Genomic DNA, 266,036 nt, shown 5'->3' on the forward strand with positions numbered 1-266,036 from the left:
GAGAAAACCAGACAAACCTGCCTTTTTTGGGAGGTTGGTAGTACTAATCCGATTCTGGCGTACAATGTTAGGTCATCAATTGAATGGCTGGTTTTAATAATAAGGACCTCATTTGCATGCCAGAATTAGAGAATGTACAACCACATAGAAACCACGCGGTGAGCCATTTTGTGCATTGGGTTGGCAAATTCAATCGGTCGCTAAACCAGTCAAACTGGTTTAGTGACGATCGTTAGACAATCGGAGACTTTAGTACATCTAGCCCAGTGGTCTCAAATTCAAACCCTTTGCAGGGCCACATTTTGGATTTGTAGGTACTTGGAGGGCCTCAGAAAAAATAGTTAATGTCTTATTAAAGAAATGACAGTTTTGCATGAGGAAAAACTCTTTATAGTTTATAAATCTTTCCTTTTGGCTAAGTCTTAATAAATAATATTGTCATTTATAGCTAAAGAGACATATGATCAAGAAACTGTTTTATTTTATTTTTGTGGTTATGATAAACATACCGAGGGCCTCAAAATAGTACCTGCTGGGCCGCATGTGGCCCCTGAGCTGTGAGTTTGAGACCACTGATCTAGCCCTTAGTAGCATTTCCATAAATTTACTCATCACAGAGGTTATGAAAAGTGTGAGAAAGGTCACTGTGCGATTAAGCATCTGTGGCAGAATTTTAATGAAAATTATTTAATTAATTTGGTTGGTTCATTAATTATTTGGTTCAAAAATTATTCGAAAGGGAGGGGGGGAGACATAATTATGTTAGCCTCCCCTTTTATGAAGCCGCATTAGGTTTTTTATTAATTGCCGGCCGTGGCGGTATTAGCTCTGACACTCATAGGAATTCTATGAGCGTTGGAGCTTTTACCGCTCTGAATTGACCCTCCCAGTGATTAGTAGCAGTATAGAAGCTTTAAATAAACATAAACATAAATAAAGCTGGTTTGCTAAACCAAAAATGAAGCCGGTTGACATCCTAGCCAGGAATGTTTCTTAAACTGACTTAGGAAGGTTTTATTGGAGTCCCTGCAATGGAACCTAGGGCTTTATCTCTGAGTATGTATTTTGATGAGGTGGAAATAAGGGAGTCCTTTTACAAAGGTGCGGTAGCGGTTTAACGCGTGGAATACCGCGCGTTAAGCCGCCTGCCGTGCTAGTACCTAACACCTCCATTGACGAGGCATTAGGATTTTAGGCTGCCACGGGGGTTAGCATATGATGAAATGTCCGACACGCTAACCCCCGTAGCGCGCCTTGATAAAAGGAGCCCAAGGTTGTTTTAGGTGGGCAAGTGAGTGGTATTTTGTATATGATAGCGTAACTCTGGCACTTCAGCCGCGATTGGGAGAAAAGTTTGATAGAATTTGGAATGTATGTCCAAGTAGAAGCAATGATAATTGAAGTCCCAAATAAAGAAAGCTCATCGCATATAATAACCTTATATCAAAGAAACCTGCAATTGAATATGTGGAGAGCATAAAATAGACGTGAATGGAGATTACCAGCATATTCCATCCGGACCAGTGTGAAAATGTAGGGAAATATTGGTTTTTAGTTCTTTTATCCATCAGATTTTGGAGGAAGGGCAAGAAATCTATGAGGATAGAGCAGGAAAAAAAAATTATTTACAATGTCCAATGTGACACGGACAAGAGGACATGGACTGAAGCTAAGGGGGGACAAGTGCAGGACAAATATCAGGAAGTTCTGCTTCACGCAACGAGTGGTGGACACCTGGAATGCTCTTCCTGGAATGCTCTCCCAGAGGAGGTTATTGCAGAATCCACCGTTCTAGGATTTAAAAGCAAACTAGATGCACATCTCCTTACGAGAGGCATAGAGGGATATGGGTGACTAAAATTACGGACTTGGACTAATGGTCTGATCCGGAGATGGCAGTTCTTATGTTCTCATGAATTCTCTCGTTTCAAATCGCAGTCATCAGCACGTCGCCTCCCACCCATCCTCCTTACCCAATCCTGCAGGGACCAGGGTGTGGTCGCTGAGAAGGCGCTCAGAGATGCGGGAAAACACTAGCCTACGACTCCTCATCACGTCACCGTCCACAACAATTGAATCCTGCCTCTCACCCCCGTCTAGTCTCCTTCACAATCCATCCTGTAAAATTTTAGAGCAAACTATAAAAGAAGGGAGGGGTGGAGGGGACATGCAAACACAATAGATCCCACTTGCTCTGCTATGAAGCTTGCGTTTACCCTGAGCATGGGAGAGGTTAACTCCATAGCTTTAATAAGAGGAAAATAATATTTTGGAAAATGACATCCTCCCCCCTCCATTTTACTTTCACACATTTAATTTTGTTAAGTTTGGGTTTGTTAAACTTTTTAAGATGCTGCTAATAATGCAATTTTAATTATGGAATTCAGACAACCTTATTGCAAACGCTTTAGGATTTCTAGTGGTTGTGCTTTGGATAAATGCACTAAATTCATAAGCCTAAAAAGGGGTAATGTGTATTAGCAGAAGCCCGATATTTGTACATTCTAGTAGCATTTTATACGGAAATGCAGCCTAAAGTCCTTAAGAAACAAAAGAAATTGACCCCAAAATATCCACAAAGAAGAAAATCCAGAGAAAACAAAAAAAAAAAACAACAAAACTCTGGAGTGACGATGTTCCTAAATGGACTTTATTTGAAAGTGTCAAAGTTCCAAAGGTACACTGAAATCATCCACATAAAATAATTCCATCCACATAAAAATAAATCATCCACATAAGAGCCTTAAAGGACCTAGTCCGCTAGGGATACATATATAGTTTTGTAGACAAATTGGAATCTTAAAAGAAAAAAAAAAGTGCATTTGATCACATATTTTTAGTAAAGGAGGCTTCAAAACGTGCATTTTAAATAAATATGCACCTGTACCGAGGCAGGAGAAGACATATTTGTAGACAAAAGAGGCTGAGGTTAAGGGTGCGGCAGGGGGTTCTGAAGGGAGAGATGTCAATGGAAGGGTCAAACGAGATGAATGGCTTTCTATATCAAGGTCTAGAAATAACAGAGGCTCTTAAAGGTGGAAATGGAGTAGGACCTACAGGGGAAAAAAAAATGTTAATGGGTCAAGATATCGTCTGGAATGATAATGTTTAAAATTAAATCACATAAAGATAGAATCGTGGAGAATAGGAGTTGTGCAAATCATGTAGGATTCTTATATATTTTTACACATACTGCATGTAAGTTAACGGTTACACCTATAATAAAGGCTAGATGTACCTTTATTGACATGTCCTAGCTACAGACTTTAATGTAAAGCCTTGACTATACTCACATTTTTCTACGCTGTAGTAAAAAAAAAATATTTGCAAGCAGACCATAACTGTTTCCTACTATCTAGTACTACCATAGACGCCAACATTTCATACTTCTTGGTGGTGCCAAAAACCGGATCTGGGTAAAACCAGGATTTGCAGGATCCTCATAGATTTGTATTGAGATCCTGGTAAAATTGCAGGATTTGCAGGACAGCCTGTTGCTGTCATTAAAAAAATGAGCATTAAATTAAAAATGTCATAAAAAAAGGAGACCCTGAGAATCCTGCAAATCCTGGTTTTACCGTGTTCCCCCAAAAAATAACATAAATGGTCCCTTTCCGGACACCATGAAGGAGCTCGCTCAGTATCGGGGGTACTCACGACTGTTTATCATTTCTATAACGCTACTAGACGCACGCAGGATTGTACCCGCCGTAGTAAGCTCGTCTTTTGTTTCGCTCTCGCGACGCAGACCTGTTTCTGCATTTCCAAAGATATGGTTTGTATTGTTTTTGCTTTATGGTTTGTATTGTTTTTGCTTTATGGTTTGTATTGTTTTTGCTGGGGGTGGGGGGGGGAAGTGTTCTGCATTCACTGATATAAAATCATCTGTCACGTTTATGCCGTTTGGAAATGAGAAAAATATATATATATATTTTTTCAGACCGCATTGATTGATGATTTAACTGCCCGAGTCACTCTTTTGTCTAAAGGATGCCAGCAGGCTGTGGACGATAAGGAAGGGCAGATTACATCATCCCATGCCAGCCTCGCCAATCAGAATTCAGCATCCCGGGCTTCTCCGGGCAGACTGCCGCTCCCCCACCAATGGGAAAAAGGCCTTGCCGGTCGTTATGGTGACGAAATTGTATATAGGGCATCGCGCTGGCCCAGATGTCGTAGGTTCTCTTACATCGACCGCCTAAGAGTCGTGCTGTAAGAAGGCAACCGGCTTCTTCCACCCTTTCCGCAGCCGAAAAGCAACAAACATGGTAAGAAAGCCTCGTTATTTTACTCCCGCAAAGCAATCAGTCTGCGAGCAGAAAGCAAGTGTTGCTTTCAGATTTGGGATAGTATATATGAGCATTTTGCTCAGGCACTGAATAGCTTATCTTGCTCGTACTGAAAAAAAAAATAGTGTTTAGTAAAACTAAAGAGGCATGGATTTTACAATTCTGTTCCAGGCTGGGCGCAGGATGGGGAATGGAGCCCATTTAGAACAAAGGCGCCCTGTGCTTTGCAGCTGCGGTCCGCCCATCTGCAGGCACTGACGCAGCTCGGATGGGCTCTGGCCGCAGGCGTGCTTTGCTGGCTGGCTGGCTTTTGTCTCGGGCGGAGCCACGTCCACAGGCAGACCCCGGTCCAGCGGCTAAGTGCAGAATAGTGAGAGATAAACTTAAGGGGTTGGACTTTTTTTTTTTTTTTTGGGGGGGGGGTCAAGGAGGTGAGACTTGCTCCCAATCTCAAAAGCGCAGAATGTCTTTAAAGCTAGCGTTTAATAGCGCCCCCCCCCCCAAAAAAAAAACCAAAACAAAACCGTATATTTAAATCTGCTTATTCAGATTACGAATGTTTTAAAAAACATATTTTCCGCCTACTACGCTGCACCCCTCTCCCATGTCGAAAGCTGCACCATCCTTAAGATCCTATGCTATTCATGACCTTAAATAGAAGTAGGGGAGACGTTTCATCAAATCAGCCACCAGTTAAGTTCAAGCAGAGGTGAGCTCTTAAAGGACTTATTTGCGGAAAGCTAAGTATTAGTGGGCAGTGGAGATTTTTCTAGGGTTATGTGGATTCTTCACAAATAAGCCATTAGACCTTGCTCTTCTGTGTCTACCTTTTCCTAGTAGAAAGCCTAATAGAGTGGCTGAAATGATTGGGGTGGAATCAAGCAAGAGATCAATGCTGGTTTGATCTCTCTTAATGCTTTGTATGTGTACCACTGTGAAAAAGCTTTATGAAGGAGCATATTTAATAATTCCAAATGCTTGATATTTAAAAGTAATCTCCAAATATTCAAGAGGGTGCCTCCTCTCAGCATTCACACTGGATCTGGCTTTTGGCTGGATGCTTCTTTGTTGGAAGAACCACCCAGGCTCTCGCCCAAGGTCAGGAAAACTTGGCGACGGCAGCAGATGAGATCATCTGGGATATGGTTGAAAAGAGCCTGGAATACAGTTCCGTTTTTAAAGCTGAATTTGCTGTAAAAAAAAACCCAACCCCTCCTGTGATCTAATGGCATAGATTAAATTTGATACTGAGTTATGACAGTACTGTAAACCATATTCTAAAATGTAGAAACTGTGTACCCCGGCAGAAAGGAGGGGGTGTGTGTGAGGACATAAAGATGTAATCTTAAAATGTGGCCACCCTTAGGGGAAACGAAGTGGCTCTCCCTTCACTGCTGGGCTCTGCTGATCTATTGAAAATGCTTTGTTTCTCAGCCTTCAGTCCCTGGGCGTGGCCTCTCTCCAGTCTCATTGGCTGGCTTGTTCTGCTTCTTAACCAGTCCCTGCTAGCATAGCAAATGGTAACAATTATCCAAATGGCTGGCTTTGGATAAATTATAATTTGCTTGGTTTTTCATTGGCAAAAATTTGTCCCTTATTAAAAACAAACACCCCCCCCCAAAAAAAAATATGGTTATGTTGTAATTCTGTTCTAATTGCCTCCCAAACTGAAATATACCATTTTGTCTCTGCATGTGCATGATCGTAAACATTTATAACCTTTGCCCATTTTTTTTCCCCTCCACAGCGTGAATGCATTTCCATCCATGTTGGCCAGGCTGGAGTCCAGATTGGCAATGCTTGTTGGGAGCTGTACTGCTTGGAACATGGGATCCAGCCTGACGGTCAGATGCCAAGTGATAAGACCATTGGAGGGGGAGATGATTCTTTCAACACTTTCTTCAGTGAGACTGGAGCAGGGAAACATGTTCCCCGAGCTGTTTTTGTAGACCTGGAACCAACTGTCATCGGTGAGTGTAACAAGTTGTCTAAATTAAGCATTCATAGTAATACACTTGCAGTGGTGTAGCAGGGTGGGGGGGGCAGACCACCCAGTGTGCCATCCAGGGAGGGGCACCAGCATCCCTTTCCTCCTTTCTGTCCTCCCCCCCCCCCCCCCCTCCGATATGTCTTCAAAATCTTCATGGGACTCAAAAGGAGAGCCAAGGCTGGCATGAGTATCGGCTAGGAAATGCTGCTCACTGCCAGTGAAGATTTTGAAAAGCTTTGGGGGAGGGTCACGTGGCTTGGTGATTCCACTGCCCCAGGTGCCTCCTCCACGAGCTACACTGCTGCATACTTGCCTTGCTTCTCGGTGGCTTGTGAGGCTGCTAGAATGTACGGCAGATCTGTGAAATCCCTATGGCCAGGTTATCAGATAGGCTGCGGTGGTACTGAACGGGAAATGTTCCTGACAGGCAGGCCTTATGTCCTGAAAGAATGCTGGTGAAGCAACAATATTCATGTTGTTGGTGTCTCCTGAATCTGCAGTTTTTGAAAAGAGCCTTCTAAAAGATAGGCTGGAATTTTGTGTACCTTGAGTAATATATAAAATGGGAATTTTTGACCTGATGCCAAATAGCACTGTCAGAACATTTTGCCCCTATAAAATCTCTCCTCCTGAAGATCCACATAAGTAAATGTTTTTACTAGTTTATTTGAAGAGGGAGTTTTTTGCTATGTAAATAGTAGCACAGGTGGTCATATAGCTGCCAACTACACTACTTTACTATTTTAGATCACTTAAAGTTTAGGGTATTTCCCATGGCAAGGGGATTAGCAGATATCTGGTTAAGGTTTGAGGTGTAAAGGAAAATCTTGTTTTAAGGTAGCAGGTCCCAAATTATAAATACTTTATCACCTAATATTCATCATGACTGTTAAAGCTGTGCACAGTCTTGTTTATGCATATGTTTCATGGTGTCGATGACTGATTAATGCATTAGTGCTATAGGGAGATTCTTCAAGTTGAAAACTAGATCTATCTACTGCCGTTATAGGTAGCTCAAATTTGAGAGATTGTTCTAGTGTGCATAAAGGCCCAGAACAGGGGTAGGCAATTCCAGTCCTAGAGAGCAACAGGCAGATTAGATTTTCAGGATATCCACAATAAATATGCATGAAATTTGCATCTCAAGGAGGCAGTGTATGCAAATCCATCTCGTATATAATCATTGTGGATATCCTGAAAACCAAAATTGCCTACCCCTGGCCTAGAACATTGGATTGTGTGGGATATAAATTATATAGATACTGCTTATTCAAGATGGCAGGGCACAAATCGGGAAGCCACTGATCTGAATAAAGAATCTCGCATGTGGTCACTTGATCTCATCTGATATGAGACATCCAACCCATTCCACAGGTTATTTAGAGTTCCAGTTAAACTGGATCCACTAAAATAGGGCTGGCTGGACATAAGTCTTGGTCAAGACCTCTTTGACATTAACTATATATATTTTTTCTTCTTAGATGAGGTACGCACTGGAACCTACCGTCAGTTGTTCCATCCCGAGCAGCTCATCACTGGCAAGGAAGATGCAGCAAATAACTATGCCCGTGGACACTACACGATTGGCAAGGAAATAATTGACCTGGTTCTGGATAGGATTCGCAAGCTGGTAACTTGATTAAGTTGTGGGTTTTTTGGTTTTTTTTTTAAATTTACAGTATTTATTAAAGCACTGAAAATTAGTGGCTGTTATCCAATGGTAGAAGTGAAACTTAACCATGCAGATTGCTACCAGGAACTTATACAAGTGTAGCTATTTGAATTACAATGAGTACTATATCACAAAGTTGGCACTGAGGTTGGATTTAAAAAAAAAATTTTTTTTTTTTTACAGGCTGACCAGTGCACAGGTCTTCAGGGCTTTCTCGTCTTTCATAGCTTTGGTGGTGGCACTGGTTCTGGTTTCACCTCTCTGTTGATGGAGCGCCTATCAGTTGATTATGGCAAGAAGTCCAAGCTGGAGTTCTCCATCTACCCAGCTCCTCAGGTTTCAACAGCTGTTGTTGAGCCCTACAACTCGATCCTGACCACACATACCACTTTGGAGCACTCTGACTGTGCCTTCATGGTAGATAATGAGGCTATTTATGACATTTGCCGCAGGAACCTGGACATTGAGCGCCCTACTTATACTAACCTGAATAGATTGATAGGTCAGATTGTGTCCTCCATCACAGCCTCCCTCAGATTTGATGGTGCCCTGAATGTAGATCTAACAGAGTTCCAAACCAACTTGGTGCCCTATCCCCGTATCCATTTCCCTCTAGCCACTTACGCTCCAGTGATCTCTGCAGAGAAAGCATACCATGAGCAGCTTTCTGTTGCAGAGATCACAAATGCTTGTTTTGAGCCAGCCAACCAGATGGTGAAATGTGATCCGCGCCATGGCAAATACATGGCTTGCTGTCTGCTGTACCGTGGAGATGTGGTGCCCAAAGATGTCAATGCTGCTATTGCTACCATCAAGACAAAGCGTACTATCCAGTTTGTGGACTGGTGCCCAACTGGATTTAAAGTTGGTATCAACTACCAGCCCCCTACTGTGGTGCCTGGAGGTGACTTAGCTAAAGTGCAGCGTGCTGTGTGTATGCTGAGCAATACCACAGCTATTGCTGAAGCCTGGGCTCGTCTGGATCACAAGTTTGATCTGATGTATGCCAAGCGTGCCTTTGTGCACTGGTATGTGGGTGAGGGTATGGAGGAAGGTGAGTTCTCTGAAGCCCGTGAGGACATGGCTGCATTGGAGAAAGATTATGAAGAAGTTGGTGTAGATTCTGTTGAAGGAGAAGGGGAAGAGGAGGGGGAAGAATATTAATATGTATGGTGCTGCTTTTAAAGGGATTGGTAAGCGGTTACAACTCTGGCTTGACCAGTACAGTAGTATATAGCAATGATATGCTCTAGTATATGCTATGTACAAAACTGGTTTTTAAAATGTGTGGACCAAATCTGTTTTCACTGGATCTGAATAAAAGCATTCCCTAACAGTTCAGTATGCTGAATGTCACTTCTTTAAAACTTTAGAAATGCACTATTACAACTGCCTTTGTTTTTAAGTATCTGACATGCTCAAGTCCTATACAGCTCATTATTAGTCTTGTATTCACAAAAGCTACTCTTATGAGTGTTGCAAGGTCAAGCTTATCTCAAACTTAGGATCTGCAAACTACCACATCTACATCATGTGTTGTGGTGGGTGGTATGGGGCACCAAGGTAGTAGGGACCTGGGCTAGGGGGGAAATAAAAATCATTAGCTTTAGGAAATGTAGAAAAGTTCTGAATTTAATGTGCCTTTTTGTCAATATCTGCTGTAGCTCTAGTATCCTCTGCTGCTTTTTTAAACTCTAAGGGTCTCTTGTCCTTTTTGACACTACTTTGTCACTGTGCTTCCGCTTGTCTTTTTGCCTCCAAGGCCAATAGCAGTCTCTTCCCTAGTCTCAGTAAAGCTTCTTCCTCCACTTACCTTTCCCCTTAACTCCAGGGCTCTCTGCTACCCATCCTCAAGTTGCAGCAGGAGAGTACTGAAAGCTGCCTCTGGCTGGCAAGACTTTCCTCTGCCTCTCACCTCTGATGAAATTTGCTGTGGGCAGGTCTAGCAAAGGCAAGGGTTGGCCAACTTAGAGGTATCTTGAAAGGAGGTTGAAGTGATGCCAGAAAACCAAGGACCACAGTGATCCAGATGCTCTGCTATACACCAACTTGTTCATGCTTTATTATGCATGCCAATGTCTGCCTCTACTGCTTAATAAGAATAATTACACAAATCCGTGTACAAAGTCCTCAGGTTAAGAACGGGTTCTCTTTTTTTAAACTGTTAAATTAAATTTGTATGTAACTTGGATCCCAGTATTCTTCCCACCTTTTCCATCTCTACCTTGCTCATCTCCCACCACCATATCCAATAATTCTCCCTTCAACAATTTTCCTCTTTCTTCATTGCCCCATGTGTACCATCTTTCCCTCACACTCAATACACCCAATTACCCCCTTCTATTCCCTCCCCACCTTCTTCCATCCTATGGCTCATACTCCCCTCCCTCCACTCTGTCCACTTCCTTCCATCCTTTGTCCACATTTTGTGCTCTCACTCCTTCTCCTTCAGTCTGTGACCCAAGTACATGCCTCCCTCCTGCTGGTGTTTACCTTCTTTTGACTAGCTCCTTCCAGCCGTAGGCAGTGGCTTCTACGTGCATCCTGTGGCTGAGCCAGAAGCCTTCCCTCTGATGTTAGAGGAACAGCCTGCTGATGTCAGAGGGAAGGCTTCCAAGCTTGGGCACAGGATGGGTGTAGGAGCCACTGGCCAGCAGGAGGGAGATATTTACTGGAGGCGCATTGGACCACCAAAGGTAGAAAGAGGACCTCTGCTCATAAGTATGAGTCTGATGTAAGTTGGATGTTTGTAAAACAGGGACTGCCTGTATTTGTCAAGTTAGAGCCCAAGAATCACTAGCTTATACATCTAGTTTTTAGATCAACATTTTTACCACAATATATTTTTTCCTGAGGGGAAGCTGTGACTTACACATTACACTTAAGGTTTGGGGAGATTATGCATAAGCAACTATTTTCTTTATTTAGAACATAGCCTCCTAGCTGATTTTTAGCTAGAAATTAGCCAAACACTGGAGTTCTTAACACATGCTGGCATCATTTGCTACAGTACTGATAGAATAAAAATATTGCAGATCGACATGCAATAATACAATTAGAGCACTGTAACTTAGTAAATGACCCCTGCATTTGGGCTCTAATAGCCTCTTTCACTTCACCTTTTAGCCATACCGGCTCTTATTTCCTTTTCTGTCCACCTCTGTTAATATGTGGAATACATCTTGTCTGGGCTTCCACAATAGTATTAGGCAGCTTACAATTTAAACATACAAAATCATTGAACAAACATTTACAAAAAAAAAAAAAATCATTTTCATCTTTGAGATCAGCATAATACAGAAATCTTCCTAAATACAGAAAGTATTCATGTCAATGAAATGCCTGGACAAAAAGATAGTTAAAAACTTCCTAAACTTCAGCACATTCTCACATAAATGTAAAATTCCAGGAATACCGTTCCATAGAACCAGACCAGCCACTGAAAAAGAGGATTTTGCTGTATTTACATAATGTCTCTCTTCTTATTCTCACATCCAATACATTATGTTTTTCAAACATCAATATATATCCATGCTGATTTACAGTCCTAACTTATGTTACAGATACTTTTAGTTTCTGTTTAACCATATTCCTAATTTTATTGTAGTTGCCCTTTTGCAAATTAAAAGTGCTACTACAGTAGATTTCTTAATCAGAGAAGTGAATTGATGTGAGGGAAATGAACTTCAAGTTAGGCATACATACATGTCATAAACATACATTGCTGCAGCTATGGAACTGTCGCTTTCAACCTCTTTCTCCATTATGCTCCTTGTTCCATTCCAAGAGCATGTCTTTTGCAACCCAGGAGGGCCAGCCTTGAGGAGGAGGGGCATAGTCATGCTTATTAATAAAAGCAGCAGATGGTCAGATTTAGCACTGGTGATGCTTGGCTTCCCAGGTCTGGATCACTGCAGCAGCAAATGAAAGCTCTGGATACCTGATCTGGAAGATGGAGAAAAGAGAAGCCACTGAACTAAAAGAGACAGTTCCATAGCTGCAGCAATTTGTGTTTATGATATGTATGTATGCCTAACTTGAAGTTCATTTCCCTCACATCAATTCACTTCTCTGATTAAGAAATCTACTGTAGTAGCACTTAATTTGCAAAAGGGCAACTACAATAAAATTAGGAATATAGTTAAACAGAAACTAAAAGGATCAGTAACATAAGTTAGGACTGTAAACCAGCATGGACATACATTGATGAAAGAGGCTATTAGAGCCCAAAAATATATCCTAAAAATGATTCAAATGAAGAAAATAAGAAGAGATGTAAGCACTGGCAAGTTAAATGTAAATCACTGCTAAAGAAAGCTAAAAAAGAATATGAAGAGAAACTTGTTAAAGAGGCAAAAATTCATAGTAACAATTTTTTTAGGTACATCAGAAGCAAAAAAATCTGTGAGGTAATCTGTGAGACCGTTGGATGATTAAGGCGCAAAAGGGGTGCTCAGGGAGGACAAGGTCATAACAGAGAGGATGAATGAATTATTTGCTTTGGTCTTTACATAAGAAGATGTAAGATGTATCTGAACTGGAAATTGTTTTCAATGGTGATGATGCAGAGGAACTGAAAGAAATCTTGGTGAGCCTGGAAGATGTACTAAACCAAATTGACAAGTTAAAAGAGTTATAAATCACTCTATCTTTCATCCCAGAGTACTGAAAGAACTCAAACATGAAATTGCTAATCTGCTGTTCGTAATCTGTAACCTGTCAAAAATCATCTGGAGTACCTGAAGATTGGAGGGTGGTCATTATGCTGCTGATTTTTAAAAAGGGTTCCAGGGGAGAGCCAGGAAATTACAGACTAGTAAGCCTGATTTCAGTGTTGGGCAAAATAGTGGAAACAATTAGAAAAAATAAAATTATGGAACACGTAGACACAACATAATTTAAAGGGAGAGAGTAAGCATGGGTTCAGCCAAGGGAGATCTTACCTCACCAATTTGCTTGACTTCTTTGAAGGTGAGAATAAACATGTAGAGCCGGATGATGTAGTGTATCTAGATTTTCAGAAAGTTTTTGACAAAGTTCCTCATGAGAGGCACCTGAGAAAATTAAAGTCATTGGATAGGAGGCAATGTTCAGTTGTGGATTAGGAACTGGTTATCTGATAGAAAACAGAGGGTAGGGTTAAATGGCCATTTTTCTCAATATGTCTGCATAGTCCTATGTTGCCTTTTTGTACGCCTATAGTATTCACAGTATACCTTTTTCTTACTCTTTATATTACTCTAGCATATATTTAAAGGAGAAATTAGGTTCTTACCTGCTAATTTTCTCTCTTTTAGACTTTCCAGACTGGTACAGCCTCACTGATGGGTAATACCTCATTATGATCAGCAGGTGGAGACTTGAGACAAAAACCTTGGTTGCAATACAAGTAGTTGTGCTTCTTCCTAATCTGCTGAAGAGCCAAACAGAACTAAACAATGCTAATTATAACAACGAACAGGAGTAACAATGAACAGAGCAATACGGTTGGAGGATGCAGAGAGAAGCCCCTTCAGCAAAGGTCCCCACAGCTTGCCAGCTACACCAGCTGAGCCAAAGCCACTGTTCTTGCTATCTCCCCGGCTCTAGAAAAATTCTAGAACCTGCAGAAAAATCGCACTCTTCATGTGAAAACCATAAGAACAACAAACAGACATATAGGGTGGGGTGCTCTACCGGTCTGGAAAGTCTAAAACAGGAGTGCCCACCCTTTTTTGGCTTGTCTTTCTTTCTCTCTCCCTGCTCCCTCCCCTTTCTTTCTTTTTTTAAATTCTTTAACAAGTTTTATTGAATTTTCACAATAGCAAATACAGCACAAAACAATACAACCAATACACCAGATAGCTAATCCCCACCCCAAAACATAAAGTCATACTGGTACTCTCTCCCTGCCCCCCCCCTTTCTTTTTTTCTGTCTTTCTCTCTCCCTGCCCCCTCAAGCCAACACTGCCGATTTCTCCCTGCTTCTCCAATGCCAGGCCAGGCATGTACAAGCAGGCCACAGCCTTCGCCCCCCCCCATGTCAATTCCTACGTCAGAGAGGAAGTTCCAGGTCAGCCAGGAATTTCCTCTCCGATGTCAGATTTGACGTTGGGAAAGCTGTGGGCCCAGCGCTTGTACGCGCCTGGCCTGAGCCCCGGGGAAGCAGGAAGAACAGAATGCAAAGACAACACGAGTCTATCACAGAGCCTGGGATGGGCTCTGCGATCAACTCACGTTGCCTTTGCAAACTACTGGTCGATTGCGATTGACCTTTTGGTCTAAAAGAAAGAAAATTAGCAAGTAAGAACCTAAATTCTCCTTTATCACCTTTCCATACTGGTTCAACCTCACTAATGGGATGTACCAAAGCAGTATTCTTCATGGGTGGGACCCCACAGAAGGTCGCCATCAGAACACGCTCACCCAACACCGCATCCCGACGCACCTGAAAGTTCACACGGTAATAGAAACATAGAAACATAGAAATTGACGGCAGAAAAGGGCCATAGCCCATCGAGTCTGCCCATACCATTCCCTGATTCTTACTCCCCTATAGATCCCACTGAATATCCCATTTTCTCTTAAAATCTGACACGCTGTTGGCCTCAATCACCTGCTGAGGCAGCTCGTTCCAATGATCGACCACCCTTTCGGTGAAGAAGTACTTCCTAGCATCACCTTGAAATTTCCCTCCCCTGATTTTCAGCGAGTGTCCTCTGGTTATCGTGGGCCCTTTAAGATTGAAGATATCATCTTTCACCTCTATACACCCCGTGATATATTTAAAGGTCTCAATCATGTCCCCCCTCTCTCTTCGCTCCTCTAGTGAGTACATCCGCAGTTTTTTTAACCTTTCTTCATACGTGAGATCCCTGAGCCCCAAGACCATCCTGGTAGCCATTCGCTGAACCGACTCATTCTCAACACATCTTTCCGGTAGTGTGGTCTCCAGAATTGAACACAATATTCGAGATGAGGTCTCACCATGGATCTGTACAGCGGCATTATGACTTCAGGTTTTCTGCTGACAAAACCCCTACGGATGCAGCCCATCATTTGTCTTGCCTTGGACGAAGCCTTCTCCACATGATTGGCAGCCTTCATATCATTGCTAATGATCACTCCTAAATCACGTTCCACCGTGGTCCTGGACAAGGTTTCACCATTTAGTGTGTAAGTTCTGTGTGGATTTTTTTTTGCCTAGGTGCATTACTTTACATTTTTTAGCATTGAAGCCTAACTGCCAAGTTGATGACCACTGTTCCAGCTGCCGTAGGTCCTGCGTCATAAAGTCAGGCACACTGCTTTTGTCTACTATGTTGCATAGTTTGGCGTCGTCAGCAAACAGTGATACTTTTCCTCTAAGCCCTTGGGTCAAATCTCCTATGAATAAATTGAATAGAATCGGCCCTAAGAAGGAGCCCTGAGGTACTCCACTCATCACTGCTGACGTTTTGGAGGGGGTACCGTTTACCATCACCCTTTGAAGCCTACCATCTAGCCAATCCCTTAGCCATTTAGTGAATGTATCCCCTAATCCCATCGATTTTAGTTTGTTCAACAGCCTGCGGTGTGGGACGCTATCAAAAGCTTTGCTGAAGTCCAAATATATCACGTCCAGGGACTCCCCGGCATCCAGATGACTGGTCACCCAGTCAAAGAAGTCAATCAGATTAGATTGGCAGGACCTTCCCCTGGTAAATCCGTGTTGGTGTGGATCACGTAAATTTTCTTCGTCTAGAATTTTGTCAAGTTTCTGTTTGATCAGTGTTTCCATGAGTTTGCACACTATGGATGTAAGACTCACCGGTCTGTAATTTTCTGTCTCTGTTCTGCAGCCCTTTTTGTGGAGTGGAATTACGTTAGCTGTTTTCCAGTCTAGGGGTACTTTTCCCGTGCGCATGGAAAGATTGAAAAGCACGGATAGTGGTTCAGCCAGAACTTCACTCAGCTCTCTGAGTACCCTGGGGTGTAGATTGTCTGGTCCCATGGCTTTGTCTACTTTGAGTCTTGAAAGTTCGTGGTAGACGCTACTGGGTGTAAACTCGTAATCATGAAACAGGTCATTTTGGCTGTCTCTTATCTGTAGTTGTGGACCAGCTCCCGGTGCTTCACAGGTGAATACTGAGCAGAAGTATTCGTTTAGCAGTTCTGCCTTGGTAGTATCAGAATCTGCGTAGTTTCCATCTGATTGCCTAAGGCGTTCTATCCCATTTTTGTTTCTCTTCCTGTCGCTAATGTACCTGAAAAAGGATTTGTCCCCTTTTTTAATATTCCGTGCTAGATCTTCCTCTGTTCGAAGTTTGGCTTCCCTGACTGCCTTTTTGACAGCCTTAGATCTGGCCAGATTTTGCCTCCCTTTTCCCAAGATGTTTGTATGTGATAAATGCTTCTTTTTTCTTTTTAATGAGGTCCAAAATTTCCTTGTTGAACCATTGTGGTTTTTTGTTTCTCCGGCGTTTGCTTACCGTAGTTATGTAGCAGCTAGATGCTTCATTCAGGATGGATTTTAGATTTGACCACATAGTTTCCGGATTGTCAGTTTCTGCATGGTTTTGCAGCTCCTGATGGACAAAGTCTCTCATGTTGTCGAAATCTGCGTCCCTAAAGTTGAGGACCCTCGTTGCTGTGTTTGATTTAGAGAAGCCTTTCCTGAGGTTAAGCCATACCATGTTGTGGTCACTGGAGGCCAGTGTGTCTCCCACTGATACTTCCGAGACACTGTCTCCATTTGTGAGTACCAGCTCTAGTATTGCTTTTTCCCTGGTGGGCTCTAATACCATTTGTTTGAGTTGTGCACCCTTAATGGAGGTTAATATTCTTCTGCTACCACTCGTAGTTGCTGAGAAGATATGCGAAAGTGATAGTCTCCTTGATCCAGTGCGCAATGGTAGCTTTGGAAGCGCCATCCCCCTTATGAGGACCCGCTAAGAGGGCAAAAAGATGATCCGACTTCTGGAAGGCCTGGGTCCTCTGACCATAAGAGCGAAGGACTTGACAGACATCCAACTTGCGCAACTGCCTCTGTTCCAAAGAGCCCTCACGACAACCCGAAACCGGGAGGATCATGGACTGATTGACATGAAAAAGCGAAAGCACCTTCGGCAGAAAGGAAGGAACAGGCCATAGCACAACATGCTCCCTCAAAAACTCCAGGAAGGGAGGCCCACAAAAGAAAGCCTGCAGCTCAGAAACACGTCTCACAGAAGAAATAGCCACCAAAAAGACTGCTGTATTAGTAAGGTCCTTCAACGAGCAGGAACCCAGGGGCTCAAAGGGAGGGCACACAAGCACGGACAAGACCAGATTGAGATCCAAAGTCGGAACAGAAGGCTGCACTGGAGGATGAAGCAATTTGGCCACACTCAAAATGCAAGCCATGTCAAGAATAGATATTAAGTGCCTACCCAGCAGCAACCCATGAAAAACAGACAAAGCTGCAAGCTGAACCCAGAGAAAAAAATTATTGTCCCAAGAGACCCTCGGCCGCTTGGACGAGAGGGGGGAGACGGGGACAAAACTGGTGCTGAGGTGGGGGGTTGAACTGGAGAGGATGTAGAGGGAAACCCCCTGCCCCTCCCGTCCGAGACCCCTGGGGCAGAAGCAAAACCCCCGGCTGCTTGAAGATAAGCCTTGCACAAGGCTAAAACAAAATCAGTGGAAAAAGACCCTGGTGCCCAATGGGACTCACTGCCAAAGCAGAGGTCCCAGAAGAAACCTTCCTCTGTTTCTCCATTACAGGGGGGGAGGTCACCTGAGGCTGCAGACAAAATGGAGGTGCTTCCTGCCAAAATCAGAGCAAAGCCCACCAAAACAAAATGCCCCCGAGGCCTGTAGCAGATGATAGGACTGGACTGTCCCAGCCACTAAAACAGGCAAGCCAGCAGCAGCTTCAGCAGCAAGGGAAACTTAATTTCCCTATTGGTGGCTGAGGGAACCCTGTGTGGGTGGTGAGGGAAGCCAGGGTTTCCCCTCCTTCAGATGCTAGTGGGTGAGGCACTCGTAAAGAGGATCCCTGGATGCTGGCACCCGAAGCCAGCAAGGATTCCCCTTCGTGGCAGCCAGCACACCACGAGCACTGGCCGCCGGAATCAACCTCGTGTCTGGAGCACAATAAGCACTTTTTCCCCTTAAAAGTGCTCATTGCGCAATACGCGACCTAGTTAAGGGAAAAAGTGCCAGTTAGCAATAAAACAGCAATACAATACAATACCCTGAAGGCTCCCTTCAGACCAGCACTGCCTTAGGATTTTTTTTTTCTTTCAGAACAGACTCCACTTGCTCTCTATGCCATATGCCTTGCTGGTATCGGTGGCAAGGCTTACAGCTGAGGCACCTCTAGATAAAATATGGGGGAGGTGGAGGAAGGGGGGAGGGACTCAACTCATGCCCCATCGAGTGCGACACCCCTGAGGTCGGCCAGACCCCCAAACAGGGTCCCCCCAAGCTCTGTCCAGCACCAGAAAGGGACAAGAAGGCCACTATGCAAATTCCAACAGGCCTACACTAACTCAGGGAAGCCAGTAATATCTTACCACCTGCTAAGACTGAGAAGACTGGTCAGATTAGGGGGGATGCACAACTACTTGTATTGCAACCAAAGGTTTTTGTCTCAGACTCCACCTGCTGGTCATAATGAGGTCGCATCATCAGTGTCACAGCAGAGGGAAGGCCCTGGCAGGCAGGCCAGGAGTAGCCTGTTCACGGCTGCTGCTGCTGCTTTAGGAGACCCGGAGGAGACTCAGGATTCACTGAATTGGTGAGTCCAATTTTTTAAGGAAATAAATCAATTTGATTCACAGAAGTGAATTGGGCAGCATTACTATCTACCCAGATGTGGCAAGACCCAGACAACTGCAACAACCATGACACCAGCTGCAGAAGCCTAAGCGAACAACATTTTTTTCTATGTGAAGAAGAATAATATACTTATAATTTATTTTGTGAATTATTAAATTAAGTTTATTTGTTTTGATTGAGAGACTTGCTCTCTATTTTTAACGCTTGAGGAATAGAAAATTTTGCATTGTCAGTTTAGCCATCAGATTGGTGCTTTTTTTTTTACCTACTGTTTTCCAGCCAATACTTTGCCTCCAGAAACTGCTCCGGTGTTTTAGCCTTTTTAAACAGATCCCAGGATAGCTATGAAATAAACTGGCGTCAAGGGAAATAGGTTGGCATCTTAGTTTGCAAAGTAATGCAATACAGACACTTCCAGCTTTTGCCAGTGTCCTCAAGATGTCTTTGTGCTATATAGATGTATCCACAGCTGTGAAACTGAATTCCTGTCAAACATAAGTTCCTTAAAAGGCTGCAGAGCCTCCCTCCTTCCACTCACCAGTTGTTTCTATGCATTAATTACATATACACAGTACTCTTGGTTCAGACCATGACTTTGTTTCTTAACCTCTCCTTACCTTAAAATCTCAACACACCCCATAATTCCAAGCAGCCTAAATCCTGCAGACTTAAATGGACTTTGAAATTATTTAGGTCAGGACTGAATCATCCCACACACATAGATATGAATAAGTAAAACCACACATTAAAAAATTTAAATATTTTCCTAAAATTTCTCACAATGACATAGGCCTTTTTACCTCTTTAGGCACCCAGTATAAGAAGCTAAGCCTCTACCAACCCCAAACACAACCTAACCCACTTCCTGTCCACTTATACCTCAGCTGCTGCTTGCCAGGAGGAGCAGCAGCAGTGGCAAAAAAAAAAGCTATAACAGATGCAGATCCTCTTTTATGTGTGTGGCTGCAGGCTCTGGTCCCATCTCCTCAAAAATACATTTCCTAATATGGAGGGGAGGGACTGGCAGAGCCAGCAGCATATATAAGAAGTTGCTCCATATTCTAATTTTGTTTTTAGGGGGAACACAAGTTGCACCCACTGGTCTGAGGAAATCTTCGCCCACTCTCCCAGAATACACACTACCCCTCCCCCCCCAATATACAGGAGTGGAGCTAACAGCCTGGCAGCACTATGTATTTTTGGAAGTTGGATTGAGGCGAGACCCAGCCACCTGCTTCCATCAAATCTAGGATGGACAGAAACTCTCCTAGCTCCATCACTGTGATGATGGACCGGTTTCCATCCAGAACCGAGGAACTCTCAGGGCCACATTGACATGTTTGAGATCCAGGATGGGTCTCCACTCAGCCTTTTTAGGGCATGACAAAGTATGGAGTATCTGTCAGAGCCCAAGTCTTCTGGAGGGATTGATTCTCTGGCTTGAATATCTAATAACCTTTGTAACTTTGACTGGACCCTTTGAGCCTTCTCTGGCCAGCCTGCAGGAAAATCCAAAAACCAATCAGTGAGAGGGTGTGCCAACTCTTATCTTACAAAGCTCTCTGATAATCTACAGGACCCAGCGGTCAAATGTTATCTATTTCCAAGCCTCCAGATAGTCCAAGAACCGACCTCCAATCTTCAGAGGAGCAGCTTGAGGGCTGGGTTTCCAGACATTGTGGAAATTACGCACCATTAAAGCATATTTTGATGTTTCATATTTTAGATTATTGGTTCAGTCATCAGTTCTGAGCCAGTTGGATTACTGTATTATTGTCTACTTTGCTGGTTACCAAAAATCTCTATGTAGATTGAGCATTATTTAGAATGCTGCCATTCAACTGATCTTTAATCAGAAAAAGTTTGATCATGTCACCCTGTTTTTTCATGAATTGCATTGGATGCCAGTTGAGGCTCATGTGAAATTTAAATTTGGTTTTATTTGTTATAAGGTATTGTTCAGTCTTGCACCTAATTCATCTTGTGGATTCATTCACATTTATTAATTCAAAGCACTCTCGGGGGAAGGCTGGTGGGCCCCATGCTTCTGTTGTCCTGTTTACGGCATCGGAAAGCAGGGAGAGCTCAGAACTCATTGGCGGCTTGGGGGCCTGTTCCCCGGCGGCTTGGGGGCCTGTTCCCCAGCGGCAGTGGCGTGGGAGCAGGCAGGGAGACAGAGAGAAAGGGGACAGGCAGGGAGACAGAAAGAAGGGGGGCATAGAGAAAGACAGAGAGAAAGAAGGGGGTAGGAAAAAAGAAAGAAAGGGGAGGGGGCAGGGAGAGAGGAAGAAAAAGTTGGGGGAGGGAATGAGGTCTGGAGGAGAGGAAGCATACAGGAGGCTGTAAGAAGGGAATAAATATTGGATGCACAGTCAGAAGAAGAAACTCATGAAACCAGAGACTCATGAAATCACCAGACAACAAAGGTAGGAAAAATGATTTTATTTTCAATTTAGTGATCAAAATGTGTCCGTTTTGACAATTTATATCTGCTGTCTATATTTTTCACTATGGCCCCCTTTTACTAAACTGCAATAGTGTTTTTTAGCGCAGGGAGCCTATGAGCATTGAGAGCAGTACGGGGCATTCAGCACAGCTCCCTGCGCTAACAAAACACTCGGGACCACGAGAACTCGTGGCAATCAATCAGCTAGCGCCTTGCATGGGCAGGAGTGAAGGAAAGTCGCTCCTACCACAGTTCACCGCCAGACCACCAGGGATTTGAAAGGTATGTGGAAGAGGGGGTAGAAGATAAAACTTCTTAAGAGTCGGCTGGGACAGGAGGGATCCCTCCTGTCCTGACCCACCACTGGACCACCAGGGATTTAAAAGGAAAGGGGGGAGGAAAAGAATAACATAGTAAATGATGGCAGATAAAGACCCGAATGGTCTATCTACTCTGCCCAACCTGATTCAATCTAAAAAATTTTTGGGGTTTTTTTTTCTTCTTATCTATTTCTGGGCAAGAATCCAAAGCTCTGTCCGGTACTGTTCTTAGGTTCCAAATACTGAAGTCTTCGCCAAAGCTCACTCCAGTCCATCTACACCCTCCCAGCCATTGAAGCCCTCCCTAGCCCATCCTCCACCAAACGGCCATATACAGACACAGACTGTGCAAGTCTGCCCAGTACTGGTCTTAGTTCTTCAATATTTACTATTATTTTCTGATTCTAGATACTCTCTGTTCATCCCACACTTTATTGAACTCCGTCACTGTTTTCATCTCCACCACCTCTCTCGGAAACATATTTCAGGCATCCACCCCCTCTCCGTAAAGAAGAATTTCCTTACATTGCTCTTGAGTCTACCACCCCTCAAATTATGTCCTCTAGTTTTACCATATTTCTTTCTCTGAAAAAGATTTTGTTCTACTTTAATACCTTTCAAGTATTTGAACGTCTGAATCATATCTCCCCTGTCCTTCCTTTCCTCTAAGGTATACATATTCAGGGCTTCCAGTCTTTCCTCATACGTCTTTTGGTGCAAACCTCCTATCATTTTCATTGCCCTCCTCCGGACCACTTCAAGCCTTTTTGTGTCCTCCGCCAGATACAGTCTCCAAAACTGAACACAATACTCCAAGTGCGGTCTCACCAACAACCTGTACAGGAGCATCAACACCTTCGTTCTTCTACTGGTTACACCTCTCTTTATACAGCCCAGCATCCTTCTGGCAGCAGCCACCGCTTTGTCACACTTTTTTGCCATCTTGTAACCGGACCAAATAATGTCCAGAACCCAATGGTTGGACAAGATCTGAACCCAAACTTGCATAAGAACATAATTGCTGCTGCTGGGTCAGACCAGTGGTCCATCGTGCCCAGCAGTCCACTCACGCGGTGACCCTTAGGTCAAAGCCAGTGTCCTAACTGAGACTAGCCTTACCTGCGTACATTCTGGTTCAGAAGGAACTTGTCTAACTTTGTCGAATCCCTGGAGGGTGTTTTCCCCTATAACAGCTTCCAGAAGAGTGTTCCAGTTTTCTACCACTCTCTGGGTGAAGAAGAACTTCCTTACATTTGTAAAGAATCTATCTCCTTTTAACTTTAGAGAGTGCCCTCTCGTTCTCTCTACCTTGGAGAGTGTGAACAACCTGTCTTTATCTACTAAGTCTATTCCCTTCATTGTCTTAAATGTTTTGATCAGGTCCCCTCTCAGTTTCCTCTTTTCAAGGGAGAAGAGGCCCAGTTTCTCTAATCTCTCACTGTACAGCAACTCCTCCAGCCCCTTAACCATTTTAATCGCTCTTCTCGGGACCCTTTCGAGTAGTACTATGTCCTTCTTCATGTATGGCGACCAGTGCTGGACGCAGTATTCCAGGTGAGGGCGTACCATGGCCCAGTACAGCACTTAAATATCTTTTCGGTTACTGCACCCTCCCTCTGGAATTCTATACCCAATTACATAAGAGAGGAAACAAATTTAAATCTAAATTAAAAACCTTCTTGTTTAAAGACGCCTTTGAGTAGTAATTATTCTTTTGGTTTTTTTAAAATGCTGTTTAATAGCAACTATCCTTCTAAGGACAATTCAACTTCCCTTCTTTTGGTCTTTCCCCGCCTCAAAAATGCCAAGAGTCTGTCCCTGATATGAAGAGGGACCTCCTTCAGCCTGGTGACATTGCTATTTCTTGGTGGATGGTGCTGCATGGGATGCAGAGAACTGGTGATGCCTGGATCCAAAAAACCTCTACCTGTAGTCCTGGGAGAATGTTTGCGATGTATGGAACTGGAAAATTGGCACGCACCTGAAGCCACAAAAATTAGAGTGCCCTAAGCCTCTAGAGGTCCTGGGTCTACTATCAGGCAAGGTATTGGGGCAATAGTCCATCATGCAGTTCATGAGATCATCTGGACCTTTATCAAATAACAGCTCCTTAAAAGGGAGTCTAGCAAGAGCAGTTTTAGAGGTGGAATCACCAGCCTATTGTCTGATCCAGAGCATTCTACAAGCAGAAATGGAATAAGCTGATGCTTTAACCAGGACATGTATAATATCATATAAACATAGAGCATCAGCTACATAATACACACCAGATATAAAGAGCTGAGGGGGAGGTTCATCTCCCTCACTCTCCAAAGTGAAGTCTGGAAAGACAAGCATGTGTAACAAAGGACATCGCCAAGGCAGCTTTGACTCCCAAAGCCACTGCCTCGTAACAACATCCATTTGGCGGTCCTGCATATCCTTGAGCACCACATTGCCTTCATTCGGAAGGGAGGTGCACTTAGTAACCTGAGCAACCAAGGAAAAAGGTGCCGACACTCCTGTGCCATAAGATACATCCTGGACAGGGCTCTCAATACTTTGAGATACCTTTCAGAAGAATCCCACTGCTCCAAAATCAAGACAGTAATGTCTGGATGCCAGGGAAACGTGGAGGACTGAACTCGCTGAGGGATGAGGAGGTAGAAGGAGCTGGTTGTTTGTCCATAATCAGACTCCAAAATAAGATCCAATAAGGCAGCAACTGAAATAAGCGCAGAGCCATGGGATTGTCCCCAGGTTCTAGAGACAAAATGGAATCCAAAGTACCAGCGTATTGTTCCCTGGTCCCCTGCCAAGGGAGGAACACCATAAACAATAAAGAAACAGTAAAATTATCCTCATCATCAGTATCCCCTGCAAACATGTCTCCAGAGTCCCAAACAGCAGCAAACCGAGATGCATATGTGCCCTGAGAAGCTATGCCTTGATGAGGCAAGTCCGACATGCAGTGGGACTGTGCAAGAGGAGCACAGCTGTTCTAAAAGGCTCTCCACATACAATTCATAAATTCCGAGAAGAAAGCCGTATCAGGGAACGAGGAGTCACCCTGTGATGACACTACCTTGCATTTCTTGGGCTGTGGGGTGTCGGCGTCCTTTCGCATGAAATGGTCACTATTTTTAGACCCTGTAAACTGAAAAGGCCACCCTTTTTGTCAGCTGAGCATGTAGAGGTTAAGCTGGTCATTCCTGTCCTTGTGGCATGGTACATGGCGCAAGGCCACTTCTGAGGCACAGAATTTGTGTAGCCCTGGCATGAATTTGGGGTATAATAGCCCAAGTACTCCATCCCAACTAGTTTTGTGGCAAAAAATTGAGTATTGGAAGTGCAGAGAACTTTTGATAAAAAATAAAGGATCACTACAATTCCAAGATGGCTGCTGTTAAAATTTTTGTGCCTATAAATGCTAAAATAACTGATTTACTAAAAGTCAAAAATCGGCTTGCATGCAGAAGGGAAAATTTACAGGTGGCAGAAGAGCTCTCATTGACGTAGGAGGGTCACAGAAAAAAATTCAGAGAGGATTTCTTCTGCATATGGCTCACAGCTATGGGGAGATAATTTACTTGTCCAGAACGACACACCTTATTGCACTGGAAATTGTGTTCAGTGGCTTACAGGACAGCTAATGGGGCTGAGGAGTGGCGGTGGCCCTGATCCCAAAGTAGATGGGCACTAAACTTTCTTCCCATTGTGCCCCTTGCCTTCTGCCCTAATGAAAAATATAAATACCTAGTTGTTGGGCTTCCTAAAGCCCTGCCAGCTGAAGAATTCTTCCTCCAGTCCAGCATCCAGAAATCTTCAAGCTCTGAAGTTGGTAGCAGCTCAGGGACACTGCCGTTAGCTGCAGAGCTTAGAGATTTCTGGCAGCCAGACTGGAGGAAGTGGTGGTCTTCAACTGGCATGTTTTTGGGATCTCCACCAGCCACAGTTTTGTAAGGAGGTGCTACTTGCAATGGTTAGTGGTAAAAGGAAGCAGGGGATACCAAAGGCCCATTGGTTGGATACCATCAAGAATGACACAGGAATAAACATCAAGCAATTGAAAGAAGCCGTGGAAAACAGGGAAGCATGGCAAGGACTGGCCTAGAGTATCCAAGGGTCAGTCATGACTGAATGAATAGTAGTACAGTAGTAGTGTTATTCTAATACTTGTTGAGTTTAATTTGGGGGGGTTCCCAGTTTAATTTCTATTTGTGATTTCTTGTTTGGTATTTGGTAAATGTCTGTCTGTATTTTGATTTGTAAATAAGTAATTTATGTGTGGTAGTAATGGGAGGTGGAGATTGGGGAGGGGAGTGCAGGGAGAAGAAGGGATCAAGGACCCCCTCCTCAATTTCTGCCCTGGCCCCCAGCATGTCTAAAACTAGCCCTGTTCCTGGGAGAGGACAGAGTATATGAGAGGAAATTGAAATATTTGATAAAAGAGAAAGAATTGATTGTTTAATGGATCTTTTTGAACCTGCTGACTGCCTATACATCTGAAGAAGTGTAAATAGTTCTGTAGTTAACCCGATTTCAAGTTAAATTGTTCCATTTTTTTTTTTGTTTTCAATTGCATCCTACCGTTTCCTTCACCATGAACGCAATAATAAGCCCAAGTGTGGTGACTAATTGTGAATCCTCCGGCCTACAGGATTTACCCAAGCTTAAGCGAGACTGTGTCTGACATCATCTTTTTGTTAGCCTTGGTTGCGGGTCCCGGACCTGATGAGCTGCCAGAGCCATCGGACTGGCTACGAAGTGGCTACACGTGTAGGTGGTTTACGTGTTTTCATGATTTTGTAAAACAAAACAACCATAATCGCTTATTTAGCTCCTATCAACTTGCTGTGATCACTCTAAACGCCCTGATTATATTTCTGAGGAGAGAAATGGGAATGCCACCTCAGCGGGTAGGTTGCCTTGAGCCGCCCCTGGATGACGTATCGCAGCAGCCTGCAGTTGTGAATAATGGTGAAGTAAAGCCGGACAAGGAACCAAATTTAACTCTTCTGGATTCAGGCTACAAAAAAAGAGAAGGGAGTCGCACGTGACAAATGCCCTCAAACAATAAAAGCAAAATTACTGGAACATTTCGTGACGCTGAAGCCCATATTGTCTAGAGAGAGAGAGATTTGAGCGAAATATAGGTATTCAGCAGAACCAGCAATAGGCTGCACTCTATTAAGAAAAAGAGGAAAAGTCATGTTTTCTGCTCGCGCACGTCAATACCGACAACCGACGCGGAGGGAAGCTCACTTCCACGCCTGGTTTTTTTCCTCCAACTCACGAGTCGCGACGCCACGTCCGGTTGCACCTAGCTAACTATCAGTCACTGACATGCACGAGGCGCGCGATCCCCACGAAGGGCGGGAAGGAAGCGGCGTTCACGCGCGCTCTCTCTTGCTGCAGTGCGCAGTCTTCTGAAACGAAGAGACCGTGCTGGTGTAGTTAAAAATTGTGATTTTTTTGTTGTTGTTGTTGTGGAATTTACTTCCACTGGAGGGTTGTTTTTTTTGTTTGTGAAATACATCTTTTTGGCAGGGACATTCCATGGAAAGGGAGAAATGCAAAGTTTAAAATAATGAAGTGCGAAAGGCGAGCCCCACTTTCCACTTCCCGGCGAGAGAGTATATCGCTCGTAGCCTGCTAAACTAGAGAAGTGCGTACACTCGTATTGCTAGAATCTGTGTAGGTTTATCATTATCCAGCATCTATGTTGAAAAGAGAAGCGAAATACATTATGTCCTATTTAAAACTAGAAGCAGTAATTTCTAAGTTATGTGATGACAGCATATTCTAAAAATGTGCAATTACTGTACTAGCAAAGTTATAACGGAACAATCTGTGCTAGACAGCTACGGGCAGCAGAACCAGGCCTGTGATCGGAAATGGCCAGACATCCTGCTCAAAATAGGCGGTCTCCTACAGTCCTGGAGACTGCATATTTTAATAATGTCTAGATACCCGCCCACTTGCGCTAACGAGTCTAGGAATGTACGCTAGTTGCAGTGAGACTGGTCAGCATCCAAAACCACAAATCAGCCATTTCCAAAATCCCGAAAGCACAGAACGTAAAAAGCGCCTCTGCTGCTGTTTCAGCCTTGCAAAGTATGCCGCACAACAGGAACTATTTTACTTCAAGTCTTCTCTGATCTAAAGAGAATTAATAGAAGCAAAATAATAAAAAATGTAGCAACCCTGCAGTTTTGCTTTCATTGCTCACACCCTAACCGCAGTCTTTCAAACGCTGCAGTAAAAAGACAATTTGTAGACAGTCCCCCTCCGCGCCTCCAATCACACGCAGCCCCAGCCTATTAGTATAATTTATTCTTACGAGGCTCCGCCTCCTCCGTTATATAATTGCATTCCCGCGGCGCGGTTCCTTATTCTGTTACTTACATCGACTCTTAGCTGTCTGATAAAGTAACGCATCCATCCCCTTTTTTTAAAAAAAAACAAAACTTTTTCCCTTGATTTTTATTTGTTTATAGAATTCATCATGGTAAGTTGGTTTTATTTGTGTACGGGTCTGTATTAATCTTATAATATACTAAATGCCGGTTTGAGTATTAGGGCTTTTTTTGCGGGATGGATAGGTGGGAAAAGAGCTATTGCGCAGAAGAAATTTTAGTCTGGGTGGGGAGGAAAAAAACGTAAAACAAATCGTGAGGAGAGCAGTTTCATTGGAAAAAAAAATTGTCTCGTAAAAGACTTCCGTGAAAGAAATGATGAGAGAATTGTTTCGAGCGTCCGCCGATTCGTCTAATTTCGCTTCGTTGGGGTGGAGAGAAATCTAGACTGCACAGTCGTGATATGCGCGCCGCTGCGGGGATTTCCGGCTTCACGTGCTGAGTTGGTGCGTGGGCTACCAACGGCTGTTCCCGCGCGCGCGCTACTTCTCTGGTTCCTGCGCCTGCGCAATTGGATGCAGAAGCGCGCGCTTGGCAGACGTGAAACACAGAATATGACCGAAAGCTGTCCGTAAGCTCGTTCTCTGCAACGCCGCTTCCTTTTGTTCTTTTAGGACGTAGGAAGATGAGTCTAGGTGTGGATGACTAATGTTGCATTGTTCTCCTCCCCTCCCCCCACCCCACCAGCACATGCCCCATTTTTAGAGGTCAGGACGCAGGAGCTGTGTTGTCTTACCTTAAGCTTGGCATAAAATTAATAATTTCTTTATTTTAGATGATGATCAAACTATTTTTATCTAATATAACCCCCCTTTCCCTTCAGAGACGCATGTACTCGTGTCCAAAGCAGAAAAATAGTAGCAGCAGTCTTGGTACATGACCTTGTTGTAACTATGTTCTAGACTGTAGTAGCCCATTGGGTTTCTTGTTAGGAAGCCAAATGTGAGGAAAGATCAAGGACTATAAACACTCACTGCTGTGCAAGTAACAAACTGACTACTATGGTATGTCATAGTAGAGGTCAGAGGGAGGGAGGGGCAACCCTGTTTTCTGTAATCTTCATCTACTAATGATGTGACCCCCATTTAGGAAGTAGGTGGTTAGTGTGAAAAACCTTTGTTCTTCCCTAAATGTTTCAGCCAGCAAACTTGTAGTTCGTTCTTTCTTGAGTCCACCATTAGATCATAACATAAATGAGCTAGGGAGTTGCAGTAGGAATTAGTTCTCAATAATAGCTTTTGTGTTTAGCTCATGCTTTTTCAGTTGAAACTCAAGGCAAATTACTATTCAGGTAGTATAATGTTTCACTTCCTTGGATAGATTTACCTATTTGTCAGGGAGATAGTGGAGGGTTAAGTGACTTACCATACCATATCAACTCTCATATCTTGCAAATGTCGGCTAGGGATCATTGCGGCTTACACAGTAATAGAATTGCTAGAGACATAGATATTACAAAGAAATTTCATGGAAGACATCATGCCTAAGGTCACAAAGGGCATCTGTGTGACTTGAGGGAAAGGGATTGGGACTTGTATACTACCTTTTTTGTAGTTATACAATTACACTCAAAGCGGTTTATATACAGCTCCTTCAAGCATTTTCCCTATCTGTCCCGGTGGGCTCACAATCTAGGTAATGTACCTAGGGCAGTGGAGGATTAAGTGATTTGCGGGTCACAGGAAGCAGCGCGGGGTTTGAACCCACAACCTTGGGGTGCTGAGGCTGTAGCTCTAATCCACTAGGCGACTTGGCACATTGCAGACCTATAAATTGTGTTCAGTATTGTTGGGTCATAGATATATCTGTAGAAAAGCATGATAAATACCTCCTGGGCTGAATAGATTCTGGGCATGGGTGTGCATTGCTTGGGAGAGCAGATTAAGGGATGGAAGGGAGGGAGATGTAAGGAAAGACTAGTACAAAGAATTTTCATATTAAAAATACATTAGAAAACAGATCTGTTCTGCTACTGTGATTCCCTGAAAATAAGATACTGTCATTGATTTTGGGCCTAAAAAAGGCACTAGGTCTTATTTTTGGGGATGTCTTATTTTTTATTCATGTAAAATGATCACCTCTCCCTTCCTTTCTGCTCTAATTCTTCCTATTTCCTTTCCCCCACATGTGCAGCATCTTTCTATCTCTCCCTCCCATCCCCTTGTGCAGCAGAACCCTTGCAGCTTCTATCCCTCCCTTCCTCCCATCCCCCCATCCCCCTGTACAGCATCTTTCTATTCCTCCCATCCCACACACCCCCTGCTGATCCTTTCATCTCTCCCTCCCATCCGAACCCCAACCGCGAGCCGAAATACCTGGAAACAAACAGCAGCACAGGCTGAATCGCGGCCTGTTCTTCTCACATCTGGCTATTCCTCTGCAGCAATACTGATGTCATCAGCAATGCGGCACAGAACAGCTGGGAGTGAGAAGGGCAGGCCACGATTCAACCTGTTCTCCCATTTGTTTCCAGGTATTTCGGCTCGCGGTCGGGGTTCAGATAGGAGAGAGAGATAGAAGGGGGGCAGGGGAAGTGCTGCTGCTGCTGGCAACTAGGGCTTATTTTGGGGGAAACACAGTATTTAGATTTTGTATAACTTTCCATCTCTTCAATGCATGGAGATCTCTTTTCAAACTGGAGTTCAAGAATCCTTATGTTTTACAGTAGTTAATGAAGCAGCAATTTGGTGAAATATAATACTGCAATACGGTTCTGTAGAGAATTGACTAGAAATTCTTGCCATTGTCTTTTGAATACTTATATATCCTTCCATTGCCATCTGTTGCTGGGTGGGACTGCCTAGAAAAGTGGGAAAGGAAGCTGTCTAGGATTTCAGTTTAAATAGCTAGTGTGCAGAGAAATCTGATGAGGGTTTTATGTTATATGTAAGTTGATTCCATTCACACTACTAGATATTGCATCAGAAACTAGTAATTGTGTAGGCGTGGGATTAGCTGCTCTAAAGATGTGGGCTGCTTGTAGTCAGCTGACTGCAACAAATGGTATAGTTGGATGTTCCATTTCAGGACTAAGCAACTGCAGTATATATAATTGCTAGTTTCTTATGAAAAGATCTCATTTTTCTAGGCAGACAACAGCACAAAACTCCCTAGTCTTCTTTCACCATGAAGATTTCTGTTAATGTCTAATGTTTTATCAGAGGACCCTTTTCATTGAATATGAAAATGTTTAATCATATTAAAGTTCTCTCAATTTGTGGCATAACGGGCACATTTAAGGACTTCCGTTTTTAAATGGTAAACTGAATTGATAAGGGTGTCTAGCTTTACTTGTAATCTTAATCACTTTTCTTTTCTAGATTGTGCTAGATTAGGTGCATTTATAGTAATGGGTATGAATAATATAGTTAAAGAAAATTTAACTTGTACTTGAGGTAACAGAGGGTGAAATGACACAAAGTTAAGTAAATAGACTGGCTTCACTAGTTATCAATCTGCTTCCTTAAATGCTAGGTAGCTATTCCACTTTTTTTTTTTTTTTGTAGCACAGCTGATTGACAAACTTCACTGATCTTATAGCTTTTAAGAAATTGGTTTCAGTAATACCATTTTGACTGCTAATTTCATCTTTTATCCTGTAGCGTGAATGCATTTCCATCCATGTTGGCCAGGCTGGAGTCCAGATTGGCAATGCTTGTTGGGAGCTGTACTGCTTGGAACATGGGATCCAGCCTGACGGTCAGATGCCAAGTGATAAGACCATTGGAGGGGGAGATGATTCTTTCAACACTTTCTTCAGTGAGACTGGAGCAGGGAAACATGTTCCCCGAGCTGTTTTTGTAGACCTGGAACCAACTGTGATTGGTAAGTGCAAAACCTCAGTTTTTGGGCAAATTCAGCTTTTTAAAAAAAAAAATTTCCCTTTCTTTCTTTTAACTGTAGCTGGAATGAGGGGCTGCTTCCCACCCCACCCCACCCCCCCCAAAAAAAAAAAAGGAAATGGTGTGCTCTCTTCAGTATATTTGTAAAACAAACTTTTTTTTCCTTTCTAGATGAAGTACGCTCTGGAACATACCGTCAACTGTTTCATCCTGAGCAGTTAATCACTGGCAAAGAAGATGCTGCAAATAACTATGCACGTGGACACTACACTATTGGCAAGGAAATCATTGACCTGGTTCTGGATAGGATTCGCAAGCTGGTAAATTGATTACTTTGCAGTATTAAGATACTGGGCTTCTTGCTGTTAAAATTAATACCAAGTAGTGCAAGAAATGACTAGCTATCACTGACTTGTTATCTTTGTGTGCCTTTCATTTTTTTCTTTTAGGCTGACCAATGCACAGGTCTTCAAGGCTTTCTCGTCTTCCATAGCTTTGGTGGTGGCACTGGCTCTGGTTTCACCTCTTTGCTGATGGAGCGCCTATCAGTTGACTATGGCAAGAAGTCCAAGCTGGAGTTCTCCATCTACCCAGCTCCTCAGGTCTCAACAGCCGTTGTTGAGCCCTACAACTCGATCCTGACCACACATACCACTTTGGAGCACTCTGACTGTGCCTTTATGGTAGATAATGAGGCTATTTATGACATTTGCCGCAGGAACCTGGACATTGAGCGCCCTACTTATACTAATCTAAATCGTCTTATCAGTCAGATTGTATCATCTATCACAGCCTCTCTCAGATTTGATGGTGCCCTGAATGTAGATCTAACAGAGTTCCAAACCAACTTGGTGCCCTATCCCCGTATCCATTTCCCTTTAGCCACTTATGCTCCAGTGATCTCTGCAGAGAAAGCATATCATGAACAGCTTTCTGTTGCAGAGATCACAAATGCTTGCTTTGAGCCAGCCAACCAGATGGTGAAATGTGATCCGCGCCATGGCAAATACATGGCTTGCTGTCTGCTGTACCGTGGAGATGTGGTACCCAAAGATGTCAATGCTGCTATTGCTACCATTAAGACAAAGCGTAGCATCCAGTTTGTGGACTGGTGCCCAACTGGATTTAAAGTTGGTATCAACTACCAGCCCCCTACTGTGGTGCCTGGAGGTGACTTAGCTAAAGTGCAGCGTGCTGTGTGTATGCTGAGCAATACAACAGCTATTGCTGAAGCCTGGGCTCGTCTGGATCACAAGTTTGATTTGATGTATGCCAAGCGTGCCTTTGTGCACTGGTATGTGGGTGAGGGTATGGAGGAAGGTGAGTTCTCTGAAGCCCGTGAAGACATGGCTGCATTGGAGAAAGATTATGAAGAAGTTGGTGTAGATTCTGTTGAAGGTGAGGGAGAAGAGGAAGGGGAAGAATATTAAGAACCCTACCCTTATTTGTTACCACTGCATGTCCTTTGTTTTTCTGCTGTACATGTCTTTTCCAACTGGATTTGTCAGCTGCATGAAGGATGTGTAAACTGGCATTTGTTACTTCAGTTGCTTCTGATCATGTTTTTGTCACAATCATGTCTGGAAAATAAACATTTCAAACAAATGACATTCTAAATCACTGTCTTCATGGAATTAATATCATACAGTTTACAAGGGCAAATTAAGGAAATAGGGGGGGGCACTTTTAGTGTTTGTACTGCCTTCAGTTTTCATTCCATGCTTGTCATTTACATTACAATCCTTACTACTTTTACTTTGAAGCCAAGTTTTCTTAAAAAAAAAAAAGCATGGCATCCTGTGTAATAAGTAAATTAAACAGTAGCAATCTTCTTAATGTACTAACCATTGTAGTAGCTGACTAACACATTTACTTTGTATACAGTGTTGACTGGATTATACTTCTCCCTCCGTAATCGCTGTGATAGGGGATTAAAAAAACCGCAAAAACTTTTTCATATGTTCACTGTTTTCTGTTAAAAACCATCGTGAATATGGTGAAACCGCAAATAACAAGGTTGGGAAACCTGGCCTGTTCCTGAAGGAGAGGCGAAACACGGTTAATAAAATGCTAGGAATCGGCAATTTTTTTTTTCTCTCTCTAAACGCTTGGAATCAGCGATTTCTCTATGCAAGCTGATGTAATTTGGGGGAGGAGCCAGCAAGCTAAAAACCGTGAATAATCAAAACCGCGAATGCTGAAACCGCAAATACGGAGGGAGAAGTGTAATGGCTTTTGTAGGGCAGCAGCTTTCATATTGTGTGGCTTTATGTAAAACTGTTTTTACTTTAAAAATGACTAATAGGGAGAAAGGATGGGATTTGATATAGTACCTTCCACTGGTTACAATCAAAATGGCTTATGTATTATACACAGGTACTTTATTTTGGCACGGTTGTAAATCATATCCACTAAGATTTGCATCAGTTAACAGTAAAAAAATTAATTAGTGGAACATCATCCAAGACAATATAACATGCTTGTTACTTGATATATTTAAATGCTAGTGTATACATTGAAAATACATGGTAAAAGAACAAAACAGCCTTCGTTCAATTTCAGGATCATTGCAGCGCAGCTGGTCATCAACATAAGCAACTTGAGATGGACTGGTGCTGTAACTGTATATTAACATGGACCTTATAAACTTGGCTGTAAAGTAACAGGATCTCAAGTCATGGTCAGAAGTAAAATGGTATACTCGCCCCCATTGCTCAAGAATGGGTTTTGATTGCTTTTGTATTAGCAATTAAATTAAAATAAGGCCATAGTCATTCCAGAAAAGCCTTGCATTGGGGTTAATTTTAAAGAGAACAGAAGATTGAATAACTGCTAAACTTCTACTTAGAATATAAACTGCATAAAAAGGGTCGCTCCTTCACAGTAAAGGAGAAGTTTAAGACTTTGTGGTATCAGATGGTGGGTAGGGATAGTAAGTTAGGCTATAGTACTTAATATATGGCTGGGAAGACTTGGATCTCATGGACCTGGTTTGATACAAGCCATTCTAGCTCTACTGTACACAATAAAAGGTAGATCTTAACTAAAAGTTACGTTGCTAACTTAGCACAACTTAGGCTAGATTGCTAAATTAAGTTTCTAGCCCTGTATACATTTTCATTCAACTTGAAAATGAGGTGAGGTGATAAACTTATAACACGTCTGAGGAGAGCCAACCAAGAGTTGTCCAAATTTAAGAACATAAGAAATGCTGCTGCTGGGTCAGGCCAGTGGTCCATCCTGCCAGGCAGTCCGCTCACACGGCGGCCCTCAGGTCAAAGACCAGTGCTCTAAATGAGTCCAGCCTTGCCTGCATATGTTCCAGTTTAGCAGGAACTTGTCCAACTTTTGTCTTGAAACATGACATAATCAATTTATTAGAGATCTTTGGCCTAGAGAATGACACTGAGACAAATTTGTCTGTCCCATTCCTGCAAGCTCCTCAACTGCACAAGCCTCAAACGCTTAGTTTTTAAGTGTTTGAGGCTTGTGCAGATGAGGACAGAGCTCATGGAGAGATCTGCAGGAATGGGGAAAATTTATCCCCATGTCATTGTCTAAGCAAGACGACAGAACAGTGACCTGACACAGGACCATGTTTTTGACAAATAGAGCATGAGTCTGGGGTCATACAGGCTGGAAGTGCTGTTAAAGCCTGATTGTCAAACAGTTATATCCACTGTCTAACTGATGATAGATTTTAAGTTCAAACTTCACAGCGTTTCCACAATTTACTTTACTAATATTGTAATGTTGCTGAGACAAGCAGGGGACATGTAGTCACATTTGTTCAAAGTCCTTAGACTGATCCTGTGTCTGCTCTCCCATTTATCCAGTGATCTCTGCAGTGGCCCTTCCCCTTTACCCACTCCTGCCAGGTTGCAGCTCTCCCTCTCTCTCCCACACAAATTTAAAATAGGTAAGATTCTAGACAGTAGGAAAACACAGTAGGGTTATTTCCCTTTAGTTGCATGGCTACAGAAAGAATCCACTCTGGATTTTTCATTCTCTAGTACTTCATGGTGCAGTTTAGTGCCCTCTACAGTTTTTCCTTCTGAATGCATGGATGCAGTATGTTCTGCTCGCCCTGCTTTGTTTAAATTTGATGTGATTTCTCACCCTTTTGGGGTAATTTAGTGCCTGGAGTGATTTTTAAAGAATTCAGACTTTGGCCTGTAGCCGACAAGCCAATCCCTCTGGGTACGTGTTGGCCAGCCTGCATAGTTTTTAGCTGGAGCTCAGAACCATTCCTGAGGTGATCTTGCCGTTGATCAAGGGTTGAGCACAGGCTGTTAGGCACTCTTAGGAGGCTCAGTAGTATCTCACAGGGTACCAGCTGCATTGTTGCACCTCTAACTGTTTCACTGCACATCTGATGGTGGAGGTATAGTCAGACTAGAGAATGATACTGGGGGAAAAAATTTGTCCCTATTCCTGCAAACTGTCTGATCCTATCTGCACAAGCCTCGAATAGTTATGATTTTTTGAATTTAAAATAAACTATTATCCCAGGACAAGCAGGCAGCATATTCTTGACTGATGGGTGACGGCACCGACGGAGCCCCGGTATGGACAATTTTAGAGTGATTGCACTCTAAGAACTTAGAAAGTTCTAGCTAGGATGCACCGCGAGTGCCTTCCCGCCTGACGAAGTCGCGCGGTCCCCAGTTTCTTAGTTTCCGCGGGGCTAAGAAGACGCGTGTTTCCAACGGCTGTTGGATACTCTTTTTTTCGCCTTCCCGCTCGTGTATTTTTTCTCGTGAAATTCTTCGTTTTCTTTTTCTTTTTTTTAATCTTCTTTCCTTGTCTGACTCTGGTCTTAAATCTACTTCTATCAGAGTTCATCTTAGTGCCATTGCTGCCTTTCATGAGCCAGTTCATGGAAAACCCCTCTCGGCTCATCCTTTGGTTTCTAGGTTCATGAGGGGCCTTTTCAATGTGAAACCACCTCTCAAGCCCCCTCCTGTGGTCTGGGATCTCAATGTGGTTCTTTCTGCTTTAATGAAGCCTCCTTTTGAACCTTTGGCCACAGTATATTTCAAATTTCTTACTTGGAAAGTGGTCTTCCTTATAGCTCTCACTTCTAAGTTTCAAGTTTCCAAGTTTATTAATAAATTTGATAAATCGCTTATTTGAATTACTAAGCTATGTACATAGTCAAAATATAATATAGTAAAAAGAAACAAAGAATTTAACAATACAATTTCATATAAAACAGACATGAATCGGGAGGGAAGGAATAAAAATTACAATTTTCAGTTTATGGTATAAAGTGGAAAAAAACAATAGGGTAGGGGTAATTAAACCACAGCATGATTAAAATCTCACTGAGAATTAAATGTTAAAAGCATCTTTGAATAAATAAGATTTTAAAAGTTTTTTAAAAATTATGATGTCTTTTTCATTTCTAATATATTGCGGTAGGGCATTCCACCATTGTGGTCCCATCACGGAGAATAAGTCAGATCTTCTTGTTCCAATAATTTTTAAAGAGGGGACTGTAAGAAGATTATGGCCGGTTGAGCGGAGTGAGCGTTGAGAATTATAAGGTATTAATAGTTTGGATATAAATTGTGGTTCGTTAAAGGCTAAAGTTTTAAAGATAAGTAGCATTATTTTAAAGGTGATTCTATGACCAATTGGAAGCCAGTGGGCGTCTATTAGTAATGGTGAAACATGGTCGTATTTCCTGGCGTTATATATTAGTTTAATAGCAGTGTTTTGTATCAGCTGAAATCGCCTTTTTTCTTTCTGTGTGATGTTAAGGAAAAGTGCGTTACAATAGTTGAGTCTTGCTATGATTAAAGAGTGAATTAGTATCTTAATAGAGTTTGGAGTCAGAAATTTGGCAATTGACCGGATCAAACGTAGTTTAAAAAAACAATTTTTGACAGTAAGCAAAATATGTTCATGGTAAAGCAGTTTATTGTCGATTATTACGCCAAGAATTTTGATAGAGGGAACTAGATTGAGTGGAATATTGTTGAGAATGAATGAATTCTTCAAAGTTATATCTTTTTTCCAGGTGAATAACATTGATTGAGTTTTGTTTATATTGAGTGCCAATTTGTTTGGGTTAAGCCAGTTTTGTATTATATCCAGTTTGTGATTGATGGATGCGATATCGTTGTTATTTTCTGGGTCCAAGGGGTGAATGAGCTGAATGTCGTCAGCGTAAGAGAAAGGAGTGAAACCTATGGACTGGCAGATGCTTAAAAGTGGAGAGAGAAATATGTTAAACAGTAGAGGGGACAAAATAGATCCTTGAGGGATTCCGAAGGTAGAAGATTGAGTTATGGACATTTCGTTATTAAACTTAACAGAAGAAGTTCGATTAGTGAGATATGAAGTAAACCAAGAAAGAATTTTCTCAGTTATTCCAATTGATTCTAACCTTTGTAGAAGAAGGTCGTGATCTATAGTGTCGAAAGCGGCAGAGATATCTATTGAAAAAAGAATAACAGATTTGTGATGGTCTAAGAAATATTGTATGTTTGATGTTAGTCCGATTAAAGAGTATTCCGTATTGTGAAATTTACGGAATCCTGTTTGGTTTGGGTGTAGTGCGTTGGTATTTTCTACAAAGTCCGAAAGTTGGTTAAATATCAGCTTTTTTGTTAATTTTGATAAAAATGGTAGGTTTGCTATAGGGCGGTAATTTGTGGGTTTGTCTATACTAATTTTGTGGTTTTTAAGGATAGGAGTAACAATTGCAGTCTTCCATAAGGATGGAACGGTGGCTGTAAGTAGACTATTTTGAATAAGTGAAAGAATAAAAGGTCCAAAGTGAGAGAAATGTTTTTTTAAATGAAAAGGTGGAATGATTTCAGAACCGGTACTTTTTAAGTTAACTTGTTGAAAGAGGGATTCTATATCTTTAATTGTTGGTATTTTGAAGTTTGAGCATCTTGCCGTTGGTATGAATTTTGTTTGGCTAGTTTTAACTGAATTGTTTGTTGTGTTTGAGGTAAGAGAATTACGTATATTGTTAATCTTTTGGCTAAAGGCATCGGCTAAGTCTTGTGCTGTTAATGTGGATTTATGAGCAGTGTTATTCATTTTATTGTTTAGATCTATTGTTTTTAATATATTGTATAAAGTAGAAGAATTTTTAGCTTTGTCGATTTTATTGGAGTAATAAGTTTTTTTAGTCTGATTGATTTTTATTTTGTATAAAGTGACATTATCCCTATATATTTGAAGATTGGATTGGGTTTTGTTATGTCTCCATTTGCGTTCTAAAGAGCGTAATTGTTTTTTGAACAGACGAAGTTCTGCCGTAAACCAAGGGTTTGATAATTTACGGGCAGATATAGTTTTAGTTGCTATTGGGGTTTTGTTGTCTAAAAGAGATGTCAGGGATGAGTTCCAAGTGGATAGATGATCTTCAATGAAATTGGAAGAAGGTGTTAGAATTGATGGATCGAGAAAAGAAGTTATATCAATGTTATCTAATTTGGTATAGTCGCGAAAAGAAATAGTTTTAACTTCAGATTCTAATTGCGGTAATCTAAGTTTGGTTAGACCAAGAGAAAATGATATGAAATAATGATCTGACCAGGGAACAGGTTTAGCAGTCAGGTCAGAAAGAGAAAGGTGATGAAATAGTGGAGCAAAAATCATATCTAAAGTGTGATTTGCAATATGAGTTGGTTCGTCTATTTTTGGTTGTAAGTTAAGAGGCTTTAGGGTATTTAGTAAATCTTTGGTATATGAATTGGAGAGATCGTCGAAGTGAATATTGAAATCACCCAAGATCAGGGGAATGGTTGATGAAGAGCAAAAGTCAAATAGGATATCCTGAAGGAGAGAGAATTTATTTTGTCCTTGGGGGGGGGGGGGGGGGGGGGAACGTAGAGTAGTAAAAAATTAAGTTTATTGTTTAAGTTGCATTTAAGGTGAAGGTATTCGATTATAGCATCTTTTGAAGATTGGTCAGAAAGGTTTAAAAGATGACTGCTAAACCTCCGCCTTCTGCCAGGAGGGTCAGTGAGTTGCATGCACTAGTGGCCGATCCACCTTTCACTGTTTTTCACCATGATAAGGTGGTTCTCCGTACACATCCAAAGTTTCTCCCTAAGGTTGTGTCTGACTTTCATCTCAATCAGTCCAATTTTTTCCGAAGCCTCATTCTCATCCAGGTGAACAGGCTTTGCATACCTTGGACTGTAAACATGCTTTGGCTTATTCTCTTGAACGCACTAAACCTCACAGATCATCTCCTCAACTGTTTTTGTCCTTTGATCCTAACAAGTTGGGTCATCCTGTATCTAAACGCACCCTATCCAATTGGCTTGCTGCTTGCGTTTCATTCTGTTATGCTCAGTCGGGCCTGACACTGGAAGGTTCTGTCACGGGCCACAAAGTTAGAGTTATGGCAGCGTCTGTAGCTTTCTTCTGCTCCACTTCCATTGAGGAAATCTGCAAGGCTGCTACTTGGTCCTCAGTTCATACTTTTACATCTCACTATTGTCTGGATGCATTCTCCAGATGGGATGGACACTTCGGCCAATCTGTTTTACAAAATTTATTTTCCTAATGGCCAACCTTCCCTCCATCCCTCTTTTTGTTAGCTTGGAGGTCACCCATCAGACAAGAATATGCTGCCTGCTTGTCCTGGGATAAAGCACATGTTACTTACCGTAACAGGTGTTATCTAGGGACAGCAGGCAGATATTCTTGCGTCCCTCCCACCTCCCCGGGTTGGCTTCTTAGCTGGCTTATACTAACTGGGGACCGCGTGCCTTTGTCGGGTGGGAAGGCACTCGCACATGCGCGGTGCAGCCTAGCTAGAACTGTCTAAGTTCTTAGAGTGCAATCACTCTAAAATTGTCCGTACCGGGGCTCCATCGGTGCCATCACCCATCCATCAAGAATATCTGGCTGCTGTCCCTGGATAACACCTGTTACGGTAAGTAACTGCTTTTTGTACAATTGTAATTTTATAAACACAAAGAGCAAGGATCAACAACACCCCTGTCTTCCCTTCATGAATAATTTCCACTATCCCAAATTCTGTACCCCTACTATGTCCCACATTGATATCCCTTCTCTCCCTTGTTCCCTTCAGGGCTGTCTAGTTGGGCATGCCCCCTTCTGAGCTGACCCAGAAAACTTCTCTCTGATGTCAGTTGACGGTGGGAAACCTTCCAGGTTAGCCAGGGATCGCAGTTACCTCAACAGTCCTCATTCCATCTGGGCTGCTCCTTCCTGTTTTCAGCCGCACTTGTTTGCAGGGATGTGCCATAGGCAGCGGCTCTTGCACATGGCTAACCTGAAAGCCATCGCAGTAAATTTATGTGCAGGTAATAGAACTTTCCCCTAAGTATTTTTGGGGCTACAGAAAGAGGGGGCACTCCCATTTACCTGGGTGACATAGAGAGCAGCTGGCAAGAGGCCTAGTCAAAAATAGAAGGGAATAAAGAATATCGATGGTAAACTTTATTCAGTTGGATGTTAATTGGGGCATACAATTGATTAAGGCCCCCTTTACTAAGGCATGCTAACCGTTTTTGCATGCGCTAACCTCCAACATGTCCATAGACTTATAATGGGTGCATTAATGCACCCAAAGTAAAAGGAGCCCTAAATGCAGTGAGACCCTGGACTCTTCTCAAACAATAATAATTAGACCCAGGAGGGAGTGAATGTTACTGAACCTGGTAACTTATAAATGGAAAAAGTGTCTCTGGTGCTAAGGACTGGTTATTAGAACTTCACTGATCATAAGAATAGTCTTACTGGATCAGACCAATGGTCCATCAAGCCCAATAGCCTGTTCTCATGGTGGCCAATCCAGATAACTAGTACCTGGCCAAAAGCCAAATAATAGCAATATTCCATATTATCGATCCAGGGCAGGCAAGCGCCATGTCTTTCTCAATAACAGACTATGGACTTTTCCACCAGGAAATTGTCCAAACCTTTCTTAAAACCAGCTACACTATCTACTCTTATCACAACCTTTGGCAATGTGTTCCAGAGTAGAGAATGACACGGTGAAAAAATTGGTCCCCGTCACTGCCCCGTCCCCGTCTCACCATCCTCTGCACCGCCCCGTCACCGCCATTCCCTTCACCGCCCCGTCACTGCCACTGCCACCCCATTCACTGCCCCGTCACCGCCACTGCAACCCCATTCACCGCCCCGTCACCGCTGCATACATAAAAGCCTCAAACGGGTACGATTTTATATACTTTTCTAATATCTCCCCTATGTATCTGCCATTGCCCCCCCCTGTGTCCATATTCCATCCCCATGGCATGTCCCCTTTTTGTCTCTGTCCCTATGCCCCATGCACATAATTTCCCCTCTTTCTGTTACCTTCCTGTGTCCAGATTTCCCCTATCTTCCTCTTCCATACCAGTGTGTCTCTTCTTTTCAACCCCATCTAGCTTTTTTCCCTCTTTCTTCCCCCCCCCCCCCTTGCTTCTAGCATCTGGCTCACCTGCCTGTCCTTCCCTTTCTTTCCTGCTGTGGGTTTTTCTTTCCATTTTCATCACCTTGGCCCAGAATCCTTTTCCCTTTCACTCCCTCCTTACAGTCTGAGCCGGGAACACTAGCGATCGCACGGTCCTCGCAGCCCCCACCCGCCTGCCCAATCGATCCTAGTGTTTAGCCAGCTCTCTCCCTTCTCCTCACCTTAATTTGCAGGCTTTCTTTTTCAGCGACCTGCACGCTTTCCCAAAGAGCCGCACACGCGCGGCTGCTCAGTGTTCAATCTTCTGCTCTGCTGCAACTTCCTGTTTCCGGTTGCGTCAGAGCAGAAGATCGAAACTGAGCAGCAGCGGGTGCGCGGCTCTCTGATAGTGTGCGGGTCGCCGAAAAAGAAAATCTACAAACTAAGGTGAGGAGAAGGGAGAGAGCTGGCTAAACACTAGAATCGATTGGGCAGGCGGGTGTGAGCTGCGGGGACCGCGCGATCCTTCATGCCTCACTGCGGGGACAAGACCCATTCACCGCCCCGCGGGCGGTGAATGGCCTTGTCCCCGTCGCCGCAGCGACTGCTAGTTTTCTTCCCCGTTTTCGGCGGTGACCCGCGGCTAAAATGCGGTGGCCGCGGGTAAACCGCCACCGTGTCATTCTCTATTCCAGAGCTTAACTATTCTCTGTGAAAAAATATTTCCTCCTATTGGGGTGTTTGTGTTGTTTTTTTGTCACTACTTGTTTCCTGGATCTAAGGCAAGGCAGAAAGGAAATGTTCTGACAGCAGCCTCAGCTTTCTCAAGGATGGCTGTTTGTCCTCTGCTTAAGTAACCTTGTGTAGAAGCACATGCAGTCACCATATTACACCTTTTAAAAACCACCTGAGTTCTTGTGAGTAAAATGTTCATATGTAAGTGTTAGTTGTGTGTATACATTGGATCATTTATCAAAAGGGACTTAAAGAAGGTAGAGGCATAAGGTAGTGCACACAAAATGTGGAATAGATTTATAAAAGTATGCATGGTAAAAGGAAAACGTACTTTCACATGAGCTGGGTAGTGGTGGATTCAGCATGAGGCAAAACAAAGAAATAGACCAAACAAAATCCAAATGTAAGGTCTTTATTAAAAGTACTCCATCCATCAAGGCCAAACTAAAACCAGAATTAAAAACCACAATTCATAAAATAGGACATTCATAATTTTAAAAAAATCTCACTCCAAAACCTGTGATTATACATTTCAAATAATAAAAGACATTGGATAAATTGCATACTTACTTTCTACCAACTTAAAACTGAACATAATACGGAAATAAAAACTTACGCAGGTGGTGAAAAGCACGCTAAAAACACCAAAGCAGTAAGTACAACTGAATAAAACAAAAAGTCAGAAAGTGTGCATGAACTACATTGGCAACACACCAATAGCATGGTCTAGATCAGTGTCTCAAATTTAGGCCCACTTATATCAAGTTTTTTTATCGCCAACCACTGCGGTATAAGCTCTGATGATCATAGAATTCCTATGAGCATCTGAGCTAGTGATAAAAAAACAAACCCTAATGTGACTTAATAAAAGTGGGCCTTAATATTTTGTTGTTTTTGCAATTTTACAATTTCAATTATGTGCCATGAAAAACATTAGCTCTGTTTAGTGTGCCAGAGCTAAAAAAAAAAAAAAAAGTTTGAGAGACACTGGACTAGATGCTAAAACACTGCATTGAAGCTCCTCAACCTTAATGAACTCAATACACAAGTTAAAATTTAAAAAAAATGTAAAAGAAAAGCTGTGCTGCACAGTTAAGTTAAAAACCAGGCTGAGCCTCGCAGTCCATTACTAAACACTTGATTTTGGTATTGTAACTTGTTTGGACAAAATATTAGCACTCTTGTTTTGGGAGGTGGGGATGGGGACATTTATACATTTGTTATAGTTTTTCCTATTTGATGTGAAAATAAAGACATTTAAATATTTAAAAAAACATAACTATACAAGCTATCTGATATATCCTCCCCCCCTTGCAAAGCAGCAGTAGCAACTGTCGCACAGCAAATGCTCTGAAGCCCATTAAATCCCTGTGGGTGTCATAGCGATTACTGTAGCTTTGTTAAAGGAGCCCATAATTTAAAATGTAGTAAACAAATCTCAAGTTCATAAAACCTCTAAAGATCCAATAAAAAAAGACAACCCTTTTACTAAACTGCGATAGCAGTTATTAGCACAGGGGGCCGTGCTGAATGTTTCGCATGGCTCCCGATGCTCATTGGAACTCTATGAATGTCAGGAGCAGCATGGAGAATTCAGCGTGGCTCCCTGCGCTAATAACCACTATCACGGTTTAGTGTAAAGGGGTAAATTAAATAAAGACTACTCACGTGCCTGGCTCCATGAAGATTAGCAATCAAGCAGTCATGTGGTTACGACCTAGCTTAAATCTCAAAAATCGATTTGATATTTGCATAATTAATCAGTTTAAAATGTTCAAAACACACAAAAACAAAAAATCAGCTAAAACATACAAGAGCCTTCTAAAATATGGGATATGAGGATAAAAAATTTGTATCTTAAGCATTTAAAACCATGAAGGTATGTGTGGAGGCGTGGGATCTATAAAAGCAAAAAACAGGATTAAGATCAAACTTGAAGCAAACATCATAAAAATACTCTTGAGGTGGTGTTCAATCCATTCTACCTCATTGCTATGAAATAAAAATCTCAAAATATCTCCAAACAGCTTTGAAACATTTTTAAGGTGGTGGAAAACAGAGAAATGAGTCTTATGTATTTCAATGATGTTATTGGGGAGTTTGAATTTGGTGGCTGTGAAAGATGCCTTTTTAGACTCCATCCTTCCTCTTATCAACATCTCACTAAAAACAGAAGTAGTGCCCGCATACTGGAAGTCTGAGGTCATCAGACCAATCTAGAAAAATCCCATGCTTGACCTGTCTCCAACCTACCCTTTGTCTCCAAGATCCTGGAAAAAACAGTGTTGAACCAATTATACTCCTTCATCAATGAACAGAGTCCTATCCCCCTTCCAATCGAGATTCAGGAAATTCCACAGTACTAGAAACGCATGGATAAGGGTAACGATGTCCTTCTGGTGCTGCTGCTGGATCTCAGTGCAGCATTTGACACTATTAACCATCCTCTCCTCATTGTGTGGCTCTCTGAAATTGGAATCCGAGACACTGCGTTACGATGGTTCATCTCCTTTTTGAATAATAGATCCCAAAGCATACTGCTCAACAAAGTGCTATCGAAACTGATCAAATATGGTGTTCTGCAGGGGGCTGTGCTATCCCCCCTATTATTCAATCTCTAGGCCAGTCCTAAGCATAGCCTACAAATACCAAATACAGATTCACTCCTTTGTGGATGACATCCAACTATACCTACCTCTAGGAGAAAACCATGACGCCCAGATTGCAAAACTCCTAATCTGCCTCTCGGAAATAAAAAACTGGATGACGGTCAACAAATTGCAGTTTAACACCTCCAAAACAGAATCCTTTTGAATCCTCAAAGAACACTGCAACTGTGCCTGTCCTGGGGCTCAACTATCTTAACTGCGAAGGACCAAGCACGCAGCCTAGAATACTCCTTGACTCCAACCTGTCGCTTTCCAACCATATCTCTCATGTGGTATCTTCCTCATTTTACTACCTACATCAACTGCAAAAAAATATGAAACTGTTTTTCTGAGTCTGATTTCACCCAACCATTCTATGCCTTAGTCTTTTCCCGCATGGACTACTACAACACCCTATTCAATGGTCTCATGCAAACAGCATATGATGTCTCCACCGTGTATAAAATGTGGCAATCAGACTTCTAAAAAACTTCTGTGCCCATGATCCTGTCTCCCAGGCTCTATGGTTGACTTACTGGCTGCCCTTAGCCAAACTTGTCTTCAAATGCTTGATGCTAGCATTCAAATCCTTGCATGACATGGCACCAGGCTATGTGATGGCTAATACAGGTAGATCAATACAGTTATTAATACAGTTATTAATACAGTTAGACCATAGTTAGAAATTCAAGTAGGTCATTGCTGGCTCATCATTATGTCCCAGAAATTACAATAGACAGTTTAGAAATTGACTTTTTCAATTGCTTCCGGGTTGGCTCCGTGTCATGGTACAGAAATTATTTTAAAAGTTTTCTGAACCTGAGATAGTGGTCATTAATGAAAATAATTTTCTAAAGACATTTTTACAGCTGCAGTAAAAATGAGAGCGCATAGGCCCGCATAAGGCCATTTCTTACCACAGCTTAGTAAAAGGACCTCTAAATCTTTTGGCCCTGATTCTATAAAAGATGCCTAAAATTAGGCACCTAGATTGGCACACCTAGCCAATCTAAGCATCTAACATATTTAAAAAGCTTAATCAGTGCCAATAACAATTAGCACCTCATAACTGGCTTAAATTAAAATGAATTAGGTAGTAGATGCCTATCCCTTTCAGGTAGGCAGGCACCTAGTCCAAGGAGCCTACCAGAAAGTAGATGTGGTTAGGTGTGGGTCATGGGCATGCATGTAGATGCCTCAAGTGGACTTAGGCGCCAGTATTTAGCCCAAGAAAACTCTGGCATAAATAGACCACCTAAGGTTGAGGCACCTACTGGCATCTAAGGGCTAGCTAGATGCACTAAAGTCAGCAATAATCGCTAAACCTGTTTTCACAGCTTTAGCATAAGAACATAAGAAATGCCTTCACCAGATCAGACCCTGGGTCCATCTAGTCTGGCAACCCGCGGAGGCCAATCCAGGTGTTCCCTGCTGAAGACCTTGTTTACTCATATCCCTCAATGTGTTTTGCAAGAAGATGTGCATCCAACTTGCTCTTGAATCCCGGAATGATGGTCTCCAATACAACCTTCTCCAGGAGAGCATTCCAAGCGTCCACCACTCGCTGTGTGAAACAGAACTTCCTGATATTTGTCCTGGGACTGTTGCCCCTCAGTTTCAGTCCATGACCCCTTGTCTGAGTCACAATTGACAATGTGAATAACGATGTTTTTTGCTCTATTTTGTCGAATCCTTTTAGTATTTTGAAAGTCTCTATCATACCCCCTCGCAGCCTTCTCTTTTCGAGGGTGAACAATCCCAGTTTTCCGAGGCGTTCTTTGTAGCTCAAATTCTCAATACCTTTTACTAGCTTCGTGGCTCGCCTCTGCACCCTCTCCAGCAGGGTTATATCCTTCTTTAGGTAGGGAGACCAGTGTTGGATACAGTATTCCAAGTGTGGTCTGACCATTGCTCTGTAAAGCGGCATTATGACGTCCGCCGATCTACTCGTGATTCCCTTCTTTATCATGCCCAACATCCTGTTTGCTTTCTTTGCCGCCACTGCGCATTGAGCCAACGGCTTCAGAGTCTTGTCTATCAGTACTCCCAGATCCCTTTCTTGTTCGCTCTTGCCCAATGTTGCACCTAACATTTTGTATTCACGTTCCTTATTTTTCTTACCCAGGTGCATCACTTTGCATTTTTCTATATTAAACTTCATCTGCCACTTTTCCGCCCATTTCTCTAGCTGATTCAAATCTCTCTGGAGTTCTTCTCTGTCCTTTTGTGACCCAACTGCCCTAAATAGTTTTGTGTCGTCTGCAAACTTGATTAAATTACTTGTTGTTTTTTCTTCTAAGTCGTTTATGAAGATATTGAACAAGACTGGCCCAAGAGCCGAACTCTGGGGCACACCGCTTGTCAACTTTTCCCAATCCGAGAACTTCACATTTATGCCCACCCTCTGCAATCTGTTTTCCAGCCATCTTAGTATATCCCCTTACATAAGAACATAAGAACATAAGAACTGCCTTCTCCGGATCAGACCTTCGGTCCATCAAGTCCGGCGATCCGCACACGCGGAGGCCCTGCCAGGTGTACACCTGGCGTAATTTATATTCCACCATATCCTTATATGCCTCTCTTAAGGAGATATGCATCTAGTTTGCTCTTGAAGCCTAGGACGGTAGATTCCGCAATAATCTCCTCTGGGAGAGCATTCCAGGTGTCAACCACTCTCTGAGTGAAGCAGAACTTCCTGACATTAGTCCTGAACCTGTCCCCCCTTAGCTTCATTACATGTCCTCTAGTCCGTGTCAAATTGGACAATGTAAATAATCTTCTCTGCTCTATTTTGTCGATTCCTTTCAGTATTTTGAAGGTCTCGATCATATCCCCACGCAGTCTCCTTTTCTCAAGGGAGAACAATCCTAGTGTTATAAGTCTGTCCTCGTATTCCAGTTTCTCCATACCCTTCACCAGTTTTGTTGCTCGTCTCTGCACCCTCTCCAGCAGTTTTATATCCTTCTTTAGGTAGGGAGACCAATGTTGGACGCAGTATTCCAAGTGTGGTCTGACCATTGCCCTATATAGCGGCATTATAACTTTCTCCGATCTACTCGAGATTCCTTTCTTTATCATGCCCAACATTCTATTTGCCTTCTTTGCCGCTGCCGCGCATTGTGCCGACGGCTTCAGGGTCCTATCTATCAGCACACCCAGGTCCTTTTCTTGTTCACTCTTCCCCAGAGTTGCACCTGACATTGTATACTCGTATTCCTTATTTTTATTGCCTAAATGCATTACCTTGCATTTCTCCACATTGAATTTCATCTGCCATTTCTCCGCCCATGTTTCTAACTGACACAAGTCGCTCTGGAGTTTCTCTCTATCATCCTGCGATCTGATCGCCCGGCATAGTTTTGTATCGTCTGCAAACTTGATGATCTCACTGGATGTTCCTTCCTCTAGGTCATTGATATAAATATTAAAAAGGATCGGCCCAAGTACCGAGCCCTGGGGCACACCACTAGTCACTTTCTCCCAGTCGGAGAACTTCCCATTTATGCCCACTCTCTGCTTTCGGTTTTCCAGCCATTTGCCTATCCATCTTTGTATATCCCCCTCTATGCCATGGCTATGTAGTTTCCTGAGAAGTCTTTCGTGTGGAACTTTGTCAAACGCTTTCTGGAAGTCCAAATATATTATGTCCACCGGCTTCCCACTATCGATTTGCTCGTTCACGGTCTCAAAAAATTGGAGTAAATTAGTCAAACATGATTTCCCTTTCCTGAATCCATGTTGACTGGGTTTCATTAAGTCTATTCCATGGCTTTGTAGTTTCCATGGCTTTGTAGTTTCTTCAGAAGCTTTGCGTGTGGAACCTTGTCGAACGTTTTCTGGAAGTCCAAGTATATTATATCCACCGGTTCACCGTTATCGATTTTTTTTGTTCACCTCCTCAGAAAATTGAAGTAAATTTGTCAAAACATGACTTCCCCTTCCTGAAGCCGTGTTGACTAGCTCTCATCAGGTCGTGATTTTCCAGGTGTTGCACTATGCTATCCTTTATTAGTGCTTCAACCATCTTCCCAGGAACCGACGTAAGACTCACAGGTCTATAGTTGCCCGGTTCTCCTCTCGATCCTTTTTTGAAGATTGGGATGACATTCGCTATCTTCCAGTCGTCTGGTATTCACCCGGTTCTAATTGACAAGTTAGCTAGAGATTGTAATAGTTCTCTGATTTCTACCTTAAGCTCCTTTAGCACTCTCGGATGAATTCCATCTGGTCCAGGGGATTTGTCACTTTTTAGTTTGTCGATCTGATATCATGTCCAAATCCACATTCACAGTGGTGAGGCTTTCCTCAATTTCTCCCTTGAATACTTTCCCTGTTTTGGGCATTGATGCAGTGTCCTCCTTGGTAAAGACAGATGCAAAGAATGAGTTTAGCCTATCTGGAATCTGTTTGTCTTCCTTGATGCACCCTTTTCTTCCTTGGTCCTCGAGAGGGCCCACTGCCTCCTTTGCTGTTTTTTTCCCTTTTATGTATCTAAAAAAGGGCTTGAAGTTTTTGGCTTCTAGCGACAATCACTTTTATTGACTTAATGCACAAAATGGCCCACCACATGTGTTTCCCCTCAATCGTCCATTTTCCGATCCGGCCATGCAAATTAGTTAAAACCCTATGCAAAGTAGCCAAGCGATTGAAGCACTAACATCGCTTGGCTATTACAAAAAAAAAATAAATAGAATGGGGTTTTAGTGATCGGAAAAAACGACTAGTTAGACCTGTGTTACCGACAGGTCTGCCTGTTTTTTTTTCATTTTTTGCTCAGACGTCAGACCTTAGGCCCTGCCCTGTGCATCATATGGGATACAGAGGGAGGAGGAGCCTAAGACCCTGATTGGCCCCTCCACGCAAATCATTTGCATGCAAACTTGGTAGTGCATCACTCGCTCTAACAGTGATCCAATTGGCTAACAGTGATCCAATCAGTACCTATAGTGCATCCAGGCCTAAGTCCTCTTTAGGCACTGCTAGGCGCAATTCTATAAACGGCACCTAACTTGGACCTGTTGTAAGAACGAGCGATATAACAAGTTTTAATAAAACATACAGTATACGCTGTGTTCCTTGTTTTAGGTGCTGTTTTTTTAGCCTATGTTTTAGGTGCTGTTTATAGAATCAGGGCCTTTATGCGTTATTAACAATTTAAAGAAATGTAACAATGAATCAGCTTGAAAGGTATACATACTTTTGCACCTGTCATTCATTTTTTATGATTTTCCATCTGTTAAAATCAGTAAATAAATAGCAATTATGCATGAAAATAAGCAGAAAAATGTGGGTTACAGGGTTAATGCATAAGTGTTTTGTTTAGGGGTTTGTTTGTTTTTTTAAATAAAAATCAGGACAGCTGAAGGTATAATATGGATAAATAAATATAGAATAATATTTCATTTATGTTCTGCCAACTCCTGATAGGGCCCAAAGAAGATCACAAACAAAATCAATTCACAGAATGCTTTTTTTTCTATTTTGTTGCTGAAGCTAACACCCCCCTCCCCCCCCCCCCCACACACACACACACCCACCCACACCCAAATTGGTCGGCTAACCCCTTGTGGATGTCAACTTTTGCAGCTGGGTAGGTGAACTAATCCTTTACAAATGTCAGAAGTAGGGCTGTGGAGTCGGAGTTGAAGAATCGGAGACAATTTTGGATACTGGAGTTGGAGTCATGGGTACCAGAAACTGAGGAGTCAGTTGAAGGATTTATCTATCAACTCCACAGCTCTGCCAGGGCTGTGGAGGGAGTCGAGGAGTCAGAGACAATTTGGGGTAGTCGGAGTCGAGGATACCAGAAACTGAGGCGTTGGAGTCAAAGGATTTATCTACTCCACAGCCCTGGTCAGAAGGCTACTGTAGCTCTATACAGAAACTAATCATAATGTTTTATGTTTATATCTGTTTAATGATCCAACTGATTCTTTACCTTGTTACATTGTGTACAGTGAAGTTACTAAGTACATGCCAGTGAAGTTTGTTGCTGAGTACTGTCTTGTTCTCTGGTAAATTCTGGGTTTAGATACAGATCTCAGGGAGCTACTATCTCTTGTGATACTGGTCATCCATATTTTAGCAGGCTCAAGTCACAGAAATCCTTATTCCAGTCCTTTTGGGTTCAGTCCCACAAAAAACAAACTAGAAGCCTGAAGGTGTGCTGGGGCCCCAGAGGTTACACATGAAGAAGGCTACTGCGCCTTTATGCCTTATTAACAATTTAAAGAAATGTAACAATGGTTCAAAAGGATCCTTGATCAATTGATTCTATGTATGGTGCTCAAAATTGCGCATGCAAATTTGGGCAAATGCCCACTTTCTGCATGCAATTTAATTGAATAGCAAATCAGCACCAATAATTGGGTGCTAATAATTATGAGTGCTAATTGGCAACAATTAGTTATGTGCATAGCTTGCTCGATGTATTCTATAAAGATGTGTGTGGATCTGAAAAGGGGGTGAGGTCATGGGAGGGGCATGGGTGCATCATGGATGTTCCAAAAATGTGCACACATTATTACAGAATAAGCAAAATTGCTTATCTGTAACAGATGTTCTCCATAGACAGCAGGGGAATGCAGCCACACTTGTTGGTGAAGTCCACTGACTGAGCCTGTGTGTCGGTGCTCTCCCCTAGCTATAGTAAGCTTTGAGCTTACTGGGCATATGCAGGATACCCTTCACCTAGAGCCCCTCCCCTCGTCCTGTCAGTTTTGTCTCTAGCAATACAATGAGGTTGAGATGAGGGGACAGTGGGTAGGCAAGTGTGGCTGCATTCCCCTGCTGTCTACAGAGAACACCTGTTACAGGTAAGCAACTTTGCTTTCTCCGGAGACAAGCAGGGGATATGCAGGCACACTTGTTGGTGAGTCCCAAGCTTAAAGAAGCAGAAGGGAGGTGGATATAAATTACAGAGCAAATAAGTTATGCAAGACTGTCCAAAACAAACGTCCTGTGCCAAGCTTTCGTCTAAACAATAGTGCTTTGTAAAAGTATGCACTGAAGACCAGGTTGCTGCTTTGCAGATATCCTGAATAGGGATTGATTTCAAGTTTGCTATTGAAGAAGCTGTAGCTCATAGTTTATGTGCCCTAATTAGACCAGGGGGGTTGTATATGAGCTCTTGTGTAACAAAAGTGAATACAGTGTGTAATCCATGATGATATAGCTCTCTTAGTTGCTGGTTGGCCACGATTGGCTGGATTGTAGTACATGAATAATTGGTTGGATTGATGAAAATGAGATGTTGCCTTGAGGTAAAAAAGAAGCGCTCTTTTGCAGTCAAATGTATGAAAATGCTCTTCTGCTGAAGAAGAATGTGCAGGTGGAAAAAATGAAGGCAGAGTGATAGTTTGATTAAGATGAAACTCTGAGACCACCTTGGGAAGAAACTTTGGATGAGTTTGTAATTGTACTCTTGCTTGGAAAGAACTGTGAATAAGGATAATGCATGACTAAAGCTTGAAACTCACTAACTCTCCTAGCTGATGTGAGTGCTATAAGAAAAGCTGTTTTCCATGAAAGGAATGTGAGAGAGGCAGATCCCAGTGATTCAACAGGGTCCTTCATCAATTGATCCAAGACTATATTGAGGTTCTGTGGGGGACTGTGGGGTTCTCAATTCCTTTTGGAAGGCGGTGATTGGTACTTTATCTGAGTGTTTGGGTGAATGTGTTGTACTTTCCCCTCTTAGTTGCCTTTTAGGATTATATAATTTTAGGGAGCATACCTGGAAAATTAAGTTTCTTCGTTGGGGGTTGGCGGCTGCGAAATGCCTCATTGCCAACCACTGGAAAAATACAGAGGCCCCCTCTTATACTATATGGGTTAACCGATTGTTATCTTTGGGGAGGATGGAGATAGCCGTGGCTAAGAGACGCCACACCTATATCATTTATTTCCACACTTGGAGTAAGTTGGAAGACCTGCTGGATACACTCTAGGGGATCTCCTAGTATTGGATGTTCTGTTGTCTGCTCAGTGAATGGGGAGGGGGGGACTGTGGGGTAATTTGGGATGGGGAACATGGGCTTGAGGTGGGGTGTCTCAGTGGAAGAGTGTCTCAGTGGAAGAGTGTCTCAGTGGAAGCCTAAGATTGGTGAGACCTCTCATAAAGCGAGAAATCAGAGGGTGTTGTGAACTGGTTTACCATGCATCAGGGAATGGTACGCTGAGATTGCTGACAAATGAAATCTTACAGAGTTTGTCTTTAGGCCAGAGTCTGACAAGTGTAGAAGATTTGTGAAGATATAGTCAAGTAGGCAATAAAGAGGATTTTGACTTGGAGCTGTGCCCATATAGAAAAACACTTCCATTTAGCTTGATAAGATTTTCTAGTGGAAGGACGTCTTGCCGCAAGAAGAACTGTCTTCACTGATTGTCAGAGAGGAAGGTTGGTTAGGAGTGAACTCTCAATTTCCAAGCCATGAGACTGAGACTACGGAGATTGGGATGTAGTAATTAGCCGTTCTGCTGGGAGAGAAGAAAAAGATGGTCTCCCAAGGGAATTGGAGGAGTTTCCAGAAGGTCCAGGAGCAGTGGATACCATATCTTTCTGGGTCAATGGGATGCAATGAGTATGAGTTGAGCGTTGTCCCTGGTAACTTTCTGAAGAACCCTGAAAATGGGAGGAAATGGTGGGAAAGCATAGAGAAGATTGTGCCCCCATGGAATGGAGAAAGGAGACAGAAGCTGCTGTAATGCAATGTTTAAACTAACAGAAATGCTGGTCAAAAAGAAGACTTACAATAAGTGAGGAACCTCGACTCTGAGGAAGATATAGTGAAACATGGTCAAGTCAGGAGAGGTGATCCTTACAATAGCTTAATGCATAGATAAGTCACTTTGCATTGCTATATCATGAATATGCAGTAAATATTAAGTAAAAGAGAAAAGAAAAGAAAAAGGGATGGATTGAATGAAAATCTAATTACTAGGTCCTATGAAGATGTTTATATTACTGAGCACATAAAAAACTTACAATAGCCTGCTAAGAATCCATTATATATAAGAATGTGTATGAGAGTTAAATGAGGTAGAGAGTAATGTTGGACTACATCCATCATTGGCATCTTTTTTTTCCATTTTTCTGCTTTCTTCTCAAAATCTAGCTACTTTTCCATGTCTTACCTTCCCATCTCTCCATGTGTACCATCTCCTCCCTCTTTCTTCTCCCCTATTCCCATCTATCCATAAGAAGCATTTCTTCTATCTCTCTTCCCTTCTACACCTATCACTGTGATCCATCTCCTCCCTCTCTCTCCCCTTGCCCTCCGTTCCTGTGCGGATATCAGACAAAAAAACAAAATCCAACAGGTCTTCAGAAAAGGAACAGTGAAACCAAAACAAGAAAACAGAACACAGTACAAGATGCAGGCAATGTTTATTCCAATAAACAATTTGTTGCGCACAAATAAACCACCTTAGAAAGGTAAAAGGACCCAACACGGTCCATGTATCAAACAACACTTCTTCATCAGGGGTCCTCTCCCGTGGTCTGACATCTCTGTCTTCCCCCATCTATGGCCTGGCATCTCTCTTCTCTCCCATGGTCTGGCATCTTTTCTTTTCTTTTCTTCCCTATCCCTTCCCATGGGCCAACATTTTTCTCCTTCCCTTCCCTTCCCTCCTTCCCGCAGACTGGTATCTCTCTCCTCTCCTTCCCACAGTCTGGCATATCTTTTCCCCTCCTTTCCGGCATGACTGGGGGAAGCCACTGCTTGCCCTGTATTGGTCGCATGGAATATTGCTACACCTTGAGTTTTGGCCAGGTACTAGTGACCTGGATTGGCCACCGTGAGAATGGGCTACTGGGCTTGATGGACCATTGGTCTGACCTAGTAAAGCTATTCTTATGTTCTTATGTCTGGCTTCGCTCTCTCCTTCCCCTTCCAGTGGTCTGATATCCCTCTCTCCCTCCTTCCATCACCCTTCTCCTTAATCCAAAATCTCTCCCTTCCTTCTCTCCTCCCTCCCAGTATAACATTTATCACTTCTTTCTGCTTCCTGCATTCCAACATCTTCTCTCCCTTCTTCCTTTCTGGCCCCCCTCCCAACCCAACATTTCTCCCTCCTTTCCCTCCACCAGTCCAACATCTCTCCTTCTCTCTCCATGAGTCCAACACTTCCTGCCTCCTGTTCTCTTTCTCTCCTCACCCATTCCCTCAAGTCTGACATTTCTTCCTCCTTCCTGCCCCCCCCCCCAGTCCATCTCTTCCTCTCTGTCTCCTTGTACACTCTCTCTGCCTTGGCTGTTCTGTACCCTGCCTCACGATCTACTTACATGTGCAGCCTAAAGGACGTCGCTGGTAGCAGCCAATCACATATGCTACCCTGCTGCCAGCACTGGTGTCTCTACTGCGGGCCTGCCTCTGATGAAATGGAAGTTACATCAGGTGCCGGCAGCAGGGCAGTGCATGTGATTGGCTGTCTCCAGCAATGTCCTTTGAGCTGCAAATGAAGGTAGGACCGCCTCTGCTCTGAATGATGATCTAACCATCTATGGGGGGGGGGGGGAGGCATGGACCCCATGCCCCCCCTCCCATTCCGACGCCTGTGCCATGCCAAGATTTTATACTGTATTTGCAAAAAAATGTAGAGCTCCTTTTACAAAGCAATGATAGAGGTTTCTACTGCAGGTCAGTGAGGTAAATGCTCCAGCATTCATAGTCAGACTGCTGGATGGTAAAAACCTCTACCAGCCTATGGTAAAAATCTCTCCCAAGGCTTTATAAGAACCAGCATTAATAAAGAATTTTAAATATTTTGGTAGTCTAAATAAAAGGGATAATCTTATTTTCCAATGTTGTATTTACTTTTATTTATTAACCTTTTATAAAGTTTAGCACAAACTAATGAACATGTTCACATGCTAAATGTTACATATCCTATTTTATACCTTTGGGCCATGTGGCACTTAGGGCATACTAATATCCATTACTGCACACTAAACTTTAATAGAAAGGTCCCTAAAACAGATACCACATTACTATGTCCTTGTAGATAGAAGCGTTATGTATTCCTGGTCAGTTTTACAAATGTCTATTTCCATTTGCCTGCCCAGATAAGATCACAAGACCCACTGATGACTTTCCGGAAAATGCTGAAGACCCTTCTCTTCAACTGAACAGTGCCAACGAATAGCCTCCTCCTTGCTTCCTTTCCTTAACTCCTTGCTCTCCTTCCAATTTCCTTCTTATTCCATGATCCTCTTCCTTGACTCCTTGCTCTTCTCCCACTCCTCCCCCATCTCTGCCCTCCTCCCAGTCTGTTCTCCTTGCTGCCCTCCCCTTCTCTCTCAATGTTTTAACTTCACGTGTCTCTACTATGGATGCCTTTGCCCTGTAATTTATTGTGAATGTCAATTGTAACCCATTCTGAGCACCCAGGAGAATGGGACATAATACTAGACGAGGAGGAACTACGCGATCCCCACCAACATGGATTCATCAAGGGTAGGTCCTGTCAATCCAATCTCATCAGTTTCTTTGACTAGGTAACAAGGAAACTGGATTTGGGAGAGTCCCTAGATGTCGTGTACTTGGACTTCAGCAAAGCTTTTGATAGCGTCCCCCACCGCAGGCTATTGAGCAAAATGAAATTGATGGGATTAGGTGAAACACTTACAGCATGGGTTCACGGTTGGCTGAGTGGTAGACTTCAGAGGGTGGTTGTTAATGGTACCATCTCTAAAACGTCGGAGGTAGCCAGTGGGGTGCCGCAGGGCTCAGTCTTGGGCCTGATCCTGTTCAACATATTTGTAAGAGACATGACTCAAGGACTTCAAGGTAAAATAACATTATTCGCTGATGATGCCAAACTATGTAATATTGTGAGTAACGGCAATCTGTCCGACAGCATGACGCAAGACCTGCTTTTGTTGGAACAGTGGTCCTCGACCTGGCAGCTTAGCTTCAACGCTAACAAATGCAAGGTCATGCACCTTGGCAACAATAATCCGTGCAGAATGTACACATTGAATGGAGAAATCTTAGCAAGGACTGCCGCAGAACGGGATTTGGGGGTGATCATCAGCGATGACATGAAAATGGCCAAACAAGTGGAGAAGGCTTCATCTAAGGCTAGGCAAATGCTGGGTTGTATCCGGAGAAGTTTTGTTAGTCAGAAGCCCGACGTCCTAATGCCTTTGTACAGAACCATGATGAGATCTCATCTGGAGTACTGCGTACAATTCTGGAGGCCACATTACCGCAAAGATGTGCTGAGAATCGAGTCGGTACAGCGAATGGCCACCAAGATGGTCTCGGGGCTCAAAGATCTATCATACGAAGAAAGGCTGAACGAATTGCAGCTATACTCTCTCGAAGAACGTAGGGAGAGAGGGGACATGATTGAGACATTGGTCGCATCAAGGTAGAAGATAATGTTTTCCTTCTTAGGGGACCCTCGACCACAAGAGGACACCTGCTGAAAATAAGGGCGGGAAGTTTCATGGCGACATCAGGAAGTACTTCTTCACTGAAAGAGTGGTGGACAGCTGGAATAGGCTCCCAGTACAGGTGGTTGAGGCCAGAAGCGTGCCAGTTTTTTAAATCAGTTGGGATGCTCATGTCGGATCTCTTCAAGGGAAAAGGTCATCAGAGAGCAATTAACTAGGGGGGTGGGTCAATGGAGTGGGCAGACTCGATGGGCCTTGGTCCTTTTCTGCCGTCACTTTCTATGTTTCTATGTAAATTGAAATAAATAAATACATTTAGAGATATGTAAGCATATTTGTTTTACGAAGCTGTGTTAAGCTTTATTATCACCAGCCGTGGCAGTATGAGCTCTGATTCTCAGAACTAATATCGCTGTGGCCAACGATAAAACCTAATGTGGCTTTGTAAAATGGGGGAGGGGTAATTCTTAATATAATACCTTTCTATGCTATAACAAGGTGGATTATGTGCATGTATATTCCTGGGCAATTTTATAACTGCTTATGTCTGTGCAGTAAGTGAATGAGGTACTAGTAATTACTCAATTGAGTAAATACTGATTTTCATAATCTGCAGACTGAACATTTTCTGTTTCTGAATCTGTTCACTCCTGTCCTGCAGATGGCGCCATTTGCATATTCTTGAGATAAAATTCCTTCATGAGGTCCACGCCATTGCCATCTGTTTCTTCTGTAATCTTGATAGGGCAGTTTGCTAAATAACTGAATACAGTACTTATGTAGGAAGTAATTCAGTAAGGTGAAATGGAATAGACTCAAGAGTAATCTACTATTACCAGTACTACTTATCATGTCTATAGCACTGCTAGACATACGCTGCTCTGTATATTAAACATGTAAGAAACAATCCCTGCTTGATAGAACTTACAATCTAATTAAAACAGACAAACAGTACAAATAGGGGTAAGGGTAATCGAAAGAAGTACTTTACAGAAAGGAAAGCAACTGGAGTGGAGGAAGTGCCTTAGTGGTTAGAGCTGCTGCCTCAGCACCCTGAGGTTGTGAGCTTGATCCCAGCCTGCTCCTTGTAACCCTGGGAAGTCCCCTTACCTTCCAGTAGAGAATGACACGGTGGCTGATACCCGCGGGTTACCCGCCAAAATGGGGAGCGAAAAAATAGTAGTCGCCGCGGGGATGGGGAAAAGGCCATTCACCGCCCCATGGAGCGGTGAATGGTCTTGTCTCCATAGTGAAGGGAACATGTGCGGTCATGGATTGCGCGGCCCAGGAGCCCCCTCCTTCCCAATTGCCGCGTCCTGCTATCTCCCTCACCCTCACCTTATGTGCCGAATTTAATTGTTATTCTCCCAATGACACACTTTCAACAAGTCACGCATGGGCATGGCTGCTTCTGTTGAATCTTCTCTGACGCAACCGGAAACAGGAAGTCACATCAGAGGAGAAGACTGGAAAGCAGGAAAGAGAAAGGGGAGGACAGGCAGGTGAGCCAGATGCTGGAAGCGTAGGGAGAAAGAGGGAAAGACGCTAGATGGGGGTTGGAGAGCAGAGAGACACATTGGTGTGGAAGAGGAAGAGAGAGGAAATCTGGACTTCGGAAGGTAACAGAAACAGATGGGAAATTCTGTGCATGTGGGCATAGGAACAGAAACATAAAGGGGAAATACATGGGGGGGGGGGATTATGTGCATGTGGGCATAGGGACAGAGACATAAAGGGGAGATACATGAGGATAGTACATGGACATGGGGGCAATGCTGGACACAGGAGGGAGTATACAGATACAGAGGGGAAATGGCGAAAATAGGAACACAGAAGGGAGATGGTTTGTGGGGACAGGACTGGGACCGAGCTCACGGGGATGGGACAGGAATGAGCTTAGAGGGACGGGGCAGAGACGGGAACAAATTTTTTACCCGTGTCGTTCTCTACCTTCCAATGCCCCAGGTACCACAGTTAGATTGTGACCCTTCTGGGACAGATAGGGAAAATACTTAAAAGAGTACTGAATTACTATTCAATGAATTGTAAACCTCTTTGGGCAGGGTTACTAGATGTCCAGATCTACCCAGACATGTCCTCATTTTAGAGGACTGTCCAGGCGTCCAGACTGCTTTTCAAAACCCGGCACTTTGTCCTGGTTTTCAAAAACTTCAAGCTCGGGGCCATATCGGGAGGGCATCTGGTCATGCGTGGATGCAACATGGTGATGTCACTTGCCTGCACGCAAGCACGTGACATCGTTGCATCACACCTGCGCATGCTCAGCCTTAAAAACACGGCTCTAAGCTTGAGAAGAGGTTGGGGGGGGGGCAGGGCTGGGGTAGAACAGGGCGGGGCCACATGTCTGGATTTTTAGAGGCCTAAGATCTAGTAACCCTAACTTTGGACAAATCTTTTCATGAAAAGATGGTTAATAAATCTAAAACAATATACTGCCTTTCTGTAGATCAAATCAGTTTGCATATTATATATAACTACTTTTATCCCAGGACAAGCAGGCATGATATTCTCACAATACGGAGCCCCGATGCGGACAGCATTTCAAGCAAACTTGATTGAAGATTCAAGCTTGCTGTGCTGCACCACGCATGTGTGTCTCCTGCTCCACTAGAGGGCGCATCCCCTCCTCGTGGTCTCCAGTTCGTTTTTTTCCGCTGTGCTAAAACACGTTTTTTCTTAGCTCTGCCCCAGTGCCTTCTTTGCACCGCGATTTGTTGTTTTTTCTTCGTTAAAAGTCGCTGTGTATAAAAAATTTTTCTTCTTCCTGCTCATCGTGCTTTTCGCGCTTTTTTCTCGCGATCCGGGGGCTCCCGGGTCGTCACGGCCGCGTGGCCTGATTGGCCGTGGTCGCCTGGACTTCCTATGTCCCGGCCCATTTCGGGTTTTAAAAAGTGCACCGGGTGCAAGCGTCTTCTATCACTCACAGACCCGCATCGCTGGTGCATCCTCTGCCTGGGGGCCGATCATCCAACAGAAACTTGCCCCCGGTGCGCAACCTTCCAACACCGGGCGCTCCGCCGATGACGGGCCCGCATGGCGGACCTATTTGCTGCCGATCAACCCTCGACCTCGGCCTCAAGATTGGCCCCGGCTTCGGCCCCGACCTCGATCTCGGCCTCGGGTATCTCGGCCCCGCCTCGGGACTCAACCTCGAAGACCCCGAGCTCTCAGAAGTCTTCGGCTCCGGGTAAGTCCCCTCTTCCTTCCTCAGGTTCCATACCTCCAAAGAAGCCAACCTCGGGGACAATGGCCGGACAAGGGGGGAGTTCCTTGCCCACGGCCCCGGCGAAACCCCCGAAGACCTCGGGACGTGCCTCCACCAATCGGGAATGCTCTGAATCGAGATCGCCCCCAGTGGAGTGCACCGCGGCCTCGGACATGCCATCGATGCTGTCCGTGCCGGTATTCCAGGAGCTGCCCCGAGCAATGATCACAATGGAGCTCTCCGCTGCCATGGCTCACCTTCAACCGGCCTCGACCTCGCGTGCGCCGGACCAGCCTGAGCAACGCGTCGAGACCCCTCGAGGCAAAGCACGCCGTTTTCGCCACCTCTCTTCTTCCTCGGATTCCTCTCCGAGGCACTCGAGGCGCGCATCCCCGGCGGAGCACCGCGGGGCGAAACGAAAATCGAAGCCCCTCTCTAAAAAGGCCTGGAGTTCGCCTCCGGTTCGAGGCCGCTCCCCCTCGACCCGATCGGGGGGACCGCTACGGGTTACCAAGCTGTCTCTCACTAACCCACAGCTCCTACTGACTCCCAATCGGACCGAGGCTCCAGGCTTTCGCCGAGGGAGTCCGGGGAGGGGTCCCCAACCCGACATCGGTCAGTACCCCGTACCCCGGCGGCGTCCCCGAGGGGCTCCCCGAGGCGACGCAGGTCCTCGACCCGGGAGCGTTTCCATAGCGCGTCCCCGGCGTCGGATCGAGGGTCCGAGCAAGAACCTCACTATTCGAGGGAGGCTTCCCCTTCCTTCTCAGCAAAACGGAGGTCTCGGTCACCGTCCCCGCAAGGGGCCACGGGATCCCACCGACCTTCCTTCACGAGGTTCGTCCAGGACATGGGACGTGCCCTTGGCTTGGACTTACAATCCGACTCGAGGTACTCCAAGGAGTACCTGGCGGAGCTGGATATGCCTTCCCCGCCCCGAGAGTCCCTCCGGCTACCGCTGAACCCGGTACTCCGGCAGACCCTCATAAGGAACCTCGAGACTCCCTACATGGTGACGGCGGTCCCATCTAAAATGGAGTCTAAGTACCGAACGGTGCCTTGCCCGGGGTTTGAGCAACCACAGTTGTCCCACCAATCCTTACTGGTGGAGTCTTCTCTGAAGAAAGCTCACCCCTCTAGAGTGTCCGCGGCGGTTCCTCCTGGACGCGAAGGCCGGACACTAGACAAATTCGGACGCCGTTTGTATCAGAACTCTATGATGGCCTCTATGGTCCTGAACTACACCTCATTGGGCTGCTGGCTTCCTTCTCGGGGGACCTACCTGCCCCTCGTCAGGCAGCGTTCGGCCTCCTCGAGGATTTTTCCAACCTCCGACTGCACTTGTTCCATGCTGCTTACGATGGCTTTGAACTGTCTTCCAGGGTCGCAGCCTTCGCGGTGGCCATGCGCCGACTGGCGTGGCTAGGGCTCGTCGATATGGACCCTAACCTGCAAGATCAGTTAGCTAACCTCCCTTGCGTCGGGAAGGAACTGTTTGACGACACCATCGAGGCAGCTACGAAACGGTTGTCGGAACACGAACGTTCCTTCGCATCCCTTGTCCGGCAAAAACCTAAACCGCAAGCCTCTCACCCCTTCCGGGGATTGCCTCGCCGCTACCCCCAGAAGTCTACTCCGGCCTTTTCCAGACCGCGGCCGCGACGCCCCCAGGCTCACTCTAGGGCTCCACCAAAATCACAGCCCACTGCGCCTGCGAAGCCGTCTCCGTCCTTTTGATGGGATGAGCGGACAGGGGCGGGCCCCCTCCGCACCTCCACCTGGTCTCCTTCCCATCGGGGGCCGCCTACAAGCCTACTACCCTTGCTGGAAAGCCATAATGTCGGACTCATGAGTCCTTGGCATGATCTCATCAGGGTACTCGCTCAACTTTCGGGAGGTTCCTCCCGACAGCCCACCGAGTGCATTTCCTCCCAATCGAGCGCAGCTGTCCCTCCTCCTCTCCGAGGCACAGGACCTCCTTCGCCTGCGGGCGGTGGAACCGGTTCCCCAAAATCAAAGGGACCAAGGGTTTTACTCCCGATACTTCCTGGTACCGAAGAAGACGGGAGACCTGCGCCCGATCTTGGACTTGAGGCACCTGAACAAATTTCTGACGAGGGAAAAGTTTTGGATGCTTTCCCTTCCGATTCTTTACCCCCTGATCGACGAGGGCGATTGGCTCTGCTCCCTCGATCTGAAAGAGGCCTACACCCATGCTTGTCGCAGATTCCTCCGCTTTCAGGTGGGGGACCTCCACCTACAATACCGGGTCCTCCCCTTCGGCCTGTCCTCGTCCCCCCGAGTCTTCACGAAGTGCCTCGTAGTGGTCGCGGCTGCCTTGCGCTCCCAGGGTCTGCAAGTATTCCCATACCTGGACGATTTGCTGATCAAAGCCCCGACCAGGGAGGGGGTTATCTCAGCGACCCGACAGACTATTACTTCGCTTCAGAGTCTGGGGTTCGAGATAAACTTTCCAAAATCCCAGCTGTGCCCCTCTCAGTCCTTACAATTCATCGGGGCCGTGCTGGACACGGTCCGTCTTCGTTCCTTCCTCCCCCCTCAGCGGCGGGAGGCGTTGGTAAATCTGAGCCGACAAGTATTGAGATCGACCTCGGTCTCGGCACGACAGATGATGACGCTCCTCGGCCATATGGCCTCCACAGTCCACGTTACCCCGCTTGCTCGCCTTCACCTGCGGTTACCACAGTGGACTTTGGCATCACAATGGCGTCAGGATGGGACCCGATCAACCGCCATGTGACAGTGACTCCTTCCTTGCAAAGATCGCTCCGTTGGTGGACCGACTCTTCGAATCTTTCCAAGGGTTTGCTCTTTCTCGCCCCTCCACACCACAAGGTCCTAACCACGGACTCGTCGGAGTACGCTTGGGGGGCTCATGTATACACACTCAAGGTCTGTGGACCACAGAGGACCGTCGCTGCCACATCAACATGCTGGAGCTTCGGGCCATTTACCTCGCCGCGGTGGCCTTTCAGCATCTGCTTCATGACCAGGTGGTTCTCGTCCGCACAGACAACCAGGTGGCGATGTACTACGTAAACAAGCAAGGAGGGACGGGGTCTTGGCCCCTCTGCCAGGAGGCCTTACGGCTCTGGGAGTGGGCGGTCTCCCAAAACATCTCCCTTCGAGCGGTTTACATCCAAGGGGAACAAAACTGCCTGGCGGACAGGCTCAGCCACCTCCTCCAGCCACACGAGTGGTCCCTGCATTCTCAGGTGCTGCGATAGGTGTTCGACACGTGGGGGACTCCCCAGATAGATCTGTTCGCCTCCCCCGACAATCAAAAACTGCCTCTCTTCTGTTCAAGGATATACTCCCCGGACCGTCTCGAGGCCGATGCCTTCCTCCTAGATTGGGAGGGAAAGTTCCTCTATGCGTTCCCGCCGTTTCCCCTGATTCTGAGGACGCTGGTCCATCTAAAATCTCTGAGGGCCACTCTGATCTTGATCGCTCCTCGATGGCCCCGCCAGCCTTGGTTTTCCCTACTACTTCAACTCAATGTCAGGGAACCTCTGCTTCTGCCTGTCTTTCCCTCTCTGATATCTCAGAGTCGGGATTCACTGTTACATCCCAATCTTCAGTCTCTTCATCTGACTGCTTGGTTTCTTTCCCCTTGACTTCCTTCCCTGTATCTCAGTCGGTCAGGGAAGTGTTGGAGGCTTCTCGGAAAGTCTCGACTAGACTCTGTTATTCTCAGAAGTGGACTAGATTCTCGTCCTGGTGCTCCTCTCACTGCCAGGACCCGGTGTCGGTCCCTGTGTCTTTTGTTCTGGAGTATTTGCTCCATTTATCTCACTCTGGCCTGAAGACCAATTCCATTCAAATCCATCTCAGCGCCATTGCTGCCTTTCATCAGCCCCTGGAAGGGAAGGCTCTTTCACTCCATCCCTTGGTTTCCCGTTTCATGAAGGGGCTTTTGAATGTTCATCCTCCCCTCAAACTGCCTCCAGTGGTTTGGGATCTTAATGTGGTTCTAGCTCAACTGATGAAACCTCCATTTGAGCCTATGGATAAGTGTCATCTTAAGTTCCTCACTTGGAAAGTGATCTTCCTACTCGCTCTCACTTCTGCTCGGAGGGTTAGCGAGCTGCAGGCCTTGGTGGCGGACCCACCTTTCACGGTATTCCACCATGACAAGGTGGTCCTCCGCACTCACCCTAAGTTTTTGCCTAAGGTGATATCTGATTTTCATCTCAACCAGTCCATTGTTCTGCCTGTGTTCTTTCCCAAGCCCCACTCTCACCCTGGAGAGGTGGCGCTCCACACTCTTGACTGCAAGAGGGCGTTGGCTTTTTACCTTCAACGCACTCAGTCTCATTGGACAGTTCCACAATTGTTTTTGTCCTTTGACCCTAACAGGTTGGGACGCCCAGTTTCCAAGCGCACCTTGTCCAACTGGTTGGCTGCTTGCATTTCTTCCTGCTACACTCAGGCTGGTCTCGCGCTGCATGGTCGAGTTACGGGGCATAAAGTCCGAGCGATGGCAGCTTCGGTAGCTTTCCTCAGGTCCATGCCTATTGAGGATATCTGCAAGGCTGCCACGTGGTCTTCGGTTCATACCTTCACCTCTCACTACTGCCTGGATACACTGTCCAGAAGCGATGGCCGGTTCGGCCAATCGGTATTACGTAATCTGTTTTCTTAAATTGTCAACTTCCCTCCACCCCTTCGTTATTAGCTTGGAGGTCACCCACATGTGAGAATATCATGCCTGCTTGTCCTGGGATAAAGCACAGTTACTTACCGTAACAGGTGTTATCCAGGGACAGCAGGCATATATTCTCACAACCCGCCCACCTCCCCGGGGTTGGCTTCTTTGCTGGATATGTGAACTGGAGACCACGAGGAGGGGATGCGCCCTCTAGTGGAGCAGGAGGCACACATGCGTGGTGCAGCACAGCAAGCTTGAATCTTCAATCAAGTTTGCTTGAAATGCTGTCCGCATCGGGGCTCCGTAGATGAAGTCACCCACATGTGAGAATATATGCCTGCTGTCCCTGGATAACACCTGTTACGGTAAGTAACTGTGCTATTTGTACCTGGGGTAATATAGGGTTAAGTGGCTTGCCCAGAGTCACAAGGAGCTGCAATAAAAAATGAACCCAGTTCCCCTGGTTGTCAGACCACTCCACTAACCATTAGGCTACTTCTCCACTCATCTACCAAAGTGTGGTAGATGTGTGGAAAGGCCTCCTGGTGAGGGTGGCAAATACAGACTGTATCTGGCTTCAAGAAAGCTTGGGACACGCAGCATAGGATCTCTTAGGAAGAGGGAGGAATAGTAATGGTATGGACGGACAGGAAAACATCCTAGAAAATAAGGGCTATCAAGTGAGCCCAAATTAATACATTAGGAATTCAGGCACTTCCAGCAATCTCCCATTGGTCTCTTGACAAAATTGTAAGGGTGTTTTCTAGTCCAGCCAAACTGTCCATCACTTTAAAAAAGGAAACATGGCTATAGTCATTTGGGTCAAATACTATATATAAGATTAAGGGGCCTTTTTAATACAGTGCGATAAATTTTGTATTTACCACTTGTAAAGCAAAAATTACAGTATATGTGGCAAATGCAAGTGTGTGCTCTGCATCTGCCCTACATTTACGAAACAGGGTGCACAGTTAATGCATGACCACCCAGTAGAGGTGGACTGACAGCAATAAGGGTCCTGCCCACCCAAAAAAAATCCCACATCTTTTTTTCTCTCTCCAGGTTCACCCCCTACCACCACCACATTTACCTCAAAAGTTTTCTCTGTATAGAACCTCAGCATATGCTTTCTGCTGCTGACTGGAACCTTCTTTTGCCATGGCCTGCCCTTGCAAACACAGGAAGTTACACCAGAAACGGGTGGGTCATGAGTCATGACAGAGAGTAAGTTCCAATCAATGGCAGACGACCTATGCCAGGCCCTGTATGCAGAAAGGGACTTTTGAGGTAAACATGTGAGAGGGTTAGAGACAGAGGAGGGTAGAAGTGAGAGAGAAAAGGAGTGCCAGAGATGGAGGAACAGAGAGGAGACAGATTTCAGTCATGTGGGGAGGAGATACTAGGCCCCCCCAAATGCTCTGGGTCCTTGAGCACTGTTCAGTTAACTGAATGTTCTGTCCATCCTTGCCACCCTGTTACATGCATGAGCCAATAATGTGGGCCCTTCTCGCTATCAGCCAAGGCATGTAACATGGTAGCCATTCGTTAACAGTATAGCTACTTGTGGTAGTGCCACTAATTCCCGAACACCTCTAATCAGCGCACTCCACCAGTCTACCTACCTGTTCCCCAATGACAGGTTCTGATCTCCTCCTTGGTTTGACCCTTCCCTGAAGGTTGGAACCACCTCCCAATCCCCCTTAAAATCGAAACCACAAACATACATTCCTCCACTCAACACTTTGATCCCCAACACAACCTGATGTCAATACATAAACTCCAACCCCTGTCTCAAAACCCAACCCTGACACAAGATGCTAGCTACTAACACATAAAACCAGCCTCTCAGCCATACCCTACCCCTGACCCTTCTTGCAAGAGTCATGTAATATAAGAAATCTTTTTTAAACATAATAGATATATGGTTAATTATTTCTTATGCTTTATTGTTTAGTGCTGACAAATTATATTGCTCCTGAAGAAGCTCTATCACCTCAAGTGAGAGCAAAACGGAGATCTTTCATCTTTTCCTGCTGGCCGGGTTAAGAATCTACACCCTAGCTAAGTATTATAATGAGAATATAAATATAGCAAATTGCATAAAAAGAATTAAGTATATGATACAATAAGAGTTTAAAGGACCGATTATAGCTTGCAAGATAGTTACATGCCGAGACTTGTTCAACTAGCATGCAACTGCGAGCACTTGAGATCCTAAAAATCTCTTATCTCAATCTTTTGATTGGCATATAGATAACTTTTTGGCTTGAGCATTAGCCTTTTTTTTTTTTTGGAGGATATTAGTGTGTTACACAAGTGTTTGAAGGGACTATTAGATGTAGAATAAACATGGCATGCAACATAAAAATAACCATTACCGACTAAAAACATAAAAAATTAAAAATGGCATGTAGGATAAACATATAGGGGTCCTTTTATCAAGCTGCAGTAGGGGGTTTAACGCGCGTTAAACCGCCTGCTGTGCTAGCCGCTAATGCCTGCTTTGAGCAGGCATTAGTTTTATAGCTGGCCACGGGGATTAGCACGTGATGAAATGTCTGATGCGCTAAACCCGCTAGCACAGCTTGATAAAAAGACCCCATAATTAATAACTTAAAATGAACATTACCATACAAAATTAGTGATGAAGTGTCCCAGTGATGAAATATCCCAGGTGATGAAATGTCCCAGTGATGGAGTGTCCCAGTGATGAAGTGCCCCAGGTGATGAAGAGTCCCAGTGATGAAATGTCCCAAGTGATGGAGTGTTCCAGTGATGAAGTGTCCTAGGTGATGTAGTGTCCAAGTGATGAAGTGCCCCAGTGATGAAGTGTCTAGGTGTTGAAATGTTCTAGTTATGAAATGCCCTGAGTGATGAAGTATCCCGGGTGATGAATTTCCAAGTGATGACAGTCCAAACAAAGCAGAAAACTGTAGGGCTTCAAAAGTTCCAAACTTATTTTTTATGGCATTTTCCTCAGCTTTGACAAGTGAAATGGGGATTTCCGGTTGGGTTCTTTGAAGGGACTGGAGGAAGTTTATAGCATGTTAATTACAGTGCTGGATCCCGGGTGTGAAGCTAAGTACCCTTCCAGTATTTGAAGCAAGCAGTGCTGATGTTAGAACTTTTTTGGCTGACAGCACATGTTTGAATGATTCAGTCTTCTTTGGTTTGAACCTCACCAACACATTGATTATTGGACTGAGAATGATTACAATCAGAATTTGGAGTTGTAGCACCTAATTTGGAGTTTTAAGACCCATGAAACCCTTTAACTAAGGTCTTTTTTCTCCAATAATTAAACTAAACTAAAACTTAGTTTTATATACCGGGTCTTCAACCAGAAAGGAGCTCGACTCGGTTAACAGTAACTAAAGAAATACTTAAAAAAGTAACAATCAGAAAATATTAATATGACTAGTTTCCATTGATTTGGTAACTGTTTCTGATTAGGGTTCTCAGTAACCAGATTGAATGAACGTAGTGTCTAGCATATTCAGTTTTTCTATATGTGATTTATGACATTGCTTCTCACATTTGACATAGTAAATGAAATCACTCATTATTATAATGTTGCCCAATTTGTTCAACTCATCCATCAGTGGCAGAAATGAGTGGCAAATGGTTGTGATTATGTAAAAAAGTGAATGCATGTAATAATAAGGCAACTTTCAAGCATTATTTTAATTTTTTTTATTCATTATAATATCTTCATTTAAATCAAATCAAACAAATAGGAATCAGTAGGTACTCCTATGTTAATTTTTTGCAGGTCTCAAGCACTAATGGAAAACAGCATAGGTCCTGCAAAAAAGAAAAAATCCCTTTTTTATGGCTGTATTAAAATGGGCTTAGCATGCAGCAAAGTCCTGCATTAAAACATGCTAAGCTCATTTTTCTAATGCATTTTGTAAAAAGGCCCATTTACATACTACAGAGGAACATGCTTTCACTTTATCTGTCTCTGGTGTTACACTGTATGCAGAGTTTGGCTTCTTGGGGGTTCAGTTTAATTATAATGTCTATATCTAATATAATAAAAGCCTAAGCGCGCATGCGCACTCTTACCAGCGTGTTCCCGTTTTCCTTGCGCTGTAGGTCCCTACAGGTAGGAGTGCGCTTCCACACATATCTCTCTCTTTCTCTCCCAAGGCGGATGTCGGCTTCAGGTGGCGCGGAGGCTGTCGGCCGCGGTAGCTCTTGGCGGCTGCAGGCTGCGGCGGCTGCATGCTGTGGCAGCATAAGGCGGCTGTCGGCGGAGGGCAGATGCAAGGTAAGGGGTGCTGCTGGACAGGGGAAGAGACGGGGGGGAGAAAAAGGAAGGGAGGCCTACTGCTGGATGGGGGAGCAGGAAAGAGGTGCTAGGGGGGGAGAAAAAGGAAGGGAGGCCTACTGCTGGATGGGGGAGCAGGAAAGAGGTGCTACTGGACAGGGGGAGATAAAAAAAGGGAGAAGGGCTGCTGCTGGATAAGGGGAGCAGTGAAGGGGTGGTGGTGGACACAGGGAAGGTAAAAGGAAGGGAGAATGGGTGGACAGCCGAGGAAAAAGAAAGACAGAGGAAAAAGAAAGACAGAAAGAAATACAGAAAGCGGCTAAGGAGAGAGAGAGAGAGAGAAAGAAAGAAAGAAAGACAGACACATACACATATATTCTAGCACCTGTTAATGTAATGGGCCATAAGGCTAGTATTTCTATATTTAGCTTGTGGTTACTTTTTCTAAACTAGGATCTACCTGTGATCATGTGTGAAAAGAGGCCAGGTCTGTTAGCATCAAATTTATTTGTTCAATGTTCTCTACTGTTCTTCCATGGGAGCTCAGAATGGTTTGCATGAATTTATTCAGGTACTCAAGCATTTTTCCCTGTCTGTCCTGGTGGGCTCAAAGCAAAACAAAAGAACACTATCCAAACAAACTGCAGCTCAACGTCAAAAGACAAATAAACAAAATTAAAAAAGATTTAAAAAAATATATGGTTCTCAGGTGTGAGTCCACAGGGTCCAATGAAAACTGCTGCTGCTGGATAGGAGTTTTCACGTGCCCTACAGGCTTCATTTGTTTCATCAGGTTCTCTGCGTCTTTGCATATGCAAATCATGGACCCCTGAAGAAGGAGTGTTTTCCGAAACACGGACTGTGTTAGGTCTTGTGGATTCACACCTGAGAACCATTTTTTTTAAAAAATTTACTTTTTCTCATTTTTTAATGCTACATTGAATTTTCATTAATAAAGACTAGTTTTTTTTCACCTTGTACACCATAATTGCAGGGTTTTCTTTGTTTATGTCCTTGTGGGCTCACAATCTATCTAATGTACCTAGGGCAATGGGGGTAATGGGTCACAAGGAGCAGTGTGGATTTTAACCCACAACCTCAGAGTGCTGAGACTGTAGCTTTAATCACTGTGCCACACTCTCCTTATGGCTTTAATAATCCAATTTGTAGAGGAGGAGTAGCCTAGTGGTTGGTGCAGTGGCCTGAGAACCTATGGCACTTGGTTCAGTTTCTACTGCAGCTCTTTGTGACTTTGGGTAAGTCACTTAACCCTTCATTGCCACAGATACAAAATAAGTACTTGTATATGTAAACTGCTGTGAGGTGAGGAGTGGCCTAGTGGTAGAGCTGCTGCCTCAGCACCCTGAAGTTGTGGAATCAGTCCCAGTGCTGCTCCTTGTGACCCTGAGTCACTTAATCCTCCATTGCCCCAGGTACAAAATAAAGTGCCTGTATATATGTAAACTGCTTTGAATGTATAACCACAAAAAGGCAATATAGGAGTCCCATCTCTCCCCTTTGTTGTAATCACAACAAAGTCCCTTGCCAATAGGTATATTGTTGTTATACTGATCTCTAAAATGTTTACAATGCTTTGGTGAGAGGGAATAGTGAACATGATGTGTGTGCTGCCTAGATTCTCATGTAATATTGAAAACAGTGTTGTTGCCGCCCCCCACCCCTACCCCCACCCAAAAACAAACAAACAAAAAAACAACTTGTGGCACTGGTACTAAGGCTTTTGGGGGATCCCCAAGCCCTGCCAGCAGAAGTGCTACTTTGGTGCCTTCTCAATGCTTGTGGTTGGTGGTATGTATTTTCCAAGGACCATCGTGCACCACCCCCTAAGAAGCATGCTCAGCTTTTACTCATGCACAAAAACTGACCATATAAGGTGTGTGGTAGGGGGAAAGAGTTATGGCGCCAGCCCACGGAAAGTGATGCCAACTGCTAGCTTTGGGGAGCCTCTGGCTGTTGGCCCCAGGAGGAGAACCTCTTCAGCTGTTGAGGTCATGGGGGGGAGGGGAAATAGAGATCAGGGAAAAAGCCAGAGCACAATTTAGTGTCCATCTACTTTGGGCTCATGGCTCCCCACAAAAATAAAGATCTGGCTTTAAAAAAACCAAAGAATAAAACACAAGTTAGGGAAGACTAACAAATTTCATATTGAAACAGTTAGAAACACAGGGCCAAAACCAATAAATTACTGGGGGACCCCCCCAAAAAAACACCCATAAACATGGTAACACCGCTAGACCAGAAAACCAAAAGGAAACCCAGACCCCCAACAAAGATCATCCGTAATCCCCGCTGCCACTTCTCCGCCTATCCCGAGCCAGTTGAGTCCTTCCTCCACCAATCACTCTCGTCTCAATCGGAAGCAACACGAAGCAACGAGTCACCCTCCGGAGGATTCATCCTGTCGCTTCGCCCCGCCTCCTTCTCCCTTCCCATTGGCCGGCAGCGGAGAAGGGGCGGGGCTGTCGAGTCGCTTTTAATAATAGAATGCTGAGGCTGTTGCGTGAAGCTCGCGAGGGGAGTGCGATGGCGGCGGGGGCGAGGTGAAGAAGCGGCCGAGCGAGTGCGGTAGCGGAGGGACGGGAGCCGGGCTGCGAGATGGCGGGAGCAGCGCTCGAGCGGGGCCACCGTGAGTGAGCGACGGCGCTATGCTGCCGGGGGATGGACGGCAACGGGGACGTGTCAGTGAGAGAGCAGCTGTTCCACGAGCGGGTCCGGGAGTGCATCGTGAGTACCGGGGGATCGGGACTGGGCTCGGGTTGGTGCTGGATGTCCTGTTGCTTCAAACAAAACATCGGGGACTATAGTCTTTATCTTAGCATGCAAAAATAACAATTAATTTAAAAAAAAATGCTATTAGCAATAATATAATCATAAAACAACCCCCCCCCAAAAAAAAAAAAAATATATCCCAACATAACACAGTAAAAACTGTGATATAAATGTTGCTTACCATGAGCTGTTAATGGAAAGGAGTTTTTGTGCTGCCCAGTTCGGGGGGGGGGGGGGATCCATTATTGGTCCCCTGGGGGGGGATCCCGGGTTCAGATTCTCCGGAGCTGGTTCCTGGCTCCCCTCTGTGCTGTTACACTAAGGTGAGTCCGTGCCCGCAATGCGGCGCTCCGCCTGTGTGCGACTTCAACTCGGATCGGAGGCGAGGGTAGAACCGGAGATCCGCTATGGGCTCCAGGCTGGGACCTCAGGGATGTAATTGGGCTGACTGAGTGGCCTTCATGGGCATGACGGTCCCGGTCCAAGGTCTGATCTAGATGTCAAAAGGACCCTCTGGGTCGGTATCCATCTGTAGCGCCTACGCTACGTCCTCGGATCAATCCTGTGAAGCAGTATTTTTCATTATGTTGGCATTATAATGTATGAAATGAAATGTATCTTGGTTCTGGGAGATGTGCTACCTTTTATATAAGAGAGTCGGACCTTGTATAGAATTTGGCAGAACGAGCTGGAAATGGGGCTACCTGGCAGAAAGGGAGAGATTTTATCGAGGTAGGTACCTTTTCTGAAACTTAAAAATTCTGACGGCAACACTTTGACTAGTGCAAATAACTGGTAAATTTGCCTAATAGCAAGGATATGTGGTTATTGTAGAAACTGTCAAGTCTAAAAAGTTCACTAATGAACTTATTAAAAACCTTGTCTCTTTACTTCCTGTACTGACCTCAGGAAGGGAAATATTAACTCCTGATACCTTCTCTCTTTTTTTTTTTTTTTTTTTTTTTTTTCTTTTGTCTGACGGTACTTTTTATATTTTTGCTAACCTTTTATTTCTGGACTGGAACATGTGAAGATCCTTAATCTGTGAGCCAACCTTTCCTCTTTCATCCCTGCTACTTTCAAACATTTTTTTTCTAGGTGATGGTTTTCAGTGTCTATGACTTGGACACTGGTATGTTCAGCCTGGTATAGAGTCCGCCAAGCAAGTTGTGCCACACTCATTCTTTCTGTGCTAAGCAGGCAGACCCAAAACAGACAGAAACTGGTAGTGACAGCACAGATGGCTGGGGCTACAGAGAAGTGATTTGTGCATTACTGAATCCCATAGGTGTCTCATTTATTTTATGTTCTGAGAGCTCAGTTTTTGCAGCATAGTGATTCTTTCATAAAAGTGTCTGAAGGATTTGCCCTCATTGTCCACAGATATCTGACTTGTATATTTTCCTCATTTCATTGGTAAGTAGATGTGTTGCTATTTAGGTTCTGATGCAGTTTTTGTCAGATTAGGTGAGCCAGTCTCTTCTGGCTAGGTGCTCTTTGGGGATCTGCCTATAAGCAGGCTTTCGGTTTTACCACCAATTTTAAAAGTCAGCTGCTTAGGCCATAGGATATGGAGAGGAGCAGTGAACAGGGCAGGATTAATTTGTCGAGGGCCCCTAGGCACACAAATACACTGGGCCCCCTGCCCCGCCCCACCCCAACGTGATCCCAGGCGGAAACAGGAAGCTGCGTCAGAGGGAAGCTTTGGGCAAGCAGCACCGCTTGCACAATTACAGTTCCCGTTGCCGTTCTTACCCGTGTTGCTTGCTTGTCTTTCCATCGATGGTGGGGCTAACATTGCCGATCGATGCTGAAGGGGCCCATCGCCGTTTGGATAAAACAATGTTGATGCCCTCCTTCATCGGGCCCACCTGACCATTTCGGGCCCTAGGCACGTGCCTACTTGGCCTATTGGTTAATCCTGCCCTGGCGGTGAAGGGAGATGTTGTCATGTGTCATTCTATTAAACTCTGAGGTGAGCAATCTGCAACCCACCTTTTTGAATTTTATGCGGTTGCATCATAATGGAATGTAAACAGAGAAAGCTAACTAGAGTTCTGGCCGTTTTTAATGCTGTCTTGCGGATATTTCTAGAACAGCCACTCTAACAACTTGTTTCTATTGTTTTACATTAAAGTACTTATCACAGATGATCCATTGTTCTCTCTGCATTTCTGGTTATGACATTATATAACCTTGTGGCCTTCTAGGGGTAGTCCTGACATTCATGTGGCTCTTTGGGTATACATTTATTTATTAATTGGGAGTTATTTACCATCTTGAAGGAATTCAGTCAAGGCGGTGTACAGCAAGAATAAGTCATACATAGGCAATAGATAATTACCTCAGTAAAAATTATTCAAATTACAATGAAAGTATGGCATAGTATGCTACATTACAATGTCAACACAATACATGGTAAAATATCTTAATAGACAGCATAGGGTGTAAGCAAAGTTGAAGCATATAGATAAGAGTTACAAGAGTAAGGAAATCAGGGAACTAATTTAGGCCCTCTTTTACTAAACCACGATAGATGTTTTTACCATGGCCCAGGGTGCAAAATGCTCTGGGCCACGGTAAAAACCTCTTATCGTGGCTTAGTTAAAAGGAGAGTTAAAGAAGTTTCATATGATGCTTGATAATTCTCAGTGAGGATAGGACTGGATAAACATATCCTGCTATACAGTGGCATAGCAAGGGTAGGAGGTACCTGGGGTGATGGCACCCTCCCTAACTCCCCCTTACCTCTTTAAATCTTCACCTGTACAAGTTTCTCCGGCCTGCTACTTGCACTGGCTTTGGCTTTCCCTCTGATGTCTCTTCCTGATCCATGATCTGGAAGTGATTTCAGAGGGGAGCCAGGCCGGTGCGAGCAGGCCAGAGAAGTTGCTCATGCTGGCAAAGAGTTAAAGGGGGGCAGGGAAGGGAGGATGTGGGGGGCAGAGACGTACCGGCACCCCCACCAAGATAGTGCCCGGGTTGGTTTGCCCTCCTTCCCTACTACGCCACTGCTGCTATAGTATGTGCAATCCATATCACTGGGGTGTGTGTGTGTTAGCAAGGTTTCCCACCCCTATGTTAACTGCAGTAGAACTGGACTGTGACACTTGTCACCTCACCTCATTTCACCTGTTAGGAGAACGCAAAATCATTCTGAAAAATTAATCTAGTTAGCCTAATTTTTAATCTTGCCATTTCTCTGAGACAAAAGTGCTAAGTATACCAGCCTGTAAACTCGACGGGAATATTATTAACATTAAAAGCTACAGAAGCTCATACACCAAGCTTTTTATAAGGGCTGCCCCTTCTCTCCCACCCCCCTTAGATTTTGCTAAAGAACCCCTCTAATGTGTAGAGGAATGGTGGATCAGCAGGGCCTCTGGGAATGTGTCAGCCTGAGGAAGGGACGCACTTGTTTGACGTGATTGAACTACCATCCTGCCTCTTTTAAACACTTGTGCAACGCAGTGATTGATGTACTTGAGTTAAGAGGCAATGCTTTGAAGTTCAGGCAGTGATTGTCAGCCTGGTGTCATGAGTGGAAAGCTTTTATGTGCAAACTTTATGCCTCTGTGAAAGATTCCTTGTAGATTAACAGAAAGAGTCGGCTAAGCCAGAACCAAAGCAGATTGGAGCTGTGTAATTAAAATCTGGAATTTTTTGCCAGAGTGTGGTGAAAACAGTTAGCTTAGCAGGGTTTTAAAAAGGTTTGCATAATTTCTTAAAACAAGTCCATAAACCATCAAGATGGCTTGGGGAAATCCACTTCTTATTCTTAGAATAAGCAAGATAAAATGTTTCAGTCCTTGGGAATCTAGCTAGGTATTTGGGACCTGGGTTGGCCACTGTTGGAAACAGGATACTGGGCTTGATGGATCTTCAGTCTGTCCCAATGCGACAACTTATGTTCTTATGATGCATTAACCTGAAGTGAGCATCGATATGTTACCCATCCTTTTTAGGAGGCTTTACATTATCACTATTATGTTTCATTCATGTTCAATTTGTTGTAGTGTATGTGATTCTGTATGTATGGTACTTTATTGTGACCCGCCTTGGGAAAGGCAGAGTATAAATAAATACAAAGGATCTGTCAGCAATATTAGCAAATCTCTATTTATTATTAAGCCCGGCTTAAGAATAAATTTTAGCGAACACAGAAGTTAATAGTTAACACTATACGCACAAGCACTTTATGATTTAAGCACTTTACCTCGCTGCAGCTGGAAGTTAAAGAGAATAACGCCAAGCCTATTGGAACAGCTATCAAGATAAGTGTGTTTTTAAAAAAAACTATCTATAAACATATATAATGAGTATTAAAGAGTCTTACCAATTATATAGAAGAAGGAGGCTGGCAATGGGACATTAGAAGTGTGATGATGGTCCCAAACGTACCCCAGTTCAGTGAGATCACAGAATACACGGGTATTGGTCTGAACAATTCACAAATTATAATTAAAATTAATTATTATTTATAGAACTGTGATAATAATAAATAGAGATTTAATAATCATCACAGAATAACATTGTTTATCCCAGGACAAGCAGGCAGCATATTCTTGACTGATGGGTGACGGCACCGACGGAGCCCCGGTACGGACAATTTTAGAGTGATTGCACTCTAAGAACTTTAGAAAGTTCTAGCTCGGCCGCACCGCGCACGCGCGAGTGCCTTCCCGCCCGACAGAGGCGCGCGGTCCCTCAGTTTCTTAGTTTCCGCGGAGCTAAGAAGACGCGTTTTTTTCAACGGCTGTTGAAACTTTTTTTCTATTGCCTTCCCGCTCGCGTAAACTTTTTGGCTTTTGGCCTTATTTCGTTTCTTTTTTCTTTTTTGTAAAAAAAAAAAAAATATATTTTTTCTTTTCTTAATTTGATTTTCCCCGGCGGGGCCTTCTGCCACCATCGAAGCCTCGGCCTTCGATTTGGCGGAAGCCGTTTTTCCTTTCATGCCCCCTCAACCGGGTTTTAAAAAGTGCCAGCGGTGTGCTAGGCCTATATCTCTCACGGACCCACACAACTGGTGTTTACAGTGTTTGGGTCCTGAGCATCAGGCCTCTACTTGCACCCGCTGTGCTACTCTAAAAAAACGGACATTAAAAAATCGCCAGATACAGCAGCGATTACTGTTCGATACCGAGATGTCCGACCCCGTTCCTTCGACTCCGGCTTCGGCACCGATTCAGTCGGCACCCTCGTCTTCGACGCCGCGTGATTCCACACCGGCATCTCAACAGTCAGGTAAGCCGGCTAAGAAGCCTTCCCCGCTGGAACGTCTTCCGGCCTCGAGTGCAGTGAGTCCAATCCGGCCGCCTGTAAGACGCCAGCGGAAGCGCTCCGCCCCTATAGAGGTGAGTCCCTCGACATCGGGCTCCTCATCTCCGGGGCGTCGAGCGGCACCGCAGGTACCGCAGAAGAAAAAAGCGGTACCGGTGCCATCCCTCGATGACCGCATTACGGCCATCCTTCAGGTGCAGCTTAAGGAGCAATTAGAAAGGCTCCTTCCTGCTATCATGACACCGAACCTTCCGGTGCCGGCCCGCACCGAGCTATCGGTACCGGTTGTGGAACAACCCGTATCGATACCGATTGTGGAACCCGTGTTACCCGCTTCCACTGTTTCGGTACCGCTTCACCTAACCTCATCGGTATCGATGCCAGTCCTTGCACCGGAACCGAGAGCTCACCATCAATCGGTACAGACTTCGGCACTGGTGCGACCGATAACATCTCCTGACTCGGTATCGATGAGGTCGGGTAAGTCGGTGCGCAAAACCCGACACATACAAACGTCGACACCTGAGTCTCGGGACCATTCTTCCCATGTCAGAGACCCTGATCTGTGGGGAGACTCAGAGGAACCCTTTCTTTCTGAAGGCGCATGTTCCTCAGAGGAGGAGGATTCGGCTGTCCCTGACCCATCCTCCAAACAGGTCACTTCCTCTTTCTCCTGTTTTTTGAAAGAGATGTGTGAATCCTTGTCCATTCCTTTGGAGGCTGAATCCAAAAAGTCTAAAGCTTTTTTGGATGCCCTTGATTTTGATCAGCCTCCAAAGGAATTTTTGAAACTTCCCCTTCATGACATCTTGAGGGAAACTTTCTATAAGAATTTAGAGACTCCTTTAACTGTCCCAGGGGCCCCACGTAAACTGGATTCTCTATATAAAGTAATTCCCATTCCTGGGTTCGACAAACCTCAACTTCCACACGAATCATTATTTGTCGAGTCCACCCTTAAAAAGACTTCAGGAGCCAGTGTATATGCATCTGTCCCTCCTGGCAGAGAAGGAAGGGCCATGGATAAATTTGGTAAGAGGCTCTACCAAAATGCTATGTTAGCAAATAGGGCTAGTAATTATGCTTTTCATTTTTCTTTTTATTTAAAGCATCTCCTTACCACCATGGCTTCTTTCGAAAAATATCTTCCTTCACGAAAGCATCACTCTTTTCACACCTGCTTGTCGTCTCTTTTCCAATTACGTAAGTTTATGGTTAGATCCATATATGACACCTTTGAACTTACATCCAGAGCGACAGCAATGTCGGTGGCTATGCGCCGTTTGGCCTGGCTTCGGGTATCCGAGCTTGATGTTAACCATCAAGATCGGTTAGCCAACGCCCCGTGCCTAGGGGATGAGCTCTTTGGGGATTCCATGGACTCAACCACACAAAAGCTCTCGGCTCATGAGACGCGCTGGGATACCCTGCTTAAAAATAAAAAGAAGCCTCCTCCGCCAAAACCATATAGACAGCAGTCGGCCTATCAACGCCGCTTCACAGCTCGTCCATTAACTACCACTGCTCAGCAACCCAGGCGTCAGAGGCAACAACAACGTCAGCCTACCAGACAGCAGCAGCAGCAACAATCTGTGAAACAACCTCCTCAGCAGAAGTCACAGCCCTTTTGACTTCAGTCTCCACAGTATAGCCAGTATCCCTATTCCTGCTCTCCTGCCTCAGCCTATAGGAGGTCGACTTTCTCTGTTCCTCAGCCGGTGGGAAGTAATCACGTCGGACCAATGGGTCCTCAACATCATCCGCCACGGCTACTCTCTCAACTTTCAGACTCTTCCACCTCAAAGCCTGCCAAAAGAGTCTGCTTTGAACAGTCCTCAATCGGCCCTCCTTATTCAGGAGGTCCAATCCCTCCTCCTTCTGAACGCTATAGAAGAAGTTCCTCTAGATCAAAAGGGGCAGGGATTCTACTCCCGTTATTTTCTAGTCCCCAAAAAAACAGGAGATCTCAGACCCATCCTAGATCTTCGCGATCTCAACAAACATCTGGTAAAAGAAAAATTCAAGATGCTTTCTTTAGCCATCCTTTATCCCCTTCTAAATCAAAACGACTGGCTATGCTCCCTCGATCTCAAAGAGGCTTACACTCACATACCGATCAATGTAACCTCAAGACCATATCTCCGATTCATGATCAATCATTGTCATTACCAATACAAGGTACTGCCCTTCGGTCTAGCCTCATCTCCAAGGGTATTCACCAAATGTCTCATTGTGGTAGCGGCATTTCTACGCTCTCACCACCTTCATGTATTTCCTTACCTGGACGACTGGTTGATCAAAGCCACATCCGCTCAAGCAGTTCTCCTGGCCACCAACCAAACCATCCAGTTTCTACAAATTCTGGGGTTCGAGATCAATCTACCCAAATCTCATATCATCCCCACTCAAAGACTTCAATTCATTGGAGCGATCCTAGATACACTCCAAATGAGAGCTTTCCTACCATCCAATCGTCTTCAGACCCTTCAGTCTCTATGTCAGCAGGTGCTTTCACTACCTTCCATCTCAGCCAGACAGATGATGGTACTCTTGGGGCACATGGCATCCACAGTTCATGTCACACCTCACGCACGTCTTCACCTGCGCACTCCTCAATGGACCCTTGCTACTCAGTGGTCCAAAGCGTCGGATCCTTGCTCACGACACATATCTGTGACATTATCTCTTCGTCAGTCTCTTCAATGGTGGTTGGTATCCTCAAATCTATCCAGAGGTCTTCTGTTCCATCAGCCTCCTCATCAACTAGTCATCACCAACGACGCCTCTCTGTATGCATGGGGAGCTCACTTGAACGAGTTCCAGACTCAAGGTCTTTGGACAGCCCAGGAAAAGAAGCATCAAATCAATTTCCTGGAACTCAGAGCGATGTTTTACGCCCTCAAGGCCTTCCAACATCTTCTCTTTCCTCAGGTCCTTCTGTTGTGCACAGACAATCAGGTTGCGATGTACTACATCAACAAACAGGGTGGGACAGGCTCTCGCCTTTTATGCCAGGAAGCCCAGAAGATCTGGACTTGGGCCATAGATCACCATCTCTTCCTGAAAGCTATATACATTCAGGGGGCACAGAATTCTTTAGCGGACAAACTCAGCAGAATTCTCCAACCTCACGAGTGGACACTCGATCCTGTAACTCTGCAGTCTATCTTCACTCAATGGGGCACTCCTCAGATAGACCTCTTTGCAGCTCCTCACAATCATCAGCTGCCCCTATTCTGCTCCAGACTTTACTCTCCGCACCGTCTAGCAGCAGATGCTTTTCTCCTCGACTGGTCGAATCTGTTCCTGTACGCCTTCCCTCCTCTGCCTCTCATGTTGAGAACCTTATTCAAGCTCAAGAGGGAACGAGCCACCATGATTCTGATTGCTCCGAGGTGGCCCAGGCAACATTGGTTCTCCCTTCTACTTCAACTCAGTTCCAGGGAACCTTTTCTTCTTCCTCTGTTTCCATCTCTGCTTACGCAACAGCAGGGAACCCTTCTACATCCCAACCTCCAGTCTCTACACCTGACAGCTTGGTATCTCTCGGGCTGACTTCGACTGATACTCTTTTGTCGCAGCCCGTTCGTTCCATTCTGGATGCCTCCAGGAAACCAGCCACTCTGCAATGTTACCATCAAAAGTGGACGAGATTTTCTTCCTGGTGTCTTCTTCATCATCTTGATCCCACTTCCCTGGCAGTGGAGACGTTGTTGGATTATTTACTTTCTTTGTCTGACTCTGGCCTTAAGTCCTCTTCCATCAGAGTCCACCTCAGTGCCATTGCAGCTTTTCATGAGCCAGTCCATGGAAAACTTCTTTCAGCTCATCCCCTGGTATCCAGGTTCATGCGTGGGCTTTTCAATGTGAAACCACCTCTTAAAGCCCCTCCTGTTATCTGGGATCTCAATGTGGTTCTTTCCGCCTTGATGAAGCCTCCATTTGAACCATTGGCTACATCTCCTTTCAAGTTTCTCACTTGGAAAGTGCTTTTCCTTATTGCTCTTACCTCTGCCAGGAGGGTCAGTGAGCTTCATGCACTTGTCGCAGATCCACCTTTTACGGTTTTTCACCATGACAAGGTGGTTTTGCGTACACATCCAAAGTTTCTCCCTAAGGTTGTCTCTGAATTCCATCTCAACCAATCCATTGTTCTGCCGGTTTTCTTTCCAAAACCTCATTCTCATTCTGGGGAACAAGCTCTGCATACTTTGGATTGTAAACGGGCTCTAGCTTACTATCTAGAGCGTACGAAACCCCACAGATCAGTTCCTCAACTTTTTCTGTCCTTTCATCCGAATAAATTGGGACGTCCTGTTTCTAAACGTACGTTGTCTAATTGGCTGGCAGCGTGCATTTCATTCTGTTATGCTCAGACCGGACTGACACTGGAAGGTTCTGTCACGGCCCATAGAGTCAGAGCTATGGCAGCATCTGTAGCTTTCCTCCGTTCCACTCCTATTGAGGAAATCTGCAAAGCTGCTACTTGGTCCTCAGTTCACACTTTTACATCTCATTATTGTCTGGATGCATTCTCCAGACGGGATGGACACTTCGGCCAATCTGTTTTGCAAAATTTATTTTCTTAATGGCCAACCTTCCCTCCATCCCTCTTTTTGTTAGCTTGGAGGTCACCCATCAGTCAAGAATATGCTGCCTGCTTGTCCTGGGATAAAGCACAGTTACTTACCGTAACAGGTGTTATCCAGGGACAGCAGGCAGATATTCTTGCGTCCCACCCACCTCCCCGGGTTGGCTTCTTAGCTGGCTTATACTAACTGAGGGACCGCGCGCCTCTGTCGGGCGGGAAGGCACTCGCGCGTGCGCGGTGCGGCCGAGCTAGAACTTTCTAAAGTTCTTAGAGTGCAATCACTCTAAAATTGTCCGTACCGGGGCTCCGTCGGTGCCGTCACCCATCAGTCAAGAATATCTGCCTGCTGTCCCTGGATAACACCTGTTACGGTAAGTAACTGTGCTATATCTCCCTATCAGTTGGCATAGCAATATTAGCAAGCCATTCACCTTGATCACTGCTCAAACAAGCACTGGAATTTCTGTCAAACAGAAACCTGTACAGAAAGTAGATGGGTTCCTTCCAAAGTACATACAGATTAAAAAGCATGTACATATGATTTTTATTAGCTCTCTACCCTGGCTTCAACCTTAGACTGCTGCAAACTAGATTAGACAGTAGCAAGGGAACAGGGCTGACGGGAATCCCATGGAACCCCTAGGGGGTTCCCCTGGGTCTGTGGGAATCCCGCAGGGATGGAGGCACCTTGAGGGGCTCCCAAGAGTATTACCTCACGTATGCCTCCTTTTTCCTGCCCTCCAGCCATTCTCACCCCTCCACAAAGCCACATACAGCGCTCCTTGCACACCGTCTGCAGCTGACCCAGAAGTCTTCCCTCATATCGCAGCGGAAGGCTTCCAGGTCAGCCATGTGCAGGGTTCAGGAACCGCTGCTCGTGGCCCTGCGATGAAGTGAATAAGGAAGGAGGTGGCCCACCTGGAGGCTCTGTCTGATACACACTCATGTTAGGGGGGGTGCAAATACTTGGTCACAGAAGGGTTGGGGAGGAAGCAAGTGCATTGGACAAGGAAGGGAGAGAGAGGGGGCATGAACTTGGAACAAAAGAAGGAGCATGTTGGGATATGGGAAGGGCACAAACAGACAAAGGTTGGAAGGAAGGAGAGAGGGAAGGGGGCACGAACTTGGGACACAAAAGGGAGCGCATTTGGAAAACAGAAGGGAGAGAGGAAGGGATGCAAACTTAGGACATAGTATGGAGGGAGGGAAAGAGATGCTGAGGTGGGGAAGGGAATAGAAACGGGAGAATTGTTGGGAATGGGTGTGTGAATGAGAGGGAAAGAGATGGTGCACATGGGGAAAAGAAATCCCCTCCACTAAGCTTAACAGTTGCTGGCAGCATCCCTGAGCCACTGAGGTGCCAGCATCTATGACTTAGGGACGCTGCTTCTGCCTGCCAAGCTTGGCAAAAGGGACCCTTGCCCCCCCCCCCCCTTCAGAGGAAGTCCTCAGCTGACATAGCTTGAGGATTCTCATCAGCTGGAGTATTTAATTATATTTTATATTTACATTAGGGGCTCTGGTAGAGACCCGTTTACAAAAGTATGTATTCTTCCCAATTAATATTTCCAAATTAATAAAGTGTTTTTGCTTATTTGTAAATGGGTCTCTACCAGAGCTTTTAATTCAGTACCATAATTAAATGAAATAATTACTTTTGAAGTTTGTGGGGACAGATTTGATTTCCAATGGGGACGGGTTTGATTTCTGTCTCCATGCAATTCTCTAAACTGGATTTGGGGGTGGAAGAGAAGGGAAAACGAGATGGACAGTTCTAGATTTAAGTTAAGTATAGATAATCCAGACAGGAATGAGTAGTAACGCAGGGCTGTAACATCAATCCTTTTCTTATTAAGTGGCTTTTCCACCCCACACTGACACTCATGGAGAGACCAGAAATTAGATCATTCCTACATTGAGATCTGGTCAGCTCATCCCCCTACAACCAGTACTACTATTTAACATTTCTATAGCGCTGAAGGGCATAAGCAGCACTGTACATTTTGACATTAGACAGTCCCTGCTCAGAAGAGCTTACAGTCTAATTTGGATGGACAGGCAGCCATAGAGGGTTGGGGATGCAGAACCCAAGGTGAGAAGAGTTAGGAGTTGAAAGCAGTCTCAAAGAGGTGAGCTTTTAACTTGGACTTGAACTCTATCACAGATTGGGCCCACCGTAGGGATTCAGGCAGTTTGTTCCTGGCATACTGCACAGCAAGACAGAAAGGATGGCGTTTGGAGTTGGCAGAGGAAGAAAAGAGCACAGAAAGAAGGGACACCCATTGAGTGGAACTTGCGGGGGGGGGGGGGGTGCATAGTGGGAGAAAAGTGAAGAGAGAGAACGAGGGGCAGCTGAGTGAATGCATTTTTAAGACAGTAAGAGGAGCTTGAATTGTATTCGGAAACGGGTGTGAAGCCAATGAAGTGACTTTAGGAGAGGGGTAATGTGAGTATAGCGGCTCGCATGAAATATAAGTCATGCAGCTGAATTCTGGATGGATTGAAGGGGAAAAATGCAGCAGAGTGGAAGACCTGAGAGTAGCAAGTTGCAGTAATCTTAAGCATGAGGTGATGAGGGCGAGGATAAGGGTTTTGATAGTGTGCTCGGAGAAGAAAGGTTGGATTTTGGTAATATTATAGAGGAAGAAGCATCAAGTTTTAGTAATATGTTGTAAATGGGCAGAGAAGGAGAGAGAGGAACTAAAGATGACCCAGAGATTGCGAGCAGACAAGACGGGAGGATGAGAGTGTTGTCCACAGAGACGGAGAATGGGGGAGGTGGGTTTAGGTGGGAAGATGAGCAGCTCCGTTTTATCCATATCCAATTTTAGATGGTGGTGAGACATCCAGGCAGCAGTGTTGGGACAGACAGACTGGAGTCTGGGTTGCAGTAGAGATGTAGAGAGAGGTAGATCTGGGAGACATCAGCGTTTAGGTGATGCTGGAAACCTTAGGAGGAGATCAGCGCTCCAAGTGAGCAGGTGTAGATTGAAAAAAATGAGTGCTCCCAGGACAGAGCCTTGAGGTACACCAATTGATAGTGGGATGGCTAAGGAGGAAGAACCACTGTCCCATACATGAAGGTGTGATGGGAGAGATGGGGAGAAAACCAAGAGAGAGCAGAACCCTGGAATCCCAGTGAGGACAACATATCAAGGAGCAGGTGGTGATCAACACTATCAAAGGCAGCAGATCGAGAAGGATGAGGATAGAGTAGAGGCCTTTGGATCTGGCCATGAGCAGGTCATTGGAAACTTTAGTAAGTGCAGTTTCCGTGGAATGTAGCAGCCAAAAGCCTAACTGAAGCAGATCAAGAATAGCTTGGGATGAGAAGAAGTCCAGGCAATAGTGGTGAACAACATGTTCACGTAACTTGGATAAGGGGAGAGGAGAGATGGGGCGATAGTTGGAGGGGCCTAGTGAAGGTTTTTTTGAATAGGGGTGGTGACAACAGCATGTTTGAAGACATCAGGGACATCGCAGCACCGTTTCAAGTCTCCACTTGGAGAGCAATAGGTTGAGGATGTGACATATGGAAGGGATGACAGCAGGCGAGAGAGCGCCGAGTAGGTGAGTGGGAATTTGATCAGATAAGCATATAGTAGGGCTTCGAGGATGAGAGAAGATGTGACTTAGAACCTGCCAGAGACCTCCTGTAAAATCATGGACCCTATCGGTAAACCTGGAAAGGAGACACACTGCTTGAACAGGAAAATGTAAATTTGTGCTGAAGAGTACGACATCCTGGACTGCATGCATTTGCCTAATGCTTATCCTCTGTATTAAATATCTTCCCCTCAGTCACAAAATGGAAAGAAACCTTTAAATATCTAGACCCTTAAGTGCATCTGTCTATTCATAATTAATAGCTCCTATGCATATTCCTTATAAGAGACACCTGCGGCCAGTTTTGGCTTCCCGTAAATCTACTAACAAAATTCAGTAATATCAATCTAGAAACCTGAGCTCAAGTGTTGCCAAAGTGAGGCAAGTTTTGTGTATTAGTGTAATCTGGGCGTGTTTGGGTTTTGGTTGGTTGTGGTTGTTTGTTTTTTGTTTTTTTTTTTGCAATGTTGTATTCAATCAAAGTGCCTACCAAAGGAAGACATTTGTGTTGCTGCTGAGATGATATCAAAATGTGAAACATTCTTTTGTATATTGTGTGTTTGCTTAGTTTCAAGTTTATTTAAAAATTTGATTTAATTGCAAAATCCAAATCCAATGCGATTTACACATAGCTATAAAATCAGGGTAAAAGAAAGTCGCATTACTTGAACCAGACAATTGGTACAATTTTAACAAAACAATACATGAGAGAAAGGGGAGGAAAAAAATGAAAGGATTAAATACAATTCATAAACAAATGAAAAAGGGATAGGTAATAAAACAAGAGGTTGGAAAAGGTTACCCGCTTAATTTTCGCTTACCAGCACTATTAGTCTGCTGTGAAGTATCCTAATTTAATAGAATTTAAATGACTCAGTTAAAGGCGTTCTTAAAAAGCCAGCTTTTCAGAATACTTTTAAGACTCCTTTTATTAAGCCGCGCTAGTGGAGTTAATGCGCGCGACTTTTCATCACGCCTAACCCCTGCGCTGGGCTAAAAACTACCACCTGCTCAAGAGGAGGCAGTAGCGGCTGGCGCGGCCGGCGGTTTAGCACGCAGTATTACGTGCGTTAAACCGTTAGCGCACATGGCAGAGGAAGGCCCTGGCAGGGAAAGTCGCAAAGCAGCCTGTTTAGAGTGCTGCCACCGATGTTGAAAGGAGCAGAGGTACGGTATATCGGTCTCACGGTGGGAGGTATGAAAAAATGCTGTGCAAGGGGATGGGTGAGAGGGGAGGAGAGCTGCTGCACGTGGGTGGGGGGAGAAAGTGTTGCTGCTGGCGAATCAGGCAGCACCATTGTCAGGAGGGATTGAGTCAAGGAGTGTCGGGGACATTCGGGAGGGGCTTCGGGGGATCTAACTAGAGCTTATTTTGGGGGTAGGGCTTATATTAGGATCTACCCCAAAAATCATGCTAGGGCTTATTTTTGGGTTAGGTCTTATTTTTGGGGAAACATGAAATTTGTAAATGAAGATTAAAAAATAAACTGGGCTTCTGAAAATCCTTAAGTATTAGTGGGCTCTTGCCTCAGTCACGAACATATACCTTTGTCAAAGATAGAATAAGTGACCACAAACTAAAAGTAGACTTGTGAGGTCCCCCACCTCGCCGGAAGCTTGACTCTGTGCAGTACAACACCAGCAAAACAAGTAGGTGTGGCTATTTCCTCCTGTAGCATGTGACATACATAACTACTGGGGATGCGCATGTCCCACAACTAACAAAAAATCTGACTTCCCACAAAAGAAAGGAGGAAAAACTCTGTATGATTGCTGAGGGAAAATATCCTGCTGCCAGGCCAAAAATCACTTACACTCCACAACAGGGATGCCCAATATATCGATCGCGATCGACCGGTAGATCACAAAGGTAACACGAGTTGATTGCGGAGCCCATCCCGGGCTCCGTGATAGACTTGCGTTGCCTTCGCGATCTACCGGGCCGACCAGCATTCCTCTCCCCGACATCAATTCTGCCGTCGGAGAAGAAGTTCCGTGCCAGCCAATCACTGCCTGGCTGACCTGGAACTTCCTCTCCGATGGCAGATTTGACGTCGGGGAGAGGAATGCTGGTCGGCCTGGCGCTTCTAATCTGCAGGATTGGGGTGGCGGTGACTTGGGGGTCTGTTACCCGAGGGCAGCGGGGGAGGGCAAGGAGAAAGAAAGAAAGAAAGAAGGGGGCAGGGAGAGAGGAAGAAAAAGTTGGGGGAGGGAATGAGGTCTGGATGAGAGGAAGCATACAGGAGGCTAAAAGAAGGGAAGAAATATTGGATACACAGTCAGAAGAAAGTGCAACCAGATACTCATGAAATCACCAGACAAAGATAGGAAAAATGATTTTGTTTTCAATTTAGTGATCAAATTGTGTCCGTTTTGAGAATTTATATCTGCTGTCTATATTTTGCACTGTGGCCCCCTTTTACTAAACCGCAATAGCGGTTTTTAATGCAGGGAGCCTATGAGCGTCGAGAGCAGCGCAGGGCATTCAGCGCAACTCCCTGTGCTAAAAACTGCTATCGCGGTTTAGTAAAAGGGGGCCACAGTGCAAAATATAGACAGCAGATATAAATTCTCAAAACGGACACAATTTGATCACTAAATTGAAAACAAAATCATTTTTCCTACCTTTGTCTGGTGATTTCATGAGTCTCTGGTTGCACTTTCTTCTGACTGTGTATCCAATATTTCTTCCCTTCTTTTAGCCTCCTGTATGCTTCCTCTCATCCAGACCTCATTCCCTCCCCCAACTTTTTCTTCCTCTCTCCCTGCCCCCTTCTTTCTTTCTTTCTCCTTGCCCTCCCCCGCTGCCCTCGGGTAACAGACCCCCAAGTCACCGCAACCCCAAGCTCTATTTGTCTATTTTTGTATGGTTGTTACTGAGGTGACATTGCATAAAATCATCTGACTTGACCTTTTTGAAAACCCCCCAGAATATAAATGATAATTAACTTTTTCTCTGCGTACAGTGTGCTTTTAAAATTTTATTGTTGGTATATCATTTTGACTTGGTCATTTTAAAAGTAGCTTGCAAGCCCAAAAAGTGTGGGCACCCCTGCTCCACAACATGTTTGATAAAAAGGAGGTTTGGAGGGGTGGGGGGGTTAATTTTTAGTTTGTGGTTTGTTGTTGTTTTGTTTGGATTTTTTTGCAAAAGGTCAGATAGTGAGACTCCAGTCTGATGTTACTAGGAAGAATGTACCAGGTTGTTTGGTTTACAGTAATCATTTGAGAGAGATGAGAAAAGCCTTGTGTTATTTTATTTGAATATTGTAAGATCATAGAAACATAGAAAAAAGCAGCAGAAAAGGGCTATAGCCCACCAAGTCTGCCCATTCCAAGTATCCCCTCCCCTGAATTTACTCCCTTAAAGATCCCACGTGAGTATCCCATTTTCTCTTAAAATCCGTCACGCTGCTGGCCTTTATCACCTGGAGTGGGAGTCTGTTCCAATGATCCACTACTCTTTCGGTGAAGAAGTACTTCCTGGAGTCGCCATGAAACTTCCCTCCCCTGATTTTTAGCGGATGCCCTCTGGTGGTCGAGGGTCCCATGAGCCAGAAGATATCATCTTCTGACTCGATGTGTCCCGTGATGTACTTATATGTTTCAATCATATCTCCCCGTTCTCTTCTTTCCTCAAGTGAGTATAGCCGCAATTTTTTTAATCTTTCTTCATACGTGAGATCCTTGAGCCCCAAGACCATCCTGGTGGCCGTTCGCTGAACCGACTCGATCCTCGATCATATTTCCTAATTCTTCATAACTGATTAAGCTTCAGGAATACTTTCCTAGTGAGTAGATATATATGAATGTCAAAAGACTTTAAATCAATATTGATCCTTAAATTGTCATGCCAGTCGCATGAATTACATACAATTTTTCATGTGGAGAGACGTGTTCAAGCAGTTGTTGCACTTGGGGTTTTTTTTTGTTTTTTTTTAAGATCTTACACAGATGCTAATAGGCCTTTCACTCTGTGATACTTCAGGGTCTTAATTAGGTTCTGGTGGTACATTTTGAGACTTTGAAGGGTGGATTTTAGAAGTGGGAGACACCCACAGAGCATCACAGTGAAAATAAGAACACGGGAGTTGCCATACTGGGTCAGAACAAAGGTCCATCAACTGGGTGAAGAGACGAGCTATGCAGTTCTTTAATGAAGGCCAGTGTATTGCAAACTGTGTACCTTGGCACACTAGTGTGCCTCCTGAGATTTCAGGTGTGCTGAGATTTCAGGTGGAGAGGTGCCGGCTGATTGCCTACAGGACATGTTGGTTGACGCCAGAGGGTAGTGATTAATGGAAGTCGCTCGGAGGAAGGAAAGGTGAGTAGTGGAGTCCCTCAGGGTTCGGTGCTTGGGCCGATCCTGTTCAATATGTTTGTGAGTGACATTGCTGAAGGGTTAGAAGGAAAAGTTTGCCTTTTTGCAGATGATACCAAGATTTGTAACAGAGTAGACACCGAAGAGGGAGTGGAAAATATGAAAAAGGATCTGCAAAAGTTAGAGGAATGGTCTAATGCCTGGCAACTAAAATTCAATGCAAAGTAATGCATTTGGGGATTAATAATCAGAAGGAACTGTATATGCTGGGAGGTGAGAGGCTGATATGCATGGTTGGGGAGAGGGACCTTGTGGTGATAGAAACATAGAAAGATGACGACAGATAAGGGCTACAGCCCATCAAGTCTGCCCATACCTTTGACCCCCTTTTAAGTCTACTGGCCCCCTTAACTCTACTGACCTGCTCTATTAAGTCTATATCCTAGCGACCCTATTGATTGGTATGACTCTCGCAGTGATCCCACATAGGTATCCCATTTATTCTTGAAGTCTGGGATACTGCGGGCCTCAATCACCTGTACTGGAAGCTTGTTCCAATGCTCTATCACTCGTTCCGTGAAGAAGTACTTCCTGACGTCTCCACGAAACTTCCCTCCCCTGAGTTTGAGCGGATGTCCTCTTGTGTTCGAGGGTCCTTTGAGAAGAAAGATATCATCTTCCACCTCGACCCGTCCCGTGATGTACTTAAATGTCTCAATCATGTCTCCCCTCTCCCTATGCTCCTCGAGTATAGAGCTGCAATTTGTTCAGTCTCTCTTCGTACGAGAGACCCTTTAGCCCCGAGACCATCCTGGTGGCCATCCGCTGAACCGACTCAATTCTGAGCACATCTTTACGGTAATGTGGCCTCCAAAATTGCACACAGTATTCTAGATGAGGTCTCACCATGGCTCTGTATAATGGCATCATGACCTCAGGCTTCCTGTTGACGAAACTTCTCTTGATAAAACCCATCATCTGCCGTGCCTTAGATGAAGCCTTCTCCTCTTGAGTAGCAGTCATCATGTCTGCACTGATGATCACTCCCAAGTCTCGTTCTGCTGTAGTCTTGGTCAAAGTTTCTCCATTCAAGGTGTAAGTTCTGCATGGATTTCCATTTCCGAGATGCATGACCTTACATTTCTTGGCGTTGAAGCCCAGCTGCCAGACAGAGGACCAACTTTCTAAAGTACGGAGGTCCTGTTCCATAGTATTCTGCAGATTGTAGCCGTTTATGATATTGCATAGTTTGGCATCATCAGCGAATAAGGTTACCTTACCTTGAAGCCCTTGAGTCAGATCCCTAATGAATATGTTGAAGAGGAGTGGACCCAGGACTGAGCCCTGCGGCACTCCGCTTGTCACTTCCGACGTTTTGGAGAGGGTACCGTTAACCATCACCCTCTGAAGTCTGCCACTTAGCCAATCTTTAACCCATGCAGTTAGTGTTACTCCTAACCCCATCGATTCCATCTTGTTCAGCAGTCTGCGGTGTGGGACGCTGTCAAAAGCCTTGCTGAAGTCTAGGTATACGACGTCTAAGGACTCTCCCGAGTCCAGCCTTCTTGTTACCCAGTCAAAGAAGAAGATAAGATTGGACTGGCAGGACCTACCCTTGGTGAATCCATGTTGACTGGGGTCCCGGAGATTCCCCTCATTCAAGACCGTATCTAATTTATGCTTAATTAGTGTTTCCATGAGTTTACACGCTATTGAAGTGAGACTCACCGGTCTATAGTTCGCAGCCTCAGCCTTGCAACCCTTTTTATGCAGAGGAATGGCGTTGGCTGTTTTCCAGTCCAACGGAACTTTCCCCGTGCTTAGTGAGAGATTGAAGAGCACAGCCAACGGTTCCGCCAGAACATCTCTCAATTCTCTAAGCACTCTTGGGTGTAAATTGTCCGGTCCCATGGCCTTGTTCTCCTTGAGCCTTGTCAGCTCGCTGTAGACGTCTTCAGGTGTGAACTCAAAATTCTGAAACGGGTCTTCCGCAATTTGTTTTGCCTTCAACTGTGGTCCGTGTCCCGGTGCCTCACAGGTGAAGACTGAGCAGAAATATTCATTTAGTATTTCGGCTTTTTCAGAATCCGCCACTGCGTAGTTTCCGTCCGGTCTTCTAAGGCATACTATGCCGTCTGTGTTCCTTTTCCTATCACTAATATACCTGAAGAAAGATTTGTCCCCTTTTTTAATGTTTTTTGCCAAAGTTTCTTCCACTCGAAGTTTGGCCTCCCTAACTGCTGTTTTGACCGCTGCGGACCTGGTCTTATATTCTACTTTAGTTTCCCTTCTGTGCGTACGTTTGTAGGAAAGAAATGCTGTTTTCTTCTCCTTAATGAGGTGCGAGATCTCCTCAGTGAACCATTGGGGTTTATTGTTTCTTTGCCGTTTGTCTACCGATTTTATGTAGCGATTAGTAGCTTCGTGTATGGATGATTTTAGGTACGACCACATAGCTTCCACATTACCGGTCTCTGCTTGGTCCTGCAGCGTCTGATGGACAAAATCTCCCATGCGTGTAAAGTCGGTGCCCCGGAAGTTAAGTACCTTTGTTTTTGTGATTGATTTAGGGAATCCTTTCCTAAGGTTGAACCATACCATGTTATGGTCGCTGGAGGCTAGCGTATCTCCTACCAAGACCTCTGAGACGCTTTCCCCGTTAGTGAGTACCAGGTCAAGTATCGCCTGGGCCCTAGTGGGCTCCGTTACCATCTGTTTTAGTTGTGCACCATTTATGGAGGCCAAAAGCCTCTTGCTGCTACTGGTGGTTGCTGTAAATGTGTTCCAGTCTGCATCAGGCATGTTGAAGTTCCCAAGCAGTACAGTGTCGCCCCGTAGAGTGATATTCTCTATGTCCTCAATTAATTCCGTGTCCATGTCTTCCATTTGTCTTGGGGGTCTGTATACCACACCAAGATACAGGCATTTATTGCCACCTCTTGCCAGGTTAACCCAGAGGGACTCCCCGGTGTATTTGACATCTGTGATCCTGGTGGTGTTGATGTCTTCTTTAATGTATAGTGCTACCCCACCACCTAACCTGCCCTCTCTGTCACGACGAAGTAGATTGTACCCCGGTATAGTCATATCCCACCCGTGTGAGTCCGTAAACCATGTTTCGGTTATTGCCACCACGTCTAGGTTGGCATCCCTTATTTCAGTTTCCAGCTCTAGAATTTTATTGCCTAAACTGTGAGCATTAATATACATGGCCCTCCACACATTGTGTTTGCTAGGTCGCTGTAAGGCCACCTGAGTCTGTGTGGCTCCTAGAGAACTGTTTGCTATGTGTGCCCTTACCTTGGAAGTAGAGTGTCGACTCATCCCATCAGGATAGTGCCTTTCCGCACTAGTACATGAGTAGGTACCCTCCCCCAACTTACCTAGTTTAAAGCCCTACGAAGCAGGCGGGCTAGTCGGTGTCCGAAGATTTTCTTACCTCTGCTGGTCAAGTGGAGTCCATCTGGTCCCAGAAGTCCTTGTAACGCCTCTCCATGATTCAGGAATCCAAAGTTCATATCCCGACACCATCCTTGTAGCCATTCGTTGGTTCTTAGGATACATTCATCTCTGGCTCTTCCCTTGCCTCTGACTGGGAGGATTGAAGAGAAGACCACCTGTGCACCCGTCTGCTTCAGCCTCACACCCAAGGCTCCTAAGTCTCTGGCGATGGTCTCCTGGGTATTCCTTGCAGTGTCATTCGTACCTATGTGGATAAGAAGCATAGGAAAATGGTCATGAGGTGTGAGTAGTTTACCCAGGTTGGTGGTGACGTCCTGTATCTTGGCTCCAGGTAGACAGCAAACCTCTCTCGAGAGTGTATCCAGTCTACAGATTGGTCCCTCGGTGCCCCTCAGCATGGAGTCCCCAATGACTATTACTCTGCGCTTCTTTCGTTGTGGGGGGGGAGTCGGTCATCAGATGGAGCTGCTTGTTGGGTCTGATCCTGTTCTTCGTGTTGGATCTGTTCTTGTTTGTCGTCGGCAGCTTCTTCTTGGAGAATCTGGAATCTGTTCCTCAGGACGAGGTGAGGGGTTGACGTAGGGTTGGCCTGTTGGGGAGAAAAAGAAGAGGATGAAGAGATTGAAAAAGGGGGGGGGGGATCTCCTTTGTTTGCCTTTGCCTGTGGAAGAGGTCACCAGCTGCCAGGTGTCATTGTCGCTGGCCATTGCCTGTATCCCAAATGTCGGTTTCAAAGCTGATGATTTGGGCGTCTCGAGAATGGACTTGTCGTGGGCATGTTCTGTGACTTGAGACAACTCCTGAACGACTCCGTCGATGTAGGCTTCATCCTCGCGGATGCTCCTCAGGCGTTCCACCTCCTCCCTGAGACTCCACAGTTCCTGCATGAGGGCCCCATCCAGCTGAGCGGCCTCCTCTGTCTGCGTGGAGACTGTAGTGTAATGCCGAGGGATGGACTCGGTCTGCACGGAGACCTCTGTCCATCGTCCTGGATCATCCTCCCTCTGCACGCCGTCCGTGATCTCCTCCTGGATTCCCATGGTGGCTGGAATGCTGGAATTGATTGTAGCCTTGGCACTTCTAGTCCTCCCTGCCATTTCCAAGTTGTGATTTAGGTGATAGTGTCCGAAGATCTAAAGGCGAAAAAACAGTGTGACAAGGCGGTGGTTGCTGCCAGAAGGATGCTGGGCTGTATAAAGAGAGGCGTAGCCAGTAGAAGGAAGAAGGTGTTGATGAGCCTGTACAGGTCATTGGTGAGGCCCCACTTGGAGTTCAGTTTTGGAGACCTTATCTGGCGAAGGACACAAAAAGGCTTGAAGCGATCCAGAAGAGGGGAATGAATATGATAGGAGGTTTGTGACAAAAGACATATGAGGAGAGACTGGAAGCCCTGAATATGTATACCTTGGAGGGAAGGAGGGACAGGGGAGAAATGATTCAGACGTTCAAATACTTGAAAGGTATTAATGTAGAACAAAATCGTTTCTAGAGAAAGGAAAATGGTAAAACCAGAGGGCATAATTTGAGGTTGAGGGGTGGTAGACTCAAGAGCAATGTAAGGAAATTCTTTTTTACGGATGCCTGGAATGCGCTCCCGAGAGAGATGGTGGAGAGGAAAACGGTGACGGAGTTAAAAAAATCATGGGATGAACACAGAGGATCTAGAATCAGAAAATAATAGTAAATATTTAAGAACTAAGGCCAGTACTGGGCAGACTTGCATGGTCTGTGTCTGTATATGGCCGTTTGGGGGAGGATGGGCTGGGGAGGGCTTCAATGGCTAGGAGGGTGTAGATGGACTGGAGTGAGCCTTGATGGAGACTAGTAGTTGGAACCTAAGAACAGTACCGGGCAGAGCTTTGGATTCTTGCCCAGAAATAGCTAAGGAGAAGAAGAAACCCCCCCAAACATACATACAAATTTTTAGATTGAATCAGGTTGGGCAGACTAGATGGATCATTCGGGTCTTTATCTGCCGTCATCTATGTTATTGTGCCTCTCGCGGCAAGAGGCACATCCTGTAGGCAATCAGCCAGTGCCTCTCCTTTCTGCGTGTCTTTCCTTCTGGCACTCCCACTGGCAGCTCAGGGCCCATCTGGAGGGCCTTCGCTCATGTGCGGATATCGATGTGATGACATCACATGTGCGCATGATGTCATCACGTCAACATCTGCACACTTCTGTATGCCTTGAGCCTAGGCAACTGCGTTTTGTGTGCTGCGGCTCGACAACATTTGCGAGACACTGATGAAGGCTTTCAAAATATTGTCTGTCATTGGTAAAAATGAATGGCAAAAGGTGGTGACTGTAGAAAAGTAAATATATGTAATAAAAGAGCAAGTTTCAAGCATTATTTTCATTTATTTATTTATTACAATATCTTCATTTAAACCAAAGTTATGAAGGTGGAGCCATTATTTATCATTTAACTCTCTTAGGCTTGTCCTGACTTAAGGAGGGAGGCTTTAGCCTCTGAAAGCTACTCAAAAATGTAATGTCACTTGTCAGTCCAATAAAGAATTATGTTTCCATTTTTGTTTTGTTTTGTTTTTTAAATTAATTTTTAATTTTGCATTTGCAGTATGTTGTGGTTTTTTGTGTTTAGTTTTTTATTTACTTCAAATAGTGGCCAATCCAGGTCCCTAAAAGTAGCATGTAACTCCATACTATCGAAAGTTGTATTGGCTTCCAGTAGAGGCAAGAATAATTTTTGAATTTGGCTTGTATTTGTTATAAAACATTATATGGTCTTATACCAAGTTGCCTTTTAGACCATTTTGAACTAGTAGAAACCAGACATTCACAAAACACAACCTTATTTTTTCCCCTCAAAAAAAGATTGTGTATACAAAAGATTTCTTAATAGAACCCTGTCTTTTCAGGCAAGACTTTGGAACAAAAGTTTTAGTGGTTTGATCTTAAGTAGTTCTTCTTACTAGGCCTTTAGAAGATTATTAAAAACTTATCTGTTTGATAAATATGTATAATCTAGATAAGTTAATAATTTCTTAGTTATATTTTATATATAATGTACTATGTTTTTGTAGTGTAAATTTGCTGTTTTTACAGTTCTTACCTCTTATTGTAAACTGCACTGAACCGTGAGGTATTGCAGTATATAAATAAATTTATTATTACTTAACCCCAGGGATAAGCGGGGGCTTTCTCCAGGTCAATCTTAATAGTATATGGGCTTTTTCCTCCAGGACTGTTTCTGAATCTTTTTAAATAGCTACATTAACAGCCAAACTGTATTGAGTGGAAAAAAAAATCTCTAATTTATATTTTAATATATATATATATATATAGTGACAAACTTGTGAAATAGCAGCACCTTAAGGAGTTGCCCAGCCCTAAAATTGTCACTGTGTAAAATCTCCAGCTTTCTTTGTTTAGCAGATGTCTGATCACTTTTTTTTAAATTTTTTCCACACTTTTCCCCTGTCTGGAGTCGGCTTGAATGGTCTATGTGGGGGGTAGGGAACTCCGGTCCTCGAGGTTTTCAAAATTTTCTCAATGAATATGCATTGAAAGCACTGCATGCAAATAGATCTCATGCATATTCATTGGGGGAAATCCTGAAAACCCAACTAGAATACGGCTCTCGAGGACCGGAGTTCCCTACCCCTGGTCTATGTAGTACATGTGTGTTGAGGTGTATATCCTGACCCCAGTGCACTGGCATTGCTCAATGGTGGTTGCCTCAGCAAAGACGGCGTGGAACTCTTCAGTCACCCTTTGTACTTTGTTTCTGTTGCACAAGACTACCTTGTGTAGTAATGTCCTATTATGGATTAAGAACTGGTTGAAAAATAGAAAACAGAAAGTAGGTTTAAATGGTCAATATTCTCAATGGAGAGGGGGGTTCTGTGCTGGGACTGCTGCTTTTTAACATATTTATATATATATTTGGAAATCAATTTGGGACCAAATTAATAATTTATTAGATAACCCAGTGGCATTATCCTATGATACTGTGATTTTTGGTATGGAAATGAGAGCAAAAAGTCAGATTTCTGTGAACAACAATAAATTGTTACTTATAATGACTGGGGTTGCCATTCAGCAAATTACATATAATTGGAAGGATTGGAAGAGACTAAATTACAGTTTTTGATGGAACTCTTTGTGCCATATTTATAAAATGGAAAGATTTATTGCAGTACAAAGAGGGTATTTCAAGAAATTTCAGGATGTTTGGAAACCATTAGCAGAATTTTGTAAGGATTAGTTGAAATGTTTCCCTTTAACGTATCAATTAATTTGGGTAGGGGGAGGGATATTTTATTAATATGTTTTTTATAAGATTATGGAATATATGGTAGGGAGGGGTGGGAAGGGGGAGGGATAAAAATTTATGTACTGTACAAATGAAAGAATGTAAAATGATATATTTATTATTAATGTGATTGAATATATATATACATTTAATATAATTTTGAAAATGAATAAAGAATTTATATTAAAAAAAACAACATATTTATCAATGATCTAGAGAGAATTAAATTTGCTGATGGCACAGTTGTTCAAAGTTGAAAAATTGCAAGAGGACCTTGGGAGCCTGGGCATCAAAATGGCAGATAATGTTTAATGTGAACAAGTGCAAAGTGATGCATGTGGGAAAGAGGAACCCGAACTATAGCCACATGATGCTGGGTTCCACGTTAGGAGTCGCAGCCCAGGAAAAGGATCTAGGTGTCATCGTTGAGGATGCGTTGAAACCTGCGGTTCAATGTGCAGCAGCGGCTAAGAAAGCAAATAGAATGTTAGGAATTTTCAGGAAAGGAATGGAAAACAAAGATGAAAATGTTATAATGCCCCTGTATCGCTCTCTGCTAGGGCCACACTTCCAGTACTGTGTGCAATTCTGGTTACCGAAGCTCAAAAAGATGTAGCAGAACTAGAAATGGTAACAGAAAAGGGTGACAAAAGGGATAGGATGACTTCTCTAAGAGGAAAGGCTAAAGCAACTAGGGCTCTTCAGCTTGGAGAAGAGACGGCTCAGGGGAGATATGATAAGATATTGAGTGGAAGGGGTAGATGTGAATCGCTTGTTCACTCTTTCCAAAAATACTAGAACTATGGGGCATGCAATGAAGCTGCTAAAGTAGTAGATTTAAAACAAACTGGAGAAAATATTTTTTCACACAATGTGTAATTAAACTCTGGAATTCATTGCCAGAGAATGTGGTGAAATCAGCTAAGCAGGGTTTGATAATTTCCTAAAAGAGAAGGCCATAGGCCATTATTGAGATGGTTTGGGGAAATCCACTGCTTATTCCTAGGATAAGCAGCATAAAATCTGTTTTTCTCCTTGCGATCTTGCCAGATACATGTGACCTGGGTTGGCCACTGTTGGAAAAAGAATTCCGGGCTTGATGGACCCTAGGTCTGTCTCGGTATGGCAATTCTTATGTTATTGTGTAAAACACAATCTGACTGATATTCAAAGTGATTTAAGTAGTGTAGCGTGACCGTCCTTTAGCTCTTGGGACTTGTTTCTGTCTCTTGCCCGCCAGTGCTAGTGGCTGTTGCCGCTCCATACCGGATACCTGGAACAGAACAAAAAGAAAACGCAACCAAATGCAGCTCCTTTTATAGATTCACTAGACCAGCCTCTTACAGAGCATCTGGCCAGCCTCCCTGAACAACACCACTAAATCCTTACCAGCCCTTTAGCCTAGGTACTCTTACCCGCAGCACAGGTGAATCTGCACCTTGTATTATTCAGGTACGTGGATCTACCCTGCCTCTGGTCTGGAAAACCAAGAAACAAATAATTTTCTAAAACAGTCCAAATAGATGATTGCAGATCCAAGATGGCGTCAGGCTGGACGCGCTGAGGAGCCGCTCTGAGGATTTTTCTCCTGCTTACCCGATGCCTAAACGGAGGGGCCGTAGCGCCGCTGGTGCCTCGCGTCCCACAGCCACCCCCGCGGCTGGTGACATCGGGGAACTCCTCAGACGGATGCAGGGAGTATTTTCGGCGTCGGAGGGAGGCCCGCAGAGGAGTAGCGGCGTCAGTGAGGCCGTGGTGATTCCTCCGGGATTGGAGACATCCTTGAGCCCCGACGTTAGGGCGCCGCCCCCGCAACCTCAGCTAAGCAGCTCTCCAAGGGGTAAGGAAACCCCGGAGGTCGGGGTCCTGCCTTCCCCTGAGGCAAGTAGTCCATCACAGAGCCTGCTGACAGGAGCTCCTATGGACATGAGCTCCTTTGAAGAAGCTGAGGGGAAATCATCTGAGGAGAGGCGAGTTAACCTTCAGGGACAGCGACAAGTTAATCAACTGGACGGTGAGCACTATGACATTTCTTTACCTTCAATTTCTTTGGAAAAACCCTCAGAAGTAACTCTGGACTCACTACGGGATCTTATGGCCGGACTAGTGAAGACCATAAGTCCCAAACTTCAGTCAATTGAGGGGGAATTATCTCAACACTCTACTGAACTTAAAGAATTGAAAAATGATATGACTGCCTCTAATTCCTCTGTTCAAAAGCTTGAACAGGAAATTAAATCATCCAAACAACTACAGGAAACTTTAATGAAAGACAATATTAATCTTAGAAGAAAGATGGAGAACTTAGAAAATAACTCCAGATACAATAACTTAAGATTAATTAACTTTCCTAGGCTTCCATTGACATCACCTAGAGAAATGTTTAAAAGATATTTTCTTGAAGTTTTGGGGACCTCAGAAGATTCATTACCTCCTTTATCACGAGTCTATTACTTACCTAATAAGATTAAATTACCAAAAAAGTCATCGGATCAAGGACTATTGGATGTATCGGAGTTATTGGAAAAATCTGATAAAGAGGCTGTAGAACCGAGTACTTTGATTATAACAGTAGCTCTCTCTATTGATAAAGTATGGTTGTTAAAACTATTCTTTAAAAATAGACAAAGAATTTATGGGTTGTAAAGTGCAGGTATTTCCTGACTTATCACGAGAGACTCAAAAGCGTCGTCGTGAATTTCTTATGTTGAAGCCAGGTGTTATATCTTTGGGTGCTACTTTTTATTTGCGACATCCTTGTAAATGTATAGTGCATCACCGATCAGTTAAATATGTTTTCTTTGAGCCTAATCAGTTGACTTACTTTTTAGCGCTCTCCCGATTGGAGGTAGAAAAATCATAAGCTCTAAGATTATTGATTAATCCCAGCAATCAGCCCTCCAGCTAACTTTATGAAAGAGTGTACATTTGTTCAATTCTTCTATCTTTGTTTTTGATAAGAAATCTTGGATCCAAATTTGAGGACTTGAGCATTTTAGTTTATACATGATTTAAATGTTATTGGAATGTTTCTTGCTTTATGTGGAATTGCTAAATTTGCTTTCTGTACAAGATATTCTTGATTATATGATTTAAAAATCAATAAATATATTTAAACATTAAAAAAAAACAGTCCAAATAAAGCAGAAAGCTGTAGGGCAGGGCTGCCCAAGTCCGGTCCTCGAGATCTACTGGCAGGCCAGTTTTTCAGGATATCCACAATGAATATGCATGAGAGAGAGATTTGCATACCAAGAAGGCAGTGCAGGCAAATCTCTTGCATGCATATTTATTGTGGATATCCTGAAAACCTGGCCTGCCAGTAGATCTCGAGGACCGGATTTGAGCAGCCCTGCTGTAGGGCTTCAAAAGTTCCAAACTTATTTCTTATGGCATTTTCCTCAGCTGCACCAAAAATCACCATGCAGCTAACCTTTAGCTCAAGAGAGCTGCAGGAGGGAGAATCAGTGAATCCACCTTTTATCCAGCACTAGACAAAATGCTGTCCACTTTCCCTCACCAGTGATGACTGGTGAATTCTCCCCAATTCTCTCTAGTCTCTTGGGTGCTTTTATTTTATTTTTATTTATCATTTTTCAATGAATAAAACAAGTATAAACTTGTACAGAAAGGTAAAGCTAGGCAGAAAATAAAGTATAATGCGGATTACAATATGATACAAAACAAAGCAGATTATTATCTGTTATCATAACACAGATACCCATAAACATAAGCATACATATATAGCTTAACTTTAACTCAAGTCCTCATCAATCCAAGCTGTAGAATCGGCGAAAAATATGATAAGAAATTACAAAATAGCAATCTATAAGATTAAGGGTTGTATAGGCTGATCTAGAAGGTCATATAATCAGAGTACTCGTATCTCTCCTCCTTTTTTTAGGGGGGCCATTGACAAGAAGACTATAAGTTAACTAGGTTCAAAGAATACATATTTTTGCATTTGATGCAATATCATGCATTTACATGGGTGACGAAGAAAGAAAGTCACCCCTAGAGCTATAACACCTGGTCTTAACAACAGAAATTCACGTCGACGTTTTTGTGTGTCTCGTGACAGATCTGGAAACATTTGAATCTTATACCCAAGAAAATCTTTTTGTTTGTTTTTAAAGAAAAGTCTCAATAACCAATTCTTGTCGGGTGCTAAGGCCACTGTGAGAAGAAGAGTTGCTGGCATTGCTATTTCCCTATCTGAAAGTTCCAAAACCGTTGAAATGTTTAACATTTGTTGATTATCTTCCTTCAATTTTTCTTTCCTTTTAACTGGCAAATAATACACTTGGGTGAATGGCGGTATTAATTCCTCAGTAATTTCTAGGACTTCCTTCAAGTAACGTTTCAACATGTCTCTAGGAGTCACTGCCGCAACCCTAGGAAAATTGATTAGTCTAAGATTGTTGTTACAGGAAAAGTTTTCTAGAGACTCCAATTTTCTCCTTAAATTAATGTTATCTCTCACCAGTGTTTCAGTAAGTTGTTTAGTTGATTTCATCTCCTGGGAAGAAACCAGTGTTGAATTTTTTAAATCTTGCACATCGGCTTTTGTATTCTTAATTTCATTTTCTTGGGAATGTACCTTACTCTCCAACTGAGACAATTGGGGCTTAACTGATTTTGCTAGATCCGCCACGAGATCCCAGATTGCCTCAAGAGTTACTTCTTGAGGTTTCTTTAAAGTGATAGGAAGTTCTTTAAAGGTAAAACTCTCACCAACCGATATACCTTCCTGACTGTGGCTCTCCTGCTCTCGAATAGAACGAGGCGATGACAAGTCCTCAGATTCCAAAGGATTACCCTGTAAAAGCAGGGAATCCAAATCCATGCTCCCTTCCTTGGTTCCAGTAGCCTCCGGGAGAAGTCCCTCACCACCTTCCGGTGGTACTTCCAACCACGGGGAGCTGGTGGTCTGAGGAGGAAGCACTCTGGCGTCGGTGCTAAGGGTAGTCTCTAGGCCCATAGAGAATGCTTCCGTATCGCCCCGGCGCGTCTCCTGCGGGCGTGCCGACGCCACTGTGACATTCTACATTCGGCACAGGAGTTGATCAATGCTAGCGAAGACGGCTGGGACAGAACTCCGCGAGGCTCCAGCAGAGCTACGGCCCCTCCACTTCGGCATAACCAAAGGTAAATAGTCAAGAAAAATCCAAAAATGCACGATAACTCTGCAGCGAAATTCTCAGCGAAACAATCCGTGCGCCATCTTGGGGTCTCTTGGGTGCTTTTAATCAAACAGCAAAAATGTAACTGCCAAAGCAAACTTCCAGTTTCTAAACAGACCAGTAGCCAGGTTTCAACCTGTACTGGCTCAGCCCTTGTCCTTAATCCTTTCCCTTGGCAGCCATGTTGTGCACTGCCCAACACATAAAGGGGAAGAAAAAAACACTTTTGTAGCAGGAAACAAAACTTCCTTTCAGCAAACTGGCATGGCCCTGAGCCACACCCAGTCAGTTAGCTTCATAGTCTTATCACAGGCAAACATTCAGCTTTTCAAATAAAATCCAAGAAAATCCTTTAAAAAAAACAGTAGCACAAAAGAATTCCTTTTTAAACCAGAAAATCATCAACTCACTTCCATGCACTCCTCAGACTGTGGCTCAGGAGAATTCAGAATCTCCATAGGCTCCTCAGCATTCAGTAGCAAATCTTACTTACCATAACAGTTGTTATCCAGGGACAGCAGGCAGATATTCTCACAACCCACCCTCCTCCCCTGGTTGGCTTCTTAGCTAACTATCTGAACTGAGGTACCTCACGGGAGACACGCGCCCTGACTCGGGCGGGAAGGCACTCGCAAGCTCTTATAAAGATCTTCAAGCAAGTCTGCTTGCGAGTCTGTCCGCATGGAGAATATCTGCCCGCACTGTTGAGAATATCTGCCTGCTGTCCCTGGATAACAACTGTTACGGTAAGTAACTGTGCTGTATCTTGTATTTACGTCCATTTGATTAAAGTTTGACCACCGATTTTTAATTTTTGGTAAATTCGCTTAGTAATTTGTGATAAGTGATTGAAGCAAATTTTAATAAAACGTGAAACTTGATTATATCCTCATGCTCAGCTGAAGCAGGAGCTTCACCAAGCGCGTCTGCTTCCTTTGCCTGCCTCCCCTCCAACTGAGGCTCCCAGGCTTCACATTGCCTGTGTGCTTGCTGGCCCCGCCCAGCTCTACGCCAGGGAGGGGTCCAGCTCTGACCTGCAGTGCTCTTCCCCTGCTTAGCCAGCAACTTAAGCATGGAAGTACTTAAAGGAGCCAAACTCTGTTTCCTCTCTGTGTGCCTAGATATGTTCCCTGGCATTCTCTCTGAGAAACAAAACTGGTCTCCTGCTCAGAATATGGGTTTGAATCTGGGGTGTGAGTGTCAGCCCCACACTGGTCGCCTCTAGTTTGGTTTACAGGTGTGCTTTTGATGTTTTTAACTGGCACAAGGCTGGTACTGGTGCCGGCTTGTGACAGTAGACAGAAGAGGCTCCTGCCCGCTTAGATCACCTTCTGCCGCTTTTACCCTGATATTCAGTGACACTAAAGCAGGCTGTGCCTCTGAATAGCACCTCTGATCAGCCCCAGAAAAAAAGTGATCTGGCAGGAGCAGTACAGGGGATGGTGTTGGAGAAGAGACCAAGGTTATGCAGGTGACATCAGTATTCAGTGCCGGCACCCACACAGCTAGATAGGTGAATTTAGGACATTTCAAAAGCTATCCTAATTTGAATCGCTTTGCTGTGCAGGTGCCAGCACTGAATACTGGCCAGCAACTACATAAGTTTTGAGGGGGGTGAGGGGGTTGTTTTAGTGCCACAGTCCTTCTCCTATACCTCTTTAGAAAGCTCCTTTCTTTGCTCACAGCCTCTCCCTTTGCCTGTGCTGCATATAAGATCCCAACCTCCCTGGCCTCAAGGTAAGCCATAAGGCTGCCATAAGAGGTTGCACAGTCTCCAAGAAGAGGTGGTAGAGACAGAGACTGTGTCTGAATTCAAAAGGGCCTGGGATAGGCACGTGGGATCTCTCTCAGAGAGAGAGAAAGAGATAATGGTTACTGTGGATAGGTAGACTAGATGGGCCATTTGGCCTTTATCTGTTTCTAAATAGTCTTCACACCAGTTATACAGACGGCATCAGTGCAAACAACCAAAACAGAAACAAACAATGTGTGAATATAAGTCTTATTGAAATCGGTGTTAAGTTGTTCTGAAGGACTTGACATGAATCCTTCTCTTATTTTCAGATGTTTACGATCATTGAAAAAAATTCTTCATGAGCTGCTAATTCATTCTTAGTGACATTGATGCTGCCCCTTTTAATAATAATAATAATAACTACTTTTATATCGCCATAACCAAAAGTTTTCTAGCTGGACAATCAATGAAATACAATAATACAGTAAAAAATACAAATATTTATAAAATAGAATTTCAATAATAAAACTCACTAAGAAATAAACGCAAAATGCCAACAGGAGACTCACCCCCACAAAATGATAACAAACAGGCAAACAGTGGAGATGTCCAACAAAATTATATGCTTTATTCATTATTGGACTCGACACGATTGTGTTTCGGCCAATCAGGCCTGCATCAGGAATCTACAAATGGTTGACACACAAATATATGAAATAATAACATACTACTTAAAACATGCTAACATAAACAAAAAATATAAAGCATAAATGCATAATAAAATGTAGTCTAAAACCACACTAGAAAACATCTGAAATTTATTTATTTATTTTAAAATGTATATCCTGCTACATCCACAGTTCTGAACAAATATCATCAAATATAAATGAACTTTAAAACATCGTACACCAAAAACAAGAAAGGAAATGTACAAGGACAGGAATCTTTATTAAAAACCGTATAAATTCTTTCACTTTCGGCAGCCGGACTCACCCAGTGCGTCAGCTCAGAAGGAGAATTTTTCGCATCAGATTTGAGAATTTTGATGACCATATTACTACGTTGTTTTCCGCATCACTCTCTACATGTGATACATTGGACATCTCAGATCCCTGAGGAAGGAGTGTCAACTTTAAAGAATTACAAATTTATATGGTTTTTAATAAAGATTCCTATCCTTGTACATTTCCATCTGCAGTTTCTTTCTTGTTTTTGGTGTTCGTTTTTTACTGCAGACTTGTTGGATTTTTTTTGGTTTGCTTTTCAGGAGCCTTTTAAACTTATTAAGCAATTTTTCTTCCCTTATATTGATTGGGAGCAAATTCCAGATTTGAGGGGCCGTGACGGAAAAGATCGTGTCTCTCCTTGAATAAATGAGTCTTAGTGAAGGGACTAAGAGGAGAAATTTCTCTTCCGATCTTAAGGATTTTGTAGGAATATAAGGGATTAGAAGCCTTTCTAAGAATGCAGGAGCTTTATTCATTAAAATTTTGTGTGTAAGTAATGCTATTTTGTATGTAATTATGTGATTTACAGGTAACCAATGCTTTTCCTTTAGAAGGGGAGTCACATGATCAAATGTTTTCCTTTTAGTAATTATTTTTATTGCCGTGTTTTGTAGGATTTGCAATCTACGTATTTCTTTTAAGGTTATTCCCTTGTAGCACTTTGACTGGTGCAAAACTTAGATTGTGAGCCCACTACGGATAAAGAAATTACCCATACATAACAAATGTAGAACTGCCTTGGTTGTACTACAGAAAGGCAGTATATCGAATCTATGACACTTTTACCGCTGAGGAGAAATTAACCAAATAGCAGCATGGGTGAATCATGGTTCAATAGCCAGCCCCAAAGCTGGTTAAATGGAAAGGGATTTTGGGAGTAGGAAAGCTGCACTTCTCCGTTTCTGTATACAGAAACTTGTCTCCTCGCGTGCATTTTCTGTACACATGAGGGTTGCCAGAATCGTGTGGCGATGCCAGGCCGGGTGCATTCTCAGTAGCTTTGCTTCCAGGATAAGTGACTGTGTACCAGACTTCAGAGCTGGTGTGGCAGAAGCAGGTTAGTAGGGGTGCAATCCTGTTGTTCTCTGCCTGCAGCATGTTTTGAAGCTGACTGGTCACACGTTTTCCTCCGGCTGTTTTTGTTTCCATTGCGTGTGTGATTTAGACCTTGCTCTAAAATTATCCGGAAACAGTGTGTGCAGTAACCTGGTGCTAGAGGTCATCTCTGACCGTGGCTGAGTTTTCTGGTTTTCCCATTCTTTTCCCAGTGGAGCAGGCAGGATAGATATGGAGGGGGGGAGGGGGAGAGGAGAGGAGGGTGACAGGAAGGTGTGTAAATTCAGAGCCATGTTTTGGTTTTGGAGTAGTATTATGGCATGACAGGCAACATAACCATCTCCAGCCTTTGAATTAACCCTTGGTATCTATAAAGAGATTTAAAAATTTTGCCAGGACTTGCTTAAGAGTGGCTGTAAACTCTTCTGGACTCTTCTGTCAGGAAAGGGCTAGAAGTTTAACTTGTCCTTATGAGTCACATTTGCAATAAATGGCTTTGAAGCTACTTTTTGCTTTCCATGAAAGCATTATGTGCCCCAAGGAAAAAATTTTCACAACTTAGCTACTGGCCTGCATAACAGAATTTATGTTGGGGGGATGAGAGGGTAAAAAATTTATAGGATGGTGAATTCATCTTGAATCTATGAGGAACACAGCAACAACTGAAGACTTCTGAAAGGAGCTATTTTCATGTGGCTAGGGTTTTTATTTATTTATTTATTTATTTTTGAGGACCTGTTCTATTCCAGAACCTGTACTGGTGTAAGCGGAATATAAGAAATGGGTAAAGTAAAATTAGATGTAAGGTTCTTTCAAGTGGTGAAATATTTGAGTGCCTCTGGGTTGGTTTACTGTCCTGTCAGTATGATAGTTCTGCTGACAGGAGGGTGGGCGAGGGGAGTCGAGGGTGCAGGCAGCACAGAATTATATCTGGACCTGGGGTTTTTCAGAGGATCTCTTAGCTGAACCCCCCCCCCTTCCCCTCCCCAGCAAGTCTGAGAGACCGCTATCTGTTAGGAAATGGTAAAGTCTCCACCTTGCAGAGGTATTTTTCCCCCCCAAGTGCTGGAATGTGGTTAGCAGCTTGTTTTTGGAAGGCTGTGCAGCTTTGTGAAGGCTCCAGGGTCACTACCAGGCACTGAAAAACTTGGACCTGTTCTATTCCAGAACCTGTACTGGTGTAAGCGGAATATAAGAAATGGGTAAAGTAAAATTAGATGTAAGGTTCTTTCAAGTGGTGAAATATTTGAGTGCCTCTGGGTTGGTTTACTGTCCTGTCAGTATGATAGTTCTGCTGACAGGAGGGTGGGCGAGGGGAGTCGAGGGTGCAGGCAGCACAGAATTATATCTGGACCTGGGGTTTTTCAGAGGATCTCTTAGCTGAACCCCCCCCCCCCCTTCCCCTCCCCAGCAAGTCTGAGAGACCGCTATCTGTTAGGAAATGGTAAAGTCTCCACCTTGCAGAGGTATTTTTCCCCCCCAAGTGCTGGAATGTGGTTAGCAGCTTGTTTTTGGAAGGCTGTGCAGCTATGTGAAGGCTCCAGGGTCACTACCAGGCACTGAAAAACTTGGCTCTGTGCCACCTCCCTATCTGCCCAGCTCTGATCACGCTGTGTTCCCACTTGCCTGACAAGCTCAGCTGCAACCTGCGATACTAGATACATGCTCGACCCATGTGAGCTGCAGGGCTGAAAGTGACAACAACATACCCGCTGTGTGGCTTTGTCAACTGTGACTAGAGGACATTTGGTGCTGTAGTTTGAGAGGAATAATTTTTTCAACAGAAGTTTTCACTCTCAAACTATTTTAAGTGCCTTAGTTGGGTTAGAAAAAAAATAAAGTTGTTATTAGCTTGTGTTTGTTTTAAAATGCTAACTGGCTCGGCTCCAACTTATTTCCTTTTGCTCTTTGAGCTGACCAATACCATTAAAAGTACTCGTAGCTCTCATCTTGCCACTATAAGAGATTCTTAGATAGGACACTGTCATTCCAAGCGGGTAAAATGAATACTTGGCCAAGTGAAACAATCTCAAAGGTTATATCCTACCAATCTTTTAGGAAATTGGTAAAGACCTATATTTTTGATAAATTTGTCACCTCATAATTTTCTTATGTATCCCCTTCCTTCCTGCTATTTTATAAACATTTTTCTATTTCTTGTTATTTGTATTTCTCTGGCTGTCTATTGTGAATCACTTAGAGCTTGTCATGGTATTGCGGTATATAAAAAAAAATAAAAATAAAAGTTATTATTAGAAAGATCCTAAGAGGTGATGTGAAGAATGGCGAAGTGGGGGGAGGGGAAGGTGCTAATTGATGTTGGGCTACTGGATTTGGATTTAAGCATTTTAATTTTGCCCCTTTTACAAATCTGAGAACACAAGCTATTTCCCTGCATAGGAGGGCATACAGGAGTAATTGTACCTGGGCAACAGAGGGTAAAGTGACCGTCACAAGGCGCATCAGTGAAATTTGAACCCTCTTCACCAGGCTACTCCTCTGCTGCTCAGGATGGTTGTGTGGTCATGACTACACTTCCTCCTCTGTATTCGTGAATTCCGTATCTACGGATTTGCTTATTTGCAGTTTTATACCACAAAATTCATTTTCCAGGCTATTTTAAGCCCTGTAAGGCCCCCCCCCCCCCACACACACACTTAAGCCTTATCTGGTGGTCTAGCGGGTTTTCGGGGCAGGAGCGATCTTCCCACGCTCCTGCCCCTTGCAGATTGCTCACAGGAAAAGGCTTGAGAGACTACGGGAGCTCAAGGCAGCCATTTCCTGTGAGCAATCTGCACAGGGCAGGAGCAAGAGTAGATCGCTCCTGCCTGAAAACCCGCTAGACCACCAGGTAAGGCTAATGGGGGGCTTTCAGAGCTTAAACTAGCCGGGGGAAGCTGGGGTTAGGGGCAGAACCGGCCTGAATATTATTCGCGGATTTTTAATATTCATGGGCTGGCTCTGCCCCTAACCCCCGCGAATACGGAGGGGGACGTGTATATGTACCTTAGCAATGAAAATGCCTTCTAAGTGTTCTCCCCCCATTGTCCGTTAAGAAAGACATGTGGGAAGCCACTGCTTTCCCTGGATCGATAACATGAAATGTTGCTACTCCTTGGATTTTTGCCAGGTACTGGTGACCTGGATTGGCCACTGTGAGGACGGGCTACTGGGCTTGATGGACCATTGTCTGACCCAGTAAGGCTATTCTTAAGTTAACTTAAATGTCTCCTAGAAGATTTTTCTTTTGTCCTGAAAGGTTAGTTTCATATGTCAAAGATGACAACTTTTTGGGGGGTGAGGGTGGTGGTCTGGGTCACATTTATTGTCCTATGTATGGAATAGCTCTTGGCTGCACAGTCCTACGGGGCATCAGCCAGCTGGGTTTTCAGAATATCCACAATGACTGTACATGAGATTTGCAGTGACAAAATTCATCACTGTTCTGTCCCCGCGGATAACCATGGGAAACCATCTCCATGTCATTATTTAAGGAGAGAGGGAAGAATCGAAGTATGAATGGGCAGAACCACTGACCCTCAAGCCTTGCATTGAAGAATGTTGGTGTAGAACAGAGGTCTCAAAGTCCCTCCTTGAGGGCCGCAATCCAGTCGAGTTTTCAGGATTTCCCCAATGAATATGCATGAGATCTATGTGCATGCACTGCTTTCAATGCATATTCATTGGGGAAATCCTGAACACCCGACTGGATTGCGGCCCTCAAGGAGGGACTTTGAGATCCCTGGTGTAGAAGGGCTAAGGTTGACAGAGACGCTAAAGAATGGCACGAGATTGTTTCCCGCAGGGACAGGAATGGTGATGAATTTTGTCCCCAAGTCATTCTCTATTTTGCATGTCTTCTTCATAGCATGAAAATCTGAAATCGAGCTTGCTAGTGGTGTCCTAGACAGGTTTGAGAACCACCGCTCAAGATCCTTCCTTTGCATTAAGACTACAGGTTTCTATCCCTTGTACTGCATTCATTATCTTATATTAATGGGGTGGGTTGGTTTAATACAAACAGTACTGGGAAGTCTCACTGGCTCTTTTTTTTTTTTTTTTATCCCCTCAGATTTGTTCCCTGCTGTTTGCTATCCTCTACCTCCTGTCGTACTTCCTCATCACCCTGTTTAAGAAGCATGCTGATTTCACAACAGGTAAGCCTGTGACCCATCCCCCCTCCCTTCTTATAGCTGCATGTAGCTCTGTGCCTGGGTATACAAATGGCATCTGTAGGTAACATTTACTCCCACAGGAATTCTGCACAAGGTGCAGAACTCTATGAAGCTGCCGGTATTGTGTGTCTCTACCCCTCCTCTGCCAGCTTAAACCCAAATATGTGTGTGTATGTGTGTGGCCGGGGGGGGGAGTGAATGCTGTATGGAGGGATAGAGCAAGGTGAAGGTGTACTGTAGGTAGGGTTACTAGATATCTGGATTTACCCAAACCTGTCTTCCTTTTTAGAGGATTGCCCGGGTGTCCAGACAGCTTGGTAACTTTGGAGGTGTTTGTTCAGGTATGGCTCAACCATCCTCCACCTACCTCCTTTGCTGAAGTGTTCAAATTTTGGGCAGGCTGGTAGCATCAGTGAGGTGTGCCTAACCTGGAAGCCTTCATTCTGCAGCTGTGTTGTTGACTGTAGCAGGCTCACCTCGTTGGCGTTGCCAGACTGCCCAAAGATTGAACATTTCAGCAGAGAAGGTAGGTGGGGGATAGGGGAAAGCCACGGCTGGAGAGAGAGAGAGACCCAGATCCTGCTGGGTGGGGTGGGGGATGGAGAGAGAGAAAGGATGGGAAGGGGGACTAAGGAAGTGGATGAAGGGTGGGGGGTGGGACGGGGCAGGAGTGAGATTGGTGGGAGGTGAGACAGGGCCACTTGTCCTCTTTATTTGACTTCTCAAATATGGTAACCCAAGTTGTAAGGATTTTTTTTGGGGGGGGGTGAAGTGGGGGACAGAATTCAACTTGAGGATGTGCCATGGGGACAGAAAGGAGAAGGATAAATTATAGCTTAGGAGAGAAGAAATGGAATGAGAGGAGACTTTTGTGAGTACAGAATTGGGGGTTTGGATGAAAAGAGAACTGCAGCTCAAGTGGCTGATATAATTGGGGAAGCTGGAGCCTGAGGAGGGAAAAGGCAGGAGGGGATTTCAGGCCTTATGCAAAAGCACTACAAGCTGTGTCCCAAACTCCACTCCAATTCCACTCCTAACATCTCTCCTCTCCCCTTCCCCCTCCTGCTGCAGCATTTCTCTCCTTCCTGGGTCTCCACCATTTTCTGCTTCCCTTTCTACTCCCCACTCCCCGGGTGGTTTCCAGCATGTTTCTCCTTCCTTCCCTCTCTCCCCTGGGTTTCCAACTTTCTCTTGTTCCCTCCCTCCATGGTCTCCAGCATCTTCTTCCTTCCCCTTCCACTCACGCAGTGTTTTTCTTATCTCGTCCCTGGGGTGGCAATGCTAGTCGGCACAGGAAAAGGCATTAATTCCGGCAACATGAGGCTTCAAGCATTGGCGCACGCTCAGGGTCTTCTGGCTCCTGCCCCCTCCTGACTTCCTGTTTCATACGAGGAGGAAGCTGGCAGGCTTTGAGCATAGGCTGATGCTTAAGGCTCTGGGCTGGCAGCTGCTATTCTGGCTATAGTGTCACCACTTCAAGGAAAGAGGTAAAAAACAAACACTTTATAGGAGAGGAAAGGAGATGGGAGGATTTTGGGGGTGTCGTGGCACCTGTGGCTCCCCCTGTTCCAAAATGATCTCTGGTCCTCAGAAGTTCTTCATAAATTGGTTAGTCTATATGGTGTCATCGGCCTCAATTGTTTATTGCCATAAGACTAACATAGCTACCCCTCTGCCTTAGCCCTAGTACTACCCCCCCCCACCCCCTTAATCTGTGTCTACACGGGGAAGTCTTCAGATTCAGTGCTGGGAGGTGAGGGGAAGGTGTTGCAGGCATCCACCTTATTTATTCTTGGAACACTAAAAGGTGTAAACAGTTCTTCTGATGTGTGGCCCAGAAGCAGAAATTTCAGAACTGAGGCCAGAGATGTATTCAGTGTCTGAAATTGGCTTCCCAGGAAGATTGGCAGCTTATTTTCTCCTGTTCATGATGCAAGACTATAAGCAGTACTTGGAAGCTGATGTAACAGAGCAGAGGCGGTCTCACTATAGGGAGCTTTTCCATGCTTTACTCTCTAGATACCTAGTGCCTTCCTGGCCCCACTAGTGGAGAGGTTACAGGGCATAATAAGATGCCTGTCCTAGCATCTGTCACAGACAGATCCTGTTCCTTCCCAGTGAGGTATCCATTACTCTTCAGGATGAAGCAGAACTCATCTGACCATTTCAGCTCTTTCCAGCAGTCTGTTCCTTTATTCCACTTCCCCCCCTGTTTTACTGAGGTGCGCTATGCGTTTTAGCACCCGCTAAATATAAGCGCCCACTAACGTGTCCATAGACTAACATGCACACGTTAGCGTTTAGAGCATGGTTAGCGTGCGCTAAAACGCTTAGTTCACCTTTGTAAAAGGTGCCCTTTGCGTAGTGCATGCGCCTCGTCTTTGCACTGTCGATTTCTGTTCAAAGCCCCTCTGTGCCTCGGACGAATGCTCCTTATGCGCCCTTGAACACTAAGATCAGAAGATAAACATCTTCTATCAATTCCCTCCCTGAGAACCATAAATACCTGTCGGGATACTATTTTTTCGGTAAAAGGCCCTCAAACATGAAACTCATTGCCAATATATGTAAGAGAGGAAGTTAACCTTGACAAATTTAAAGGAAAACTCGTTTTCTTTTCTTTTCTTTTTTTTTCCAATTCTTTATTCTTTTAAGAAATTTCAGGTTATTTGGGAGTCATTAACAAGATACTGTAAAGATTGAAATTACTGCATAGAATACATATTAACTTTTTCCCTTTGTTCATACACATCTAGGGTGGGGTGAGGGGGGTGGAACTATTTTATGATTTCTTTTGCTTATGAATAATTGTTGGGTATAAGGGAGGGGGGATATTTGAAGTGAGTTAGAATTTGATATATTAAGTGATGTAAAAGTATAAAATGATTGTATTTGTTACACTTAGTGTGAGTTTTAAACACGAATAAAGATTAAAAAAAAAATTATTCATTTTAACAGCCAACACAAAGTGCAACAGATTAAACAACAATTGGTACACAAATAAAACAGCACTCATTACAATCAAACAACAAGAGAAGTACATATCCCCCCACCCCTCCCTCCCACCCATCCTGGATGTGTATAACCTTCCTTCAGAAATCAAAGGGTAATACGAATAATTAATTCCTACAAAATTCAAGTTTTCTTTTCGAGGATGCATTCGATGTATAAAAGCCTCGAGACCACTAATTATAGATTTGACCTATCCTAATGTTTAAAATTATTAACTGTTTGTCTATTGTTGGAGAAACAAACAAAACTGCAGACTTTACTTCTTTTTTTTTTAGCGATCCTCGGCGAACACTACATACAGGCACTTTGTTGTTTATCTTCATTTTTTATGGTATGTTCCAACCTTTTTTACCATGGACCCCTGACGAAGGTTTGTCCGAAACACGGACCGTGTCGGTTCCTTGATTGGTAAAAAGGTTTTATTTTATTTATTTGCCTTTTAATTTTGGTACAATAAATTTTTGCCTGCATCTTGTACACAGTCTGCAGTTTTGTTTGTTTCTCTTGGTTGGTTTTTTTCTGCAGATTAGGTTGGACTTTCTCCTTGTGTTTGTTGCCCTGTCTATTGTTGGATCCTTTGCCCCCCCCCCCCTAAAAAATTGTTTTGTCATGCACTACTCATATTTCAATTTTGAACATCGCATTGAAATTATTTGATAATGCGACAATATCAAACTTTTATTAAACCTGAAACTCTGCTTTCTCTTTGCAGTGGATGATGAAGACGCAACAGTTAACAGAATTGCGTAAGTGTATTTTTCTGTTCTGTCCCTTCCTTTCTTTCATACATGTTTCAAATAAGTTTGATGGGAAAGCAGTGGTGCCTGAGGATTGGGCACAAGAAGGGGGTTTTAAGCCCCTCAGGATATGCACAGATTAGGAAATGCACTTTTGCCTGCTGACGCCTTGGACTACACATTGTGGGGACAGTAGTCGCAAAGACAATCAAAGAGATGATGGGTAATAAACTCTGCTGATACTGATAAAGCTCTTATTCTGCACCAGTCTTATAGTTCAGTGTGGATTACACCCATTAAGAGAATTTGACCTGTCTGAAGAATTGTCAGCAAAATAAAACAGCTTATTTAATTATTTATTTGGTTTTATATCCTCTCCTCTCAGGGAAGCTCAGAACAGGTTATAAGTTTACATACATATTAAAGTGTTTCTATACAAGGTATTAGCAAACGTGGCATGGCAGGGCATTGTCTGACAGGGATGGCAAAAGAGTCAACAAAGCATGGCAAAACACAACATGACATGACATGTTATGATGAGTCATAGCATGACTAGCATTGTATGACAAAATATAGCATGGCAAATGTAGCATGACAAATATTGTATTAGAAACATGGTTAACATGGCTTGGCAACCATAGTATTATATATATAAGCATAGCATGAGATACATAGAATGGCAAACATATACAGTATATAAAACATGGGATGGGAAACATAGCATGTTAGGTATAGCAGGATCTCGGGACTGGCATGGGGGACTCAAACAAAGAGTTAGAAGGAAGAACAATGAGCTTAAGGAAGCAAATGCCGAGTGACTTATAACAGATTATTGGAAGGCCAGTGGTAGTAAAGTTGAATTCCAGAGTTGATTATCGAGGTGTCCTGGCATGTCTGGATGGCTACATGAACATAGCTCTGGAACAGACAGAAGAATATGTTAATGGACAGCTAAAAAAAAACCCAAGTATACAAGTGTGGATAATCTAGTATGACATGACAGTATGGTATGTTGCACGGTAGACATGGGATGGCAAACATTGTGTAGTGGGCAGAGCATGAGAATGTAGCACAGTAGACATAGTGTGGTAATCATAGCATGAAAGATACAATGTATAGTAGAGTAGAGAGAGAAAAAATGGGACAAAATGGGGCAAAGCATGGTGTGGGTGGACATGGTATATAGTAGATAGTACAGTGGGATCTTGCACAGTGGATGCTGTGTATTATTCCACAGGAGGTGACTTGGTAGGGTAGAGCATTATATGATGGGTAATATAAAGCGCAACAGTTCATGGTATGGTGGGTGAAGTGCCTCAGCATTTGAGACAGATGACTGCGAAGGGCTGGTGCTCTTCCTTGTAGGATTTGGGAATTTAGGTAGGTGCATTCTCAAGGGAAGAGGTGGGATTTTATTGCCTTCCTGAAGTTCAGTAGACCACCTAATGATCTTATGTGTGTAAGTAATTTGTTCCAGAGGTGCGGTAGGTAGTGTTGTGCAAGATCTTTTTTGGGCAGTCTCAAGGCAGAGGGCCTGTGAATTGTCTTTCTTCATGCAAGCGGAGCGGTTGATTCGGGGCGTAGGGTAGTAGTTTGTTTGCCATATAGGCTGGTACCATGTCATGGAAGTTATACTATAGTAGTTGTATAATTCCTTAATATACTACTATAAAACTGTAAAATACACTCCTATGAAAACCAAAAAAACTCTGGAGTGACGATGTTCCTAAATGGACTTTATTTGAAAGTATCAAAGTTCCAAAGGTACACTAAAATCATCCACATAAAATAATTCCATCCACATAAAAGTAAATCATCCACATAAGAGCCTTAAAGGACCTAATCCGCTAGAGATACAGGACCCAACACGGTCCGCGTTTCGACAAAAAGTCTTCTTCAGGGGTCCCTGGGGGTCCTATAAAGGTGTGTACGTGGGAAACAATTGTGTGGTGAACCGGAAGTGAGACACTGCTTGCATTTGCGGTTGATTCGGGGCGTAGGGTAGTAGTTTGTTTGCCATATAGGCTGGTACCATGTCATGGAAGTTATACTATAGTAGCTGTATAATTCCTTAATATACTACTATAAAACTGTAAAATACACTTCTATAACTACTATAAAAGATATTTATTGATGTACACTTTTTAACTGCTTCCTAAAAATTAAATAATTGGATAAGATTTTAATCTTAATTGGAAAAGACTTCCAAACTGAAGCAGCTAAACTCTTGAAAAGGAGAGGAGTCTCAGCCCTTCCTGTTTACTCAAACTGCAGCAAATGCCCTCTGTTCTTCTGAGCTTTGAACATGTTCAGGGCTCAGGACCCAGGTGTACATGATCTTTGCACTGCTGTGTAGCTTGCTGATTACAGCTCATTCTTCCTTCATTCTCTGAGACGTGGCTTTTCTGCTATCAGTAATCTGAGGAACCAGTTGATGCTGAATGTGATGAAGGCAACATCTTACTGTGCCTCTAATGTCCTGGGCCAGAATTGAATTAGAACTAGTGACTATCGGGACTATTAGTCGTCATGGGTGAAATGCTCACAATGGTTAGTGCAGTGGGTGGTTGAGAATCTGGAGAACTGGGTTCATTTCCCACTGTGGCTACTTGTGACACTAGATATGTCACTTCACCCTCCACTACCCCAGGTACAAAACTTAGATTATGAGCCCACTAGGAACAGAAAGTACCTGCATATATGAAATTCAATTATAGATTCTGTGCTGATGATATTCAATTCTTATTTCCAGTGGATGACTGCAGAACTGAATTGAATGTAAAATTATCTGTGTGTTTGAAAGCTGTGGATGATTGGATGACAGATTATAAACTGGTTCTGAATCTTACTAAGATGGATGTGATGTTAATTGGCAGGAAGTAAGACCCCTTATGGCCTCAAAATGTTGTGAATGACATGAAACTTGTAATACTTAGGTAGTTGAAGATTCTGGGGGTCTGGTTAGATTCAAGAGCAACAAAAAACACTGTGGAAGAGTGATGTTCCTGATATGGACTTTATTGATTAACTAGTCTTATAGCCCGTTACATTAACGGGTGCGAGAATATATGTGTGTGTGTCTGTCTTTTTCTTTCTCTCTGTCTTTAGCCGCTTTCTATATTTCTGTCTTTCTTTTTCCTCAGCTGTCCACCAACACCCCTTGCCTAATCCCCCTGTCCATTCTCCCTTCCTTTTATCTCCCCTGTGTCCACCACCACCCCTTCACTGTTCCCCTTATCCAGCAGCAGCCCTTCTCCCTTTGTTCCTGCTCCCCCTGTCCAGTAGTAGGCCTCCCTTCCTTTTTATCCCCCCACCCCCTGTCCATCAGCACCTCTTCCCTTGTCCAGCAGCACCCCTTGCCTCCATTCGCGTCTGCCCTATGCCACAGCCGCCGCGGCCTGTAGGCGCCAACAGCCGCCGCACGTGCCTGAAGCCGACAGCCGCCTTGATATCCGCAATCCCTACCACTGCCGCTGCTTGAGAGGCCCGCGGGACCGAAGGCGGTCAGCATGTCTGGGGCTCGGGAGGAGGAGTCCTGGTGTCGCGCTTTCGCACTCCTGCCGACTACCGACCTACAGATCAGGAATTGGGGAACACGGCGGTAAGAGTGCGCATGCGCGCTTAGCATTTTATTATTATAGATGAACTTGACAATCCACATGAGAAATTCAAGGACCTAGTCCACTGAGAACCTTGGACCCAACACGGTCCGTGTTTCGACAAGAATGTTTTCCTCAGAGGTCCTATGAATGATATCGTGATAATAAAATTGTGTAATATGTACACAAAATATTATTTGTTGTATCCGTGAAATAAAATATTATCTGTGGTGTCTGTGAGACGAAATCCATGCAACATCCTACGTTAGTGTGGTGTCGTTCATAAATGTGATGATGAAATGACTGGTGAAGTGTGAAAAGTGAGTGCATCAAGCATTGTAAAAGTGATATGTGACAAATAAACGTGAGTGTATTGATTGATTTAAAAAGTGCCAAGGGCTGGGAGAATGCTCAGATAAATGACGGTGCAACAAAAGAAGCAAGTGAAGCACAAGGAAATCACTCTCCAACAGCCACTCAACTCGCAGACCACTTCAAAAACAAGATTACAACAATCAGGACTATCTTCAATAACACACACACCCTCCTCGACGAGATAACAACAAATCCCCCAATAGGAGAAGCCATTGCTGCAGACAGGACCTGGACCGAATTCCCTGCGGTAAACTGGACAGACATGAATCAACTCTACAAAAAATACAGTCATGCCTCTTGTGACCTGAACTATTGTCCCGCCACCCCCAAATTTAGGGCCAGCCTCATGCAATGGATCCAAATTACACTCACTAAAGGTCAATTCCCGCAGCACCTAGGAGAAATCATAATCACTCCAATTGTGAAGGACCACAAAGGCCTTATAGATAACTCCGCTAACTATAGACCCATCGCCTCAATACCAATATACGTCAAACTTATAGAAGGACTAGTTGCACAATTCCTCACAAATTACCTGGAAGACCACAATCTTCTCCACCCCTCTCAATCGGGATTCAGATCCAAACACAGCACAGAGACTTTACTAGTAACCCTACTAGACACAGCCCGACAGCACCTCAGCAAAGGCAGAAGGATGCTGATAATTCAACTCGATCTATCTGCAGCATTCTATCTGGTCGACCAAACCATCCTACTACAGACACTAGAAGCCATAGGGATCTCAGGCAGGGTATACAATTGGTTCAAAGGATTCCTTAAATACAGATCTTATAGAGTAAAGTCAAACAATCTTAAATCAGAACCATGGTCCAACCCCTGTGGAGTTCCTCAAGGATCATCACTCTCACCTACTCTCTTCAACCTCTTCTTATCCTCCCTTGGGTCTACCCTAGACAATCTGAATGTAACTTCATTCAGCTACGTTGACGACATCACCATACTCCTAGCCTTTGATGCTCCTGACCCAACTTCTACAGAAAAATTGGAAAAAACCCTTCAAGCAGTGGAAAAATGGATGGCAGATCACAAATTGAAGCTGAACACTGACAAAACAAAATTTCTACTGCTTGAAAAGGATAAGAATCCCTCCATCACAGAACTAGAAATAAACGCCTCCAAATACCCTATACAACCTACCCTAAAACTCCTAGGAGTAACAATAGACAGATGCTGCACAATGCAGGCCCAAATCAACAAGACTACCCAGAAAGCATTTCTAACCATGCGCAATTTAAGAAAAAATCTGAAAATTCTTCGACAAAGAGCAATATAGGCTAGTAGTCCAATCCCTAGTACTAGGTCTATTGGACTACTGCAACATACTCTATCTGCCTTGCCCTGCAACAATGATAAAACAACTACAGACAATCCAAAACACTGCACTCAGATTAATCTACTCACTGAGAAAATTTGACCATGTCACCGCGGCCTACCTGGACTCACACTGGTTGCCAATGCAAGCACGAATTCAATTCAAACTATACTCAAGTTTCAAGTTTATTATTTATTTGTTTAATCGCCTTTTCAATATTCAAGGCGATTTACACATTAATAAAATTACAAAATAAAAATAATTTTAAAATAATTAAAAACTCACAAGACACAGACGATAACTGAACAAACTGGAAACAAAAGGAAGGTTGGGGAAGAAGTTACAATGTAATTGAGCAAAGTGGGAAGCCAAATAAGGAAAACACAAAAGGATGGGATAAAAGTAGTTGAATATGTGAAGAAAAGAGAATTAGAAACAAAATTTTGTTGAAAAATGATAAAAGAAACCAATAAAATCAGATAACAAATGCATCGTTAAATAAAAAAGTTTTCAGTTTGTTTTTAAATTTGTCTAGATTAAGTTCTTCACGTAAATAGATGGGAAGAGAATTCCAAGTTTGGGGTGCCGTCACCGAGAAAATATACTGACGGCGCGTATTTATTATTTTTAATGAGGGAATCATTAATAAGTGCTGTTGGTCTGATCTTAGGGTTCTATTGGAGGAATAAGGAATTAATAGTTTATGAATGAAGGCTGGAGTTTTAAACAGAAGAGATTTAAATGTGAGCAGACAAAGTTTGTAAGTTATTCTGTGGGCTACTGGAAGCCAGTGAGCTTCCTTAAGAAGAGGAGTTATATGGTCAAATTTTTTAGCTTTTGTGATACTGTCTATTATTCAAAGCAATAAATGGCACAGCCCCCAATTACCTAATCAACCGCCTGTACCAAAACGCCACCACTAGGCAAAGAAGAACTAAGACCCCTTTTACCTACCCTCCCCACTCAAAGGCACCCAGCGCAAGAAGATATTTGACAGTCTGCTGGCGACGCATGCAGCGAAACTGGACCACACTATCTCCAACCTGCTGATAACAACAAACGACTACAAATATTTTCACAAAGAAATCAAAACCCACCTATTCAAAAAATTTATACAGATGGCTGAGAGATTAGAAAAACTGGGACTCTTTTCCCTGGAGAAGAGGAGACTTAGAGGGGATATGATAGAGACTTACAAGATCATGAAAGGCATAGAGAGAGTAGAGAGGGACAGACTCTTCAAACTTTCGAATAATAAAAGAACAAGAGGGCACTTGGAAAAGTTGAAAGGGGACAGATTCAGAACGAATGCTAGGAAGTTCTTCTTTACCCAACATGTGGTGGACACCTGGAATGCGCTTCCAGAGGACGTAATAGGGCAGAGTACGGTACTGGGGTTCAAGAAAGGATTGGACAATTTCCTGTTGGAAAAGGGGATAGAGGGATATAGATAGAGGATTACAGTCCAGGTCCTGGACCTGTTGGGCCACCGCGTGTGCGGACTGCTGGGCACGATGGACCTCTGGTCTGACCCAGTGGAGGCATTTCTTATGTTCTTATGGCTTAACCCCAACTGGACCCCCCTCAATGCAACTCCCCCCTCCACCAGTTCCCTTCTCTTTAGCCTGAAGCATGTCAACTGCTTCCCTAACGGTATATATACTGGATCTGCACTATTTCCTATTTGTACAGCATCTTGTAGCTCTTGAAATATACAGCTCCATTATTCTTGTAACTTCTCCTGGAAATGACCAGAATTCTCTCTGTAATTATCCTGGAAATGTCCAGTTGTCTCTTTTGTAATCCGCCCAGAACTGCAAGGTTGAGGCAGAATAGAAATCAGTAATGTAATGTAATGTAATAACCTAAAATCTATCCTGTGGTGAATATAAGAGTCCCAAGAGAAGCACTATGGGAAACATCCATGGGGGAATACATACCCTCTGAGTCCTAAGATAAAAAACTCATGGATAATCTAATACATAAGAGCAATAATGAAAAATACAAATCTAATGGTAAATGTCACCATGCTAAGGGCTAAAATTGGCGCCAAAACTTAAGCTCACCGTTGAAATAAATATAAATGAAAAGTGTGAAAAAAATCCCTCATAAAACAGCTCACATACCATAAGACACCAATAATAGCTGATGGGAACGTACATTGTGCTGGCTCAAACACAGAGAGACCGATGAGCTTCGCGTAAGTAAAAAAAACTAGGGTTACTGAGTGTGTGGGAGTGACTAGCTCGGGGTACTAAGGCCCAAATTCTGTAAACTGCGCTTAATGTTAGGCACCTATTTTGCAGCCGCCCAACTAGATAAAGTGCCTATCGAAATTGAATAACAAGATCAATTAAGCTTTTTAATCAGCAATAATTGAAACTTAGGCGCCTATCAAGAAAGAGCGATTCTATAACAGGGCGATTCTAAAAATTTAGGCGGCCTTCAAAAAAATAGGCGCTGTGCATGTTAGGTGTGGGCGTGGCTACGTGTTGGGCACCTTGTTACAGAATTGCTGCTCTTGAGCATGCTTAAGCGCTCGCATGGCTGCCTAACTTTTAGTTCTGCCTTGAGCTGGCCTATTTATTGGGCACCTCCAAAATAGGTGCTGCTCAGCGTGATTCACTAAACAGCACCCAATTTTACTTGAATCACGCTAACGGTGCTTATTTCGGCGCCTAACTTTTGGGTGCTTCTTATAGAATTTGCCCCTAAGTGAATAGGAGCACACGTCTGAAATGCTGTCAATTAAACCCGATCGAAGGGAGGCTAGTTTTAAGTGCGATTGGAGATAATCTAAAAGGTGGGGACTAGTGTTTGTCATTACAGAAGGATAGGTAAATATGTGAGTTAAGAGACACTAGGTCCTAGAATTTCTCATGTGGATTGTAAAGTTCATTTATCAATAAAGTCCATATTTGGAACATCACTCTTCCGCAGTGTTTTTTTGTTGCTCTTGGATTTTTGCTCTGGAGTTATTGGGGTCAATTCTTTTTTGCTTTTTGGTCTGGTTAAATTCAACATTGAGAATGAAAGATCGGGTGATGGCGGTGATCAAGGCAGCATTTTTTTTTTTTTTTTTCAAATGTGCTCATTGAGTACACTTAAGCCAATGGAATGGGACTTTCACCTGGTAATACAGACAGTAATTATCCAAAAACTGGATTGTTGCCATGCTCTTTACTTGGGAATTTCGTCTTCATGGTGTAAAGCATTGCAAATGATTCAGAACGCTGCAGCGCGTATGATAATGTGGTGGGAGTAAATTTGAGCATGCAACACCATGCTTGAAGAAACTCCACTGGTTACCTGTTAAATCCCATATTGTCTACAAAGTTCTTGTGTTGATTTTCAAGGTTATTCACTGTAAGATCCATTGGTATTTGATACAAGTGTTGTCGCTTTATCAACCCCTCAGATCATTAAGGTCTGTAGGAATGATGCGTCTGTCAATGGATGGGTTTGTACATACGCACTATGAAAACATAAGAGCAGCTGTGATTTCAGTAGCGGGAGTAGTGCTATGGAATAAATTGACAGGATTGTTGTGATCACTTTCTGATATTCTGAAATTTAAAAAGGTACTGAAAACCACTCTGTTCAAAAAAGTTTTTAATTAAGGAATAATGCTGTAATGAATCCATAGAATGTTGTTTTTTTGTTGTTTTTTTAATGTACAGTATATGCTGTGTGTTTGATAATTATGTATGTATTTTTGTAAGCCGTTTAGGTTTAAGTGGGTTAGAAGTGTAAACTGCTTTAGTTGTATCACAGAAATGTGTATATCAAATCCACGATCTAATAATTTTGGCTTGTCCTATTTGCTACTTTCCCATGCAGCTCTCGCAGTAGCACTAGATAATAATATTTTAGCTCTCGAAATTCAAGCTTTACATTAGATTTGTAGGATTAGAAAGGTTACATAAGTTTGATAGAACGGCATTCATCAGATATACAGACTCCTGAAGCAGGCATTGATTTGCTGAAAAACAGCTCCTTGTCAAGTCTAATCTTTCCTACATTAGCCTCTTTGCACATACGAGGAGCATTCAGTAATTTACCTGAGTATGAAAGAAAGTAACGAGTGTTGTGACAAGTCTCAAGGCTACTGATGCAAAGTTGTGGCTCAGTGCGAGTCTAACATTCCAAAAGACAGTATGTCAGGAAAGTCCTTATGCGAATCAAATAAGAAACTGCTAGATTTGGAGCACCATTCAGTGATAAAATTTCTCACAAAAGAAGGGAAAAAGCCAAAGGAGATCCCATACATGACTGCAGTTTTATGGTGAGTCTGCCCCATCATGCTACAAAGTAAAATTTTGGAGCAAGCAAGCAAGCAGTTTAAGTGGGGTAGAGAGTCCATTGAAGATGACCCTCATACTGGGCAGCCTTTGGAAGCAACTTCCACAGAAATGTGCAGGAAAATTGTCAGCCAGACAAATTAAGGTTTCCCGAATAGCTGAAGAAATGGTCATCTCAGCAGGTATAGTTTGGAAAATAATTCATGAAAAGTCGGGCATGTCCAAGGTTAGTGCAAGATTGGGTTCCAAGAATGCTGACACCAGCAACAAAACAAAGGACCTACGTTCCAAAAACAGTGGAAAGTCCAAAACAAAACAGAATGGAACAATAATCTTTCGATATTACATTACATTACATTACATTAGTGATTTCTATTCCGCTTGTGCCTTGCGGTTCTAAGCGGATTACAGATTAGAAGACTGGACATTTCCAGTAGCGTTGCAGTACATAGAATCAAGAATGTGTCAAGTTAGAATTGGTAGTCTGGACATTTCCAGGAGAAATTGAAAGCAAATAGTAGATAGTGATAGGTTGTTGTGATGAATAGAAATTATACAGTCAGGATTCTGAAGTATTGCTATGGTGGTGGTGGTGGTCATGAGAGTATTTTCTAGTGCTATTGTGAGGTTATGATGATGGGAAGTGTTTTTTGAAGAGATGAGTTTTGATTTCTTTTCGGAATACTTTAATGTCTGTTGATTTGATCAGTAGATTGGAGATGGTAGTATCAATCTTTGCTGCCTGTGTCGCTAAAAGGCTGTCGTATAGTTTCTTTCGTCGTGTTCCATTGAGAGGGGGGTAAATGAATAGGCTCTGAGTTCTCCTTAATCTGTGTGAGAGGTTACGGTGTAGTCTGTTGTTTAGGTAGCTGGGTGCTGTTCCTTGCGTTACTTTGTATAGTAGACAGTAGAATTTGAACTGGGATCTTGCTTTTATTGGTAGCCAGTGTGAGTCTAGGTATGCATTGGTGATGTGGTCATATTTGTTGAGGGAGTATATGAGTCTGAGGGCCCTGTTCTGAACAGTCTGTAGTTGTTTTATCATGTAGTTTGGGCATGATAGGTAGAGGCTGTTGCAGTAATCTACAATGCTTAGTACTAGGGATTGTACATCTTGTATTGATCTTTGTTGAAGAATTTTCTTATTTTTCTTAGGTTACGCATTGTGAAGAATGCTCTTTGGATGATTTTGTGGATTTGAGTCTGCATTGTACAGTTTCTGTCTAGTTGTATTCCCAGGATCTTGAGTGTACTTTGCATTGGGTACTTGATTGTATTTAATTCTAGTTCTGTGAGAGATGGGTTTTTTTCCTTCTCTAGTAGTAGGAATTTAGTTTTTTCCAAGTTCAGTTTTAGTTTATGACTTGACATCCATTTTTCTACCGTTTCCATTATTATTTTCAAGTGGTTTGTGGATAAGGGGTCTTGAATGTTAAAGGGGAGGAGGATAGTTATATCATCCGCGTAGCTGAATGATACTGTGTTTAGGGCGTCTAGGGTTATGCCGAGGGATGCTATGAAGAGGTTGAATAATATGGGTGATAATGGTGATCCTTGTGGTACTCCACATGGGTTTGACCATGGGTCGGATAGGTGCTCTTTTGACTTGACTCTGTATGTTCGAGTTTTGAGGAAGCTTTGGAACCAGTTGTGAACATTACCTGAGATTCCTATTGCGTCTAATATCTGGAGTAGTGTGTGATGGTAAACTAGGTCAAATGCCGCAGAAAGATCAAGTTGAATGAGAAGCAGCTTGTTTCCTTTGCTGAGGTGTTGTCGGACAGTGTCTAATAGTGATACCAGTAGAGTTTCTGTACTATGGTTAGATCTGAATCCAGATTGTGATGGATGTAGTATGTGATGGTCTTCAAGGTAGTTGGAGAGGTGTTGGTCGACAAGACCTTCTGTTAGTTTGATGTATAGTGGGATTGAAGCGATTGGTCTATAGTTTGCAGGATTGTCTATAGGACCTTTGGGATCTTTCAGGATAGGTGTAATTATGATTTCTCCTAATTCCGGTGGGAAATGACCTTCACTTAGTGTAGTTTGAAGCCATAGTGTGAGGCTAGCTTTAAATTTGGTGGAAACGGTAGCTAGTAAGTATGAGGGACAGTTGTTCAAGTCACATGAAGATTTGCTGTATTTTTTGTAAATCCTGTCCAAGTCTGACCATTGTATCTTTGGGAAGTTTGTCCAGATCCTGTCTGCTGGGATTGCTTCATCCATTGTGGGATTGATTCGTATTTCTTCTATGTTGATTCTTGAATTGTTGAATGTGGATCTGGTTGTGATGATTTTGTGTTTGAAGTAATCCGCTAATTGGGTGGCTGTGGGAGTTTGGTTTCCTTGGGTGGCGAGAAATGGTTTGGTATTACAGGAACTGTAGATAAATTACAAAGTTTATTGAAGTTTATTTGAATCAAATATCCAATTATAAAACATCAGTTTTTACAATTGGATATTTGATTCAATAAACTTTGCATTTATCTACAGATCCTGAAACTTCCAGAGACTATTGTTTCATTCTGTTTTGGCCATGTCAGAAGGCCATGAGGCTCCAGTGCTGTCAAGATAACTTAGAGATGCTCTGTGAAAACTAGAGAATAACACAGGGACAAATTTTCCCTGTCCCTGCGGGAACTAATTTTCCCATCTCGTCCATACAAGTTCTTTTCCTGTGCCTGCCCTATTTCTGCAAGCTCCATCCTCATGCTCTGTGAAAACTAGAGAATAACACAGGGACAAATTTTCCCTGTCCCTGCAGGAACTAATTTTCCCATCTCGTCCATACAAGTTCTTTTCCTGTGCCTGCCCTATTCCTGCAAGCTCCAGCCTCAAACACTTTAAAATCTAAATGTTCGAGGCTTGTGCGGTTAAAGTAGAGCTTACAGGAATGGGGTAGGGACAGGACTAGGAAATTGAGCTCCTGTGGGGACAAATTTGTCCCCGTGTCATTCTCTAGTGAAGACCAAGTGACTTTTTTTTCATCGTTAGGTGACTGGAGATGAGACTTGGGATCTATCGCAGAGATCCTGAATCCAAAATGGAGTCAGTGCAGTGGAAGCACAAGTCATCCCCCATCTCAAAAAAGTTCAAGACAGAAAAATCTACAGGCAAAGTCATAGCAATTGTCTTCTGGGATGATGAGGGACTTTTGCTTCTGGAGTTCATGCCACACAAGACAATCAATACAACTAATACAATGATTGCTTTGTAGGAGTCGGTCAAAGAGAAAAGATGAGGAAAACTTACAGCAGGCATGCTGCTTCTTCACAACAATGCGCCAATGCACATGTCGCAATAATCACAGGCTACTATCAGAGAATGGGGGTTTCATCAGCTGAACCATCCACCCTACAGTCCTGACTTGGCTCCTTATTTCCTGTTCCAAAGACGTCAAGGAAGCTGTGCCATATCGGTTTGAAGATCGAATAGAAAAATTCTTTTCAAAGGGGTTAAAGTCATTTCAGGAAAAGTGGATGAAGTGTATGGAGCTATCAGGGGGCTATATTGAAAAATAAAACAAGTTTTTGAAAACCCTCTTCTTTTCTACTGAGATAGATACATTATTGAATGCTCTGTGTATATTTAGTAAATGTTGACATTCCTTATTTGCTATTGGAAATCCATTGGTCCTTCCCTAATTTTTTTTGTTCCCAAGATATTGGGAATATATCAAAGGGGATATGAGAACTCTGACAAGATTGGGGTGACTGGATCCATGCACTCTCTTCACTCCAGTCCTACTGAATTAGATGGGAGCACAAATTTTGTCTTATGAGCCAGGCAGATTGTATGATTGGCCCTCAGCTGGGTTGAAATAAAGCTGGCATATTTACGTACCATTTGGCGAAATTGCTTCCTGAGAGGCAGTAGTGACTTTTTCTGTGGCACACACGATCAGGCCTAGGGTATGTGGGTTGGGAAACAAATAAAAAGAGACTTCATGAGCATCCTGGGCTGAATTTTGAATGGACTTTAGTAGATAGTTCAGTAGGGCATCTGTGAGAAGTGCAGGAGGTAAGAGAATAAAGGTTTTGAGACTATTAGAGAATTTGAGACTATTAGAGAAACACATTTTAAGAAGTTTTGGATGTGTGCAAAGAAGTCTGATGACCTCAAAGTTGTGGGTGGACAAGACTGGAAGGATAATTGTGTTTATTCATAATGATGAAGAGGGACCTGGGTTTGGGAGGAAAGATTTGTTCTTTGTTAGACACACAGGAAAGAGTTGCTAGCTGCTATTATAGCTGTGTAGTTTATTGAGGAATGTATACGTATTGTTTATTTATTTGAATTAGAATGTTTTTATTGTAAACCGCCTAGGTTAGTGCTTGAAATAAATAAATTAGCATCGTCTTTGCCATGCTAAACTTAAGATGTTGGTATTGGAGAAGCCAGTTGAGATGTGGGACTCGATTCTGGGTTAAAATTCTGGCTCAGAGATTGGTGGAGGAGTCATTAGCGTAAATATTGCATTGAAAGCTTTAAGAGATCAGCACGCTGGGGGAATGAGTTTGAAGTGATAGGTCTGAGGCCCCCTAATGCGATAGTACTAGAGCAGGGGTGCTTAACCTGGGATCCGTGGATCCCTAGGGGGTCTGTGGATGGGTTTCAAGGGGTCCATGAGGGTCAGATAAAAATTTAACATTTTATATTCATTATACAGTCCGGTACTGTTGATTTTTCTTGCAGATAACGAGAGTAGATATATTAGAAGTAATCGTAGTAGAAGATGTAGTAGTAGCAGATCTGTTTTAATTTGCGCAAGAGGATTGTATTTCATAATTATAATGAGTGGCCATTACTTTTTGCATAAAAAGGAGTGGTTTATTATTATTATTATTATTTTTAGATTGTTTACTTTAAAGTTTAATACTTTATTTATTTGTTTGGTTCATTTTATAGCCTGTCCTCCCCAATGAGTTCAGAATGGACATTACGCTAATGACACCCTATTAGAATGGGTTACAAGGTTGACATACATAATGCATAGATAAATGGATTATAAATTTACATGTGTGCAGTTTGATCATCATAGGTTAACATATATAGATAGTCAAGTTTTGTATACATTTTGGTTATCTTAAATTAACATACGGGTTGTTGTTTTTTTATATATTTAAAGTATTTTTTATTGATTTCAATATTTATATCAAGTAAACTTGTACAGAAAGCAAATTTAACCACAACATATTACAATCATAAGTCCAGACTTAACAATGTTAAGCAGTTTACAAAAGAAACTGTTATGGTAAAATTAGCTCAAGTCCTCATTGGGTCCAAGAATTAATTGTGAGAAAACATACAGGAAACAATCAAAGAAGTAATGCTGTTCCTATAGATCGGGAAGGAAGTTGCTATTTTCTTTAGAGCTCAACCTTGAATTTTTTCCTTGTCCAGAAGGGACATCGCCAGAAAATTAGTCAAATGTTGGGATTCAAAGAATACATATTTAATTGAGTGATAACGGACAATGCACTTACAAGGGTGTCTCAAATAAAATGTAGCCCCCAGTGAGATGATCCCCGGTTTCAAAAAAAGGAAATCACATCTATGTTTTTGTGTTTCCCTTGTAACATCAGGGAACATTTGAATTTTACAACCAAGAAATTCCTTTTGTTTATTGTTTGGAAATAGTCTCAATAACCAAGACTTATCAATAGAGAGAGCCAAAGTAGCTACTAATGTTGCAGGTGTTACCACTTCCTTATCTAACTTCTCCAAAATCCAGTAATATTCAAATTAACATACGGTTTTATCATCCTAAGTTGACATACTTAGAGTAGATCTAGTTCAGTTGAGGACTAAAAAGGTGCTGGGGTTTGGGTATTATATTTGGGTGTTCTACTATAAGGATACTAAGCAGGGATTTATTGAATGAGGTAATTTTTTTTTTTAATTGCACTCCTAAAGCTCAGAAGCCTTTTGCGGGATCCGATATGAGGAGGCAGTTGATTCCAGTAGCTTGGTAGGAAATAGGAGTATTTTATTTATTTAAAATATTATCTGCCTAAAATCTAGGGTAACCTTTTCCCCATCCTATTGTTTCATTACCTATGCCCTTTTTATTTTTTACAAATTGTATTTAATCCTTTTTTTCTTTACCTTTTGCGTTTGGCTGGTCAAAAGTTGTATTAACTGTCTGGTTAATCAATGTGTGTTTCTTTTCTATCCCAATTTTATCATTATTTGTAAATCGCATTGGGTTATGATTTTGCAATCAAATCAAATTGTCAAATAAACTTGAAACTTATGATTAAAACATCTACAGTCACCAACAGACATTTACAAAATTAAAAAAATCATCATTTACATCAATAAATTTGACAGAATATCTTTGATCTGATACACAAGTCTTCCTAAAGTAGTATCAGCGTCTGGTGCTCTGGAGTAGGAGGGCACGACCATGTTTCTTCCTGGAAGCAGAGTAGTCCATTTGGGACATAAGGAGGAAGTTTGTCTGATATGTAGCTGGGCGCCATGTTGTGTAAGGACTTGTATGCTGTTACTAAGCCCTTAAAGATACAACATTTGGTAATGGGTAGCCAGTGGGCTGTTGAGATGGGGGAGGTCCTTTAGGAGTCTAATTGTGCGTTTTGTACACATTGAAGATGCTGGAGATTTTTTTTCTGTCAGTCCGTTAAATAGTGCATTGCAGTAGTCCATGCAGGACAGGACAAAGGCATAGAGAAGTTGGGTGAAGTCAGGTTTGGAAAAGTCGTTCCTTATTTTCCAGAGCTGCCAGAGATAGTAGAATGAGGAGGAGACAGGTAGTCTCTCTCAGGTAGTTAGAGATGACTTGGAGAGTGAAAGATTTGCGTCGAAGTATTCCTAAGCTGCGTGCTTGGCCTTTTGCAGTTATGGTAGTGGCTTCCCAGATAAGAGTGGGGCAGGTGTAAGTGCAGTGATCTTTGCGGATCCAAAGGAGTTCTGTTTTGGCAATGTTTAGTTGCAGTTTGTTTGAAGACATCCCATTTTAATTTCCATTAGAAAGTTGTGAAGTTTCATAATCTGGAAGTTGTGGCTCTTTCCTAGAGGAAGGTATAGTTGGATGCCATCCGTGAAGGAGTGAATCTGTATTTGGTGTTTGTGGGCTATACCCAAGACAGGTCTGATGCCAAGGTTGAATAGAAGGGGGAACAGGAGAGCTCACTGTGGTACCCCATACTTGAATGATTTCAAGAAGTTGTGTATGTCATATGTATGAGACAATCAAATCAGATTTAAGTAAAGTACAATATACATTAGTGTCGTCTATCCCGCCAATACCTTTCAGTTCTAGGCGGTTTACAACAAGAGTTGGCCTGGGCATTTCCAGGGAGAATACATGGTAGTATGCGTTGGGATATGTGGAGGGTCGATCAGGTTGTTAGATAATTTGATAAATTTCTTGAATAGAAAAATTTTAAGTTCTTTCCTGAATGTTTTGTAGTTGGGCGTCATAGTCAGCAGATTGGCGTTTCGCTTCTCCGGTGGCTAATAGTCCATTGTATATTTTTTTGCTTTGTATACCTTTGATTGGGGGGTGGGTAAAATGTACATGAGTTCTTCATGGTCGGGATGTGTTTTTCCTGATTAGGCGGTTGCTCAGATAGCTTGGTCCGTTTCCATGTAGGGCTTTGAATAGGGTGCAGTAGAATTTATATTGTATGCGTGCTTTTACTGGGAGCCAGTGTGAATCTTGGAAAGCAGTGGTGATGTGGTCATATTTTTTCAGCGAGTAAATCAGTCTAAGAGCTGTATTTTGGACTGTTTGTAATTGTTTTAGCATGTTGGTTGGGCATGGCAGGTATAGGATGTTACAGTAGTCCAGGAGTCCTAGGATTAGCGCTTGTACCAAGAGTTTGAATTGTTCATTGTTGAAATATTTTCGGATTTGTCTTAGGTTGCGCATGGTTGCGAATGCCTTCTGGATCGTTTTGCTGATTTTGAAGTTGCATGGTGCAGCCATATTCATTGCATGCAAAGTTGTGTTTACACACACACTCACACACATCTACCTACTTACTTTAAACAGCGTCTCTCCCCAGGTCTACAGCTCACCAGTGGCAAAAGCGTTTCACCTTTGCTACTGGGGACTGGTTCTGGAACCTTCCCTCTGCAGCATTCAGCTTCTGACTTAACTTCCTGTTTTCATAGGGGTGGGAAGCTGGGGCTACTGCTGAGCCTGTTTTGTAAACAAGCACATTTCTGAAGTCTCCCACCTAGGTACCCTGTTAGTGATGGCAGAGATCAGAATTCAATAAAGTCGGTATTGGGAGTAAATTATAGTGTTAGCAGCAGCTAGGCTGAGAGAAGAGTATCCAGTGAGTAACCACCCTGATGATTTCTCCCCCAGAGAGTTCCCACTTACCAGTTGTCACCTGGACTATAACCATTGCAGGCTATTGCCACCAATGCTTAGTTCTGGTGATCGCTATAAATCGTTATTACACCGGAGCAGCAGTACAAGCAGAAGAGCAAGCTTTTTGGAGCAGGTAACTAGGGGGAAACAGGGGTCCACCAGCAGCATCAGTCAACTTCTGGGGCTGCCGAAGGCAGTGTGTTCAGCTGACTGATGCTGCTGGTGGCGTGAAGATTGCAAGCGAGAAGTACACATCCCACGAGGAGGGACAAATGTCGCACCTGACTGGGGAGGCCAAACTTCGAGTGGAAGAAACTCTGGCAAAAAACATTAAAAAAGGGGACAAATCCTTCTTTAGGTATATCAGTGATAGGAAAAGGAACACAGACGGTATAGTACGCCTTAGACAATCGGACGGAAACTACGCGATGGCGGATTCAGAAAAAGCAGAACTACTAAATGAATATTTCTGCTCAGTCTTCACCTGCGAAGCACCGGGACACGGACCACAGTTGATGATAAAACAAGACATGGATGACCCGTTTCAGAATTTTGAGTTCACACCTGGGGACGTCTACAACGAACTGGCAAGGCTGAAGGTAAACAAGGCCATGGGACCGGACAATTTACACCCAAGAGTGCTCAGGGAATTGAGAGATGTTCTGGCGAAACCGTTGGCAGTGCTCTTCAATCTTTCACTAAGTACGGGGAAAGTTCCGTTGGACTGGAAAACAGCCAACGTCGTTCCTCTACATAAAAAGGGTTGCAAGGCTGAGGCTGCGAACTATAGACCGGTAAGCCTCACCTCAATAGTGTGCAAACTCATGGAAACACTAATTAAATATAAATTAGATACGATCCTGAACGAGGGAAATCTCCGGGATCCCAGGCAACATGGATTCACCAAGGGTAGGTCATGCCAATCCAATCTAATCAGCTTCTTCGACTGGGTAACAAGAAGACTGGACTCAGGAGAGTCCTTGGACGTCGTGTACCTGGACTTCAGCAAAGCGTTTGACAGCGTCCCACACCGCAGGCTGCTGAACAAGATGAAATCGATGGGATAAGGAGAGACTCTAACTGCATGGGTTAAAGATTGGCTTAGTGGCAGACTTCAGAGGGTGGTGGTTAACGGTACCCTCTCTAAAATGTCAAGAGGTGACTAGCGGAGTGCCACAGGGTTCAGTCCTGGGCCCACTCCTCTTCAACATATTCATTGGGGATCTGACTCAAGGGCTTCAAGGCAAGGTAACCTTATTCGCTGATGACGCCAAATTATGCAATATAGTAAACGGCTATAATCTACAGGATGCTATGGAGCAAGACCTGCGTACTTTAGAAAGTTGGTCCTTGATCTGGCAGCTGGGCTTCAACGCCAAGAAATGTAAGGTCATGCATCTCGGTAACGGAAATCCTTGCAGAACCTACACCCTGAATGGAGAAACTTTAACCAGGACTACAGCAGAACGAGACTTAGGAGTAATCATCAGTGCTGACATGAAAGCAGCCACTCAAGTGGAGAAGGCTTCATCTAAAGCACGGCAGATGATAGGTTGTATCAAGAGAAGCTTCGTCAACAGGAAACCTGAAGTCATGATGCCATTGTACAGAGCCATGGTGAGACCTCATCTGGAATACTGTGTGCAATTCTGGAGGCCACATTACCGTAAGGATGTGCTCAGAATTGAATCGGTTCAGCGGATGGCCACCAGGATGGTCTCGGGGCTAAAGGGTCTCCCGTACGAAGAAAGACGGAGCAAATTGCAGCTCTACACTCTCGAAGAGCGTAGGGAGAGGGGAGACATGATTGAGACATTTAAGTACATCACGGGACAGTTCGAGGTGGAAGATATCTTTCTTCTCAAAGGACCCTCGACCACAAGAGGACATCCGCTCAAACTCAAGGGAGGGAAGTTTCGTGGAGACGCCAGGAAGTACTTCTTCACGGAGAGAGTGATTGAGCATTGGAACAAGCTTCCAGTGCAGGTGGTCGAGGCACGCAGCATCCCCGACTTCAAGAACAAATGGGATACCTATGTGGGATCCCTACGAGGTCATGCCAAGGGATAGGGTAACTAGGACTTGAATGAGCGGGTCAGTAGAGTGACAGTATAATTACAATTATACTTTAGGGGGTCAGTAGACTTAAGAGGGTGGGTAAATGGTGTGGGCAGACTTGATGGGCTATAGCCCTTATCTGCCGTCATCTTTCTATGTTTCTATGTTTCTATGAGTAAAGGAGAAAGCCAGGGAAAGGAGAGGGAGGTGCCAGACCACGGGGGAGTGAGGGAAAGGAAAGTATTTTAGAGAGAAAAAGGTATTTTTAGTGATGAAAAATTATGTAGCATGGAGGGTTAGCATCATTCTTAATATACCTTAAATTGTGATATTTTTGGAAGCGGAGTGTGTGTAGTGTGCTAGAATTTGCAGTATTTTAAGGACTGGTGACTACTATTCCTTTTTTTCTATAGCAGGTCCGCTGGCATCGCCTTCATGCTTGACTGGATTGGCACAATTTTATAAAACTGTTTTATACAATTGTTTTTTTAAATAGTATTCGCTATAAGCCTGCTTTAATGGAAATATTGTTTTTCCTTATAAGTAAAGTGTGTTGTATGTACATTTGGTCATGTAAATGGTATGGAGAGGATTTGGCCATCATGGGTGGGTGGGAACTAGTTAGGGGGGAATTGAATTGATCTAGGTGGTAATTTTCCAGGTGGCAGTTGGTGGGTGGGAACTGTTCAGGTGGTTACTGACCTAGAACCAAGGGAGGACAAAGCAAATGTCCTGGATCTTTTTAAGATGTCTGTGGAATGGGCAGAGATGCCATCTCGCTCATTAGGAGTGTCGCATTCATTTGAAATCATTCTTTCTCTTTTGAAACCTGTTTCTCATTCATCAGAGCTTCAATACCAATGTACTGATCTTCATCACTGCTTTCATGAGAGGGAAGCCTTAGAGCAGTATTCTTCAACCTTTTTACACCTATGGACCGACAGAAATAAAAGAATTATTTTGTGGACCGGCATCGGTCCGCAGACCGGCGGTTGAAGAACACTGGGCTAAGTCATGGGCCAGACCCTGCCCATAACTACCCAATCTCCACCCCAGACCCTGCCCCCATAGTCCTAATTGTAACACTGTTTTTTCCATTCATTTTTCATATATACACACTCAATATAATCTTATTAACAACATATCGATCGCATCGCGGACCGGCAGTTGAAGAACACAGTTTTGGGCCTGATGCACATGCTGGCCCTGTGGACCGGCAGGAAATTTCTGTGGACCGGCACCGGTCCATGGACCGGTGGTTGAAGAACACTGCCTTAGAGAAGTAAATCAACTAGTTAACCAGTAGGAAGAAATCTGAGCACACCTTCCTGCCTACTGCTTCCCCAGTTCCTGTCCCTTTTGCCTGAAGGGATTTCCAAAACCCTGGCAGTTTTGGAAGTCCCTGAGCTCGGGGCTGTGTCTTGAGGGCCTCTGCACATGTGCAGATGTCAACACAATGACATCATGTACACGTGACATCATCGCATCAACATCCACACAAGCGCAGAGACCCTCCAGACATGTGGAAGTGAGCTGGGATCGGAATAGGGTGCTAGCTGTCTTCCTTTTAAAACAAATATTTTTAGAGAGGAAATCTGGCAACTCTAATTACATGTGCTCTGAATCCCATGTACATACTTTTAGTTACTGGGTGGAAGACCATCTTCAACTCAAAATTTACCCAAACTGCCTCCTGCTTTGTATTCTTTCAGAATATAAACCCCTTTGCTTGTTTGTCCGGATGCTGGGAAAGGGGGCATACAGAGTTATTTTTATTTAGATGAGACCAGAGAAGGAGCCAACTTCCTCGGTTGGACTCCACAGCAAGCAAACACGCACCAGACTTCCACTCGCTCTCCCAATGATGTTAAACCACACCAGTAAGTTGCTGAATAACTAAAACCTTTACTTTTCCTTGGAACACTGAAGAGGTAATAGTCTTGAACAGTAACAGTTTCTTTCAACAACTGCAACCTATATATAAAGCCCCACTTAGATGTAAATAATTCAGATGCATGAAAATCCTCCTCGTTCGAAGGATTCCATTGCAAGTCCAAAGTCCAGGTCTAAATAGTGCGAGATAGACCTAAAATTAACTCTAGTTCGTATTGTGATCAATTGGTTTGTTCTCCCAAAAGACAAACTTCCCACCCAGAGTCAGGGCTTCAGACTCCTCTGGAGTGAGGACACGTTTTTGAGACCTCCCAGGAAGTGGAAAGGCTGGCTTGGGTTCTCGCCTTATCCTGTGGCTTCCAGAAAGTGCTGGAACACAGACTGGGTCTCTGACCGTTTCCACAGGTGTCTGAATGTCTGAAGCTACTCTCCCGTTCCTCTGGAAAACCAGATGCAGATCTCGCACACACGCACATGCCCCTCGGAGCCAAAGCACTGATGACTTTAAACTGCAAACTCCAACCTTTACACCATTTACTTGCTGTCATGGGGGAACAAATACATTACTCCTTACCTTTTACTGCATAATATTCACCCAGGGGTACACAAGAAAAGCTAATATGTAATTCTGTCTCGATTCAGTTGTAAAGCAATACTACACATTCTAGATTTATGCTCTGGATGTAATTTCTGAAAAATCTCACTCCTTGGTGTAGTAAATCTTACTCTTTGGAATGATTTACTCTTGACCTCTCTGGGAAATGGAAAGCAGAAGCTAGATTGGACTGGATCCACAATAGCTTGAGATGTTAGGATAACGGGGAAGAGATTAGATTCCAAAGAGCAGGCTGGAATCTTTAGAAATGCAAATGCTCCTTAACTGAAGGAATGGCAGTGAAAGACTGGCCATTTCTCATATTAGGGAGGAGCCCAAGGCGCATGAGCCAGTAGGGGCATAGACTACTCTCTGTGGGCACCAGGGCGTGGCCTAAGCCCAGTAGTTGGTTCGTAAAGGCCTCCGGAGCAGGAGGGATTGAGTACCCCTCCTCCCAACTTTTAAAGATACGGGGAGGGGGACGGGGACAGGGAGGGGGCATCCGGGTCCGGTGGCAGGAGGGAGTGAGCATCCCTCCTGCTGTTTGACTTTTTTTTTGTGGGAGGGGAGTGGGAATCCCTTCTGCCATTCATTTGCATGGGTGGCGGGGGGGGGGGCATTTTTGTTGGGTTTAGGGGAGGAGGGGGTACTTTGTCAGGGAGAGGAGGCATTTTTTTATTGGCCAGATATTTTGCGTGTGTAAAACATGCAAAATATTAGTGCAATTTAAAAAAAAAAAAAAAAACCAGGCAGACCTGTCGGGTTTGACAATAGTAAAACCCGATGCAAAATAGCCAAGCAATTGTTAGTGAATCAGTCACTTGGCTATTTTGCATGGGATTTTACTCATTTGCATGGGTAGATCGGATGGGATCGTAAACTAGGTGGTGGGCTGTTTAGTGAATCGGGTCAGGGTTTGCGATCGTCGTTACAGGATTAATAAGTTTGGTGAATCTAGGCCTTATTTAAACAAAAGGTAGCCACAGGCATTGCAGGAGAGAGATTAACCTTTTTGATTTTTTTTGGGTTGGAACCTTCCCCTAAGCCAGGCAGCCAGAGGTGGGAGGCCCTATGGAGCTATACTGAGGTGAATATGCAGTGGAAACTTCACATCCAGACATCTGCTGTTCAGCCTTCAGTCATTGTGCAGGTCATGGCTAAACCGTAGTGATCCTGTCTTGTGCGCCTCACCTGTGATGACTGGGGCACATGCCCTATTTCCTCTCCCCTAAGTTCCTTAACTCCTTGTTCATCATTGATTGTCCCAGACAAGAATTTAAAGCAGGATATAAAAAGTGCTGTAACCGCCTCGGCCGGTCTGGCCTGTTTGTTGCCATTTCCTTCCTTTTTTATCCCCTCAAGCATCTCACCCTGTTGGTAAATGGCTCCAGATGAAGCGCTCACATCCTGTGCGTCATGGGCCTGCATTGCACATTCCTCTGGGATCGGAATGAGGGTGGAACCATAGTAACAAGCTCCTATTCATGCAGAGCTGCCTGCTTTCCCTCTGTGGGATACTTCAAAGAGCTGCGAGAATTCTGGGGAATTGCTTATCTCTGTCTAGTGACAGTTAAAACTGTCCTTTTCCAATTCTGTGATAGGGGTTGTGTTTTTGTTGTTGTTGTTGCTACCCAGTTGTCTTCCATCCTGCTTTCCTAACAAATTGCCAGAGCAAGAAAATCAAATAATTAAAAATCTTGACATGGTCTTCTCTTGATATGGAGAGCAGGTGTGGTGTGTGTACAAATAATTAAAAATCTTGACATGGTCTTCTCTTGATATGGGGAGCAGGTGTGGTGTGTGTACAAATAATTAAAAATCTTGACATGGTCTTCTCTTGATATGGGGAGCAGGTGTGGTGTGTGTGCACGTGTGTATAAATAATTAAAAATCTTGACATGAGCGTCTCTTGATATGGGGAGCAGGTTTGGTGTGTGTGCACGTGTGTATAAATAATTAAAAATCTTGACATGAGCGTCTTGATATGGGGAGCAGGTGTGGTGTGTGTGCACATGTGTATAAATAATTAAAAATCTTGACATGAGTGTCTCTTGATATGGGGAGCAGGTGTGGTGTGTGTGCACGTGTGTATAAATAATTAAAAATCTTGACATGGTCTTCTCTTGATATGGGGAGCAGGTGTGGTGTGTGTGCATGTGTGTATAAATAATTAAAAATCTTGACATGGGGAGGTCACGTGATGTCATGAGCGCGTGAAGACGTCTCCTCGCTCGCTCCGGGGCTACCCTGCATACTCTGGCAATAACCGACGCTTTCCCCACTGTTTTTGTGGACCCGCCGCGTTCCGGACCTGTTTCCGTGCATGGACAGATACATTACAAGATCGCGGGAGCACATGCAGCCAAAATCAGCGCGCAAAGACCGGGAACGAGTGAGGCCTACTGAAAAAAAAATGGCGGCGAGCCCCACGGCGGCGGTCTCGAATCTTACAGAGACCGCGCTGAGTGACATTAAGGAGGCGCTTGCTCAGGTACTGGGGCCCAAATTAGAATCACTAACGGCGCAAATCTCGAATATTGAGACCCTGCTGGCGGCAGCGGCGGCCCGCACGAACGAGTTGGAACAACGGGTCTCCACCTTGGAAGACACATCCACGGCCCAGGGTGCTGATCTTTGCACGTTGCAGGCACAGGTTCGGGTGCAGGCTGAGAAGCTGGATGACTTGGAAAACCGTTCCAGACGCTCGAACCTGCGCTTGCTGGGTATTCCAGAGACGATCTCTGACCGCTGATTATTGGAGGTGCTGGAAAGATGGCTGCGAGAGGAACTACCACTTCCCCCTTCCTTGGGGCCCCTCCGTATTGAACGGGCACACCGTCTGGGCCCCCGCCCTGGTCTGGAGGCACGTCCGCGGGTGGTTATTATGAAGCTGTTAAATTTTAGACACAAAGTGGAACTTTTGCAGCTTTATCGATCTAAGAGAGATGCTTTGAAATATGATGGAGCCTTGGTCCGCATTAGCCAGGACTTTTCTCTGGCGCTGCAAGAACGGAGGCGGCCCTTTTATCCACTTTGTGCACAATTATCAGAGCTAAAACAGATTTCAATTTAACTATCCGGCTCAGTTGCGGATCCAACGTAATGGAGTCTGAAAGTCCTTTCAGTCTTCTGAAGCGGCAGCTGACTTTATCAAACTGCTTGAAAAACCCAGTCCGGGGGAGGATTGACTTTGTGGACTATGCTTTCTTTGCCAGGCTTGCTCGTGAAACTTGATGGATAATGTTTTCTATTTACAGGGGGACAATGTCTCATAGGCTCATATGAGCTTCCTTTTTCTGCAGGCCGGGGTGGCCCTGGATGAGGCGTTTTTCGTGACCTGTTTTCTCCCATATGATGGGGGCTGTTGGGAATGTTGGGGGGTATGGGGGGAAGGGGTATTTCTGGGTGGCGGCAGCGGTACTACTAGGGCATTCTGTGTTCCTTTCTATTTGTTATTTGGGGTCTACTTTTTCAGGGTTATGTGCATTGTTTGAATGGAGTGTGAATGTGGAGTCTTGGGGTGAGGCTGGGCGCCCTGGGACACCTTTTACCGGAGGGTCTCTTTGCTATGATATGAAGGGTGGGGAGAGGTATGGGTGATCGGATGTTACGTATACTTTCTTGGAATGTATCGGGAATTACATCTCCTGCCAAACGTACAAAAATTTTATCTCAATTGAAACATCACTCGGCCGATATAGCTTGTCTACAGGAGACTAGACTCACGGATTTAGAACACCGGAAACTTCGGAGAGGTTGGGTTGGGGATTTATACTATGCATCTTCACCAGGGAAGAGGGCAGGGGTGGCCATATTGATTAGGAAGGGCTTACCATGCACTGTCCAGGTCCTGAGACGTGATCCCCAGGGCCGATATCTGTTGGTACAGGTGAATGGACCGGGTGGATCTTTTAGGTTACTGGTGGGATACAGCCCTAATGGGTATCAACATTCTTTCTTTCAAAATCTGGTTAATATTTGTTTACAGAATTCTGGTGACCCACTAATATTGGTGGGCGACTTGAATCAAGTATTAGACTCGGGCGTGGACCGCTCTGGGGGAACAGGAACTACGAATGTGAAACAAACGAAGGGCATTCCTTATCTTTGTCGAGCTTTGGGGTTGGTGGACCCTTGTAGGTTGCTTCACCCCACTGAAAGAGATTATACACACCAGTCTAGAGCACATGGTTCTTTTTCCAGAATTGATTACACCTTAATTTCTGAACATCTGTTTGCTCGGGTCTCTGAGGCAACAATTGGCCCTCTTGAGATATCAGATCATCATATGATTTGGCTAGATGTTGCGGTGGGAGGTCCTGTGGGTCCGGGGTCAGGATGGAGATTTCCTTCGTATTTGTATAATGATTCTCACTTCCGGGAATTTCTGTCCGGAAAATGGGATGACTATTGTTCCTTTAATGCTCCACATATAGATCAACCTATATTGTTTTGGGATGCAGCAAAGGCAGTGTTACGTGGGGATGTGATTGCATATGTTGCCTCTCGGACCCGACGAATTGCACATCGTATAGTACAGCTCGAAAAACAATCGGTGCAATTAAAACGTGATTTGTTGAACACCCCCTCAGTGGCAAATAAGGAAGTGTATAACACAGTTCTGGCCGAGTTAAATTCCCTTATACATGAACGTACAAAGAAATTGCTGTTTTTTCGTAAATTTCAATTTTATAAATATGGTAATAAAACCGGGAAGTTGTTAGCGTCTGTAGCTAAAAGCTGGAAGGGATCTAGATATATTTCTATGATAAAAGAGAGATCGGGGAAGACGTTGACTTCAGCGGTGGATATATCGGCTAGTTTTAAAAATTACTTTGAGGCTTTCTACGCCTCCCCGGGTCCTTATACAGGCCCAGATGTGTGTGATTACTTGGAAGATGCGGGATGCCTAGATTATCAGCGGCCCAGATCTCACGGTTGGATAGAGCTTTACAACTCCAGGAGGTGCTGCAGGCGATTAAGAAATTGAAACCTTGTACAGCCCCCGGGCCGGACGGATACTCCCCGGAGTTTTTTAAGATCTTATCTTTATCTATAGGGGGGGTCTCTCTTGAATTACTATACAGCGGTCCAGAATCGAGGTAAATTCCCGAGTTATGCGAACGATGCCCTGATTACTCTAATTCCAAAACCATCTAAATCGCCCACTGATATAGAATCGTATCGACCGATATCACTGTTGAATGTTGACATAAAGATTTTAGCTCGTGTTTTGGCGGATAGGCTGGCGCCCTTGTTACCTACTATCATTGTGCCTGAACAGGTGGGCTTTGTTCGCACACGCCAATCGGTACTTAATGTTCGTCGTGTGTTACTGGCCTTTTCTAGAGCCCAACAGGCTCATTCTCCTGGTTTACTGGTTGGGTTAGATGCGGCAAAAGCCTTTGATAAGGTTCATTGGCATTATTTGTTTCAGGTCCTGCAACATATAGGGCTCCCTGATAGTTACCTGGCGCTGATCCGTACACTTTATTCAGGACCCACTGCATCCATATTGGTTAATGGGGTGCGCTCTCCTTCTTTTCAGGTGGGCAAGGGGACGCGACAGGGATGTCCATTGTCCCCACTTCTTTTTCTGTTGTACCTAGACCCCTTGCTACATACACTTCAGAGGGATGATGAAATTGTAGGGTTGCCAGAGGGTTCATCTCAGTTGCGGGTGTTGGCATTTGCGGACGACCTTCTGCTTACTTTGGGCTCTCCCCAACGTTCATTGCAGCGAGCTTTGGAACTTCTGGATGAATTTCATCTCTACTCAGGTTTAGTTCTTAATAAGCAGAAGTCCTTGGCACTGCCAACTTCGCCTGAAGTGCGTCAGACATGGCAGGGAGATTTTTCTTTAAAGTGGGCCCCTTCCCAATTGACGTACTTGGGGGTGGTTATCCCTCAGGACCTGGACAGGCTTTACTTTATTAATGTTTCGCCCTTACTCCGTCGTACAGCGACTACCCTTTACAATTGGAGGAGACTTCCCTTGTCCCTTTCTGGCCGAATTGCCCTATACAATATGATGATATTACCACAATGGTTATATGTATTGCAAATGTTGCCTATTATGCTAACACCAACACACTTGGCACAACACAACTCTCACCTTTCCGCATACTTGTGGCAGGGGAAACGGGCTAGGATAGCGTTGTCCAAGTTGATGTTGCCAAGAACTCAGGGGGGGTTGGGTCTGCTAAGTGTTTCAAGATGCATGTCAACTAAGGCATATCCATGACTGGTTTTGTAATTCTACCTGTTTTTCCTTGCGTGAGAATGAATGTTTCTCTTTTAGACCTTATCACTTCAGCTATCTTTTACATGCTCGCCATTTACCTGATTTGCCATTGTTACAATCACACCCCTTTTTGCCTGTCATGCGTAAGGCTTGGAAAATGTTGTGTAGGTTGTTGAAAATTTCCCCCAGTGCAACACCTTGTCTCCCCGTTGCTGGTAACGGAGAATTCTTACCTGGCTTGGACTCTGCAGTTTTCCGGCGTTGGACCTCTGTGGGTCTCCACTACGTATCTCAGGTGGTCCGGGATACGGGTCTTCCTGCCTCTTTTGCTGAACTACAGACTCAGTTCCATCTTTCCCCTGTGGACTGGTTTGCTTACCGACAACTTCAACATTATTTGCAGACTTTGACCTCAGTGCCATTGAGAGAGAATGTGCAAAACAGTTTACAGGAAGCTCTTTGTCTTACTGCACAGGACCCTATACAGTTGAAAATTTATCATAGGTTCTTACAGGACCTTTCCGGAGAACTGGACTTCATTGCCCTAGCCCAGAAATGGTCGGCTGACCTTCAAGTGCCTATCTCTGATGATATGCTACGGAGGGGCATTCGTTTGGGGAATGATCCTACACTGTCCTCGGTGGAGAAGGAGCGCAATTACAAGTTCTTGTTGCGAGCTTTCTATCCACCTAAGAGAGCTCAGGTAATGGGGATTAGCACGGGACATTGTTGTGGAAAATGCGCGCACCCTATGGCATCTTTCGGACACATGTTTTGGACTTGCCCTTTGGTATCTGCATTCTGGTTGCGATTGGTGTCTATGGTGGCTCAACTTTGGGGATGTTCCTGGAGGATGCACCCCAGTTTTCTTTTCACTTTACAAATCCGTTTTCATCCACCTAGACCGGGGTGTGCGATTTTCATTAGGAAGACTGTACTCATGGGCAGTCAACCACCTTCTATTCAACAGTGGAGAACATTAATGTTACAGCAAATGTTACTGGAACGAAAAGACATTGTGGACATGGCAGCAAAAAGGGGTCGGTTGTTCCGTCAATGCTGGTACCCTTTTAGTTTGACCTTTACTTCTTTTGTCCAACGACAACTTTGGGATGTATGACTTGAGTATTACCCCTATGTTGACAGTTTTCACTTGGGAATGTTTGCTTCCGCTGCTGCTGCCCAGATGGGGTGGGGGGGGGTGATTGGGAGGGTTTGGGGTTTGGGGTGGTATTGTGGCTTAACAAAATACTCTTGACTTCTGTATTTTTTGTGTTGACATACTGGTTTAATAAACATTACTTTAAATAAAATATGCAATTTCACCTCAGTAACTATAGAAAAATAGACAAATATAGTACAAAATATAGACAGCAGATATAAATTCTTAAAACAGACACATTTTGATCACTAAATTGATAATAAAATCATTTTTCCTAAAAAAAAAAAAAATCTTGACATGGTCTTCTCTTGATATGGGAAGCAGGTGTGGTGTGTGTGCACGTGTGTATAAATAATTAAAAATCTTGACATGAGCGTCTCGATATGGGGAGCAGGTGTGGTGTGTGCACGTGTGTATAAATAATTAAAAATATTGACATGAGCGTCTTGATATGGGGAGCAGGTATGGTGTGTGTGCACGTGTGTATAAATAATTAAAAATCTTGACATGAGCTTCTCTTGATCTGGGGAGCAGGTGTGGTGTGCGTGCACTCTTGGTTCTGAGTTTCTCACTGGGGCCTACTCTGGATTCATTGCAGGCTCGGGATGTGTACCTTCACGCTGGCTGTGTCCTTGGGGGCTGTTCTTCTCCTTCCGTTCTCCATCATCAGTAACGAGGTGCTGCTTTCCCTGCCCCAGAACTACTACATTCAGTGGCTGAATGGCTCTCTCATCCATGGTGAGCTTTCGCTTTCAGACTACCTCAGATTCCTCTATTCTGTGAGCCCACAGAGAGCGGAACTTATTCTAGAGATAGGACCCAAACTTACTGTTTACCTTTTAGCGTTTCAAGAATTAGACTACCTTATAGTAGAGCTTGCAACTGATGTAGCACCCAGAAACACTCTAATACCCTTAACTGTTTTTCCTAAGGTTTTATTTGTTTAAATTATTTGTACTGTTTGGCCCATGGGTCTGACGGTCTAAATATGGATCTTTACTATAGGTCTCCTACTATAGCTATTTCCATTGTCATACTTTTCTATTGTTGATCTCCACCCCCCCCCCTTCACCCCTCCATTTGATTGTTTACGTACTGCATAGATATTTTTGGGTCGATATTCTATGCTATTTAACCAGCCAGCAATGGCTCTTGACTGGTTAAATTGCCTATTTAGGGCTATCTGGTCATTTTCAACAGCTCTGAACTAGTTAGTGCTGAACTCAAAACTAGTTATTTGGGGTATTCTGGGGCAGAGTCAGCAGTCCAGGATAACGACATAAGTCAGTCCTGGCTTTATGCAGTAAACTACAACTAGTTAAGTGCTAAATATCATACTTAACCAGCTATGTGTTGGTTGACTCTGAAAAACCACAAGTTCAATGCCAGTGCCCAGAACTGGCCCAGCATTGAATTTTTGGGTTTAATGCCGGTGTCGGTCAGCAAAACGCTGAATATCAAGCCTTTTAGAATTTAGTGGTACATGAAATAAAGATAATACTTGAACCCAGGCCCAGATACCTTCCAGATAGCCGGTAAGATATGACATTGATGAATATATTTAAAATATTCAAATATTAAAATTCACATAGATACATGGGCCACGTCAATCCAAAATTAACAATATACACATTCACCGAGGTCGTGTAGAAAGTGTGAAAAACTAAAACATGAGTCAGAAGGAGCTCTACCAGGAGGAAAAGCCTCAGCCAAAGCCCTCCCACCACCACAGCTATGGCTGAGGTATTCAGGCAGAGAACCTCATCGGCATAAAATCCTCCCAGAGGGCCAAATATGGCTCTATGTTGTGCAAATATAGCACAAAATTTATAAATATGTCGCCAGGTGGTCACAACCATGTAAGCTGACTCAAAGAAACTTATCTTTTGTCATTAGCTCGATCGGAACACCAACGATGGCCAGCGTTTCACTTAGTGCTGCTTTCAAAATGGAACACAAGAATTGTGTCTCCTTCCACAAAAGATAGGATACACCCTGAGGCAGCACTATGTGAAACGCTGGCCATCGTTGGTGTTCCGATCGAGCTAATGACAAAAGATAAATTTCTTTGAGTCAGCTTACATGGTTGTGACCACCTGGCGACATATTTATAGATTTTGTGCTATATTTGTACAACATAGAGCCATATTTGGCCCTCTGGGAGGATTTTATGCCGATGAGGTTCTCTGCCTGAACACCTCAGCCACAGCTGTGGTGGTGGGAGGGCTTTGGTTGAGGCTTTTCCTCCAGGTAAGAGCCCCTTCTGACTCATGTTTTAGTTTTTCACACCTTCTACACGACCTCTGTGAATGTGTTTATTGTTAATCATTAGTGGGAAGTTCACTATTTCTGAGTTATTGATACGTCAATCCAAAGCCAGTTGTGCCAGATGGTTGGACCCAACACAGTCTGTGTTTCGGTAAACCTTCATCAGGGGGTCCTGATAACAAATGTGGAGAGCAATGTAGAGAACAATTGAAAGTGTAGCATATCTAACCAAAGATTTCTACTTATACTACCTCAGAGACCATCCTAGAACTGGGACTTTGCCAGTTTGAAAGAGACACACTAAAAAGAATCAGCTAGCTTTGGATTGACTTGACCCATGTATCTATGCAAATTTTAATGATTTCAATATTTTAAGTATATTTAATAAACTTTGCATTCATTTATCTGTTTCTGTGAGATCCAGAAGCTACAGTTCCACTTTGTTTTGGAGTTTCTCAGTTTATGCGTGGAACACAGGTCCTTTCCTTTTCTAGGATATGACATGGGGCTCCTTGATGCCACTCTGTAGCTGCCTGCATTGATATACTGGAAGCTGCTTACTGCGTACATCCCTGATATGTTGTTTTTTTCCCCTCCCCCCACCATCCCATCTTCTTAGGACTATGGAATTTGATCTTTCTCTTCTCCAACCTTTCCCTCATCTTCCTCATGCCATTTGCTTATTTCTTCACGGAGGCTGAAGGATTTGCAGGCTCCAAGAAGGTATGGATTGGTACAGTATGACTTGTGAGATGTGGGGGGGAGGGGTTATTTTTTGGGGGTTTGTTTGTTTTTTTTCTAAGATCACACTGTGACATCCTCTCTCCTTGCCCTGCAGGGGATCATGGCCCGTGTCTACGAGACTTTTGTCGTACTACTACTGCTGACTCTTCTCCTCTTGGGGATTATGTGGGTGGTATCGGCAATGGTGGATGACAGTGCGGCCAGCAGAGAATCCTTGTATGGTGGGTACCCGGGTCAGAGAAGCAGAAGGAGTCTTGGACTATGAGATGACACCCACCCACCATTCCCAATAACAGGAGGAGAAAAGAATTGGACATGGAGATAGGATAAAGGGGCAGGGATAGGAGAAGAATTGCAGGCTCAGTATAACCCCCCACCCCCACCCCAGCTCAATAGGAAAAGTTAAGGGCTTCTAGTACAAGTTCTCCATGGACAAACCGAGTAGAATCAGCCACGCAAGTAGTGATGCCACAGCAGTATCAGATGAGATCTTCTCCTTGTGGGCATGTTCAGGTGGTCCCAGCAATGTCTGTTGGGTCCTTCCCTCCCCCACCCACCACAATCTGTGATGTCCTTTCAGTTTCTAAGAGGCCTACGTTAACTATTGCTGGGTATTAGATAATCACCCCTCCCTCCCCCAACCCAAGCCCATAATAGCCAAAATTTATACAAAAACTGAAGCAGGACACAGTCCAGATTATCCTCTTATAGTTCCTTTCTATCCTTGGCAAGTGTAAGTTTCCTGTCCTTTAAAGCTGACACTGAGGAGCTAATCCAAATTTACCCCGTCCACTGTACAGCAGGAAAGGTCTCTACCAGAGGAAACTCTGGACATTTTACCACAAGGTAAACTATTCTAAAATGTGAGTAGATATAAAACAAGCTAATCGGGGATACAGGGGGTACAGATTGCTGCTTAACTCTCAAAGGCCTCTTCTTAGCCATAGAAATAATAATAAGCTAAAGGGTTTAAACCCACTCTGCTTCTAGCAACCCTGGGCAAGTCACTTATTGATATAGGCCTGATGATGCCTATAGAAATTTGGAAAATTTACTCCTCCCTCCTCAATTGATTTTTGTAAAGATACTAAAGCTATTCTAGCAGTTTTGCCCATCCAAATAAATTTGATAAGAATACTATTCAACTTTTTGTAAAAAGAACTGTGAAAATAAATTGGTAACATTCCCATTTGATAACACATCACAGGAAAAATCATCATTTTCAATGTTTGAACTCTCCCCCACCAAGATAAATGTAACGGATTCCATTGCTCACACATTTCTGTAACCTTTAATAATACATTTTTTTCCTTTATTTTTATTGTTTCTTCCAGTGACTTGTAAATCCATTTTCATAAATATTTCATACCCTCTTCTTTCCAGAGAAAAGGGAACTGATCAAACAAACCTTTTTGAGAGTGTATATTAAGTGGAAGGATTTCTGATTTATTCCAATTTATTTTATATCCTGAAAACTTTCCAAATCTTTCGATCAGGTCCAATAAATGTGGAATAGTAGATTCAGGATTTCTCAAATGAAGCAAAATATCATCTGTATATGCAGATACTTTGTATCCCCGAACAGCATAAGGAATACCCCGAATCTCCTCTGCTTGTTGAATAACCAATGATAAAAATTCCAATATAATATCAAATAACAGAGAAGATAAAGGACACCCCTGCCTGACTCCTCTTCAGATGAAAACCATCTGAAAAAGAATTATTTATATATAATCTGGCCAAAGGAGAATTATACAAAGCTTTGATCATTTGTATAAATCCAGAACCCACTCTAAACCAATTCATTACTTGGTACATAAAAGTCCATTCTACTCGATCAAATGCCTTCTCCGCATCCAAAGATACAGAGAATGCTGGATCCTCCATGGATTTTGTTAATGTCAACATATGGAGAGCCAATCTAGTGTTATGTGAGGAATGTCTGAGCAACAAATCCAGTTTGGTGCATACCTATAATATAAGGGAGAGCCATAGCCAAGCGTATGGCCAATAACTTAGCCAACAGTTTTCCATCAACATTTTTCAAAGATATTGGCCTGTAGTTTGAAACCAATAAAGGATCTTTATTTGGCCTCGGCAAAACTATAGTCAAAGATTCTGCCATAGTACCTGAAATACAGCCTTTATTCAGTTGAACTTGATATAATTTTAATAAATGAGGCATTAATATATTTTGAAATGATTTATAAAACTCCACAGTGTATCCATCCCCTCCTGGAGTGGATCCAACTCTAAGGGACTTCAATGCTGCTTGAATCTCCTTCAACGTGATAGGTGCATCAAGAGATCCTTTTATATGCTCGGGAATTTTAGGACCCTCAATTAAATTTAAAAACTCTAAACCATCAAGTTCTTTATTTGAGTAAAGCTCAGAGGAATACAAAGTTTTATAATATTTCAAAAACTGTTTTAATATATCATAAATTTGAGAATAAGTAACCCCATTTTCATCTGTAATAGCCACAATTTTTACTTTCCTTTTTTATGCTTTTAAATAATTAGCTAGTAATCTTCCTGCTATATTCGAGTTCCCATAATACAAAGCCTTTTGAGTAAATAATTCCTTCCTAGCCCATTTAGAAGAGGTCTCATTATATTTATATTTAGCTTTTAATAGGGACTGAAATGTATCATGTTCCCATTTTACCGTTAATTTTGCTTCTAATTCTTTAATCTTTTCCTCAAGATCAATGAAATCTTTTTTTTGATTGAGTGTTAACGTGAGCCGAATATGAAATTATATTCCCTCTCATGGTAGCTTTAAAAGCATAGAGAGTGCATAGGAATAGAGAGTGACGTGGCAGAAGCACTCCAGTAGGATGAGCAAGGCAGGAGCCTTGGAGAAAGCAAGCAGACTCTGAAGTATTAGATTGGCTCATGCAGGAAGTAGAAGAAAGTTGCCCTACTTCCAACTTTCCTGCTCCAGAGGATTTCATGGAAATGGAAATCCAGCAAGCCTGCCCTACTTCCGAGGACCAGGCAGAGTTCATGGAAACTAACTAAAGCATGAAGCCTTGACTTTTTGAATGTCCTAGTGGCCCTGACGCAGCGGATGACTTAAAACAATAAAACTCCGCGAAACGCTGCCCACGTCGGCATACGAACACTAGTGACCGTTACTTCCTGTAAAGACAAATCAGCTATAAAGCTAAGTTGCTTTTTTGGTCTTTGTTTCTTTACATTATGGCTTGCACTTACTTCATATAAACATATGGGGTGGTAGATTTATATGCTTTTGAAAAGTAGATTTATATGCTTTTGAAAATTCTTTAAAAAAAATTTTGCATTGGTGTTGGCCGATGATTGGAGCAGGAGCGAGTATACTACGCAGACTATTCTTAGCCTGTGACTGCTATTGCGATGCGTAGGCTCCGATTCTGAGGCCATAGCCCCTTTAATCTTCAGGGCTATTAACACTAAAGTGCACTGCTAGTTAGTTGCAGTATTTAGGATTGTTTCTCATTATAGCTTTAAAAGCATCCCATAAAGTTTCCAATGAGATATCTTCTGAAGAGTTTTTAATTGGAAATATTCCTCCATCTTTATATTAAATTCTTCAATAAATTTTGTGTCCTCTAGCAGTGTATTATTGAATCTCCAAACAGGTCTCTTTCCATTTTGTTCCTCCAATTCAAATTCTATCCATACTCCACTGTGATCTGATAGAATAATTGGATCTATGGTAGCTGTTCTGACCTGTTATACAAGCTTATCTGAAACAAAAATATAATCGTTCCTAGAAAATGATTTATGAACATGTGAACAGAGAGAAAATTCTGAGCTCCCTGGGGAAAACAGTATAGAAAATTGAATGAATGAATGCATTCCTCATCCTGGCCTTCAAAACATTGCCCTTTTCAGCACAGATATGGAAAGGCACCATATCTCCACTCTTAGTAACACTAGATGTGTGGGAGGTACTGCTAGAACTTGGATATTCTTTGACTAGAAATGTTAAATGGCAAAAGCTCTGCTTTAATCTCCCTACCTGCCCTACATCTTTATTAAGTTTTATTCAAGTTTATTAGGTGTTTTCTATACTGCCTATCAAGGTTTATCTAAGCGGTTTTACAATCAGGTACTCGAGCATTTTCTCTATCTGTCCCGGTGGGCTCACAAGCTATCTAACGTACCTGGGGCTATGGAGAATTGAGCGACTTGTCCAGGGTCACAAGGAGCAGCGCGGGGCTTGAACCCACAACCCCAGGGTGCTGAGGCTATAGATCCAACCACTGCTCCATTTGTCGAACTCTGGACTAGAATCCAACACCATCCATGTCTATTTAAGTGCAGCTATACTCCCATTGGTGGGCTACCAATCTCTGTCAAACCTATAATAACCCCATCACTCTCCCGCTCGACATCCCTTCTTTATGGGACCTTGGTGTGCTACTTGCCCAGTTTTTAAGCCCTTTTTGAACCTATGGGCATGTCCTTGCTCATGAATGCTTTCTGAAAAGTTGCATTTTCTATCACCATCACATCTGTTTATCACAGTAGCCAATTACAAGCTACTACTACTATTATTTAACATTTGAGTACACAGCGCTGTACATTTAATATTCAATAAGACGGTCCCTGCTCAGAAGAGCTTACAATTTAATTTGGACAGACAGGGCTGTGGTTTATTATCTACATTACTCAGTTTCACCTTGATAGGGTCTCCCTCAAAGCAAGAGTTCACATCTTCCCACTCTTAGTACCTTCACCTTCTCCCCTTTACCACAGAATACAGCAAAAGAATGGGTACATACCCTAAACCAGGGGTTGGCAACCTCTATCCTCGAGGGTTGCAACCCAGCCAGGTTGTCAGAATTTCCCCAATGAATATGCATGAGATCTATTTGCATGCACTACTTCTACTGTAAGCAAATAAATATCATGTATATTCATTGGACAAATCCTGAGAACCCAACTGGGTTGCAACCCTCAAGGACTGTGGTAGCCCACCTCTGCTCTAAACCTGCACTGTTCCTCTTTTGAGCAATACAGCCTCACAGGAGAGCTTCTAGTCTTTCCTGTCTTTTGATCTCAGTTGAGATTTGGTCTTGCTATCAGCAAACAACCCTCTTCTGCATGGACCTCTACAGTGGTGTACATAGTGTATGTGACACCCGGGACAGATAATTTTTTAACACTTCTCTATATGAAATAATTATTTTTAGTAATAATCCATGAGTCACACAAGGGTGTACCTAGGAAAAGGCAGCACCTTAAACATTGTAGTGAGCATTAGAACATCAGTATACCCATTGTAAAACTATACAAACCAGATTTAGTACAGATTAATCCTGCACAGTCGGTGCTAAAAAAAAACCCCATATCTCTTTTTCATACACATAGAACACAGATAAGTAATCACAAACTAGAAATAGAAATATGTAGACCAAAGTTAAACTAAACCACCAAGAAGCCAGACTCTGCATACAATGCAGCACCACAAACAATGACAGCAGATGTAAATTTTGAAAAAAAACCTGAGCAATAACAATCATCATTTAAAAAATTAACAAATAGGAACAAAAAATGGAAAATAAGATACCATTTTATTGGACTAATACATTTTTCTTTTTTTTTTTAATTGAGTTTATTAAGGTACATTAACAGCACTTATTACAGAAACCAATTATGAAAGGAGAGAAGAAAAAAGGAGAATTCTTCACATTATAACAGAACAGATTACTTAGCTTCTCTATCTAAGATAAGTCTCTCCAGCTGATCTGGTTCAAATAAAATGTAGCCTTTATCTGAAAAGGAAACCAAACATCTGGAAGGAAACTTCAGAAAAAAGTTGCCTCCAAAGCCAAAACTCTAGGCTTTAACTGCAAAAATTTTTTTTTTGTCTAGCTTGTTTTGCTCTGGAGACATCTGGAAAGATGAAGCGTGCCTCCACAAATTCTTTTTTTCTTAAAGTAAGACTTCATAATTTTAATTTTTTCTAACTGAACGAATACATTTTTCAATTAGTTTTCAGAGGCCAAAACCTCCTTCCTCAGGTCAGTACAGCCTACTACTGTTAAGGTATCCTGTTCTGATCTGAGAAAGTGGGGTTTGGTCTCTGAAAGTTAGTCAAAAATGTATTAAAATTAGTCCAATAAAAAGATCACTTTATTTCCAGTTTCCATTTATAAACGTTTATCAACAGCTGCAATACTTCTTTATCCTAAAGCAAAAAATATATATATATTTTTCTACCTTTGCTGTCTCTCTGGTTTTTACTTTCCTCATCTTCTCTTCATTTTCTTCCATCCTGTGTCTGCCCTCTCACCACTTCCATCTAGCACATGCTCCCCCCCCTTTCCTTTTTTACATGATTCAGACCAGCTTCACTCCTCTCTCTCTCTATCCTTGGGAAGGAACTAGAGCACCCTCCTTATGATCTGCACGTGGGGTGAATCGCCCCCACCACGCTGCCCTTGGTACGCCACTGGGCCTCTGTTTATATTGAATTCTACCAAAATGACAGATTGTGGATGATGACCGTTTCCATAGCTGTTCTCTGCTCTTAAACCATGACCAACTTCTGCAAAGCTGCTTACAGACAGCCATTGCTTGGGTCAGTCCTCCAGAACCAACAGCTCCTTTGGCCAGAGTGTCTTCCAGAACTTTACTTTTGCCTAACTTCAAGTTGCCAAAGCAACAGCTGCTGAGTTGCATATCAACATTCAGAATACCATCCACCCTTGTGCTCTTGGCTTAGGAGTCATCCATGTGTGGCCAATGTAGTTCCTGCTTATCCACAGAAAGACAAGGTTACTTCCCTACACTGGGGGCTCTCTGGTCAGTAGAATAACTTAAAGTTTCACAATCCCTCTTATGTCTTCTGATCAAGTGAGGCATAGACAGGAACGCTTGCGCATACTCAAAATGCTTTCTAGGCCTTTTGGGGCATGGATGGTGGTAGACATGCTAGAGCACATGTGTCAAACACAAGGCCCGCAGGCTGAATCTAGCCCACCTGGCTGTCTTATGTGGCCTGCAGTAGTGCTCCCGAACTTCCCCTTCTCACAGCCAAGCATGTCTTCCTCCCGCATTGGTCCAATGTTGCCATCACGCTGAAAAATCTGCCGGCCTAAGACTAAGTATCTTAATAAAAAATTCAGCCCACGACTTAGCCTGTCTTTTAGATTTCGGCCCCTTATGTGATTTGAGTTTGACACCCCTGTGCTAGAGCCTAAGGCAAAAACTTGGGACGGAGCCCCAAATCTACCATAAAGCTGTGCCTCCAACTTCAGGCAGACATGGGAGCCAATGGGAAGTGCTGCTGATTGCTCCTGCCCCCCCCCCCCAGCGGATCCAAATAGATGCTGTCGTGATCCGTAGCATAGTGAGGGAAGGAGGTGCCCCCCTGCCCGCCTACCTCTTGACGCCTACCTCTTGACATCTTGGCTGACAACACCTTATCCCTGCTGCTCGTGCTGGCCTTGGCTTTCTCTTTGACATCAGAAGGAGAGCCAAGGCCTGCGTGAGCAGCAGGGAGGAGGTGCTACTCGCAATTTGAGAAGATTTCAAGAGGTGGATAGGCAGAGAGGACGAGAAGTGCCGGTGCCCCTGCCCAGACAGCATACAGAGTAATCTTTCCCCCCACCTTACTACGCCACTGGTCATAATGACCTCTGTGTCTGATTGGTCCTGCTGTCTATGAAGAATCCCTAGTACAGCTAACTTTTTTTTTGTGACCTGTTTCTGTTCTTGTTTCAGATCTGTGGGAGTATTACCTGCCTTATCTGTATTCCTGCATCTCCCTCTTTGGAGTACTTCTGCTCCTGTGTAAGTTGTTGTTTTAGAATAGATGTTTGGTGGGTCTTCTATGATTACTAGCAAGAGTGTAATATTTGGGCCTTGAAGATCTGCTGAATCAATGTCTGAATTTCCCAAGAAGCTTTGATCCTTTCTCTTCAATGAACTTACAACACTCTTCACAGCCTCAGGAGCTAGCCTCCCTAGTAGGGTTACCAGACATCTGGGGAAAACCCGGACATGTTCTCTTTTTAAAGGACTGTCCAGGCTCCCAGATGGGCTTTTCAAAACCCAGCATTTGTCCGATTTTTGGAAAGCCCTGACGAACTCCAGCCGCATATGGAGGGCCTCTGAGCATGCGCGGATGATGTCGCACATGGCTGCGCATGCTCCAGATGCGACCAGAGCTCATTGCAGAAGAAAGGGGGCTGGAGGCAGAATGGGGCAAGGTTATGTGTCCAGGGTTTTCCTTTGTAAAATATGGTAACCCTACTCCCTAGCATATGTAGGCCAGAGGAAGGGGGGCCATGTAGTTTTCCCACTTTGCTCCTAACTATGAGTTCAGAAACTCTAGAGCTGGACTCAGTGGACTTCTGCTTGCCATTCAACCTAAAAAGGCTGTTCATGGACTCTAGATAAAGCTGCAGTGTTCCTAAGGGTTGGCCTGAGGCCTAGTGCTTCATACCATTACCGGTTAAAGCAAATTTCATTTCCCTCTGCTCAAACTACAGCTTGAGATAGCAGAAGAGATCTCTAGTGCCACCTGGTGGCTATAGAAGGCTGGTAACTAAGGAGGTGTGTTCTTGTATCTGCAGTGTGTACTCCATTGGGCCTATCGCGTATGTTTACAGTAACAGGGACGCTACTAGTGAAGCCTCGGGTAAGGACACTCTCATATTTTTTTTGCTGGGGCTTGCCCAAGTGCTGTCTCGCACTTCCAAGTAGTGAGCACAGCCAATCGGGCAGCATGTGGTAATCTGCATTTACACAATGTCAGTTACTGTTAACAACATGTTACTGGTTCTTATTTTGTCACTTCAGACAAGATAGTATTGGTATAGAAATATCCTGTAACAAAATTTTGGTGATTATAGCTGACCTTTTTTTTTGTTACTATTATTTCTGGCATTTGTTCTTTAAGATGTAGTGGGGGAGGGTAAAGTAGCTGCTTTCAACACTAACAATGAAACATTATACCCGGTCATAAGCTTGGCTCTGTGCATGTAAACTTCGGTGCCTGAGAGTTGATGGATTTGATCTTTCCTCACACAGCTGTTGGAGGATTTGGATGAGCAACTAAGCTGTACAGCTTTCGAGGAGGCTGCCGTTTCCCGCAAGATTTCTGGTATGGAAAACCCCTGAAAAATTTGGTTTGCTCCATTCCTCTGGGAGCCTAGGTCTGGCATATATAAACTGGACTGTCTATCTTTCGTAGGTAAAACATCCTGCTGGCTGAATTTGAACATGGCTGTGCTGAAGAAACAGTTTCTTGCGATCCGGGCTCATAAAAAAACCCTGGGTAAGGTGAGAGGTTAGACTGGGTGAAGAGTGAGGGAGGTGATAGTCATTAGCGTGCAAGACAATCGCATGTGTTGTAGCTCTGCGCGCAATTGTCTTGCGCTGAGTTGTCTTCATGCAATTGTCCACGCGCTTTCGTCTTGCGCGCATTTTACTTGCCACCAAGTAGGCCACAGGACAGCTGCATTGATGGGTTTATGGTGAATATCGACTATTCCATGCTAAGGGCAGTTTTATTTAAAAAATAGCCCAGGTTTATTCAAGATGGGACAATTCATCGTGGGAGGTTTCAACACGGCTGAGATAAAACGGCTACGATGAATCATCCCATTCCGCTACTGAGAAGGCTAAATTCATATAGTGATAGACCAGAGTATTTTGCCTGTAGTATTGGGGGGTGGGGCAGTAATGAATGAGGAAATCATATTGGCAATGGGAGCAGAGGAACTTAATTCAACTCTTCCCCATCACCAAAAACAAACTATGCCAATATTGACAGTAAATGCTGTATAACCAAAATCAGTGCACTGACAGAAACAGCCAGCTAACTGGGGCATGAATACACGTTGGCAGAGATTGCGGCAAGAGTGGTTTGCACAATTTCCTAGAGGAAAAGTCCATAGTCCGTTATTGAGAGAGACATGGAGGAAGCCACTGCTTGCCCTGGATCGGTGGCATGGAATGCTGCTTCTATTTTGGGGTTTTGCCAGGTACTTGTGACTTGGATTGGCCACTGTGAGATGGGATACTGGGCTAGATGGACCATTGGTCTGACCCAGTAAGGCTATTCTTATGTTCTTATGAAGAGAAGCTCAAGAAAAAAAAAAATTGACCTCAGCCACCTTCGCAATTACAACCTGAAAATAAAACATAAAATATCTTAATGCAATTTGCTGGTTCTGATCTTTAGTACCTTTTGGTATCATTCCTTTCAGCCTGCTCCATACAGGCTCTTCCAAAAGTTCATCCATCCCCAGCCCACAGAGCAAACATACAAGAAACTAGTTTGGAGGAGTTCTTTGTTAGTGTTTTATTTCTGGACTTGTCTTCCTTATTTTGGTGGTGGTGGGGTTGGAGAGCATCACTCCCCCGAACACTGAATTTGATTCATCATAGCCAGTTCATCATGCTGAAATGGCCACTATGAATTGGCTTTGGTGAATCGTCCTAAACCCAGTTAATTAGGGCCTAGGCAGAAATGTTTAACACTGGCTCCCAAGTGCCTAAATCTAGTTTTTAGGATGGCTTCCATTGAGTATTCACAAGACTTATTAAATACATTTTTTTAAAAATAATGACCAGTTCAATCTTATATATTTTGATTACGCTGCAAACACTTATCTTGACTAGAACGGTGTCAGGTCAAAAGCGCGCCGGGACAAAGGCGCACGCAATTGAGCGCAGCGTGGAGGTGCGCGCCGCAGAAAATCACTGTTTTTACGGCTCTGACGGGGGGCGTGGGGGGGAACCCCCCCACTTTACTTAATAGAGATCGCGCCGCGTTGTGGGGGGTTGTAACGCCCCACATTTTACTGAAAACTTCACTTTTTCCCTGTTTTTAGGGAAAAAGTTAAGTTTACAGTAAAATGTGGAGGGTTACAACCCCCCACAACGCCGGCGCAATCTCTATTAAGTAAACTGGGGGGGCTCCCCAACAAAACCCCCCGTCGGAGCCCCTAAAAACTGTAATTTTCTTCGGCGCGTGCCTCCATCTTGCGCTCAGTTGTCGGCGCGCGCCTTTGTCTTTCGCCGAGTTGTCTATGAACCGACTAGAACAGAAGGCGACGTCCAAGGATGCCACTATATCTTGGTCATCAGAAGGCTTGCTGAGTGATCTGTTTGCCGCCTTCTAGACTTCGGGTCATTTGGTTAGAGCACTGTTCTATTATCAGCACTTGCACCCTAAAGGATCAAATATCTCCTATCTGCTGCTAGATCCTCCGACCTGGAGGAGCGGCAGCCAAAACTCAGATCTTCTACATGGATTCTACATCGTTCACCCAAAGTTGGGTGCGAATCCATAAACTAATTGGCTTAATTGTTGCTGACAATCAATTGGTATTAACGGGCACGTAATTGGCAGTCATTAGGAGTTATGCATGGATATGCCCTGCGTGGTGTTCTATAACCTGGGCACTTAAATTGTATGGTACACAACTCCAAAGGGGCATAGGCGGGTTAGGAGCAGTGTGGATTTTCAAATCCACAGGCTAACTTTAGGACCTTTGCACAGGCTGTCTTGCAACCATACCTGGATTACTGTAACTCCTTGTACTATGGCAGGGCTGCCCAAGTCCGGTCCTCGAGATCTACTGGCAGGCCAGGTTTTCAGGATATCCACAATGAATATGCATGAGAGAGATTTGCATCCCAAGAAGGCAGTGCAGGCAAATCTCTCTCATGCATGTTCATTGTGGATATCCTGAAAACCTGGCCTGCCAGTAGATCTCGAGGACCGGACTTGGGCAGCCCTGTACTATGGCATCACTGAAAAGAAACAAGAGATTGTATTTGAGTCCACATTCAAATTCCCTGGGACCCCGAGTATGGAACAGCCTAGCCCTAGGCTTATGTCACGCTCCCTCCTATTACAGCTTCAGAAGAACGTTAAAGACTTCCCTCTTCTCCTCATAATGACCGATCTCTCCCCAACCCCCTATCTAGAATATGCTTGCAAGTGATTCCTAGTAGAAAATTGCAGAATATAAGAAGCTATATAGTATGATATAGTAGCTCTGTTTTTTTTGAGACTCGAGTTTCAAGTCGGGAGCGCAGTTAATGCAACTGATCCTTTTACCCTGCAGAAGCAGTGTTTTGAACTGCGAAACGATGGCTGTCATTATGATCATGCGATTTCATCTTCATTGCCAGATAAACGTTTCATTCATTGTTATCGAATGCCTGCTTGGATTAATGTTTGATACATTTGCAAGCTGTTACAAGACACTTTAAAAAGTTTGATTTTGAGAATATGAAATTGCTATGGCTAGGATGTTTTTTGCCAGATGCTGGGCGGTTCATAGACAACGGCGCGAAAGACAAAGGCGCGCCCGGACAATTGAGCGCAGCGCGGAGGTGTGCGCCGCTCAAAATTACTGTTTTTAGGGACTCCGGGGGTTTTTGTTGGGGAACCCCCCCCCCACTTTACTTAATAGACATCGTGCCGGCGTTATGGGGGTTTGGGGGGTTGTAACCCTCCACATTTTACTGTAAACTTAACTTTTTCCCTAAAAACAGGGAAAAATTGAAGTTTTCAGGAAAATGTGGGGGGTTACAACCCCCCACAACGCGGCGCGATGTCTATTAAGTAAAGTGGGGGGGGGTTCCCCCCCACACACACCCCCGTCGGAGCCCTAAAAACAGTAATTTTGAGCGGTGTGCGCCTCCGCGCTGCGCTCAATTGTCTGGGCGCGCCTTTGTCCCGGCGCGCTTATGACCTGACAGGCAAAAGACTTCCCCCAGTTTTGCATTTCTTTCAGAACAGCATATTCGTCATTGTTTTGCCTTCTATTTCGCCTCTTTTAGAGCGCTAATCTACAAGAGGCTGATCTTAGAGAGAGTGCCTAACTTAATTGGCAAAATACCTTTAATAGCCTCAATTGGTAAAAAAAAAAAACAACAAACCAAAAAACTTGGGCAATAGGCACCTTTAAAACCCTGGCCTACATTTCAGGCACCTAAGCTTTTACATAGGCGCTGCTAGCTGTGGTTTAAATGAGGTCTTATGTTTCTATTCTTATTATCACAGTATGTTTTAATAATTTTTTAATTATACTTGAATGTTTTAAACAATTGTATTGTTTAATATTGTCAATATTAATAATTGATGGAAAGGGGTTGGGTATAGCTATGATTCTATAAGATTATTGTTTGAGATAGTGTATTCTTTGTAATGTTTTGTTACTTTCAAAATAAATGTTTTTTTTTTTAATTTGTATTACTTTTATTATATAATTTTAGATTGTATGTAGATAGTGTGTTCTATGAAACTGTATCACATGCTGAAATGTCTCAGCATTTTCCTGTTGTGAACCGCCCAGAACTACTGGTTGGGCGGTATACAAGAAAATAAATTATTATTATTATTATTCTGTAAATGGCGCTTAAGTGTGATTGACATGGGGCCAGCGCCATTTTTCTAGGTGCCAGCCAATGTAGGCGCTGTTTACAGAATTGGCCCCAAACTGCCTAGAAACCTCTCTGTAAGTAGGGTCAGCATGAAAAGAGCACGGATTGATTTGTGATTTTGTTTTGTTTCAGAGATGAGGGGGAAGGCTTCCCCCTGGCAGAGGAATCTGGGATATCCATTGGTGATGACATTGCTCCTGGCTTTAACGGTAAATATTTCCTCAGCTTTGAGTTAGGCCAGGGATGTTTGGCTCTCGTACAGCTGGATGCTACTTCCAGTGGTACCTCGGAATCCGAATGATTTTTTTTTTCTTAATTTTTGCCCCGGAATCTGAACGCTGCTTTGGAATCTGAACTGCAAGCGGTGTTCAGCCCAGAGCTTACCCTCTGACGCAGCTTCCTGTTTCCGCCTGGGAGGAAAGCTTTGGGCTGAGCATCACTTGCAGCTGCCATTGCCGATCTTGCTGTCTCTGCTGCTGGGGGTCCCGATCTTGCTGTCTTTGCTGCCGGGGGACCCAATCTTGCTGTCTCTGCTTGTAGGGGGTCTGATCTTGCTGTATTTGTGGGACCAAGGAACGGATTAATCCAGTTTCTATTATTTTTAATGGGAAAAATTGTCTTGGAACTCAAACGGGGTTCTGGAACGGATTAAATTCGGATTCCAAGGTACCACTGGACTTAACATTCAATGGGTTTTTATTTCTGTTCCGATCGCTTCTCTACCACTTTGCGTGTAAGTGGCAATAGGATATCTGACCGCTATGTATTTACATGCTGAGTGGCAGAACAGATCCTCTCAATCTTGGCTTGAAAGTCACTAGAACCATCTGGCCCTTTCCGACCAAGTCACCTGTAAATGATACCTAAGTGCAGTTCATCTGTCATCTCAAAATATTCTAGAAAAGTTGCTTGAATTATCATATTTTCATGGATATGACTGCACTCATGTATAATCTGAGTTTTATATGCAAAAATAAGGTATTGATGGCCTCAGCAATAACAAACTTGTTTTATTTGTAGCTTGATTCACAGCCACATGGAACAGCTTAATTTGTTTACTAGCATTTTTCGCACTCTCCATATCTGCCCTTAACATCAATTACAAGTAATCGGACCAAAGAATCAGTCAGCGTAAAGCAGTGGTTCCCAAACCTGTCCTGGGGGACCCCCAGCCAGTCAGGTTTTCCAGATATCCCTAATGAATATGCATGAGAGAGATTTACATACCTGTCACTTCCATTATATGCAAATCTCTCTCATGCATATTCATTAGGGATATCTGGAAAACCTGACTGGCTGGGGGTCCCCCAGGACAGGTTTGGGAACCACTGGCGTAAAGCATTAATAGAAACATGAACGGAGCCTGGCATTAATGAATGTGGACTCCTTTTTTTTTTTTTTTTAATCTGGTTAATTAAATGACCGTCTTGGCGGATAGGATGAAGTTAAGAAAATACTCCTTTACAGAAAGGGTGTTAGGTGCGTGGAATAGTCTCCCAGTAGAGGAGGTGGAGATTAAGACTATCTGAATTCAAGATATTGTGGGACAGGCATGTGGGATCTCTTAGGGAGAAGATAATGGATAGTGGGGAAGGGCAGACTTTAGGCTTTTATCTGCCGTCATATTTCTAGCACGTTAACTGGGACTTGACGTGATGCATTCTTTTGCAATCTGGGCACTGTGGTACTAGATGGCGTAACAGTTCATCCTGTGAATCTTTAAAACTAGGATTATCAGATTTTCCGTCTGGAAAATACAGACCCCTAGGCCTGCCTAGTCCCACCCATCCTTGCTCTGTCACGCCTCAGTTCTGCCTCATCATGCTTCTGATCCCGCCCCCAAGCCTGCCCCAGCCCCCCCCCCCCCTGCTGCCTGCTTTTGTCGGGCAGGACATCCGCGCCTAAACCGCCTGCCTAAGCCCCTGCAACTCCACCTTCTGCTCAGCTGAATCTGAAGTGTCACAAAAATTTTACTATTAAAATCACTTAGCCAGTTTGAATCTAAGGGAGATCCATACATGCACCAGATGTATCATAATTCAGAGGGGCAGGATACAGCAAGTAACCCATCTTAGTCCACTAAACGGCAGCAGCAGGAGATTTAGTTCCTTCCCTCTGCTAGGTCTGCAGCCAGAGGACCCTAATGCTACATGTGAAAATTCTAGCATCTTCTCTTCCCTACCTTTTAGAGACAATCCTTGGCATACCTGTGAGTGCTATAGGTGTTTGAGCACCCTTGGTATGAGCAGAGTCCTTCTCTTTCTCCAACGAAGGATAACTCGTAATGGGTTTAGCACACCAGTCTTTTTATGAAAGGTTGGGCTCCCATGGCCCTAGGTGGATGAATGACATAGCAGACCTAGACAAAGCAAACCCAGAATAAAAGCATCAGCTGAGGTAAGCCAAGTCTCAAGACAGAATGTCAAAATTTTATGACTTAGTAATGAGCAACTTCCATTGAGATTCTAGCACATGCCAAATGCTCAGTGAAAAGTCCTATAGAGAAATAAGGTGAATGAAATGGTGCTAAATAGCTTGCTGGTCTCTCTTTGTTCTTAACCCAAGAGACTCCAGTGCCCTTCTAAAACAATATATCTCTTTTAATGCCTCACTTCAAACTATAAAACCATACTTCCAAATTCAAAAACCCAATGACCACCTCAACCAAAGACCCACGGACAGCAAACATGCCGGCATGCACAAGAGCCACTTTCCGATGGGTACCCTGGCAAATAAGAGGCCTTCTGTGATGGCATTAACTTCTCTTTTGACAGGGTATTGCTGTGTTAGTCGTGTGTTTCCACGTCTTGGAGCTGCTGATAGATGAGGCCGCCATGCCCAACGGGATCCAGGTATGTTTATAGACATTTCAGGAAGGTTTTGTTTTGCATCAAATAGCCTTAGAGCAACGAGTAGCACTAATTGCAAAAGACAATGCTCAGTTTAGAGGAGAAAGGCCAGCTTCCTCTGTAAGGAGTGAATATTCTGCTTCTGCTTCTGCATGGCTTCTGTAGGAAGGTGAGCAGCGTCATTCACCAGGGCTAGCCGATGTCCATAAATGTTGAAATGTAATGTGGTGGTGGTGGGGGGGGGAAATGATGCAGCTGCAGGTTCGAGCACAGTTTGGCGGTGGGTTGGATCTTGGCTTTGTGAGGTTTCAGTGCTCCTGTGCATTTCGTCTCCAGAGCTCATTAACCCTTTCTGTTCCCTTTCAGGATGCACCGCTGGGAAAGGTCTCTTTCTCTGTGTTTGGCTCTTTTGGAGCTGCTATGCAGGTCGTACTAATTTTGTATCCTTTGACATCTTCTCGCCACTGCTGCCACACGCCACAGCTGCTGTCGACTGCTTCTAGCATGTTTCAGTTTTGGTCCCAGAATGAATGAGAGGAATACCCCAGCAGTGAATGGATAGCTCTGGAAACTGCCTTCTTTATAACATAACATAAAATGTTCTTTCTATCCCTCAATACCTTGCAGTTCAAACAAAAGAAACTGTTCTTGTACAGTGAATTACAACTATAACTCGCACAGTAAATCAACAATCATAAATTTAATATTTAAATGCTATACATCTAAAAATTTCTTAAACAAGTAGGTTTTAAGCAGTTTCTAAACTAGAAATAAGATATAGAATTTAATTTTTAAAACAACCCAAAACATTAATTTCTGATTCCCAACTTGCTGCCTGGTAAGCAAGCAGTTTATCCCGAAATTTCTTAAACACGCATCCTCTGGCTGGGGAAAGTTTCAAGTTTCAAGTTTATTATATTATTTGATTAAACGCTTTTCAAAATACAAAGCGTTTTACAAAGAAATAAAATTAAATTTCTAAAATCACAAATACATTAGAATTAAAATTAACTTTTTTAAATTAAAAAACAAACTGGGGTAAACAAACCACACGAGACAATAGGAAAGGAGGGAAAAAAAAAAAAATACAATTTGTAAAAAAAAAAAAAAAAGGAATCAGGTTTGGTTAGTACATAGGGAACTAGAAGAACTAAAAAGAAGGAGAAAATAATCTGAATTTGATGAAGAAAGAAGAAATTCGGAATTAATCATAAAATTAAACTTTTAGTTAAAAGCTTCTTTGACAAAGAATGCCAGATTTTGTGATGAGCTAAGAGAATTGTTAAATACAAAGTGATCCAGTAAATAACCAGGCAAGAAACTGTGAAGTGCCTTATAACAAAACAACCCAACTTAAATATAATACTTGTCTCCAATATACAGATGGGCCTGTATTGTTCCCACTAGCCTTCTAGTGGGCTTTTGACTGTCTAGGGCCGCTCCAGCTGGATCTGTATGGGTCAACTGAAGGTGGCTGCTGTGTCACCAGGCAGCTAGAAGGCTGTCAGAGTATCCTCTGCTGGATCCTCTATTTATAGATGTCGGTAGCTTAGTACAGTGGTACTTGATAATAGGTGTCTGAGCTCCACACACTATGTTGTCTTAGGGCTGGCTGTCCAGAAAATTTGTTGAGTTTTAGGTATGTTTGTTTTTTGCTATGAATGTTAGACTTGCACTATTTGCACGCTTTCTCTTGATAGGCCACACATATATAAGCCGTTGCACATGCATTAGGGTCATTAGGGTGGGCAGACTAGATGGGCCGCGGCCCTTATCTGCCGTCTTTTTCTATGTTTCTATGTTATTGGGGAAAGAGTATACACTGTATACAGGTAAAGCACGCTCTTACCAGTAAGTGATACTAGTTTGCAACGGCTGCCCACACCTACTGTCTGTGCCCTTAACACTAGGACATCTTCGCTGATATTCACAAAATAAGGTTGATCCTAGTTGCAGCTTCCCCCTCTGCTGACCCTATAGCTGCATTAGTTCCAGGGTGTGTTTTCCTTAACACAGGCTGCAGTTATCTGATGGTGTCTTCCCTCGTTGGGTTTTACAGCTCCCCACTGTTCACTAAACTCTTGCCACAGAGACGCAACACGGCTATGACCAAGGTAATCTGTTCTGCTGTGATATACATGAATCTGCTCTCACATAGAGAGGTTTTAAAATAATTTGACCCACAGACCTCAGAAATGCCTAGGAGTATGTTCAGTTATCTTTAGAGAACATACAGACCAGAACGGCACCCATAGTCTTCATAGGTCTCTATATTAATATCTTTGCATTTATTTAATAGCTTATATAGATACAGTGGTGCCTCGCATAACGAACGCCTCGCACAACGAACGCTGCACACAACGAACTTCATGTCTTGATTCACACAACGAACTTCGTTTCACACAACGAACTTCACACAACGAACTTCGTTTCACACAACGAACTTCGTTTCACACAACGAAGTCGCCCGAGCTGCCGATGTATTGCATCCTTCCGCGCAGGCACTGCGCTTAACTGCCCTCTCTCACTGTATACAGTCGTCCTTTTAAGATAAACTCAATATTTTTTATATATCATGGCTTCTAAAAAAAGCAGGAAGGTGATTTCTGTTGAAATGAAACGGGAAATAATTAGAAGGAGTGAATGTGGGGTAAAACAGTGTGACCTCGTCAAAGAGTTTGGCCTCAGCAAGACCACCATTTTCACCATTTTGACAAATTTATCTTTTTTTATGTCATCTTAGCATATTTTATGCTGCAGAACGAATTATTTTTTTTAACATGTATTGTTATGGGAAAACGCGTTTCACATAACTAACTTTTCGCATAACAAACTTGCTCCTGGAACGAATTAAGTTCGTTGTGTGAGGCACCACTGTATTTTAAATAGTTATATCAAAAAAGTACTCATCTTTAGCTTTCATCTATGCGGGTGGGGGTAGGAGTGCCTACCCCCACCCGCATAGATGAAAGCTAAAGATGAGTACTTTTTTGATATAACTATTTAAAATATCTATATAAGCTATTAAATAAATGCAAAGATATTAATATAGAGACCTATGAAGACTATGGGTGCCGTTCTGGTCTGTATGTTCTCTAAAGATAACTGAACATACTCCTAGGCATTTCTGAGGTCTGTGGGTCAAATTATTTTAAAACCTCTCTATGTGAGAGCAGATTCTTGACAAACTTTTTGGAGAGGTTTCGAATATAGGAGCTGGATATAATTGATTTGTAGTGATATACATGAGCCACTTGTAGTTTATGTAGATTAGAGAGCAGCTAAAACAGCTTTTGTTTTGAGTTCAGGTGTTGTTTCAACCACAGTTGCAGCTGGCCAAGCACCCAAATGGGAACAGCCCCACTCCTTCCCTCTGCCAAGTCCCCACTTCCCCCTACGCAAGCATACCTTTCCACTCTGGTGATGACACAGTCACCAGTCACTCCTGCCCATGCCCTCTCCACAATCAAAATGGCTGCTGTGACCTCCAGTGATTAATCTCATAAACATTCCACTGGAAGTGGCAGCAGCCATTTTGACTGCAGAGACAATATGGGCAGGGATGACTGAGAATCGATCCTGCCTCAACTAGCTACTAACTTAGGCCTGGAGAGAAGGTCTATGTGTGGGTCCTGGAGGAGGGGCTTTTTCAGTTTGAGGGGGGAGGGAGGAAGGAAGGAAATGGGAGCTCCTTTGGTCTGAGGGAAGAGGAAGAGGAGCACTATGGGCCATATCGCAAAAACTTTCAATTTCAGCTGAAAAATGCTTGCTATGTAACAAATTTTTTTTTTTTTTTTTTGATCCTGGGTAATAAATGTTCTTTCTTAATTGCCTATGCTACAAAAGTATAGAAAATGCCTATCATTCCCCTCAGACTTAGGTTTTATGACCAGGGCATTGATATTTAGAAATTTACCTTTTTTTGCAAAACATTCCAGATTTATTCTAAGCTGAGTTAACTTAGTGGCCCTTTTTACTAAGGCGTGGTAGGGTTCTTGCTATCTAGGCTCAAGCAGTGGAACTTGCTGGATGACAGTGTCCAAGTCACAGACCAGAGGAAGTGTCGCTAAGTTTTTCCACTTTTTTCACCCCTCAAGATGGGCTCTGCTTCTGCCACAATGTAATCAGTCTGTTTGAGGCAATTGGAATCACCTGTAACTCAAAATAGTGGCATCTTTTTAATGAGTTCATCCAGGAGCATCAAAGCCATAACGGGCACAAGTACCTGTCTCTTCCACTGGCTCATTCAGTGCACCTCAAAGAGGATTATAACAGCATTAAGACCTCACTAGGCACCTTGAAGTATGAGTACAGCTGGGAGGTCATTGGAGAATTCAGAATGGCGGCATTCCTAATGGGTCTCCAAGGCGGTTTTACCAAGTTTCCCTGCTATCTCTGCCTTTAGGACAACAGGGACACAAAGGTGTACTACCAAAGGTAGGACTGGCCACAGCAGACTGAGTTCTCTGTGTGGAAAAACGATGTCGAATGGGAACCATTGGTGGACCCCTGGAAGGTGCTGATGCCACCACTGCACATCAGATTGGACCTAATGAAACAATTTGTCAGAGCTCTAGATAAGGAGTCGACAGCCTTCAAGTACCTTTAAGCCATCTTCCCTAATCTGTCTGAGGAAAGGTCAAAGTTTGGTGTCTTTGTCGAACCAAAGATAAAGAAGATTCTGGAGTGCAAGGAATTTCCCAAGAAGCTAACTAGAAAGGAGAAAGCGATTTGGAACAGCTTTGTCACAGTGGTTCAGAGCTTCCTGGACAATCACAAGGCCGAAAACCTATTCAGAGCTGGTTGAGTATCTGGTGAAGAATTACAGTAAAATGTGCCTGGGATATGTCTCAAAGTCCATGTCCTTGATGCTCATCTTGAATATGGGAGCATACTCGGAGGAGTAAGGTGGGTGCTTCCACCAGGATATACTGAACTTTGAACTTCGCTACCAAGGACAATATAATGAGAACATGATGGGAAAGTACATCTGGGGGTTGATTTGTGAAAGTGACTTACAATATAAACACAAATCTCAAAAAACTATTTGCTTCTAAATCTTCTGTGGTTGTCTTTCTATAACTTCAATATAAATACATGTTAATTGTGTTTTATACATTTCTTTCTTGACATAAGAATGAAAAGATGAAAATTCAGCATTTTCACATTTTAAATAGATAAATAGCAAAATTTGACTATCCTAGTCATAAAAGCAAAGTTTTATGGAAATAAGGCATTTCTATATTTTTTAGGTATAAGTAATTAAGAAATTACACTTACTACCCAGGAGCAAAAATTGTGTTAAATAGTGAAATACACCGGGCAAAACTGAAACAAGGCTGAATTCAGATTTTTAAGCCAGTTTCAGTTCTGAAACCAACTGAATTTCAACTTCTATCATACTATGTCAGGATAATGAGTCAATTTAGGCATCTCGCTTAACTTTCAGGCCCCTTACCACGATTTTGATAAACAATCATCACCCAAATGCCTCTCCTCTCAGAACAAACCTCTAAAAATGCATAATTGAAAAACATGCTTTTTGTTGCTAAATATTTAGTCTTGGAATCATTTTACTTAAATAATTCAGAGGAGCAAGCTTATTTAGAAAAAGTGTTCATTTTAGGGTTGGGGAGAAGTTATTTTGTGATTGTTGAAGAGGTGTAGCGTGTGACCTGTAACATGCAGTCTAAACAAACTGTAAATAAGTTTACCTAGAATTGTAAGTGTTTGTCATAAAGGAATATAAATGCCTATTTAATTTAAATATAAGACAATTTCCAAAATCCATGCACCCAAGAAAATGGTCTGTTTGAAAGCAATCCTATACCCCTGTTGTTGCTGTTAGGGTCTATTCTGTTGACTACAGCTGCTCTATTGCTGCCACCTAGTGACCACCAACATAATCTGCATAATGACTAAAGCAGCCTTGGAACCCCCCCCCCCCTTTCATGGCACATTTCACGCATGCAGACACTACAGTAAAGATGAGAATCCAGTGACATTGACACATCTGTAGCTATCCCCCCCCCCTACCTTATTTCCTCCAGAGTATACATATTAAGTTCTCCAAGTCTGTCCCCAAAGCAAATTCGGTGAATGTTTCAAAAGTTGGTGGCCAAAATATAAACAACCTTTGCTCTGCAGATGATACAACGCTCATCACCTGCAGCAAAGAAGATATGCAGTATCGACTGAGAAAAGCCAAAGTCAAAATTCATAACAGTTTAAAATATTGAAAATTGTCCAGCAGGGCGTTTACGGCATTTTGCCTGATTATTTGACAAAAGTGCCTGCCATTGTACAAACCATCTAGAGCACTGAGGTCTGAGAACCATTTGCTACTTGAAACGGGCATACTAAACACAGTTTGTTATGTGCGAACAAAGAAATTCTGTTTCTCCACTGCTGGACCTGCTCTTTGGAATGCTCTAACAGACACATTAAGATTTTGTGGAAATCTGCTACATTTTAGAAAACAGTTTTGCACAAGCATTTTTCTGCTAGCTGTATCTTATTTTATACTGAATATCTAATCATTTATTAGATTGAGAATAATGTAATGTTTATATTTAGACCTCTGTCTCCTTTTGCTCTTGTTTGTGACATGAATGTTAAGATTTTTCTTGTACTCAAAGATTGTGTATGTTGATTGTGAGCCGCTTTGGCTGAAAGTGGAATACAAATGTTTCAAATAAATGGGATTAGAACTGAACATAAACAAAACTGAACAAAACCGCGCTAGTGGTTTTTTAGCGCGGATAGCCACGCTGACTGGCCCGTGCTGCTCCCAACGCTCATAGGAGCTCAATGAGCGTCAGGCGTAGCACAGGCCATTCTGCATGGCTCTCCGTGCTAAAAACCGCTAGCGTGGTTTCATAAAAGAGGGGGAAAGATCATGAACACAGAAAATGATGAAGATTTTGAGCTTGAAGGTGATAGACTAGAAGTTGTAAAGAATTTTAATCTCCTGGGCTCTTTTATAAACAAATAAGCAACTAGCAGGGAGGAAATACTCCACAGAATAGCATTTGGTAGCTCTTCAATGAAGGCTCTTAACAAAGTATTCAAAGGCAAGGAGGTAACACTCCAAACAAAGACTTGTCCAGGCACTCATTTTCTCAGTGGTCAGTTATGGATGCGGAAGCTGGACACTACAGAAACAAGACAAAATGAAGATTGACTCATTTGAGCCTTGGTGCTGGAGAAGGATTTTAGGCATGCTGTGGACCACCAGAAGAACTAACAAATCGATTCTGGAAGCGATCAAACTGGCTATGTCCCTTGAAGCCCAAATGATGAAGTTACGACTGTCTTATTTTGGTCGCACCATCAGAAGAGAGAGATCACTGGAGAAGGACATCATGTTTGGGACGATCAAAGGAACCAGGCGAAGAGGGTGACCTGCAATCAGATGGCTGGACATATTGAAAACAACCATGAGGATGACACTAGAGTACCTTTCTGGACTAGCACAAAACCGATTTTCTTTTTTGATCTGCAATTCATCGTCACTAGGACTTGAGCATGAGTCAATGGCACCTAACAACAAGTCTGTCCCCATACCATTTACAACAAAGGTCACTAACCAATTTTGGAGTCGGTCCAGAGGATTGTTACAAAATTGGTTAGTGGCCTTTGTCATAAATCGTATGGGGACAGATTTTAAGAACTTAATATGTATATTCTGGAGGAAAGATGGGAGAGAAAGGGATATGATGGAGACATTTAAATATCTCCATGGTGTTAATATACAGGAGGTGAGCCTTTTTCAAATTAAGGAAAATTCCATACGGAGAGGGCATAGGATGAAGTTAAGAGGTGATAGGCTCAGGAGTAATGTAAGAAAATACTCCTCTACAGAAAGGGTGTTAGATGCGTGAAATAATCTCCTAGTAGAGGAGGTGGAGATTAAGACTGTATCTGAATTCAAGATATTGTGGGATCTCTTAGGGAGAAGATAATGGATAGTGGGGAAGGGCAGACTTGAGGGGCCTTTAGGCCTTTATCTGCCGTCATGTTTCTATCATGTTAACTGAGACTTGACGTGATGCATTCTTTTGCAACCTGGGCACTGTAGTAGTAGATGGCACGACAGTTTATCCTATGAACCTTTAAAAACTAGGGTTATCGGATTTTCCGCCTGGAAAATCCGGACCCCTAGGCCCGCCCAATCCCACCTATCCTTGCCCCCACCCCCAACCCCAGTTCTGCCTCATCATGCCCCCAATCCCGCCCCCAGCCCCACCGCCTGCTCTTTTCGGTCAGGACATCTGCGCAAGTGATGCGAAGCAATGACATCACGCACATGATGTCATTGTGCTGTATCCGTCCATGCCCTCCTGCCCGAAGGAAAGCTTTTCAAAACCCGGACCCCCAGACATGTCCTCAAAAGGAGGACATGTCCGGGGAAATCCGGACGTCTGGTAACCCTATTTAAAACCCTAGCAGGATGCAGTAGATGGTGAAGTGAGGTAAACTGGCAACATCCACAACGGGAAACCATCCCACTTCAGAGTGTCCAGTATAGAGAAGAGGGCCACAGGGTCTCCAAAAGCCACTTGATGAGACATTAATTTAGTAATTACAAAACTTAAAGGGTGATGATGTCAATCCTTGGCCCTTATTTTCACCCCCTCTTTGATGTATTGCTGATCATTTACTGTTGTTTTCTAGTTGTGTAAAACAATTTAAATAAAACATTAGCTCCTTTCTCGCGATGACTGTAGCTGCCGGTCCACCCCACTCTGACGTACTAGCTCTGGAGCAGAGTCGGCAGCCGCGTGCTGGAAGGTCCCACGATGACACCAGGCTTTGCTCCGGAAGAAGTAAGTTATGTCGGAGGGGGTTGACCCGGCAGACGCAGGGAGTTGTGGCAAGGACCCACGATGACTGCGTCTGCCGGGTCCACCCCCTCCGACATAACTTCCTTCTTCCAGAGCAAAGTCGGCAGACGAGTCATCGGGGGACCTTCCTGCACCTCAGCGCAGCTGCTGACTCTGCTCTAGAGCAGTGTTTTTCAACCTTTTTACACCTCTGGACCGGCAGAAATAAAAGAATTATTTTGTGGATCGGCAAACTACTAAGACTGAAATTTAAAAAACACATTTCAGCCCCGTCTCCGCAAGCTTAGTCCCCGCAAACCATCTGATCCCATCCACATAAGTCTCATTTATGATTTTATATTGAACATATTTTATTAAAGTATAAAAAGAAACAATATTCTGTACAATTGTCATTTTATAAATATACAGAGCAAGGACCAACAAAACCCCTGTCTCCCCTCCCCTTCACATATATCCCCTCTACTATCAAGAAAACTGAACAAGCCAAATTATTATAGAATGCTACACAGAAATATCATGCTAACAGAATACTGCAGTCACACATGACAGGAATAGTGTTAGGGGAATGCCCCCTGGTCCGAGAGAGCCCTAAGCCAGCTGGAAGCTAAAGAAGCACTGCCTGGGCTTTGCAGTCCCCAGTTATGTCTATAGCAGGATACATATTTCAAATCTGATATTCTAATGACAAAATAGAAATAAAATGATTTTTTTCTATCTTTTGTTGTCTCTGGTTTCTGCTTTTATCTTCTTTTCCTTCCAGCGTCTGCCCTTTCTCTTCAATCCAGCATCTGCCCATTCCATCCACTGTCTGCCCCTTCCAGAAACTGTCTGTCTCCCCCTGCCATCTTTCCTCTAGACCCCCCCCCCTTTGGTCTGGCATCTATCATCTTCCTTCTGTTCCCTCATAGTCTGGCATCTTTCTCCTTTCATCTCTGTTTCCCTTCCCCCTGTGGTTTTTAGCATCTCTCTCTTCTCATTTCCTCCGCTCAGATCTGATATCTCTGTCTCCTTCCCCGTTCTCTGGCATCTCTCTCTCTTCCCTTTCCTTCTCTGGTCTCTTTATTTTCTGCGTCCGTCTAAATTAAATTCTTTCTTACTATGCAGTCCTCAAATTCCCTCTTTTCACTATGTCTACCCACAGCATGCCACTCCTTTCCTTCACCCCTCCACTATCTCACTAACTCTATCTTCTGCCCCCATCCAGCATATGTCCTTTTTCTTTATCCCTCCTTCCATCCAGTATGTGTTCTTTCTTCACTTCCATTCAGCATTTGCTCTCCCTTCTCCCCACTTCCATCATCTGCCCCTTCTCCCCACTTCCATCATCTGCCCTCTTCTCTCTCTTTTCCCCCACTTCCATCATCTGCCCTCTTCTTTCTCTTTTCCCCCACTTCCATCATCTGCCCTCTTCTCTCAATCTCTCCATCCACCACAGGCCCATCTTTCTCCCTTCCTCACCTTTCCGATTTTGACAACAAGATCGGCAAACGCCTCCCCCCTTCCCCCCCCCGCAACAGCACTCAAGTTTGGCCTCCTTCTCCTGGCATCAACAGAACTTCAGATCGGCAACAGGTGCTCAAAAGCTTCCCTCTGACAGAGCTGCCTGGGCGGAAACAGGAAGCTGAGTCAGGGGAAGCTTTTGACTGAGTACCTGTTGCCGATCTGAAGTTCTGTTGATGCCGGGAGAAGGAGGCCGAACTTGAGTGCTGTCGTGGGGGGGGGGCACCAATGCCGCTGAGTGCCGTCGCCAAGGGGGAGGGTGCCGATGCTGCTGAGTGCCGTCACCATTGCAGCCCAGGAATTTTCTGGACCTGGCCAGCTGTGCACCCCCCCTAAGGCTGCACCTGGGACGGATTTCCCCCCCCCCTTGGTACGCCACTGACGAGGACAATTATTTCTAATCCTCTTTTCTTTTTTTTTCCCCCTAGATTATTGGTAACTGTGTGTCCCTCCTGGTCCTAAGCTCTGCACTTCCCATCTTCTCCAGAACATTGGGTGAGTAATCTAGGGAAAGCAAAACTCTCCAGTCTCTCCACAAAGTGGCGCCAGCATCTCTTCTGTCTGCACCTAGATTGCAAAGAGATGACTATTGTTAGAGGGTTATGGATTTGCTATAATGCTGTTCTGTGATATAACGAAAGCTGTTTACATTTATTATAGTGAAGTCTGCAATCTCCTATGGTAGCTCAGTGCTTGAAGTTGTGTGGCAAGTTTATATGTTTGTTATCAGACTTGATATAACACTCAAGCTTACAACAGTTCCTAGTGGTAACGATTTTCAAAATGCTGTAAGCTTTTAAAAAGAGAAGAAAAGGAATGCCATAAAATATAGGAGAGACCAACACACACTCAAAGAGAAAAATAAAAAAAACACATGAGATGCACAGTGCTACTGGGAATATCCCTCTCGAGTCACTTGTTCATTGATTTTGGGAGCCATTAGCAAAATTGTGTAACGTTTAAATAGTGTTTTTTCCCCTTTAAATATGCACATCCGGGAGGGGGGAGGTGGGGGATGACAGGTTAATGAATTTTGAATAATTGATATGGATGATTATAGATATTTTAGAACATAAGAAATGCCATCTCCGGATCAGACCTTCGGTCCATCAAGTCCGGCGATCCACACACGTGGAGGCCCAGCCAGGTGTACACCTGGCGTAAATTTTTAGTCACCCATATCCTTCTATGCCTCTAGTAAGGAGATGTGCATCTAGTTTGCTTTTGAATCCTAGGACGGTCGATTCCGCAATAATCTCCTCTGGAAGAGCATTCCTGGTGTCAACCACTCTCTGCGTGAAGCAGAACTTGTCCCCCCTTAGCTTCATTCCGTGTCCTTTTGTTCGTGTCAAATTGGACAATGTAAATAGTTTTTTTCTGCTCTATTTTGTCGATTCCTTTCAGTATTTTGAAGGTCTCGATCATATCCCCTTTTCTCAAGGGAGAACAAATCCCAGTCTCTTAAGTCGATCCTCGTATTCCAGTTTCTCCATACCTTTTATTAGTTTTGTTGCTCGTCTCTGCACCCTCTCCAGCAGTTTTATATCCTTCTTTAGGTTGGAAGACCAATGTTGGACGCAGTATTCCAAGTAGGGTCTGACCATTGCTCTATAAAGTGGCATTATGACCCTCTCCGATCTACTCGTGATTTCCTTCTTTATCATGCCCAACATTCTATTTGCTTTCTATGCTGCCGCCGCACATTGTGCTGACGGTTTCAGGGTCCTATCTATCAGTACACCCAGGTCCTTTTCTTGTTCGCTCTTACCCAGAGTTGCACCTGACATTCTATACTCGTGTTTCTTATTCTTTCTGCTTAAATGCATTACTTTGCATTTCTCCACATTAAACTTCATCTGCCATTTCTCCGCCCATTTCTCTAACTGACACAAATCACTCTGGAGTTCCTCGCTATCCTTCTGCGATCTGATTGCCTGGCATAGCTTTGTATCGTCTGCAAACTTGATGATCTCACTGGATATTCCTTCTTCTAGGTCACTGATATAAATATTAAATAAGATCGACCCAAGTACCGAGCCCTGGGGTACACCACTAGTCACTTTCTCCCAGTCAGAGAACTTCCCATTTATGCCCACTCTCTGTTTTCTGTTCTCCAGCCATTTGCCTATCCATCTTTGTATATCCCCCTCTATTCCATGGCTTTGTAGTTTCCTGAGAAGTCTATCGTGTGGAACTTTTGTCGAACGCTTTCTGGAAGTCTAAGTATGTTATGTCCACCGGTTCTCCACTATCGATTTGTTCGTTCACAGTCTCAAAAAATTGAAGTAAATTTGTTAAACATGATTTCCCTTTCCTGAAGCAATGTGTGGGCATTGTGATTGTTTAGGGGGGAGGGGGGATTAATTCTGAAATGGATATTACAAGAATATTAAGTATGATATTTGAGTATATAAATGTTATATTTACTGTTACACTTATTGTAAGTATTGAAAATAATAAAGAAGTGGGGGAAAAAAATGTTGATGCTAGCAGCCTGGTTCCACCCTGGTTAAGGTGGAGCCCATATTTGCGGAATAAACTCCTCCCTTCCCCAGTGGAATGGCCTGTCCAAAGGCCTGCTGAAAGTAGGGGAACCATCCCAAAGAGTGAGATTACTTTGCTAAGGAGTGAGATTTTTTCAAAGGATATGTCCTGATTTAAATGTAGCACTGCTTTGAAAATGAATCAAAGCAGCATTAAATGATACCGGCTGTTCTTTGGAACCTCTCATAGAATACAAAGAGGGGAGCAATTTGCATACATTTTTGAGCTGAAAATAGTCTTCCACCCATGAGTTAAAAGTACGTATATGGGTTTTCAGAGCATGTGTACTTCTTGCTGGAAAGGGAAAAGGGATGGGCAACTCTGGTCCTTGAGGGCCGGAATCCAATTGGGTTTTCAGGATTTCCCCAATGAATATGCATTGAAAGCAGTGCATGCAAATGGATCTCATGCATATTCGTTGGGGACATCCTGAAAACCCGATTGGATTCCGGCCCTCGAGGACCGGAGTTGCCCATGTCTGGGACAGGACAAAGGAAAGCAGTGGTTGGACCACTTGGTTTACTTCTCTAAGGCTTCCCTCTCACGACAGCATTGCACTATTGCTGAAGCCCTGATGAGTGAGGAAACGGGGATCAGAATGGGACAGTGAGAAAGCTTTCAATCGTGTGACGCACTCCTAATGAGTGAGACATGGCATCTCTGCATGCAGTAGCAAAGTAAGGGGGGGACGGATAGCCCCAGGCGTCATCTTGGTGGAGGCTTCAGCATCTCTCCTCCTCTCTGCCCCCACGCCTTCGGTTCCCTGCCATCGTACATCCAGTTTTTTGTTGGTGAGCAGCAGCTCAACCTGCTGCTCATGCCGGCCTCGGCGCTCCCCTCTGGCATTACTTCCGGGTCCTGCAACTAGGAAATGATATTGGAGGGAGAGCCAACATTGGTGCGGGCAGCAAGTTAGATGCTGCTTGTGTCGGGGAGCTAAACAGGTATGAAGGGAAGGGGAGCACACATGGCGGGGGAGGTGGAGAAGAGGGCAAGAGGGGTGCCACTGCCCTGAGTGCCTCCTACCTTTGCCCAAGCCATTGCCTGCATGGTATACAATAAGCACTAAGAACATAAGAATTGCCGTTGCTGGGTCAGACCAGTGATCTATTGTGCCCAGCTGTCCGCTCACGCAGCCTTACCGGCATACGTTCTGGTTCAGCAGGAACTTATCTAACTTTGTCTTGAATCCCTGGAAGGTGTTTTCCCCTATGACAGACTCTGGAAGAGCGTTCCAGTTTTCTACCACTTTCTGGGTGAAGAAGAACTTCTGTACATTCGTACAGAATCTCTCCCCTTTCAATTTTAGAGAGTGCCCTCTCGTTCTCCCTACCTTGAAGAGGGTGAACAACCTGCCCTTTATCTACTAAGTCTATTCCCTTCAGTATTTTGAATGTTTTAATCATGTCCCCTCTCAATCTCCTCTGTTCGAGGGAGAAAAGGCCCAGTTTCCCTAATCTTTCACTATACGGCAACTCCTCCAGCCCCTTAACCATCTTAGTTGCTCTTCTTTGGACCCTTTCGAGTAGTACCGTGTCCTTCTTCATGTACGGCGACCAGTGCTGGAGGTAGTACTCCAGGTGAGGGTGCACCATGCAGTTGTGATACACTTTAGAAGTCATTTTTGTTATTTAAAAAGGACTTTCATAACCCTGTGGGAAATTTTTAATAAAAGTACACAATGATGGAAGTGCACACTTCTATACAACCCTTATGTAGGAGCATTTTGTTCGGAGCAGGTTTTGGACTGAGCTTGGATGGAATCGCAGTTTTCTTGAGTTTTTACAAAGCATAATTACAAAGTGTCCTTCCACCTAGCAAAGCAGCAGAAGTGCCCAGATCGAAGGCACAGAGGCAGGAAACAGGTTTATGTCCACGCATCTACACCCTCTTCCACTCGCATGCTTGATTATAGGACACCAGTTGGATGCCCTGTTGGCATTTTGTGGACACCTGTGGGTAGGTGCTGATATCTGTACATGTAGCGCTCTGCTCTGCTCTGCTTGAATCTGTATAAACAGTAAATAGACACCTTTTATGACTCCTCACTCAGTCCTGGTTTAAAACTAAAAATGTATATTCCTCTTTTCCTATAAACTCAAGGGTAACTTATGCTACCCGAGTTCCCATTTCTATTTTCCTTTTTCTTTTAAGTCCTCAATGGATGTTTTCCTCTTTCCCAGGCAGTGGAATAGCCAGATGCCCAATTTTGGGCAAGTCTAAGGTTAAAAGTGGGTGGATATGACAAACGTACCCCCAACAATTGGATATCTCTCCATTCCACTCCACCACCCTCTGCCCACTTTCTGGTACCATTTTAAAGCTTTCATTTCTTCACTGGACATAAGCAGCGACTCAAACCTGCTGCTTGCACTGGCTCCGAGCTTTCCCACTGACCTCATTCCACCCGTGTGGAAACAGGATGATGTGTCAGTAGGAAGGCTCAGGGCCAGAGCAAGCAGCAGGTTTGAGTTGCTGCTGGTAAAGAAAGTGTAGTTAATTACCTGTAACATAGGTTCTCCGTGGACAGCAGGATAGTCAGCCACATATGGGTGTTGTCCCAACAGCTCCCAATTTGCGGATAAGCTCTCCAATAGCTCAGAGAGATTTTTTTTTTTTTTTTTCCTCTGAGCACGTGCAGTGCCCGGGACTCACTGAGCATGCCCGAGCCCTACCCATTTCCCCCTGCTTCCCCCTAATCCCCAGGATGTTCCTAGCTGTGGCCGGGTCGGCTGTATGGGGAGGCGGGTGGGTTGTGTGGCTGACTATCCTGCTATCCACGGAGAAACTACGTTACAGGTAAGTAACTACACTTTCTCCTAGGACAAGCAGGATGAGTCAGCCACATATGGATGACTCCCTAGCCAATGGATGTACCGACTGGACCTGCACCTTAGCGCTCTGTGCATCCCTTGCCTGGCTGTGGAGGCCGAGCCGGGCAGGGTAATCAGGCGAAGCAGGTGAAGTTGTGGGAACAAGGTTTTAGATAAAATGCTGTGTTAACTGAGCAATAATACTCACAGAACAGTGAAACTGGTCAATGACAATCAATGAACAGTGAGAAACCAACTGGTCAACAGTGACAATTCGTACTTGCATGTGAGAATTCATACTTGCCTATTCCACATTCAGTCTAGACAGGAGTGCTGGAAGACCTACTTAACTCACAGAACAGCGAAACTGGTCAATGACAATCAATGATCAGTGAGAAACCAACTGGTCAACAGTGACAATTCGTACTTGCATGTGAGAATTCATACTTGCCTATTCCACATTCAGTCTAGGCATGAGTGCTGGAAGACCTACTTAATCAATATCTATAACACCCTACTTGATCAGTGTTTGTCAAGGCTGTGCTAGTGGTTGCTGTCCCTCCCGGGAGGGAAGAGCCACTTTCAAGACTGCTCGGCAGAATTCATTTGGAGCGTGGAATGCTATGTCGAGGCAGTAGTGCTTGGTGAAGGTGTGCATGGAGGACCAAGTGGCTGCATCGCAGATGTCCCCTATTGATGTGTGGTGCAGATGAGCCGTTGTGGTGGCTATGGCTCTGCGCTGGTGGGCGTGGGCTCCCACCTGCGGTTGACACTGCGCTTTTCTATAGGTGAAGGGGATGCACTTGTATATCTAGCGCGAGCGCCTGCGTTTGGTGGTCGGAAGTCCTGGTCTGATTTGGTCGTAGGAGACGAACAATTGAGGCTTGTCTAATCTGCTGCATAGTCAGGGCCCGCACACAGTCCAGGAGGTGTTGCTGAGGTGGCTGTGTGCCTCCCTGTGGGGAGATGTAGAGTGCCGGGAGGCACGCTGAAGCCACCTTCGGCAAGAATCGGGGGTGGGTTCTGGGTACCACCCTGTTCTCATGGAGGAGTGTGTCGGCCGACACGATGGTCAGGGTTTTCCCGGCCAGGAATACGGGATCTGCCTCCCCCAAAGGTTTGAAGGGGTCGAGGTGAGCTGATGCGGCACCAAGTTGAGGTCCCATCCAGGCGGTGGTGGTCTGACCGGTGGGTGCAGATTAGACAGTCCCTTCATGAAATTTTGTGATTACTGGATGCCTCGACACTGGTTTGTTGTCTAAGCCAGTGTGGTATGCCACGATTGCACTTAGGTGAACCTTGATGGAAGTGGGTTTTAGGTCCTACTGAGATAAGCTCAGTATGTACTGCAGGATGTCCGGTATGGGGCAGTTGTAGGGGTCTCACTGCGTGTCTGTGCACCGGTAGCGGAACCTTCTCCATTTTAACCCATAGCATTTTTTGGTTGAAGATCTTCTGGCTGCTATAAGAGTGTGCTCCACGTCTTGTGGTAGGTTCATCCTCTCATCATCCATGCGGTCAGGGCTAAGGAACGCAGGTCGTGGTGGAGGGTAAGGTTCCCATGTTGTGTTATGAGAACTGCACTGATCGGGAGAGGGGAGAGGTGAGTGAACCGCTATCCCTTGCCGGAACGGGAACCATGGTTACAGGGGCCCGGACAGGGCAATCATGATCACCGTTGCTCTGTCCTGAAGGATCTTCTGCAGGACTTAAGGTATGGCGGGTAGGCGTATAAGAGTCCGTGGTTCCAACTCACAGACAGACCGTCGGGGCTGAGACAGCGATGGGTTGATCTCTTTGCGCAGAAGGTCGAGTATTTTGAGTTCGGTTCAGTTGCAAACAGGTCGATGCTCGGTGTGCCCCAGGTGCTGAAGATCTTCTTCGTCGCCGTTAGGTTGAGACACCACTCATTGGGATCCAGCTGGTGGCTGAGGCTTTCTGCCAGGTCGTTCTGCTCCCCCGGGAGGTAAGTTGCCTGGATGGGGCATTGAATGGAGTTGGTGAACTCCCACATGCGGCAAGCTTCCTTGCATAGCAAGGCTGACCCTGTCCCTCCCTGCTTGCTGATATAGTGCATGGCCACCTGGTTTTCTGTTTGAGTGAGGACTGCCCTGCCTGTCACCCATTGTTTGAAGGTTTCGAGGGCATTCCCTATGGCCCTGAGCTCCAGTAGGTAGATATGGAGTGAGGACGCCTGTGTGAAGATGGAGAAGGTGTGTGCCCCCTCCATGTTTGGAGGCATCCATGGTGGCCACCAGCTGGTGATGTGGTGGTCTGGTTTCCCTTTCGCTAAGTTATCTCGGGCCGTTCACCAGTGAAGCGTCTTGTGTATGTGCTGGCGAATGGGTATCTGGGTGGTCAGAGGTTGGGTACACTGATCCCAGTGACGTCTGAGGTGCCCTTTCAGGGATCTCATGTGTAGTCTGGTGTGCTGGACAACAAGACCGCAGCCAAGACGCAGGAGGGAGCGTGCTGATGATGAGCTGCTGGCAGGGATGCACTGGGCCAGGTATGTCATGGCATCGATCTGGTAGTCCCGTAGGATGGCCTTGGTTTGTGTGGTGTTGATGACTGCCCAGATGAACGATATCCCCTGGGTGGGTATCAGGTGGGATTTCATGTAGTTGATGAGGAACCCCAGTTCTTGGAGGAGGGTTATGGTGGTTGTCGGGGCTGCCAGCTGTCGAGATAAGATAGGATGCACACCCCTTGAAGGCGAGGATGTGCCACTGCCACGCACTTTGTGAACGTTCTTGGAGCCATTGAGAGTCCAAGGGGTAGGACCTTGTACTGGAGGCGTCTGTCTTGGCTTTAGAAGCGACGATGCCTCCTGTGGGCTTGGGTGCATGGGCACGTGAGTGTATGCATCATGCAAGTCCAGGGATACTAGCCAATACTCGGGCTGTAACAGGGCCAAGACTGTACCCAGAGAGTGCATCTGGACCTTGTGTATGCACCTGTTGAGCTTGCAGAGATCCAGGAATGAGCATTGTCCTTGTCCATGGTGACACGGGGGTTCCTGGAGTAGAAACCCCTTGGTGATCTCCTCTGTTCGTCACCGCCTCTATTGATTCTGCCGAAGCAGGTCCTCTCCTTGCTGCAGGAAAATTGGGTCATCAGATGGAGGGTGCCCCGCCCAATCTGGGGGGGGAGGGCTGCAGTGGAGACGAATTCGGAATCCCTGCTTAATGATGCTGAGGGCCTACTGGTCGATGGTGATCCTGGGCCAAGCCTTCGCAGACAATCTGATCCTGCTGGGCCGGAGGGTGGTCAAGGTTCTGTTTTTGTCTTGGGGAGAGGGATGCCCTTGGATGCCCCTGCCCCTCGGGCGGTGCTTGTTTGCGTAGCAGTTATGTTACTGTTGTGAGTGCTGGGGCACAGACTGCTGCCAGTGTGGACTGGCTCGGTGGTGAGCTGGATTCCCTGTTTTATTTTATTTATTTATTTTCTCTCACTGGCCTCCTGATAAAGCCGCATCTGGAACTGGAGCGCAGCAATTCGTGCGCTCAGCATTGCGCCCTCAAAGGTCTTTTTCCCCGTGGAAACCAGGGTTTTTCAGGTCCTTCCCTGACGGGGGTTGGAGGGGGGGGGTCGTGCTGCCCTGTTTCTCTTAAGCTACCGCAATGTCCATGTATGGCTGCTGCGGTTGTCTAATCCCTGGGCTGGAAAGATCTGGTACTTCAATCCCAGTCTCCTTGATGTTGGTTGCCCTGAAGAGGGAGTCAGCCAAATCTCATCTCTGCAGTCCAGGAGGTTCTTGTGGACTGGAATCGCCACTGCCTGCGTGAAGTACTGGTACTGGTAGTTCAGGCCTTGTAGTACTCTGTCTTGGGTACTTGTTGTCCACCCACGTGGATCTTAAGAAAGACTGTGAGTTTCTGGAGGGACTTGGGGTGAGTCCTCGTTTGTGGGTCTTCTTTTTTTTTTTTTTAATAGTTAATTATTTATTTATTTTTGTGGGTGATGACTCGGGGCGAGGCTGGAGGGTGCTTGGGTGGCTGGAGGGTGCTTGGGTGCATGGCATGACGCTGGAACGTGCCATGTTGTTTTGCGTGGCTCCCTCTAAATGGGGGCATTGGGGGGAGTGTTGCCTACTGAGAGAGGAGTGGGTCAGCAGGAGGATTAACTGTTGCTGATGGTCCCACCCCTGGTGGTTCACAGGTTCATGTGCTGCTCCACTTGACTGGTTGGGTGGCTCCATGTACCCCACCGACATTCTCTGTCCTTCTTGAGAGGGGGGGAGAGCCTGCAGAGAGGGGGCAGGATGCACCCCTTCATCTGTGCCAGCGCTTCTGGCTGCGTTTCCCACTGTGCCTGGAGGCAGAGAAAGAGGAGTAATGATGCCTCCTTTGTTGGCTTCTCCTGCTGTGCTGCCTATTGCATATTAAACTGTACAGTGCTGCATATGCCTTTCAGTGCTATAGAAATCATAAATAGTAGCAGAGTCCCTCATGCTGGCTGGAAAAGCACTCTGTGCCTAGGTATCTGAAGTGCAAACAGCTCTTTAGGCTGAGGCGTTTCAAACCCCCACCTTTGGGGAGGTGTGGTCTGAGATGCCGCATCACTGATGACATCAGCACCATGTTTTGTGAAGAGTTCCCCGGGACTGCCCCTGTTGCCGGGTAGGAATGAAAAACCTGTGTTGCAATTGGTTGCCAGCAGTTTCATCATGGCTGGTAGCTAATGTGAAAGGCAGACTCCTTGTTCCCGACATGAGGGGGGGAGGGGGAGAGGTCTGAACTGCAGACTCTGCAGGACTCCAAGAGGGAAAGAAGCATCGAGTTTAATTTATTTAATTTATTTATTTTCAGCATGTGGGGAGATTGCAGGGAGGAGGGGCAACCCCCTGCCCTGTACAAGCTGTCTCCTGCTGGTGGGAGAGGTCTGCAAGGTCCCCCCCGAGGGAAAGAAATATGGGAGTTTCTTTCTCCTTAAATTCAGATTGGGAGGAGGGTGGGGCAGAGCCCTCGGGGCTGCAAAAGATTATCGGAGGTTTTCCCAAAAACAAGCAGATAGGACTTACCTTTAGGGCTGGAGGGGGAACCCCAATCGGTTCCCTGCAGAGGCTGGCTATACGCGGCAGCATGCAGAGACTCATCTCTCAGTCTGGAGGCGAAAACCCCGATCTGCTGCTTACAGAGGCTGGCTTTACGCGGCAGCATGCAGTGACTCCTGGACAGATCTCTCGGTCTGGTGAGACTTCTATCGGCTGCCCTGCAGAGGCTGGCTGTACGCGGCAACATGCAGGGACTCCAGGAGATATGTCTCTACTGGGCCGAGTACAAGCGGGGGGATTAGCTGAGCAAGGGCATCCTGGAGGCTCCTTGCCGCTGTAGCTTGTGGATCCCCCGCTGCTGCATTCCGATGAGGATGGCTGCTGGAGGAAGAATCTCGGGCCTCACTTCTCTTCATGAAGTCTCTCAGTGCCCTCTTCCTTAGCTTGTGTGCACGTGGTGACATGTGCGCACAATGCAAGCAACACGGAAACCTTGAGCGCAGGATCCAGTCAGTAGGCGCACAATTCATGAGGATCCAGTGTATTCATCCTTCTCCTGCATCCCAGTCGTTTCTTTAGATGATTCAGGCATCTTCAAGGTGATGAGTAGAAAAGTTGTAATGGAGAGCTGTAGAAAATCCGACCGATGGGAACGGGTGGAAACTAAAGACTGGGGATTAGGGGGAAGCAGAACTGCTAGCAGTGATTTCATTTGTCACCCTTTCACACTCAATACGTTCAAGAGCCGCACGCAGGTCATTGAATTTACTTTTCCAGATAGAGCTTTCTTGAAATTCCAGTAGCTCCATTTCCAAATTTTGAATATCCAACCACTGTAAGCAGGAAAGATCAAGATCTTCAAATGTGGACTTTTCTGGGGAAGTTATAAATGAAAGGGTTGTCTCCATCTTACGGAACTGAGAAAATCTTTTACTAAAATTCTCCTTTGCTTCGGCTACAATGGTGGAATATGCTTTGTGGATTTCCTGGTGTTTTTTATGACTGTCCACAAATGTTGTAGAATTATCCAAATGTATTTTTAGGTTGGGAAAATAATTTAGCTGTCCACTCTCAAGGTCTTTTTCAAAAACATGCAATTTTCTCTCAAAAGCTTTGATGTCACTAAACATGCTTTCTGCTGTTTTTCCCATGCCTTGTAATTTTTTGTTTAGTACATTAAAGTGGTTAGTAAAATCTGTAAAGAACATGAGGTTGTGTGGTTTTGCAGCATTTACAGACTTGGAGCAATGGTATGATTGTTTCACTTTTGACCATTTGCCATTTAAAGACTACTTGCTACCCAAAGACTTCTAAGACTCCTGATACAGGCCGGATGGCCGAAACGTGATCATGTCGAGTCATTGAGTTGCTTTGGATGTACGATTTTGTTTTGGATTAATAAAGACCATTGGATTTATCAGATGAGTTGAAAGACACTGTTTTTGTGCACCATCTTGATTGGACATTTCCACTTTGCCCTTGCTTCTACAGCAGGGGTGCCCACACTTTTTGGGCTTGCGAGCTACTTTTAAAATGACCAAGTCAAAATGATCTACCAACAATAAAATTTAAAAAAAAACCCACAAAGCACACTGTATGCAGAGAAAATGTTAATTATCATTTATATTCCGTGGGTTTTCAAAGAGGTCAAGTCAGACGATTCTATGCAATGTCACTTCAGGAACAACTATACAAAAATAGACAAATATACCCCTTTCCTTTTTACTAAATCGCAATAGCAGTTTTTAGAGCAGGGAGATGTACTGAATGCCCTGTGCTGCTCTCGATGCTCATAGGCTCCCTGCGCTAAAAACCGCTATTGCAGATATAAATTCTCTAAACAGACACATTTTGATCACTAAACTGAAAATAAAATCATTTTTCCTACCTTTTTGTCTGGTGATTTCATGAGTCTCTGTTTGCACTTCCTTCTTCTGACTATAAATCCAATATTTTTTTTTCTTTCTGCCCCTCCCCTTTTCTTTCTGTCTCTCTCCTCCTGCCCCCCCCCCAAGCCATCGCGCCAATTTCTCCACTTCCCTGATTCTTTCCCTACCCCCTAAGCCACCATGCCGATTTCTCCCTGCTTCCATGAGCCAGGCCAGGAATGTACAAGCGCTGGACTCATAAGACTTCACCTCTGATGTCAATTCTAACGACGGAGAGGAAGTTCCAAGCCAGCCAGGCAGCGATTGGCTGGCCCAGAACTTCCTCTCTGACGTCAGAATTGATGTCGGAAGTGAAGTCTTGTGAGTCCGGCGCTTCTACGCGCCTGGCCTGGCTCAGGGAGGCAAGAAGAAAAAGATTGCCAAGGCAACGCGATCGACTCACATTGTCTTTGCGATCTACTGGTCGATCGCACTCGACCATTTGGGCACCCCTGCTGTTATGGTATCCTGTCCTGACCTGAGGAAAGGGGTTTAGTCCCCAAAAAACTGCTTTATTTCTATTTCCTATTTATAAACTTTAATCAATAGATATAATACTACTTGATTCTACGTAAAGCAACAAAACAATTTTTTCTACCTTTTGTCGTTTTTGCTTTAATCATCTTGTCTTCACTCTTCTTTCTAGCCAGCATCTGTCCACTCTGTCTTCCATACAGCATCAGCCCCTTCCATCCACTGTCTGCCCTCTCCCCGTTCCATATGGCATCTTCCCTCTTTTTATGCTCCTTCAATAAACTGTCTATCCTGTGCCCCTTCTCTTCTCCTTTGTACATGATTGATTTCAGCTCTGCCACCTCTCCATTTTTCTCTCTCTCTGTCACCATCCCGTCCCCTATGCTCTGGCATCTCTCTCTTCTCCTTTCTTTCCTTCGCACCCCATAGTCTGGTATCTTCCCTTCCCTGATTCTCTAGCATCTCACTCCTTTCCTTTTCTTCCATCTCTCCCTCCCCCTCCATGCTGTCTTCTCCTCCTTCCTTTCCCCTTGGTCTGGCATACTTTCCTCCTTCCCTCCATGCCCTGGCATCTCTTCCTCCCTCCCTTCCCTCCAATCCCTGGCATCTCATTCCATTCCCTCCCTCATCTTCTTTCTCCCTCCAGTTGGGTGCAGCAAGTCTCTCCCCCTCTGCTCCCTTTCCTCCTTCTGTCACACATGACCTGGCGTCATGAACTCCTTCAGGCAGCAGCATTCACAATTTGCTGCTGTTGCCAGCTTCTGGCCTTCTTCTCTGTCGGGTCCTGCCTTCATGGAAACAGAAGTAGGCAGGACCCGGCGGAGAGGAAGGCCTGAAGCTGGCAACAGCAGTGAATTGTAAATGCTGATGCTAGCCGAAGAAGTTCATGACGCCAGGTCGAACACCCGGGGCAGACTGCTACTCTCCCCCCCACGACCCTCCTAACTCTCCCTCCCTCCCATCACGAGACTCTAAACAGCTAAGCAGGCTGCTTCAGGACTTTCTCCTGCCGTGATTCCCTCTGGCACGTCACTGATGAGGGAAGGAGGGAGAGATAGGAGGGTCGGATCGGGTTGGGGTTCGCCCGGGATGATGATGATGAGGCTGCTGCCAGCGAATCCAGCAAGGGTGAGGCCCCAAAGCACAGCACTGGCAGGCCCCCCTGACTATTTTGGGCCCTAGGCCTGTGCCTACAGGGCCTATCCTTTAATCTGGCCCTGCTTCCCCCCCCCCCATATGCCCTGACATCTCTCTCTTCCACTCCATGGTATGGTATCTCCTTTCCCTCCGTCCCATGGTCTTTGCATCTCTTTCCTCCTTTTCCTGATCTTCCTTCTCCCTCCTTCCCTCTCTCTCCCCAATTGGGTACAGCAGTATTTCTCTTCCCCCTCCCCCCACTGAGTACAGCAGTATCATCAGCATTTCTCTTTCCCCCCCCAATTGGGTACAGCAGAAGCAGCATTTCTCTTCCCTCTCCCCCCTAATTGGGTGCAGCAGCATTACTCCTCCCATTCCCCCCCCCCCCGTCTCACACACCCGGCAGATTCGCTACAGACAAAGGCAAGTTGCAAGTTTCCCTTGGTCGCTGACCTATCTCCCAAAGGGCAGCGACAGAGGGAAGTTTACAACTTGCTGCTCTTGCTTACTTTGGGCCTTTCTCGTTGCCGGGTCCTGCCTTCACGGAAACAGAAAGTAGGCAGGACCCGGCAGCGAGAAAGGCCTGAAGTAAGCAAGAGCAAGTAAGCTTCCCTCCGTGGCTGGCCTATCTCCCGCATGCTCGGGGCTCTAATGGTCTGTGCCGGTTTCTCTTCTCTACCCCCCCCCCCCCACCACGTAACTTCCGGTTTCGGAGGGAAGCCGGGTTCGAGTCGCTTGCTGGGGTTTTTTTTTGTTTAAAGTCCGGCGGGTTTTTCGGCGGCTCTTCAGGCTGCGCATTAAGCAGTGGCGGCAGCAGGATTCGGTAGATGACAGCCAGGCGGGCATCTAAATTTGCTGGGCGTTGCGCCCGGCTGAAAAGCACTGGGGAGCCCGGGCCCCCTGTCAGCTCTGGGCCCCTGAATGCAGGACTGATGGCGGCCCTGATGCCGGCCCTGTCAGTCGGGTTAGCGCCACAAAAGTAAGGGGACCTGGCCGTCTGTGCTGCACACGGGGAGGGGCGGACCACCCCCCTCCCTTGGTAGCCGCGAGGCTACTCCTCCTTACCTACCCTGCCTGCAGTACAGAGCCGAACGGAAGTCTTCCCAACGTCAGCCCTCACTCCCTCCGACGTCAGCGCTGACGTCGGGAAGACTTCCGTTCGGCTCTGTGCTGCAAGCAGAGCAGGTAGGGAGAAAAGCCGCGCGACTTAGTACATCCAGCCCCGTTCCCGTGCAGCTCTCTATTGCGGATCTTCCCGCATGCCAGCTGCAAGGCCTTCGCGTGCCACAGCTGGCACGCGTGCCATAGGTTCGCCATCGCTGTCCTAGGAGAACCACATTTCCATGGCAAGGAGGCCAGGGTTTTTTTTGTTTTTTTAAAGGAATCGCTGAGCACTCGCTTTTAGGTTCTGCCTTGTACAAATGCTATGTAATGTAATTCATACAATTAATATTAAGAACATAAGAATTGCCGCTGTTGGGTCAGACCAGTGGTCCATCATGCCCAGCAGTCTGCTCACACGGCGGCCCTTGATCAAAGACCAGCGCCTTAACTGAGACTAGCCCTATCTGTGTAAGTTCTGGTTCAGCAGGAACTTGTCTAACTTTGTCTTGAATCCCTGGAGGGTGTTTCCCCCTACGACAGACTCCGGAAGAGCGTTCCAGTTTTCTACCACTCTCTGAGTGAAGAAGAACTTCCGTACATTTGTACGGAATCTATCCCCTTTCAATTTTAGAGAGTGCCTTCTCGTTCTCCCTACCTTGAAGAGGGTGAACAACCTGTCCTTATCTACTAAGTCTATTCCCTTCAGTACCTTGAATGTTTTGATCATGTTCCCTCTCAGTCTCCTCTGTTCGAGGGAGAAAAGACCCAGTTTCTCTAATCTTTCACTATATGTCAACTCCTCCAGCCCCTTAACCATCTTAGTCGCTCTTCTTTGGACCCTTTCATGCACGGCGACCAGTGCTGAACACAGTACTCCAGGTGAAGGCACACCATGGTCTGGTACAGCGGCACGATAACCTTCGCCGATCTATTCGTGATCCCCTTCTTTATCATTCCTAGCATTCTGTTCGCCCTTTTCGCCACTGCCACACATTGCATTCCAGCCACCAAGAGCTTGCCATTGAGGGCAGGGAAGGAGACACGAGGTTTCTGGGGGGAATAGGGTGGGGCCAGGTGTTTGTCTGTTTTTTAAAGAGGAAATCAGGTAATCCTATCCCTTGGCCATATGCTAATTGAAACTCTCTCTTAATTTTTATTTCCAGGAATCACACGGTTTGATCTTCTGGGAGATTTCGGGAGGTTTAACTGGCTGGGCAACTTCTACCTGATCTTTGTGTACAATATGCTGTTTGCTGGCCTCACCACACTGTGTCTAGTGAGGAAATTTACCTGGGCTGTGCAGGCGGAGCTGATTCGGGCGTTTGGTAAGTGTGTCCTGTTGCAGTCAGTTGTGGCCACATCTTGTAGCATTCTACATCGATTCCTGGCATAACCTTCAAGGCTGTTTGAGCTTCCATTCATGCTGCCTTAAAGTAGTGGTCTCTGGTGGTACCACCTGCTCCTCACAGGGTCTATAATGCTAGGCATTATAGCAGGTTTATGTTTATTAGTATATATAGACCGCTGTTCAATATATCATCATAGTGGTTTACATAGTACTAAACAAAAGGAAAGTAACTCCATTATCAATAGGAAAGTAAAAATACAAAAGAATAATAAATTACAAAAGTAAAATTCTATAAAAATAAAATTATAAAACTTAAAATATGATTATAAAAATAGCAGCTTTGTTCCCCTTTTTAGATCTAATTCTTCCCTCTTTCTGCCTCCAGGTTTGGACAAGCTTCCGCTGCCTGTGACCCGCCCTGGGAAAATCAGCTAAAGCAGAGTCTTCATATCCTGTACTAAAACCAGAAGACAGCCGGCGCCCGGCAGCAAGTAATGGACAAACTTGCTTGCTGCAGAAGGGGGGAATTCTACCTCCTTCTGTCTGTCATCCTCTCTCAGGCTTTGGCCCAGGAAGTCCTGTCAGATGCTTCTGGAGCCGCCTCATGCCACAGGCTGCAAGAGACAGGACTCTAATGGGTGCAGGATGCATCCCATGTCGGGATAGTGCAGCTGTGACTCTTGCTTCTTGTGGCCTTCCATTCCAGTGACTGTACGTCCACAGCTCCCTTCCTGTGGCAGGGGCAGCTAATGCCGACCTTTCCTTGGAGAAAGAAGCAATGTGTGGCCACTGCGCTGCTGCTCGTCATCACTGACATGTTATCTGAGCCATGCTTGCAGTGATGTTTTCACTCCGTTTTAACTTGAATGCAGTTTCTGCTGTCTGTAGCCGTTTCTATTAGCACTGGTAAGGGTGAAGGTTGAAGTATACAGGTCCTATGGATACTGCAGGCCCGTCTCAACCCAGCCTCTCCCTGGTGGAGGTGTTGTAGAGATTGGTGAAGAATTAATACCCAAAGAGAAACTTGTAGTTCTTCTGCCTCCCACCATCTGCTAGGAGGTGGTACAGAGCACTTGCTGATATCCCTTCATCCTAGCCTGTCATTCTTACTTAAATGAATTTGCACATTTTAAAAAAAATGTAATCTGTTTACTGTTGGTGCGTTTCTGTATTACTGCAGCTCTCAGTAATGTTGCAGAAGGGGGAACGTTTATTCCATGTTAAATATTCATTTTAGAGGTCAGCACTGCCCTGTAAGAAATGAAGCATCAAGTAGCCAGGTACTGAAGGAAAGTTCAGACCTAAGGGCAGATGTGCATATGGGACCTTTTTTTAATTTATTGGAAATTAATTTCCAGACTTGAGAGGGTAATGGGGCAGAGAAGAAAAGCCTTTCCAGGTAATAATTAAACAGGAGTAAACACTTCATGAGGGTTAGTGGCTAAGGCAAAAATGCACCTATAGCCTTGCCTGACCCTCTAGAGCAGGGGTGTCAAAGGTCGGTCCTCGAGGGCCCCAATCCAGTCAGGTTTTCAGGATTTCCCCAATGAATATGCATGAGATCTATTAGTATACAATGAAAGCAGTGCATGCAAATAGATCTCATGCATATTCATTGGGGAAATCCTGAAAACCCGAATGGATTGCGGCCCTCGCGGACCGACCTTTGACACCCCTGCTCCAGAGCATCCCCATCGTCCCGTGTGCTGTGGGAGACTGTCTCAGCCATATGCCCTACAGCAACCCCCACGGTCATACAGCCTTGGCACTTATGCTGTTTAGCTCTGGCTTCATTGGCTGTTTAGCTCTGGCCAATTGGCTGCTGCAGGAAATATCAGCACCAAAAGTTGGGTCTGATTTGATTGGCTGTGGGAAGTCATATGCACTGCTGTGGATAGCTGTGTGCAACAAAGCAGACATCAACTGCTTATTCAGTGGTAAAGGAGAGGTTGTGTCTCTGCAGTGTTTGTTGTGACTGCATTTCGTTTAGTTGAGGTGATATCTGGAAAACCGAAGGGAAGGCCTTTGCCCTTCATGTCTGTCTGTTCCCTCCCTATCAGCTTGTTCGCCAAGCTACTGACCTTAGAAGCTTCCCTGCCTTTTCCCGATCCTGGAGCATTAACAGCAGGGTAGCTACTGCTTTTTAGTGCCTCCCCTTTTAAGGCTTTCCCTGTTTCCAGATTCAGGGCCTGATGCAGTAAAGCACATTAAACTTTGTGTACAGATTAGCTCTGCTAGTGCACACAATTTTGTATTCACCTTCTATAGCGAAAGGAGTTTTGCGCAGGAACTAACTGTGCACAAAGTCACCACAGACATTTAGGGGTCAATATTCAAAGCAATTTAACTAGCCAGAAATGGCTCCTGGCCAGTTAAAATCTCTTGTTTGGTGCCAACTGCTGATATTCAGTGTCTCTTAACTGGTTCATACTGCTGAATAACACTACAGACAAATTCAAAGCTGGCTATTTTGTAGGCAGGCTGGAGGTGGGGGTTGTGATGTAATTCAGTTAAAGTGACGATATTCAGCACTTAACCGCCTAAGTTTAAAGGTCATAGCAGACCCCCATCAAAAACAGCCCTAACTTTATGTGGTGTTACTTAGGCAGTTAAATGCAGATGTTGCGCTTAACCGCATAAGAGATGGTTGGCCGCATAAATCTGGATGTTCAGTGCTGATGCCTGGACATGGCTTGACCTTGAATATCTGGAAATGACGGCACTGGTTAAATATCAACCCCTTGGGGCACAGCACATTTAAATCCATGCTAATAAAGCTATTAGCTACTGACCCAGATGCAGAGAAGGGGCCCAGAAGGCTGAGCCCAACACCAGGGCTTTAACACAAGGATCAGGATGGGCTAAAGAGATTAAAGTACCACACTGAGGCATTCATCAGACCATAGGTGCATACAGGTGTGTGTAGACGGGAATTACTAATGTGCAGAGATTTCCAGCATACGTACAGCTGTTGGCACATGACAGGAGCGCTGTTTTAAAACCGTTTTGTGTGCAGGACAGTTTTCAGTACAGTCTCATGTGTGTACGTGTCCGCTGTGCTTTCCCAGATTTTTGGACTTGACCCATTGGCTTAAAACTTCAGGCGCACAAACCTTTGGCATTATGCTTTTATTAGGAAACTGCGCTGAGCATTAGCTTATGGCTCTGCTGAAAGGTAACTGTATCAGGCCTTCAATCTGTTTCAGAAGAGCAGCACAATGCCACATCTCGACATTCAGGACGTTTGCCATGCACTGTATAACAGCATAGGCTTCTCACTAGCACCCAGAGCAACTCTAACCCCTAGCCCCAGGCGCCTCATTTTTCTAAGGAGTTTAGTGTGGTAGGGCCAGAATGTGCTAGCAGCAGGGGCATAGCCAGCTCTCTGATTTTTTTTTTTTTTGGGAGGGGGGTATGAGGTGGCAATGTGTTCCTCCACTCAGAATGCATTAAAATTAACTTTGCTGGCTGGGACACTGTAGCCCTATCAACCAAAGAAAAATTCCCTGCCAAGCTACTGCCTTCTTCTTCATGCGGCAGTAACCTGGAAAAGAGTGGGATGCCACTGACTCTGGGGACTATCTGAGCTCCTTATGCTAACTTGGATGTGTGTGTGAGGGGTCCTGGCATTGGTGGCTGGTGGCACCCCATTGGCTTATGGGTTACTGCAGCAGTGTGAGGAGAGTAACTCGGCAGGGAATTTCTTTGGCTGGTGGGGCTTCCGCATGCCCCCTCGCAATTTAACGAGTGCAGGTTTGGAGGGACCCTGAGCCCAAAAGGGGATGGGAGCCAGGCATCCCTCTCCATGGTTGTGCCACTGGATGGCTACACTCTGTGACCCCATGCTAACAATCTCTTTTTAAAACCTGTTGGACTCTCTGCCCTCCCATCCAAACCTGGTTTGCAAAATCTGCTACAATTGAATTTCCCTAGTCTTTCCCCCCCCCCCCCACCTCCTTCCTCTTCTCCCCTCTAGGAGAACATTCTGGGGCTGCAGATTTTAATTTGTATGATTTTATCTAGTCTCAGCTATGTCAGTTGAGTTTGTCTGCTGTTTTTGTGTGAAATTTTACCAGATCCGCATCTACTGTATAAATGCGTATGTGAGCAGTGTGTTATGTCAATATAAACCTCCTTATTTGTAAGTTAGTTTGTGAATTTATAAACTTTATTCATTTATTTTGTTTTCTTTGGGGGGGGGGGAACAACCTATGTTGCCAAGGCTATAAAGTAATTTTATGGTAAATAATTCTGATCTCTTTTGCATCTCCTTTGTAAAGCTACTGATTAGAGAATGACACGGGGAGCGATCCCCGCAGGGAGCCGCGGCTTGGCGGCGGGTTATGGAGACTCCATAGCCAAATCGCCGCAAACACGGGGACAAAAGTTTTCACCGCCCGCAAAAACAGTGAAAAGATTTGTCCCCGCAGGCCAATGTACCCCCTTCTAAGTACCGCTATTTACCTTGTCTTCACCGTGTGTCTTTGGTTCGGGACCGGGTGTTTGATTTTTTTTTCCGGCGGCCATGTTTGTCTCCGCCATATGGTCTGTCTCCTCCAACTCTCTACCCGACTTGCACGTTGCCGCATTGACTCCGCCCCCCAATATACTGGCTCCTCATTTGATTCGCGGCGTCCCCTGCCGGCTCAAGAGCTGTGATCAGCTGATCAGGAAGAGGAGCTGTGCCTAGCGATTGCTCTGCTAAGCAAGTACCAGGCACAGCCCCTCTCCTCTTTTACCATACAAACAGCATGCTAGTTGTGTGAGCATAGCCTGGTAAAAGGAAATCACTCCCAACCCAGCATTTTTAACTGGAATTGATGGAGCTTTGTGCATCATACCCTTAGTATATTGAAATATGCTCACTATGCAATGACATGCCCACAGGGGGCTCGAATGGAACACACAGCAGTGCCATTCCCAGACCAGGAAATCAGCCATTTTCGGTAACCTGCAAATGCTTGGCCCTGATGCTTTCCCACCACCTTTAGGAGATATTTAATCCTTTATTTAATTGCAAAAATCCTGAATTACCATAGGAAAATCAGGACCCAATCATTTTTTTGCAGTCTGTTAAATGGACAGTACTATGCAGATCATGCAGTAACAGCCTTTTGTTCATTTCTGCACTGGAAAAAGGATCATTTCATATCCATGTGCAATGTTATTGCGGAGGGGGCCTGGTAATTAGAACCACGAGTCATCTGTTCTCTTCCCTCTAATACACACCTTGCTCCTTTTCGGTAAAGCCTTAAGTCAGCAAACCTTCCACAAAACGAGATTCATATATCACTGCCTGACATGGAACAAAAGGTAAATTGCATTGCTCAAGAAAAGCAGGAAAGGGAGACCTCAGAGAAAGAATAAATGTATGCTGCGGTGACGGTGACGGGGCGGTGAATGGGGTAGCAGTGGCGGTGACGGAGCGGTGAAAGGGATGGCAGTGGCGGTGACGGGGCGGTGAAGGGAATGGCGGTGACGGGGCGGTGCAGAGGATGGTGGGCCGGGGACGGGGCGGTGACGGGGACAAATTTTTTCCCCGTGTCATTCTCTACTACTGATCACCACACCCATCTTAATTGTTCAAGGAGATGTGTGTGTGTGTGGGGGGGGGGAGTACGTGCTTTATTGGCACAGACACTGTGGCAGAAGAGGCTCGGGGGAAGAACTTGTAATTCCCCCAGCAGTAAGTCAGACCTAATAGAAGCCCCAGAACTGCCAGATCCTAAACCAATGTAATAGAGATGATATAATTAGGTCCACAAAAATTTTTATTTTTTTTAGTTCAATAATTTTTTATTGAGTATTTTTAGAAAATACAGGAAGCAGTACAAATACATAAGATCAAAATAAAGCTTTCTGTATAAAGAACCTACAAATCTATATTCAACTATAGAGGAACATAACAGTAAGAAAGGTTCCTATTATTAGAACTGCATGTGAAGAATATATAAGAAAAAAGTGAGGAAGAACAACAAAAAATTAAAAAAAAAGGGGAATAGGAAGAAAAAGAAGAAAGGAAAAGGAAAGAAAAGGAAGACAGGAGTGTCTACGGAGCAGAACGTACATAGGTATCCAGGAATGACCAAGGTGATTTGTTAAGCTTCAAGTTCATGGGGGTTCTGGATGCATTTTTTTCTCATATACATAGGATTCAAATCTATGATACATACACAGAGAGTTCCACCAAAAAGTATAGTCTAATAACGAAGATGATTTCCAATTTTTCAGAATGTGCATGAGAGCTGTCACAAACATGGTATCAATGAGTTTAGGAGGACAATTTGATTGTGCAAAGCAGGGATGTTGAGAGTGAAGGATTACAATGTCCATAGAGATCTCTTCCGAGCAGTTAGTAATAGATTGTATGGTGATCCAAATGTGAGTCCAAAAGGAGCGGACTAGCGTACAGTGAAAAAGCATGTGATCAAGAGTTCCCACATCTTTTAAACAGTTCCAGCAAACAGAGTCTTGTTTTAAGTTGGCTTTCCACATGCGAATTGGAGTCCATACTGCATGCCACATAATAAAGAACATTGATTGTGAGACAAGATAAAAGTGGGCGATTTGTTGAAGACCAGAAAAGTTCCCAATCAATGTCAGAAAGCGGAGTAGTGAGTATAGTTTCCCAGTGTTTCATAGATTGGGGAGAAAAAGTGAAGAAGTGATCTCTTAAAATACTATAAAAAAGAGATATCGCCTTGCCTTTTAGTAGAGACAGTACAGACCAATGACGAATAGTATGGATGGAAGTCATGAAGTCAAAACGTATATGCACAGAAGACAGTACTTCAGTGAGTGAAAGCCATTATGAATAAACAGAAGGAGGTAGCGAGTATGTAGAGCAAATTGCATCAAAAGGAACAGACACAGTTGGAGTAGACAATTGATGGACAAACCATAAACCCGCCCGCTGCCATCGTTTCCATGAGAGGGATTTGCCATGGTTTTGGATTTTAGAATTATTCCAAAGGGACATGAGTGGACTATCATAAATTGAGATCTCAGCCAATTTATCTAAAAGATGAAGAGCATGTTGCGTTGAACTCAACAAAGAGTACCTTCTCAAGTGTCTGGGAATTGACACCGTTAGTAGGCAGGAGGTGTGTAAAGGCATGCATAAAAAGCACTCCATTTCAAACCAGGCAGGAGGATCTTGGAGAGAGGAGTCAGTGAGCCAGTAAGCACCATATTTAGCTAGTGAAGCAATATAATAATGATAAAAATCCGGAAAGTTAAGACAACCGTTAATCTTAGAGGCTTTCAGCTTGGTGAGAGCAATTCGAGGTTTTTTCTTGTTCCAAATGAATTCAGATAACTTCCTATTTAGCCATTGAAAAAATGACTTTCGGCATAGAAGAGGAAGCATAGAGAGAATGTAATTAATTTGAGGGGCCAAAGTCATTTTGATGGATGTTATTCTACCCCACCAGGATAAAAAAAGTGGAGACCATCGAGATGTAGTATTTAGAACTATATTTTTGACTTTGGCTATATTAAGATCTTGAGCAAGAACTGGATCTTTATGTATTAAGATCCCCAAGTATTTCACAGCTTCATGCGACCATGAGAAGGGAAAGTGAGCTAGATCTGAGGGAAGAATATTATCGTTCAGAGGGAAAATCTCAGATTTCTCCCAATTGACGGAATAACCGGAGAGGATGGAATATTGAGTGATAATATGAATAAGGTGAGGAAGAGAGACTAGAGGGTTCCTAAGAAAGAATAAAACATCATCAGCATAAGCTGAAGTCTCTATTTGAAGTCTCTATTAGAGGAGGGTATGCCTTTAATTAAGGGGCATTGTCGGATAGCTGAAAGGAAGGGCTCCAACACTAAATTAAATAGCAATGGTGAGAGAGGACAGCCCTGTCGAGTACCTCTGTGAAGGGAAAATTTACTAGATAAAGAGTTATTAATCAGAATACGAGCTGTGGGTTGGCGATACAGCGTTTCTATCCAATCCGTGAAGAATGAGCCAAAATTATACCACTTCAGGACACGGAAAAGAAAAGACCACTCCACCCGGTCAAAGGCTTTTTCAGCATCAATAGCTAGGCCTATTACAGGGTCTGACATTATTTTAGCGTGAGCGTTAATATGATGAAAGAGACGCAGGTTATCTCCTATATATCTTTGTTTAATGAACCCTGTTTGATCTTTATGTATGAGAGACGGGATTACTTTGGTAAGTCTTAATGCAAGTAGTTTTGCCATTATCTTATAATCTAAGTTAAGGAGAGAAATAGGGCGGAAGTTTTTAACCAAGGTGGCGCGTCTATCAGGTTTGGGGATTACTACAATTGTGGCCTCAGTGAAATTGAATTGTTTGTCCGGAGTGGAGTGGAGGAAATCATAATATGTAAGAAGGTAAGGAGCTAAGAGGGCTCGGAATTGCTTAAAGAATTCATTAGTAAAGCTGTCTGGGCCTGGGGCTTTTCCAGCGGGTAAAGAAGATATGGCAGTTTCAATTTCTGATATAGTTATAGGGAAATCTAGTTCCAATTTAACAGAGTCCGATATGGACGGATGGGTTAAGGAGGTAAGAAAGGAATCTATATCTGATTCAGGAGCAGCAGATTCGGATTGGTATAGAGAAGCATAAAAATTTTCAAATTGAGAGGAAATTAAAGATCTGGTTTTGACTAAATGACCTGATGGATCCTGAATAGCTGTGATATGTATTCTTTTGGATTTGTGAGAAATGTTCTTCATTTTTCACGTGAAATAGATGTTATTTTTGAATCTTTGATGCCCTCCGCATGAGTGTTTTCTACACACTATCGTTGGTTCCCTGAGGCAGGAACGAAACGTGCACGTAGGAACCAGCAAACTTATCTTTTAGCTTGCAGAGTTCTTTCAAATAACCAGACGTACACTTTTGTAAAATAATTTTTACCCCTTATGGGCTCTTTACAGTTTACATCTTAAAAAGACATGATATAACCTGTTGTCTATCTTGTCACATGTGATGATTGGGCGGTGAAGTGGTTCTTTCTGGGATTCTCCCCAGTTACCCCTCCATGATTCTGAGCATAAAAATTTTTGTGGACCTAATTATATCATTTCTATTACATAATTTATAAGCATTACCTAGAGTGGTTTTTTTCTGTTGCAATATTTTTCTTTATCACTCTTTTTGCTGAATTGTTTTATATTTGCCCCGTTTCTTATATTTGACTGAGATCCTAAACCAAGGCAAAACTAACCAGAACATTAGTGCTGCTTGAGGCATTGGTGTCTGTAAATTTTAAGTGAGAGAATGATCTTCCAGATAATTAGAGGTTCTTTGAGAGTAAAGAGACTGATGTCCTCACGATGTGGCTGCCATTGTTAGGTACCCCTCACTCCAGGGGCTTAGGCAGACACCCAGTTTTGGGGGGCCCGAGTAGTGTTACCAGATTTTTGATGGGCAAAAAGAGGATGCGCGGCCCCACCTTGTTCTGCCCATAGCCCCGCCCCCATCCCGCTCACAGCCCTGCCTTGTTCCATCCCCCAAGCCCGGTACCACACAAACCTTGTATCTTTGGGCCGTGGCTGGAGGGCATCTGCGCGGAAGTGACAAGGTGATGTCACGTGCATGTGTATGATGTCACCGTGTTGCATCTGTGCATTCCTAGGTGCCCTCCAGTTGCGACCCCAAGATCAAAGTTTTTCAAAACCTGGGCAAAGTGCTGGGTTTTGAAAAGCCGTGTGGACAGTTCTCTAAAAAGAGGATATGTCTGGTAATCTTAGGCCTGAGCCAAAGTGGTTGAGCATTTCAACTCCACTCAGGCAATTGTGGGGGGGAGTCATTTAACTGTATTCCCCTGCACCCCCCCTCCCCCATTGATACCTTTTTAATTCTTTGTCTTCACCACCAGTGAGCAGCAATTCATTTCCCTAGCTCACGCTGGCTCTGAGCCTTCTCTCTGATGCAATTGTGTCAGAGGGAAGGCTTAGGCAGGCATGAACAGGAGAAATGTATTGCTGCTTACTGCCAATGAAGAACTAAAGGACATAAAAGTAAGAGGAGGGAGAGTGAAATTGCCCCCCCCTCCCCACCCCACCCCACCCCACCCCACACACACTCCAATCTCTTGGAGGGAGAGATGCTGAGAGTCTTCAGCTGGTGGGATGTGAAGATCCCTGCCAGCCACCGCTGCTGGGTGGGCCTTTGCCCACCCGTGGCCCTCCCTTTTGTGTGAAATCAGATAACATTTTTCAAATAAGTCATTGCCACAGAAAAATCACAAAACACAATGGCAGATGCAAAGCAGATGAAGGGAGGGATTAAAGAATACAGTGCTGTGTTGTTCAATAAACCCCTATTTTATTTTACTTTGCACTGGGGCTGTTTAAAAACACCAAGTAGAAGCCATAATTATGATTTGTCATGTATTCCAATCGAGTAATTGTGCTCCTTTTCAGAACCCATTCTGTATTTAAATGTCTTCTCGGTTGCCCTGTCAGAAAGGTGCACAAAAAAGTGTCTTTCAACTCATCTGATTGATCCAAAATCTTTATTCATCCAAAGTAACTCAATGACCCATTGAGTTACTTTGGATGAATAAAGATTTTGGATCAATCAGATGAGTTGAAAGACACTTTTTTGTGCACCTTTCTGATTGGACATTTCCACTTTGATTTGTTCCTTTGTATTTTGTGGATTTGTTTCCCCTGTTTTTTGGTGTGTTCTCGGTTGCCCTGCCATACCCCTAGTGGTGTAGTGAGAGTAGGAGGCGGTTGGTGTGGTGGAGCCTCCCCCCTGCCTTCCTCTCTGCCCCTTTCCCACCCCACTCACACCCTCCCTTCCCACCTCCCATTCCTCTTTAAATTTTTGCCAGCGTGAGTACCTTCTCCAGCCTGCTGCTCATGCTGGCGTTGGCTATCCCTCTGATGTCACTTTCTGGCCCCGCAACCTGGAAGCAATTTTCAGCGTGAGCGGCAGGCTAGAGTAGTCGCTCGTGTTGGCAAAGCTTTAAAGAAGTACAGGGGGCAGGGAGGGCGTGAGCATGGTGTGGGTGGGTGGAGAGGTGCCAGCGCCCAGAGCAGTCGGCCCCCTGTTGCCCTTACTATGCCACTATATAACCCCTCGCCAGTTCCCCCCTTTGATGCAGGATGGAGAGTGTGGCGCGGTGGTTAAAGCTACAGCTTCAGCACTTTGAAGATGTGGGTTCAAAACCATGCTGCTCCATGTAACCCTGGGCAAGTTACCTAATCTTCCTCCATTGCCCTAGGTCAGGGGTAGACAATTCCGGTCCTCGAGAGGGTCAGGTTTTCAGGATATCCACAATGAATATGTATGAGATGGATTTGCATGCACTGCCTCCTTGAGATGCAAATTTATCTCATGCATATGTATTGTGGATATCCTGAAAACCTGACCTAGCTCTGGCTCTCGCGGACCAGAATTGCCTACTCCTGCCCTAGGTACACTAGATAGATTGTGAGCCCATCAGGACAGTCAAGGAAAAATACTTCAGAGTCTGAATAAATTCATGTAAACTGTTCTGAGCTTCCCTGAGAGAACAGTATAGAAAATTGAATAAATAAATAAATACTCTACCTCTAACCCAGTGGTCTCAAACTCGCGGCCCGCCAGGTACTATTTTGAGGCCTTCAGTATGTTTATTATAATCGCAATAGTAAAATAAAACAGTTTCTTGATCATATGTCTCTTTAGCTATAAATTACAATAGTATTATTAAGACTTAGCCAAAAGGAAAGATTTATAAACTATAAAGAGTTTTACCTCATGCAAAATTGTCATTTCTTTAATAAGATATTAACTCTTTTCTGAGGCCCTCCAAATACTTACAAATCTAAAAGATGGCCCTGCAAAGGGGTTGAGTTTGAGACCACTGCTCTAACCTGACCCCGAGAGGACATGTTGTCTCCCTTTTATCCATCTGTCACGTGCAAAATTTATGAGCACTCCCTTACAAATATCCTTTGATATCCATGTGGCAGGGCTGGCTTCCACTTTGTAAATAGCCCCATAAGAAGCGGAATCCGCCAGCCCCTCATAAAAAAGGAAACCTGAAATTAGTAACTCTAGTGTTTGAAATGCTTTCCCCTTTCTAGTGTAGGAGCTTTCAGCAGTCTAGGCGACGAGCTGGGTGCCTTCAGTCCTCCACCCCAAAAGCTGTCATCGAATGACCCTCTTCCCTCCTCTCTCCTGGCTCCAAGCAGTGTATTCATAGCAGGAAGCAGGCTTGCAAGGGGTGATTGCTGGTGCACCACCTTCCCCCTCACTGCTATATTATGTGTTGGGTTCCTTTTTTGTGTTTCCTTCCTGTTCACTAACGCCTTGTAATTTTTTTTAAAACAAATGCATTTTTCTTTAGTTTGAGGAAGTTTAAGTGAGGTGAATATGTGTTAGGGGTGGGGATGGATTCTATGATGAGCACTGGTTTGCACTTGCTTACTTCCACTTCACCTTCCTAGAGTGCACCATGCAGGGGTGACAGAGCAAAGGATTTTTTGGCTCCATGTGGAACTGACTGAGGTCCTGCTGCTCAAAAGCTTGCCATGCAAGTAAGACTGGTTGTAGCCAAGCTTACTTGCAAGGCATCTCAGTCTCTGATGTACAAAAGGATTCTCTGGGGTTTTTACCGATTGTGGTAGCAGCCACGCTACTAGGGTTACCAGATTGTACTCCCGTAAAATCCGGACCAATAGCCCCACCCCCCAAGTCCGCCCAGTTCCACCCAGCCCTGCCCCCTCAACCTGTTCTCGTCCTCGGGACCGCGTCTGCGCTTGCAACGCAAAGACATCGCCGCGTTGCATCTGCTCAAGCTCAGATATCCTCCCGACGCGGTCCCGAGGTGGAAGCTCTTTCAAAACCCGACAGACACCTGGACATGTCCTCTTAAAAAAAAAACCCTATGCAAAACTAAAATAAAATAGTTTCTTGATCATATGTCTCTTTAGCTATAATTTACAATATTATTATTAAGACTTAGCCAAAAGGAAAGTTTTATAAACTATAAAAGAGTTTTACCTCATGCAAAATTGTCATTTCTTTAATAAGATATTAACTCTTTTCTGAGGCCCTCCAAGTACCTACAAATCCAAAATGTGGCCCTGCAAAGGGTTTGAGTTTCAGATCACTGAACTAGAGGTATGGGGAAGGGAAGGGGGGGCCCATATGTGCCAGGGGGGATCATGTAAGGAGCGGGGGGAAGGGCAGAGACAAGAACAGGGGGAGGGGGTGCCCCCACCCCGGGCACCTCTCACCCTCGCTATGTCACTGTTGGCATGCTATTTGTGTTGAGCAGGTCCCAGAAAATCATAATCATTCCCCCTATTGAGTTTTTTTCATTGCAGAATAGTTAGGGTGCGCCTTACATGGCAACTAACTCAAAATCATCAAACTGTTGAAAACATAAGAATTGCCGCTGCTGGGTCAGACCAGTGGTCCATCGTGCCCAGCAGTCCACTCACGCGGCAACCCTTAGGTCAAAGACCAGTGCCCTAACTGATACTAGCCTTACTTGCATACGTTCTGGCTCAGCAGGAACTTGTCGAGCTTGGTCTTGAAACCCTGGAGGGTGTTTTCCCTTATAATAGCCTCTGGAAGAGCGTTCCAGCTTTCTACCACTCTCTGGGTGCAGAACTTCCTTACGTTTGTACGGAATCTATCCCCTTTCAACTTTAGAGAGTGCCCTCTCGTTCTCTCTACCTTGGAGAGGGTGAACAACCTGTCATTATCTACTGTCTATATATATATATCTTCCAATTTTATTTTTGATGGAGAAAAGGAACTCGACAACTGTCCAATATTAAAGCGCAGAAAAAATCAGCATCATCGATCCAGAAAACCTCTAACCAAACATATCCAAAAATCTTTCCACTCTTAGTAGCCCTCCCCTCCCTACCTCTACCTCCGCCCGACGCCGTGCAAGCAGGAGGACTCTGCTCTCCCTTAGAGCCCCTGCCGCTCCAGCAACCGCGGATCACCGAACGCAGACCGACTTCTGAGTCGGACTTTTTCTTCAGCCCTTGAGGGCCACCGAAAGCCTCCCCCACCCAGCGACTTCCTAGGCAGAGGAAGGAGGAAGTTTCTGCCATCTTGTCCCTCCTTCCTCCGCCCGACGCCGTGCAAGCAGGAGGACTCAGCTCTCTCTTAGAGCCCCTGCCTCTCCAGCCACCGGGGATCGCCGACGCAGCCCGACTTTTGAGTCGGATTTTTCTTCTTCAGCCCTGAGGGCCACCGAAAGCCTCTCCCCGCAGCGACTTCCTAGGCAGAGGAAGGAGGAAGTTTCTGCCATCTTGTCCCTCCTTCCTCCGCCCGACGCCGTGCAAGCAGGAGGACTCTGCTCTCCCTTAGAGCCCCTGCCGCTCCAGCAACCGCGGATCACCGAACGCAGACCGACTTCTGAGTCGGACTTTTTCTTCAGCCCTTGAGGGCCACCGAAAGCCTCCCCCACCCAGCGACTTCCTAGGCAGAGGAAGGAGGAAGTTTCTGCCATCTTGTCCCTCCTTCCTCCGCCCGACGCCGTGCAAGCAGGAGGACTCAGCTCTCTCTTAGAGCCCCTGCCTCTCCAGCCACCGGGGATCGCCGACGCAGCCCGACTTTTGAGTCGGATTTTTCTTCTTCAGCCCTTGAGGGCCACCGAAAGCCTCTCCCCGCAGCGACTTCCTAGGCAGAGGAAGGAGGAAGTTTCTGCCATCTTGTCCCTCCTTCCTCCGCCCGACGCCGTGCAAGCAGGAGGACTCTGCCCTCCCTTAGAGCCCCTGCCGCTCCAGCAACCGCGGATCACCGAACGCAGACCGACTTCTGAGTCGGACTTTTTCTTCAGCCCTTGAGGGCCACCGAAAAGCCTCCCCCACCCAGCGACTTCCTAGGCAGAGGAAGGAGGAAGTCTCTGCCATCGTGTCCCTCCTTCCTCCGTCTGACGCCGTGCAAACAGGAGGACTCTGCTCTCTATTAGAGCCCCTGCCTCTCAAACCACCTCTCCAGCGAATTCTGAACACAACCCATACATCCACTCTCACAACCAACTCAAATAACTACCAAACCGCAATCCTCACAAATTTAAAAAAAAAAAAAAAAATGGCACTGCGTACACACAACCTCATTCTTGCCCTCATACTAATTGCCACATTTATAGCAAAATGGAAAACCACAGGCTACCAAATACAAACCATCCCTATCCTAACAACAACACACAGACCTGTTCAACATACCAGAAAACTGCATACCACTAGAACACTAACTCCATGCCCACTATCCAGCCAAGCCAGCATCCCCACCATCTGGGGAAAAAGACCCCCACCAAAACCTAACTCAAACACACAAAAATACCAAACCTCACCAAGAACTATCATCAATACAACCACTACACCAACCACAAAATACACTACAATTGCTTGCGCATATATGAACATCAGATCCGTAAGCCCAAAGGCAGAATTAATCAAAGATTGGCTGACCAAAGACAATCTAGGCTGTCTCTTCCTAACCGAAACATGGCTCACCTCTGAGTCAGATCCAAGCATCACAGAATTCTGCCCCAAAGGATATAAACTTGAAGTAGTATGTCGAGAAAACAGAAGAGGAGGAGGTCTAGCAATCATAACAAAAAACAATCTCAACATCGACGTACTAACCAAGCACTCCACCCCTTATCTTGATCTGCTAGCCTGCCAAATATCTGACAAATCACTCAATGGAAATCTGAACTGTCTTATTTGCTACATTACACCAGGTAAATGGAATACTTCAAAACAAGAACTTGAAGAATTCATCTTCCAGAACTCACTCTCCTCCACACATAACTTGATCCTCGGAGACTTAAATCTCCACTTAGAAGATCAATCATCCAAACAAACAACAGATATACTCTCATACCTCAACACTTTATCCTATCAAATTCTCAACCCAGAACCCACACACGAAAAAGGTCATCAACTTGATATAGCAGCTTACTCATCTCCAAATCAAAACACACAAAACATCTACATCTCAAACGGGTCCTGGCACCCTACTCTATGGTCAGACCATTTCAAATATTCATTCACTATCAATTGGGCTCAAAATAACAACAAACCCACCCCAAAGAAAACACTCATCAAATTCAGACCGAAAATCGAACCTCACACATTCTGGAACACAGTCGACCCCGAAATCGACCCCAACAACCCCAAAGAATTCATAAACAGCTGGAGGACCCTCAGTGAATCCACACTAAACGAACTTGCTCCAATAAAAAACAAAAACAAAATAGACAGACCATCTAATAAATGGTTCGACAACGAACTTCTACAACTAAAAAGAAAATGCAGACAATTAGAAAGGTCATGGAAAAAACAAAAACACAACAACATCAAAGATGAATGGAAAATCCTAATCAAACAATACAATACCAAACTGAAGGAAAAACGAAAAAACTACTACTCCAAACTCATCAGCACAGAAAAACCAGACACAAGAATACTTTTTGACATCTTAAGAAATCTCACCGATACCAAACCATTTCTCGCCACCCAAGGAAACCAAACCCCCACAGCCACCCAATTAGCGGATCACTTCAAACGCAAAATCATCACAACCAGATCCACATTCAACAATTCAAGAATCAACATAGAAGAAATACGAATTAATCCCAAAACAGATGAAGCAATCCCAGCAGACAGGATATGGACAAACTTCCCAAAGATACAATGGTCAGACTTGAACAGGCTTTACAAAAAATACAGCAAATCCTCATGTGACTTGAACAACTGTCCCTCATACTTACTAGCAACAGCTTCCACCAAATTTAAAGCTAGCCTCACACTATGGCTTCAAACAACACTAAGTGAAGGTCATTTCCCACCGGAATTAGGAGAAATCATAATTACACCTATCCTAAAAGATCCCAAAGGTCCTATAGATAATCCTGCAAACTATAGACCAATCGCTTCAATCCCTCTATACATTAAAATAACAGAAGGCCTTGTCGCACAACACCTCTCCAACTACCTTGAAGACCATCACATACTACATCCATCACAATCTGGATTCAGATCCAACCACAGCACAGAAACTCTATTGGTATCACTATTAGACATTGCCCGACAACACCTCAGCAAAGGAAACAAGCTGCTTCTCATTCAACTCGATCTCTCTGCGGCATTCGACCTAGTTGACCATCACACACTACTCCAGATATTAGACGCAATAGGAATTTCAGGTAATGTTCACAAATGGTTCCAAAGCTTCCTCAAAACACGAACATACAAAGTCAAATCAAAAGAGCACATATCCGACCCATGGTCAAACCCATGTGGAGTACCACAAGGATCACCATTATCACCCATATTATTTAACCTCTTCATAGCATCCCTAGGCATAACCCTAGACGCCCTAAACACAGTATCATTCAGCTACGCAGATGATATAACTATCCTCCTCCCCTTTAATATTCAAGACCCCTTATCCACAAACTACCTGAAAATGATAATGGAAACGGTAGAAAAATGGATGTCAAGTCATAAACTAAAACTGAACTCGGAAAAAACTAAATTCCTACTACTGGAAAGGGAAAAAAAACCATCTCTCACAGAACTAGAAGTAAACACAATCAAGTACCCAATGCAAAGCACACTCAAAATCCTGGGAATCCTACTAGACAGAAATTGCACAATGCAGTCTCAAATCCACAAAATCATCCAAAGAGCATTCTTCACAATACGTAACCTAAGAAAAATAAGAAAATTCTTCAACAAAGATCAATACAAGATATTAGTACAATCCCTAGTACTGAGTATTGTAGATTACTGTAACAGCCTATACCTATCATGCCCAAATTACATGATAAAACAATTACAGACAGTTCAGAACACAGCCCTCAGAATCATCTACTCACTAGGCAAATACGACCACATCACCAAAGCATACTTAGACTCACACTGGCTACCAATAAAAGCAAGATCTCAGTTCAAATTCTACTGTCTACTATACAAGGTAATACATGGAACAGCACCCAGCTACCTAAACAACAGACTACACCGTAACCTCTCACACAGATCAAGGAGAACCCAGAGCCTATTCACTCACCCCCCTCTCAAAGGAACACGACGAAAGAAACTATATGACAGCCTTTTAGCGACACAGGCAGCAAAGATCGATACTACCATCACCAATCTACTGACCAAATCAATAGACATTAAAGCATTCCGAAAAGAAATCAAAACTCATCTCTTCAAAAAACACTTCCCATCATCATAACCTCACAAAAGTTTAAGATAATGCTCTCATGACTACCCAAACACCACCACCAGCAACACCCGAATCCGAACAGTATTATCTCTACTCGTCTAAACAACAGAATCCGGACAATTTTATCTCTATTCGTCTAAACAACCTATCACTATCTACTATCTACTACCAATTTATCCTGGAAAAGTCCAGAACAACAATTGTAACTTAACGCATTCTTGTTTATATGTACTGCAATGCTACTGGAAATGTCCAGTCTTCTAACTTGTAATCCGCTTAGAACCGCAAGGCACAAGCGGAATAGAAATCACTTATGTAATGTAATGTAATGTAATATACTTTCATGCAGAATACCTCAAATAATATTATGGAGAGCGGATTTCCCTCGCCCCCCCCCCCCTCTTTTTATTTTATAAAACTAGCATGATTCTTAGCGCCAGCCCATGGCAGTAACAGCTCCATTGTTCTTAGGAATTCTATGAGCGTCTGAGCTGTTACCGCCACTGCTGGTGCTAAAAAACACACTACGATTTTATAAATGGGGGGGGAGGTTAATGGAAAAGTTTCAAAATAGGAAGCAAAATTTTAGAAGCACTGAATTCCAGTTCACACATTAAGCAGATGCAACTTGTACTTTGAGAAACCCATCTGCTCCCTTCATGAAATTATATTAAGCATTGCATGCTGTATTTTTATGTTTTCTGAACCTCTTATTGTAGGTTTTGCATGCCCTTAGATCTACCTGTCCCTCAACTGGATGGTCTGTAGAGTTCGTTACCTTCTGTAGCATAGATACGATTTTTTTAGGCAGTTTCAAAGCAACTAGTTCAATGTATTGTGGAAATACTAGACCCTACCCAGCTTTTTTTTTTTAAGTTTAACATTCTAGGTCAGACATGAGCAACTCTAATCCTTGAGGGCTGGAATCCAGTCGGGTTTTCAGGATTTCCCCAATGAATATGCATTGAAAGCAGTGCATGCAAATAGATCTCATGCCTATTCATTGGGGAAATCCTGAAAACCCGACTGGATTCCAGCCCTTGAGGACCGGAGTTGCCCATGTCTGTTCTAGGTGCTCTAATGACTCCTAGGAGTGTGTCTCTCACATATACTTCGTAGGATATAGTAGTGACTGCAAACCGAAGACAAGCCTGTCTAGCCCAGGGAACTTGATCTTCCTACGTGTATGTGCCAGTCTAACTAGAGTGGGAGACTTTGTTCTTTTCCTTTTTCTATTAACTTTTATTAAGTTTTCAAAGCAGAATGTAAATATACAAACATTTTTATAAGCTGTTCTTCCTGACTTATCGTCCCTTCAGGTTCCCCTTGTACTTTTTAAAAATATTTATTTCCTCATTGGCCACTTAGCATTCAAAGCTCAGGCTTCAGTAGTTTTAAATTTGCAGATAATATTCAAATAGTCTATTCTTTATTGATTACAAATCAGATCTCAAATGCTTCATCCTGGGCTTTAGTACTGTAGCTAGCTGGTTATTAGCCCTATGTAGGATGAAATGGAATCCTTCAGATTCTCAGGCAATTTGGTCTCAGGTTAGTATCATTTCCTCTCGGCCTCACTGAAGGACACCCAGTACCCCTCTCTGATACCAGTCACAATTCTTGGATATATAATTGATTTCCTTGTAACTTTAGGACAGTTTTACTACTTGGAATCTTGCTAGGTACCTGGGTTGGCCACTGTTTGGAAACAGGATATTGGGCTTGATGGACCTTCAGTTTGTCCCCGTTTGGCAGCTCATATGTTCTTATGTGAGCCAAGTATAGAATAATCACGCCATTGTGATGTCACTGATGAGGTTGGCTCTTAGACATTGGTGGAATGAGGCATTATCACATCACAGTCTCAGCTGTTGCTACTCTATGGGTTTCTGCCAGGTACTTGGGATCTGGGTTGGCCACTATTGGAAACAGGATACTGGACTTGATGGACCTTCAGTCTGTCCCAATATGGCAATTCTTAAGTTCTTATGTCTCCAATACATGGCCCCCAGCAGTGGTATAGAAAGGGGAGGGGGGCAGACTGCCCTGGGTGCCATCTTGGTGGAATGTCCAGCACCTCTCTGCCCCCCCCCCATGCCACCTCTTTAAATCATTGCCAGTGAGAGCAACTTCTCCAGCCTGCTGCTCACACTGGCCTGGCTCCCCTCACGGGATCAGGAAGTGACATTAGAGGAGAAGCCAACGCTGGCATGAGCAGCAGATCGGAGAAGCTGCTCATGCTGCTGAAGATTTAAAGAGATTCAGAGGGAAGTGAGGGCACAAGTGTAGCATGGGGGGATGGGGAAGGAGCACGGGGGTGCCACTGCCCCTGGCACCACCTACTCTCACTACGCCACTGGACCCCAGGTCACATACAGCCCCCGACATCCTCTGTTTCAGTCCTCAAACAGATGGTTAAAATGTTCTTCAAATACAGTAAATGCACTAATTTTCATCTTGTGCACTTGATATAGTAACTGCAAATAATTTCAGGTGTGTTATGCAGATGTGTTCTTTATGGAATTTACTACTGTTGACTGTCCCAAAATAAAGTGAGTTTTTATATATCTTTGTGTTGTAAAATCAATATTGGTATTAATTTCTAATGTTTAATACCCAGTCTGAACAAGCAAGTTAAGGTGGCTTACAAAATTAGTAGAATATGTAAGCTTGAAATCTTTTGGGGGGCCCTCAGAGTCTTCTTGTATTCGCACTGGCCCTTTACATCAAAAAGGTTGGAGACCATTGCTTTAAATTTCCTCAGTCTGTATTTAGTGTTTCTCAACAGTGGTTCTCAAGCTTGTCCTGGAGAACCGCTAGCCAGTTGGGTTTTTGTGATAGCCCTAATGAATATGTGTGAGAGAGATTTGCATATAATGGAGGTGATAGGCATGCATATCTGCCCCATGCGTATTCATTAGGGTTATCCTCAAAACCCGACTGGCTGGTGGTCCTCCAGGACAGGGTTGGGAACCACTGGTTTAGACAGATTTGCTCAGTAAAACTTTATTTTACCTCAGAAAATCCAAGAACACTTGCTTTCACCCTTCCCTTGAATTGCCTGAACTAATGCAATACCTTGTATCTTGGGTTATCCCTAACACTTGGGTTATCCCAGACTTCTCACAGGTTCAAACTGATTTCATCATATCTCCCTATTCTTAAACTTTATTGCCTTCTATCTCTTAGGTTTTTTGGTGCCTTTTTTGGAGGACACAACCACTTGGCAAATGCCGCTATCGGCTTCATACTTCACACTCCACTTTTAAAAGATTTTATCTCTACATCAAAACTGGCTTTATTTATCAGAGGAGCTTGTATTCATTCATTCACATACTGTGACTATCAAATGATCTCTGATGCAGATGTATCTCGCTGAAATACAGCCATGTGTTGGGTCCTACAGTAAAACTTTATTGTCCCTTTCTCTGAAGGCCCCTGGTGATTTTTGTTTTCCAGTCTCCTAGACAATTTGCTTCAAAGTATTGATTTTAAGCCATTAGTATTCTACTTTCTCTTCAATTTGCTTATTCCCTACTGCTTCCCACACTTCTCTCATTCCCAATACACAATACTCTTCTGCCCCTTTCAACTAGACAACTCGATATACTACCTTCTCTTATTTTGGGCAGATGTCGACGTGATGACATTGCATGTATGCATGTGATGTTATTGCGTCAACATCCACGCATGCTTGGAGGCCCTTCAAACATGGCCCCAAGCTCAGGGAAAATGAGATGAGGTTTATGTGGAGTGGGGCTGGGGGCAGAGTGGGGTGGGGTTTTGGGTGTGCCACAGAAAAACATTTGCTCTGTTAGTGTGCCAGAGCAAAAAAAAAAAAAAAGTTTGCTCGACACTGCTATACACTCTGACACCCTTAAATCTTTGGCCTGATAGGATGCTCTTGAGGCAATGAATCTATCTAGAATTATGCTATTCAGATATTTATTGTCATGCAAGGTGTTAAGAGTCCCTTTGTTGGATATATTTATTTGCTATGCGGACAGTTCTTTTCAGGAACAAACACGGGTCTTTTACCTCTTTGACCAAGATTTGTTGTCGTGCATTATTATATTTTAGATGGTGTGCTGTACTTCATCTTTCTTACTTATTAATACTTGACTTAATCATGGAAAGAAGGACACTAGTTCTACATCATGCTCCATGGAGTCTGGTTTCTGTACCAACCTTGATATTTGCCCACTGCTTGCTTTCACCATTTGGTTGCTTGTTCCTTGGAGATTGACTCTTTGAATGTGCTAACGCACTCTGTTTCTTCATCGCCTTTTAAGATGTCATCATTTGCTGCTGCTTCAGAAGAAGCATCAAGGTCAATAATGTCTGTCATCTTCTGCGCTTCCTTTGTCTATTGTTTCCATTTGGTCGCTCATGGTATCCGTAAGTATGTCATCAATTCTGCTATGGTACTCGTCTTTCACTGATAAACCCTCCTCTGAGGACTCCTCCAGATTCAAAGCAGGTAAAATTGTGGTTTTATTTTTATCATCGGAGTCTTCTTCTATTAAGTCTGCTATGTCTGTATTGATTTCATCTTCATCCTCTTCAAATGTGTCCTTTTCTTTGCCTGCGATAGAATCTGGTGCTGGGATTACAGTGCATTTATCCTTCCGGATATTGAACTTCTGTCCAGAACGGGCCTTGACACCCTTCTTTATGTACACTTGGCAAAGCAAAAGTGTTTTGGTATACTCCTTCTTTTCCATAAATCCTGGTGACTATTATGTGTGTTTATGTCCTTGAAGAACAGCAGGTGCATGTCTCCTTGTGGTGAAAGTCTGACAACACAGTAATCCTTCTGGTATCCCTCCATAACAAACACATCGAGGGACGGTACATACTCAATCCTTTTCTTACATGTGATCTTTTCAGCCTCCACAAGATGGAATGCTGAGAGATCAAGTTCTTTCCTTCTTTTCACTGACAATGGCTGTGTCTGATTTCCAACAAATTGAATGACATCTTTAGACTTCCAGTAATCAACCGGGAACCCAACCTGTTTTTCTTTTTTTATGCAAAGCATAAGAACTCTTCTTTTAAATTGTAGTTCCCTTGATGGCATTGTCTCCTTTAAACCTCATGTATATAATAATTTGAAGGTCACATGCTTGACAATCATCAGCATCTCTCTCCACTTTAACAATTGTTTGATTGCGGTGTTGAAACTTTCTGACTGTCACGTGGTTACTTTGTTGCTGTAGGCAGAGGCAGCAGATTGGATACTCTGGCATCTCTGGTCTCTTCCAGGCACTACTGGTCACTTCTAGTCACTCAGGTCTCTTCCAGTCACCATCAATATCTTCCGGTCACTCCAGTCCCTTTTGGACACCACCAGTCAATTGGGTCCCTTCTGGTCACCACTGATCACTTGGGTCTCCCGGTACCTTGGACCCCACAAACCCTCTGGTCACCAGTCAATTCAGGTTTGAGCTTATGGGGAGGATTAGGCAGTATGCATCCCCCAAGGGTCACTCTTAGGAGTTCCTGTTGCCTGGAACTCTCCCTCATTTGTCTTTCTGGGCTTCAAGTCTTGTCTGCAAACTCCTATCTCTCTTAGGGTGAGATCTGTTCCAATTTGACTCAACATGCAAATGAGCTTGCTTCACTTGACCTGCTGAGAAGAGCCTATACCCAGCAGGTGTTAGAATAGGGCTTCTCCAAGCAGCTTTCTTTCAGAGGTGATTTGAGTTATAACGACTCTACCCCATCACACTGACACATTTGTTGTTAGATAAGACTTATCTCTTCAAAATCCAAATACCAGCATGGTTTGTGATGGTTCCTCTCAAATTACGTTCAAAGTACTGAATAATGCTATTGTCCAATTTCTACGTAACACTGTATTTGGCAGAAAAATGGACTGAGATTTCAGCAGTTCGCTGATGTTTTCTCCATAAACTGTTATGTCATCTGTGGTTCCTCCAAGGTTTCTAATCCACACCTTTACATCTCTCCTTATATGATTCCAACAGACTACCCTTTTCAAGAAGGGTAATACTTTATCAATTGCTTTCACACACAGGAGACTTTAATAACGTGAGGAGAATGGAAAAAATAAACTTAGAGAAGCAGCTGCAAAGGTCAAAAATTTATATTAGGCATGGATGTTATTCAAAAATACCATCCTGGAAGCCCAGATTAGATATATTCCATGTACTAAAAAAGGAGGAAAGAAGATCAAAAGGCAGCCGAGTGAGGTGCAGGAAGCTGTTAGAGCTAAAAGAGAATCCTTCAGAAAATTGAAGAAGGATCCAACTGAAAATAATTGTAAACAACACAAGGAATGTCAAGTCAAATGCAAGGCGCTAATGAGGAAGGCGAAGAGAGACCTTGAAAAGAAGATTGCGCCAGAAGCAAAAACACACAGTAAAAACTTTTTTTTTTATTTTTGTTTTTTATTATTTTCAACTTAAATTTCAAGTATTACACTTGTACAGAAAGCAAGAATAGAATAGATATCAAATACAATAGTAATATAATTCCTAAGTTAACAAATATACTATTTATGCTCAAGTCCACAAATTAAGATCCAAGAGTTAAAGAAGCTTGGCGAAATTATATAGAAAAACAGTAATAATAACAAGAAACTGAGAGCTATAGCATTGAGATGGGGTCACAATATCCAAATTATAGGGCTCAAGGATTGTTAACATTCAGACGAGACATAGCCACGAAGTTGGTCAGTTGTGATGGTTCAAAAAACACATATTTAAAAGTACGGTAATATACAATACACTTACACGGGTGTCTCAAATAAAAAGTTGCCCCCAGAGATAAAACCCCAGGTTTCAAAAGAAGAAATTCACGGCGGCGCCTTTGCGTCTCCTGTGCCAAATCTGGGAACATTTGTATTTTATATCCAAGAAAACTTTTTTGTCTATTTTTAAAGTAAAGTTTTAACAACCATGTTTTATCAATTGGCAAAGCTAAAGTAATAATCATAGTGGCTGGTGATGCTAAATCCTTCTCAGATGTTTCTAAAATCTGTGAAATGTTTAAGGGTTCTTGATCTGAAGATTTTACTTTTGGTTGTTGATTTTGTTCTTTATCAGGCAAATAATAAACCCTTGAAAATGGTGGTAATGAATCCTCGGGTATCTCTAAATTCTCCATTAGATATCTCTTAAGCATATCACACAGTAAAAACTTTTTTAGGTATATTACATTACATTAAAAGCAAAAAGCTGAGAAGAGAAAGCACAGTTACTTACCGTAACAGGTGTTATCCAGGGACAGCAGGCATATATTCTCACATGTGGGTGACGTCATCTACGGAGCCCCGATGCGGAAGCATTTTCAAGCAAACTTGATTGAAGATTTAAGTTTGCTCTGCTGCTCCACGCATGCGTGCCTTCCTGCTCCACTAGGGGGTGCATCCCCTCGTGGTCTCCAGTTCACTTAACTAGCCAAGAAGCCAACCTCGGGGAGGTGGGTGGGTTGTGAGAATATATGCCTGCTGTCCCTGGATAACACCTGTTACGGTAAGTAACTGTGCTTTATCCCAGGACAAGCAGGCATGATATTCTCACATGTGGGTGACCTCCAAGCTTACTGCAGAGGGATGGAGGGAAGTTGGCAATTTAAGCAAATAGATTTCGCAACACCGATTGGCCGAATCGGCCATCGCTTCTGGACAGGGAGTCCAGACAGTAGTGGGAGGTGAAGGTATGAACCGAAGACCATGTGGCAGCCTTGCAGATTTCCTCAATAGGTGTTGACCTGAGGAAGGCTACGGAGGCTGCCATCGCTCGGACTTTGTGTCCCGTTACTCGACCATTCAGCGCGAGACCAGCCTGAGCGTAGCAAAAGGAGATGCAATCGGCCAACCAGTTGGACAAGGTGCGTTTGGAAACTGGGTGACCTAACCGGTTTGGGTCGAAGGACAAAAACAGTTGTGGGACTTTCCGGTGTGGCTGAGTGCGTTGGAGGTAAAAGGCCAACGCTCTTTTGCAGTCAAGAGTGTGGAGCGCCACTTCTCCGGGGTGAGAGTGGGGCTTGGGGAAAAACACAGGTAAGACAATGGACTGATTGAGATGGAAATCAGACACTACTTTAGGTAGGAACTTTGGATGGGTGCGGAGTACCACCTTGTCGTGATGGAATACCGTGAAGGGTGGGTCCGCTACCAGGGCTTGTAGCTCACTAACCCGCCGTGCGGACGTGAGTGCAAGTAGGAAAATTACCTTCCAAGTGAGGAATTTTGGATGGCATTTGTCTAGGGGCTCAAATGGAGGTTTCATTAATTGAGCCAGAACCACGTTAAGGTCCCAAACCACCGGGGGAGGTTTGAGAGGGGGGTGGACGTTCAGCAGGCCCTTCATGAAGCGAGTGACTAAGGGATGGAGCGAGAGGGCTTTCCCTTCCAGGGGCTGATGAAAGGCCGCAATCGCACTGAGGTGTACTCGAATGGAGTTGGTCTTTAGTCCGGAATGAGATAGTTGAAGTAGATAGTCAAGGACCAGGGGGACGGGGACCGACACCGGGTCCTGGCTGTGGGAGGAGCACCAGGTTGAGAATCTGGTCCACTTTTGGGAGTAGCAGGTTCTCGTCGAGGTTTTTCTAGAGGCCTCCAATATCTCCTTGACTGATTGAGACACGGGGAGAGCAGTCAGGGGGAGAGAAACCAAGCATTCAGATGAAGAGATTGAAGATTGGGATGTAACAGTGAACCCTGACCCTGTGACAGTAGAGAGGGAAACAGAGGCAGAGGCAGTGGATCTCTGACACTGAGTTGAAGTAGAAGGGAAAACCACGGCTGGCGTGGCCAGCGAGGGGCAATCAGGATCAGGGTGGCTTGTACCGTTTTCAGGTGGACAAGCGTCCGCAGTATCAGAGGGAACGGCGGGAACGCGTACAGGAACCTTCCCTCCCAATCGAGGAGGAAGGCGTCGGCCTCGAGCCGGTCCGGGGAGTATATCCGGGAGCAGAAGAGAGGCAGCTTGTGGTTGTGAGGGGACGCGAACAGGTCTATTTGAGGCGTCCCCCACCGTTCGAACACTCCTCGTAGGGCCTGAGAGTGTAGTGACCACTCGTGTGGCTGGAGGAGGCGGCTGAGTCTGTCCGCCAGGCAGTTTTGTTCTCCTTGTATGTACACCGCCCGAAGGAAGGTGTTGTTGGAGATTGCCCATTTCCAGAGGCGCAGGGCTTCCCGGCAAAGGGGCCAAGATCCTGTGCCCCCTTGTTTGTTTACGTAGTACATCGCTACTTGATTGTCGGTTCGGATGAGAACCACTCGGTCGCGGAGCAGATGTTGGAAGGCTACTGCTGCGAGGTAGATGGCCCGAAGTTCTAGCACGTTGATGTGGCAGCGGCGGTCTTGTGCTGACCACATTCCTTGGGTGCGCAGGCCGTCCAGATGGGCTCCCCAAGCGTACTCCGACGAGTCCGTGGTGAGTACCTTGCTGTGGGGTGGGGTGAGGAAGAGCAAACCTTTGGAAAGATTTGAAGAGTCGGCCCACCAGCGGAGCGATCGTTGCAATGAAGGAGTCACTGTCACTGAGTGGTCGATCGGGTCCCGGTCTTGACGCCATTGAGACGCCAGGGTCCATTGAGGGATTCTCAGATGGAGGCGGGCGAAGGGTGTGACATGGACGGTGGAGGCCATGTGGCCCAGGAGGATCATCATCTGTCGGGCTGATACTGAGGTCAGCCGAGAGATCCTTCGGCTCAGACTTACTAACGCCTCCAGGCGCGGAGGGGGGAGGAAGGAACGGAGGCGAACCGTGTCCAGCGTGGCCCCGATGAACTGTAGGGACTGCGAGGGGCGTAGTTGAGATTTTGGGAAGTTTATTTCGAACCCCAGACTTTGTAGGTAGGTAATAGTCTGTTGGGTCGCTGAGATAACCCCTTCTTTGGACGGGGCTTTGATTAGCCAGTCGTCCAGGTAGGGGAATACCTGAAGACCTTGGGAGCGTAAGGTTGCTGCTACCACCACGAGGCACTTGGTGAAGACCTGAGGTGATGATGCTAGTCCGAAGGGGAGGACTCGGTATTGTAGGTGCCAGTCCCCTACTTGGAAACGCAAAAACTTGCGGTGAGCGGGGTGCACTGGGACATGTGTGTACGCCTCCTTGAGATCGAGGGAGCAGAGCCAGTCGCCCTCGTCGATCAGGGGGTAGAGTGTTGGTAGTGAGAGCATCCGAAACTTTTCCCGTACCAGGAATTTGTTGAGGCGTCTCAAGTCTAGTATTGGGCGTAGGTCTCCCGTTTTTTTCGGTACCAGAAAGTAACGGGAGTAGAAGCCCTTCCCCCGTTGGTCGGGGGGGACCTTCTCCACTGCTCTCAGGCGAAGCAGGTCTCGAGCTTCGGAGAGGAGTAGAGGTAGCTGAGTCCTGTTGGGAGGGCAATTCCTTGGGGGGTTGTCCGGGGGAATGGTCCGAAAGTTGAGAGAGTACCCTGATGAGATCACGCCAAGGACCCATGCGTCCGTCGTGAGTTGTTCCCAGCGAGGGTAAAAGGCTTTGAGTCGACCTCCGATGGGAAGGTGGTCTGGGACTATGGCGGAGGGGGCCCGCCCCCTTCCGCGTGTCCCGTCAAAAGGACGGGGATGGTTTGGTGGTCGCGGGCGGTTGGGACTTGGGCATGGCCCTGTGATGGGCTTGCGGACGTCTGGGTGGGGGCCGCGAGAAAGCAGGGGTGGACTTTTGTGGGTAGCGGCGCGGAGGGGCCCTGTATGGCCTGGGCGCTGGCGGTTTGGGCTTTTGCCGGACAAGGGAGGCAAATGAGCGTTCATGTTCGGAGAGGCGTTTTGTCGCCGCCTCGATAGTGTCATCGAACAATTCCTTTCCCACGCAGGGGAGGTTTGCTAACCGGTCCTGTAAGTTGGGGTCCATGTCGACCAGGCGCAGCCAAGCTAGTCGGCGCATGGCGATAGCGAAGGCTGCTTCTCTGGAGGAGAGTTCGAAGCCATCGTAGGCCGCGTGGAATAGATGAAGGCGCAGGTTGGAGAGGGACTCTAAAAGCAGGCCGAACGTTTCCTGTCGGGAGGCCGGTAGGTCAGTCTCAAAGGCTCTCAATAGTCCAATGAGGTGTTTGAGGTATGATGTGAAGGTGAAAGTGTAGCTTTGCACCCTAGAGGCCATCATTGCGTTTTGGTATAGTCTCCTGCCGAACTTGTCCAGGGTTCGGCCTTCCCGGCCTGGGGGTACCGCTGCTGAGACACGGGACGGGTGAGCCTTTTTCAAGGAGGATTCCACCAGCAGCGATTGGTGGGAGAGCTGTGGTTGCTCGAATCCCGGATAAGGTACTGTGCGGTACTTGGCCTCCATTTTGGAGGGTACGGCCGTGACCATGTAGGGGGTCTCCAGGTTCCTGAAGAAGGCCTGTTGGAGTACCGGGTTAGGTGGTAAGCGGAGGGACTCTCTGGGCAGTGATGGCATATCCAGCTCCGCCAGGTACTCCTTAGAGTATCTGGAGTCGGACTGGAGATCTAAGTCCAATGCTTGGCCCATGTCTTGGACAAAGCGAGTGAAGGATGGGCGAGATGTCCCCGGAGCCCCGTGCGGGGTCAGGGAACGAGACCTTCGCCGGGTGGAGAAGGATAAGGAGGCTTCCCTCGAGTATCGAGGTTCATGCTCTGATCCATGCTCCGAGGTTGGGGAAGCACTGTGAGAGTGTTCCGGGGTTGTCGATCTTCGGCGTCTCGAGGAGCCCCTCGGAGACGATGCCGGGGTTAGGGGTACCGATCGATGTCGGGTTGGTGACCTCGATCCGGACTCCCTCGGAGAATGCGTCCGAGGGGGAGTTCGGAGGATACGCGGGTTGGAGAGTGATAACTCAGCCACCCTTAGTGGTCCTGTACGAGGTGTGGGGGAATGGCCTCGTAGGGTTGGTGAACCTCGGGCCTTCTTGGAGGTACGGCGGTTCGAGGTTTCTGTCGTTCTAGCCCGACGTTTTGCCCCTCGGCGGTCCGCAGAGGGGGAATGTCTCGGGCGTCTCGGCGAGGAGTCCGAGGAGGATGGGATGCGGCGAGGATTGCGCACCTTTCCTCGAGGTTGTTCGGTGTGAGGCTCAGGTTGGTCTGGCGCATTCGAGGTCGAGGCCGATTGAAATTGGGCTATTGCAGCGGACAGCTCCGACGTGATCATCGCTCGGAGTAGGTCCTGGAAGACGGGCACGGACAGCATCGAAGGCATGTCCCCTGCCTCTGTGCGCTCCACCGGGGGCGACCTCGTATCAGAGTATTCCCGTGTGGTGGAGGCACGGCCCGAAGGCTTGGAGGGCTTAGACGGGGCTGTAAGCATGGGGCTTCCGCCATGCGTCGCCGTTGTCCCCGAGGCTGGCTTCTTCGCTGTTACAGAACCTGAAGAGGGAAGAGGGGACTTACCCGGAGCCGAGGCTTTCTGTTGTCCCGAGGACTTCGGGGTCGAGTCTCGAGGCGATGCCGAGGTTTCCGGGGCCGAGGTCAAGGCCGGGGCCGAGGCCAGGGCCGACCTCGAGGCCGAAGTGGGGGGTTGGTCGGGGGTGAAGAGATCCGCCATGCGGGCTTTTCTTCGGCGGAGGGCCCGGTTTTGGAAAATAGCGCACTGGGGGCAGGAGTCGGTTGGATGAGTCGCCCCCAGACAAAGGATGCACCGGCGATGCGGGTCTGTGAGAGAAAGAAGCCGCTCGCACCGGGTGCACTTTTTAAAGCCGGTCAAAGGCCGGGACATTAAATCGAAAGTAGCCGCGGCTCGATTAGCCACGCGGCCACGGGGACCCGGAAGCCTCCGGGTCGTTGAAAACGAAGCAGGAATCAAGTAAAAAGGTAAGGAATTCGCGCACAGCGACTTAATCGTGAAAAAACAAGAAAAAATCGCGGTGCTAGAAGGCAGTTGGGGCAGAGCCTGAAAAACACGTCTTCTAGGCTCGCGGAAAATTTTGAACTGGAGACCACGAGGGGATGCACCCCCTAGTGGAGCAGGAAGGCACGCATGCGTGGAGCAGCAGAGCAAACTTAAATCTTCAATCAAGTTTGCTTGAAAATGGTTCCGCATCGGGGCTCCGTAGATGACGTCACCCACATGTGAGAATATCATGCCTGCTTGTCCTGGGATAATCAGTTGGACTGCTAGACCAGTGTTCCTCAACTTCTTCAAGCCAAGTACCCCCGACCACCAACCACCTAAGCTCCACCCTGCCCCCATATTAATAGTACTAATTGTAATGCAATTTCTTCCATTCATTTTTCATATACACACAATATAATCTTAACAATAAACAATGGTAACCACAAAATTAAACTACACAAAGCACACTATACACAGAGAAAATATTAATTATCATTTATGTTCTGGGGGGGTTCAAAGAGGTCAAGGCAGATGACTTTAAAATACGCAATGTCACCTCAGTAACTGCTCAAATCAAACTACTGGGAAAAACTGACTTAACTGTAGTGCTTGAATTGATAATCCCTTATCTAAAGTTATGAAAGTCTCAACATGCACTTAAGGACTTCTATTAACTATTTATAACATATGCTCAGGGACTCAGAGCCTCTCTGGGGATAACATCCCCACTGAAGAACTCACTACCCAATCACCGCATATGTGAAAAAGATTTTTTTGTTTTTTTGCACAATAAGTCTATCTTTCAAAAATATTCAAAAACAAAGCACTTATCTGAGACCTTCTAAGATAAGTGCTTTGTTTTTTTAAATATATTTGAAAGATAGCCATATTGTGCAAAAAGCAAAAAAAAAAACCCCAAAACTCCCACATCTTTTCACATATGCAGTAATTGGGTAGTGAGTCCTTCAGTAGGGATGTTATCCCCAGACAGGCTCTGAGTCCCTGAGCATATGTTATAAATAGTTAATAGAAGTCCTTAAGTGCATGTTGACACTTCTATAACTTTAGCTAAAGGATTATCATTTTACATTCTTATTTTCACTATAACCCTTTTTTTGTCAAAAGATTATTCCTTTATACATATTTTTGACTTAATTGTAGTGCTGCCAGAAAAATACTTTGCATCCAAAAACTGGCAACTATACATTCATGCACATCTCTGCCCTGGACTCAGCTGTGTTCAGAAGTGTAGGCACGACTAAAGTGAGGGGCAAGCCCAAAACTGTTTGTCTTTACCCCTTCTCAATCATAGCACATGGTCAAAAACACCCCAGTCTAAAACAATGAGACTTTAAAGTTATTTCACCTCAGTAACTGCTACAGAAAAATAGACAAATATAGGGCAAAGATGGCCCCATCTGTCTTTACATCTGTAAATTTGAACAAACTTTTTTGTATCCTTCAATGTTTTGGAAACATTTTCTTTTTTGGAAGAGGTACATTGGCGATATTTTAACTGTATGAAATGGCACACGAGTTGAATTAAATCAATTTTTTGAATGGCTTTTAACCATTGTGATGTTAATTTGCAATTCACCATGACCACAAGTAACCAACCAACAGTTGCCAATTTTGGATATTTGATTTCTCATGCCCATGGCACATTCACCACGACCATTTATAGAAAAAGCACAGACAAGAACAATCTATTACAATATGGTAGCTTTCACCCTCGACATTTATGGAACAATATCCCAACAGGTCAATTTTTGAGACTTTGCACTTCTACAGAAGATTTTACCATCAGAGCAGAGGATATGAAGTTAAGGTTCTTTCAAAGAGAGTATCCCAAGTCAGTAGTCAGTAAAGTGTACAAAAAAGAATTACACACAAACCAAGCTTTATTAGAAAGCCCGAGAGCCCCGTCTCGATGGGCGACATCTAACAAGGAGCTCAGAGGCCCACGAGGTCACCCATCGGGGTAGGATGGGGGGGGTCGAAGCTAGTTTAGGGAGGGCGGTATGGACCGCTTCGGGGGGGGGGGTCTTTCCCGCAGAGGGAAAAGACCTCTGATTGGTGGGAGGTTGCGGCCGTAGGGAATTGTGAGAGGGGGTATTTAGGAGGGGGGTTCTCGGAGGACCGTAACGGTTACCTGGTCCTCCAATGCAGCTTTCCCACCCGCCAGCAATATCAATTGGGAGGGTGTTGGGTAGCTTGGATGGCGGTAACCCGAGCTACTGGCTGCTGGGCTCATCAAGGGATGAGCAGTGGGCCAGCTGGGAGCCATGCCTGGTGGGTCGGATGACCCTGGACAATGGGGCATGTGGGGACATGCCACCCCTTGGACCCTTGCTTATACGGTGGGGTCGGGGGCCATTTAAATTGTTACTGTAGCTTGGAATCAAGGTTGTTATGGTGATACCATTGTGTTTGTTAAAATATGTTAATATGTTATTTAAGATATATGTTAATTTTCAATAAACAGGGTTGCGGCCAGGTTTTACCACATAGGAGTGAGTGTCTCATTAGGAATGGGCAGAGGTATGGGTTGGTGCGGGGAAGTGTTCTCATTGGGTGAGCGGTTCACTCCAGGTTCCTGTTATATTGTATCCTCAGTCTCGGGAAGAAACATCATCCTTAGTTTGTGTTCTTCCCTATTCCACCAATGCGTTTCAGATTAAACATATTATTAAAGCGCGGTGGAACATTTTTCAGTTCCATCTGGAATTTTAATCATTACCTAAGTTTGATTTTGCCAAAGGTTCAAATCTTAAACAACAACTAGTAAGGAGTTGTCATACAGTGAGAGATTAGAGAAACTGGGCCTCTTCTCCCTTGAAAAGAGGAGACTGAGAGGGGACAGGATCAAAATATTCAAAATAATGAAGGGAATAGACTTAGTAGATAAAGACAGGTTGTTCACCCTCTCCAAGGCAGAGAGAACGAGAGGGTGCACTCTAAAGTTAAAAGGGGATAGATTCTGTACAAACGTAAGGAAGTTCTTTTCACAGAGAGTGGTGGAAAACTGGAACGCTCTTCTGGAGTCTGTCATAGGGGAAAACACCCTCCAGGGTTTCAAGACCAAGCTCGACAAGTTCCTGCTGACCCGGAACGTGCGCATGTAGGGCTAGTGTCAGGGCGCTGGTCTTTGACCAGAGGGCCGCTGCGTGAGCGGACTGCTGGGCACAATGGACCACCGGTCTGACCCAGCAGCGGCAATTCTTATGTTCTTATGAGCAACTAAATTTCTGTTTATCACATCATTCTTGTATTTTTCCATAGCATGATCTTTTGGTAACCGCATTGAACTAATGGTTATGCGGTCTAGAAATTTGTCGTTATGTTATGTTCTCTGTATAAATTTTGTGGAAGTCAATTTTTAAAAAGTCAAAATTAAAAAAAGAGGCAGTACTTGGATTGTTCTCTATCAAATAGATGTGCATCTTTTAATGTCATACACAAGTTGCCACTTCACCTCTGCTCATGAAGAATGATGGTTAATGTGAAGGAGTGTTGAGCATTGGTTTCCAACCCTGTCCTGGAGGACCAGCCAGTCAGGTTTTCAGGATAGCCCTAATAAATATGCATGGAGATTTGCATGCCTGTCACCTCCATTATATGCAAATCTCTCTCATGCATATTCATTAGGGTTATTCCAAAAACCCAGCTGGCTGATGGTCCTCCAGGACAGGGTTGGGAGCCACAGGTGTAGGCAATGGAAGGAATGACACCACCCTTCAGGTTTCTCATTCTTTTATTTCCTTGTCTTTCCCATCTGATTTTTTTTTTTTTGGGGGGGGGGGCTTTTAATAGTTTTCATAATTATAAAAATAAAAGCTTAAGAGTTTCCCCCAAATCACACGCTCCACAAGTTTCTGAGTGACCATCACCACTAATACTGATATCACACCAGAGAGGAAAGTATTTATTTTGAAGAAGGAGGGTAAAATGATTATCCTACAGACCTCACAGATCCTGCAGCATGGAAACAGAAACTGATCCATTGGATCCTTGTTTTACTCACTACCACAGATTCTACAGATCAGTGCCGTTTGCATGCCGTGGGATCCATGGAGTACACAGGATCATCATTTTACACCTCTCCCTTCCCAGCCAGGTTCTCACAAAGCTACCATGCACTAGCTTCCCTGGTTGTTATCAAGAAATGTCATAAAATAAGGTTATTTCCTCTCAAAGACTGGCATCTCTGTAAAAATTATAACAGTTTGTAAAAGAAAAGAGAGTAAAACATTCTTTAAAAAAAAAAAAGGCTGAATGGGGAGTCTGACAAGTCTGAGAGCTTGTCTCGAGGGACAAGTTTAACAGTGTGGGGGGTGGGAGGGTAGGCAAGGTGACGTACCTTTTCAGTCCACAACGTCCAGAACAGGAAGCCATCATGATGGGAGGGGGAAGAAACAGGGTCAAAGCAAGGTTCGGGAACAATCTAAACAAAAGAGCACCAAAATAATTCAAATAGATTGGAGAGCTAATAGGAAGGGAGGCACTCTTGAGGTGCAAGGAAATAATACAGATTAATCTCAGACAATATTATTTATAGGATGGGGAATGGGACTTATATCTAAATCTTTGATTCCTTATAAAACCCAACGATCGTTCTTCTGAGCAAAGTTTATTAACAGTTCCCTCACTAAAAATTATAGGGACACGAAGGGCAGATATGTTCACTGTTGCGGGGCCACAATGGTGGAATACTCTCCCCCAGTATATTAGAACAGAACATGATATGGCAACGTTTAAAAACTTTTTAAAAACTTACTTATTTAAGGATGCTTTTAATCTCTAATAGACGCTTAATTCATGTTTACGAAGTGTGCTTTGGTAAAATTTTATACCCCTCCTCTTGTTCTTTCCATTTTATTCACCATACCCAAAAATGTAACTATACCCGCCTTCCTTTCTCTCATGTTAGTCAGAACTGGAAAATATTGTTATTGTATTAAGTTTCTTTATTGTATTTTACTATAACTTGTACATCGCTTAGAAATTGAAATAGGCGATTAATCAAAAACAGAAATAAACTTGAAACTTGAACTTGCTTACTGCATTTTTGTGGTTTAACATTCAAAGTGGTTTACATTAGAGAATGACACAGGGATAAATTTGTCCCCGTCCCTGTAAGATCTCAATTTCCACTTTCCGTAAGTTTTGTCGCTGTCCCTGTCCCGTTCCTGTAAGCTCTGCCTTAACCGCACAAGCCTTGAACACTTATGATTTAAAAATGTTTGAGGCTTATGCAGATGAGGACAGAGCTTAGGCATTGGTGGAATGAGGCATTATGACATCACAATCTGAGTTCTAGAATGTTGCTACTTATGATTTTAAAGTGTTTGAGGCTTGTGCAGATGAGGACGGAGCTTAGGCATTGGTGGAATGAGGCATTATGACATCACAATCTGAGTTCTAGAATGTTGCTACTTATGATTTTAAAGTGTTTGAGGCTTGTGCAGATGAGGACGGAGCTTAGGCATTGGTGGAATGAGGCATTATGACATCACAATCTGAGTTCTAGAATGTTGCTACTTATGATTTTAAAGTGTTTGAGGCTTATGCAGATGAGGATGGAGCTTGCAGGAATGGGACAGGAAAAGAACTCGCCAGGACGGGATGAGTTCCCGCGGGGACGGGTTAAAATTTGTCCCCTTGTCATTCTCTAGTTCAGTGGTCCCCAGCCCTGTCCTGGGTTTTCAGGCTAGCCCTGATGAATATGCATGAAGCAGATTTGCATGCCTGTCACTTCCATTATATGCAAATCTCTCTCATGCATATTCATTAGGGCTAGCCTGAAAACCCAATTTTCTCTGGTGGTCCTCCAGGACAGGGTTGGGGACCACTGCTCTAGTTTACATATACTGTATACAGGTACTTATTTTGTACCTGGGGCAGTGGAGGATTAAATGACTTCAAGGTCACAAGGAGCAGTGCTGGGATTTGATCCCACAGTTTCTGGGTGCAGAGGCAGTAGCTCTACCACTAGACCATTCCTCACCTCAGTATACTAAAAAATTTGACCCAGGCAATAAAACAATTTCCTTAGGGAAAAAAAACTGCAAACAGCAAAAACAAGTCACAAAAAGCTTTGGCTGGCATATCCTGTTTTCCTGCACTTGGGTCACTGTCCCTGAATCCTTTCATCTCTGTTTCCTGCTGATTAGGATTGGCCTCAACCATATTTAGGGCTTTATCATATTTAGGGGAAGCGCTTCAGACCCTGGTGGTGTTCTGGACTGGGGCATTCTTGTAAAAGAATCATCATCTCCCTTCAATGCCTTTTCCCTGTTACTATAGGATAAATCTGGCCACTACGGGCTAGATGCACTAAACGCTCCGATCGGGGCCTGCTGGTTGCTAAACCAGTTTGACTGGTCAGAATTTGCTGACCCGATGTTGAAAATGACTCACCACGTGGTTTTCCATACAGTCGTACAAAAGTCCAACTCTGGCATGCAAACGACCTCATTACTATTAAAATGAGGTCATTTAATATTAAAATGAGCCATCCAATCGATGGCCTAACATTTGCAGTGCCATAAGCGGACCCCAAATACCAACCCCAAAAACCAACACATGCATCTGGCCCATTAAAAAAAAAGTCAAGCACCCCCCCCCCACCCGATGACCTCCAGAACAAAAATAGAGGCAGGAAGGATGCCTACTACTTACTGATTCCCCACCAAGACCCCCGAACCGACCCCTCCCCTTCCCCACTTTACAAAAAATTGTCAGGAGGGATGCCCACTCCCTCCTGCCACCAGATGCCCCCCTGGTCCCCCCAGAACTATCTCCCACACCTCTGAACCATCCCCGTACATGTACATTAAGATGACAGCAGGAGGGCTGCCCAATCCCTCCTGCTCGCAGGCCTGCCACTCCAAAATGGCAGGCCTTCCCCTTCCCAGTGCATCCTGGGAATATCAGGCTTATAAACATCAGGGTTGTGGTATCACAAGCAAGAAGCTGCGGCATACCATGAGCTTCCAAGTCGTACAAAATCTGCCAAAGTAGAAACTGCACAGAATCAGAGCCTATACAGATTGATTATTAAACTGCCCTGTCATATTAATTTGTTCAATTGGAGTGAAGTAATAAAAATCAGTTTATTGTTCCAATGACACAGTATATATAGATATATATACAAAGACTCGACATAGACCGTGTTTCAAGGGCTGCATCAGGGGATTAGCAATAACCGAATACAATCAATAAAATCATAATTCCAAACCAACATAGACATATAAAACAAGCTTAAAAAAGGAAGAGACTGACGGGAAACATTTAATCCATAACCATAAAACAATGTACAGATTATACAACTAAAAAACCAGGAACAACAGTATATGCAAATTTAATGTGGACAAATGTAAAGTGATGCACATTGGGAAGAATAACCCAAATCACAGTTACCGGATGCTAGGATCCAATTTGGGGGTTAACGGCCAAGAAAAGGATCTGGGTGTCATGGTAGACAATACGATGAAACCTTCCACCCAATGGTAACCCTACTTATAATGCCTCTTTATCGCTCCATGGTGTGACATCACCTGGAGTATTGCGTTCAATTCAGGTCTCCTTATTTCAATAAAGATATAGCTGCAAAAAAGAGCGACCAAGATAATAAAAGGGATGGAACTCCTCTTGTATGAGGAAAGACTAAAAAGGTTAGGGCTCTACAGCATGGAAAAGAGACAACTGAAGGGAGATATGATTGAAGTTTACAAAATCCTGAGTGGAGTAGAGCGGGTACAAGTGGATTGATTTTTCACTCCGACAAAAATTACAAAGACTAGGGGACACTCGATGAAGTTACAGGGAAATACTTTTAAAACCAATAGAAGGAAATATTTTTTTCACTCAGAGAATAGTTAAGCTCTGGAATGCGTTGCCAGAGGATGTGGTAAGAGCAGATAGCATAGCTGGTTTTAAGAAAGGTTTGGACAAGTTCCTGGAGGAAAAGTCCATAGTCTCTTATTGAGAAAGACTGCTTGCACTGGATCGATAGCATGGAATGCTGCTACTCTTTGGATTTTGGCCAGGTACTAGTGACCTGGATTAGCCACCGTGAGAACGGGCTACTGGGCTAGATGGACCTTTGATCTGACCCAGTAAGGCTATTCTTATGTTCTTATGTATCCTTGTAAATCCATAGAGACTACAATTGAACTCGAGGCCACATCTGGAGGGCATCTGCACTTCAGGGATGAGATGCGATGACTCCCCCTCCCCCCTTTTACAAAACCATGGTGTGGTTTTTAGCGCCAGCAATGGTGGTAACAGCTCGGACGCTCACAGAATTCCTATGGAGCTGTTACCGCCGCAGCTGGCGCTTAAAACCACAGCATGGTTTTGGAAAAAAGGGGGGGGGGGGGAATTAGCATGGTATTTGACCATGCCTGTTTTCAGCCAATCAAAAAAGAAATTAAATTAGCAATTAAGAATTCGGCGTGGAACTCTTAGGATGCCTATCTGAAAAGTAGGCATGGTTTGGGACATAGAATAGGCATGGTTGACTTAGGTATCACTAGGTGTCCAAGTTAGGCAGTAAATTAGGCCAAGTAAAATCTGGCCTAATATACTTATGGAGATAGTTTTCTCTGATTGTTTATACTCCATCACAAGTAATTATAACAATTGCTCCTTGAGTTTGTCTAATATACCAGTGCCTACCTCTAGGAAGCCTAGTGATGCCTAAACCTAAATAGATTACAAAGAATCCAAAATGCTGCTGTTCGCCTGATCTTCAATCTGAGGAAATCTGACCACGTTTCACAATATTATAGAAATCTTCACTGGCTTCCTTTTGAGGCAAGGGTGATATTTAAATATGAAACTTTATGTTATAAAACTCTTCAGGGACAAATTTTGGGATACTTAATGGCCCCCAGAATCCCAGTGCTGAATTCAGTGGTGTAGCCAGACAGTCAATTTTGGATAGATCTGAGCCCAAAATGGACAGACATCTCTTTCCCTCCCTTCCCACCTCCCCAGCCTATGTAACAGCCTCTCTCTTTTCCTCCCTACTCCACAGCCGTGCAGCAGACTCTTTTTCTCTCCCTACCTACCCTCATAGCCCATGCAGAAGATTCTCTCCCTCCCTCCCTTCCCATCCCCCAGCCGATGCAGCAAATTCTCTCTCTCCCAGCATGTGCTGCAAATTCTCTCCTTCCCTTCCCTTCCCCCAGTCCATGCAGTAGATTCTCTCTCCCACCCCCTTGCCCGTGCAGCAAATTCTCTCTCTCCTTTCCTTCCCACCCACCCCCATCCCCAGCAGTTTATCTTTCTCCCTTCTTTCCCACACCACAGCTCGTGTACCATGTCTTCAGGTCGCCAGCAGCAGTTCCTAAATGCTGCCAGCTGTTGATCCAGAAGCCTTCCCTCTGACGCAAAATGCAAATGTGTAAGAGGAAAGGCTTCAAGGTCAGCCACTGGCAGCATGTACAAACCACTGCCAGCAGCCTCTAGCTACTGGACGGGTGAGCCTGAAACCAAACTGGGCAGGCCAGGCCTGCCTGTGGCTATGCCCCTGGCTGAATTTTAACTGAGAAGGATGTTAAAGAACTGTGAGGCCATCTCCAATCCTTGGTAAAAAAATGCTTCTTCAGCCTTCACATGCTAAGGAAAGTCAGACCCTATTTTCACCAAAAACACTTCGCAGTCCTAGTACAATCCATCATCCTCTCCAGATTGGACTATTGCAATTCTATCTACCTCAGCCTAACCAAGAAAAGCCTCCACAGACTTCAGCGGATTCAGAACGCCGCGGCTAAGCTTATTTTCGCGAAAAGCAAATTTGATCACGTCTCGCCACTCCTGTCTAAGCTCCATTGGCTCCCAGTAATCCCCAGGATCCACTTCAAATGTGCGTGCCTAGCCTACAAGATCCTACATGGCATCCTTCCTGCCGTTATCCCTCTATCCTGGAACTCCCCAACCCCTACCTCCTCCAGATCCTCCCAAACTCTTAAACTATCCTTCCCTTCCACAAAAGGTATTTCCCATGCAGGCAAACTTGGGTCATCCCTCCCCTTTAGAATCACTGAGATCTGGAATAACCTCACCTCCCTGCTCCAAACCTCAAGCTCCCTCCAACTTTTCCGTAAACACCTAAAAACCTGGCTATTCTCAAAACTGTAACACTTCCCCCCTCTTAGGCCTCTCCCCCATCCCCCACCCTTTTACACCTAACTCTTAATCTCTCCACTGTAGTTCCTCTCTCATCCTACTTCCTGTAAACCGTGCCGAGCTCTGCATCCGTGGAGATGGTGCGGTATATAAACCCAAGGTTTAGTTTAGTTTAGTTTAGACTGAGGTAGGTAGAGGGGGGAGAGTGTAGTGCAGTGGTTAAAGCTACAGCTTCAGCACCCTGCGGTTGTGGGTTTAAACCCACACTGCTCCTTGTGACCCAATCCTCCCATTGTCCCAGGTACATTAGATAGATTGTTAGCCCGCCAAGACAGACAGGGAAAAATGCTCAAGTTTCTGAATAAATCCATGTAAACCATTCTGAGCTTGGGGAAAGAGAAAACAGAGAGGGTGAAAAGGGGGGGGGGGACAGAGAAAACTGGGTGGGGGGTGTAATACTGCTTCCAGGAGTAAAATGGTTCTATGAGCTGCAGACATCATGGTTAGCTTACTTGAGTGATAAATCAAGCAACCAGCTGCTTCAGAATTTCCTCCTCCATCTTTCAGTTCTGCAGCAGTGCAACGACTAAATTGGGACTGAAGGAAATGATGAAAAGATGGAGACTGAAAGACTTCTTTTTTTGGGGGGAGGGGTTTCCTCCCACAGGGATTTCTTTTAATTGCAGTGTCTGTGCCTGAGAGGGTGTTTTGGCTTTTATGGTGTGGCTTTCCTCCACCGCTTGCCACGAAGCAGGAAACTGTAACAGGAGCAGGGCTGAGGTGCCCTCACTTTGTCCAGGATGAGATCTGTTTTGAGAGGCAGGAGACAAGTTCCTTTGTTGTGACTTTGAAGCTGGGCCCTGCTACTTTACAAAGGCTACAGGAACCCTAATGTACAATATGTTTGTTTCTATGACTCAATCCTTGCACCCACCCCCTGACCTCAGACTGTAATAGTCACACTGTCCTCCATTTTTGGAACAAAAACCAGTATTGGTATTCAAGAAAACATGAGGGCAGCATAAAGGATCTTCCATGGAGGGGGGAAATGAGGGATAAACTTGAACTTAAGTAAGCCTTATCCTTCCTGCTCTTTATCTGACATCACATTTATAGAAACATAGAAACATAGAAAAAAAGCAGCAGAAAAGGGCTATAGCCCACCAAGTCTGCCCATTCCAAGTATCCCCTCCCCTGAATTTACTCCCTTAAAGATCCCACGTGAGTATCCCATTTTCTCTTAAAATCCGTCACGCTGATGGCCTTTATCACCTGGAGTGGGAGTCTGTTTCTATAACCATAAAGCCCTATGACCTCACAATGCAGATGTTAAGAGCTTTAGCCAATAGGAAGAGGAGATGCAAATGTTAAGAGCCTTAGCCAATAGGGAGAGGAGGAGATAGTGGATGCTGTGGCCATTTGGCCTTTATCTGCCATCATAGAAACATAGAAAAAAGCAGCAGAAAAGGCACCAAGTCTGCCCATTCCAAGTATCCCCTCCCCTGAATTTACTCCCTTAAAGATCCCACGTGAGTATCCCATTTTCTCTTAAAATCCGTCACGCTGATGGCCTTTATCATCTGGAGTGGGAGTCTGTTCCAATGATCCACTACTCTTTCCGTGAAGAAGTACTTCCTGGAGTCGCCATGAAACTTCCCTCCCCTGATCTTCAGCAGATGCCCTCTGGTGGTCGAGGGTCCCATGAGCCAGAAGATATCATCTTCTGACTCGATGCGTCCCGTGATGTACTTATGCATCAATATTTTACACAAAGTATAATATCTGTCTGAGGAAACACACAATTGTCTCAATTATCAGCAGTGGGGATGTACTTTTTTTTGTTTCAATAGCACCAAAAGAGGGTGAAGCTAATGAATACTTATAGCAGAGCAAGAAACCATCTGCAGATCAGCCAGAACCACATCCATGAGGTGCTGAAGAAATGTAGCACATCAATTGTAAAATTTAATAGCACTTTTACACTACCTTCTTAAGCCAAAGCAGTATTTGCCTAGTTAGCTGGATGTATGTTCCCTTCCCGGTATTTGATAGTCAAGCCAAAGATTGAAAATAGATGACTGTGCGGACATCTTCCTTTCCCTCCCTTCCCCTCAGCCCATGCAACAAATTCTCTCTCTTCTTCCCTTTCCCTTGCTCAGGGGAAGATTCTCAAATGTTTGCGGTAAAATCTGATGGACTGCTGTTGCCGCTGCTATGGTAACAATTTCAAAAAAGCGAGACATTCTTTAAAAAACACGCATGCAAATGAAGGAGAGAGCCATCCGTACATCCTGACAGTCCTCTAAAAAAAAAGGACATGTCCTGGTAAATCCAGATGTTTGGTAACCCTAACCTTACCAAACCAACCCATAACAGCCCTGTCCCAGTCATGAAAAGATAGTATTAAAAAAAATTTGAGTAGGCCCTAGAACACCAGTATACCTGCTACTGGGAAGCTGGAACAAGCTGGCCTATTACACAGCAGGTGAAAAAACCAAGAGAGTCACCTCCACGAGTCAGTAGCAAACAAGCAAACAATGAATAAAGCAGATTTTTTGGACATCTCCACTGTTTGCTTGCCTGTTACACAGTAGAACACAGACACTACATTTTAGCAGAATCCTTCACCTTGGTCCTGTGGTCTTTGCTAATTTTTAAGCTGGCTCTGCTTTTGGGTCCAAAAGAGCTGAAGGAGATTTGATAAATACCTTCCTATTTGGGGCCACCTCACCAGCCTATGCTTCTCAACTTCCATCTCTACCAGAACACCTGGCCTTCATCATGTGCAGAAAACAGCCCTCTTCAAATACAGGCCCACACGCTATAAAGAATAATGTTTACAGACCAAACCCTACGATGCCAGGCTCTGCACATAGTATAACACCAGAGAAACAGAAAGAAATGGATTTATTCTTGAACAGTTAAATGTACTGAATGTTAAATGTAGAGCGCTGTGTACACCTTTCAATATTATAGAAATGATAAATAGTAGTAATTATAGTAGTAGTAACAGTGCAAAATATAAATACAACAGATGTAAATTCTCAAAACGGACATTTCAATGACTAATTTGAAAATTAAATAATTTTCCCTACCTTTGTTGCCTAGTGATTTTATTTTTCTGATCATTGTGTTCCCAGTCTCTGGTTGCACTTCACTCGATCTGTGCTCTTAACTCTGTTTCCAGGGCTTCTTATCCATTTGCTGTTTCTTTTTTCTTCTGCATCACTTTCTGTCCATCTATGGCACTGATTTTTCATACTCGGTTCAGCTTTCTTCTATTTTTTTGTCTTTATCAAGCAGAAAAATTAGCATCCATGGAAGTGAGCCTTGAAGATGTACGCAGATAGAAAAACTAAAAACTGACAAATCACTGGGTCCAGACGGAATCCATCCAAGGGTTCTGAAGGAATTAAAGGAAGAGAAAGCGGAACTACTGCAGCAAATTTGCAATCTATCCCTGAAAACAGGCATGATCCCGGAGGACTGGAAGATAGCCAACGATACGCCCATCTTTTAAAAGGGATCAAGAGGTGACTAGGGAAACTACAGACCGGTGAGTCTGACCTCAGTTCCAGAGAAAATGGTGGAAGCACTGATAAAAGAAAACATTGATGAACATTTTGAAAGAAATGAACTTCTGATAACCAGCCAACATGGTTTCTGCAAGGGGAGATCGTGCCTAACGAACTTATTGCACTTCTTCGAAGGAATTAACAAACGGATGGACAAAGGAGACCCATAGACATCATATATCTAGATTTTCAAAAAGCCTTTGACAAGGTGCCCCATGAACACCTACTCCAGAAACTGAAGAACCATGGGGTAGAAGGAGATGTACATACATGGATCAGAAACTGGTTGGCAGGTAGGAAACAGAGGGTAGGAGTGAAGGGCCACTCCTCGGACTGGAGGAGGGTCACGAGTGGGGTCCCACAGGACTCAGTGCTCAGGCCTCTGCTATTTAATATATTCATAAATGATCTAGAAACAGGGACGAAGTGCAAAATAATAAAATTTGCAAACGACACCAAACTATTTAGTGGAGCTCGGACTAAAGAGGACTGCGAAGAATTGCAAAGGGACTTGAACAAACTAGGGGAATGGGCAACGAGATGGCAGATGAAGTTCAACGTTGAGAAATGTAAAGTATTACATGTGGGAAACAGAAACCCGAGGTACAACTATACGATGGGAGGGATATTATTAAATGAGAGTACCCAAGAAAGGGACTTGAGGGATAATGGTGGACATGACAATGAAGCCAACGGCACAGTGCACAGCGGCCGCTAAGAAGGCAAACAGAATGCTAGGAATAATCAAGAATGGTATTACAACCAGAATGAAAGAAGTTATCCTGCCATTGTATCGGGCGATGGTGCGTCCACATCTGGAGTACTGCGTCCAATATCGGTCGCCGTACCATAAGAAGGACATGGCGTTACTCGAGAGGGTTCAGAGGAGAGCGACGCGTCTAATAAAGGGGATGGAAAACCTTTCATATGCTGAGAGATTGGAGAAATTGGGTCTCTTTTCCCTGGAGAAGAGGAGACTTAGAGGGGATATGATAGAGACTTACAAGATCATGAAGGGCATAGAGAGAGTAGAGAGGGACAGATTCTTCAAACTTTCGAATAATAAAAGAACAAGAGGACATTCAGAAAAGTTGAAAGGGGACAGATTCAAAAGGAATGCTAGGAAGTTCTTTTTTACCCAACGTGTGGTGGACACCTGGAATGCGCTTCCAGAGAGCGTAATAGGGCAGAGTATGGTACTAGGGTTCAAGAAAGGATTGGACAATTTCCTGCTAGAAAAGGGGATAGAGGGGTATAGATAGAGGATTACTGCACAGGTCCTGGACCTGTTGGGCTGCCGCATGAGTGGACTGCTGGGCACGATGGACCTCTGGTCTGACCCAGCAGAGGCATTGCTTATGTTCTTATGTTCTTATCTATCTACTTTTCAATCACTTCACTTCCCATCCATTCATAAACAGCATCTCCTCCCTCTCTTCCCTTCTATGTGCACCAACTCCTCCTCCTCTTCCCTTCCCCCATATTGTGACAGGTAAAACCCTGTCACATCTGCAAACCCTGCAGCTAGCCCAGCCTATGCTAAAACTTTTCCCATTCCTAGGGAAAAAAATGAGTTTTAAAATCTGACAAGAATACTAAAAACTCACTAGAAGTGAAAGGGAGGGGAGCCTTGCTAACTACTGAGGATACAGCCAGAGGGGATTCGTGCCTGGCTTCGGGTTAACTGCAGCAGCGGTTTAGCTGTTTTCTTCCTAGCCGGAGAGGCACTTGCAGAGACGGACCCCTTGATGTCACCGGGTCCGTCTCTATTGCTTTAAATTCAAGCTGCCGCCGCGGCTAATCGAGAGCCTTGCTAACTACTGAGGATACAGCCAGAGGGGATTCGTGCCTGGCTTCGGGTTAACTGCAGCAGTGGTTTAGCTGTTTTCTTCTTAGCCGGACAGGCACTTGCAGAGACGGACCCCTTGATGTCACCGGGTCCGTCTCTATTGCTTTAAATTCAAGCTGCCGCCGCGGATGTGGCCGCAGCCATGCGGCCGCAGGGCATGGCCGAAGGGGCGTGCCCTAAGGGGCACGCCAGGCCCCTTGGGAGCCCCTTGGAGCCACGAGGAGCCCGGAGCTGGAACCTGGTCTGGTAATATATAAAATCTTTCTATATACTTTTATATGACTCTAAGAGAATATGGGGAAAAGAAAGATAAAACCCAAAAGCTCTACACCAGTGGTATCGGGCCCAATGGACAGACATTTATTATTATTGTCGGGTAATCCACCAGTGATACCACCAGATGCAGACTCCTCTTTGTCAGGAGCTTCAATGAGTCCTCTCAACCGCACTCCTCCTCTTCATCCGGTACCCAGTGATAGTGGGAATATAACTCCCACTGTATCTGATGCTCAAGTGATTTCATCCACTCATTTAAGTAAATTAGTATATACTGAAATACCTAAACCTTTAACATTCTTTGGTGGTGTGGATGAAACCACACGAACAGAAGAAACACAGGATATTACCTTAAAAGACTTATGGTTAGGTATATCTAGGGTTGAAGGGTGTCTAAGGACAATGATGAAGCAAATGGGAGATTACTCCCAGTCAGTTTCTTCTAAATTAGAAAATGTGGATGCTAACCTAGGTTGTTTGGATAAACGATTAAATGTGGTGGAAAATCAATGTATAACAATTTGCAAGCTGTCTCTGTATCAGCTGTTAAAGATTCAACTGTTATATATTCTAAAATTGAATCTATGGAGAATATGAATAGAGTGAAAAATCTACGCTTTGTCAATTTTCCAGTAACTCATTTGCTGTCACCTGAGATTTTATTAAGGAAATTTTTTAAAGAGGTACTGGGATTGGCCAATGCGGAGAATTTTCCAATAAATAATAATTATTATATTCCCTTTAAAAAACTTGAATCTGCCCAGGGGGAGGACCATCTGGTCACACCGGAGGTAAACTTGACTGAGTTTTTGGAAGACACACAGGATGTGATCCAGACTCGGTCCACCCTGGTGATAACATGCATGAGCGAGATGGATAAGATGTTGATTATGAGACTTGCAGTCAGGTGATGTGCTTAAAGACTAAGATAGAATCAGAGCCCTTTAAAAGCCCAACGCTTTCTTTTACCTGAGATACTGGACACTAGGGAACACTGGGTGGGATCAGGGTCATCAGATTATTACATGGGTGGTACAGTTCCCACACATACTGGCCCCAGATTGAGAGATAGGTCAGTATTGTTATGAATGTTTAGGAATTCAGGACAAGTAGTTTTGGAGAAATGTTTGACCAGTGCTTTATAGCTCCTGCACAAGCACTGAAGAAGGAACATGAGGGCAGAATGCTGCCTAGCCCTTCCCGCTGGCAGAATAGCTGGGACAAGGGTCCCTGTTTTCATGGCTGCCAGAACTGTGACAAGATAGCAGCCAGAAGGTGCCCAGCTCACAAGTACGTTTGAATTGTTATGGAATACAATAATAAACTTTTAAGGGGTTAAGTTCCTGCTATGAAATGGGTGGATGGAAATAGCTGGATGAACAGTGAAGTATATTTGATGCAAGAATCTTCTGGAGATAATGTGAAGGGAAAAGAATAAACTATTTTTTGGTTTTTGTTTGGAACTGAGAAGGTTCAGAAACTGTTTGTGTCCTATTTAAAAACCAGCATTACTCCATTGGCTCTCCTAGGAGCGCTGGTCCATGCACTAGTAGCGGGAGTCAAGCCTTGCCCTACTGGTGGGCTTTGGCACTACCACAGTATGTACCATCTCCTCCCTCTTTCTTTGCTTTCTCTCCCTCTCCTCCATTAATATGCATCATCTCCTTCCTTGCATCTAGCATCACTCCTCTGTATCTCTGTCTATTCCCCATGTCCAACAATGCCTTTCAGTGTTCTTCTCCCTATGCTCTCTCCCCATCTGTCTCTTCACTTTGTATTTCTTTTCCTCCTTTCTTTCCTTCTTTTCACCCGCATTCTGCAGAAAACAGTCGTCTTTTCCTCCATCTATCCATGTCCAGGCTCTTCATCTCTTTCCTTCTGCATCTTCCAATAAGTAGCCTTCCTGCCCTCCACCTCGGTCTGGCATCAGTCATTCTGGTTCTTTCCACCACCCGCTGTCACTGCTGCTGCTTGGCCCAGGCTGACATTTATTTTTCTTTTCCTGCCCTCCATTCCTTCCACTTTGCAAGTCCATCATCCCTGCCTGCCTGTCTGACTAGCTCCCACCACCCGATAGTCAGAGGAAAGCTACTAAAATGGTGCATGGTACAGACTTAAAGATCTCAATATGTATACTTTGGAGGAAAGGCAGGAAAGGGGAGATATGATAGAGATGTTTAAAAATGCATAAATACGCATGAGGCGAGTCTCTATCATTTGAAAGGAAGTCTGGAATGAGAGGGCACAGGATGAAGTTAAGAGGATATAGGCTCAGGAGTAATCTAAGGAAGTACTTTTTTACAGAAAGAGTGATAGATGCATGGGATAGTCTTCCAGTAGATGTGGTGAAGACAAAGATTGTATCTGAATTCAAGAAAGCTTGGGACAGGCACATGGGATTTCTTAAGGCGAGGAAGAGATAGTGAATACTGCAGATGGGCAGACTGGATGGGTCATTTGGCCTTTATCTGCCATCAAGTTTCTGTGTTTCTAAGATATGTCCTAGCATGCTTGGACTTATCTCCTATTAACACTGAAGTTCTTTTCTTTTGTATTTTACTCTATAAACCTCATTGCTCTATTCAACAGTTAAAGTGGTATGTACAGACATGCATTTTCTCTTGTACTCCACTAAATTCAACAATATTAAAGATGTATATTTCTCAAAGACGACACATAACAATCCTTAAAAAGTATTACATCTTTTTTTCTTTTCTGCTTTTGTTGTCTGGGTACATTTCTAATTGGGTTGGTTCCCAGTCTGTTCCACTATTTATGTTGGTCTTCTAAATTTCTTCCAGGTTTGCCTTTATTGCTTCTCTCTTCTCTTTTTCTTCTTTTTAGTCTTTTTTTGCATTCATCTAGCACTAATCTTTTTTTATGTTTATTTTTTACAGTAAAATTGGGGGACAAAGCATTTTTTAGATATGTAAGTGATAGGAGAAAGTATCAAAATGACAACAGAATCATCAATCCAAAGAGCTGTTTTTCATCGTATCCAATCTCACCACACATAGAGAGTTCACCCATCTCAGCAAATTACTGAACAGTCAAGACTATGCCAATGGTTTCTCTGCCAAACTCTCTTCTGTATGCTTTTCAATTCAAAAACCCTGCCCTTTAAATCTCCACCACCATCAGACCCAGTGCTATTGTGGGATTCCTTCCACACAATGTAATCTCATGATTTTGTCTATATTTTCTCACGAGTCAACAACTCCTGATGTGTCCTCAATATCTGCTCCCCCACAATAATAAAATCCCTGAAAGACCTATCTGCCCCTTTCTTTGCTGATATAATCAACAACTCACTTGGAACGTCCCCAATGATCTAAAACGAGAAACCATGAGGCATCTTCTTAAGAAGCCCTCCCTGGATCCCAATTCTGTTGGTTCCTAGCTAAAGATCTTGAGAAAGTAGACCTTGATCAATTAATTGAATTTTTGCATGATAACTCTATCGTTGGCCCGTATCAATTTGGTTTCCATTCCGGTCATGACACTGAGATCCTTCTACTTTCAATCAACATAAGTACAAACGTAAGGAAGTTCTTCTTCACCCAAAGTGTGGTAGAAAACTGCAACGCTCTTCCAGAGGCTGTTAATGGACTTTCAATTAACACACTCTTCTACTCATTTAAAGCATACAACAATGAAATAGATGTTAACGTATGTCATGCATCTTATTTTAAATTGCTTTGAAACAATCGAAGCTTCCGCATTGAATTTAGCTTCTTGATGCTTTAAACAGTAAGTGGAAGGAAAAAGCCTCAGATCCCCACCTATATTCACTAAAATATTAATTATAGGTTATATTGGGATACAGGAACCTCATCGGCATAAAAAACCTCCACACTAATCAGCTATCAAGCCATGTGCAATGCAAATAAGTTCTGACTTCCAAAAAGGTCTTCATGAAAATAACTGCACTTATCTCAATGTGGGGGATCAACAACACCATTAATTATAGGTTATATTGGGGTACAGGAACCTCATCAACATAAAGCAATTTAAAATAAGATGCATGACATACGTTAACATCTATTTCATTGTTGTATGCTTTAAATGAGTAGAAGAGTGCGTTGATTTATATGATTGATTTCTGCTTTCTTGGGTGATATTTACTAATTCATGGACTTTATCCATCTAGGTTTTAGTCAGGGAGAATGTTTTCTCTTGGTCAGCCTAGACATCTCTGCCACCTTTTATACTATCTACCATCAAGTGCTGCAAAATAGGCTTCTTTCTATTAGCCTGTCAGGCACAGTGTGGAAATGGTTTCAATCCTTCCTTTGTAACAGATCCTACTCTGTTTTTCTCTCCCAGAATAGATCTGAAGAAACTCTTATTACCAGTGGTGTTCCACAAGGTTCCATCCTTTCACCTGTTCTATTCAATATCTTTCTACTGCCACTTTGTAGCCTCCTTATGAGCCTCAGTATGTCGATGACATCCAATTCTTAGTTAAGATCAAACATAACATTGATGAGACAATTATCAAGTTACAAATGCACCTGCAATTGATAGAAAACTAGCTCCATAACAATTTCATGAAGTTCAATGTCGCCAAAACCTGCATCCTATTTCTATCTGATTAACCTTCTCCTGATATACCAAGATCCCATAGGATCGACAATTTCCTTATTGCAATAGTTGATATAATGTGCAATCTTGAAGTGATTCTTGACTCCAGCCTCTTCATGAAATACCAAATTTCCAAGGTAGTTTCCATGGTTTTCCACAAACTAAAAGTTGTTAGACTTTTACATGTGGTCCTGTCGTTCCCCAACTTTTGTTCAATAGTTCAGGCCCTCGTTTTTCCCTGCTTTGACTACTGTAACAGCTTTTTTAGTAGGAATCTCAAAGCTGCATCTGAGAGCCCTGCAAGTTGCCCAAAATGCCTCTACATGTATCATCACTAAAATGGTGAGGCATGTCCATATAACCCCAGCTCATATCTCACTCCACTCACTGGCTTCCAATAGAAAAGAGAATCATCTTCAAGCTTCTATGCCTGACCTACAAAGCTCTCCACAACTTAGCCTCCCCATCTATCTCCACATTGTTACAACAATACCAGCCTACCAGGATGCTGTGCTCCTTGGATGATCTTCTTGTGGAAGTCCCGTCCTCACGATTAGTTTGACTGGAAACTTACAGAAGATCTCTCTTCATTATTGTTAGACCCAAACTCTGGAACACTCTGCCCACAAATCTCTGTACAATCTCCAGCTTTGGATCTGTTAAAAAGGAGCTTAAAACCATTCTATTCTTGCTCCCCAAGGGTATCCTCCTGCTAACCATCTTGGGCTAATTCCTGCACTGTAAATTTCACTGGCTGTCCATTGTCTATTGTCTCAGATTAATGCTGTGTGTGTCCATTGTAATCTGCCTAGAACCTAGCCAGTTTTTAATCCATGTGAGTATTTCACCCTTGATTCCATGGCGCTACTTCAGCTTGTCTGTGGTGTTCTTTGTTCACATGTTTAAAGACAATAGACTGTTTTCAGTCCAATTCTTTATATGTGAGTTTGCAAACCATTGAACCCCTGAGGAAGGCGTGTTCGCCAAAACACGGACCGTGTAGGGTCCGGTTGGATTTTTTATCACTGTATTTTTTATCATTGTATTTTTTAAATTGAATTGTCATGTTTTTATATGTCAGTGTATAATAAATTATCTCCAGAACATCTGTATTCACAGTTTTTTGTTTTCATTAGTGGATTGTTTTCACTGTGGATCATTGGGTCTCCCCATTTTTCTAAGTTAAGTGATTTGCCTTGGGTCACAAGGAGCTGTGGTGTACTAACCATTAGGCTATTCCTCTGTGGAGAAGGGTTGAGTCCCACCACAGATCCTTGTGACCCTGGGCAAGTCACTTAATCTAAGGGTTTGTTTTTTGGGGCGGAGTTGGTACCTGGAGCAATGGAGGGTTACAAGCCCACTAGGGATGGAAAAAGTCCCTGTTTGAAGGGGATGGGGGCAACGCCAGATCATGGTGATACCTGATGAGTTTTAAAAGCAAGGTTTTTTCATATCCCTATGAAAGACAGAAGGGATCAATTTTCAGAAGAATTCTGCTGAGTGATGCTCCTCCTGCTTATCCCAGCATCCCAACAATGTCAATGTTATTATAATGAGATGGGTTTTTTTTATGTCATTCTGCTTTCCATTATGATCTTGCTACGTTTGTCAGTATTTAAAGCAGCCACCACTAGAGGTCCGTCAGCTCCCTTATCTGAATCTCTACCTTATCCAACCAGGCTGCGTTGCCCTGCACTGCAAACAGGAGCTGGGCATCCTTATCCATCAAGATACCCAACTGAGAGCTAAATGCACTAAACAGGATCGGTTTGCTCTGATCCTATTGTTCTAAAAGAGCTATCGATACACTAAAAATTTTGCATCCAAATGATTTGTGCAGAGGTTCATCTTAATCCCCCATCTCTCCCGTTGGATTGATCGCTGTGAGAGCAGCTCGCACATGCGCAGAGCCGGCAGGGGAAGCCCGAACAGCTGAGAGGCAGGGGAAATCTCCTGCCACTCAGCTGTTCAGGGCAGGAAAATGTACTCCCCGCCGATGACAGCCCTCCCTGACATCCCCCCGATGAACAGGGCCGACCTCCTTCCCTCCCCCACCCAAGTGCCAACGAAAATCGGCTCCTCTGTGATTATTTAGTGCAAGTGGACATTCGAGCACTGGTTCAGTTTGTGCCTTTCTGCTCTGAGTCTATGAGAGGGTAGGGTCTTCCTGTCCTGTGCCAGGCAGAGTCTGTTTCCTGCTATTAATTTGACCATGTAGCTATGCTGTGGCTAACAGACTGATTTGTATAGAAGCTCAGGATGTTAGGCATCAGGCAAGACCACGGTCCTTTCCCAAAACAATCCTAAAATCGGAGGCCCTGCTGACAGAGTCTTTCCTGCTTCCCTCCACACCGGAAACTCCACTGTCCTGCTGCCTTGTAGCACCCACCCATAAAGGCAGAAAGCAAGGATTTTGTATGATCCCCCTACTACAAGGATCAAAAACTTATGATCTTCTCTACTCAATACCTTGGCCTCCTCGAGCATTTCTAAAGGTGTATCGTGTACTTGAAAAGAGCAGCACTGTAACAAAATCATAGAGGAAGCACACTTGATTAAAGATGGACCCCATCTGCCATGATCATCCCTGCTGGTTTTGGTTCTCCACTGGTGATTTGTGTATGCCACTATTTTAAATAACAACAAAGTGGCCTGGAAAACACTGAAGAGACAGTGTTGTGTTTCTGCAGGAGGACAAAGTGGACCATGCTGCCAATTAGCACACAAGGTTGAGCTTCAGGATTTTAAGTGTTGGGCTAAATTCCCCAGAATAACTGCTGGTTAGTGAGAAACCTCCCAGCTGCCGGGTAATAGTTGCCCACAGAGAGCAGTTCTATACAGAATTCCCCTGTTAATGGGCAAGCTACTTGCTGATGATCACAAGCATTCGCCCTGGCCTAGAAGAACCAATGCTGCTTCAAAAAGTGTATAGAGATGATTTGTATTCAAAGCTCTGTGCTCAGGGCAATGTGTTGAGTACTTGCGTACTTCATTAGAACACTGGCACATACACCCATAAGGGGCAGTTCTGTAAACAGCACCTACTGTTAGGAGCCCAAAAACTGAATGCTAAGCTAGTATTCTATAAGGTCAGAACCAGAGGTGTCATCTTCACAAGTGGTGCCAGCACGGCATCTCTCCTCCTTTCCACACCCCGTGTACCTATTTAAATGTTCTCCGGTGTGAGCAGCATCTTCCACTTGCTGCTCACGCTGGCCTCGGCACCCTTCTGACATCACTTCCTGGTCATGGGAACAGGACGTGATGTCAGAAGGGAGTCGAGGTTGGTGCAAGCAGCAGGTGGACAATGCAGCTCGCGTTGGTGAACATTTCAAGAGATACGTGGGGAGGCAGGTGGGCACCCAAGCAGCAGGGTAGGGGGCACCCAAGTAGCGGGGAAGAGTAGGGGGGTGCATGGCACAGCAATGCAAGGTGCCACTGCCCTAGGCACCAACCTCCCTTGCTCTGCTACTGGGTAGAACTTTAGGTGTGACCACTTTAACGCCATGGCTGTCATAAATTCTGGAACCTAAAATCAGCAGCTGGACGTATAAAAGCAACTATTCTATAAAAGGTGTGTTGAAATAGTCGCGATGCCCATGGAAACACCCCTTTACAATTTCAAGCTAGAATGCTTAGGCCCCGAGGCTGCCCGGCCTAGCGGATGCTGGTCAGGGAGCAGAGAAGGGATAAGGGGGACTACAGGAGCAGGGAAGGGAGAAGGGGGGACTACTGGACAGGAGGGGAGGTAAAGGTAAGGGAGAAGGGCTACTGCTGGACAGGGGGAGGAGGGAAGGGCTGCTGTTGGACAGGGGGGAGGTAAAAGGAAGGGAAAAGGGCTACTGCTGGACAGGGGGAGCAGGGAAGGGATAAGGAGGACTACAGGAGCAGGGAAGGGAGGGGAGAAGGGGGTACTACTGGACAGGAGGAGAGGTAAAGGTAAGGGAGAAGGGCTACTGCTGGACAGGGGGAGCAGGGAAGGGCTGCTGCTGGACAGGGGGGAGGTAAAAGGAAGGGAGAAGGGCTACTGCTGGACAGGGTCAGTTACCCAGGAAGTTACAATGGACAGTTTAGTTTGACACAGACATTCAACAGAGTTGCTAGTACAGGTAGAGCAGGTAGAGCAATTATTAATACAGTTAGGTCATAGTTACAAATATATAGTGACAAGTTCAAGTAGGTCATCTTTGGCTCATCGTTATATCCCAGGAGTTGCATTAGGCAGTTTAGAAATGGGCTTTTACAATTACCATTTCAGTTACTTCTGGGTTGGCTCCCTGCCTTGGTATAGAAATGCTTTTAAAAGTTTTCTGAATCTGACATAGTGGTCACAAGATCGTAGTGTAAGTAGTAGTTGGTTCCAGCATTTTCCTACTTGATATTGGATGGATAAGGTCATTTGCCTGGTCGACTTTAGATTGTTGCATGCTGGGAATTTTAAGTGGAAAAGATTTCTGGTGGAATATCGGTTAGAGGTGACCTGGAGTAAGATGGCCAACTCAGGTAGTCGGGGGCATTCCCTGTCAGGATCTTAAAGGCAGTGTTACCTAATTTAAACTTGATCCTTGTGGTTATGGGCAGCCAGTGTAGTTTCATATAGTAGGGCTGAAGGTATTTCGATGTCCATAGCCCATATAAGAGTCTTACTGCTGCATTTTGATCTAGTTTTAGAGCAAAGACTAGTATCGAGACAGGATTAGGTATTGCAGTAAAATTCTCATGGCCTCTGTTTCAAAGTATCTTCTGATGGATCTTAGATTTCTCATCACAAGGAAAGATTGTTTTATTAAGACATATCATTTTACTGTTAACCCCAGTCATTGCATAAACTAGGACCTATGATAAAATAGCCCACACTGAGGAGTGGCCTAGTACAGTGTCTCTCAAACCTTTTTAGCTCTGGCACGCTAAATGGAGCAAATGTCTTTTTGCGGCATATTATAAGTGAAATTTTAAAATTGCAAAACCAATAAAAAATTAAATTTGAAAGTTATTTACTAAAAGTTCTTTAAGCTATGTATGGGCAATTGTAACCTATACGTTTTATCCCATTCCCACTTTCTCCTTTTCTTCTCAAATATGTAACTTTTCCCCTCCCTCCCCTTTGACCCTCACTTTCAAGTCTGTCTAGTTGATGTTATCTATGTTCACTCTATTTATTTTTAAATGCCTATTATTTTATCTTTTATCTTTTTTTACCCTTTTAAATTTTATTGTTAACCGGCCAGATATTTGTTGATGGTCGGTATATTAAAAACTAATAAACTTGAAACTTGAAACTTTAACAACGGTGAAACCAAAGTAGATAGAATAAAATTACTAATCAGTATGATGGATGTGTTTATTTTTGATTGCAAATTAACTCAAAATGGCGGCTCGATAGTTGGGTGTCAGTCAAAAGTGCGCCGGGACAAAGGCGCGCCCAAACAATTGAGCGCAGCGCGGAGGCGCGCACCACTCAAAATTACTGTTTTTAGGGCTCCGACGGGGGGGCGTGGGGGGGGAACCCTCCCACTTTACTTAATAGACATAGCGCCGCGTTGTGGGGGCATTGTGGGGGGTTGTAACCCCCCACATTTTACTCAAAACTTCACTTTTTCCCTGTTTTTAGGGAAAAAGTTAAGTTTACTGTAAAATGTGAAGGGTTACAACCCCCCAAACCCCCCATAATGCCGGTGCGATGTCTATTAAGTAAAGCGGGGGGGTTCCCCAACAAAACCCCCCGTCGGAGCCCTAAAAACTGTAATTTTGAGCGGCGCACACCTCCACGCTGCACTCAATTGTCCGGGCGCGCCTTTGTCTTTCGTGCCGTTGTCTATGAACCCGATAGTTGACAAGCAAACACACATTTCATCATCCACCATCTGCAGTCATTCTCTTTTTTTAAAATTTAATTTCTGCCAGAGCTGAAAATTCAAGTTCCCAATGATAAGAAGATCCAAGCATAACAAAGCCTTGATTGCTTTATTGCTCAAGTTAGAATAACTACTGCATAAAAAATAATATTCAAATTACTTGCCATTTGGTCCTTGAAAACTATCACATCAAAGAACGATGCTTGTCTGGGCAGTTATATCCTTACGCACACAGATGCTCATAATGACAGACTCTTGTGTACACGATGTACATGTCATCTATTCTCATGTATACATATGAAAGGAATTTTTTAAATTAAAGTAAAATTCTGGAATCTCTTCGGGGCACTGTTTGAGAGTCACTGGCCTAGTGGTTAGAACTACTGCCTCAGTACCCTGAGGTTGTGGGTTCAATCCCAGCATCATTCCATGTGACACTGACCGGTGACCCGTCAAAAGCGCGCAGGACATTGGCGCCCCGACAATCCCGCCCTGACAATTGAGCGCAGGACAAATGCACGCCGCCGCTTTCAGGCCTTCCCCTTTGCACTCTGAGGGAGTGTTGGGGGGGGAATCCCCTACTACACTAACAACTTCTCGTACTCTCGCTGGGTGTGTATATGGGGGGCCAAACCCCCACCCCCCCCACCCCACTACACTGAAAACTCCTGAAGAGCAAAGAACGGAAGTTTTCAGTGTACTGGGGGGTTTCCCCCTTAAACCCAACCACCCTATGGGAGCGTGAGGACTTGTAAGTATAGTGGGGGGTTCTCCCCCCCTCAGAACGCAAACAGAAAGGCCTCACACCGGCGGAAGCGGCGGCACACATTTGTCCTGCGCGCAGACTAGATGGACTGTGGCCCTTTTCTGCCGTCATGTTCTATGTTTCTATGTAAATGTCGTGGCGGGATTGTCGGCACACCAATGCCCTGCGTGCTTTCGACTGTGTACCCTCTGACTAAAGGTCTGCATGGGAACGGGGATGGAAGGCTTTGGAAGCAGGGCTCATCCATATAATATAATGGGGGTTTATAAGTTAATTACCTGAACAGAAAACAAAAAAAGGGTTCCACCAAAGAGATTCCACAAGGAAAACAGCAGCGCAAACACAAAAGAAACTGTGGAACTGATGATCCTTTCAGAAGTAATTGCTGCTTATTATGGGGACGGGCGGGGATGGAGGTAATTCCTTGCGGGGACGGGTGGGGACGGAGAGGATCCTGGTGGGGATGGGCGGGATTTCTGTCTCCGTGCAACTCTCTACCTCTGACCAAGTCACCTAACTCTATGTACAAGTTTTATCCTACACAGTGCTCTATGTAGTATTATGCAACTTGTAACCCGCCTAGAACTCTGATTTGTGAAGATTCAGCGGGATAAAACTGAACTTATAACATAACATAAGACTATGAAGGGACCTTCCTTGAAATATGAGTCAAAAAACGCTGTATTCAACACCTACACTTGATCGTAACCAAAACAGCACTCAGAGTCAGCACAAGACTAAATCTGCTGAAAAGCACAAGTTTGCACCTACAGACATATGACTTTATTCTCATTTATTTGAAGATTTAAACAAATAGCTTGTAGTGGCAGATAGGCAATACAGTGGGGTGGGTCATGGGGTCATGTCCCAACACAGTAGCAGGAATTTTGGGGGTAGGGCTGATGAATGGTTTGTTTGTCACCTCCAATCGAAAAGTGCCCTGCTGGCCCTGCTGTGGCATGTGTGTACTCCCAACACAATTCCCCACAGATCTGTCCGTCTGATGGAATTGTTTCCTCTATTTGACATTTCTGTGTGTTTATCTTTCCCAGCCAAAGAATGTCTAAGTTTCTTTCATTCTGATTGCAGAGGAAGCCATCTTCCTCAGAAACTTTCCCTCCCATCCTGGAGTTTACACCCCTGCTCTCCACCCACTCTGTACTGCTGCCAGTACTGTCTCCAAGAGAAACTGGAGGGAGAGATAATGCTTATTACACAAATCAACTCTAACTATACTTATAAATGTATCAGGGCCAAGATGCTATGATGGCCCTGATACATTTATAAGTATAGTTAGAGTTGATTCGTGTAATAAGCATTATCTCTCCCTCCAGCTTCTCTTGTTATCAATTATTTGCATTTTAGGGATGATACATATTTAAGGCCTCTCTCACACATTATCCTTATGGCCAGTACTGTCCCCAGCATCTCATCCTCCCTCCCCACATAAACAAAACACAGATACCCATACTGCATGTACACAACATGTGCCAAGCCATATAAACTTCAGGAGTTGCCCGATCTGAAACGTGAGGTTCAATGAGATCTATAATGGTGCAGCCCTGCAGCCTTAAATCCCCAATTTCAGTCAGGACTGGCATTAGGTGGGTGCAAACAGGGCAACTGTCCTGAGCCCTCAAGCCTTCTCAAAGCTGAAGAAACAACAGCCTGGCAAAGAGCTGTGAGACCCCTCCAAAATTTGCACGTTGGATCCCAGCATGTATAACACCAGCCCCAATCTCAGTTTTAATTTCTTGAACTAAGGCAGAGAGGAAGTGATCCCACTGCTGAGCCCATCTCAGCTCCCAGCCTTCTGATACCCCGCAGTGGAAGCTCCATGAATGGTAGTGAGGGGGTATCTTCACCAGAGACAGTCCTCCCATTTCTCACCTATCTGGTATCTTTCTTCTACAGTCAAAAATGCAGGTAGATCATGGATTAAGAGATTGAGAGCTAGATGCACAAAATGGCTCAACACGTATTTTTCCTCTAAATTGCCCATTTTCTGATTTGGCCATGCAAATGAACTATTTAATATTAAAACCCCATGCAAACGACTCGAGTGACTGATGCACTAACATTGCTTGGCGATGCACAAAAAAAAAAAGCGACTGGTCAAGACCAGTCACTGACCTGTCTTACTGGCACTTTTTTTAATGGGCACAGATGTTGTGCATGTGTTACACATGAACAATATCTGTCCCATTTTTTTTTTTTTTAAATGCATCCGCTTCCCTCCCCTCCGCCGATGACTGCCCTCCCCATCTCCTCGATGAACTGGCACTAGGGACCGACTTCTACCCACAACCAGCGAAAATCGGTAGGAGCAATGCCCACTCCCTGCTGCCTTGCCAATCCCCCTCCCCCACATGAGAAAAAATCAACAAGAGGGATGCCCATTCCCTCCTGCCTTGCCGATCCCCCCCCCCCCCCGTGTGAGAAAAAATCAGCAGGAGGGGTGCCCACTCCGCACCAGGCGCCACCCCCCCTAATCCATGTAACTGCAGACTTATGCTAGTGTTCTTTCATGCCCAAAAAATATATGGAGAAAAAACTAAATTCAACATCGCTGTAAGGCAGTGAAGGACTTGATTTTATAAACGATGCCTAATGGATGCCTGATTTCTAGGCGATAGTCGGTCTGGTTGTCAATCAACCGCTAAGCGTCGCTTATAGAATCATGCTTAGCGATGCCTAGTCGTGTTTAGGCTTTGCTATGCATTCCTGAGGTAGGCACTGGTATATTAGGCCAGGTTGCACCGGCACCTATCTACGATACCTAGCGATGCTCAAGTCAATCATGTCTGCTCTCCACCCGTGACCGTGCCGTACTATTCAGATCGACATCGATAGGTGTCGCAGGGTGCCATGACTTAGGCATTGCTAGGTGTCATGCGATATTCTGGGCAAATCCTAAATTGATCATTATAATCTTTTTTTTTAATTGGTTTTTAATGGTGTGGTCAATTACCATAATCAACAATTGTAAATATACATAGGGAACACACCAATATCAAATTGCTTTAAATATCACAATTAGTGTGTTTATATATTAGAGGTACCTGTACTGGGAGAAGATAATACACCATAACCATATAGTAAATATGGGGTTACCATTTGGCAGTATGCCATAGCATACTTGCGAGATTCCAGGAGTGCCGGCAGATGCTGGGAAGGAAGAGAGGTGCCAGCGCTAGCTGAGTAATTATGGGACATGCCTCTCGTGATGAGAGGCACATCCTGTAGGCAGTCAGCCAGCATCGGCACCTCTCCTCCTCTCTGCACCTTTTTTTATTTTCCAACACCCCCACTGGCGTCTCAGGGCCCCGTCTGGAGGGCCTCTGTGCATGTGAGGATATCATCGTGTTGACGTCCACGCATTTCTGGATGCCCTCGAACCGCCACCCGCAATTTAATGTGCTGCCAGCTCGCCAAGTTTGCGAGACACTGCCATATGGCTCCAGAAATAAAAGAGGACAGATTGAGACATCCAGGTTTTACTTTCATTGCTTTCAGCGGAAGGAAAGCCCAGATGTCTCAATTCGTCCTCCTTTTTCTGGAGCCATATGGTACCCCTAAGTATGTCTTTGTTCAAATTGGGGACCAAACTTGGCCATTCATGTGTTCCACTCCTCTGCCCCAGTAATTGTCTAGCAATTAAGTAGGATGGGGTTGGAAAGCAGATTGGCCCTCCAAACCAGTTGCTAAAGGTGTTCAGGGGCACTTCCCCCTCCCCATTTGCGGTTTCTGCACTCGCGATTTCACATAATCGCGATTTTTTTCTGGGGAGGGTGAAAATTTTTTTTAAAACATATTTTTTACCTCCCTGCCACCTTCCCGGCCTTACCTGGTGGTCTAGCGGGCTTTCGGGGCAGGAGCGATCTTCCTACGCTCCTGCCCTGTGCAGATCGCCATGAGGAAATGGTTGTAGGGAGTTCAAGTTTCAAGTTTAATTTTATTTGATGTATCGCTTATTACAAACTAAGCGATTAACAAAGTATAACAATCATCGTTAAATTATATAATATTGAACACTAAAGGGGTAAAATGACAGTATTTTAATATTTCTTTAACTAAAAGGAATTTGACACACAAAACAATATTGACAAACTATGATACATATGGAATGAACATGAGGACTTAAAGTTACAAAAATATTTTCCCTAAAAAGGGAGAAAGAGAGGTCTGAAAGGGGAAGGAAAAAACAATAGGGAGGGATTGAAGGTTCTCAGATAGAAATTGGCAATGAAGTGAGTTTAGAGGTCAAAAGAAATTTTGACCTCTAAACTCACTGAGAGACTACGGGAACTCACAGCAGCCATTTGGTCATGTCTTCCTTCCCTACCCCCTCCTTTTTATGCAATTGCTAAGAGTAGGTAACCTCTACAATTCTCCTACCCACTCTTCAGAAGACCCTCTCTACCTCAAATTTCCCCAAGCCATCACAGGGTTACCATATGGCTCCAGAAAACGGAGGACAGATTGAGACATCCGAGTTTTACTTCTATTGCTTTCAGTAAACAAGCCTCAAAGAGATGCCGGCGCTTGTTGAATCTTTGAGGCTCGTTTACTCTATGGTTATGGTATACAGTATTATCTTCTCCCAGTACAGGTCAATTACCTCTCACATATAAACATACTATTTGTGGTCAATTACCGCTTTTGCATTCTCGCTTCATCTCGGCTTCCATTTCTTCATCGATTTCTCCGGTTTGTCCGGGTGGACGATAATATAGACCTATCTTTATTTCAGGCCCTTTCCTTCCTGGTATTTTAACCCATAGCGATTCTAGCTTGTTGGCCATCTCTGCTGTGTCCATTCTTGTCGATTGTATGCTTTCTTTTATGTATAGTGCTATTCCACCACCTTTCTGTCCTAATCTGTCTTGGCGATAGAGTTTGTACCCTGGCAGTGCTGTATCCCATCTGCTTTCCTCGTTCCACCATGTTTCAGAGATTCCAATGATGTCTATGTTCTCTGCAATGGCCATGGCTTCTAATTCTCCCATTTTGTTTCTTAGGCTCCTTGCATTAGTATATATGCAATTTAGCTCCTGGAATTTTGTTGCCTTCATTTCCTTTCCCTGTGCTTCTGTCTTTAGATTCTTCTCTTTGGTTACGATCTTTCTAATCTCCTCTCCTTTGTTAGTCGACTCCTGTAGTTTGTCCCTTGTTTGTGTAAACCAATTAAAAACAATTTAGTTCTGTGTAGAATTAAGCTAGGCATCACTAGGCGTCTGTGATTAGATCGTCTAGTGGCACCTAACACTGGCGCCATTTATAGATTCAGGCCCGAAATGTATCCCGAAACCCAGAGCTCATCTTAATTCAATCACCTATGAATCCCATAGTAAATCAACAATTTTTTAAAGTGTGCTCAGAAAATTCAGAGAGACCAGCTGGGGCAATCTGTCCCCAAAAGTAGTGCTCTACTCACATGAATCAATCATTGTACCCCATTCACCGAAGGTCCATCAAGCCCAGTCTCCTGTTTCCAAAAGTGGCCAACCCAGTTACAAGTGCCTGGCAAGATCCCAAAGAGTAAAACAGATTTTACGCTGCTTATAGTAGGAATAAGCAGTGGATTTTCTGAAGTCCATCTTAATAACGGCCTATGAACTTTTCTTTTAGGAAGTTAACAACGTAAGAATTGCCACTGCTGGGTCAGACCAGTGGTCCATCGTGCCCAGCAGTCCGCTCCTGCCACGGCCCTTAGGTCAAAGACCAGTGCCCTAACTGAGTCTAGCCTTACCTGTGTACGTTCTGGTTCAGCAGGAACTTGTCCAACTTTGTCTTGAATCCCTGGAGGGTGTTTTCCCCCTATAACAGCCTCCGGAAGAGCATTCCAGTTTTCCACCATTCTCTGGGTGAAGAAGAACTTCCTTACGTTTATACGGAATCTATCCCCTTTTAACTTTAGAGTGCACCCTCTCGTTCTCTCTACCTTGGAGAGGGTGAACAACCTGTCTTTATCTACTAAGTCTATTCCCTTCATTATCTTGAATGTTTCGATCATGTTCCCTCTCAGTCTCCTCTCTTCAAGGGAGAAGAGGCCCAGTTTCTCTAATCTCTCACAATACAGCAACTCCTCCAGCCCTTAACCATTTTAGTCTCTCTTCTGTGGACCCTTTCAAGTAGTACCGTGTCCTTCTTCATATTTGGCGACCAGTACTGGATGCAGTATTCCAGGTGAGGGCATACCATGGCCCAGTACAGCGGCATGATAACCTTCTCCGATCTGTTTGTGATCCCCTTCTTAGTCATTCTTAGCATTCTGTTCGCCCTTTTCGCAGTGGCATAGCAATGGTGGGAGACGCCTGGGGTAGTGATGCCCTCACCTTCATCTCCGCCCCCACTCCTTCCCTGCCCTCCCCCATGCCCCTTCCCTTCCCCTTCCCTCTTTAATTTCAGTGGTGCAAGCAGCATCTCCAATCTGCTGCCCATGCCAGCCTTGGCTCTCCCTCTGATGTCACTTCTTGGTTCCACGACCAGGAAGTGACTTCAGAGGGAAAGCCGAGGTTGGTGCAATCAGCAGACTGGAGATGCTGCTTATGCCAGTGAAGAGTTAGAGGCACGGGGGAAGGACATGGAAGAGTTAGGAAGGACAGGAGAAGAGTTAGGTGCAGCAGGGAAAGACTGGGGGAGGAGGGAGGAGAGGAGGAGAGTTGCAGGTGCCCTCCAAGGTAGCACCTAGGGTGCTCCATCTCCCTTGCCCTCCTTACTATGCCACTGTACCCCATGCTAAGGTGACCCCGAAGCTGTGCGCAGGGACAACGGGACAGGCGATCGCTTCCCCTTCCTCCCTCTCTCCAGCACCCAATTCACCCCCCCCCCCGGGTCCGCCACCGCCGCTTACCAGCCTCTCTCCTTAAGTCCCTCCAGCGCTGATTCTACCCCTCCCACCCACCCCACCCACCCCGGTCTGCTGCCACTGCTGCTTCTTGCCACCCAGAAGCCTTCATCCCGACGTCAATTCTGACATCGGAGAGGAAGTTCTGGGCCAGCCAATAGCTGCCTGGCTGGCCGGGAACTTCCTCTCCAACATCAGAATTGATGTCCGGAAGAAGGCTTATGGGCGGCAAGCAGCAGCGGTGGTGGACTGGGGGGGGTGGGGGGGGTTGATTTGGCGCTAGAGGGAGGTAAGGAGAAGTTTCGAGAATCTGGCCCTGAGCGCCTTGAGTGTATTACGTGCAACTCAAAAGGGATGCATTCCTAGGGTAAGGTCACGGGGAGACCTGCTTAAATCAGTGTGGAATTCCACGAAACTGTGGTGACCTACTCTGCAACTCTATGGCAGTCGCAGCAAGTTGGAGACAGCTTATAGCGTCGTGAGCTTACCTCCTGTAAGGCTGATTTATGGAAGCATCTATCTCTGGTGTGATATTTAAATATAGATGCATCCGTCTTTATCTGACACTGAAAATTACAGTAGCAAAAGGGCAAAAATCAGTGATTCTAGGCCAGCTGCTGCCTTGACATAATATGGGAAGCCTTGTAATTCTGGCTGTAAAATGACAAAACACTGAAACGAAGTGTGTCAGATGACAATGGAAAAATTGAATAGAGCAATATTATAGTTTGGAGGTAGTGAAGGGGGTGGGGTGGGGATGGGGGGAAGGAATAGATCTTTAATTTTATGTTACTGTGAAGCACAGCTGAAGGAAGGCTTCTGGGCAGCAAGCAGTGGCGGCGGATCGGGGGGGGGGTGAATCGGGCGCTGGAGGGAGGGAAGGAGGGAGGCTGGCTTTGGGGGAGGGGGTGGGACAAAGGCTGGAAGGCAGTGAGGGGGACATAGAAAGGGGTACTAAGGACATGGGAAGGAGGCACTGGGGGCACTAAGGACATAGGAAAAAAGGAGGGAAGGAATAGAAAGGGACAATTGTTGGGCCTGAGTGCAGAAAGAAAGAAAGGATGCACAGTCAGAAGGAAACTCAACCAGAGACTCATGAAATCACCAGACAGCAAAGATAGGAAAAATGATTTTATTTTCAATTTAGGGATCAAAATGTGTCAGTTTTGAGAATTTATATCTGCTGTCTATATTTTTGCACTATATTTGTCTATTTTTCTATAGTTACTGAGGTGACATTGCATATTTTAAAGTCATCTGCCTTGACATCTTTGAAAACCCCCAAATATAAATGATAATTAACATTTTTTCTGCGTATAGTGTGCTTTGTGTTTTAAAAAAAAATGTTATGGTTACCATTATGAATTAATAAGATATTATGGTGTACATGAAAAATGAATGGAAGAAATTGGGGGGCGGGGCTAGGGCGGGATTGGGGGTGGGACTAACAATTAATAGATGTCCCGTTTTGATGAAAAAAATAAATGGTCACCTTACCCATACCCCTCCCTGCTCTGCCCATATGTGCATCCCCTTGCAGTTACGTGTTAATGCACTTTTGCATTAGTCTATAGAATAGTGCATATATACATATAAGTGCCAATGCACAATTATAGAAATGCCCTTCACAGCTCCTCTGTGCCACAGTCTTTCTCCGCCCTCCCTACACTGCGAAGGTCCACTTTGATTTCATGAAACCAGGATAAAAGTCAGTGAAACCTTAACAACCTTCCAGTCAAGGCTTCTTGCTCACAATTTCCATCCCTCCTCCTATTGCTTCTTCCCTTTCCCTCCCCCCCCCCCCTCCATCCCACAGTCAGATTAAGTATTCCAAGGAGACAATTCCTTGGTAGGAGGAAGGCCCAGTCTCTCCATTCTTCTAGTTGCTGCTGCGCAATACTGAGCGAGCTTGGCAAAGTATCTGGGCTAGGTCAGCCTGGAGACATAGTGGAACATCTAATTTAAGATGTCTAAAATAGATGCCGGAAGCTGGAGAGATGCTGCAAATCATTTACTGCCAGGGAGTCAACAGTAAATGGGACATGATTTCAGCCCAGCAAGATCTGATAGGCAAGCATCAGGGAGCTCTGCTAGTGCTAACCTCCCTGAAAGATTTTCAAGGCCTCAGCAGCAATGGGTGAGCAAACTTCCCAGCCAAGAGAGACAGTAAATTCTCCGTCTGCCGAGCAACTCTTGCAGCACTTAAAGGAAATGTCCTTTATCTTTCTAGCCCTTTGCCATCTTTATTTTCTTCGCAGGTCTCGAATCTGACCCCAGTCTCTTTATCATCCTGTCACTTTCTGTGTGCCTAGAGAGGTCTCTGGTTGATCTCTTCAGATAAGGACTTATCACTGCTGGGGAAAATGCCAGCTTTGGCCAAGTGAGATGAATACTGTACTATGTTTCAAAGCTGAGCAGGTGAGTCCTAGTACTGGCGATCTGATATGATCCAACTGCATTGCTACAGTTGTCAATTTAAAAATAAATACCAGTTAGTTATCCAGCCACTTTCCCATTCCTGCTTCTTTGTCCCCCACAGTTTACCTTAACCTCTTTTCCCCTCCCAGACTACCCTTCCCCTGTGGACTTTTTCTAATGGAATAGAACATAAGAATCTGCCTTACTGGGTCAGACCGATGGTCCATCAAGTCCAGTAGCCCGTTCTCACAGTGACCAACCCAGGTCCCTAATACCTGGCCCAAACCCAAGGAGTAGCAACATTCCATGCTACCGATCCAGGGCAAGCAGAGGCTTCCCCCGTGTCTTTCTCAATAACAGACTATAGACTTTTCCTCCAGGAACTTGTCCAAACCTTTCTTAAAACCAGCTGTGCTAGCCGCTGTTACCACATCCTCTGGCAAGGGTCCTACTGCAGTTACCAAGCATGGAGTAAAGGAAGCACTTGAAATCAGTTAGCATTTGGATTTAAACAAAGATGAAATTGCTAAGACAGAGATCTTAATAAAATAAAAATAGTAACTGAGTACAGACAAAGCACACACAGAGGTAATATATTTTGCTAAAGTTACTTTTCTTTTTAACATACTTCCAGCATTCAACATAAGTATAATGATAATTACAAAATCAACACCCCCCCCCCCAGGAAGGCCACATTAAAAGCAAGCATGAGAGTACTTGGATCTGTAAAGATGCAAATATAGAAGAAACAAGAAATCAGATATAAAATATCCAAGCACTCCAGTGGCATAGTAAGAGGGGTGTGGGGAAGGCAGTCCACCCCGAGCGCAGTCTTCCTAAGGGCGTGGCACCCCTCCTCTTCTCCTTGCCATGTGCGCGTGCCCTTGTCTTCCCCTGTACCTTTTTTACTTCCCCAGCTCAAGGTTGCTGCCCGCGTTGCCATCGGTGACATCACTGTTTGACATCACTTCTGGGACCCACCCCTAGGAAGTGATGCCAAAGGAAGAGCAGACACCGACATGGGCATGCCGCTCATGCCGGAGAAGTTAAAATGGTACGGAGCAAGGAAAATACCAAACTAAATACATGGAATCATAAGACTTATCCTGAACAGAACATAATCTAACACCACAGTCATCCAGGGCAATCAGCCAGAGAAATTGGAGTGTGTCAGGAGCATGCAACATGATCCTCAGGGGGATGAAGGCTAGCAGTTGCCTAACCCCTGGTAAGCTTTAGTTTATGTGGCCAGAGCATGTCTAAGAGCCAGAATACCTTGTGTGACTAGAGTGTGGCCAAAGGCCTGAGTACATTGTGTGGCCTGAGTATGGCCCAGGCCCAGAGTGACCTGAAGTGAGCAAATGGTATTCCAGACCCCTGCTAGAGTTCAGATTGTGACAATTTGTGGCAGTGATGGGATTGTGAAACTGCCTAATATTCCCTTAGAAAAGATGGTACCCTGAGCCCTGAAGTAAAAAGATGGCTTTAGAGAGAGGGCTACAATGGTTAACCAACCAGTTACAGAGTCAACAAAAAACCATGTTGCAACTACTTGAAGCACAAGTATGAGAGTTATATTGTCTCGCAGACAGGGTCCAACAAACCATTTCCCGAAGGCCATCAGAACCAGACAAGAGCCCAGAGGCACCCCAAGTGGAATAAAAAGATTGGATGAAGACCTAGCCCTGACCAAAATGGGACCTGGGGATGATCTGGAGGCCTATTTAAATACCTTTGAACATTTTCTAGCGCCATTATCTCAAGAAAGATATAGTGGTGTGAGAAAAGGTGCAAAGAAGAGCGACCAAGATGGTAAAGGGGATGGAACTCTTCTTGTATAAGGAAAGACTAAAACGGTTAGGGCTCTTCAGCTTGGAAACGAGACGGCTGAGGGGGGAGATATGATTGAAGTCTACAAAATCCTGAGTGGAGTAGAATGGGTACAAGTGGATCGATTTTTCACTCCATCAAAAATTACAGACTAGGGGGACACTCAATGAAGTTACAGGGAAATACTTTTAAAACCAATAGAAGGAAATTTTTTTCATTCAGAGAATAGTTAAGCTCTGGAATGCGTTGTGGTAAGAGCAGAAAGCGTAGCTGGTGTTAAGAAAGGTATGGACAAGTTCCTGGAGGAAAAGTCCATAGTCTGTTATTGAGAAAGACATGGGGGAAGCCACTGGGCTTGATGGACCTTACTGGCGGGTCCCAGTAAGGCTATTCTTATGTTCTTATGCCTACTCCTCCTTTCAAAGGTTAAATTTAAAATCTTATTCATGGGATTTAAGGGTGCAGTCTCTGTTGAAACTCCTCCCCTTCTGCTGTGGGGCACAGAACTTTCCTCAGTTATTCCTTTCAGTTATTGTTTGTTTATTGGAAACTTCTATACTGCTACTAATGACTGGGGAGTCAATTCTGAGCAGTTTGCATGAGCTTCAGTAGTGATGTTACAATACAATACAATACAATACAATAGCTAAGAAGAAAAAATAATAATAATAATAATTTAAATTGAATCAGGTTGGGCAGACTGGATGGACCATTCGGGTCTTTATCTGCCGTCATCTACTATGTTACTATGTTACATGAGCTAAATATATGTGAATCTTACCTATTTATACCATCTGTATATATATAATATTGTTTCTGTATTGTCATATGCTCATCTTTCTTTGTATTATTTGTGATTCACCTTCGTGTTCCAAGGGAGGGTAGCTTGCTGTTCCTCCATGTTGCTATTCCCCCTAAATGTTTCTTTATTTGGTGCGCCAAGGAGCAGGTAAAGCCAGAGGGGGCTCCCGTGCCAGCGATCCTTGCCTTTCTACAAGCTGATCTCAAAAAGGGCCTTGCAATTTGGACCCTCAAAGTGCAGATAGCCGGTAACTCCTGCATTCGGGCGGCCTTCTGTCTCTGACTTCTAACCTGGATGTCTCTCATAAGAACATAAGCAATGCCTCTGCTGGGTCAGACCTGAGGTCCATCTTGCCCAGCAGTCCTCTCACGCGGCGGCCCAACAGGTCCAGGACCTGAGCAGTAAACTAATTACTCACACAAATGACTATGGAGAATTTAGAAAACACCTAAAAACGTACCTGTTCTCGAAACACCTAGGTAATGAACCAGGACAATAGCCCCCTTCGCAATATCATTCCCAAAACTGAATTTGTAAACTGTTAACCCCCAATCACAAACTATGAATACCCCATTCAATTTATGGAATTTTTCTAATTCTTTGTAAGCCGCATGGCACTTCAAGGCCCTGCAGCATACGAACTGTTGTTATTATCATTAATGTTCCCATTATCAGATGTACAGTGGTGCCTCGCATAACGAACGCCTCGCACAGCGAACGCTGCACACAACGAACTTCATGTCTTGATTCATACAATGAACTTCGTTTCACACAACGAAGTCGCCCGAGCTTCCACGATCGCTGCCGATGTATTGCATCCTTCCGCGCAGGCACTGCAGGCAGTCGTTAGTCACTGCTCTTAACGTGTTTCACATAACGAACTTTTCGCATAACAAACTTGCTCCTGGAACGAATTAAGTTCGTTGTGTGAGGCACCACTGTACACTGCTATACTCTGTAATTCGCTGTATGTACAGTTTCTCTTTATTGTAAACCGCCTAGAAGTCGCAAGATTGTTGGCGGTATATAAGAATAAAGTTATTATTATTATTATTAAACTAGCAATTATTCAACATAAGTTATTTGGTATGTGCTTTGTGTGAAGCGCTTCCTCTACGTATCTATACTGAAAACATGTTATCTTTCATGATGGAGAAGGTTTGAAGCATATCTTATCAAACAGCCTTCCCAATGATCTATTCCTGGGGTTACCAGTTACAATAATTATTATTGTTAATTTATTAGCAGGATTGTGGCTAGGGAAGGTTTAAAGGGATTTTTGCAATTTTTGGGTGGTGACAGATTTAATGGGAGGGAGGGGCTTTAGCAGCAGGAAATTAAAAGTAGAAGGAATTATGAAATCACTGCATTTAGTGTTAGAGCAATGGGCTGAGAACCAGAAAAGTCAGGATTCAAATTCTGCATAAGATATGACACAGTTTGGACCAGTCCCTCTATCTTACATTCCCTCCGATACCCACTTAGATGGTAAACTGTGCAGTGCTATGTCTTGGGATTCACCACCAGTTCTATGAACCTACAAACCATGATGTAGAATCCCCAAGTTCCTGATTTATTTTCCTTCAAAACTGCAGGCTGAGCTACAGCCTCAGCACCCTGAGGTTGTGGGTTCAAATCCCATGCTGCTCCTTGTGACCTTGGGCAAGTCATTTAATCCCCCGTTGCCCCAGGTTCATTAGGTAGAGTGTGAGCCCACTGGGACAGATAAGGAAAAATACTTGAGTAACTGAATGTAAACCACTTAGGCTATAAGTGGTATATAAATACTTTAAAAAATAAGACGCTCGTCAAATTAATAAACTCGTCAACAATAGCAGGGGGATGTTGTGCAAGCAACATTCACAGTCTAAAGATCTAGGAAAAGGCATTCCCATAGCTTGGCTGAAGTCATATACCGTACATGTGTATTTTATACTTCTGGAGTAACCAAAAAGGAGTCGGCATAACCAGGCAAATGTTCCAGGAACAATGTTACCACAACAAACAAAGAACCTCAATACTGTACTCCACTGTCCAAAGGAAAAACTACAAACAAACACCGGAAAATAAAAACTGGCCAAGTAGAGTGGGGGAGCTAGACACTTACAGGTTTATTAGTGACATAAAAAGACATAAAAATGAGTCCATAAAAACGATAACAGCTGGACATGGTAACAATTGTGAAAAGGGCGAACAGAATGCTAGGAATAATTAAGAAGGGGATCACGAACAGATCGGAGAAGGTTATCATGCCGTTGTGCCAGGCCATGGTACACCCTCTCCTGGAAAACTGCGGCAGCACTGGTCGCCGTACATGAAGAAGGGCACAGTACTACTCAAAAGGGTCCAGAGAAGAGCGACTAAAATGGTTAAGGGGCTAGAGGAGTTGCCGTACAGTGAAAGATTAGAGAAACTGGGCCTCTTCTCCCTTGAAAAGAGGAGACTGAGGGGACATGATCGAAACATTCAAGATAATGAAGGGAATAGACTTAGTAGATAAAGACAGGTTGTTCACCCTCTCCAAGGCAGAGAGAATGAGAAGGCACTCTCTAAAGTTAAAAGGGGATAGATTCCGTACAAATGTAAGGAAGTTCTTCTTCACCCAGAGAGTGGTGGAAAACCGGAACGCTCTTCCGGAGGCTGTTATAGGTGAAAACACCCTCCAGGGATTCAAGATAAAGTAAGACAAGTTCCTGCTGAACCAGAACGTACGCAGCCAGGTAAGGCTAGTCTCAGTTAGGGCATTGGTCTTTGACCTAAGGATCTGACCCAGCAGCGGCAATTCTTATGTTCTTATGAGGAATTCCACTTTCATATACACAATAGTAGTGGAAAATGATGACCTAAATTCAGTATATCAAATCGGCTGACCAGTGGTGTAGCAGCGAGATGGATATCGTAGATGAATGGTCCGTGTTTTGGCATATAAAGATGCCTTCATCAGGAGTCCAACACTGACATCATCCAGCTGATTCAAAAAACAAATGAATAAAACGCACCATGAATAAAATTATTAAAAAACACAGACGCTGAACCAAACCTTTCTTGAACAAACGCTTGGTCCCAAATTGTGAAGTAAATTGTGTGCATAGACTTGATGGAAGGTGGCTTTTTTTTTTTTTTTTTTTTTTTTAATTTTACCATTTTACTACTGCGCCATCCCACCAGTTGGGATTGGTGGTGGTTGTGTCAGCGTGAGCTTTTACTTCTGTATAATCTCAATTCATTGTGCGCATTTAGCCCTTCCTTTATGAAGCCTAGCGTTTATAGCGCCAGCCACGGCGGTAACAGCTCGAATGACTGTCAGAGCTGTTACCGCGGTGGCCAGTGCTAAAAATGCTAATGTGTTTTTGTAAAGGAGGGGGTTAATGCAACGTGCAATAGGACTCCTGATGAAGGTTTATTAGCTGAAACACAGCCTGTGTAGGGTCCACCTTCCATCAAGTTTATGTACACAGCTAATTTCACAATTTGTTAATGTTAATGTCAACATTGTTTCTGGAGCATTTGTCTGGTCATTTCCACTGCTTTTTGGTCCTCTGTGGGGGTGTTTGATTTTATTTTTATTTTCTCCTACATTATACCTTTTTCAGAGTAGATTTGTGTTCTATGGGGACTAGATCTAGGACTCCATTTTTAATGGGAGTCCATATGCGCACCTACGTATTTCTAAAAATAAGTTCAGAGCCAGCACAAGACATGAACCAGGTAGAGCCCTTGTTCAAAATCTAGAAAATCCTGAGCAGTGTAGAATGGGTAAAAACGAATCGATTTTTTACTCTTTCAAAAATTACAGACTAGGGAACACTCAATTAAGTTACATAGAAATATCTTTAAGACAAATAGGAGGAAATATTTTTTCATTCAACAAATAGTTAAACTCCGGAACTCATTGCCAAAGGATGTCATAACAGCAGTTAAGGTTTGGAGAGGTTCCTGGAGGAAAAATCCATAGCATGCTTTTGAGACAGATGTGAGGGAAGCCACTGCTTGCCCTGGGTTCGGTAGCATGGAATGTTGCTACTGTTTGGGTTTTTGCCAGGTTCCTGTGATCTGGATTGACCATTTTGGAAACTGGATACTGGGCTAGATGGACCATTGGCCTGACCCAGTATGGCTATTTTTCCTGATATGTTTTTTACATTTCATAGTTGCCAACCCCTTGGGACTTTCTCAGCACGATTAATATGTCAACAGCTGTCCTCTGATTTCATACGCACACATCAGTTTACTTAACCCCTTTTTCCAAACTGCTGTAGAAGTTTCTACCATGGCTCTGATGCTGCTCTGATGCCCACAGGAATTTTATTAGCGTTGGAGAAGCATTAGAGCATTTAGCGATCTGAGCTGTGGTAGAAATCTCTTTCACGGCTTAGGAAAAGAGAGGAGGGGGAAATCTTGGTTATTGAGACTATTTATAAAGAATAAACAAAAGGAATTTCTTGGCTGTAAAATTCAAATGTTCCCTGGCGTTGCAAGGGAAACGGCAAAAACGTAGACGTGACTTCCTTCTTTTGAAACCGGGGGTCATCTCATTGGGGGCTACATTTTATTTGAGACACCCTTGTAAGTGCATTGTCCGTGATCACTCAATTAAATATGTATTCTTTGAGCCCCAATATTTGACTAATTTTCTGGCGATGTCCCGCCTGGACAAAGAGAAAACTTAAGTTTGAGCTCTAAAAGAAAAAAGTAACTTCCTTCTCGATCTATAGGAATAGCATTACTTTTTTGATTGTTTTTTTTCTTATGTTCTCACAATTAATTATTGGATCTAATTCTTGAGCTAATTTTACCATAATAGTTTTTCTTGTACTGCTTAACATTGTTAAGCATGGATTTATATGATTGTAATATGTTGTGGTTAAAATTGCTTTCTGTACAAGTTTACTTGATATAATATTGAAATCAATAAAAATACT

The 266,036-nt window shown here is 44.2% G+C and overlaps 3 protein-coding genes across 5 annotated transcripts; all 3 read left to right on the top strand.

Moving 5' to 3' along the window:
• The first annotated feature begins 4,136 nt into the window (after positions 1-4,136).
• LOC117356951 (tubulin alpha-1B chain) lies at positions 4,137-33,547 on the top strand. 3 transcript variants are annotated; one of them, XM_033936953.1, is made up of 4 exons: positions 4,137-4,268; positions 31,500-31,722; positions 31,911-32,059; positions 32,189-33,539. In XM_033936953.1, exons 1-4 carry the CDS (start codon positions 4,266-4,268, stop codon positions 33,167-33,169), a joined length of 1,356 nt encoding a protein of 451 aa, XP_033792844.1. In that variant the 5' UTR covers positions 4,137-4,265; the 3' UTR covers positions 33,170-33,539. The 3 variants fall into 3 exon arrangements, with proteins under 3 accessions (XP_033792844.1, XP_033792842.1, XP_033792843.1); XM_033936951.1 differs by lacking the exon at positions 4,137-4,268 and adding an exon at positions 26,362-26,397 and having other exon boundaries at positions 32,189-33,547; XM_033936952.1 differs by lacking the exon at positions 4,137-4,268 and adding an exon at positions 27,834-27,989 and having other exon boundaries at positions 32,189-33,547.
• TUBA1A (tubulin alpha 1a) lies at positions 4,185-9,290 on the top strand. The gene is made up of 4 exons (XM_033936954.1): positions 4,185-4,268; positions 6,037-6,259; positions 7,761-7,909; positions 8,135-9,290. Exons 1-4 carry the CDS (start codon positions 4,266-4,268, stop codon positions 9,113-9,115), a joined length of 1,356 nt encoding a protein of 451 aa, XP_033792845.1. The 5' UTR covers positions 4,185-4,265; the 3' UTR covers positions 9,116-9,290.
• A 39,054-nt stretch (positions 33,548-72,601) lies between the features above and the next one.
• On the top strand, positions 72,602-195,346 carry LMBR1L (limb development membrane protein 1 like). Its single transcript, XM_033937404.1, has 17 exons — positions 72,602-72,843; positions 111,481-111,565; positions 115,308-115,341; positions 145,838-145,977; positions 148,127-148,230; positions 148,346-148,472; positions 155,974-156,042; positions 156,828-156,892; positions 157,285-157,357; positions 157,448-157,531; positions 161,791-161,867; positions 164,433-164,510; positions 164,874-164,947; positions 166,531-166,621; positions 175,282-175,348; positions 191,013-191,174; positions 191,583-195,346. The coding sequence occupies exons 1-17, from the start codon at positions 72,778-72,780 to the stop codon at positions 191,630-191,632; spliced, it is 1,446 nt and encodes a 481-aa protein (XP_033793295.1). The 5' UTR covers positions 72,602-72,777; the 3' UTR covers positions 191,633-195,346.
• Positions 195,347-266,036: the final 70,690 nt, after the last annotated feature.

This window comes from Geotrypetes seraphini, chromosome 3 (assembly GCF_902459505.1).
Source record: "Geotrypetes seraphini chromosome 3, aGeoSer1.1, whole genome shotgun sequence".
Classification (NCBI taxonomy): domain Eukaryota; kingdom Metazoa; phylum Chordata; class Amphibia; order Gymnophiona; family Dermophiidae; genus Geotrypetes; species Geotrypetes seraphini.

Coding starts and splice junctions, on each gene's coding strand:
- TUBA1A (XM_033936954.1), top strand. Junction 6,260..7,760: donor CCTGGAACCAACTGTCATCG/GTGAGTGTAACA, acceptor TTTTCTTCTTAG/ATGAGGTACGCACTGGAACC. Junction 7,910..8,134: donor TGGATAGGATTCGCAAGCTG/GTAACTTGATTA, acceptor TTTTTTTTACAG/GCTGACCAGTGCACAGGTCT.
- LOC117356951 (XM_033936951.1), top strand. CDS start 26,377: ATGGGAATGCCACCTCAGCGG. Junction 26,398..31,499: donor TGGGAATGCCACCTCAGCGG/GTAGGTTGCCTT, acceptor TTTATCCTGTAG/CGTGAATGCATTTCCATCCA. Junction 32,060..32,188: donor TGGATAGGATTCGCAAGCTG/GTAAATTGATTA, acceptor TTTTTCTTTTAG/GCTGACCAATGCACAGGTCT.
- LMBR1L (XM_033937404.1), top strand. CDS start 72,778: ATGGACGGCAACGGGGACGTGTCAGTGAGAGAGCAGCTGTTCCACGAG. Junction 145,978..148,126: donor GAATGGCTCTCTCATCCATG/GTGAGCTTTCGC, acceptor CCATCTTCTTAG/GACTATGGAATTTGATCTTT. Junction 148,473..155,973: donor CAGCAGAGAATCCTTGTATG/GTGGGTACCCGG, acceptor TTCTTGTTTCAG/ATCTGTGGGAGTATTACCTG.